Source organism: Paramisgurnus dabryanus, chromosome 3, assembly GCF_030506205.2.
Source record: "Paramisgurnus dabryanus chromosome 3, PD_genome_1.1, whole genome shotgun sequence".
Classification (NCBI taxonomy): domain Eukaryota; kingdom Metazoa; phylum Chordata; class Actinopteri; order Cypriniformes; family Cobitidae; genus Paramisgurnus; species Paramisgurnus dabryanus.
This window is the reverse complement of record NC_133339.1, coordinates 10,075,659-10,337,683: the sequence shown is the minus strand read 5'-3', so window position 1 is coordinate 10,337,683 and position 262,025 is coordinate 10,075,659. Positions and strand designations below refer to the sequence as shown.

Genomic DNA, 262,025 nt, shown 5'->3' with positions numbered 1-262,025 from the left:
AGAGGAAGTTTGCCTGCATTGTACCAATACTTTTTGAGGGCACTTATACCCTCATCCATGCTCTAGCAAGAAATATTTTGTATATTTTATGGGATAATTGTAGATTATAAAAAGATACATAGATGTATATGTAATGCTTTCATTTGTCAAACATGCATCCTGTATGTGTCACTTTGAATAAATAAATGTGTGGATCTATGGGTTGCAATCAAGGTCTCATTTGAAAAGAATGCAGGCCTACTCAATTTTATTTATATAGCACTTTTCACAATTGTTTAATTGTTTCAAAGCAGCTTTGCATTCATAGATGCCAGAGAAACACAGAAAAAAATCGATGTACAACATAAGCAGCAAAATGCAGCGGCTAAGATTAAATCATACTAGCAAGTGTAGTAATAATGTAACGCATAGAAGAGGGTGTTAAGTTAAGCTTGGACCTGCGGCACACTTTTAGCAAAGATAATGATACTGGTTTTTTTTTTGCGCAGTGGACTTGTGCATGACATTTTTTGAACATCACCAAGTTTTATCAATTTAATAATTATTATTAATCGCCGATCAATAAATTGTTATTATCCCTAAACCGAATGTTCTTCTTTTGAATTTCAACTTAGACCCAGAAACCGGTTTCTTTTGCAAAAGGTTTATATTTCTTAAAAATAATGCTAATAAAAGATGTCAAATAACAATTCTGTGACAATATATTTACTCAAATTGCAACTAAATAACACTTTATTTCGATAGTCAATTTTAGACATTTTACTAATTGTAAGTAACTTTGCAACTGCTTATCAACTACCAATCATTAGAGTATTAGTGAACTGTCTGTTTAATATTTACTTTATTGTGGTGGTTCCCTCAACAGATATTCTACTGACTATAAGTATCCTTGCAGGTGCATGTCAACTTATTCCATTAACCCTAACCTTTTAACTAACCCTTAAGGGCGATTTATAGTCGTGCGTAGGTTCTACGCCGTAGCTATCCGTAGCCTGTGCGTAGCTCTGCGTAGCCAGAAGCGCACCTCGCAAAATTTTTAACAGCGCGTCAGTTCTACGCGGACCGCAAGCGCTGTGATTGGTCCACCAGAACCCTCCCGTCAGGTAAAAAAACTGCGTCATAGGTATTTCCATTTGCGACTGTGAAAACAAAGAATGGCCAAGTTGAGGAGTGATTTAACTCAAACTGCAACAAAAGTCGCTGTTTATTTACATCCATCATTGCTGGTCTTCTCAAATGATACACAACAAGTTGCTGTTTCTTGTTCGTTTGTGGCTTAACTTGCAAAGCTTCTTCTTCTTTGGTGTTCGCGCTGCTACTGTGGTTACACGCGTGGATACTGCCTACCAGCGGCCTGCGCGCGTGTTTGCACGTCGACGCAAAAGTATAATATGAAAACCGACGCGGAACCTACGCCGTCACGGCTACGCCGTAGGACCTACGCACGACTATAACGAGCCCTTTACAGTCTACTTATACTCCAATGACATAGCCTGGGTGCCAGCCTGGCGTTTTTCCGTTGAGGAGCTACTATGCGAGTCCCAAAACTGGTCGACGAATCAAATTGTGAGGGCGGGCTTTATACGATGATGGACAGATGATCAACAGTAACGTATCAACCACGTCACCAAAGAGCGCATGTGTTGAATCTGCCGCTGGAGAATTCAGATGTGTGGATTCTGACATTGAGTCTGTTCTAAATGATATCGATAGAGCATTGATTTAAAAAGAGTAACAGAGAAACACGATCAAGGCATTTTGTTTATGTTTTTGCCGTCCTTCCTACGGCATTTGGCAAAAGTTTGTCGCACTTATGGAGGACAGAGTTAAAGAAGCAACTGAAACTGGTATCAAGGCGATGCAACTCGGCGTGCACGACGAGATGGATATAATTAGCGGTCGTTGCCAGCTTCTTTTTGGAAGCCTGGAATCGTGGTTGCTGAATAAGTGGAGGGACATGCTAGGCTCCGATATTTTTCAAGCCAACGTAATGGGTAGCTATCGTCGTGGATGAAGTTCACATAACATACAAATGGTAAGAGATAGTCTTACTGTATGACTTAGTAAATACTTAATGTTGTGATATAAATGAAATGTTGTAAACATAGTAGGTGTTGATGTACGTTCGGTAACTCAGACTTAGTATAATCACAATGATGTTAGTATCATTGTAGCAAAATTACTAGCAGTTCGGTCAGGCTGGAAAAGACGACATTTCAACATACGTCACACACTCTGTTGCTCTGATTGGTCGTAGGTCTATCCAATTGAGTGGAGAGGCATTTTTCTGTTGAGACACGCCTCATAATTTTAGCTCAATGGAGCGGTATCAGACTCAAATTCTGACACAAAATTGAGTATGACAACGTCAGGCTACCAATGGCAGTTAGTTGACATGTAGTTACAAAGTTATTTATAGTTAGTATAATGTCTCAAATGGACAATCAAATTAAAATGTAACCAGACAGGGTACAGCCAACGGGTTGTTATCAAGAATAAATCCCTTTAGGGTGATATTTACGTACTGATGACCTGTACATTACGGCTGTACATTATCCCTTACATATTACACTTAAATAAATCTAATCAAATATTAAACTTGTCACTCACAAAAAAAAAAAAAAAATAACTTATCATGATGCTAAAATGGATTACTATGCATGGATAATGCACCATTATTAGCACCAAAAAAACAATGTCATTGACAGATCTACACCAGAATGTACTTAGGCAAAGAGGCATCTTACCTTCAGAAGATCTGCTAGCGACGAGAGGATGCTTTCTAAGAACAAGGTCCTAAATTGCGTTGCAAATTTCTTCATAAGATATTTCAGTCAGATAGGCCTTCATCTTCGCCTTGGCCCTTCGAAACCTCGACTTCAACCAGGTTCTTCAGCTGCTCGGCCAGAGATTTACAATGGAGAATTATACATGATGCAGTTGCGGTCAATACTTTTTTTTTCTTTTAAATAATGTGTTGATTGTGTAAAAAAAAAAAGATTAATTTAACTTAAATATTTTTTTTGAATGATAGAGAGCCAAAGCCAAAAAGCATTACTTTGTGCCCCGCTGATATCTTTTGTCAACCTGCTTGATATTTTGAATTCACAGTGAGCTCACATAAAACTCACACTGTCTTACTGTATGAGAATAGCGTGTCACTGTGATTAACACGTGCGCTCACATGTTTACTGGCTTACTAACCACATACAGACAAAAAGGTACACAGACAATGGTACACTGTTAAAAACAGCTGTGAAAAACAGCCAAATTCTACAGTTACCTGATATTTTCCATTAAAATCAGAAACTGTGGAAGTTTGCATTGCAAACTGCATTCTAGAAAATACACCTTGAATTAACATACTTTGGGCCTTATCATACACCTGGCGCAATGTGGTGCAAGGTGCAACACAAGTGTTTTTTGCTAGTTTTAGCCCTGCGCAGTTATCATTTTCACGTCTAGCATCCCGTTGTCTAAATAGAAAATGCATTTTCACCCATTTTTTGCGCCCATGGGTGTTCTGGTCTGAAAACGAGGTTCAGGCGCATTGTTGGCGAATTGCTATTTTGAGGTCACTAAAATAGACTTTGCCATTGACCACCTAAAACCTGGCACAATATTGTTTTTGTTATTTAAAAAAGGCATTACCGTATTTTCCGTACTATAAGTCACATTTTTTTCATAATTTGGCTGGAGCTGCGTCTTATAGTCAGGTGCGCCTTGTAAGTCAGTATGTATTAAATTTGACATTTATGAGGTAAAACACAAACATTACCGTCTACAACCGTGAGAGTCCGCTATATTCTGCTCCTGAATTTATGTAATTAAATGAATTTAATTTAATGAGTGATGTGTAATGACGAGCCTGTGAACTTCATGCTTGTTGGCTTGTTCGGTTAATTTAGCCTATTAAACCTTCCAGGTATGTTCTGTGTCTGGTAGCCACATAAGTGTTACCCTTATTTTGAAGTCCTGTCATTGTTTGTTAGTTTGTAGTCTTTTGTAGTTCTTTTGTTCATTGGTCCTTGTGTTAATTGTTTCCCAGGTGTGTCTTGTTATCTTGTTCACACATTTGTATATAACTCCAGTGTTTCAATTGTCTTGTATCAGTCGTTGCATGTGGTTATCCGGGTTTGGTTTCTTGTTTTGTTTCTGTTTAGGCTATTCAGTTTAATCATTGAATAACATTGTTTATATCTATTAAAGAGCACTTGCGTTTGGATCTGCCACCTCTGCCTGCCTTTATTCCACAATGTTACAGAATTCCAAACTTCCTGAATATTTTTTCAAGGGGAAGTAAATAAATTATAACCAAAAGAGGGCCCAAAACAGAGCCCTGGTGAACACCAACAGTGACTTGTGTTGTGTCAGATCTGTAACTTTTAAGTGATGCCAATTGGGTCCGACCAGAGGGATATGATTCAATACCGGATAAGCAATCACCCTTAACTCCAAGGGAAACCAGTCTCTCCAAGAGAATGATGTGTGAAATGGTATTAAAAGCAGCACTTAAATTAAGTGAAATTAATATAGTCAACTGTCCAGAGTCAGCTGCCATAAGTAGATCTTTCAACATTTTAATTAATGCAGTTTCTGTACTGTGTAATAAACGGAACACTGATTGAAATTATTTAAAAAGAAAATGTAAAAGATTATTACTGAATCTCTTGGACATAAATTAGGACAGATTACGAAAAGTTAGAAGGTGTGAGCAGCTGCTTTACCTGCAGCCTGGTAAGCCGATTTTTCTTCTTTTAAAGGTGCAAATATTGCATGTATTTAAAAAAATTAAATGCTACCCATGGATTTATTGTATATGACTTTGTACCTTTGGATATGAGTTTCTTATGAAGTTCTTAAAATATACAATACAGGTCTAGAACTACAAAACAATGTACATGTTTGGGTTAACTAACCCTTAAAGAGACAGCAAAGCTACTTTCACTTTCATGTTGGAAAGTTTTATTCCTGTCAAGTATTCAGTACACACAGTCAGGCAGTCGTCCTCTTAAACACAACAGCAGTGATGGCATCAACAAGTAAAGGTCAGTCAAACTTTTGCACAATGATATAAAGTCATACACACTATAGGGTTAAATTTCATATCAAGTATAACACTGAGTAATCTATCATCATAAATCATGTTTCTTTGATTACGAGAATGTTAAATGACATTATAATTAGAGGTGTGCTTTTGAAGATTTTTTTGAAGACACATTAGATTTAGAAGTGTTAAAAATAATGAAATGTATAGATGAACATTGGGATATATTACAATATGCAGTGTTTATATAACAACAAGTTTTTGCATGCTGGGATTTTCCTTTACTTGAATTAATATTTAAAAGTGTTATGTAACATTCAATATGACACTTTTATCAATGTCATTTTGAATGTTACTAAATTCTATTAATAAATTCTTTAAGTCCCTCGGGATTCACCCTGTATGCAAATAGTTATTGGCATAGGAAAGTAAAAAAGGGAAGGAATGTATCTTTTGTTCAGAACAAATGCTCACATGATAGATATGTCAAAAAACAATACCAGTTTATCCAGATGGTAATGCTTGTTTTGTTCATGTTTAAATGATTTACCATTTCATGACTTAACTTATCATATATATATGAATCTCTGATAGAAAAACTGATAATGACATATAAATACATTTAGAAGAATCGTCTGTAGGTTCATGCTTGCTTACTTTAATATGCATGATAATGATATTTCATCTTTACTATATTATTTAATAACAATGCAACATTATTTGATTTCTATAAACATAACCATTACTAATATATATCGCTTATTCTCTAATAGTGAGGATTGTGCTGGTGGGTAAAACTGGATCAGGAAAGAGTGCATCAGGAAACAAGATACTGGGTAGAGATGCGTTTAAGGAAGATTTTTCCCCTAATGTTGTTACTAGACATTGTGAAAAAGAAGAGACAACAAAGGAGAATCGAAAAATCTCAGTGACTGACACCCCAGGAATCTCTAATACATCGATCAGTAATAAAGAACTGACGTCTGAAATACGGAAGTGTATAGAGATGTCTACTCCTGGTCCTCACGTGTTCCTGCTCGTCATCAAAGTGGGGAGATTCACAGAAGAGGAACAGAAGACAGTGGAGTGGATTCAGGAGAATTTTGGTGAAGATGTGGCACAGTACACCATCATTCTGTTCACTCATGTAGATTTGCTGAATCGTAAAACATTAGAGGAATTTATCGAAGAGAGTCCGGAAATAGAGGCATTAATTGAGAAGTGTGGGGGTAGATATCAAGCATTTAACAATCAAGATAAAAATGATCAAACTCAAGTAACAGAGCTGCTGCAGAAGATTGATAAAATGGTGAACATTAATGTAAAAAAGTACTACACTAATGAGATTTATAAACAAGCTCAGAGACGCATATTTATGCAAACAATAAAAGACATAGGACTAAAAGCAGCAATATATGGAGGAACCTTGGTACTATGTGCAATAGGTGCAGCATGTGTAGGTAGAGCACGTGCAGAAGCTGAAGTACGTGCATGTGCAGAAGGTGCAGTACATGCAGTTGTAGCACATGCAGATGCAGCAGCACAAGCAGGTGTAACAGCTGCAGCACATGCAGCACGTGCAGCACGTGCAGTTGCAGCAGGTGCACCAGCTGCAGCACATGCAGGTGTAAATGCAGGTGCAGCACATGCAGGAGCAGCGGCTGCATCACGTACAGGTGCAGCGGCTGCAGCCGGAGCAGGTGCAGCGGCTGCAGCCGGAGCAGGTGCCGCGGCTGCAGCCGGAGCAGGTGCCGCGGCTGCAGCCGGAGCAGGTGCCGCGGCTGCAGCCGGGTCAGGTGCGGCGGCTGCAGCCGGGTCAGGTGCGGCGGCTGCAGCCGGAGCAGGTGCGGCGGCTGCAGCCGGAGCAGGTGCGGCGGCTGCAGCCGGGTCAGGTGCCGCGGCTGCAGCCGGGTCAGGTGCCGCAGCTGCAGCCGGGTCAGGTGCAGCAGCTGCAGCCGGATCAGGTGCAGCAGCTGCTGTAGGAGGCAGGCCATAACATTGATGGCCATACTTAAAGTAGAGCAGATTTTTAAACACTAACTGGCAGATGTTTTCATATATCGCTTAACAAATGTGCGATAAATGGACAACAGCCAGATTGTGCTGAATCATATCTGCCCTTTTTATTTTCTCATAATAACTGGTGTCAAGGTGATTTTCAGTGGATGTATTAAGTCAGCTCCTATACAGTTTTACGTGTCCAAATTTCTAGTTGTAGTCCTATTTTTGTTGCCCCATCTTATTGTACTAACCTGTGTGAGGTTTCCACTGATTTGTCTTTATTTATGTACCCATGTGTTGTTTCTTGTGATTGTTTTTCATAACTGTGGTAAGAATGTATCTTCGTTTCTTGGGTTCACGGTCATTTGGGTTTTTGTCACTTGGATACTTTAATCATTATTTAAAACTCTTGTATTCTACCTTGCTGCTTTATTCTTTATAAACTGTACATTTCAGTCTATTCACATGTTCAGAATGAGCCTCCTATTGTATGAGAAACCAGAAAAGTATAATAGCTATTTGGGACTTCTGAAATATCAGAACTGTTTGTCAGTTAGTCATGTTGAATAAAGGGCGTGTAGTCATGTTGAATAAAGGGTGTGTTGTCATGTTGCTATGGTTGATGCTGATGTCACATGAGGCAAAGTCAAGAGTTACTTTTGTATTGATAACATAAAATTGGGTTTTTACGTGTAATAGATTATATGACTAATGAAACTAAAGATAATGTGATGATGTATGGTCTTAACAATAGTACTCTATGAAATAATGTAAGTTTTTACACTGGTGTTCAGCCATGCCATATTTGTACTTTTGCCTCATTTTCACATTTTACTGTTTAGACATTTTTCCTTCATTATCCAATTAGTTATGTTGGGCACTTTTACCCACAGATAGAGGTCAGTCCAAGAAGTTACCATAGTAAAAAAGTCACCATATGACGTAATTTTCCGTCATACATTTTTTTCCGCCATTTTGAATTATTAATTAAACCTACTTTTTCAAAGTCCTCCTAGAGCAGGGGTGGGCAACAGTTTTAGCCTGAGGGCCACAGTTACTTTGGCAAAGTAAGCGGAGGGCCACACTTGGGAAAATTGCAATTAAACATAATTACATGATTAAATGGTAAAAATTAATTCAAAGCAAATATATATAAAGTCAGTTACTTTGACTTTGTCAGCCTATTTCAAGGTTCTGATATTTATTTTTTGCTAGGCCTGTCTGACCTAGGCTACTCTAACATTACAATAACTGGATTTACTTTCAAGGGTTCATTTCCTACCCTGCATATTGGCCACCTGTACCCATACTACAGGGATATGCCCACGTGCAACAATCATAACACACACACACCATACGAACACACAAGACATGAGAAGATGATTTATTATTATTATTTCTTTTTTATTTTATTTTATATTTTATTTTGTATTGACAACCATGACAGTTTCATCCAAATCGCGAGTGCATTGCGGGGGCCGGATTGAAGCACTATGCGGGCCGGATCCGGCCCCCGGGCCGTATATTGCCCATGTATGTCCTAGAGCTTTGTCCGATTTGCTTGAAAATCAGTGTGTAGCATAGAGAGACACTCAAGGCAATAAATTATAGAATTCGTGTCAATTCGACAATCTTTTTCCGTATACCACGTAGGGCTGGGCAAAAAAAAATCGATTTTTCGATTAATCGTTTTTTTAAAAGTGGTCTATTAAAAATCGATTCTCAAAGAGCAGAATCGATTTTTTTCATATTTATTTCCGCAAACATTGAACGGAGGAATGGAAGCATTTTAGATTTTGCAAGCAAGACGTGTTTTGGCTTTTAATTTCTTTTTATTAATTACCCACTTGTAAACTGCTGTTCACTGTTCTTTTTTATTAATATAGTATGTGTATTAAATCTATATTCATTGAGTTGAATCGAGAATCGAGTATAAAAACCTACCGGATAACCGGAATCGAAAATGTAATCGAGAATCGGAATCGAATCGATTTGATAGCTTGTGAATCGAAATCGAATCGATCTGGAACATCTGAATCGATACCCAGCCCTAATACCACGTCAATAAATTTTACGTAGAGTGTGAAAAAACGGATTTAATGCTGTATCTTCGCAAAACTTATGGATATTGACACGACACTTGGTACTTGTGATAGCAGTAAGGACCTGAAGGTGCATGCACTGTTTTGTCACAGCGCCACCTAGTGGTCAGATAAATATTTTACATGCCTAAGACTTTGGCTGCGATCAAAGTATTTTTATGTGACTTCTTTCCTCTGAGTCCTAAAAATTAGACACAAATCTCTGCACGCGATATTTTGATTGACTCGAACACAACACAGGAGGCCGAAATGGTCAAAAATTAAAAAAAAACTAAGTTACATTAATTTTTGTGTGTTTTTAGACATAAATGTTTATAACTCCGCAATAAAAATATATTTTGTTTTACCAGATTTGATACTCTGATGTCTGAGACCACTCAAAAAAAGATGGTATGCCTGCACCACTAGTTGGCCTTATTACTAAACAAAACATTTGAAATCAAGTAAGCTCTGTGATCATACAACTGTTTCTTCGCTAAACTAAAAGGTATAGTTAGTAAACTAGCTAGATGTAATCATAATAGTCATGGTTTGTGAAAATTCAACTGCATTCTAGACATCCTTCAGTGTCCTTGAGAATAGCCTTAATACCCCACTGATAACAACTGTTTAGTTAATGTTAACCCATTTGTGCCCAAATTTTTCTGAATGGTTTCATGCATATAATTGTGTTAATAGTGTCCTCAGTTCTGCATTTATTTTCCCCATTTTTCTTTTTCTTTTTTTGAAAATCGTATTTGAATGTGCGGCATCTATAGTTGCCGGTGGGCAAAAAGGTTGTATGCACCCCTTCAATGTCAAATTTGAATACATTTGGCATCTTACTCAAAATAACGGCTTTCATCAAATCAACCCTTTACTCATAAACACATTTATTACGTATAACAGTCAAAGAACATTTGATGCGAACCCAAAAAAAAAAAAAAAAATGCATCTAGCTTAAAATCTCTTGTTCAATTCAATTCAATTTTATTTATATAACGCTTTTCACAATTGTTAATTGTTGCAAAGCAGCTTTACATAAGTAGATGTAGGGGAGAACACAGATAATCAATAGATAATATAAGAAGTAGAATATAGCGGCTAAGGATAAACCGTACAAGCGAGCGTAGTAATAATGTAACGTATACAGTAAAGTGCTAAGTTAAGCCAAAGTTGGCTGACTCTCCCTGGGACGAAAAAACCCCTAGGAGTAAACCCAGTGGGAAAAACTCCTAGAAGGACAAAAACCCTTGGAAGAAATGAAAATATATTTATATATATAAACACGGTAGGGATAGGAAGCGGGTAAGCGGATTAAACTGGTTCAGCCGGTGGTCGTTGGATATTTGCAAGCAGTAATGCACAAAAGAACAAGAAATGTATATTAAGAACACAAATACTAAAATAATGTTCACTTTAAAGTTACAATAAAACATCAAGAACTATATACTATTGTTCATGTTAGTTTATTGTGCAGGTATAATTTTTTATTTTGTAAATGTCAGTAAATGCTAAAGGTGTAGCAGAGGATTTTCTCGAATTTTATAAAATAACCGCCTTCTCCACTTCACAACACTCCTGATTGACAACTAGGAGGACCAATAGTCTTGATGAAATCCTCCGCAATACCTTTAACATGAAGATGAATAAATGCTGTATATGTTTTAATGTTAGTTCATGTTAACCAATGCATTAACTAATGCTAACAAATACAAACTTATTTTAAGTATTACCAAATGTTTCTATCATGTGAAGTACAGTATAAAGGGTAATTGTTTTAGTTAATGCCCGCAGTAATGCTATCAATTTGTGCTTTACCGTATAGTTTTATAAGTTAACTTACACTCTGAGGCTATTTTGGGGATTTTCGCCTGGATTTGGCCTACCCAGTTTCAAAAGCTTCCCATACCCACATGCAGAGGTGCACATACAAAAGTTTGGTATCATTTTACAGGAAACCCTTTGAAATTACATAAAACACTGTTAAAAGTGCTAAACATGGTTGTATGTGTTGTCAGTTCTCTAATAAGCACAAAAATAAATAGGCGCTTTTTGATGTTTTTTTTCTAAAGTATGTATTTAAAAGTGTATAACTCTGGCCCTGAGTGGTAACGAAACCTCCAGACAGTTTTGTTTGATTCCAGCAATTGCCAGCTTACAGAGGAAAAAGGAATTTTTTCTCTATCATAATAAATGCAAAAGTTATTTTACTCCAACTGATGGGAGGAATAATACGCTTATGGTATACAATTTCTGCCTAAAAACATTTGAAGTGTCCCCATAACCACATACAGTGGAATAAATGCAATATCTTTATATCATTTTGCAAAAATCCCTTTGAAGTTACATTAAAAGCTGTTGTTTGTGACAAATAGTGTTATTTATGTGGTTTTTCATATGCTAAAACACCAAATTTTCTTTTTTTATGTTGTAAATACTATCTTTGATAGTGTATAACTCTGGTTCTGTGTGCTCTAGCAGACTGCAGACAGTTCTGGTTGTTAGCAGCAGCAGACAGTAAACACCCAAAAAAAGAATGAACTCTTTAGCATGTTGCATTCAAAAGTTATTCTCATTTTACTGAAGTGTGCGAAAATACATTTTTCATATAAATATTAATTTTTTGTTTTCCACATATAATAAATAGCAAGGGATTAATAATGCACACAACCAAAGAAAATGCTGTGAATGGACTCATTGTTTAGAGTAGGACCTAAAATAAAAGATGGTGTATCATTTGTGGCTATATGTGCTATCTGAGGCAGTCCACACTCAAGTTTCCCATATGTTTACAAAAGACAATTTTTTACCTCATTATTCATTCGATGATTGTTAGATAGGTGATGATAATAGGACAAAAATAACGCTGCAGACTTATTCCTGAGACTGAGAGCTTTCATTTGATATAAGACTTGCCCATGTTTGTCATACTTAAAAAACATGAAATATATGAATATTAAAAGATATTAAAAAATATCGGGGGGGGGGGGGGTGATGGTGTAAATTAATTGTAAATAACTTTTACAGTAAAAGATATGTCAAAGTGATGCATATCTGCAGAAAGTAGAGAGTCTAAGCTTTCAAACAGTATCTCATATGTGTTACTGGGTCCATGACAGACCATTACAAATTACAGGAATATTTTATATTAAGTCAAAATAAGATAATTCTGGACCCGGTACAGGGTCCACAGAGTTAAAGAAGTTAAATATCATTTAACAATGGAATGAGAAGATATTAAGTGGACAAAAACTTGTGAACTTAAATATTTGCGAGCAGTAATGCACAAAAGAACAAGAAATGTATATTAAGAACACAAATACAAAAAATTATGTTTACAATAAAACATTAAGAACTTTATCTCAAAAGAACTGTATAGTATAGCATGTGAAGTACACTATAAAGACACAAATATTTTCTAGAAAGAAGATACGAAAGTGCTAGCAAAGAATAGAAAGCTGCAGTCTCTCTCTCTCTCTCTCTCTCTCTCTCTCTCTCTCTCTCTCTCTCTCTCTCTCTGTGTGTGTGAATGAATGTGTTTATAAAGATTTCTATGACACTTTGACTAAATGAATGCGTTGGAGATTTCCCAGCACATCTGTCATGATGCTGATAACCTGTCACAACTAGAAACCTTTTCAGCCGTGTTGATTGATGACTTGTATTCACTCGACTGTCACCAACAGCTACTGTTTTTCTGAGACAAACCACTGCTAAGGTGAAACATCTCCTCCATTTCACTGAACTAAAGAAAATGAGAAGAACCAATGTTGTTCATGTCCTAACATGAGACAACTGAATTAAGAACCTCTGACAGATAAAAAAAAGACTTCAAAAACTTTCCTCTTTACTGTTGCTTAAAAACTTTGGTGATGTTTTGCTTGTTTGCAAGCCCCGTGTATTCATCAGCAGACCCAAGAGAGGAGAAAAAAATTACACTTATTTTCTTCATATAGAGATATTGATTTTTAGCAATAATGTATAAACCTATCAGCACAGAGGTTATTAAGTGATGTCGCATGCTGCCACTAGTTAGTGTGAAATACTGTAAAATATGTGTTTAATAGCCAATTTCCTGGAGAATAACTAAACTATATATAATCTTGACAAAAGATCAGACTTTGATCCACCAATCAGAAAAGCAGCTGTTACCATGGAAACGAGAACTACGCATTAAACTCAGCAGAGATCGTACAATCACATGAAGCATTGGGTGTGATGTCATCAAATCTTTCACTGAAGTCTCAATTTAGTTATTTTATATACAGTGGTGTGAAAAAGTGTCGCCCCCTCCAGATTTCTTATGACCAAATCCAAAACAAAAAAGTGTTTGCCCCCTAAACCTAATAACTGGTTGGGCCACCCTTAGCAGCAACAACTGCAATCAAGCATTTGCGGTAACTTGCAATGAGTCTGTTACAGCGCTCTGGAGAAATTTTGGCCCAACCATCTTTGCAGAATTGTTGTTATTTAGCGACACTGCAGGGATTTCGATCATGAACCACCTTTTAAAGTCATGCCACAGCATCTCACTAGGATTGAGGTCAGGACTTTGGCCCTGTCCCAAATGGCACACTTCAGAATTGTGGACTTCCGCAGATTCCACACTGATGACATCATGTAGTGTAATTTTAGGCTACGAAACCGAAGGTCCACATAAAGGGCACCATTTGGGATAGGGCCTTTGACTCGGCCACTCCAAAGTCTTCATTTTGTTTTTCTTCAGCCATTCAGACGTGGACTTGCTGGTGTGTTTTGCATCATTGTCCTGCTGCAGAATCCAAGTTCGCTTTAGGTTGAGGTAACAAACAGATGCCCAGAAATTGTCCAAAAACATTTACATTTGTTTGGTCATCTGAAACATTAAAGTGTGACAAATATGCAAAAATATAAGAAATCTGGAAGGGGGGCAACACTTTTTTACACCACTGTACAGTACTGTCTTAGGCCACTACCAACTTTAGCAAAGTTTTAATGATCATTCATATTTATTTATTGTTTTACAAAACTTGTAATCTATAAATGTTAGACAAACGTTTTCCTTGTAATTATGGTATTATTATTTGCAATGCACCATAGGTAGTACACAGCTCAGCACACAGTACTAATAAACGACATTACATAAGCATTGAATCTTATCCTTTCAGGTTTTTAAGAATATTTTCTTACAACTAACTATGTTATACATTTTTCTTCTGATCAAATTGATTTATTTTTTATTGTTTATGTCCATAGCGAAAAATCTAATAAATAAATGCAATACAAAATGTTAAGGGTTAATTAAAAATAATTTCAAATGACCGCTTAATTCTTCTGAAGAGAAATTGAACATGAGGACAGAAAAACTACCAAAACCACTGATAAGCCCTTTATAAAGAAATTAAAGTACACTACCTAGGGATGTTAGGGAAGAGACATGTCTGATTGGACGGTTATCCATCCTATCAAAATCATTCAGCGTTTCTCATCCAGATGGAGTCAGGTGTGACATCTCAAGTGCAATAATTTCCTGATGGCCACTTGAGAAGTTTCTTCTTCTTCAGTTTAGTTAAAGCCGCAAAAGAGAAGAATGGAGAAGAAATTGTCTCATCAGTAAACATGGAGAAACAAGAAGCTCTTTTCTCCGAGCACTTACCGATGAATTGCCTATCAACATAAACATCACATCCCAAGTTTTCATCAAGAAACGCTGATTGTGGCTTTTGGGACTGCAGATTATTTAATCGTGAAGTTTTCTGTATACAAAAACACACTGGATGAGATTTTCACCGTGACCGGATCCCGTCATGCCTGTAATTCTGGTTAACACAGGTCACATCACACGTTAACAACACCTCATGCTCATTAACACACGATTATCTCTCACCTTCAGCCATTAAACACACTGGACACAGTTAACAGTATGTGTCATCTGTCTCTGATACCTCAGGGATGATCTGTACAGGCTTCAGGTGGACTTCAAGCTCCTCTTTTTGAGCAGCATTTTGGAAATCCACACATATACAGACAGTGTTTGTGATATTCAGTGAGGGCTTTTACACATGCAATGTAAAAGATTAAACTGTCAGAAAAAAGGTCCTTAGCTGTCACTGGCGCAGTACCCTTCATGTATCATTTGGGTACAGATTTGTGTACATATGTTGAGGTAATTTTTGAAAGGGTAAAGTCCCAGTGACAGCTATTTTGGAGTAGATTGGTAAAGCATTGCATTAAAAGATGAAAGGTTGAGGGTTTTTTCCACACAAACATATAAAACGCATAGCTTGAATGCACTGTAATTCGCTCTGAATAAATGCAAACTATCTTAAAGCATCTTAAGCATCGTCATGTCAAAATATGTGCTTGGCACATCATGTAAACTATCACGCGTCATGTCACAATACACACCTCCTACAGACGCTTCTAATGGCTATTTCACATTATACACGGCTACAGCTTTAAATATTTTATTATGTTCTTACCGCAACTTACAGTATATGAGGGTCATTCTACAAAAAAGGATGAAATGCTTGTCCCTTGCTTTTGCAGACCCCTTAATCATTTAAAAAAAAGATAGTTATGTATTAATTCATCTAAGTTGAGGTAAGAACATAGTAAAATATTGAAAATGGTGGTGTTTTCCTTTAAATACAGATATTTTCAGTGTCAAACACGAAACATCAAATAAAGAAATTCACAACTAAACATACACAGAAAGAGTTTACTGTAAGTGTGTATGTATTAGGGCTGCACAATTAATCGAAAAAGAATCAGGATCTCGATTTAAACATAAAATCGATCTTCATTTTAAATGATGGTGATTCACTTGCATACAGTATTACAGTATTTCCCTGTATTCAGATGCTGCATTCATGTGTTCACGTATTTACATTACATTCCAAGATGCTATAATATCAGTCAAACTTGCTAACACACACTCATACAGGGTAAAACCAAACCCTATTCATTCACCAATCAGACCCGATCGTTTCTCTCCTCTCTCTCATCTCATTTGCGGCGTTCCGCTGTCACTCGCGTTACGTATAACAAGGTGGAGAATCGGGACCTATACACATTCATTTACTCGGTGGATTTGGAGTGGCAATTTTCACAAAAAATTAATTGTGGAAAATCCTGGTGGTGACGGAGAAAGTGACGATGCAACAACATTGGTTTCGAAAGAAGGCAAGGAAATTAGTTACCTTCGGACGTTTCTAAATCGGAAGGCTGCATACGTCATCAAGCCTGGTTCATTCGAGTTAACGGAGCATTACATTCGCAATTCATAAACATACTTCAACAATTTATTATTAACTAAAAATATTAGTCATCTTTATAACGTTAATTGTTAATATTCTGAAATTATGATGCGCTGCTTAGAAATGTGACCTCCAGAGGCTGCAGCCTTCAGATTGAGAAACGGACTCTGTGTCACCGCCACAAGTTCCCCATTAGAAAGGGTTTTTAGCACGAGGGGAACATTGTTACATGTCTGCGTTTCTCTCTGATGCCTCAAAATGTTGATTGTTTAGTCTTTTAAAGGTTTAGTGTTTTTAAAGTTTTAAGGTTGGCCAGATCGATAGTACAAAAAGCACAGGTGCTATTTAACAGCTACTATATTTTAAATTACTCAAAATTTTAAGGGGTCTTAAATAAAGAAAATAGACTTTTAAAAGAGACGTTATTATAACTGAAAGTCCTGTAGCACATTTTTTTTAAGTTAAGTGCATAATAAATGTTTTTGTAAAAAATGGAGAATCAGGTGAGAGAATCGGGATCTCAATTCCCATGGACAAAGCCCTAGTGTGTATTTGTTAATGTATATGCCTATACGGCACACTGTAAAAAAAATCCATAGAAATTGCAGCTGGGTTGCCGGTAATTTACCGTAGATTTAAATGTATGTTTTTAACTGGCAACATTTTGTTTAAAGTTAAATGAAGATTAAACATTTACAAGTCTTTGTCTTTATAGAGTAAAACTAAAAAAACAGCATCAAGCAAAACATTCTGGGAAACAAAATCTGAAGCAAAAAAACAGAAAAAGGTTGATGATGATTTCTGGTTCCCAGAATGCTTTGCATGAGGCTGTTATTGTATAGTTTAATTCTGTAAAGATAAAGACTTGTTAATATTTAAAATTGATTGAACTTTGAACAAATTCTTGCCAGTAAATTACATAAATGTAAATCTACGGTAAATTACCGGCAACCCAGCTGCAATAACATTCTAATTTCTACGGAATTTTTTTACAGTGCAGCCAAGGGCCAAGTTCATATCACAGTACTGCAGTAAACACTACTGAATATTCATTAATAAACAATTACCATACAATCAATTACAATTAAACCTGCTGAGACCCTTTTCACCCCAATACACACACACGTACATACGCACGCACACATATCAAGCACAAACACACAGAAACAGGTCACAACACACATCTTACTTATTTCTGGTCTTTTCACAACAAACACGCACACACACACACACACACACACACACACACACACACACACACACACACACACACACACACACACACACACACACACACACACACACACACACACACACACACACACACAGGTGATGTATGCGGGATGTATTTGGACTGCAGTGGTGCAGAAACTCTCGGTCTCACCGCTGGTAAAATAATGAGCTGAGTTGAGTTCAGGATCCATTACTGTCCTCTCTCTCTCTCTCTCTCTCTCTCTCTCTCTCTCTCTCTCTTTAAACTCTACTTTACTCAGACCATTACTGCATCATGTCCTATTACCGTGAGAAAAACAACCAAAATCCATCCTCACCAATGTACAAACACATCCACCAGGAGAACCTGAGCTACTGCAGAGAAACTCTGGCCCAGCTGTAGAAACAGAGCTGAAATTCAACTCTTTAGCCTTTACATTGACCTGCAGCTAGTATTGTGTCAAACACATCAAGTCTCACTGCTTGAGCCGACATCAAATCCTCACCGCATTCCTCCCGGCAACACTTATAAAGGAAAAACAAACCTTTCTTTGTTGGCATTCTGAAATCAATTTTACACTTAGACATTTGACAGACTTTTATGCAAAGCAAGAGTAAGCCATTCATTGTAGGGATGCAATATTATAAGATGTTAATTTCAGCCTGTACACTTTTATAACAAGTATTAAAGCAGAACGAATAAGAATACAGTACACTTGTCATATTGTTTTGTTATACTGTAATGCATAACATTTTTTGTAATTTTGAGCTTTACCACTGCAGTTTTCAACTATTTTCAGCACACTACTCCGTGCCGGATCTGCACCGGAGCTACTGATTTTGGCGCAGATCAGGTGCAGATCCGGCCCGGAGTCAACTAAAATCCATGCACACTTTTGAAGAGAGAAAGTCATCGCCTTTAAAGTTGTCCAAATGAAGCCCTTAGCAATGATAAATACAAATTTGATAAAAAGTAGGAAATGTACAAAATGTCTTTATGAATCATGATTTTTGGCATTTTAAAAAATCTATAATTTTGACCCATATAATGTATTGTTGGCTATTGCTACAACATGTGCTACATGTGACTGGTCTAGGGTCAGATTTTACATATCCTTCCGTGTGAAATGATCCTTGCGGTGTGACATCACACTTTAAATCTGAGCTGCAGGGTGAGATCACAGGTTAAATCATACAGTCTCATTTTACACTACCGAGTCATTGATCCCGCAGACTTCATGTATCTCATACTCATATCTCTGAGAAAACATCTACAGCTTTCTGTCTTACCATACTGAAAAACCTTCCCGGTACAGCAGATTTAAACAGCAATCTTCTTTCTTTCCTCAATCAATAAATGAAGAGTCAATAATGAAAGGAGAGATAATTTCTCACGCTTCATCAAACTCAGTTTACATATTAAACTCCAGAGAGACATTACGATCGATACTCGCTCAAACCTTTTGCAAACATTTCAGCATTAAATCCAAGTACTCATAGCAGAACTATTATAAATTTTTACTTGTATTACAACAAATTTAACATGACGATTTACTGCAAACAAAAAATGCTATCAAACAGATCATGTGCCCTGAAGTATATTTCGTAATAACAACTTCAGTATTCACGAACACTGTTTATCTCTTGACATCTCTCTCTCTCTCTCTCTATGTGTCTTGTTTACTAAAGTTATGGTGTTTTTACCCTGAGGGATTTACTGAACCCCGACCACACACAAAACATCTCAAAATCTTGCTCTATAGCTCTGTGCAAAACAGTGAGCTGAACTAAACCAACAGCCCAAATAAAATGAAATGACCCTGGACCACACAACCAGTCATAGGTTGCCCAGGTATATTTGTAGCAATATCCAACAATACATTGTATGGGACAAAATTATGGATTTTCTTGTGCCAAATATCATGAAAATTTGTCACTGGAGTGATATCCTCAGGGGTTCATTTTTGTACCTTTATGCCTATACAGCACATTAAAATGTTGTACCGTTTGGGGTACAATATTATACCCTAAGGACCTATTGTGTACCTTAAGGAACAATTTTGTACCAGTTACTGTTTAGGGGTAATCAAATATAAACATTGTATTATGTTTAGCATAGCTGTAAAGAGACAAAATGGAACCTTAGGGTATCACCCCAGCAACAAAAGTCCATAAATATATCAAAAATTTATTTATGGACTGTCGCTAAGGACTTAAGTGATTTTCTTAAAGGGTCATAGTGTGAAAATCTGACTTTTGTCATGTTTAAGTGCTATAATTGGGTCCCCAGTGCTTCTATCAACCTAGAAAAAATGAAAAGGAACAACCCAGTAACTTAGTTTTGGTAAGCCATTCTTTCGCAAGCATGTGAAAAATTGGGTGGTTCAGATTTCGTCTGTTTTGTGAGGTAGGTAGCAAGGCCAATTACAATAATACCGCCCCTTTATCTGCACTATCCAACCACAGCACTGCCATTTGGTGCAAAGAGAAAGAAAGAGAAATGGAAGAGAGCGAACGGGCGTCGTCCATCTTTTTTTACAGTCTATGATCTGAATGCAGCTTAATGCATTAAACAGACAGCGACTTTGCACATATAAACAGCGCTCTTCACATACAACACACAAGAGAATCGACTGATACGACTGATATTTTAGCCTGATCTCACGAGAATTTGGCTCATTTGTATGAATTCGTACGAAGTGAATCAGACAAAAACATACGATTATCATAAAAAAACAATAACAAAACCCCACCCCTAACCCAAACGTCACAGGTGTAAAAGCAAATCATTAAAAAAAATTACGAATGTGGTCGTACGTAGTTGCCAACTCGTAAAATATGTACGAAATTCCATGAGATAGCGATATTTGTATATGCTTAACTAAAACTTGCACATTCAGACATTCTGTAAGGCTGCTTTTAAAATGAGAAGTAAAAATTTGAAGTTACACAAGAAAGTCGGCTTATCTTAGCAGGTTTAAACAAATACCTGAAGAAACAATAAAGGATTTCCAGGTGATTTAAAAACAGTTGCCTTAAAGAATGAGTCTTGAAAACCACAGTCTAATGTAATCTACTAGAAACTTCCAGTGTGTATTTAAACAACCAAGAACAATTCATTTAAATGCCCATGTACCTATTAGAAAACCATTCGATTAAACTTCATGAAACGCTGAAGAAACCTCTAGAAGTCCTCAAATGAACAGAATGTCAATCATTTCTGTGTTGAAAGAAAACAATTAAAGTGTATGAGCTCAGTCTATTGTTTTCTGTGTCCGTGTTTAAGGTAAGAAGTAACCCTGCGTTTCTTTCCTCTGATCGTTTAATGAGTGAGTTTGACTGTCAGTTTCTCGCTCTGTCCGTCATTCAGGAGGTGAAGATGAAGTTTTCGCTATCAGTGCCGGAACAGACACCGTCTGCCTCGGATAAGCATGTGTCTCCAATGCTCTTCTGCTATTTACTCATTTTACATGGAAAATAATGACTCTCCTGATTTACAGTTTTTAAATATTTACATTTAGGCATTTAGCAGACGCTTTTATCCAAACGGACTTACAAAGATTAGGAAACAAAGCGAATTGTTATAGGGAGGTCATTTGTCATAGGTATAAGTGCTTATACCAAGTTGCCAAGGTACTTTAGGTAAAATTTTGAGTTGAAATAACTTTTTTAGGTGTTACCAATTGAAATTACCTTGAACCAACTTTTCACTTTTTACAGTGTAGACATTATTTTAAGCATCATTAGATTTCTACTTCAGTAAAAGCAAAAACCGAGGAAAACCATGACATTACACTATTGACAAGCGACCCTACAGTATGAACAGGGGTAAAATGCTTTTTTATACTGTGAATTTTCTGAACTTAAACATTGTTAAAAGCATTTGGGATGATATAAGCACAAGTTTTAGGGGTCACGTGCAATTTTTCATATTTTAAAGAGCACCAATGGTCCGATTCATGATTTTACATTTCCTTTGGTGTGCAAGTGTGTATTAGTACATGTTAAAGGGATACTTCACCGACTTAGCATTCAGCTTTGTATCTGTAGAAACCCGGCAGTATTACTGAATGACCATGTTTCCCTCCCTCATTTCCCCCTGAGAGGAGAGATATCTGCATTTTGGTTCTGCAAAAAGTCCTCCGATGATGTAATATGACGATTTTTGCATCATCGGAGGACTTTTTTGCAGAACCAAAATGCAGATATCTCTCCTCTCAGGGGGAAATGATGGAGGGAAACATGGTCATTCAGTAATACTGCCGGGTTTCTACAGATACAAAGCTGAATGCTAAATTGGTGAAGTATACCTTTAACAATATGCAAAAGGTACAAACCCCAAAGTAAACAATGACGTTATCATCTCCAATGTAAATCTCTTTTCTTAGACTACAACAAACGCGGATTGTAGGCAACAATTTTCATCCTGGGATTGGTGATGTAGAGAAGACCGACATTTTCATAATTCCTCCCACTTCAGATTCACAGAAATCTGGAGCTACAAAAATGTACAGTATGTGGAAAATAATGTATTTTTAACCATAAACCACGCAAACACATCATATTATAGCAAATACACAAAATAATGTTGTTTTTTAGCAATGAAATAGGTGCACTTTAATGCATATATCTTACATACTGTACCTTTAATTTCCAACATGATGGCTGGAAAGCAGTCATGAACATTTAAAAAAATTATTTTGTGTCCAATTTACTTAATACAACACAATGTTTTATTTTTAGTCTCAACTTAATTTTATCAGGCCTGCCCAGCGACCACTGACCGTTTTCCATTTAATCTACTAAATATATAAATAAATTTTTTAATGTTTTAATTCCCATAAAATTGTATAATATAGTATCTAATATATAGTATATCTTCTATAGAATGAGTTGTCTGGCTCTCTCTCAAGGGTTTTTGTCTCAAAAAGACTTTTCCTCCTATTAAAAACTTTATAGTGTTTAATGTTTGTTTATAATGATTTTTAAGACTTTGTTTGAATTAACTTGTTTTGTCCTTGTTGAACAGACCAGAACTAATTGCATGGAAAAGTTTTCCTTAACTGAAGTTTATTGAACAAGATATGTTTATTAAATTGGTGCAACAAAAGGTTATTTGTTTAAATTTGTTTCTATTCTCGTTGTACAAGCCTAAACTAATTTGTGGAAAAGTGTTCCTTAATTAAATCAGGTTGAATGAACATTTTTTGTGTGTCATGTGATGAGGTCATGAGACAACAACACAGCTTATTACAGTTGAACTATTTATCACAGGATAAAACATTTACTTTTAAAAATATCAGACCGTATAGAGCATATACTGTGCAGTATTTAGTGAATAGTAAGCTAGAACTGATTTTGAACATTGCAATTTGGCTTAACAGTATGTGACCAAGATCCTAAATCGTCACACAGCCCAAAGTATTCACGGATGCCCTTAAACAAAATCGTCCAAGGACGCGGGCCCATGGTGCGGTGAAGACAGATAAAATCTCTGTTCCTCTCTGGGGATAATAACCTCTATAATGCACATCGGCTAAAATAAAGGCCAAGACATGAGCAAACCTCATTACAGCGGGACGCAGCTTTATGGATTCATATCATTTCATTACGTCTGTTTATCTGTGTAGATTATCAGCGCCATCTCAATTTACTGCCGAGACTGTTTGTCTGTTGTTCAGGCCATTGTGACCTCAAGACCCGTCAAACTAAATGTTGAAATGCAAACAATGACTGATAAAAAAAACTTTGTTCAATTACAAACACATCTAAACTTCAAGAAAAAGTCTTATTAGATTCATCTGGCCATAAGTAGATTTAATGCATTGTGCAAATTTCTATGTCTATGGCTGATGCACAACGCCGGTGTTTAATGCATGTATGCGCAGCTTTTGTTAATATGCGTGGGAGATTGACCAAATGTTCATTTTCGTATGAACTAACCCTTTAAACCAAATCGTTTAAGGGAGTCTCAAAAGTAATGCAACAAATTTTTTTTAAAAATAAATTACAAAAAGATGTGGAAAAAACTTTTACAGTTTAACACCCAGGGTCATCGCGGGGGATACATAACCTTAATTTTACAGAACTAAACACATAAGGTTTCTATGTGAAAGCATTCATATAAATTAGATCTAATCTAATCATTTGAATGGATAGAAAGAAATGACATTATCTTGTTTTTCCATTCATAAGAAATACATCGGAATAATGTGTATGAAAAAGGGGTGACTTTGTAAAATTGTCTTATATTTGGCAGCACACGTCCTTATTGAGAGACTGCCAGTGTCTGAATGAGCGGAGAGCCGTACGACTCTATTCAATCCGCACAATAGACGAACACAAAAAGACAAACACTGTCTGAACAAAAGACTTTTCCTCGATACAGACGTTCGTGAAGAACACAAGCACCCGCAGGACTGAAGAACGCAAGCAAACAAAGACGCTGATTTGCAAGAGACTTTTCAAACACGATCAGACAATAAACAGCTTCAGCTCAGCTATCACAATCTGTTCATCACAAAACAAAAAGATATTCAGCAGGGTATTAAGATGTTTGGAGGATTTATCTCGGGTGTAAGAGGCTGTGAAATTATTCTGCGGTCGAAGGCCACTACGGCGCATTGCTTGACAAAAAAATTCAAACTAAGGTAGAAGAAAACTAGCAGAAATAATGAGAGGGATCCTTGTGTATCCGGATGTTTATGGAGTGAAAGGGCGACCGTGAGCGATAGTCTGTAGCCTTGATGCTAAAACTCCTGTTGTTGCTGTTTTTTCAGGGTCACGACCAAAACATCATACTCTTTATTCCCATCAGGAGTTGAGAAAACTGACCAAACCTCAAGCTGATAGCACAAGATCTGTACACAACACTGCTGAGTGAACTAAATGTATCTGATCATCTTGAAACAGACCAGTTTGTTCCCTAAACTGCTGAACACCCTTCCCACAAGAACAAATACTATAGTATAGTACATTATGTACTATAGTAAATTATTCTATACACTATAAGAAGTAAAGGTACAAAATCAGTCACTGGGGTGGCACCCTTTTAAAAAGTACACATTTGTACCTAAAGAGTCCATACAGTATTAGTCACCTAAGGTATCGAAATACTGAAGGTACACACTGATAACTCAAAGTAAATAATGTCTGTAATGGTACACATAAATTCCTTGTTAGGGGCCAAGCCCACAGGGCGGCAGGCCACTATTGCAATTGATGGTTTTCTTATTATTATTATTATTATTAGGGGTCAAGCACCGAAGGTGCTGAGACACCTATTGTAATTGTTAGTATTATTATTATTATTATTATTATTATTATTTTTCCCCAATGGGAGTCAATGGCAGCCCTATGAACCGTACATAGGAAAATGATGAAATTTGGCACAGTTGTAGAGGTGGTCATAAATAGTCATGTGACCAAAAATGGGGTCTTTAGCAGTAACTCTATAGCGCCACCAGTAGTCCAAAAATTCAATGTTGAAACTTTTATAACTGGTGAACCATTTGATCTATGAAAATTCTACTTAGTACACGTGATTGCTCTCATCCCGCTTATTGAATTTGATACTTTACAGTAAGACTCCACCCATTACAGTAGTGGCCATTTTGAAATGTACAGTATTTCGTTTTTTCGCTACTCCTTCTTCAAACGTGGTTCAATTCTTATGAGATTTGGCACAGATGATCTTTGGAGTGATCCGCACAGAAATGACCGAACAGAATTATTATAATTATTTTTGTTCAAAAGTAATAAATGCGCAAACTTAACAAGGTTGACGCAAAAATGGTTCTGAAGCTGTAGCTCGGTCATTCTTTGATCAATTGAAATAAAATTTGGTACACTTAATGTTGACCATGAACCTGGGGTCCATGCCAAATTTGGTGACAGCGCCACCTATGGGTCATGAGATTTAAAAAAATGATATTTTTGCCCATAACTACTGAACTGTTTGTCAGAAAATTATGAACTTGCTGTCTATGGATACCTTGCCTCATGCCGCATCTGTCAATGTGTATTATGCCAGGTTTGACTGAACCGCCTGTCCGCCATTTTGAAATTTGACATAAATTGTTATATTTTTTGAACTATTGGACATATCTGCGCAAAAATTGATAAGGAGCTTTGACATGATATCCTGAAGGTACCTGAGAAGTCAGAATACAGCGCCACCTAGGGTTTATAAACTAATTTGACATATGTTAATCCTTGTAGCTTTCTAATCTCTTTTCTGCTGCCTCATGAGCTGTGTCATCTGAGTGGCGCATCAAGTTAATCATATGTATTGAGATTCTGAGTTCCTGGGTTTGAATCCCACCTGAGTCAGGTATTTTGTTCTTCCTCATCAGTTCTTCTCAACCTGTCTGTAGTTCAAATGTGTTCTATTTTTCCATGTTTGCTGTTGTTGCTCTGCATTGTGGTGGTTCTTGCTGTGCTTTCTGTGCTTTGTGTGCTTTGTGTGCTTGCTGTGCTTTGGGAGTTTGCTGTGCTTTGTGTGCTGGTTGTGCTTTGTGAGCTTGCTGTGCTTTGTGAGCTTGCTGTGCTTTGTGTGCTTGCTGTGCTTTGTGTGCTTGCTGTGCTTTGTGTGCTTTGTGTGCTTGCTGTGCTTTGTGAGTTTGCTGTGCTTTGTGAGCTTGCTGTGCTTTGTGAGCTTGCTGTGCTTTGTGTGCTTGCTGTGCTTTGTGAGCTTGCTGTGCTTTGTGAGCTTGCTGTGCTTTGTGTGCTTGCTGTGCTTTGTGAGTTTGCTGTGCTTTGTGAGCTTGCTGTGCTTTGTGAGTTTGCTGTGCTTTGTGAGTTTGCTGTGCTTTGTGAGATTACTGTGCTTTGTGTGCTTGCTGTGCTTTGCGTGCTTGCTGTGCTTTGTGAGCTTGCTGTGCTTTGTGAGCTTGCTGTGCTTTGTGAGCTTGCTGTGCTTTGTGTGCTTGCTGTGCATTGTGAGCTTGCTGTGCTTTGTGTGCTTGCTGTGCATTGTGAGCTTGCTGTGCTTTGTGTGCTTGCTGTGCTTTGTGTGCTTGCTGTGCTTTGTGTGCTTGCTGTGCTTTGTGAGCTTGCTGTGCTTTGTGTGCCTGCTGTGATTTGTGTAATTGCTGTGCTTTGTGTGCTTGCTGTGCATTGTGAAATTGCTGTGCTTTGTGTGCTTGCTGTGCTGTGTGTGCATTGCGCCGAAGGTGCTTGACCCCGTGTTGCTGCTTGCAGCTATATTTATTATTATTATTATTATTATATTTCTTCTTCCCCAATGGGAGTCTATGGCAGCCCTATGAACCGTACATAGGAAAATGAAAAAAATTTGCCACACTTGTAGTGGTGGTCCTAAATAGTTATGTGACCAAATATGGGGTCTCTAGCATTAACTCTATAGCGCCACCAACACTTCAAAAATTCAATATTCAAATGGTTATAACTCTAGAATAATTTGATCAACAAAAATTCTACTTAGTACATCTGATTGCTCTCCTCACGCTCATTACAATGAACACCTTACATTAAGACTCCACCCATTACAGTAGCGGCCATTTTGAAAAGTACAGTATTTTGTTTTTTCGCTACTACTTTTGCAGCGTTCATTGCATTGTTACGCAATTTGGCACAGATAATCTTTGGACCGAGGTGCAGAGAAATGACCGAACAGAATTTTGATTTTTATCTTTGTTCAAAAGTTATAAATGCGTACATTTATCGATGTCGACCCAAAATTCGTTCTGAGTCATTATCTCGGTCATTCTTTGATCAATTGAAATAAAACTTGGTACCCTTCATAAGGACCATGAACTGGGGTACCATGTCAAATTTGAGGACAGCGCCACCTATGGGTCATGAGATATGAAAAATGGCAATTTTTGCCCATAACTTTTGAAATGTTTGATAAAAAATTATGCTCTTGGTGTCTATGGATTCCTTGGCTCATGACAAATCTGTCGATATATATTATGCCAGAAATTACCAAACTGCCTGTCCACCATTTTGAATTTTGTCATATATTGTGATAACTATTATTCGATATAATGTATCGGCACAAAAATCGGTAGGGAACATCGGTATGATGTCCTGAAGGTACCTGGGAAATCTGAAAACAGCGCCACCTAGGGTTTATAAACTATATAAAACAGCCTATAACTTCTAAAAACTTTGTCCGATATTCATTTTCTTTGTGAATTTTTATTCACTGGTTTGTGTCGATTGCAACGATATCTCATTTGTCAGTTTCCAACATTCTGTTAATATTTTATTACATAGCATATGTGAAGTAGTTTTTTCGCTACTACTTTTGCAAATTAAGTCTATTTTATGCCGGGCTCTGCTCACATAAACTTTAGAGCAATCCGCATAGAAATGACCAAACACATTTTTTATATTCTCTGCCATTCCCGTGAAATACCTCTCCAAAGTTGACTGTCCCTGTGACATTGTCTCTTTGTCATATTAAATTATTATGACCGTATTATAACATGTTGTGCATTCCTATACAACATGTTTTTCTTGACTTAAACTTTAACTGTTCTCACTTAAACTATCTGATTCTCATATAAATTGTAATTTTGTTATTTCTGCTCTGCAATGTCATGTCTGCACCTTCCTTGATTGGGCCATTTGAATGTTTGCAGCTCTGAAAACCTTGGCTAGCTACACTGCCTGTGTAGCGCAGTCTACTAAACGCATGCATCAAAACTCAGAGGTTGAGGGTTCGAATCCCACCTGATGCATGTGTTATGTTTTACTAATAAGATTTTGTTTTGAGTTAATTCTCACCTATTATTCTTAACCAGTCTGTTTTCCATGTTCTGCACTGCTTGTCATAATTTGGTTGCCAATCGCCACCACCATTTCAAAAATGCAGTAGCAGCCATTTTGAAAAGTACAGTATTCAGTTTTTTTGCTACTACTTTTGCAGTGTTTCTTGAATTGTTACACAATTTGGCTCAAATTTTCTTTGGACGGAGCCGCAGAGAAATGACCGAACAGAATTTTGATTTTTATCTTTGTTCAAAAGTTATAAATGCGTACATTTAACGATGTCGACCCAAAATTCGTTCTGAGTCATTATCTCGGTCATTCTTTGATCAATTGAAATGAAACTTGGTACCCTTCATAAGGACCATGAACTGGGGTACCATGCCAAATTTGAGGACAGCGCCACCTATGGGTCATGAGATATGAAAAATGGCTATTTTTGCCCATAACTATTGAAATGTTTGATAGAAAATTATGATCTTGGTGTCTATGGATTCCTTGGCTCATGACAAATCTGTCGATATATATTATGCCAGAAATTACCAAACCGCCTGTACACCATTTTGAATTTTGTTTTAAATTGGGATAACTATTATTCTATATAATGTATCGGCACAAAAATCGGTAGGAAGCATTGGTATGATGTCCTGAAGGTACCTGGGAAATCTGAAGACAGCGCCACCTAGGGTTCATAAACTATATAAAACAGCCCATAACTTCTGAAAACTTTGTCTGATATTCATTTTCTTTGTGAATTTTTATTCACTGGTTTATGTCGATTGCAACGATATCTCATTTGTCAGTTTTCAACATTCTGTTCATGTCTTATTTCATAGCATATGTGAAGTAGTTTTTTCGCTACTACTTTTGCAAATTAAGTCTATTTTATGCCAGGCTCTGCTCACATAAACTTTGGAGCAATCCGCACAGAAATGACCAAACACATTTTTGATATTCTCTGCCATTCCCGAGAAATACCTGTCCAAAGTTGACTGTCCCTGTGACATTGTCTCATTAAAATTATTATGACTGTATTATAACATGTTGTGCATTCCTATACAACATGTTTTTCTTGACTTAAACTTTAACTGTTCTCACTTAAACTATCTGATTCTCATATAAATTGTAATTTTGTTATTTCTGCTCTGCAATGTCATGTCTGCACCTTCCTTGATTGGGCCATTTGAATGTTTGGAGCTCTGAAAACCTTGGCTAGCTACACTGCCTGTGTAGCGCAGTCTATTAAACGCATGCATCAAAACTCAGAGGTTGAGGGTTCGAATCCCGTCTGATGCATGTGTTATGTTTTTCTATTAATATTTGTTTTGAGTTTATTCTCACCTATTATTCTCAACCAGTCTGTTTTCCATGTTCTGCACGGCTTGCAGTAATTTGGTGGCCAAGCATCATCACCAGTTCAAATATGCAGTAGCGGCCATTTTGAAAAGTACAGTATTCAGTTTTTTTGCTACTACTTTTGCAGTGTTTGTTGAATTGTTACACAATTTGGCTCAGATTATCTTTGGACCGAGCCACATAGAAATGACCAAACATAATTTTGATATTTATCTTTGTTCAAAAGTAATACATTTGTCAACAGGAATAACTTTTAAACCATTTAATCAACTAAACTTCTATGGAGAATATTTGATGGGGTAATCTATGCCTTCCCAGTAGCTCAACCAAATGCGTGATGGGCATGAAATCCAGAGGTTGCGGGTTCAAATCCACCATACGGCGGCAATCAAAATGGTTGACAAATTTGTGTCATGTAGAGTCAAATGTTCGAACAGGTTTGACTACCTACAGGGGTTTTAAAAAATATTCTCTTCTTGAGAAAAATCTCTCCAAACTTGAACATACACATTGTCACTTCAGCAATCTAACTTAAGCAGCTGTCTGTATGTATGTCTCCCCTGTAGCTCAACCAGATGAGTGACAGGCATGACACCTGGAGATCATGGGTTCAAATCCTGGCTAGGGCAGCAATTGAAGTCTCTTACTTTAGAGTCAAAAGCTTCAATTCATTATTTGTATTTTACTTTATTATTTTAACAGGTATTATTTCGTTTGTGCTCTTTTGGTTTAAGTCTCATGTGTAACATGTATGATGCTTTAGTGGTTCAATTGTTTTCTAGGTCAGCATTGGACTAATCGGTCCTTCTTTCCACATGCACATAAATATTATACTTCAAAATTTTTATTTTTTCATTATGTTCATTCTCATCTCTGAGTCCTGTGTGCTGATAGTTCCCATACATATCTGCTACATTGCATTCTTCAATTGCATGTCCTTTCAGCTTCGTTGCGTGTTGCAGGACCATTGTTGCTTGGCCCCGTATCGCTGTCTACAGCTATATTTAGGGGCCAAGCACCGAAGGTGCTGAGGCACCTATTGGAACTGTCAGTATTATTATTCTTCATCTTCCCCAATGGGAGTCTATGGCAGCCCTATGAACCGTACGTAGGAAAATGATGAAATTTGGCACAGTTGTAGTGGTGGTCTTAAAAAGTCATGTGACCAAAAATGGGGTCTCTAGTCCTAACTCTATAGCGCCACCAGCAGTGCAAAAATTCAATGTTCAAATGGTTATAACTGCTGATCCGCTTGATCTTTGAAAATTCTACTTAGTACACGTGATTGCTCTCCTCATGCTTGTTGTTTTTAATACCTTAAAGTAAAACTCCACCCATTACAGTAGCGGCCATTTTGAAATGTACAGTATTCCGTTTATTCGCTACTCCTCCTTCAAATTTGGTTCAATTGTTATGAAATTTGGCACAGGTGAACTTTGGAGTGAGCCGCACAGAAATGACCGAACAGAATTTTGATATTTATCTTTTTTCAAAAGTAATAAATGCGCAAACTTAACGAGGTTGACGCAAAAATGGTTCTGAAGCTGTAGCTCGGCCATTCTTTGATCAATTGAAATGAAATTTGGTACACTTCATGTGGACCATGAACTTGGAGTTCATGCCAAATTTGGTGACAGCGCCACCTATGGGTCATGAGATATGAAAATAGGCTATTTTTGCCCATAACTTCTGAACTGTTTGTCAGAAAATTATGATCTTGATGTCTATGGATTGCTTACCTCATGCCGCATCTGTCGATGTGTATTATGCCGGGTTTGACCGAACCGCCTGTCCGCCATTTTGAAATTTCACATAATTTGTTATATTTTTTGAACTATTGGACATATCCGCGCAAAAATTAGTAAGGAGCTTCGACATGATGTCCTGAAGGTACCTGGGAAGTCAGAGTACAGCGCCACCTAGGGGTTATAAACTATAACAGTTCTTATGGAACTGCTTATAACTTCTGAATACTTTGTCTGATATTAATTTCTTTGTGAAATTGTATTCACTGGTTTATGCCGATTGCAACGATACCTCGTTTGTCATTTTCCAACATTCTGTTCATGTGTTATTGTAAAGCATATGGTAGATGATTTTTTCGCTACTCCTTTTACAAATTTTGTTTATTTTATGCCAGGTACTGCTCGTATAATGTTTGGAGCAATCCACACAGAAATGACCGAACAGATTTTTGATATTCTGTTCTCTTTCTTAGAAATACCACTCCAAAGTTGACCGTGCCTGTGACATTGTCTATTTGTCATAGTAAATTAATGTGACTGTATATTACATTGTATAGCATTACTATACAGAATGATCTTCTTGTCTTCAATCTCACTTGAGCTTTTTGATTCTCATATACATTGTATTTCTGTTAGTTCTGCTCTGCACTGTCAGTTCTGCATCTGTGTTGATTGGCACATATCAATCCTTGCAGCACCTAAGCTGTTTTTTTGCTGCCCTTTGAGCTGTGTTAACTAAGTTGTGCATCTGGTTAACCACATGCCATGAGATTCTGAGGTCATGGGTTCGAATCCCATGTGCAGTGATATTTTGTCTTAACTTTTTTCTCACTTAAGTTTTGTGAATCTCATACTATACATTGTATTTCAGTTATTTGTGCTCTCTGTTGTAATTTCTGCACTTTTGGTAATTGCTGGATATCAATGTTTACAGCTCTAAATCTCTATTCTATAGCTTGGACACACCAACTCAGCGGTTTAATCGTTCACTCAGTGGCGCATGCGGTAACTGCTGTGCTTTGGGAACCTGAGGTCATGGGTTTGAATCCCAGCTCTTACTTTCACTTATTGAGATTTCCTTTTGTGTTCACTTTAACACGTTCTTCTCGACCTGTCTGGTTTTCCACACGTGTTATATTTTTGCCATCTTTACTGTTGTTGCTCCGCACTGCAGTGGTTCTGCTCTGCATTTGCTTTGCTTCGGGTTCGGCCTCTGTATTGCGCGCTTTCTGCGCTTTGCGCATTTGCTGCGTCGTGTGGTTTTTGCTGTGCTTTGGGTGCTCATTGCGCTGAAGGTGCTTGGCCCCGCAATTGCTGCTTGCAGCTATATTTATTATTATTATTCTTACTCTTGTCCAATGGGAGTCTATGGCAGCCCTATGAACCATAAGTAGTAGAATGATGAAATTTGGCACAATTGTAGTGGTGGTCCTAAATAGTCATGTGACCAATAATGGGGTCTCTAGCAGTAACTCTATAGCGCCACCAGCAGATCAAAAATTCAATGTTCGAACTGTTATAACTAATGATACATTTGAACTATGAAAATTCTACTTAGTACACGTGATTGCCCTTCTCACATTAATTGATTTTAATACCTTACAGTAAGACTCCTCCCATTACAGTAGTGGCCATTTTGAAATGTACAGTTGTTTGTTTTTTCGCTACTCCTCATTCAAATTTGGTTCAATTGTTATGAAGTTTGTCACAGATGATCTTTGTAGTGAGCTGCATAGAAATGACTGAACAGAATTTTGATATTTATCTTTATGCAAAAGTAATAAATGCGTGAACTTAACGAGGTTGATGCAATAATGGTTCTGAAGCTGTACCTCGGTCATTCTTTGATCAATTGAAATGAAATTTGGTACACTTCATGTTGACCATGAACTGGGGGTCCATATCAAATTTGGTGACAGCGCCACCTATGGGTCATGAGATATGAAAATAGGCTATTTTTGCCCATAACTTCTGAACTGTTTGTTAGAAAATTATGATCTTGATGTCTATGGATTGCTTGGCTCATGCCGCATCTGTCGATGTGTATTATGCCGGGTTTGACCAAACCGCCTGTCCGCCATTTTGAAATTTCACATGAATTGTTATATTTTTTGAACTATTGCACATATCCGTGCAAAAAGTGGTAAGGAGCTTTGACATGATGTCCTGAAGGTACCTGGGAAGTCAGAGTACAGCGCCACCTAGGGGTAATAAACTATAACAGTTCTTATGGAACTGCTTATAACTTCGGAATACTTTGTCTGATATGAATTTCTTTCTGAAATTGTATTCACTGGTTTATGCCGATTGCAACGATACCTCATTTGTCATTTTCCAAAATTCTGTTCATGTATTATTGTAAAGCATTTGGTAGATGATTTTTCCGCTACTCCTTTTACAAATTTTGTTTATTTTTTGCCAGGTTCTGCTCGTATAATGTTTGGAGCAATCCGCACAGAAATGACTGAACAGATTTTTGATATTCTGTTCTCTTTTTTAGAAATACCACTCCAAAGTTGACCGTGCCTGTGACGTTGTCTATTTGCCATAGTAAATTAATATGACTGTATATTACATTGTATAGCATTACTATACATAATGATCTGCTTGTCTTCAATTTCACTTGAACTCATGTACATTGTATTTATGTTATTTCTACTTCTGCTGTGTCAATTCTGCATCTTTGGTGATTGACATATGTCAATCCTTGCAGATATCTAATCTTTTTCTGCTGCCTCATGAACTGTGTCAACTGAGTGGCGCATCTAGTTAAACCACATGCATTGAGATTCTGAGTTCCTGGGTTCGAATCCCACCTGAGTCATGACGTTTTGTCCTTCCTCATCAATTCTTCTCAACCTGTCTGTAGTTCACATGTGTTCTATTTTTCCATGTTTGCTGTTGTTGCTCTGCATTGTGGTGCTTCTGCTGTGTCTTTCCTGCATCTTTGGTGATTGACATATGTTAATCCTTTCAGCTCTCTAATCTCTTGTCTTCTGCCTCATGAACTGTTTCAACTGAGTGGCGCATCTAGTTAGACCACATGCATTGAGATTCTGAGTTCCTGTGTTCGAATCCCACCTGAGTCATGACGTTTTGTTCTTCCTCATCAATTCTTCTCAACCTGTCTGTAGTTCACATGTGTTCTATTTTTCCATGTTTGCTGTTGTTGCTCTGCATTGTGCTGGTTCTTGCTGTGCTTTGTGTGCTTGCTGTGCTTTGTGTGCTTGCTGTGTTTTGTGTGCTTGCTGTGCTTTGTGTGCTTGCTGTGCTTTGTGTGCTTGCTGTGCTTTGTGAGCTTGCTGTGCTTTGTGTGCCTGCTGTGATTTGTGTAATTGCTGTGCTTTGTGTTCTTGCTGTGCTTTGTGTGCTTGCTGTGCTTTGTGTGCTTGCTGTGCTTTGTGAGCTTGCTGTGATTTGTGTGCTTGCTCTGCTTTGTGTGCTGGTTGTGCTTTGTGAGCTTGCTGTCCTTTGTGAGCTTGCTGTGCTTTGTGTGCCTGCTGTGATTTGTGTGCTTGCTGTGCTTTGTGTTCTTGCTGTGCTTTGTGTGCTTGCTGTGCTTTGTGTGCTTGCTGTGCTTTGTGTGCTTGCTGTGCTTTGTGTGCTTGCTGTGCTTTGTGTGCTTACTGTGCTTTGTGTGCTGGTTGTGCTTTGTGTGCTTGCTGTGCTTTGTGAGCTTGCTGTGCTTGCTGTGCTTTGTGTGCTTGCAGTGCTTTTTTGTTGCTATGCTTTGTGTGCTTGCTGTGCTTTGTGTGCTTACTGTGCTTTGTGAGCTTGCTGTGCTTTGTGAGCTTGCTGTGCTTTGTGAGCTTGCTGTGCTTTGTGAGCTTGCTGTGCTTTGTGAGTTTGCTGTTCTTTGTGTGCTTACTGTGCCTTGGGTGCTTGCTGTGCTTTGTGAGCTTGCTGTGTTTTGTGTGTTTGCTTTGCTTTGTGAGTTTGCTGTGCTTTGTGAGCTTGCTGTGCTTTGTGTGCTTGCTGTGCTTTGTGAGTTTGCTGTGCTTTGTGAGATTACTGTGCTTTGTGTGCTTGCTGTGCTTTGCGTGCTTGCTGTGCTTTGCGTGCTTGCTGTGCTTTGTGAGCTTGCTGTGCTTTGTGTAATTGCTGTGCTTTGTGTGCTTGCTGTGCATTGTGAGCTTGCTGTGCTTTGTGTGCTTGCTGTGCATTGTGAGCTTGCTGTGCTTTGTGAGCTTGCTGTGCTCAAATTTGATTAAAATGTTATGAGATGTGGCACAGGTGATCTTTGGAGTGAGCCGCATAGAAATGACTGAACAGAATTTTGATATTTATCTTTGTTCAAAAGAAAGAAATGCATGAACTTAACGAGGTTGATGCAAAAATGGTTCTGAAGCTGTACCTCAGTCATTCTTTGATCAATTGAAATTAAATTTGGTACACTTAATGTGGACCATGAACTGGGGGTCCATATCAAATTTGGTGACAGCGCCACCTATGGGTCATGAGATATGAAAAAAGGCTATTTTTGCCCATAACTTCTGAACTGTTTGTCAGAAAATTATGATCTTGATGTCTTTGGATTGCTTACCTCATGCCGCATCTGTCGATGTGTATTATGCCGGGTTTGACCAAACCGCCTGTCCGCCATTTTGAAATTTGTCATAAATTGTTATATTTTTTGAACTATTCGAGATATCCGCGCAAAAATTGGTAAGGAGCTTTGACATGATGTCCTGAAGGTACCTGGGAAGTCAGAGTACAGCGCCACCTAGGGGTAATAAACTATAACAGTTCTTATGGAACTGCTTATAACTTCGGAATACTTTGTCTGATATTAATTTCTTTGTGAAATTGTATTCACTGGTTTATGCCGGTTGCAACGATACCTCATTTGTCATTTTCCAACATTCTGTTCATGTGTTATTGTAAAGCATATGGTATATGATTTTTTCGCTACTCCTTTTACAAATTTTGTTTATTTTTTGCCAGGTTCTGCTCGTATAATGTTTGAAGAAATCCGCACAGAAATGACTGAACAGATTTTTGATATTATGTTCTCTTTCTTAGAAAAACCACTCCAAAGGTGACCGTGCCTGTGACGTTGTCTATTTGTCACAGCAAATTAATGTGACTGTATATTACATTGTATAGCATTACTATACATAATGATCTGCTTGTCTTCAATTTCACTTGAGCTCATGTTCATTGTATTTCTGTTATTTCTGCTTCTGCTGTGTCTTTTCTGCATTTTTGGTGATTGACATATGTCAATCCTTGCAGATATCTAATCTTTTTCTGCTGCCCCATGGACTGTGTCAACTGAGTGGCGCATCCAGTTAATCACCTGCATTGAGATTCTGAGTTCTTGGGTTCGAATCCCACATGAGTCATGTATTAGGTTTTTCTATTAATGTTTTGTTCTTCCTCATCAATTCTTCTCAACCTGTCTGTAGTTCACATATGTTCTATTTTTCCATGTTTACTGTTGTTGCGCTTCATTGTGGTGGTCCTGCTCTGTGATTCCTGAGCCTTGCATGTTTGATGCACTTTATGGTGCTTGCTGTGCTTTGTGTGCTTGCTGTGCTTTGTGAGCTTCCTGTTCTTTGTGTGCTTGCTGTGCTTTGTGTGCTTGCTGTGATTTGTGTGCTTGCTGTGCTATGTGAGCTTGCTGTGCTTTGTGTGCTTCCTGTGCATTGTGTGCTTGCTGTGCTTTGTGTGCTTGCTGTGCTTTGTGTGCTTGCTTTGCTTTGTGAGCTTCCTGTGCATTGTGTGCTTGCTGTGCTTTGTGTGCTTGCTGTGCTTTGTGTGCTTGCTGTGCTATGTGAGCTTGCTGTGCTTTGTGTACTGGCTGTGCTTTGTGTGCTGGCTGTGCTTGGTGAGCTTGCTGTGCTTTGTGAGCTTGTTGTGCTTTTTGAGCTTGCTGTGCTTTGTGTGTTTGATATGCTTTGTGTGCTTGCTGTGTTTTGTGAGCTTACTGTGCTTTGTGTGCTTGCTTTGCTTTGTGAGCTTGCTGTGCTTTGTGAACTTGCTGTGCTCTGTGAGCTTGCTGTGCTTTGTGTGTTGCTGTGCTTTGTATGCTTGCTGTGCTTTGTGTGCCTGCTGTGCTTCGTGTGCTGGCTGTGCTTTGTGTGCTTGGTGAGCTTGCTGTGCTTTGTGTGCTTGCTGTGCTTTGTGAGCTTGCTGTGATTTGTGAGCTTGCTGTGTTTTGTGTGCTTGCTTTTGGTGCTAATTTTTGCGCTGAAGGTGCTTGGCCCCGAGTTGCTGCTTGCAGCTATATTTGTACTTACTTTTTTCAGTTTAAAAATGTAAGTACAAGGCAAGACACAATACAAAACACACCACCACAGTGTTAGAGTGTTAAGGCTGACAAGACACCATACAAAACTCATTGCCACAGTGTTAGAGTGTTAAGGTTGGAAAGACATCATACAAAACTCACTGCCACAGTGTTAGGGCTGGCAAGACACCATACAAAACTCATTGCCACCGTATTAGGGCTGGCAAGACACCATACAAAACACATTGCCACAGTGTTAGGGTTGGAAAGAACCCATACAAAATTGATTGCCACAGTAATAGGGCTAGCAAGACACTATGCAAAACTCTTTGCCACAGTGATAGGGCTGGCAATACACTTTATAAAACTCATTGCCACAGTGTTAGGGCTGGCAAGACACCATACAAAACACATTGTCAGTGTTAGGGCTGGCAAGACACCATACAAAACTCATTGCCAGAGTGTTAAGGTTGGAAAGAAACCATACAAAACTCACTGCCACAGTGTTAGGGCTGGCAAGACACCATACATAACTCATTGCCACAGTGTTAGGGCTGCCAAGACAGCATACAAAACACATTGCCACAGTGTTAGGGCTGGCAAGACACCATACATAATTCATTGCCACAGTGTTAGGGCTGCCAGGACAGCATACAAAACTCATTGCCACAGTGTTATGGCTGGCAAGACAGCATACAAGACACATAACCAAAGTTTTAGGGCTGGCAAGACACCATACAAAACTCATTGCCATGGTGTTAAGGCTGGCAAGACACCATACAAAACACATTACCAGTGTTAGGGCTGACAAGACACTATACAAAACTCATTACCATAGTGTTAGGGCTGGCAAGACACCATACATAACTCTTTGCCACAGTGTTAGGGCTGGCAAGACAGCACACAAAACTCATTGCCACAGTGTTAGGGCTGGCAAGACAGCATACAAAACTCATGGCCACAGTGTTAGGGCTGGCAAGACGTCATACAAAACTCATTGCCACAGTATTAGGGCTGGCAAGACACCATACAAAACACATTACCAAAGTGTTAGGGCTGGCAATACACCATACAAAACATATTGCCACAGTGTTAGGGCTGGCAAAACAGCACACAAAACACATTACCAAAGTGTTAGGGCTGGCAAGACACCATACAAAACTCATTGCCACAGTGTTAAGGCTGGCAAGACACCATTGCATCTATTTTCTAATCAATACAGTACGTTTTTGTAGTTGCTAGTCGGTTGCTAAGGCACTGCTGCACCATTGCTAATTGTTGAAACTAAAAGATGGCACCACCAAATCTGATATGATATCCTGTTCCTTATTCAATGTAACTCTATAGGACCTTTGATGAATTCAAGCATCTTATTTTCTTAGACCTCCAGACAAAAACTGAAAAATATGATTACTTAGTTGAGCAATACCACAGCTCTCCTTAAAAAGATACCAATTTGAAATGAACTATGTCCATAACACAAATATTGAAGGGTTTGTTACATGAAAGTATTAGCATGTAGCATTTAACCATGCAACAGGTCACATAAGTACAATGAGATAATTAAAGGGAATTATTACTCAAAATAACACAGACCCACAGTAAAGTTGAATAATGCAGAAGTTAGTATTAGTCAAACACCAGCTCAATGCATTATTGAAGGGACGTGTGTTTTTGAGTTTCTCTGCTGCTGTGAAGGGCAGCAATCGGACGTATTGACATGATGACAGCTGGATATCATCAATAATCACAGATCAATGTCATTGAATAGGGTTTTACTGCTAGAACACTTTTCAACACAATTGTTATTGGTGTGTAGCTGCTAAAACTCATCATTTTCATAATAAATCTGAGCAGTGACCTTTCTCACCCAATCCCATTCTTCTGAATGACATAAGACATTACGAGAAGCTTTTTATTAACATTTATTATGCCTCTGTCTTTTCATACACCTCTTGAAAGCATGTTTTCAAATTTGAAGGGATAGTTTAATTAAAAACGACACTTGTGTCGTCATTTAGCTCACCTTTAGTCTGTGGACCTTTCTTTCTCCTATAAGGATGTTCAACCTGGTCTTCTCTTCAGCATGAGGAAGAACAGATACATTAAATCAATGCATCTTGTTGCACACGCATTAATGAGCAAGTATTGTATAAGTAAATTATGACAGCATTATTATATTGTGTCCACAAGCCTGTTAAGAATTCAATGCTTTCTAAAAACTGCATACCCTTTTTCCTGATACTGTTGGTTGCTCAGGTGACTCTCATTACAAAACCTTTGGAGAACATGTCCTCATTGAGCAGCTACATTTATGCCAACGTTACTTCAAAGACTCTTTTGAAAATGCTTCCTCAAAGGGAATAAAACAAGATTCTGGAAGCTGATCTTGTCCAGGATGAGAAGATGCCGAGAGAAACACAGATGGAGAATAAAGGTCTCTGCTGAAAGACTCATTATCACAAACTCTCAGAGAGAGAAACGAGCGATAACATCCCATCTTTAAAAACAGACGTGATATCAAACAGCCACAGGTAAAGACATGACAGATGTTTTACTGACTGTGAAATTCACATCATATAAACAACATCTGAAAAGAATATTGGTGTTATAGCTAGAATGGTTAATGGTCAACTAATTAAAAAAATAAGACTCGCACAGCTGTATGCTTCATCATTGTCGTTGGTCCAAATATACATTAGGATTTAGTTATTACTTTTAGTTTATAACCAAATATAAAAACCAAGTGGTTGTTTTTAACCACCAGTTATAATTTGGTTATTATTTCAGAAAAAAAGTTGTAGTTTGATCAAATTATGAATCAGAAATATGACATTTTAAGACAATTTTTTTATTGATTCCTAATTTGTAAATAAAGCTGTGTTCACACTGCCAGCGACACGATCTCATTCATTTCAATGAAAGCTTGGGGACTTCTGGCAACACAATCAGGGTTGCCAGGTTTTCACAGCCAAATCCACCCAATTCATATTCAAAGCCCAATCGTGTAAAAAAATGGCAGGGTCCATCTGCTAAAATTTGCATTATATATAATAATAAATATCACATAATTGGGTTAATTTGAACCTGCGGAGATGAAAAACAGCCCACAGCAACAGTATTAAAGATGCTCGGTTCTGTGGGAAAACTGTAGACTTGGCAACCCTAAACACAAGCGATAGTGACTGTTAGTGACAAGAAGTGGCCGTGTCCAGTGATGCGACAAGTTGAGAAAAGTTCATTTTAACGAATTCCGGGAGCGACTACCAATTGGATGGATTGAAGTAGTTGAGTTTACATCATCCGTCTCTAGTCAGTTACTGAGAGGACTATTCCTCATTTGTTTACAAGTTTTTACAAGAAAACGTCACGTTTTGGAGTGTGGAAATGTCCCCACAATAATGAACTGGTTGGCAAAAAGTCATTGAAATAACCAGCCACAACCAATTAGTTTCTAAATAAACAACATTATTCACCATAGAACAACGGTGTGCATTTTATCAACAGCCACTCCAATGAGACGCTTCCAGTAAACATCTGTTTGAAACATATCTCTCCACTTTTTAACACCTACAAGCAATTCGGGAAAACCAAACGCCAGCTGCAAGCTTTTTGTCTCCACTAACTGCCTCAAGCAAAACTCTTGGACATCTTTTAGAGAGTCTATACCAGAAACTTTTACATTTTTGAGAACGCAAATTTTAGCTGATCATGATAACTGCTCATTATTAGCCACGTAAACACAACTGTTTCACATCCTCGTACGAACGTCAGAGCTTTGTTTCCCTGGGGACTGAGAATAAATTGTGACACTCGCATCTCCCAGAATTCCAACTTCGACATTCCCAAAGGGTTTTCAGTTAAGTTTACAATACACATCAGCCGTTTAGCCAACATTCTGTGAGCGTGACATGACATCTGAGGCTGAGACTAAACATCCTCCTAACAATCTCATTAAAAAAAGGGACAGGCTACACACAGTGACGAAATCACTGGTGATGTGCACACAGCATCACTTTGGAAAAATGTGTCTGCTAAATCAACAGATGTAAATGTAAGATATAAAAAAATTGTGGTTCATTTTACTTACAATTCATTTGTCGCACTAAAACACGCTTGAGCACATTGCATTTTGGGATACGGTCTGCTTGCTTATATGCCACATATGATGCAGTCGTTCATTTAAGAGATCTATATGTTATATATAGAACATGTGCATACTGGGAATACTATGCATACCAGTGTTGTAGTGGAGACCACCTAAAACCGAGACCAAGACAAGACCAAGGCCAGAGGGTGTGGAGACAGAGACAAGGCCATCAAAAAAGTGGATGAAATTACATCTTGGATATTGTGGGCCTTTGTATTCATATTGTTGACAGATTTCTTTTTGGACCAAACCCCATTCATCTTAAAAGAAATCAAATAAAGAAAGAGTCCATGATTTCTTTAAAAGCCAGAAGTTTTACATCCAATCACATTAACAGAGGCCCGATTGACTTCCATAGTAGGAAAGAAGAATACTAATGGGGCATCTGATCAGTTTGATTATAAACCTTCCTCAAAATATCTTCCTTGTTTATCAGGACAAAGAAATGTATACAGTTTTTTAACAACATAAGAGTACGTAAATGATGACAAAATGTAAATTTTTGGGTAAACTATTCTTTTAAGTGCAATTTCCGCAGTTATGGTCTTTACAATAAAATCCTGAGACCAAGACGACATCAAGACCAAAAAGAGTTGAGACCGTTTAAGTCCAAGACCATCAAAAACTGGTCTTGAAATCAATAACATTTTGAGTACTATAACACTAGTTTATCTTATATACTGCATAAATAATAAGCATAATAATGTGCTTTTTTTAACATACTGTAATTGGACACAACCTTACCTTTTTTCATAAGTAGGCGACACATCACTTCCCATAATTGCACACAGTTGTTCTTCCCAAAGTTGCTTCTCATCTCTTTTGAGTTTCATATATGAGCCATAAATGATTTCACACACAAAGGATTGGACATGAGATCTGCTAAGAGTTACTTAAATCAGAAGACATAACAGTCAACACTTTAAGGTTTGAGGACCTGTATAGTTACCATCATGAAATACGAGAAGTTAAAGTCTGGACTTCTTCAACACTCCGTTTAGCAAAAACGCTTGCTTGAAGGCAATTATTTCTGAGAGACCAAGAGGAACAGAGTCTCTGTGGAGCCGAACCGCTGATGAAGCAAACCATTCACAGAGAACCAATATAACACACCGCTTTCTCTGTAATGAGCCGAGGATTAGTTCAAGTTTCTGAGCCTGCAGACTCTTTAATTTAGTCAAATACAGCTTAAGACACTTACATGTCAGTCTGAAGAGCACCTCCATACCATCAACACAACTTTTAGATCACTGGCAAATCATTCATCAATCATATCAATCCTAAAATATTTGTACGATAAAAACAATTTAGCAAATTTTTATTGTACGCATCTCCCCATGAGGTACTTTTGGTTAACATTACCCATAATCCGTTGTGCTACACACAGTTAATTTCTGAAAGGAATGCACCAACACAAAATTTTTGCAACAATACCGATATTCGGACATTCGCACCACGTTAACCAATCAGAAGCTTGCATTAGTAATGACGTTATTACAACGTAGTGAACTGAGGCAGAAATATGAAAAAACAATGGAGGACCAAATCATTGTCGCTATATGTGGACACCCCGAGCTGTACGACACATCTTCGTACTTTTATAAAAACAGGAATAAAAAAGATCTTGCTTGTAAGAAAGTGAGTAAAAACACTTTACCCAATTTGAGCTATATATACATAGTGAGACAACAAGCCAGCTAAAGCCGTATTCGCGTCTGAATTTCACCTGCCAATGACACCAATTTTTTGCGCAAATTAAGCATGTTAAGTTAACTCAAAAATTGTAAGCATCCAACTATACGCAAATAGCGCAATTTATTCGCTTTATTCGCGACTGGTGTGAACGCACAGTAGGCATTCCAGAGCCCAAAATCTTCCTAATTTAGAGCAGTCCAACTACCATAAGATCCCAAAACAAAAACAGGCTTTAAAATATGTTTTCTAGCACAGTTTATGTAAATGTGGATGAATCAGTCACTTGGACAAAAGCCTACTATACGTCATCAATATGTGTCCATTAGCTAATGTATTCAGCAAACAAGACTCTCTCGGCCGGGTGCTCTTTAGGAAAACATGTTCTCTCGGCATCTATTGACATTTCTCTTCAGGCGGTTGGGGATATTAAAAATATTCCAACACTAACATTTGGTCTCGATCGTTTTTAACATTTTACCCTATCTGACGTTTAAATAAGAGATCAATGGCACAGCTGACGTCGAAGGCCAGAAACGCTGAAATACATAAACAGAAACGTTGGTGCATTGGTGTATTGGTTACAAAACTCAATACTCAACTAAACAACACTGTTTCCTTCAAATATCTGTAGCTACAGCTATAAGCGTGTCGATAGTTCGAGTAACTTTAACCTTTTCAGATTTTCTGTTTGTGAGGACAGCCGTCTTGAGACAAAACATTGGCACAAATTGAAATTGATTCCCATTATAATTTTGTTTTAGAAAGCAACGTTACCCAACTTATGTGGCTACAAGCATTCACATTTGTGTATTAAGTCCTGAGCATGTCGGTCATACAATTCATATGCATTGTATACTCAAACCCTAAACTGTCTCTCTCTCAGCTGTCTGTCTGAAACAGAGATGAGATTCAGTCGCAGAGCTGATTTTACATTCAGCACCAGCGGGGCGTCTGCTCTCCACTCGCTCCCCAGAGACTCGCCACGATCCTCAGCAGTCTGCTAATACAAACCTGCCTGCTGTGAAAACAAGAGACGGAAACGCACGACCACCCTGAATACTGATGTCCACCCGCCTGCTATTCACATACATGCTGTACTTTACACATCTTAGTGTCTTTAAAAGCATTAGAGGAACTACACTAACGATGATCCCATAGAGGAACATGAATGTTAAAGTAAATTGGCTAATTCGTACAAAGAAAATCGCACAAAAATGAATGACACCCCACTCCAACCTTGCCCATAATCTTAGCGTCACAGGGCGAAGCAAATCGTACAAAATTTATGAATGTGATCGTACGAATTAGCCACCTTTGTAAATGCATACAATTTGCCATGAGATAGCGATGAAAGTGCCGTGTTTAAAAGCTCCATATGATTGATGGATAGAGATTATTTTCACCTCATTGCACAGCTATCAAAGATCTAACTGCTTCACATTCACTAACCAGTTTGTCTCTCTTCATTGACAACTCTTCATATTCGTTCAGAACAGGAGATGAAATACGAGCGCCTGTGTCTCTAATTTGACGGACAGGTCGGGCATTTTTGGAGTCTACCAGTAATTACCGGCCTGTCCGGGTGAGCTGAAGTGCTGCGGGATTTGACCATGATCTCTGGTGTGATAACACACGAGTCTGTCCGTATTACCAACTGCTCATCTGCACAGAGAGAGAGAAAGAGAGAGCGCAAAAAATTTCGCACAGTAGAGTTGATTTTCTCGGTCCCTGACATCTTTTGCTATGTGTGTGTGTGTGTGTTATGTCCTTCATATTTCCAAAGAGTCTTTAGTTATTTCAGATTTATAAAAGACAGATCAGCTTTACCGATTCTTTCCGAGCGAGTCACGAGCAAGCAACACACACAAAAAAACTATCTCTAGATAACTTGCGATTACACCAACCGCATTTCAGGCGTCAAAATTGCGTCTACCCCACCTAGTTTGCCGCTTGAACGGTTTGAATGCATTCACGCATCTAGAGAGAAGTAAACACGCAGAAAAAGCAACCATTTGACGTGCATCAGAGGCAAAAATTTTCAACTCAGGTGTCTGCCGCCAATTCGCGTCAAACACAAAATGCACAAAAAGCACCATTTGCACACAGCTCAGGTCGTATGAGGTTAATATATAGAATTTAGAAGTGGGTTTACCCCATGGCATCTAACAAAGAAGTGGGTATCCTTATACCCTGCACTACACACAAAAAATATCCAAAACAAAGTTGATACTATTATTTACATTTATAATGAAACTGACAGCATCATTGCAAATCCTGAGCTACAGTATATGAATAAGCAACATATGAGCGGAGGAGAAACTTGGCTTTATATAAATAAAGAAGTCCAACCTACATCCACAAATATCTCCTGTATGAAAAAATACTGAGAAAACGCACCTGCTTAAAACAAAAGCGAACAGAGTGAGCAAAACATGCATTTGCTTTTATACGACAGAGCCGAGTTTACACCCGAGACCGTGAAGAGAGATATCAGGTCATTAAAGTCATAACCCCGTGTACAAATCACAGCACATCATAACACTTTCTGTCCGTAGAGAGCAAAACACAGGCAAATAAAACCTAGCAGGACAGTTGGACCAGGCAGGTGTTAAAGAACAAACATGAAGCCAAAACATCATTCTGACAAACACTGTAAAAAACACAATTATGAGAATCACAGGGGATTTACACAGGAGACTTTTTCTGATGTCTGCAGTAGCAGACAAGACCGGGTGGCCGGTTGCATTAACTTCATAGACTAGTTTTAAACTTCTGTTTTTCTTTTCTTTAAGAGTGATTTAAACTGTTTTTAAGTATGTTATATAAAAAGGTATGTCAGCCTAATTTAAATCCAAATATATGATTAGCCCTAATTGCTAGTTGATCAGACTCATTCTTAGACAGACTTAACTTTAAAGCTAGGAAGAAACCATAGAAGTCCAGGGGTCTCATTTATAAAGCGTGTATACAAACAAAACGAAGCTGGAAATGTGCATACGCCAGTTCCTACGCAAAGGTTGTGATGTATAAAAAACTGACAGGGTTCCCACATCTTAGTTAACTTCAAATTCAAGGACCTTCCAAGGACTTTTCAGGTCCAGTACCCTCGAATTCAAGGATTAAATGTGGGGACACATTTCAAGTCAGAGCAAAGTTACATTGTGTTACCTTTAAAGGTAAGGTTAAGTGCTTCTGAATGTGCCTATCAAATTCAACCAATGGTGAGGCTTAACAACCAAGACAGAGTGATGCGGGAGTCAGGAAGTATATCACTATCTGAAATATTACCGAAGACGGCATTACAGGGACGCAGTAAGTATGGCAAGGGAGACGCAGCGTCTCGTTCCGTTCTCAGGGAACAACAGTTACATACGTAACCAGAGATGTTTTCATGTGTCAAACACAACTATGCAAAAAAGCATTTTGGTATGAATCCACATTCGCATACAGAAGATATAAGCATTTAAAGCGAACAGTTTAGCACGTGTGCTTAAAAAGTCTAGAATTTTTACACCTGGGAATAATATGGATTTTTTTCCAGAAAACATCTTGCATAAAATAGATTCAAGCTCTTTTAATGACCTGTATCTATGTATGTATATTTTCAAAAACTTCCCAGGGCCTTGAATTTTTCCCCAAGATTCATACACTTTCAAGGACCCGTGGGAACCCTGAACTGACTTAATAGGAGAATGGGCTTGCATGGTGGGACATGAGGATGATTCATGTGCACTTGCCGGGAATCTTTAATTTATAAAGGGAACATTGCTTTGTTTTATAAGTTTTATAATTTTTGGCTTTTGTGCGTACACAGACTTTTAGTAAGGATCCTATGCACAGTTTTATAAATGAGACCCCTGATGATTTTCTTCTGATCAATCGCCTGTCTACATCACTTCACAATGTTTGATGTGAATCTGCATTGAGAGATGTACATTAACCGATCACGTAACCATACTAAGTTTACATCTGTAGAGGGAATCTAATGTCACTGAGTAACTGTGAGGTAACAGCGCCCTCAAGTGATGGACAAGAGAATGCTTCAAGCAAATCTGCTGGACTTACATCTTACACTTTAATATGAGACTATAGTCACTTATCAATCATGTCTGCACAAAGCATTTACTAATAAACTCCTGACATGATCATATAATCCTGTAAACTCAAGGACAAGTTAGTTATCTTCTGTGTTACACTGGGAAATCATTTAATGACCGAATAACAAATAAATCTGTGATATTAAATCAACAATCCATGGTAGTAACAGATTCAGTACTTTTTATTAAGAGAAAATCGATACACAGCTTCCATGATGGTGACCCTGGACCACAAAAAAGCCATGAGGGTCAACTTTTTGAAATTGAGATTTATCATCTGAAAGTTGAAAAAATAATCTTGCCATGTATGCTTTGTTAGGATAGGACAACATTTGGTTGATACAATACAACTACTTGAAATGAGGGTGCAAATTAATCTAAATATTAAGAAAATCTGATTTTAAGTTGGCCAAATGAAGTCCTTAGCAACTGAATCCACTCACAAAAATAAAGTTTTAATATATTTACCCCTTAACTGGTGAACCTTTTATAAGTGGGGAAGGGGGTGGTGAAAAGTTGATGTACCCCTTCAAATGAATATAACTCTGGCATTTATTTGGTCTAGAAGAATATTTTTAGTCTTGTTTTAAAGACAAAACTTAAAAGTTTTACACGGAAGTGTCTGGAGGTGAAAATATCAAATTAAAATAATCACAAAAAATGAGATGTGTTACCGTGGGTTCACACCAGCCGCGTTTCAGGAGTTAAATTCTAGTCATCGAGACATTCACACGGAAATTCGCGTCATGGGAAGGGCATCTGCAACTCCGCTCGGATCCTTTAAGAGCAAGCTCCTGATTGGTTAACCTGGTGTGTTTTCTCATCAAAGTTCAAATCTTTGGCGCAAATTAAGCGTTGCCACTGCAGTAGATTCGAGCAAACTAGACGCATGAATAAGGCGGAATCGCGTCTACCGTGCCGCACTACACGCCTCATTCGCGCCGCTAGACCTCCAGATGCGCATCAACGCATCTTCACATTGACTTAACTTTGACATCACTCGCGCTTGACACCTCTACCGCGGCTTGTGTGAACGCAGCATTACACTTTTAGCGGTTTTACCAACAATGGCCACTAGGTGTCAACGGTTTGCTGCATACTCTTGTCACAAATTAATAAATTACTGTCACTGCATTATTATTATTACTGCTAAAAGGTTTTGAAATATGAACCTTTCCAATGATATATAGTTTGTCGTGATAGATTAAAATTTACACGCAAAATATTAACTCGGGTGTCTCGCTCACGGGACAGCGTCCGTTAAGGGGTTAAGAGTAGGAAATTCTCAAAATATTTTCATAAAACATGATCTTTACTTAATATCCTAATGATTTTTGCCATAAAAAGAAAATTTTGAGATGTTAGTTTATTTTGACCCTTACAGTGTATTGTTTGCTAGTGCTCCAAATGAACCCGTGTGACTTATGACTGGTTTTGTGGTCTAGGGACACAATATAATTTCGATTTAAGTGCCAATCGTCTAATTGAAAATGACACAGCTTTGATAGATCCAAGATTTAGATCTGTAAGTATTGCACGAGGTCTCACTTCATCAGTTTTACTCTAAAGTACATGCGTGCATTAGCTGGACCACAAGTCAATTTCAATCGAAACTTATTCAATTAGTGATTTAATGTTGTTGAAACACAAGCTTGGATGCGTAACCAATGGTCATGGAGTGCTTCAATGGACCACCATATAGACGGTTTCATCGGACGCACATGCGCTGACGCGATACACGTCTGGATCCGAACTTTACTCTAGTTTTTTTTTTTTTTTTTATGGTCTGACTAGTTGCTAAACTGATCTCTTGAACAAATGCCTCGTCGAAAATAACAAATGTTTTGGTTTCCTAGGTAATATATGCATTGTTTTTTTGCTTGTTATATAAATAAACTACATTTAAAGAACTTTGTTGTTATTTATTTTTAGCGGAATTTACCGGAAGTTACGTGCGGACCACGACAGCCGCTTGTTTATGTTTTTACTGCTGAAACGGTCTATACAAAAAACAGCTGAAAAATAATCATAAACACACAAGTTCAGGCTCTTCTGCCATCCTTTTAATAACATTTGAATAAATGTTTAAATTAATATGAATCATATAATGACAAGCATTTTTCCAGGTCAAAGTTTATTTGCCTAAAATAATCTTAAGTTAATTGGCCATTTCATGTACATAAACTAATGAAATACTAAATACACAAATATACATGTGCCTTATATACTCATCACAGCAATCCAAAACAAAACCCACCTGTTTCAAACCAAAGTTATATTTTGAAAACACATCATCATTCATTAATCCGGAAACGAGTCATGGAAATAAAAATAAAAAGTCAAACTAAGGTATTGTGTCTTCCTGTGTATATTTTGTTAAATCTGCATTGATGGTTTGGAATGAGTTTATTCCAACACACACCTTATTTTTGAGCAATTTCAGTTTCTTCCTGGCTTATGATTGATTTAACTCACACTGGTTACCCATCAGTTTATCTTAAGTCGTTTGTTAGTCGTCTCCTGGTTTACGTCATCCTGCTCTCTCTTGTCTCCTCTGCCCGTCTCCTCAAGGCTGTGGTTCACTGACGACTCTCCATCGCATGGAAGCTCAGCGTTTTTCTTCATCTCCCTCCTTTCTCTCCTCTCCTCCATCTCTTCGATCTCGTCCGCAAACAAAACCTTCAGAGGCCGAATGAGGCGCGGGAGAATCTGAAAATCTCCAAATCGGATCTGTGATGGAAAAATCAATCAACACATTTACATTTCCACTTGAATTAAACTCAACATTTCTCGGTACAGATCGAGGACTGAATTTAATTGATTCAACTCATTTAAATTCAGTCTTGGGTTGCAAAATGATTAATCACTTGATTAATTGTTTGTAGAATAAAAGCTTTTGTTCACATCATATATCTGTTTGTGTACTGTGTATAATAATTATGAATATATAAATACACACAGTCCTGTATAATTTTAAGAAAAAAAATCTATTTATATATTTGAAATGTATAATTATATAATAAAAAATATATAAATTAGGGCTGGGCATAGATTAATCTAGATTAATCTCATACAAAATAAAAGTATTTTTTTGCATAATATATGAGTTTGTGATGTGTGTAAATATTATGTATATTTAAACACACATATATATACATTTAAGAAATGTTTTATTTAAATATAATTTTTTTATTTATATATAATTTAGAATAAATAAAAATATAAATAAATATATATACACATGTAAATGTAATAATTACACACAGCACAAACTCAAATGTAATGCAAAAAAAATACTTTTATTTTGTATGAGATTCATCTAGATTAATCTATGCCCAGCTCTAATATAAATATAAAAATGTATATAAACATGTAAATATGCATGTGTATTTATACATAGTTTTTAAACACAGTACACACATATATGATGTAAACAGAAACTTTTATTCTGCAAACGATTAGTCGCGATTTATCGTTATGCAGCCCTAATTCAGTCCAAGTAAATATTTGATATTTTGGCATTTCTTACCCTCATATGATCGAAGGAGATCCCAACTTTGCTGTTGAAGTCGTCGCTGAAGAGAGGGATCTTAGCGTAGCGCTGACTGAAGTGATTCAACACAATGAACTCAGCGTTCATCTTCATACCGATATCAATGGCCTGTGATGTAGTGCTGGGGTTACAGACAATTACAAACATCATCACTGACAGAAACATTATTACTGATCATTAATAATGCACAACCTAAATCCTGAAATCTGCATATATATACCAAAAAAATTGGTAAATATATGAAATATTATTTCAAACAGTAAATCGAAAAAAAAAACAACACGCTCCAAAGCGCTCCGCTGACAGGAGATGCGCAAAAGAAGTGTTTATAGATGGTTTCATGGGGAGCACGTGCGGTGACGCAATAAGCATCTGGTCCGAACTTTACTTCCGTTTTTTTTTTTAATGGTGTGACTAGTTGCTGTAACTAAACTCTTAAACAAATACCTTGTCAAAAATAACAAATGTTTTGGGTTCCTATGTAATCTACGTGTTGTTAATTTTGCGTGTTATATAAATGAACTACTTTAAAAGTACTTTGTTGTTATTTATTCTTCGCAGAGTTTAGGGGAAGTTATGTGATGAGCACGAAAGCCGCTTGTTTATGTTGTTACTGCTGAAACCGTCTATACTCACAAGTAACTCGAATAATCGAGTCCAAAACCAACACAAAGTAAAGGAAACAACCCTGGCACTTGTAATGTTACAGCTAAATATAAGAACATGAATAATCTGTCTTTATTAAACATTATCATTTCATTAACGTTTTATAACATTGTTATTGTTTGGACAGAATCGCATTGAGGTCATTTTCGGATGCGAAGCCACGTGTGCAGTTACAAAAATTGCTGTGCACACCATGCGAAAATTAGAAATTTTTTGCCGCGCACACCAATCACTAATCAGGTATAAACATGCACATAGCACAAGAGTTTATTACATAAAAAGTTAATAATTTTTTGTTTGTTTGTTTGTTTAATATAATTAAGTCTGTCTTTGTAGTATTTAATTGTTGTAGTTTTTTCATAAAATCAATAATGAACCACATACTAAACATTTGCTTTCAAGTAAGGGGAAAATCCAGAGGTCTTTTGTTTATTTGTTACATATTGGGTGTATCACATGTCATAAATCTTTTGAATACTTTTTGTATTATCAGTTTAATTCATATTTTAAAAATTAGTTTTTGCAGTTAAGAAATTGTTTACATTCTGCAAAATTTTTCATGCATCCTGATTAACATTAAGAAAAAAATTACTAAAAAACAAAACAAAAAAAAAAACACTTTTGTGGATCAACACCCTTTGTTGCATGCTAAGTATCAACCAATCACTAACCATAAAATCAAAGACACTAAAAATGCTGGGTTATTTTAACCCTTGCTGGGTAAATATTGGACATAACATACCGACGGGTTTAAAACTACCCAGTGTTGGATTGTTTCAAACTAACTGTTGGTTTATAACAACCTGTCAACCTACCAGTGGTCAGCATGGGTTAAAAACAACCCAGCATTTTTTTTAGGGTGAAGATGATTGGTTGATAAATCATATTCAATAGTCTAAATTAATATCTAACTAATAACTTCCTATATAAATAAAACGAGGTCTCATTAAAATGCTGGTTTAGTTTCTGTTTTTATTCCTAATTTGAAATAATGACCCTGAATTTCAGCAGCTGAAACTGAGCTCCTCACACATCCTTCAGCCTCATTCAGACGATCAATTCCTCACTGAAACACAAATGAATCGCACACCAAACCTCAAATCGATCCTCACAGAAACTCTGAGTGTTATTTAGCTTTTAAATGGAAAAGGGTGTGAAAGTGGGACACGATCGAGTTAAGCCGGAGATCAGGGGTTTGTGGAGACCACACAGAACTCAATCAATGCTCAATATAAGAGGAGAATCTCCAAACTTCATACGAAACCTGCTTCAGATGTGTCCTCTCATCAGGAAACATATTAGGCACAACAGACCGCTTTTATCTCACAAGACTGTACAGGCTTCAGTATATTTAGCTCAGTGTTTTGTTATCTGGCTACTAGTACAGTCCCTGGATCATGTTAACTGTATCACTGGGTCATAGTTACCCCCAATGACTTTCTTTGCTCCTTTGAACAACTGTTGTTTACTGGATACGATGAGCTTCAGAATGACATTATAGTGTTAAAGTGTAATGAAATAACTAATGGCGTATATTAGGGCTACAACTAGGGCTGGGCGATTTTGCCAGATTTTTTCCAATTACTGTAAGTCGAATTTACGTTTTGACGCGATTTTAATTCTATTTAAATCAGGGAATTGAGATTCTAACTGGAAGTTCATTACAGTCAAAATGAAACGGTGCAGACATCATCTGATTACACAGCAGGGTTTATCTGCAATGAAAATGAAACGGCAGCCGTCCAGGCAAAATTTCGGAAATCCAAAACCAATTAGGCTTTATTATTTATGCACTTTTGTTATGTGTACGCTGTGGGAGAAATAATAAAGAGTGCCGTTATCCCTCTCCATGTGCGTTCCCACCATAGACTGTAACAAATATGGACGTAGTGTCCGTGATGTCACCCATAGGTTTCTGAAGATCATTTTTGAAGCTTAAAGTTGGTGTTGCCTGCCGTCGCCGTCTTGCCCGCGCGACACCACGCATCACTTGCAGATATCCAAAAATGGGTAAAGAGGCGGGACATGGGTGAAGCTGAGGTGGTTGGCTGCTGAAACCACGCCCGCCTAGCTCGATTCTAATGACCACAGTGGCTGTTCAGCTGTCACTCAAGTGGCCACGCCCTTAATTATGCAGAAGTTTAAGGCTTAATATCATTTAAACGGATGAGTTACAACCCCCCCCCCCACAGTTGTCATGAAGGGCAAAATTAGCTATACAGACCAAAAACACTTTTTGCGCCAGGCTGTAGACATATTATTTTCTACTGTAAAGTTGGGCATTTTAACATGGAGGTCTATAGGGATTGACTCCCTTTTGGAGCCAGCCTCAAGTGGGCAGTCGATGAATTGCAGTTTAAGTCACTTCAGTATTGACTTCATCAGAGAGATCGGAAGGTTGCCCCTCGGTTCCCACGTGAGCCCTCCCTAGATAAAATGTTTGTGATATTGCCCATCCCTAGCTGCAACTAATGTTTTTTCATAATCAAGATTATTTTTTTCTTGATTAATCGAATAATCAGACTAAATAAATATTTAAATGTCAAAAAATATATATATATAAACAAAACATTTTGAGTCTACAGGTATCTTCTGGTGAATACATTTTTGCCACAAATTAATAAAATAAAATAAAATTTAACTATAGACCTTGATGAGAATAAACATTATTCGTTATTAACAAAATAAATAAGCCATTATGATATAACAATGATAAAGCCTACATGGTTGCGCTGTTACAGTAATAAAAACCTGGATTTCCCCCTTACTTTAAAACAGATGTTTAGTACTATTTATTTTTATAAAAAACCTAACAACAATTAAACAAATACAAACTCACTTATATTAAAGTACGAAATTAAACCTTTATTAATCAGCGTTCTTTTGCGCTTTTGCTTCCGTTGCGCAGCGAGAAGAAGAAATGCTTGATAAACATTGACGATGGTGCAGGAGCATGTGACATCACAGACCAACTACTTGATAATGAAATTTGAAAGGTCATAATCGATTATTATCGATAAGGTGTTGCAAATACCATATATTTTAAGTGTCCTGAAATAGGGTGCACGATACTTAGGTTGGGGTGTGTGATAAAGTGCTATTATATACAACGTGTGGTACAATAATGCTTTTGGTTTGTAAAATCATTATCGATTGCTAAAATATGTACATATTACATTTTTCTGATCACTGATCATCTTCTACAGTGTCAGAGCACACAAAGGCACTAACATTCGTGTCCCAGTCTATACATAACCTTAAAATAATTTTTGCATAATATTGCCATATGAAAATCTGCAATATTTTTGTAATTTCAATGTATATTGCAGCCCTATCCTGAACGCATATGAACAAGTTTAATGAAAAACATTTGATGAAAGTCTTGAGCCGTACCTCTTTCCCTCTGTGCCTAAACTTCCTAAAACGTGCATAAACAATGAAGTTTACTTTCAAATATTGCTTTTAAACCAGAATGCATTATTAATATCTATAAAATAATAATCTAGTAAACTTGTTTGTTTATTTTAATGTTTGTTTGTGTTTTTATGTTTATGTTGTTTTTTAAATTTGTTTTAACAAAACCCGTTTTTTTTTTTTTCATTCAAGACACTTGGAATATACAGCACGTAAAGTTATTTCATGGCATTTTGTTTCCTTTTGATACTTAAGAAAATCTTGTCACAGTCCAATCCCATCAAAACCAGAAAAACAAAAACAAAACTTCTAAAAATAAAAAAAAAATGAAAGCCATCAGTTGTTAAACAACACAAGGGTAAGGTATAAAAAAAAAAGGTGAGTACATAAGGGGAAATGTTTCATTTTGCGATGAGTTTATCATTAATGCACAGTTTCCAAATTGGGATTTGCAGACCCCTGGTGGTTCGTGGGGGAATTGCAGGGGGTTCGTGAGTTGATTAAAAATTATTTATTACAATTAAATAAATAATTAAAAAATAAATAAAACACTAACAAAATATATATTTTATTGGTATAATCTGCATGTCATGTGACCATAACACAACTCTGCAATATATCAGAAAACTCAGAACTTATGCAAAATGGACAGATATGTGTAATAATACCAATAAAAAAATATTTCCTGATGAAGGTCCAATAACAGGTAATAATAACAATAACTATGTTAAATATTCTGATACTAACTTTAAAATGAATGAAACATAAATATGGAAATATTTACTTAAAATCTCAGGGGGTACTTCCAATAAATAATGTAGGTCAAAGGGGGTTCAGCTGACCAAAAGTTTGAAAATGCACCTGTGCCTGTGTGCTAAAATGTGTGTGTGTGTGTGTGTGTGTGTGTGTGTGTGTGTTTGTGTTGATGTACCTGTGTCTTTTCTCTAACGCCTCCTCCTCCATCCCATCTTCCAGTGTGGCTTCATGAATCAGAAGTGTTGCATTTTTTCCTGGGAACAAACCATCACACCATGAGATGAATCACAAACACCAAACACAGATAAATGAGAGTGATACTGTAAAAACCTCATCCACACACACTTTATTTTTCCTCTAGAAATCAATCACGAGAACTCCTGCGGCCCAACAACTGCTGAGACAACAAAAGCTTTGTCCTAAAGATCAAAAGAAATCAAGTCCAGCTTTCTGAAAGGGGATTCAGACTAAACATCCTCCCTTAAGAATCATTAAACCGGATTCAGTGACTCTAAGTCAGGGATTCCCAAAGTGTGGTACGCGAACCCCCAGGGGTACGCGAGCTGCCACCAGGGGGTGCGCGAGAGGAAAAATGTAATGGCGGTCTGTTTCTTTAAGTGGGATTTTTCATACAATAAAAAAAAATGAACAGTAAACATTTCCTTTGTAATCGCTTTTATTTTAAATAAAAAACTATAATTTATTAGTTTTTGATAGAAACGTAGAAGACAGCTGCTGTCTTTTTCTACGCACTGCTCTTCTGTTATGCACTGCAGCCGCTATATGCGTGCCAACTCGTTTCATTCATTCCATATATATTATAAATATGCTTAACTGACTGAAATCAGGGAAACTGTCATGTGGGACGTCTTATGATAAAGTTGTTAGTCACGAAGGAGGAGAGGGACCAAGAGAGAGAGACTTTTTTATGGCAAAAATAGAAATAATGAAATGTGACGAGACATGGGCACAGGATACGCGAGCAATGTGTTTTCATGCATGGTTAAGAGACCGCCAATGAATTATATAATAAAATACATAAATACTTACTGTAGAGAACTTATTAAAAGCTTTCATTTAATTTTGTTTGAAACTTGAGCTGTTATAATGAATCTGCAAACTATTATACACCTTTTGTGCGAACAGTAAAGGCTTTCGTTAATGTGTTTGATGGGTCTGCACGTGACGCACTGGTAAACATGAGGAAACCTCTCATATGTCATCTATTAGCTGACGGCAGTAAGTGTACGTTTTTTACCATAGTAAACTCGAATGGCGTCTAAGGGGCTGTTTACACTTGGTATTAAGATGTGTTTTCATCGATCGGATCACAAGTGGACGAGAGAGACACATTGCGTTTACACCTGGTATTTAAATCCGTCTCTTTTGTCCACTTTCGACCGCATCTGTCCTGAATACTGTGAGGGGGTGGTCTGTGAGACGGGGGGCGAGTCTCTCTGCTGTCATTCAAACGCGAGCGGGAGTAATTATGAGTTTATATGGACGCGAACTTATATTATGTCGGAGCCCGCAGCTTGTTTAGTAAGTAAACATGCTGCACGGTGTTTTGTACGTTTATATGTTGGAGCTTTCTCTGAATTTTCAGCGCAATTGATGAAATAGGATCGCGCAACTTTCACGCTTTCAAAACGAAACTACGGAGAACACCCCGCAGTAGTTTTATCAATGAAAGGCTAAAAATAGCGCTGTTCACCGTATGTTCACGGCAGAAGTCAAAAAAGACGTAAAATTAGTGTTTAATACCTCAGATTAGATAAATGGGCGGAGAGAAGGCGGTCGCATGTGGCAGTTCGAACGCATTCAACCACATTGCGTTCCGCAACTCCAAAGCGATCCGATCGAAAGTGGTTTCGACTACCTCTGAATGTGGTTGAAAGTGGTCGAAAGTGGACGCGTTCAAAACGTTTTGAACACCGTTTACACCTGGCATTAACGTCGTCCACTTGTGATCCGATCGACGAAAACGCATGTTAATGCCAAGTGTAAACAGCCTCTAAATATCACAGTGGTTAAACGCATACACGGGGGCGCGCATCATCTACGCTGAGCGTAGTTTCAGATGGTGCAATAGGCGTAAATATTTTTCACAATGTTGGACGTAGCTAAGCCCGACGTAGGACTATTACACCCAACTTCTTAACGTCCGGCTAGTGCAACCGGCCCTTGGTTATTTGCGCATGATTAAACATGAGTATTTATGGTGAGAAAATAAAGCTTTTTTGGATTTTTTTTAAATGGGGATTGGGGGTGCGCCAACCCGGTTGGGACATAGAAGGGGGTACCCAGGAAAAAAAGTTTGGGAACCCCTGCTCTAAGTGATCGATGACATCACTGATAAAGACAGGAAGCAGCATTTAAACACAGCATTCATTCATATTGATCTGTAAGCAGTACACTACACTGATTCATTCACATTTACACAGACTCTTTACTTATGAACTAATGAAGGTTTTATGATCATGATGATGACTGAGGAGTATTTAGTAATTGACATTTACCATAATGTCCCTGATTATAAGACGATCCCCCTTTTCATAGCGTGGAAAAATTCTTTTTCAAATACCAACTTTAATTTAAAAAATACTTTTCATAAATCAAAAGGGACAAGTTTGGTTCCCCACATTCTTTAATACTTTGGCATACACTACCATATATAACCTACAGTGCATTTGAATTTAATAACAATTGGCCTGTTGTCCATCTCATAACATGTAGCAGGGAGCTACACTGCGACCAAAATGGTCGCATATGCGACCTTTTGAACTGCCGTTGCGACCCTAATTTTTAATGGGTCGCAAATGTGCTACCTAATGTTTTAGACAATATGCTATGATTTACTATGAGCATTTATTAAAACAGAAATGTGGATCTTAAGAATACGTTTTATAACGTGCTCTGAGCCATCAACACGTTGGCTTCATTTTGCGTGAAAGCACGTCGTGTCTCTCCCTATCAGTGTGCGTTTGCGTGCTCAGCTGTTGAATTGGATGGGACGCGACGCAAGCGCAGTGTCTTCCTTGTTTCTGAACTTGAGCAGAGGCTTTCTTCACTGAGGACGCGGGACTCGTATGGTTCCGGGTTTATATTTTAAATGGTTTGTCGTGTCCGGTTAGGTCCTAGTTTAATTACTTTGGGTCCCAAGTCTGATTAATGTTGTGTTTATAACCCGAGTCGATCGGAAAACGTCCATGAGCGCTACCGCGCTAAAGCTCGAGTGCAGATTCAGCGTGCCTCCGGTTTCTATGGCGATGGTTCTTGTTACGACCACGCGCTGCATTTTCTTTCTCACATTTTTTTAATAATCTTATTATTAATAAACCATATATTTTCTAAAACCATATCCATATTAAGTTTGGACAGAGATTGTAGCAAAAAGCAATGCTAATGTCAAGCCAATTGCACTGAACGAGCAAAGCAATGTAAAGTCTGTCACCAGGACAGCAAGAACACTTTTAAATCTGAAATAATGAGTGGATTAAGCTTTTTAAATCGGCAAGAGAGAAATAGAAAGATAGAGCAAAAGCAGTAAAAGTGCCTATCTAATAGAAATTATAACCATTATAACATCAGTCACATTTATAATCTATAGACCTGCACTGTCTACTAATATACTATACATAGTATTGTATTATATTGAGTTTGATAAAAGGGGTCTAATTGCTTCATATATCAGTGCAAAAACAGTAAGTCTTTTCGTGGTGCTTTGACAAACAGTGTCAGCTTTGTTAATGGCAAAGAAAGTTTGGGGTGGTTAGATTGATGAAATATAATGTGAAATTAATATTAATTTTCAATGAATCAAAGTATTGTGTTGTGTCACACATTATTAGTTCTACATCACATGTATAGTAGACCATTATTTGTCAGTGGGTAATAATTGCCCTTTTCACCGGCTACCACCACCAAGTAAATTTCAGATCTGTGGGAAACACTGCAACGTTTAAGAAAACAAGGCGGCATGTGGTTTAAAAGATGGCAAGTAAAATAAAAAGCATATCTGTATGCAATACAGTTTCATTATTGTTCATTATTATCCAGAGCGCCTTAATATAACTTGAAAAAAATATGTGCGACCAAATCATATTTTGCACCAGTAACTGAAAAAGTTGGTAGCGCAAGTGCCACCAGTGGAAAAGGTTAGTGTAGTTCCCTGTGTAGCCGTACTAGCCTATTAATTTTTCATTAACAGTAAAAGTCTGCCTTACTGTAAACAACTGTAGTTAATTAGGTTGCTTCAGCCCAACTTGTTTATGTGTATTTGGCGCCACCTGCCGCATTTTAGTGGATGTACGTATGATTGACATGAAATCGTCTAGAACTCGAATATATGACAATATATGACAACATTGTTTATTGAGAGGCATTTCTGTGGAAAAAAAATATTTGGGACAATACGGTATATGATAATATCTAATATCATACCTTAATAAACCTGAATTTCATTGACAGAGTCACATATTATTAAATTATGGTTAAAATCATAGTCAATATAGTTTGATATGTGATTCAGCAGAGATGTGCATGTGTGTGTTACATACCTATATTAACGAGAGCATCGCAGGGCATCGTATCTCCAGAAAACACAAGCTGCCAACCCGACTGATGCGTCAAACTGCAGGCAAACGCGTTCTTACAATGACGAACTAAACACGTCCGAAACTACACAAACACACACAAAAACACACATGCTGTACTAAATGGGTTCTGTACATGGTAATGACATATCATGAGCCTCGAACATGACATGCAAAAGACCGCTGGAAAACAGACCAATCTCAACATAACACCAGCTGTGACGTTACGCCCCAGCATTAAATAACACATTCAATTAAGTACAGTGTCGTTACAAGGCTAAAAACAAAGTTGTTACTGCCGAGTTAGCGCTATATGCTAGTTAATGCTATATACTAGTTAATGCTATATTAGGGATGGGCAATAAATTGCATGTGATTGTCATTGCGCATCTCGTCAGTAAAGCCAGATCCTTGATTAGAAGTTAATCGCCATCAGCTGCTTTCAGATGGAGCGGCATTTACTACACAAAGCCGTAGTTCACTGATAATCAGGACAATTTCGCATTAATTATTGCAGACACATTGCCTTCAATATGTATGCGATATGGACCAGCTTGTCAGCGAACTACGACTTTGGTCTGGTGTTAGCCAGGCTAGCTTTCAGATGGAGCGCCATTTACCACACAGTCTCATAGAGAATGAGATGTGGTCTGGGAACGAGTTCATTTTCTCGTATTTGATGTGTAGTTTACGAACCCCCAGAGCCGTTTATTGGGCGCTACAAATGTCAAAAATGTCTGTACGTAGCTCATAGCCAATCAGTGTGTAACATAGACATCATCATCTTTCTGCTCCCTCCCCGTTCTGTAATTGGTTTCCTACTATAGGTCCATAGTTTCCATGCTAGACTTGCAGTGTGAATAAATTTGCACGCAAGGTAGCATGGGGAAACCCAGGCTATTTGAAAGCAGCTGATGGCGATTTACTTCTAATATAGGAACCGGCTTTACTGACGAGATGCGCATGATATCGCATGCAAATTATTGCCCATCCCTATGCTATATGCTAGCATTTAGGTTGAAGTTCTACTATTTACGTTACAGTTACGTTTTGCAGGTCCATACTGAAAAAAAAAACACAAACTTACCAATCAGAAATGTCCATTAACAATCTCCAAATAATTGATAATTACACAAAATCTCTATCTACGTCTAATACAAGCTAAAACTAATAAGGTTTGTTTGCTTTAAGAGCTACCAGCTATAGACTGACATGAGTCGTACTGTGAAACAGCCAATCAGAGCAGAGCTCAACATTATTATTCATGACCCTTCCAAATAAGGTAATAAAAGCCCTTTTCTTTATAGAGAGAAATCAGAGGGTTGTAAATAAATATTTAAAACATTTCTAAGGTATTTTTATCACTTAATAAAGCCACATATCTTTTATGTAGACATCAGAGAACAATTGAACATTATTTTAATGCATTCTTTGGCACCTTTAAGATTTGAAACCGATACAGAAGGAACTAACTTAGTCTTATGTTAATCAGTTAACAAGGCAAAGTTTCAGTCTGATCCAATAACCTCAAATAAACCAAATTTTAGGCAATATATTTTCCATCAGTCACTATTATTGGGGCGAACACACTAGACTTTGAGCATCCAAATATTTTTCAGACGTCGCTGTGAATAAGAGTGCAAGAAAATATCGATATGTGTGTGCATCGAGATATTTTAATTGATGATACTGCATCGATTCTTAAAAACGCAATATAGATTTTTTGTCTGTTTGTTTGAATCATACAAGAGTCATGGCACTTGTTCGTTTTAAGTTTACATCCAATCACTAGATAGCAGTCTTCTTATTTCTAAACTACAAGAGTGACAGGAAGTACTTGCCAAGGTTTGCATATGGTGTTGTGTTCTTGATGACACCTTTCCTAAAATGATATCCTATCTATTCCCAAAATAAGAAATATCCCAATATACCGCCTGCTTACAGAACCGAAATGTATCGTATCGCCAGATTCCTGCTGATACACAGCACTAGCTGCGAATATGAAAGGGAAGCGCTTTACCCATCTTTACTTCTCAGTAAAGAAAGGTCACGCTATGACTTACCAATTCTCTATTCGCAGGTAAGAGTTCGTCAGACTTGAACTTTTGTATGCAACGAAATGCAAAACATCTTCGCACGAGCACTTCCGGTAGGGCTGCATGATAAATTGAATGCGGTTATGAATGCGATATTGCCTAGTTTTTCAGTGAACTACGGCTCTTTGTAGTAAATGCCGGTCAATCTGAAAGCAGCTACTACTAGTCAATGAACCGGCTTTACTGAAGAGATGTGTGACAATCGTATGCGATTTATCATACAGCCCTAATTTTCGGTCTGATGCATTCACATGCAGATAAATGGAAGTCAATGGTTTCGATTCATACAGACCTTGAGTAGATCGTTCTTCTTCAGCACGGCCTGAATGAAGGATTTGGTTTTGACTTTCGGCGTCTCTGCGCCGTCACACAAGAACTTTGATGGGATAATACTGAAAGCATCAAAAACAAACAAACAAACAAACATGCTCAAAAAACATCACAGACATAAACAGGAAGGAGAAAGATGAAGATAAAATCAAGTCGTACTTTATATGGCTGAGTATCTCCTGGCAATAGTCGTGGTATTGGTTTAACCAGGTCATAACCTGGACAGGTGCGATCAGGTACACGGGACTGAAGGCTTTACCTAAATTTTTCTACAGACAACACAATGTGATTATTTTATATACAAATGTATATTAAACAATAACAAAATTGATCTAAAAAAATGTACAAAGTACAAACCAATGCTCGTTCTCGCTCCAGTAATAAATGAATCAAACCCTGAGTGGACCAAAAAAATAAAGAAATATCAGTAAGTCATGACAATCACAAATAAACACAATTTTAAATAAAAAAAGAAATAAAAATATTATTAATGAATAGTAATATGAAATCTAGCAAATAGTTGTAACAAAAATGTGGATTGTTATATAAAAATATCTAAATGCTGTGATTAACCAATCACAATGCAGTATTCCAGAGAGCCATGTATTGGTTTATGATAAACAGGCAGGTGATTATGATGACCTCACCGTGTGATGATCCGCATGCAGGTGAGACACAAAGATAGTGGAGAGTTTTGAGAGGATCTCATCCACATCATCGCCATAGTGACGACACAACTGACCGAACGTCCCCTCACCACAATCCAACAGAAGAGACTGAGATGAGCTGAAAAGCAGAGAGAGGATCAGTCATGCACAGACGCACAATAAACACAACTACATCTGCAGGGTTATATAACACAAACAGTGTGTGGTGATTTTACCACCTTTGAGGGGTGTTGGTGTAACTGCGACAAATGGCATGAGAACACTGCAATATTGCACAAATGATTTAAAGGTCCACTGTGTAGATCTTTAGCGACATCTAGTGGTGAGATTGTGAATTGCAACCAACAGCTCAGTCCACAGCTCACCCCTCCCTTACGAAATGCAGAGAGAAGCTACGGTAGCCACCACAGGACAAACACGACAAATCGTCTGAAACAACACTGCAAATTGAATGATTTTCAAGCAAAACTTTTCTTAGTATTTTTGTCTTGAAAAATTCTTAAATTAAGATGCTTTTTCTTGATAAGTAAAAACGTCCCAAGAAAATAAGTCTAGTTTTTAGACCAAACATATAAATTTCAGTGATTTCAGCCAATGGGGTTAGCAAAAAAATCTTGAACATTTTTCTTAAACACTAAATTCAAAAAAAATTCAAGAAAAGTTTGCTTACCCCATTGGCAGATTTGTTTTTGCTTGTTTTATGCACAAAATCACTTAAATTTGATATTTTTGGCCTTAAAACTAGACTTAATTTCTTGGGTCATTTTGCTCATCAAGAAAAAGCATCTTAATGTTAGAATTTGTAGATATTTTTACTGAAAACAAGACAAAAATACTAAAAAAAATTCTGGAAAATCATTTTTTGCAGTGAACATATTGACAAATCACGCTCTGTAGGGCAGTTTGTCCATTTAGGGCTACTGTAGAAACATAATGACGATTTCCATGTAAGGAGACCCGCGGTGTATGAAGATAAAAGCGACTCATTGTAAGATAAAAAAAAAACAATACAGCTCATTATCTTTATACTTTTATATTATATTGCATTTCTGTCAAGAGATTCTTCTAAAAAGTTACACAATGCACCTTTAATTCAGTGATAATTAAAACCAAAATAATAAAACGATTTCTACACAATTTTAAATTTAACTGGCGTTGGTACATCTGTGCTCATTGGCTATTTAAACCTTGGTACACATCAAGCCGACGCTTGGCCATTGGGCAGGTTTTGAGCGTCATCTGACATAGGGGATGATTAAATGACTAAACGATGAGCTGGTTTGTTGAGCTCAGCGTTTCACCCAAAGTTGATTTTTTTTTTACTCTGGGCGTTCAGCGCTGAGCATCGAAAGCGAAAAAAAAAAAACACCACCAGCTGAAAAATTGGTGCTTGAAAACAATTGGAAACAATAATACCTGATATTCACTAAAGTTCCACTGACATTTCTGATCTTCATCGGCAGAGACGAGCCGGTGCCCAAAAACAAGATCTCGGGAAACCGTTCAGCTTTAACAGGACAGAAACACAATAATACAATAAACATCTTGGAATCAGATGAAATCAGCAAAATGATCACATACAGAAACTCTCTAGATTTCATAATAATGCCTTGAGGTCAAAATTTTATTTGTATCCAGTGTACATGACATTACCAACCATGCTTTTCCAAAACACAACTTTATCCCAATATTAACTATCAACAGCTATAAAAGCTGGTTTAGTGCTTCACTAATTACCCTGATGATGAGTAATGTAGTGTTTCTATGTCTCACAATTCTTGATAAAGTTACTCTTCTTTAATCCAACACATTCTCACAGACAGAAAATGAGATCTACAGATTTCACGTCATCTGAAATTTTTCTTCTAATCCCAAAACTTTCAACCCCGCTGCAGTCAAAATCTCACCAGACACAGAAACAGACGCAGACGACTGAAACCTCCTGCACTCCTCAACCTCCTGTAAGAAATTTGGCACTTCAGTGGCCTCCTTTAAAAACTCTTCAGTGTCACAGGACGGGATGGCATCTCTACACACACACACACAAACACACACAGAAGCAAAAAGAGGGAATGAACGTTTTTCATGTATCGTATATTGTTACGAATATAAGATTACATTTTTTTATGGAAATGCCTCTCAATAAAGATGTTGTCATATATTTGAGCTCTAGAGATGATTATGTCAATCATACTGTACACCTGCAAAAATGTGGTAGGTGGCGCCAAATACACGTAAACAAATTGGACTGAAGCAACCTGATTAACTACAGGTTTTTTCACAATAAGATGGACAGTAGGGTGGTCCGTATTTTTCAAGTTTTAAAAGTTCATGCTTTCACCCCACCATTATGTTTAAATAAATTAAAAAATATATATTAATTAATATTTAGAGGTTGCTCAAGACCTTTGAAGTTTAACACATTGGCATATTTTGTGAAACTTTGTGCTAGCATGTATAATTGTCTAATAGTATATACTTATAGGCAGCAATGGACTTATTTGAGCATGCTCCATGCAATTAAAACTCCTGTTTTAGTTGTGATATGTCTTTAAGAAAGCTTCAATGTGAATGAAGCACAATATACACTGAGACAATGGCTGAAGCAAGTCCGCTATATAGTTACTCGGATCAGAAGAGACTGAAATAACTGGAACAAAGTTACCCTCCAAGAAGCAAGTTTTATGTGTTGTGCGTTTTTAAATGGTACAGTTTTTGCAAAAATATGTGATTTCTAAAATATTCAAAGGCTTTGAGCAACCTCTACACTGCAAAAAATTATTTAAAAAAAAAAAAATCTTAGTATTTTTATCTTGTTTTCAGTAAAAATCTCAAAAAATTCTTAAATTAAGTTGCTTTTTCTTGATGAGCAAAACGACCCGAGAAAATAAGTCTAGTTTTTAGACCAAAAAATATCAAATGTAAGTGATTTTGTGTATAAAACAAGCAACAAAAATCTGCCAATGTTGTAAGCTAATTTTTCTTGAATTTAGTGTTTAAGAAAAATGTTAAAGATTTTTTTTGCTTGTTTTATGCACAAAATCACTGAAATTTGATATTTTTTGTCTAAAAACTAGACTTATTTTCTTGGGTCGTTTTGCTCATCAAGAAAAAGCATCTAAATTTAAGAATTTTTTGATATTTTTACTGAAAACAAGACAAAAATACTAAGTGAGAAAGTCATTTTTTTGCAGTGTATTGTATTCAAAATTGTATTCAAAAACAATTCAAAATGTTCCAGAGTGTGTTTTTATCGATATCCTAACACATTTAGGGGATTAGAGTTGAACATTTAAAAAAAAGAAATTTTGACCCATTATAAGGACCACCCTAATGAACAGCCTAGGCTAATTGTTATTAAATCCAGATGGACTGCAAGTTATATAAAGAATTGAAGAATGTGGGAAGCCTAAATTGTCCCCTTTGACTTATAAAAAGTATTTTTCAAATTAAAGCATTTTCTTTATAAAATACAAGAGTTGACCTTCAAAAAAGCATTTTTCCAAAAGGTTCACTTTAACTCTTTCCCCGCCAGCGTTTTTAAAATAAGTTGCCAGCCAGCACCAGCGTTTTTCATGATTTTCACAAAAGTTTAATGCCTTCCAGAAAATGTTCTTCTTTAAATATATAAACAAACAATATATCGATGAAAGAACAGACCCTCGGCTTTCAAACAAAAAACGTTTCATCCTACCTTCATTGGTTCTCTTTTTATCACCTCTCAAATATGTGTAGGTTTCTTCAAAAACACCAAATTTTAAGAAAAAAGCTGAGATAATTCCATTTTTGCGAAGGACTTTTGATAGAGATCAGATGCAGAGCGATCTTTAAAACATACACGGAATTCTTTCTCTTTCACGTGAGGCGCTACTTCCGGGTTGTATAAGTTGCGGAAGTGCGCCACCTGGTGGATAATAGCGGTATTGCGGAAAGACGGAAAATCTCGTCATTGGCGGGGAAGCGTTTTCTCTTAATTGACGAGATATCTCGTCAATGGCGGCGAAAGAGTTAAAAATGGGGAGTCATCTTATATTCGGGACAATACGGCAAGAAGTTGTTTAAATTGTTGAAGCTCTAAAACCGTAGGAATGTTACCAGAGAAAATAATACATCTTTTGTAGATAACATTAATCTAGAAACTTTAAAACACAAGCTTTATATTTATGCTATTAAACCCTCTGGTACAGACTTAGTACCATAATACCATGATTTCTGTTTGCTTTACTTTAACCATGGGACAACTCTATATTACCATAATAACATCTTACACATGTTTATAGATCTTAACTCAGATTATTACCAGAAAAATCCTTTATAAAAGAGCCAATAAGCTGAACTAACCTTTGCCACTCCAGTTTGGGCCGAAGTTGAAACTTTAGCAGACATTCGGCTCTGACATTCGAAACATGAAGAGACGCTGGAGACTCCTACAACACACAGAATTATTACACACATTAAATCAATGGTAACACTTTACAATCAAGTTGTATTTGTTCACATTAGTTAATGCATTACATAAACATGAACTAATAATAAACAATATTTCAACATCATTTATTAATATTAGTTCAGTTTAAAATCAAACATTGAAACATTTGTTAATGCACCATAACTGTTTTAACATTAACTAACATGAACAAAGATCATTAATGCTGAAAAATGATCATTCTTGCTTCGTAATGCATTAACTAATGTTTACTAATATAACCTTATTGTAAATTGCCACCAAACAAATATTCAAATAAAAACATTTAATCGGGAAAAACACGCATTAAATATTTAAATAAATAAAAACATCAATATTAAACAAAAACATCTATAACTAACTGAACTTTATACCACATACATGAGATAAAAAAATACTTTAGCTAATTAGCTGAATGTCAGTAGTGTAATAGTGAGATGTTGAGAAGTGTTGTTTGTACTTTTGATTTGTAGAGTTTAAGTTGAGGAAAGATGTCAGGATGAATGAGGTTGAGTTGTGTCTGTAGTTTAAGACTGCGAGTGTTGTGTGACGTGAAGCTCTGCTCGTTCATCATCAGATGTTCAGTACTGCTGGGAAACCTGAGAGACAAAAACCATCACATCATGATCTCAATCACAACCTGCAGCTCAGATCATAACATGTTAATCTGTAGATGTACCTCTCCATCCATCTCTTGTACTGATCTGTGTTTAAAACCGATTCTGGTGTCATGTGGACCACAAGAGCGGCCGCGTCCTCAGATCCACCCGTCTGATATCTGTACACACAATGCAAAAAACTCAGTTATTAATTAAAGAAAGACTACTTGAGGTTTTACTTTTAAACTTAACTAGATGTCAACAACCAAAATAAAAAAATTAATCAATTAAATTCTAATTTATTTATGTAGCACTTTTGTTGCATTGTTTCAAAATAGCTATACATGGAAAAACACAGAAAACAGGAATATTATACAAATATATAGCATAAGTAAAGAATACAATATTTAGTGTCCTCTTAGAAAGATTGTAATCTACTAAAATTGTATAAAGTTTTTCTGAGACTTTAGGATGTTAATTCAATTAAAGACACAATTTGTAGGATTTTCACCACTAGAGGTCGCTACTACATAATTACAAAGGTGAAGCTACGTTACGAAAATTTTTATTTCTTTGTTTCCAATGTAAAACAGAAAGACTTGCGCTTTCTGAAAATTATTTATGTCCTCAATAAAATGTTTATATACAGGTACCCACACTGCAAAAAATGACTTTCTTAGTTAGTATTTTTGTCTTGTTTTTGGTAAAAAAAAATCTAAAAATTCTTAAATTAAGAGGTATTTTCTTGATGAGCAAAATGACCTAGGAAAAAAAGTCTAGTTTTTAAACAAAAAATATAAAATGTAAGAGACTTTGTGCTTAAAACAAGCAAAAAAAAATCTGCCAATGGAATAAGACAAATTTTATTGAATTAGGTGTTTTTGAGTAAGTTATTTCAGGAACATTTTTCAAATTCCATTGGCAGATTTTGTTTGCTTGTTTTAAGCACTAATTTACTTAAGGTTTATATTTTTTGACTTATTTTCCTAGGTCATTTTGCTCATGTAGAATTTTTAGATATTTTTACTGAAAACAAGACAAAAATACTAAGTAAGAAAGTCATTTTTTGCAGCGTAGGACAACCTGTGACGTGATATGTTGTCTAATTATAAATACATTTCGTCTAGCTCAGTTTTTTTTCCAGAAGATTTTTAATTTTTAAGCAGACCATGTCAATCTGTTCATGACATTTTGTCAGTGGCTTGGTTTCTTTCTCCATAGATTCAAGCTGGGATCTCCCACTACTTTGTAATATCACTGATCTATATATTAAATGTGTTACTTCATAAAAACAGTATCTCCTCACCTCTGGAGTATCTGATTGGTGCAGAGCGGCTGTATGAACTCATCTGATGGACAGTCGACCACTACAAACACAGGTCCAGGATCAGATGGAGTACACAGCTCCTCAGGTCGAATCTGAAACACACAGCACAGGGTTATAGATGATGCATGTTTAAAAACATTAAAGCAAAGGAATATTCACACCAAAATGTAATAATCTGCATTTGAATCTGGATTATTTATAATAAGAGCTGTTCACTTAATGGATGAAAGATAGAATGGAATAAACTACACAAATTTCAAAAGTTATCAAATGTATTGTGTTTAAAACGCAATATATAATTTTAGCCACTAGAGGTCGCTAAACAACAACAATGGCTGCAGCATAATGATGTGGACTGATGGGAGTTGTCATGAATAGATTATGAGAGCCTGGATTTCACAAACCGGATTACATATTCAATTAAATTTTATTTATTTAGTGCTTTTGTTTAATTGTTTCAAAGCAGCTTTAAATTACATTAATAAAAGCAGGAAAAAAAGTGGCAAAGTACAGTGGCTAAAATAATGACATATGTCCATGTAGCAGCGTCACCTCTTTCCCATCATGTGTTATAGTTTTTCCTCCTTTCAGAGCTTCTATTATGGGTCCAATGGCGGCTGTACCTCTACAGAGAAACCAAAAGACTGAATTAATATTAATGTGTTGTGTTTTATTATTATAAACACACAGATATCACAGACTTACACTGGCAGACCCATCTCTTTAGCCTTCAGTGCCAGGAAGTTTCCTTTCTTTGCATGCAACTGAAAAAATAATAAGGTTGACATATAACATGTTTTTGAAAAAAAAGTAAAAAATTAAATATTACCTGGACTTTAAAATGTATTTTAAGCAAATGAGATTCCTGCATTTTATTTGTAAATCAGTATGGTTAATATAATATTTTTGCTGACCTTACAGACATAAGCCACAACGACCGACGAATCTCTAGTAACGTTTCCTCTGCCATCTGTAAAATAAATCAAATTTTGGTTAGATTTGACAGCGACACTGCCATCTGCGCGCTTGCGCAATAGTCACAAGGTCCACACACATGACAGAGGCTCGTATCAGTCTGCAAAGAAATCATGGCAAGCAAGAAGCAGCTGACGCTAACTTTTGAGGGATGGAGGCATCTTAATTTTAATCAATGTTTTATCAACCAATTGCCTGATTTTAATAAATAAGAAATAAATTAAAGAAAACGATTCAGCTTCATATTTATGTTTAAATGAAATAAATTTTTTTAAACATAAATATAGAACTAAATCGTTTTCTTTTATTTATTTCTTATTTATTAAATTCAAGCAATTGGTTGATAAAACATTGATTGAAATTAAGATACAATTAATACAAAACGAAATTCACTTTAGAGAAAGGTTTCTACGAAAACAAACTTAATAAAGTGGTCAAAATCATGTCTACCCACTCCGTTTGAAGTGAATTTCGTTTTGTATTAATTGTATCTTAGCATAGTATCTCGGAAGATCGTGCTTGTTAAATAGCTTTGTGGCTTACTGCACTGAAGCAGCAGTTTAAAATATAAACCCAGAATTCAGCGAACGTCAAGAACAAGAAAACAGAAACAACAATCAGACAGAGATGCGGAATTTACATAATGTTACACAGACCATGTTTAAATTTCAATGTTTCTGCACAGAAATACCAACTTGTTCACTTTGTTTGGTATTAATAAGCTGCGCATTGGAGTGCTGGCCGCGGTGCTGAAGACGCGCTCGGACGGAGTCTGGTGGCAGCACAGATATTTACGTGCAACCTATTGGAAACTATTATTCGTTATTATATAATTATTATTCGTTATTTTACTTTATTACTTCCACTTAAGAAGAGTTCTGCACTTTTTTTTCAATATCTCTCTTTATATAAATACTATTTTGTACTTAAATCTATAATTTCATTATTTTACTAACCCAACTAACTCATCTGGGCTTTCCGATAGGTTGCACGTAAGGGGAAAAGTATAGCTTTCTTCCCCTTGAGAAGAGTTCTGCACTTTTAAACTTAAAAAAATATCTCTTTACAAAAAAAAAACTTTTTTTCTTATATTTAAAAGCTGTAATTTCGTTATTTTACTAACCCAACTAATGACTCCTCCACTTTCCAATAGATTGCACGTAGATATCTGTGTATATGTGCCATCACGCGTCTTCAGCACCGCGGGGAGCAGCCAGCACTCCAATGTGCAGCTTATTAATACCAGACAAAGTTGGTATTTCTGTCCAGAAACATTGAAATTTATACATGGTCCGTGTAACGTAATTTAAATCCCGCGTCTTGGCCTTATTGTTTTTATCTTGTTCTTGACGTTCGCTGAATTCTGGGTTTATATTTTAAACTGCCGCTTCAGTGCAGTATAGCCACAAAGCTATTTAACAATGAGCACAATCTCCCGAGACACTACAACATGCTACTAATAATTCATTAATAAGAGCTGTTTTCTTGTACACAATTAAACATTTTAAGTTAAATGTACAGTGTTAAAACATGTAAAAAAGACAAGATTTTAACAATGTCAAGATCAAATGCCTGAGTAACAGGGTATTGTGTGTATGTGTTTGTGTGTGTTTCCAAAATATTTTCAAAATAAAGAAGACAAAGCTGTGCAGTTTGTTTCTGTGTAAGTTATGAACAAAATAATTGGAACACAATTGTGATTCTGTGATTCTAAAGGGCACCAGGTGAAATCTTGCCTAGGGCAGCAAATTGGCCAGGGCCGGCCCTGCACCATCCAGTGCACTAGTGGAAAGGCTGTTCAGCCTGGTAGGTCTTGTGCTTACCCCCAGAAGAAACAGATTTTCAGATAAATTTATTTTGAGACATATGACTCATTTTGAGGTTACCATGTTGTTCCTAAGGAACTTATTGATACTTTTTTATAGGGCTGCACGATCACAGGAAAAATTATGATCACGATTGTTTTGCTCAAACTTTTGATCACGATTAAAAATACGATCATTCTTTTAGTGAAGAACTTCTATTTACTTCAGTATTTTTATTACACTTTACAGCCATGTATATAATATTATATACATTTTATAGGCCTATATTATAAAATATTTTATTGTTTTGTAATATCCACAGCTCCCATTCTCTTAGATCTTCTTAAAACATTTAAAATAATTGCGCAAAATTCCGCATAGATTTTGCAAAAGAAATCCGCAGAAATAACAAAAATAACTCCTTACACAGATTCCTTACAGCTGTACGACTATTGCAGCAATTAAAACAGTTCAGTTTTAACTGTCAAAATTATAAAATATCTTTTATTTATTTTAGAGCCTTTTTTGTTTGTTAAATTAAGGTTTTTGATACTGACCAAGCGGTTAGCGGCCGACAGCTAACGTCATGTTGACGACTTGTTTGATCAAATGAGCCTCTCAAATCAACAATTCACTTGCCTACAATAACATCTATATAAAATATTTATTTTCAGCATATAACAATGTTAGTTTAAATGTTTATTATCAACACACTATTTTTTTAAAAGCGGAGGGGGGCTGCTTTGTTGCTCGCAGACGTGCAGAAAAATAATGAATCAAAACAAAACGAAATAAACATGAAACGAAATAAACATGCAGGTTGTTTTACCTTACACATTCGCTATGCATCAATTAAAATTCAAGGCTTTACACCGCATTTTTTACATGACTACCGAAAGTCGTCTTTTATAGATTATGCACAGTATTTAAGTTTTTATTCAGTTCTCCATATTCCCCGATGCACTGAAGGTCCTGCTGCTGGTGGAGACGCTAAACACCGTTGCAACAGGTGCATTCTAAATTTGCGTAGTGGACTCGTGCAATAGGTTAAACGTCTTTCTTTTACAATTTATCAATGTCTCAACGTTTTTTTTAATTAAATTATTATATATAAAGGTGTAAAATCCAGAGGCCTGGCCGCATATCAACTGTGATGCTAAAATTGGTCCGAAACCCGACCCAATGGGCGTAAAAAGGCTGAAATGCAGGGCTCTAATATGTATTTTTATCAAATTAGAATTAAACTAAAATAAAAACAAAACATTTTTTAATAAAAAATGCCCAAGATATGCCTTTTATGTGGCAATATTTTTTTAAACCCCTTGCTGCTCACGGTGCTTATTGGACACATATCCTTGGCTAACTTATGATACGCGATCCGTTATTGTTGTCTGTGTCGTGGATGGTCGGGGATTTTTTATGGTTGCGGCTTGTCTTCAGCTTTTGAAACTCTTGATATTTCACGTTTGGACGGAACAGGAGCACAGTTTGCACAAGACTCGTGACTTACCTGATCAACATCACTTTCCTCAAATCCGAAATATCCAAACAATGGAGTAGGCCTATATGACCCTTTTTGGGAATTAAACATACATATTTCTGCACTTTCTTCTTGTTGCTCTGCCATTATGTTCGAATGACTGTAAATCTCATGATGGTAACGTATTTCTACCTTAACACAGACTGCACTTGCAAAGAAACACTCCATTTACTCTGACTCCGCCCATAACAAACACTTTGCTTGATTCTAGACCGTGTGTTTTGTGCTTGGTCTTTGCACATTAATCGCGACGATTGTCATTAATTAATCGTGGGGCACGCATATCGTTATCATGATAAAAATACGATTAATCGTGCAGCCCTACTTTTTTATAATAAAGAGCACAAAAGAAATACCTGTTTTGTCCTCCATAGTATAACTTTATTTAGGCCTACACATTTAGAAACATATTGGGTTCTGCCCAATGTCAGGCAACATAAAAGTAACGTAAAAGTAACGAGTAACGTAAAAAGTTACTTTCCAAAGGCGGTAACTAAGTAAAGTAATGGATTACTTTTTTTAAAAGTAACGAGTAACGAGCAAACACTACTTTTTTAAAGTAACTTCCCCAACACTGATTCTGATACAGCCTTTATGAATAAAACGCATAAAAAAACACAAAATATGATAAATAAGAGAAATAATATGTGAGATATGAGAAGGTCTGTTAAATAAATGATTTAACTTCTCACCTGGACTCACTGATCTTCTGTTAGATGTTTCAGTCTGATCTTCTTCTGAATCCTCCAGTCTCTTGAGCGCCCCCCGCTGGCCCCCTCCGGCGCTGCTGTTAGGACTACTGCTGCGACCAAAGCTTGGGGACCGCCTGCCACCATCTAACTTACGCTCGGCTTACATAACACACACAAAACATTTCTTCTTACAGTAACAGATTAGATCGAGCTTTATAAATGTCCAACATACAATGTGTTTGACACTCACAGAAAAGAGGAACTTGTGTGACCGTCATTGTGTCGTCTTTATATGGAGGTTCTGTGTAAGGTCTGACAGCTATGGACACAAAGATAACTAGATTGTTACGTTTTATGAATAAATCATTTTTCTAAAACAAATATAAAGCAGAAATTAGAAATATAAGAATGATAAGTAACTCTTACCAAGTTTAATGTGATCCAGCGGTCCTGAAAACACTTTTATTGCTTGTAAATATTTCTCCTGAAATAACAGCAGAAACATCAGCATTAAATCTGTTAGATACTGTAGCGTGATTTTAAATACACAGCTCATCTCTGACATCATTTAAAATACAAGCGTTTTATGCAAAAGCACATCAGGAACTAAATTTAATTTATGCATTAATAATCATCCATCTTTTGTTAATAATAAATCATGCACTTCTGTTATTTACCCAAACACTTTCTCCCACAGAAATCTTGAATGCATGAATAAATGAGCTTTCTGGTACATTAAAAGTGATTTCTTGTCAATACAGAATGACATATTTTTTAATAACAATATATCGCATTAGTAATGGCATTTTAGGCTATGGTCAGTTATGCTGCCCACCCATGATGTCAGTCACCCAAAAGTGGAACCATTGTACATGAAGACATTCAATGATAAACACATTGTCAGTGTTAATGGTATGAGACCAACACTGGAAAAAGCGCACACATAATTAAGGGTGACCCCGAATAGGCGAAGATTTGATGCTTTAATATGAGAAGCCTGATTCGACTACCAATTTCAGAGTCGAATCGTCATAGATGTGTTTAAAAATGAAGATCCTTCAGTTTTGGCTGGGTGCACATTATCTGATTTCACATATAAAAGCTTTCTCACAATATAATAATATACAGCCAATTAAAATAATAATATTTTACACTTTTTCATTTCTTAATTTTTATTTAATTTATAGATCACTCAGGTTTATCTGATTTACAGCGGGGAAAATAAGTATTTGACACATCAGCGTTTGCCCGAGTGGTTCTTGGCTCTTGAAGCAGCTGATATCAATTAGTACTGATAGCGGCCAGGGTTTCTCTCTCAATACTGGCAGATTTAAGATGGCTTTGAGATATCCTGGCTTTCTATTCCATTTTGCACCTTGTTCTCTTCATTTGTTCAGTACTTATTCCCTGTGTCATTTCGCTTTATTTATTATTTATTTATTATTACTCAACTTGTATACTTAAATGTTCTGATTTCTTTGTATGAATTCAATATTTGGCTTGATGGCTACATCTGGTGGAAATTCTGTGTCAATAGTAGGGATGCTAAACAATTAATCGTTAGCAGAATAAAAGTTTTTGTTTACATCACATATGTGTGTAAACTGTGTATAATAAATATGTATATATATAAATATGAACACATTCATGTATAATTTTAAGAAAAAAAATGTATATATTAAGTATTTATATTTATATATAATATAAATTATACATAATATACAAATGTATATACACGTAAACATTTCTAAAACATATACATCCATGTTTGTACATTTATTTATACAAAGTTATTATACACAGTTCACACACATATATGATGTAAACAAAAACTTTTATTCTGCTAACGATTAATCGCGATTAATCGTTAAGCATCCCTAGTCAATAGCCCACTTAGAAATCCCCTTACTGATAAAAATGCTTATGTGTCAAATACTTATTTTACTCACTGTAATTATTTGTGGCTTGTGTTTTGTTCCCCTGCACGTTATGCATTTTGCACAAATGTTCTGCACTTTGTTACTCGACTCTGACTTTTGATTTTGGTGTTTTAATGTTGCGTGCTAACAAATGCAATTTAGCCTAATAAGCTAGGTGTTCTGCATGTCATATTTAAGATCACTTAACTGATTTTTTGACACAGGTATAAAAGTTTTAAAATGTATCGATTCTACTAAGGATAGATACATTAGTAAGTTTTATAAATGAGACCCCTTGTCTGGTCCTCCTCCCATTCAACCCATGCACACACACACACACACATAGATGATTCGACTATCAGTCGACTATAAAAAGATTTGACAATTCTGATTTGAATATGTTAATCCTTAGTCTGGGACACCCCTACCCATAATACAGCACCTGACTTTTGAATACAGATATAATCTCTCTTTCACACACATACCAGTTGTGGTGGTCCAGAGAGAACACACTGAGGTACTCCTGTGTCTTTAAGAGTCAATATCATTCCTGTAAAAAAAATAAAGAGTTGGTCAAACAAAAAATAAACAGGGCTAAACATAAAGGACTGCCTGGTGGCCCGGGGCAAGCGTGAGAGACGTTCGGGCCAGTAAAAAGTATTGTCACTTGCCCAAACGGGCCAGTGCTTCACCCTCAGTCACTAAAATATATTTTCATCAATGTATATAATTTAATATCTTGGAAGCAGACATTTACTTGGGTAAAACACAATGAAAGAAACAATGCAATATTTTGCACAATTTGCTGTCATTTGAGAGCCTTTTTTTCGTTGAAACATGTCTTTTGTATATGTATACAATTATTTTTGACTTTTGAATTATTATTTTTAAATATGTGACACTGACATTTTTTATTGGGGCCAGTGAAAATTTTGGCAGGGCAACTTAAAACCTAAACCACTGGCCCAACCGGGCCAGTATAAAAAAAATATTTACGTTGAGCCCTGATAAAGTAAATATATGAGCTATGACTTAAGTCAGATTCTGACCTGATAAACCTCCTACTGTCTCCCATCTCATTCTGGTGAGGAAAACGTTGTCCAAGCGTGCAATTTTGACTCTGGATACAAAACAAATCACAAAGAAAACAGGTGTTAATATCAGGTTATATTTGTACTGGATTGTGTGTAGGTTGTTATCTTACTTGTGCTCCTGCATGAGTCTCTGTGTTCCTTCACCACAGTTAAACAGATACCTGCAATAAACAAGGTCATTTATTAGTAATAGTTTAACAGCACATCCATAATATTACATGTCATTGAAAAACAACAGTTTTTGATGCACCTTCAAATTTCATCCTTAATGTCATCTAACTAATAAACGTGTAGTGCTGACATAATAATTACTATATCTGTTACACTCAAGTAACGTTACCGTATTTATTTGGATATTTATAATAGCCTACATAATATTGAAATGCCAGTGGTTTATTTGTTGAATCAGATGAGTAATCGCTATATTCACCTGTTATACTCAGAGAAGACATAGAGAGAAGGTCCATTATCTCGACTTCCAGACCCGAGCACCTGCACGTAGACGGTGGAGGGTCCGTGCAGGTCTCCCTGTCTTCGGTTCTCCTTCATCTTCACATGTCGCAGGGTATCTTTAGGAGGTCTGGGCTTTCTGGCGGTTTGTGTGGCCATGAGTCTCACACACTGATACTTTTCAATGCATCCAATTGCTCTACATGTAAATAATGTCCAGCGGAATAAACGCATAATACAGGCGGCTATGATGAGCGGTCTATACAAGCCATGAAGACCCTAAGTAAGAAATGTCACGAGAAATGTGCAGTTTGTGTCTTTGGAGAGAAAGAAGTTGAAGGACTGACACATGTGTGTTGATGACAGACCAGACGCGCTTCCGGCGTGGGATGATGACGTCGAGACTCTCGTAGATTTTTATTTTTCTACTTGAATGTTTTTATTTACAAACAGTAACTTTACTTTAAGTCTTACACAGTTTACGTTACAACCAAAATAATAATAATAATAATAATAATAATAAAATAAAGAATGAGCAGCAACAATAAAACGCATGACAAGAAAATAAGTGCAATGGTTTAATTATAAAGAAGGAAAAAGTTGACACAGATGAACAAGGACTTTTCTTTCATGCATTTTTTACAAAATCTTCTGGATATCAATTCAGGACTGGTTAATGGAAAAAGGGGTGGTGGTTGTTGATGGTTTTGCTTTTTTAAAGCATATTTTTTTGAAATACCCAAAGACTGCTGTGTTCATTTTTATTTGCTTAATAACATTGTAATATTTGCAAAATATTTTATTCATAAATGTAGATTCTTTAAAACTCTTCCACTATTAAATCTAATGATTTAAAGTGTTCTTCCAAAGGTCTTGATAAAATGACCCTGTTTGATCTTGTGATGTAATTTGATTTATTGTGATATTTACCTTAATTAATTTTTTTCTTTTAATTATTAATTTCTTGTTACTCTCTATTTAAGTCCATGTAAGTCATGATTTCAAATTTGTATTTATTTTCTTTGTCTTTTCTAAATAATGTATTGGTTATACTGTGTTGAGCCTTTCATTTAAATTTTCTCATGTAGAATAAACACTTTTGCCTTTGTTGTATCTATAATTTTTGTATTCAATAAAAATGAAAGAACTTTGTATTATGCATGCATTTTTTTTTTTTTTTTTTTTTTTTTTTGAGAACATCAACAGTTCATTTTTGGAAACATGAGTTGATTTTCAAGAACCACAAATATTATTGTATACAAAATCTACTCTCAGGTTTTCTAGAAATACATGTCATACATAGCAATCTTTTTTTGTATAAACTTATTTATATTCTTTAAAAACAATTTGGTACTAATTCTAAAATCTGTGTAAAACATATGCTGGGATATTTCTTGATTTAGTTAATAAACATAATTATTTTTATATTTTGTGAACCCTAACATGAGATAATATTGTATTAAACTGCGTGTTTTGTTTAGAAAATGTATTCATAATTTAGTCGATTCTTTATTCTTCATTCTAAATATTGTTTATTTTTTGAGCATGTGCAGATTTAATTTGTTTATTATGATTCATTTTTTACCTCTCCTTTAATTTTTTTATATTTTGTGTTTAAGTCACTGTTTTGTGGAGCAACTAAAATGTAAATTGAATGCCACTTTCTTGTAATTTTCATGATTTTCGTCAATAAAAATAAAAACACAAAAAATTAAATGGTCTGGTGGTAAGCAAATTTTTTTCCATTTTATTACCAAATTTAAGCAATATTGTAATGTGTTGTATAAATGTAAAAATAAAAAAGCTTTTAATATTATCTGCAAATTTTAAATGGACAAATAAACTCAACCACATCTGGGGGGGACCTCTTTCACAGGCTATTTTTATGTTATTGTTTTTTTTTAGATTATGTAAATCATTTACATGTGTATACTGCTGTTATTTATGTACAATGCATTTTTATAAGTCTTTCTTGTTGTTATATATGTTTATATGCAATAATAGCATCATGAATCAACACAAAATCAAACAACTGCATTTCTCCTCTACATTGTCCTTTTATTTGTGTCCCAATCTTGCGCATAAACTTCACATTGTGTACTGCGAAAATATAAATTTTTTTAAGGTTTCTCATTGCTTTTTATTTGAAAGTGTAATGTGGAAATGAAGACTCGGTCCGTTTCTCAATCTGACGGCTGCATCCTCCGGAGGTCGCATTTCCAGGCTGCATACGCCATCAATACTGTCTTATTTTGAAATATGAACAATTATAAAGTTGACTATTATTCTGAGTTAATAGTAAATTGTTGTAATATGCCTATAACATTGCCAATATAATGCTCAGTTAACTTAAATAAACCAGGCGTGATGACGTATGCATCCTGCATATGGGACCTCCGCAGGCTGCAGCCGTCGGGTTGAGCAACGGCCAGCAGGTGTCAGCAGCGGACAGTGCGCATGTCCGGACTCTTATTTAACACTGAAGTCATAAAAATGAATGTTCCGCTTTGTAAACATGAATTTATTATACTATGACGAAAATAACATGTTGATAAAAACATGTAAAAAATGTTATAATAATAACAACAGTAAAGAAGCTGGGCGCGCTTCCGTCGCGGGATAATGACGTCAAGCCCCGCGAAGAAGCAGAATCGCAACTCGCGCGCAGAGGAAACGAAGGAGTGTAAAACTTGATCAAACCGTGTTGACATGGCTCGAGATTTCAAACCTGGAGATCTTATATTCGCTAAAATGAAGGGCTATCCACACTGGCCCGCGAGGATCGACGAGCTTCCGGATGGAGCTGTCAAACCATCCAACGCAAAGTTTCCAATCTTCTTCTTCGGCACTCACGAGACTGCATTTCTGGGCCCTAAAGACATCTTTCCTTATTTACCCAACAAAGACAAATATGGCAAACCCAACAAGAGAAAAGGTTTCAACGAAGGTCTGTGGGAGATTGAGAACAACCCTAAAGCGGAACTGGACGGACCTAAAGTCATGCACACCGAAGCTGCTTCAGATAACGAGCAGAACAACTGTGATGTGGACAAAACTCAAGAGAAGAAGAGAAAGCAACCCGAAGACACCACAGATGACACGAGAGGAAAAAAGAAAAAGGTTGGAGACGATCATGATTCAGACACTGAAAACACGAGCCCTGTTTCAAGCCCTTCTGCTGGACAAATCCCATCCCAGAAACGCAGAGGAAGAAAACCCAAAAGCATGCTGCTGCTCCAACAACAACAAACATCAAAGGAGCCACAAGGGGGCCTGACCAACATTCAGACCTTAGATGAAGAAGAGAGCAAAAAGACAGAGAGGAGGAAGAAGAAGGACGACAGTAAGGATGATAAAAAGGATGCAGAAGGAAAGAAGAAGAAGCACGACAGCTCTTCAGAGTCCGACAAAGAAACCAAGCAAGTTGCATTGGAGCCACCCGTAGAAACAGACAAACCAGACCCGCAGAAAGATTTAGGAAAAGATGTAAAGAAAGCAGACAAAAGAAAGGAAGTATCTACAGAGTCCAGAATTCTTAAGTTACACGCCGAGATCAAGATCTCTTTAAAACTGAATAACCCTGATGTAAAGAAATGTCTGTCTGTGCTGGATGAGCTGAGCTCGCTGCAGGTCACAACACAACATCTTCAGAAACACTGCGAGCTCATAGCCACCCTGAAGAAGATCCGGAGGTTCAAGGCCAGCCAGGACGTGATGGACAAAGCTGCAATGCTGTATAATAAGTTCAAGAGCATGTTCCTGATGGGAGAAGGAGAAGCGGCGCTCAGCCACGTGTTGAATAAAAGTCTTGCTGAACAGAGACAATTCGAAGACGCCAAAAAGGGATCGATGAGAAAAACAGAAGAGTCCAAAGAGCAAAGCGACAACAACTCCAATCCTGAGAAGGATTCTGTGGAAGAGAAATCCGGAGAGGATTCCCCGTCTCTGGATAAAAACAATGAGAGCATAGATAGCAATATGTCATAACACACATGCTTTTTACCATTTTATGTTTGTCCAAGGTGTAAACATTTTTAAAGTCACCTGACCACTGGATGTTTCATGTTTTTTTTTTATATTTGCACACCCAAGTGTCTTTTTTTTTTACAAAAGTGCATTCACAAGTAGCAGTTGTTTTAAACTTGTCGTTTTACCAGAGAGCTGCTTGTTGTAATGTGTTATTTTTGTGCATTTCGTTTTGTAAACAAGTAGATTTTATATAGCAAAGTATATATAAGGATAAAGCTTAGTAGACAAACCATAAAGAGTGTTATCTTACAAAATGTTAATCGAAATAACTGCATAGTATGCAACTAACATGCTTAACGGTGACTTTGGTGTCTTTGTCACGTTTACATGAGTTAGATGTTTTAGCTTTTGCTCTGCTGCTACACTTTTATTTTGATTCACGTTCAGATTTGTATTTTGGTTTCTTTTAGTGTTCATGCCCATAAGACTGCCATCATGAAACCTGTTTATATAACCTGTGCCATTTTAATAAAGCATTGTTCGCCTCATAATATAAAGACTTTGTGTTGCAGTTCATTTTGTACTGTTTTTCCTTTTGCTGTCATGTTATACATTACGTAGCTGAAAATCATGATTTCTTATTGTCTGAATGAGTCAGTCACCAATGTAACAGTGTGGACAGTATGTAACAAAAGGTCAACACTGTTACTCTACCTTTGTAACAGAATTGAGACTAATTTGGACAATGAGAAATCATGAAAACACTTTTTACAGGGAAAAAATAGTGTTATAGCCTGCAACGATTCCTGATCCGTGACAATGAGTAGGGGAGAGCGGGGTACAAAGTATTTCTTTTGTCTATTATTAAAAAAGTATTTAAGTTAGATTGATCATTTTTTTACACAACCAACACAAATCTCTGCTACAAATGTACACTTAAAAGTTTGTTTGTGGGACCGTCCGTTATCGTACAATTATACCAAAAGTGACAAAAGAGTGCAAATGTTACCCCATAGGTGGGGTTCATTGTAACAAACAAAGGGCTTGTTGTAACACCTGCTAGAAAATGTAGTTTAAACACAAATAATTCAATAAAATTCTCTGTCTACCGGTATATACTAAAGGTGTATATTGTTTATATATCTGCCTATAATAGATAGATATCCACACAATCATCCATCCATGATCCTTCATCTAACCATCCTTGTGTTATGCATCAATGCATAGAAATTAAGTAAAAAAAAAAATCATAATTGTGAGTTATTTCCCCTGATATTGCATTAAGAGTTATCATTTTGATGAATAGCATTTACATTTCATGTCATTATTGTATACCTGAGGTGTGACAAGTAACCCCGCTGTGTAATAATGTTTTTAATCCCAGCTATCAGTTACTAGGAGTTGCTGGCATGTTTTAAAATGCTGTTATGTTTTAGGTAACAAGACAGTGATTAAAATAATATAAGGTTGAATTTGGTGACTTACACACCCAACTCAGAATTTTTTTTTCTTCTATGCCTCCAAAACACTCTTTGTTCAATATCTGAACCAAAACACATTTTCACAAATTCACAGGAGATCATCTTCTGACAGTAAAAGAAAAAAAAAAGGGACAGATTGCTCGGCCCTGTATAAATATGTAAAGTAGCCGTGTTACAATTAACCCTGTGTTAGTTTGTGCCCTGCTCACCGCTACCCAATTAATCCTACCCTAATGTATCTGCCATTATATAATCACACACAAATTGTCTTCATGTTTTTAAAAACACTATTATTTTATAAAATTGCTTTTAAGTCGGGCTGTCACGATATTAGACTTGCAATACACGGTTATCATGCCTGAAAAACTCAAAAATATTGTTGTGCTACCCATGTTTAGTATTGTTTGTTTAAACTTATTTTGGCCAATGAATTATACTTAGAAAACATGTATGAAGAGTAGGAAATGTACAAATACCTTTTTTTTTTGCATTAAAACATTTTCAATGTTGTTGGCTATCACTACAAATGAAGAGTTTGGTTCCAAAACTCAATACATTTATTTTGACTAATTTCAGTAAAAACGTGTTTTCTATACCAAGTAAGTGACAAGATGAAAAACACTATTTTCTGTTACAGACTTTCACATAGCATCTTTAGGTTATAAAAACATCAAAAATTCAAATCCATAACTTGATTTTCAAAGATTTATTATAAAAACAGATTATTTTTTCCACAAAATGCAATAAATCCATGACAAGTTTTTTTTTTTTCAAAATGCTATAAATCTATTGAATCAATAGCCTTTATAAATGTGCATTCATTTTTGCCATGTTATATTCATTTAGTTGATTAGTGGTATACACTGATTAAAAATATAAACAATAATGGCATTAATCAAAACGTTGTCATATTAAGAACACTGTCATTGCTGCGGTTATACTTGACGTCGTCGCTTAACATTTTTCACAGCGATCAGCTGTAAAATGTTTTGGTCCTGTTCGATTTTCGTTGACTTTGACTAAAATAATGTAAAGTTTTTCATAAGATCCCCTGTGGTCAATGTGTTATCACGAGAGAAGCTAGATGCTGTCAGGAGAACAAGCCATCGTCTCCCGAGTGCCTCTCACGTAATTTATTAGATGTTGATGGCTTACGTTTCTTTCCCATCACAGAAAAACATCACAGGTTTATCAATGCCATTAAAGTATTATTTTGTTTTTGTTTGTTTGTTGATCATGAAGTACAAGATTAGGGAAACTAGGAGTTTGTGTATTCAACACGCCACCATTGTTTGTTTACATTGCGTGGAATGGTGCGCTGTAATTTGTGGAGCGGATTTATGGCATTCTTTAGAAAAGTAGGAGTCACGTTTATTGCGTTTGGGAAAAAGGGAGAAAAGATGACAGAATAACACGGTGGATATTGTATTTTGCTTAAAATTAAGAATTTACTTTTAAATACTAGCCTGATACAATACTGATTGTGGCAGTAACTCTTTTTTTTTTTTTAATGGTTTATCGCGTTTTGGAACCAGACTCTTCAAATATACCTGTGTGACTTATGACTGGTTTTGTGGTTCTGTGTCACATTATCATTTAGTACCAACACGATCTCTGTAATCATGGTTGTTTTTTTTATCATTGTTTGGTTATTTTGTTATACCCCACTCGCATTTTACTGGAGTAAATTCGGTAGTAGAACGCGGTAGTTGTGAGTCCCATAAAAGTGTGTGTCCAGAACAAGATTAAGCACTAAAAGGTGAAGTGAAACCCAAATTAAAATAAATTATGTAGTAGTTCCCCCGAAATGTGCAAAATTGCGTTATAGTGTTAGATAAGAAGTAAAAGAACACGAACGGAGTGGTTTGAATCGTCCTCAGTTTTATTGATATAACAGCACATACTCACACATACTGGATGAGGATATGACCTCAGTACAGAAACCCAGGGCAAACCTGCATCCTTACACAAACCTCTTTAACATACAAAACATGTTTAATAGCACATACATGATGAGGAGGGGACCAGACACAAATAATATTCCAGTAGGTCAAAGCTTTTCCAAATCATATATTCCACAAGTGATTTCAGAAGTATAAATACAATTCCAGGCTTAATATTTCATTTTTATAATCGTTTAAAATCATTATTCTGCATCCATATTTAAGATCAGCGGCGTTCCGACCACAAGACCGTCACGTTTATTCAGACACTATTATATTTACTCTTAACGGATATGTGTGTGTGTGTGTGTTTGTGAGATGGGTTGGAGGTATCTTACAGTTGAGCTCGAGTCGAACACCGTTCTTCTGCAGACGGTGTTTCTGGATGGGTTTTTATCATGGTTTAATACTGCAGTTCTGTGATGGAGCAAATCTTTACAACATTTCTTGCCCGTGTTGATATCCAGCGGCGTCTTCATCAGTCAACGTACATCGGTGAGCTGGGAGACGCAGGGATCTGATCTAAAATCCTGCAGACGTAGCTGGCCACATCTACATTACGTTCCTCGTACATCTGAATGAAGGGATGTTTCTGCAGTAAAACGAGAGAAATGTTAGGAAATGCATGGAGAAATCCCACAACTGTTCCCGTAGATCAATGGTTGAATATGCATGAGCGGTGCAAAGGCCATAGGTTTCATTCCCCGTAAGATGCTTTGGATCAAAACATCTGTTAAATGCACAAGAAAAAAAGTGTCACTTTATCAGGAACTCACCAAAAGCTCTTTGTACTTTGGCCTTTTAGATTCGTCTTTTGTAAGGCTGTTTAACAAGAACAATAAAACAAGATTAAAGAGGGATTTATCACAATGTTTATTACAAATGCAATTTCCTATGAAACTTGAACAGAAAGTTTCTCTGTATGAACAGCAGGTGGCGTCTGCATGTGACCAGACAACACAAATCTGGGCCATAACATCCTGTTTGCCAAGTTTGCAATTTCTTACCAGCCACAAATGACCAAAATTAAACCACTTACCGGAAAAGGTACGACTTTGCAAGAAAATGTAGGACACTTAAAAACAAAACATTTCCAGGAAATAATAGTACAAATGACATCAATTAACTCTTTCCCCCCCAGCATTTTTTTTTTCAAAAGGTTGCAAACCAGCACCAGCATGTTTTATAATTGTCACAAAATGTTAATGCCTTCCAGAAAATTATTATTCTTTAAATATATAAACATACAATATATCAAAATAAAAAAGTACAGACCTTCTGCCTAAAAAAAAAAACATTTCGTGCTATCTTTATGTTATTTATCACCTTGCGTGAAGGTTGTTTTCATGTCTTGTCGCTCTTCATATCTATTTTAACATCAAGCAAGTCCTGAGCTCTATTTTCTAATTCCTGCATGCTTTAAAACCAAAACGTCAGATGCATGTGGATGCACGCATCTTTTGTATTAGATTAAGCATTTAGGACGGTACACTTTTTAGAAAAAGTACAAATAAAGATCATTTTAGATGTTTAATGACTAAATGACTAGATGTTTAAGAGCATTAAGATCGCTAGACGAGGTTTTAATGTACTTATTTTTATGAAAACCTCAATTTTGACCAAAATCGACATTTGGGTCAGGACAAAAACGATTTGCAAAAGAGAAATTCAATAAAAAAAATAAAATAAAAGCATGCACAAGGTTATTTCAATGCACAGTGTATTTGTGTTAATTGTATGCAAGAAAAATTACATTTGCACCATTTTTATTAAAGTTAGAACGGAAAATGTCAAATGGTGTAACAGCCAATTGCGCAAATGAATGATAAATATTAAATATTTTATCCACCTTGATGGCATGTAAGCGTAAACATTTTTTTTTTAAATATAATTTTATTAGTTATCTAAGCTTTTTTTCTAATGTTTGTCCTGACATTTGCTGAAAACAGCTCTGTTTTCTAAATAATCTTTGACAAATTATGTAAAAATTTATATATAAAAAAATCATATTACACTAAACTAAATGATTATATTCTATTCCACTTTTTTAATTAATATATGTATATTTTCATTAAAAAAAATATTAGTTACACCAATTGACACAGACCGGTTACACCACACTGACATTTTTGCAATTATCCCCCAAATACTCTTCAGAAATTTTAGACATGGTCCTCAAAAAAGAGAATGTATGCAAGTAATCTGAAAATTTAATTTCAAATTTTAACCCAATTGAACCATACGGACACAAAATAATTAACGTCACGTCATTGACCCATTTATACTTTCTTTTGCATCTAGCTCAAAATTAGACGATGCGCATTGCGACTCATTTTGCCACCACGGTTCACAATTTCTTAAAGGCTTTTGTTCAAAATCTGATTCAGAATGATGAATCAAACATATAAAGAGTATTTACTGCTGTTGAATGCTGGCTGCGTAACAGCGCCACCTACTGCATAATAGCTAAAATATGGATTGCCTTAAAAACTCGTCTTTAGCATTCTCGTCTCTTAATTGATCAGATTACTTGTCAATGGCAGGGAAAGAGTTAAAGTCTTGCTTCATTTATACATAATGTATCATAAAAAACTCCATAATAGTCAACATCCGTCAAATATCAACTTCTGCAGATTTAAAGGCCACAGATGGCTCAGAAAGACGACATGTGGGATGTGGCGAATGACAAATAACAGTAAACTTTAAGGGTTTTATTTTGAGTAAGATGTAGTTTTGTGTGTTTCATCATAGGTACACACGGAAATCACATCATAGAAAATCTTACGTTTTTGTGGCAAAAGGAATGAAACTATATGGTGTTTAATAAAACTAAATATTAATTTTCATATCAAAATACATGAATTAAAAATCACTACAAGAGATGTCTCACCACAGGTTGACAAAGTTGATGAATTTGGGAGAAAACTGTCTCTCCTCTGAACTGCTGAGCTGAGGCGGGTCGCCTTTCACCACCTGTGTCAGCTGATCAAACACACTGTTCCACTTCGGGTAAGGAAACCGTCCTGTGGCCAACTCATACTGAAACACAAAAGCACAAATAAATGACTTTCAATATCACACATACACAAACTTCTCATCTGCAGTCATACACAGACTGTTAATCGCATTAAAAGATGTATAATCCTCACCAGCGTGATTCCCAAACTCCACACATCAGATCGGACATCATAACCCTGTCTGGAAGCACTGGGGTCTATCCTCTCCGGCTAACAGACAGACAGAAATTACATGTAAAGTCAATATTAAAGTCATTTGTGTTGTTTATTTAATATTAACTACATTACAGACAGCGACAGGTCTGCATTTATATGGCAAAGAATAATGCACAAAACACACTAAAGTGTCACAGACACATTTTTAACTCTCTATTAATACTATCAATACTACAAAAAGGCGGGAGTGTTTATATGTCAACACATCATTTTAATGTCTGTAACAATTCTGGCTCATATGCCAGTGAGTCATCTGTGTGCTAACAGTTGTCATCCTCTGCATTATGATATCACAGCGGCCCATCTGTGTCAAAGATATCAGACTGTGAGTGTGAGTCCAGACTCTTTATGGGTTACAAGATGTGAAAAACAGATGTGCTTCCTTCCTTCCAGACACGAGAGTGTGTGTGTGTGTTACATAATAACTGTACATATATGATCTCATTCATAAGCAACACCCACACGCATTATTTAGGTCTACTCATTGATGACATCATCATTGCAGTCTGTCCTCATGGGGAGATTCTCTGAATGAGATCATCCTGCTCGGATTAGAGGATGACATCATCTACTACTGCAGACAACTGTACAGCAGAGCTGAGACTCATTCACAGACAAAGAAACAGACACTCTAACACACACAATTATCTATGAATGATGATTGAGTGAATAAGTGAATGAACAATAGAATGAATGTGTAAATGATCAAAGTAATGAATAATTGAGTAACAAACTAATGAGTAGCTGAATGAGTAAACGAAATTAAGTGACTGACTTGGAACAAACATTTATGTAACTGAACAATCAAACAAACAATCAAGTGAATGAACGAGGGAATGAACAATCAAGTAATTAATAAGTAAACAAACAATCAAGTGACTGAACAAGCGAACAAATGAATGAGGAACTGAATGAACGAATGCACGATCTAGTAACTGAGCGAGCAAACGCACAAAAGAGTAATTAAGCGATCAAACAAACGGTTGAGTAACTGAATGATGAATCGAACGTGATCAAACGAACAATCGAGTGAATGAATGAGTAAACGAACAATCAAGTAAATGAACGAGCGAACGAACAAGCAAGTAAATTAATAAGGGAACAAACGATCGAGTGACTGAACAAGCGAACGAACGATCGAGTGACTGAACAAGTGAACGTACGATCAAGTAACTGAATGATGAAATTAACAATCGAGTGCCTAAACAATCAAACGAACAATCAAGTGAATGAACGAGTGAATGAACAAGCAAGTAAATGAATGAGTGAACGAGTGATAGAGTAACTGAACAATCAAACGAACAATCGAGTGAATGAACGAGCGAACAAACATTCAAGTAAATGAATGAGGGAACGAACGATCGAGTGACTGAACGATGAAATGAACAATCGATTGACTAAACAATCAAACTAACAATCGAGTGAATGAACGAGCGAACAAACATTCAAGTAAATGAATGAGGGAACGAACAATCGAGTGACTGAACGATGAAATGAACAATCGAGTGACTAAACAATCAAACTAACAATCGAGTGAATGAACGAGCGAACAAACATTCAAGTAAATGAATGAGGGAACGAACGATCGAGTGACTGAACGATGAAATGAACAATCGAGTGACTAAACAATCAAACTAACAATCGAGTACATGAATACATGAACGAACAATCGAGTGACTAAACAATCAAATGAACAATCAAGTAAATGAATGAGTGAACGAACAATAGAGTGACTGAACAAGCGAAAAAAATGATGGAGTGACTGAACAAGCAAACGAATGATCGAGTAACTGAACGATCAAACAACCAATTGAGTAACTGAACGATCAAACAAACGATCAAGTGACTGAACGATCAAACGGACAATCGAGTGAGTGAATGATTGAGTGAACAAACAATCAAGTTAATGAACGAGCGAACGAACAATCAAGTAAATGAATGAGTGAACGAACAATAGAGTGACTGAACAAGCGAACAAACGATCGAGTGACTGAACAAGCAAACAAATGATCAAGTAACTGAACGATCAAACAACCAATTGAGTAACTGAATGATCAAACAAACAATCAAGTGACTTAACGATCAAACAAACAATCCAGTGAATGAATGAGTGAACGAACAATCTAGTTAATGAACGAGCGAACAACAATCAAGTAAATGAATGAGTGAACGAATGATCGAGTAACTGAGCGAACAAAAAAATGAATGAACGATGAAAAAACAATCTAGGGAATGAACCAACGAACGAACAATCGGGTAAATGAGTTAAGAAATTTCAGGGTCCGTTTCTTAAATGGAAGGCTGCATCCTTTGAAGTTTGCATTTTTAGCCTGCATATTTCACAAATTCTTTAATTCTGTCTTATTTCGGAATATAAAAAATTATAAAGTTTGTTATTCTTAGATAATCATAAATTGCTGTAATTTGGTTATGACATTATGAATGTACTGCTATGTTAATTGAAATAAACCAGGCTTAATGATGTATGCAGTCTGCATATGCAACCTTCAGAGGATGCAGCCTGAGTGACTGAACAAGGGAACGAACGATCGAGTGAAAGAACGATCGAGTCAAAGAGCAAATGAACAATTGAGTCAACAAGCGAACAAACAATTGAGTGAACATACGATCAAATGAACGAACGATCAACTCAATGAGTAAATCAACGATTAAGTGAAAAAATTGTTGACAGGTTAGATAAGTGATATTGTGAATAAGTCTTACTGCCATATATGGTCTGCAGCCTGCATCTCTGGTTTTGGCGATGGAGTCCACTAACTGTCCACTGATGCCAAAATCACACAGCTTAATGTTACCTGTCCGGTCCAGGAGGATATTTGATGGCTTTATATCTGCAGAGAGACCATAAGAGAGCATCACTAAACTGAACAGAAATGAACAGGACTGAACCCTAACCAGCTCACATCTGAAAGGTCATCTTACCTCTGTGAATTATCTTCAAGCTTTCTTTTAAGTGGTTAAGTGCTTTCACAGTCTGCCGTGACCCAGAAGAACAGAGAACATCAGTGATCACAACAATAAATGCTTCACTTACTATAATGTCAAATGGGAAGAAAAAAATGACTCACAGCTAATGTTATTTTTCCTAAAATCTCCTCCGGAATCACTTCATCTAAAGAGGAATAAACGTATTTGTAGAATTTGTCGAAGGAGATAGACATGAGCTCCATGCATATCCAGCAGTCCCCCTGAAAGACAAACAGAAACTCATTGACTCGCGTCTCTCAAAACAGACGTGTGAGATACTGAAGCACAGGCGGGAGAACAAACCTCTCTGAACAGAGCGCCGTAAAACTGAACGATGTATGGACAGTCACTGCTCCTCATGACCACATCTAGATCCATCAACAGCTGTTTCTGTTCTCGCTCATCCACCGTTGACCTGATCCTCTGTCAGACAAACAAACACAGATAAACTTTAGATGAAATGGAAACCCATTATTTGACAGATAAAACCTCGAAAATGCATTGCGTATTTGTCACTAAAACCAGCTTCTTGAAAATCTATCAAAGATGTCTGGGGGTCCATGAGTGATCAGAACCTTGTTGGACCTAAAACAGATGAGATCACATTCATAAACTTTCTTGATCCTACACCTTCCATTGAAGATTTGCGCAAAACTTTAGCGCTATTTTTAAAAAAAATATTGCAGAATGACTGCGTTTCTAATAACCAATGTATGCAATTTTGTTGTATCGCTATAAGTCATAAAAAACATGCCGACAGGTGTATTCGACCTTATACAGTATCGTGCAAGACAAGCGCATTACATCAAAATACCGCAAGAGTGACTAGAAAGTAACGTATACCGAGCAGTCGACTCACAAATCGCTCTCGCTGTATTTTAAATGTATATATTTTTGGGCCATTTTTCCCTTTATTTACAGTAATTACAGAGAGGACAGGAAAGTACATGGAGGAAAGAGGCGTATGGGATCGGCAAAAAACGACCACGAGCCGGGAATCGAATTCGGGTCACCGATAGTGCAAAAACACAACACGTCGGAAAGTTGCGCACTACACCATTGGCTCTGACGCTCTCGCTGTATTTTGATGTCATGCGCTCGTTGGTTCGTGATGACACATGAAGTCAAACACATCTCTTCTGTCTTGTCCTCCAACCAATCATACTTAAAGAATGATCATGTGACTTTAACCTTTCCACCGGTGGTTTTGCGATCTATTCATTTTTCGAATTGCCTAAAAACCACCTCATTCGAGCGTGTTTTATTGGGTGCATTTTCAATTCGCCATTTCAATAAGCCCAATTTGAAAGATAATGAAAAACAGCTGCATAGATTTGCGTAAGACTTTAGCGCTATTTTCTAAATGACGAAAAAAACTATTGCGAAATGACAGCGTTTCCATTAACCGATGTTAATGCGACTAAAACACAATTTTGTTGGCAACGAGTGTATTCTGCTTTAAACAGTATCGTGCAGATCAACAAGTGCATGACATCAAAATAACAAAAGAGCGACTTGAAAGCATACAGAGGAGCCAACTCATGAATCGCTCTCGCTGTATTTGATGTTAGTTTTTTTTTGTGATGCCACATGTCAAACACACCTCTTCTGTCCCGTTCTTCAACCAAACATATCATGCCATATTTTAAGAATGATCATGTGACTATTGCAAAAAAAACTGGTTCCATTGCAGTTTTGCGATATACTCCTTTTTCGAATTGCCAGAAAAACCACCTTATCCGAGCATAAAAACTTTTACTGCAAATTTATGCAAATTTGCCACATTTCCATTGGGTACATTTTCAATTCGGCATTTAAATTTGCTCAATATTCCCAATTTGAAGGGTAATGGAAGCGGCTACCATAGATGAAACTCATGAATTGCTCTTGCTGTATTTGATGTCAGTTGTATGCCTGTTCTTGTGATGCAACATGAAGTTGAACACACTTCTTCTGTCTTGTCCTCCAACCAAATGTCCCATGACATATTGGTTTTGTGATACATTTCTTTCTCAAATTGCATGAAAAAAACACCTCACCTGAGCAAAAAGTTTATGCAAAATTGCCGTATTTCATTGGGCGCACTTTCAACTCTCTATTTCAATTTGCACAATTTTAAACGCAGCTAGAGAAATGATCTTTAAACCTTCTTTACAGAGGAATCACTTATGGTTTCATATTTCTGTAAGCTGCTCTGAATGAAAGCATCTGCTAAATGAGATAATATCGCTCTTACTTTGACCGCCATGATTTTTCCGCTAGGTTTGTGCACCATCTTGTTGACCGAGCCATAAGCTCCTCGTCCGATCTCTCCGAGATCCTTCAGATCTTCTGCGGTGAAGTCCCAGTGTTGCTCTGGTGAGAGCTTCAGCTTCCCAGACGACTCGATGCTATGGGTTCGCAGCCTCTCTCTATAACACACATAGAAGACGATGATCACAGCTGAATATAACGACACAAAACTAAAAACTGAGTCTTGATCAGACACAAGGTTGTACTCACATGTGTGGATTCTGGAAAGGAAGTCCGGCCGTGTTCAGAGTGATTCTGGAAGTAGTTTTGATTGGAGGATTGGCAAAATTCAATTTCAGGGCTTTACGTTTACCTAATAGAGGAGCAAGAGACCTTTAGTTGAGACTAAAAACAGCATAAACAAACACAGACACCAATAATTGTGTACTGTATTCATGAAATGAGATCTCTAACTAAGCCACAGAAGATGAAGAAGGGTCATGAGTGTACAGATAATCACTAAAGTCATGCACATCTGAGCACCAAAAGAGGAAAACCAGGGACCAGATTTCCTAAAGCCATCAGATTTTGGACATGTTGCAGTTTTTACACAATGTAAAAAAACAATGTGATTCATAGCTTTAGCAAATCTGGCAGCAGGAGGCAGCGGTTGCGGTCCAACATGCTTGAACCCTGCGTTTATCACAACCAACCAATCACATCTCCCCCCTTCGACATCCAATCAGAGCAGAGAACAGAACTTTAGAATAGATCTGATCACATCCCGACACGAAAAAAAGATCACAAACTTGCTTTAAAATCAATCACATGATCGTCAATGCACTGATTCTGTAATTTAGCGAGAGGTGTGCGAGACAGCCGTAGTGCAGATGTTGTGTGAAAGCAGTGCAGTGTATATTTAAACCACAATAACCAATCCAATGCAAACAACATGACAAAACCAGAAATCAAACTAAACTTTGATTCTTATAAATTAGATGCAAACTTAAAAATACCTTCTTCTAAATTACTTTAAAAGTATCTATAGAGAAATAAAAAGAAGCTATCTAAAGAGGTTAAACACTTTTTTTAATAAAAGGAATATTTTACCTTCACCACATAAAGGTTTGGATCTGAATACCGGAGGAACAGCATTCATTTCTGAATTCACGGCATGTGTGTCCATGTCCCAACAAGTTTGTGTTTGTCTGAAAGCTTCACATGCCAAAAACATCTTTCTCAGTTCTCCAAAACAAAATGCAGATTGTAGAAACTCAGATAACCCCAAAATAATCTTGACTTCACAGGTTAGTAGCAATTCCTGAATCAAAACCCATGGGAGTTTCTGAAACTGTGTGATTATTAAAGTAATCTGAAAATGAACTTGACTAAAGTAAATGTTAATTGCAATTTAACAGATTAATAAATTAAAGTGAAGACAAATTGTTTGTCTGAATGTAAGTTATTTTGCTCTAAAGTCAATTAAAGCTATACGCATTAGACTTTTAAATTTTTCATAAACTTCTCGCTATGCATTTGTTTGGTTCAGAAAATTAAAACAAATTAATAATCTAGTTGTATTGTAATAATGACTAGTGTTGTAATAATGTGGATTTTAATAACTACTTGGCCAATAACGCGACATGTGAACTGAGGCGCACTAACTTATGCAATAAAACAAAGTCTTATTTTACACAATTCATAAGAAACCTCTACTAAGACTGGAAAGAGAAACACGTAATATCTTCCGACAAGATTGTGGGTAGACAACAAAAATAAAACAGGAACTAATGCCTCCGTTCAGTGACATGTAATATTGCCCAAAAAACTACACAATTAATCAGTCAATAATATTTACAATGCATGAGCCACTATTAATACTGAAAAGAGCAGTTCACCCAAAAACATACATCTTATTTGCCTTACTTTTATGTCATTCCAGACCTAAATGATTTTTGCTCTTGCAAAGAAGTGGCTTAATTTCAATGCAGTGAACAATTTTATAAATGATTTTTGGGTGAATTCCTTGTTGCACTTATATTTTTAGGTTTGATCAACTTCAATATACAATTTATTTCAACTTTTTTACTAGTGAGGAGTTGCTATATTAAAAATAAAGATGAATAAGTTGATTCAACTTTATTTTAAAGTCGCCATGAAAATAAAATGAAAAAACTGTAATTTGTTTTGTAATATTGTGGTTTTTTTTACAAATTAGTTATCTGTGAGCTTCATTATAAAAAAAAAAATCATAAACACAAATCTCCTCCAGAAAACGATCTCTCGTTCCGGTCATATGGCAGGTGGGCGAGGTCCAGGAGATGATCGCTGCGATTAGCAATAAGCAACACGATCCAACTTCAAACGATCCAATCAGATTTCAATGGACAAATCCAGCCCTGCCTTATTTCATTTCAGAAGCCGGATTTACTTGGATGTATACGTCACCACTTGGAAAATAAGGCAATTGCTACTTCCATTTCATGGGGACTTTAAGAATTTATAGCAACTCCCCATTACACTGTAAAAAGTAAAAGTTGGATCAACTTCAATTGGTAACACATAGAAAAAAAGGTTTAGAAACGTACACTTCATCACTAAGTAAAAAATGTATGGTGAAAAAAAATTGGTAACCTAAAATATTTAAATATTTTTAACTTAAATTGTATCATCACTTTAAGTGAAAATTTTAAGTTAAAAATATTAACATTTTAGGTTACCAATATTTGATCCAAATTTAAATTTTTACAGTGTAGTCAGGAAAGTTGAAATAAATTGTACATTGAAGTTGATTAAACGTAACATTTTAAGTGCAACAAAGAATTTTTACAGCACATGAACAACTTAAAAAGATAATTAATAGGGGTGTAACGATTAACCGTGCAAATGCGCGTTTTCTCAATGAATGAATTTGAATGAATTACGGTGAAATCCAGGCACATCCGAACGCCAGGGGGCGCTCTTGTGCAGAAACTCCCTTTGTGCCACAGAAGAAGTAGCATTAAGAATGCTATTCCAGGAAATGTCTACAGGAATATTTATATCCCTGTTCTTCAAATTGTTTCAGGTATTTTCATGATGATAAAGAATATTTTAAATGATTTTGTTTAACGAGTGTTGCTTTTTTAAATGCACGTTATAAACAACTCCAACTCGTTATGATTTTAGATTGATAAGGACTTCCTACTGACCAAATGCCGTAGTATACGCACAAGCTGTGCATTAAACAAAGAATCGCAGCCTTGCGATTCAGAATCGATTTCAGACAGGCATTTTTAATGGGACACACGGTTGAATCGTTACATCCCTAATAATTAAGGTCAAAATGAGAGGTTTCAATAGAAACCAGGTGGTATTATATATTTATTTACACCTCTTGGTGCATTAAAAACTATATTATTCCTATATCTAGTGGACCAGAAGGTCAATCAAAGATCATATTTCATAACAGTATGTAATATTGTTTGATGTCTGTGGACAGAGCAGCAAACACCCGCCACCTCTAGCATGCAGAGCGGTCAGTCCCAGAGCGACACAAGTCGAGCAGATCCACGTGTGAAAAGATTAGTTTGTGTGTGTGGATCAGAGGACAGCATAGGGATCAAATACTGGTCAAAAAGTCTGGCTTACTTTGAGGAGCTCCAGAAAGGTTTATCTGAAACCCTGGTGATGAGAAGAACAATTAACACTTCACAACACTCAGTCACAACCTCTGAACAAATGTTAACTTTGTTGCCAGCATCATTCATATTAATGTAACTCAATATGAAAGAAAATTTGTGGTAACCCATTTTATTTATGTAATAAGGTGGTACATAAAATTAAAATCCCCTTGTGCTGAAAATCAAGTTTTTATTGTTGTTTAGATGTGGTGTTTTTAATATAATAAATTGGAGATTTCCAAAGACAGTCTCTTATCATCTTTTTAAGTCACAAACACGTAACCAATCATAATTGAAGTGGATTAGTTCTTCGAGTCATAGACATTAGGTATAGATTCTGCTTAGTCTTGTCGTCGTCCGCGTTGATGTGCAGACACACCCGCAGACCGCTGGTAGGCAGTTTCCACACGTGTAATCACCGTAGCAGCGCAACCATCAATGAAGAAGCAGCTTGGCAAGTTAACCCACAAACACAGAACAAACAGCAACTTGTATATGATTTGAGAAAACCAGCAGTGATGGAAGTAAATAAACAGCGACTTATGTTGCAGTTTGAGTTAAATCACTCCTCAACTTGGCCCATCTTTGTTTTCACCGTCACAAACGTAAATATCTATGACCCCTGATGGGGGGGTTCTGGTCGACCAATCACAGCGCTTGCGGTCTGCGTAGAACTGACGCGCTGTTAAACATTTTGCGAGGTGAACATCAGGCTACGCAGAGCTACGCACATGCTACAGATAACCTATGGCGTAGATCTTACGCACGACTATAAATTGTACTTAACACAACGGCGGCGGACCCACAATTCAGTTCGGCAACGCATGACATCACCCATTAAAAGTAAATGAGAAACGTTAATACTTTCGCCACATTTGAATGTACCGTTAACATCAGCACTAAAAAAAATGATGCTACCAATGCGTAGTTTTACGTATACATTTGTGTGAAACCATTGTGTGTTGTTTGAACAGCAATTTCAGCTTAAGTGACATCAGACATCAAAAACCATTTCAGTAAAAGAAAAAAAAACATTTATTTTATAGGAATAACGTAGAAAGAAGCAAAATTTTGATTTCATGTTAATCCAAAAAAACACAATCGCAAATAAGATCATTTATTAACGGGAACACGGTTTTACACCCAAACAACAGAACGTTACAGTAACGTCATTTATTAATTCTTAAAAGATGTGCCGGTGGTGAGCGAGAGACATCAAAACACTGTTATCAACCTCTATGTAACGAACAACAACCAAGTTCAGCTTAACCTGCTCTTCAAAACAATACAGCTTCAAATAAAACCCCATATAGAGTCTAATAAAGCTGACATAATCTCAAATAAACCAAACCTTTGTGCCAGGATGTGCATCAGTAAACTGGTAAACATGGGAAGTATATCGACATGCAGAGAGACATCACACACGACAGCAAACAACAAACTAAAACCAGGAGTAAACCAACAGAATAAGAAAAAAACTGAGACTACAGCAATTAAAGATGAAACTATGAAGGACACTTGCAGTTGGAGGGGAAACAAACTGCACTTCTGATGGAAATAGTTTTGTAGGGTCTCACCGTGGTCCAGCGTCAGAGAGGATTGTGGGTAAGAGGCAGGAGATAAAGGGAAAGAAACATCATGAGGGGAAATATTTTCTTTTGTTAGTTCAATAAAAAATAGGGTTATCATAAAAAACACATCCGACTTCACACCCTAAAAACAAATATTTGGGGGAAAAGTTTCATGTTAGGTTATTTTATAACAGACAAAAATGTTAAAATACATTTCCAGAGAGCATGTGTGACTAAAAATTACTGACATTTCTTAAGCACTAGGTTTCTAAAAATAAAAGGTGACTATGTAAATTTCCACTCCATCTATGTAAATGTCAGCTTTAATACAAAGTTCAATCATCAAACCAATTGATAACCTTTCCAATCTGAATCCCTACAGACACCTCAGATAACTACTGAGTGATGTTAGACACTTTGGAGAAGAAAAACTAACTAACAATGACAATTCAAGAATGAAAGGCTTTACAATGAGATTCAGCTTCCCTTTACAGTAAACTCAGGTCTGAAACTGAATGAATGAAACTGACTGCAGTTCCTCTGTACAAAACAAAGCACAATGCAGTAACTCCACAGAAAAATATATCATGTACTGTACATGAGCTAATGGATGAATCGCACAAACACACGTCTGAGTCATATTTCAGGATTTTGTAGGAAAAATAAAGCCCGTTTTAGAATTCCTGTGACCAATTTTTAAAGGGGTCATATGATGTTACTTCATGTCTTTAGTGTGTTAAAAGCTGCATTTCGAAAATCTGCAAATTCGCAATAATTGAAGTCTCAACTAGGGTTGTTGCGGTCACAAAATTTTCCCACTGGTTAATCGGTGCGTGGCAAGTGGGAGGGGCATATATAGGGATGCACCGAAATGAAAATTCTTGGCCGAAACCGAAAATGAGGAAACCAAGGCCGAAAAACCGAAACCGAAACACCGAAATAAATTATTATGCCAATTATTAGTGCATTAGTGCAATTAATAAATGCATTTACGGCTATCACTGTGTACTAACTTTACTAGGGGTGTGTGACAGATCACAGAACTCACGGTTCAGATCACATTACAGTTTTTGAGGCATGGATCGGATTATTTTTCAGATCAGCAAAAAGGGGGTGGGGAAAATCTAATAACAAATAAAGAAATTACAAACATTTATAAAAAAGAACAAAGCTGCACATTAATAAGGGCTAACATTAGCATTTGGTACAGAAATCAAATTAAATGAGTCATAACACTGTCTTTATTGTATAAATTAAATATATTATTATTTTTAGAGCTATTTGTCTCTTTGTTAGACTTCAGTAGGTTATTTGAGGTTACTGTAAGCAGAGACTGGTTTATGACTGTAATCTATACATACACTTAAGACATAAACAAATGTTTTTATTAGAAAAAGAATACTTTGGAGATAATTTTGTTTATATGTGCCCTGTCAATAACAGAAAGATTTTACGTTCGCTTGTTTGCGTGTGTGCACTATTGAGGGCACTAAACGCGCGCGCCCACACAGAGAACGAAGGCGAATCCCAAACAGCGCAGCATTAAAACGTTACGTTGTTTTTCATTACTTTATTCGGCACATGTATGTTAATGGACTATACAGTTTGAGACACATTTGCGCGACTCTCTCTAAAGTTTACACATCAAGAGTTCTGATCTTTGAAGAGAGTACTCACTGTGATGATCACGTCTGGACCGGACACAACCGCATGTGCCTCTGTGCGTACTTTAGCGCCTTTTTGTGGTTAAATACATCCACGCCGCATACATGTTGCTTCAGACAAGCACGTGCAGGTCGCGGTTTCTGTTTGCGTCATCACAACATTTCGGCCGTATTGTTTCGGTGATAAAAGTCTTTCGGCCGAAAGCCGAAAATGCTCTTTTGGGCTATTTTCGGCCGAAAATTTTCGGTGGCCGAATATTCGGTGCATCCATAGGCATATATGCACATGTGCACTGTTTAAATGCAGTGCTTTCGTACGTTGTGTTAAATAGCTTATGAATCCATGTGCAATGTGAGTGCAACAGCTGATTTAATTAAGCGTTTGAGCCCGTGGCCGAAATCCGCCAGTCCCAAGCCGAGAAACCGGCTCTTTCTCCATTTAAAGCGCTGCTTGAATAAAGGGTTTATTATTTTTCTTAATAAAAAACACAACAACAAAAAGATCTCGCTAATGTAAACATTATATATGTAAATTATAACAAAACGAGCATGTGGTTTCTGTCATCGTCTGGTTAGTCAGCTTGCCTCGCACACTTTGAAAGTAAATGAAATAAATGAAATCTGACAACGGCTGCTCTTTGACGGGACGCGCGTTCAGCCCCGCTGAATTCACACAACAAGTCTACACCCCAAAGAGATATTCTTTCTTAAATATAGGCTATTCCATGCCTTCCTAAAATGCCTCATTTAAACATGCCCTCACATATCTATGTCACTTTGTGGAAAAATGAGAATAACACAGTGTATACCCAAAGATATAAGGATGGATTCTTCGAGGATGTGGACTTTGAAAGTGGGATTCAGTCTTCGAAGGATGAAGCCTCTGAAGCCTACAAAGCAAACTGAAATGAGACGGTCTAGCCAACCAATGGAGGGAGTTGCGTCACGAAGTTTCGAAGTTCAGACCATCTGATGGATTCTTTATTTTACTGGAAACGAAGGACACATCCGAATTGGGACATCCTTCGTTGAGGCGCGGTGATGTCATTGGCCTTCGAATACGGCCTTAGGTAACTTCCTCTTTAAGGCCAAATCTGGTTGCGTTTTCTTTTTCGGCTGTTTACTTGTGTTTATGAGGATACTTGTAAAGACGGGGGTGTTGATGCATATGTGTATTTAAGGCCAATAAAGCGGCAAACCTCAATGACCACAAACATTATGTTTTCGTGACCATTAGGGATCTTCGATTAATTGTCAATAAGAATTAAATAAAACGATTGTCGAAAAAGCAAGCGCATGTGTGCGGCTCCTGCGCAAAGCACATACACAGCGTGTGAAAAAATTTAAACAAGCGTTCAGAAGTTAAACTAGCCATGATCACAAACGATGCTTGATGACAAACACACACCTGGGCTTTTTAACCTCATTCGAGACGAGGCTGAATACTAACGCAACAAAATGGCATTCGCAGTGGATCTGGGAAGGGTTCGATGCCGAAAATGCAAATACGGTTAAGATACTGAAAGCAAAACCCTCTTCAGGGAAGCTAGCAAGATTAGCATAGCAACACTGCTAACGCTGGTTTGCACAGGGAAGGAGACCAAAAGCCGTTTTAATGAACAGATTAAAATGTAATCTTAAATTCTGCCAAGAAACTAAAATGTAAACTGTAACTGACTGTCATTACACTCTGAACGCCCGCAACATATATCATTGATCATCATTATTGACTGCCTGAGGCGCTACACGCTAAACGGGTTTTCTAATAGAAAGTTGAAATCTTTATAATATAAGCATCTTTGCTAAAAGTACGCCGCAGCTGAGGTGACAAAGAGAAAAGTGCCCTTCGTGTGCTTCTTGGATATAATTGCAACAAGCGGCGTATCAATGACTCGGAAGCGAGGTGTACAACTAGAAAAATAACACTTGATGATTATGAAACTTTTATTTTGTCATGGACGCACTGACTTTCTTCCGACTGTGCGGAGTGCCCGTTATGAGGCGCCGTTATACTATGTTTATTAGTCATTATATTTTATCACGAGATTAAATTGATGATTTTTATCAAAACACCAACTACATTGATTCATTTTATAATCCCACTAGCATGTTATTTAGACAAAATACAATTTTTGGTTCGCGTGAGGAAGCTGGCATTTTTACGCACACTTTAATGTCATTGACTATATGCCACTGCTGAAAAGGCTTATTGCACTATTACTGTTAAGGATTATTCGATTGATTGATCGTTAATTTAAACGATCATCGAATATGGGAAATTGCATAAATTGACATCCCTAGTGACCATGCGACACACAGCAATGTGACGTGGGTGAATAACCTAAATGGAGACGATAGTCCAAAATCTCTAACGGTTGACAAATTTCTACTGGTTTATCATACCTACCCATTTATCGCCCACCCCTAGTATTAACCACTACCCCCAAAGAAAAAAATTCAGCAAAATCATATGACCCCTTTAACACTGTAATGTGGATGCTTTACCTAAAGTTTATTCTCAGTAATGGTTAATCCTCCTTATTACTCTATTACAGAGTAGGTACTTTTTAATGTATTACAGTAACATAATACAGCATTCCTGCAATATAGGATGTGATGACTACAAATAATCCAATTCATTGAATGTAATGTCAATCAATACATGAATCACTCTGACACATCTGCAAAAAAAAAAAAAAACACACCTGTTTGTACTAAACACTCACAGGTACAGCAGAGTCGTATAATAATAGAGTTACGACACTCACATAGACGTCCGTTGTAAGAATGGAATGCGGAAGTAACAGCGTTTCATGTAGTGACCGGTAGTGACGCATAGTTCCAAACGCAGCACTGAAGCCCATTCATTTCAATGGCACCTGCTGGTAAATCGATGAAATTACCGTTTCTCTTTACATTTTCGGACATTTCATTAATATAGTCAACAGTGATATTTTATGAACTCTGCTGTAGGTAATGATTATCGTTAATAATAACTAGTAAAATTTTTATATTTTAATGAGTTGTGTATAATGTGTGAATAATATAGATTTAATGGTTTAATATTTTATTACTGGTGGCCATCTACTTTATACTTATCTTTTTTATATATTACGAGTAACACTAGGGGGCAACAGCGACAAGCTAAATGCCTTATAAGAAAGTCACACTGCTTCACAATGCTGCTATGTGTTTCATTGTGTTTGGTAAGTAAAACGAGTGATGTATCCTCGAAAATCATGTATGATTATATTAACATTTAAATTCTATGAATTCTATGAATTTAGTGTGTTTCTGTTATGCTTCACTGTTACAAATAACCGCGTTGGCGATCTCTTTTTGTGATTTTAATATAGTAAAAGTGTAGGAATTATGTTTTTAGCAGATTGATAGCCATTTATATAGCCATATTTTGGTACAAAAATAAAAGATAAACTGTGTTGCTGTAGTTGGTATAGATAACCACAGTTATATTTGGGTCACAATTAACTGTTTATCTTTATTAACTGATTTACTGTATTTCCATCACTCTCTAGTAAAAAAAACGTTATAAACACAGTAAGTATAGTGATCAATTCCCATTACAAGCTAATATTTACCTAAAATAGCTGAAAACCTATGCAAACAGATTGACAGCCCTGCTTGGTTTGGAACTGTAGAACGTTACCTGAATCACGTGACCGCGCGGCGGCGAGATCAAAGCGTTTCGTAACTCTGTTATTATACGACTCTGAGGTACAGTATACAGTATCAATGAACTGAGACTGGATCAGTGGATATATTATACCTGTAACAGATCCATAAAACTGAAGTATAAATGATCAAGACCTTTAACTAACATCAAACCACACAAAACAAAAATAATATTTATCTTTGAGCTCTCTATACTGCACTATTTACTGTTTATTTATGGGGTCTTGTAAAATCATTGTCTTACAGTAAACCTATAACAGGGACTTTCTTGAGAAAATTTGGTAAATGTTTTGATCCAGAATTAACTCTTGAGGGGTTCGAACCCACCGCCATCTAGTTATCAGCTCAGAATCAGATCTTAATCTACAATCACCAAAATAAACCCTAAAATCACCGAAAGAGGATCACAGTAAATAGATCCTCCCTACTTATTAAACTGTAATGTACACAGATCTCCATACAGATGTTAAAAATCAAATTTCATCAAGACTCACACATATTATTACTGTATGGTTAATCAATGTTACTAAATTAACCAACATCAAACTAAAAAACAAAATCTATTAGAGTTACTATCCCAAACACCAAACACAACTCAACCATGAGCATCTTTTTAACACAAACTCATTCATACATTCATTTACTATGGTACATTATGTCCTTATAAAGGTTGTATTCCATTTAAAGTGTCATTTTGTATTATACGAACAGATAGGTGATCAACACAATTATTTAAACAACAAACACTTTAAATCTAAAGCTTTAAATCCCTAAAACGCTCATATTTATGTCTAGTTTACATTAGCAATGACGTGCCGTTAGCATGTTAGCCTGTCAGCTAGTTACAATAATGTCAACAAACGCCAGTGACAGAAAACTAACAGCGATGATAAATATATCAACACAACACTAACAACATCACAAACATACAAAATATTAATTCCAATGTAGTTTATTTAGTAAATAACGCATTTATTGTGAGAAAGTGTCATTTTTACAGGCCTGTCAGTGTTTGTCACGAGCTGTGTTAGCGGTGCGGCTAACATGACACTGACTGGAATTATTACTGAAGATATGAAACGGATGTTTATTTAAACTCGGATCAGGTAAACATTAGACTAAACAGGTTTATTTGGTGATAGTAAAAAAAATAAGGTTGACATTTAGCGTTGAATACATAAAACACTGAGGCTAACGTTACATGTAAGACACAAAAAGCCTTTAAATATATAAATGTATGCTGTCATTTCAACACAAATGCGCGAGTACAGTCATTAAACATGGCATAGAGATGCATTATCAGACTGATAAACACTGATCCTAAGATCACATCAGATGGATATAAGTGTGTCGGGTTGTGTTGTCTTACCCTGCATGCTGCTCATGGTGCTGAAGTGTTGGCTCTGGCTCTGGTTCTGATGGTGCTGTGGCGTGTTGGTGCTGGAGTTTGATAGTTGATTACTGCTGGAGCTGGAAGTCGCCATTTGGGTTTGAGTTCCAGCAGCCAGCGCGGGCTGCAATGCAGTGAGAAACTAGAGCGAGCAATCTCTCTCTCTCTCTCTCTCTCTCTCTCTCTCTCTCTCTCTCTCTCTCTCTCTCTCTCTCTCTCTCTCTCTCTCTCTCTCTCTCTCTCTCTCTCTCTCTCTCTCTCTCTCTCACACGGTGACATGATGGAGATGTAGACAATGATGTTCAAAGGTTCAGATGAAATAACAAATAAAGAAAAAATAGCATAAAAATGTGCTAAATAAAATAATTCACCGTCTAAATTAATATGTTGATGTTGAACCAAAATCTAAAAATGGTGTTTGTGAGTGTAAATATTTTTTAAACTAATAATTAAAAACTCAATAAAGCATGTTTGGTTGTTTTGTACAAATATCTTAACATTCTTAAGGTGTCAAATAAATCTTTGGTGTCCCAGAGTACGGTTGTGAAGTTTTAGCTCAAAATACCATAATTTATTATAACATGTTAAAAATGTGCCGTTTTCTCAGTGGCGTGGTTGGATAGTGCAGATAAGGGGTGGTATTATCCCCTTCTGACATCACAAGGGGAGCCAAATTTCAATGACCTATTTTTTCACACGCTTGTGGAGACCGGTTTACCAAAACTAAGTTACTGGGTTGATATTTATTACATTTATCACACCCGTACCCAATTATAACACTTAAACATGGAAAAAGTCAGATTCATGATCATTATTATATTAATTCGAGAACAATTCAAGAAAAACCTTCTAATTGTCAGATTTGTTTTTGTGCTGGTTTAAATTTGTATATTTTGGTGTATTTTTAAATAGTTTTTTGATATTTGTACTGAAAATAAGACAAAAATACTGATAAAGTCATTTTTTTCAATAAGTGTATGACTTAGATATAGGATCTCATGATCTGATGTATGCTATTTGTCACATTAGTAGTTTGCTCTTTATAAATGTATTAGTTTCACACAAGAATGACAAATCTTTTCTAAAAAATAAACCTAAAAGATGTTTTGTCATGTACATAGGTATTTATTGTATTTATTTGCTTTTCTTTGCATTAATTTTACATTATGATTTATTAATGTTTAAACATTATTTCCCATGCTTTAGTCCACATGTAGTCACAAGAAAACAAAACCATTATAAAGATCAATGTGTTTAGTTTATTATAAATGATTATTTAAACAGAGTAAAGGTTCTTATTGATAAATGACTGCCTTCAAATAACTGTTTGTTTGATATAATATAATTCTAATATAATTATGCCTTAAACTGTGTAGCTTCTTTTTTGGTTTAAGAAACATTCTGATATTCAGATGGTAAGGCTTTTAACTTTTAGCATAGACTGTTAGCATAAACTGTTAAAAATTTTTGTGGTCTAATTGTTTGATTAGATTTTTATTTATTAGAAACAAAACAATGTGAATGAGTAACAGCAAAGTTAAATTTAACACGACAGTGCCATCTAGTGTAGTGCAATAGAAACACATTTCACTTAAAGAGGACATATCAAATCTGACGTTTTCCATGTTTAAGTGCTATAATTGGGTCCCCAGTGTTTCTATCAGCCCAAAAAATGTGAAAAAGATGAACCCATTACTTAGTTTTGGTAAACCATTCTCTGCAAGCATGTGTAAAAATAGATCATTATAATTTGGCACCCCTTGTGATGTCAGAAGGGGACAATCCTGCCGCTTAATCTGCACTATCCAACCACAGCACTGTCATTTAGTGCAGAGATCAACTCATTTGCATTTTAAAGGACACAACCAAAAACGGCACATTTTTGCTCACACGTACAAAGTGGCAATTTTAACATGTTATAATAAATTATCTGTATAGTGTTTTGAGCTATAACTTCACATATGTAGTGGGGACACCAAAGATTTCAAAGATCTTTAAAAAAGTCTTGTGAAATGTCCCCTTTAACTCTCACAATAAATTATAATACATGTTTTGCTTATCCCAGTTAGGCATACACTTTAAATACACATAATTTAAATACACAAAAACCTTAATCTGATTCATCCTACAGCTCGTGTCTATGCAAGTTTTATCCCATCTGATCTTATGGGAATTTTCTGGAGTTCAGGTTTCTGCCAGTTATGTGTAATGATAATAATAATCTGTTACATTTATATAACACTTTTCTGCAGCAGCACTCAAAGCATTTTACACATGAAACAGGGATCTTCTCAACCACCACCAATGTGCACCACCTGGAGGATGCGACGGCAGCCATATTGCATCAATCGCCCAGCTTTAGTGTAGACATTCAGAGAGGTAAAAATCTTTATTTATATTTTTGTCCTGTTGTTCACTACTGTGAGAAATACATTTGAGATCAGTTACACATTTACATATTTAGCATACACTCCATCATACATACATACAAATGCACATATTAAAAGGCAGTCCAGATGAGTAGAAAAAATAAACACTAAATAGGTGTTAGGACACGGTGTAAAGACCTGTCTGGGAAGCTGTCCTTCAATCTGTCAGATCTCATGAGAGTTTGATCTAATGATCAGAGTGTATGTGATGAATGGATGAATGATCTTCTCTTATAGTTCATTGAATCACTGAATCAGACATGAATCTGAGTCTTGTGATCTTCAGTCTTCAGTTGAGGATTCTGTTCATTGAATTCTGCTGTGTTCTGGTTTGATCCAGTGGCTTGAGTGTCACTCGATCCTCCTATTATCAGGATGTTTTAAACAATATTACTAAATCTTTATGCTTTAGTACAATAATTCAACATGATATTATTAAACTGTCATCCAAACATAACGATATATAGGATATAATAAGACATCAAGGTACGTTTAAGGGATTACTGCCCTCAAGTGACCAGCAGTTTATGCCATCACAGCAAAATTATACCCCCCAAATTTAATTTCATACCCTAATTAATAAGTTTCACCTGCTGCCGGTTTATCGCTGATTTTCATGTGAAATTCGGTAAAAGTAGGAGATGAAGATCTCTTAAACAGAGTCTAGCAGCATCTATTAAGTTTGTTTAAGTTTGTTAAGTTTGTTTGGCTGCAGCAGGCGTAGTGATATTACGCACTGCCCAAAAATAGTCCCCTTGGTTACTATCACTAAGCCTGCTGTAGCCATGTTACATCAGCAAAGTCCTTGATTATTACGCCATATAGTCCTAACCATATCTGCATGAAAATTGCAACTTTTAATTTTCTGTCGGTCTGTAATTTCTGTAATTTTCTTAGTACACAATGTAACTACAGAAGTCTCAAGTTTTAAATAGGAAAAATATCGAAACTCTTTGGTTATTTTTAGCGCGATGCTAATGGTCTAATCAGATTCAATGGATTGTGCTAAGCTATGCTAAAAGTGCTAGTGCAAGACCCGGAGACGGCTGAATGGATTCCAAAGCGGTAAAAATCTAATGTTTAACTCAAGCGGAAATGGAAAATGAGCATATTTAAAAAAAAAAGTAGAGTGTTCCTTTAAGGGTTTTAATAAAAATGTCTTAAATGGTAGAATTGAAACGCTGTGGCGTAATTTTCTCAATAATGAGGCAAGTGTAAAGCCTGAGTGGAAGACCCTGTATAAGCCACCGTTGTCCAAAAGGGCAGGAGATCTACAATGTAAGGTACTGCAGTGTGCGATTGGATTATTTTTATTATTTTTTAACACTTTTGGGCACTTTGGGTGCCTTAATATACTCAAAAACTCTTGAACTTTGGCACAGACGTCAGAGGCGTCCGTCATTCGGACCAGACAAAGGCTGGAACACAGGCGTGGCAGAGGGGCTCTGTAGGGTCCCCTGTAATGCAAAAAAACAACATTAGTGCTCAGATTTTTGATATCTCGAATGCTGTTGCCATGGCACAACATCAACGTTTACTATAATTTCAGGCATATTTAAGGCTCTTGGCATGCCTAGATTAACTTCGGCACACACATCAGAGTTGGCAACTGTTTAGGTCAGACAAAGGCGTGTCTCAAGTTTTGTGGGACACGTTTGGGGTTTTGTACTGGTGAAGGTTAGAGCAGCGTTACCCTGTACCCTGTACTCGCGCACATGGATGCCATATGCAATGTGTTTTTAAAGTTCATACACGCTTACAGAAACGCGTTAAAAACAGAAGCTAGATGATCAGTCGATTGACATCTGAAAACAGTCATCTGAAAACAGCTTTTTATAAAACTAATCACTGCAGATGTTTATCTGAGATGTTCTGAATTTAGTTTATGTACATGACAGTTTATCTGAATGAAGTGCTATCAGTGATATTTACCCATCAGTTATGTATGTAAGTACAAAACTATGAAGTGAAAAAACATATTCACACTTGGACATAAAGTTGTATATTAACATGAGCCACATGAGCAGCTCTGTTGTTTATCAGTTTCTTAGTTTATACAAGTTTAGTTTTTGAATAGGGTTTGTTTCCAAATAAACAAAAAAAATTCCCACTGACCTTCATTTCTATTTTGATAATATTGTTAACTTAACTTAATAAACCTCAAACAAACATGTATACATTTGTCCTCACATTCTTTACTGTAGTTCCCTCTCACATTCCTGCCTAAAGGCTCATTATGCAGCTCATTATGTGAGCCTTTTGTTGCTGAGCTGTCAATCAATCCTTCTCGCATACGGCCCCGGTAAACAAAAAGTGTCTTACAATTTCTAAATCAATATATTGGTTTATGTGAATGAGTAGTCAGGATGATTTTCACATAGTTTTAAAGAAAAACCTCTAGACTACTAGATTCTGTTTAGAAAAGTCTTGTTAAAACATGTTTAGTATGGGTTTTGTGGACTTATATCAGTGACTTAAAAATGTTGCTTTTTTAAAATCCACGCATAAACATTTTTCTCTCAAACATACAAACATGTACATACATGTAGGTCATAAAATATTGTAGCCCAGCTTGTGTTGAACGCAGTGTTATAAGACACTTGCCATTAATATGTTTAAAGCAACTGAAAAAAAGACCAAATGTAAGAGCATGTCACAACCTCTGCCAGTGTCCCAAAATGGTCGGACCCCAGGGGGTTAAAAGCACCCCTAATATTGGATGTGACAAAAATGACACAGCAGTATACACAGTAAGTAAAACATATTACTTCATTTAAGATGACGTTACTGCGTTTCACTATGGCTTTGTAAGATATGTCTGTTGTAACATCCGTGTCTAAACACGTGTTTGATGGTTTTAATTTACTAAAAACATTAAACGATTAATAAAGGTGCAACACTTAACAATACGACTGTAATTTAACAATTGAAATATACAAAGTTAGTGATAAGGAAGGACTTACCAGCACCAATTTAGATTCTGATGCCTTCTTACTGTGTTTTTTACGGTAATTTAGGCCAGTTGCGTTTGAAAGGTCAAACACTCAATAAAGCTTATTTTTTATCATATAACTGTGGTATGTAACGTTACGTGTATCTAAGAGCAACCTCACAAGCACAATAGAAATATGCAAAGTCATTGATAAGGATTTATCAGCCGCAGTTTAGATTCTGATGCGCGCATACTCTGTTGTATACAGTATAGTCACGTCGAGTTTAAAGTTTTGTTTCTACTTTAATATACGTATTGTCATTTATGTGTATCATCTTTAGCACCCAGAATCTTTTGTGGCTCAAACATATTTGTGTTCGGCTGCTATTTTTACACATTAATGTTTTTAAAACATTTCCCCACATGTAATGACGAGGAATGAAGCTGTCCAATCATAGTGCGGCCCGCCCCTTCAAACGAACCATTTCTCCAGACAGCCACTAATCCATGTTACAAAATAGCCTATTACTTATTGCTTTTGATGTTTTTGAATGTAAAAACCACGCGAACATCATAAGTAGACATCAGACAACAGTATAAAACAATAAAATCGACAAATTCACTGCCCCTTTAATGGATAACATTGTTATGAGTTAAACCAATGCACTTTTAGCCAATTGACCACAGCGTTCATGAGCATTTACTATTTCAGATAAATAAAGACAACAAGGTCATGCAAATTCACATCAGACTATACAACATATATATGCAAAATCTGGATTTTTTGTTTTATTTACATTTGGGACAAACTAAAAATTATTGCAATTCATTAACAGTATTTTACATGTCCATTGTTTTAGGCTACCGTTTGACATTTGTTTTATGTTCATCTGTCTTTTCCAGTTTAACAGAACAAAGGTAATTTATCAGTTTCATTCAGTGTGAAACAATGCAATAACCTCAAGAGAATGACAATCCATCATATAAACAAGAGGCAAACAATAATAGTATTAATGCTTTAGTTATTCATTTAATTATGCCACATAAAATTACACTAAATCTAATAATGACCATCTCCAATATTACTAATAATACTCCAACTGTCTCTAACATTACAGACTGTTTATGAGGTCTGACTCAAAAGCAGGCAGAGGATCCATTTCACAAACGTCTGCTGTTATCTGTTTACAAAAAAAATTAATTGTAATTACACTAAACATATTTATTTATTAATTTAAATAATATACTATTGAAATATAGGCTTAAAATAGGGTTCATTTATAAAAACATGTACAAATCCTGAGTTTTTTTTAGCACATGTTTGGGTAAAATACTAACCTAATTAACCAAAGAGTTGGTTTAAATAAACCTGAAATGTTCATATTCGACCCAATCTAACCCAGCAATGGTTAACTTAAACCCAATCAATTAAAGTCTTTATTTTACCCAAACATGAGTTTAGAGTGTAATTTTCAATGTGACGTTTTGTTCTAACCTTTGTTTTTTGTTTGTGTCTATATCCATCAGTTTTCATTTTCTCTTGCTCTATTCTGATGAGAACAAAACATAAACAGACAGGTGCTTATTGTAAGAATATAAAAAATACTAATGTAAACATGTTTATTGCAAAGATTATAAAGAAGGTGAAATGCATGAACTTACTGTGTCTTGATTGATCTCACTTTGTAATAGATGCAGAAAGACAAAATGTTTTTAGTCAGACAGGGGTTGAGCTTATACTGTAAACTCTTAAAAATAAAGGTGCTTCAGAATCATTTTGGCTGAATGTTTCACAAGGAACCTTTAACATCCCTTTTCACAAAAGTTTCTTTATAAAATGTAACAAAGTACAACCCCAAAACAGAAAAAGTTGGGACACTGTAGAAATTGTGAGTAAAAAAGAAATGGAATAATTAACAAATCTCATAAACTTATATTTTATTCACAGTAGAATATAGATAACATATCAAATGTTGAAAGGAAGATATTTTGAAATGTCATGCCAAATATTGGCTCATTTTGGATATCATGAGAGCTACACATTCCAAAAAAAGTTGGGACAGGTAGCAATAAGAGGCCAGAAAATTTAAATGTACATATAAGGAACAGTTGAAGGACCAATTTGCAACTTATTAGGTCAATTGGCAACATGATTGGGTATAAAAAGAGCCTCTCAGAATGGCAGTGTCTCTCAGAGGTCAAGATGGGCAGAGAATCACCAATTCCCCCAATGCTGCAGCAAAAAATAGTTTTCTGAGTTTCTCAGAGAAAAATTGCAAAGAGATTGAAGTTATCATCATCTACAGTGCATAATATCATCCAAAGATTCAGAGAATCTGGAACAATCTCTGTGCGTAAGGGTCAAGGCTGGAAAACCATACTGGATACCTGTGATCTTCGGGCTCTTAGACGGCACTGCATCACATACAGGAATGCTACTGTAATGGAAATCATAACATGGGCTCTGGAATACTTCCAGAAAACATTTTCAGTGAACACAATCCACCGTGTCATTCGCTGTTGCCAGCTAAAACTCTGTAGGTCAAAAAAGCAGCCATATCTAAACATGACCCAGAAGCACAGGCGTTTTCCCTGGGCAATGCTCATTTAAAATGGACTTTGGCAAAGTGGAAAACTGTTCTGTGGTCCAACGAATCAAAATTTGAAGTTCTTTTTGAAAAACTGGGATGCCATTTCATCCGGACTAAAGAGGACAATGACAACCCAAGTTGTTATTAGCGCTCTTTTCAGAAGCCTGCATCTCTGATGGTTTGGGGTTGCATGAGTGCGTGTGGCATGGGCAGCTTATGCATCTGGAAAGGCACCATCAATGCTGAAAGGTTTATACAAGTTCTAGATCCATATGATCCCATTCAGACGTCGTCTCTTTCAGGGAAGACCTTGCATTTTCCAACATGACAATGCCAGACCACATACTGCATCAATTATAATGTCAAGACTGCGTAGAAGAAGGATCTGACTACTGAAATGTCCAGCCTGCAGTCCAGATCTGTCACCCACAGAAAACATTCGGCGCATCATAAAGAGGAAGATGCAACAAAGAAGACCTAAGACAGTTGAGCAACTAGAAGTCTGTATTAGACAAGAATGGGACAACATTCCCATTCCTAAACATTGGTCCTCCTCCAGCTGTTCCTTTATATGCACATTTAAATTTTCTGGCCTCTTATTGCTACCTGTCCCAACTTTTTTTGGAATGTGTAGCTCTCATGAAATCCAAAATGAGCCAATATTTGGCATGACATTTCAAAATGTATCACTTTCAACATTTGATTTGTTATCTATATTCTATTGTGAATAAAATATAAGTTTATGAGATTTGTAAATTATTCCATTCCTTTTTTACTCACAATTTCTACAGTGTCCCAACTTTTTCTGTTTTGGGGTTGTAGTTCATTAAAGAACCTTTGACTTAATGGATCTCTGAAAATACAAAATCAAAACTTCTGTGTCATTGCTGTAAAGAACCTGTCAAGACACATATTTGAGTGTATTTTTTATTTTCCCCATTATAAAGCCGTGTGTGTGTGAGTTGTCTGAGACATCAAGGAAATTATGGTACGATTCAACAGTTTGGGCAGAGAAGTTTGATCTATAAACCGATTGTAAGACTAAAAGTGAAAACAGGCCCCTGGTTACACAGACAAGGCTTAAGGTTAGTCCTAGACTAAAACACGTTTGAGATCTCTTAACTGAAAATAACTTGCACATACAGATCTTAAAATAAGCCAGTGCCATTCATTTCTTAATAGTTTCAAGATGCACACCAGTAACATCTTTTTCTATGCCATGTTTATAAAAGATGCTTAAACACTTTAATTAAACCAAGGCCTAGTCCTGGCTTTAGCTTAGCCGTGAAACCTGGCCAGGAAGAAAGAAATCCAGTTTATACTCACAGAATGTAAATATTTCTACAGTCATGCCAATTAAGATAAAAAGACATTCAGAGGGAAAAACAACCATTCTGAGATCTCCCACTGTACGTTCCCCATTCACTGCAAATAGAAATAAAAATATGACTTTAAATGCTGAATACATTTTAAAATGTTTTAATGCTTATTTGACTTAGTTTAAATTATCATAGGATTTAAATGTAATAATGGCTTTAAACTGTTATAAAAATGACTTGTAGAAAATTTTACAGTCTGAAAGTTTAAAACATTGCATACACTAAAGTAAGTTACAAAAAAATATGTAACGTTTCATTTTTAAAGGCAGAATTTAACATCTGGCATATACAGTAAATGTGGCCTATATTTTGTTAGATGTGCACATATCCCTCTGTTCAGAAATAAAGGTCTTTTCCTCACCTTTCTGCAGGATGAGTTCTGTCATCAGCCCAATAGAGTTCACTAAAACAAGACCAACTGCACCGAACAAATACAAACTATTGCAACGTGGAAATTCTGCAATGTAAAATGAACAAATATAAATCTACATTAGCACATTAATATAATTGATTTATTAACTACATGTAATGTGTGAGACTTGAAAACCTGTAGGCTAAGTCACGGCGTGACCTTTCTTTCTTCTGAAAAGCAAAGATGGATGCAACGCTTCCTGCCCATATTCAAAGTCCGATATATATTTACAAGCTCAAAGTTTAGTGTGACCACCCTTTAATTTGATGTTATTCTGTGATCATTCACACACATAGGTTACTATTTTTTTTACTAATCTTATCAATATAAAGGAATCAGATTTTTTATTATAAGGTTACCAAATGTTATCAAAAGTAATATGTTAGAATAAAACCCCATTATTTCCTCATTACCATATTCAGCTCCTTTGTAACCCTGGCCTAAACCCTGTGTTTTCATTAATTCATTGGCATGTCTTTACTAGACTTCTGTTTTTCTCATTCCTGTGATTTCATTGTTCCCTTTCAGTCGGTCACTACGACGTCACGTCGTGACCGACGAATTGGGAACCGCTTCGCGGGTGACCTATCTGCTTCGAGAAACCTTTAAAACGCCAATGAACTTGGCATGCAGATAATTGCATCTGCCGGCGCCGCCCCGCCGCACAGGTATTTAATGAGCGGCAGGTGCAGTTATCAAATCAGCTTTTTAGCTTCGAAAGCTGGCAGACTGACTGCTCACGAGAAGCTACTCTCTGCTCTTTGGAGAACTCTGCGTGTTTGATTTGGTTGGGCAAAGGCATTTCAGCGGAGGCTCGCGGGTGTCCCACCTCTCTTTTTAAATTTTTTTCTCACTCTTAGTTGAGTGTGTGCGTAGCCGTTCCCCTGTGTGCTTCATCAACATCAGCACATTAAAAGAGTGTTTCCTCTAAAAGAGTATTGCGGTGTTCTGCGTCTTTTTAAAGACAGCATTTCACTTGCACTGAGGCAGGAGCGTCTTTTTAAAGATGTCTTTCTGTCCGTGTTTCTGGATGCGGCAAATGTATGGGTCCCCGGGTGGCCACGATCGTCCTCTCTCGTGCGCAAGAGTGCATGCTGAGGCGGCGTTCGTGGAGGGTTCATACTCCTAAGAGAGCGTGAACCTCTTGGATGGCGGAGACGGGTTTCGTACCTCCGGGAACGTCACCCCATTTTTTTTCCGTTGCGGAGCCCCGTTAAAGGTGCGGTGGCAAACTCCGGAAATCTTATCTCCATATAAACGGTGCTGAATCGGTTAGCTGGTTCGTCCAGTGACTCTCAGCACCCCCATCCACAGCCAGAGGTGCCGTAAGAGACGGGTGGCGCGTGTTCTACGTGCTCTCGTCCTCTTTCAGCCCTCACGAGGATTCTATGTCTGTCACAGCATCGGAGAGGGGGTCGTCTATCGGTCGCCGACTCGGACCCACTCCCGCCTTCGGGTTGGGTAGGGGCTCCCGTGCTCGACCCCGAGTGGCGGCCTTGTACGCTCGGGAGCGCGGAGACGGTCTGTGTGGAGCGGAGAGCTCCTCCCCCACCCGCACCGTCCCGCCTAGATGATTGGCACTTCAGGACTGCAAGAACAGCCCCAACCTTCTGTGCCTTTTCTTCCCGGGGTGCATGTTGGTTGACACGGTCGTGGAAAACTCGTTTTCCTCCCGGAACCGACCGTTCAGCCATCACCTCTCACCTCTCCTGACGGCGGGGCCGCTAAGGGTTATGCTGCTCCAAGAGACCAGCCTCCCTCCCCTCACAGACCCACGGGCTTGTGAGAGGCGGCCTCTGCCGTGCGCGCCATGGCGTGATGCAGGTCCGCAGGCTACGGCACTGAAGGATCTGCACAGGCGAGGTCACGGTCCGGCAACTAAAGAATCCTGTGTGGCTCTGACCTGGCGCTACGAGCGACTGGGTTCACCCCACAGGCCGCCGGACGTGCTATGCCCACCCCCCGGTGGTCCAGGGACGCCATCTCTGGTTGTGTCTTGCGGGCATTAAGTAGGTTATTAATAATCGCCCTAATGTTCCTTTTTAGACCAGCCATTTCGGCGACGCGGCTGAGAGTGTTCAACAATGATCGGCCGCTTTAGAGCAGACTGAGGCTTCATGCCACGTCGGAGCCTAGCTGCCCCCTCCGTTACGTCAGTATATTGGTCTGCTTTTCGCCGAGGGTGTCCTGCTACGGCTTTTTCGTTCCTTCATCCCGGCAGCTCTAAGGAACCTGTCGTAAGCTGTTCACCCGCCCACTCAGCCCGCTACAAAGGTGGAAAATGAAACTTAGCGGCTCTGAGTCGGGCGACCTGAAGATGGAGAGGATCGCTCGTCAGGAGATGGTGAAAACATCACTCTCCCCCCCACCCCGTAGGAGGGCCGGGTGGGGAATCCTTGGTTTCGTTTTGTGTTCCGCTGACTTCAATCGGCACCCACTAACCTCAAAGAGCGAATTCCTCTTCTTTCTCCAGGTCCCCGGAGGCATATAGGAGTTTCGGACGGGCTCAAAACCCTACGTTCTCCTCTTCCTCATTCGCCAGCGGATGTATCGAGCGGGACATCTACAAGGGAGCCCCCTTTTGCTCAGCATCCATCAGCGGTTTCGGGTGAGTGTTTCATTACACACCACATCTCACAATGCGGCCAAAGAGCACGCGTCGTTGAGTTCCCCGTCTCCGCTCGCCACGGGTACACATCGTGCCGTTAATTTCCTCTCGCTCGGTATCTGGGGGCCTGGGAAGAGCTTCCCAGCCCGTCGCGTTGGCTTTTACGCACGATCCGTCTCGGTTATACATTCAATTTGCCCGGCTACCTCTCAAATATTCAGGCTTCACCACGGTGAAGGCTGCCGATGCGCACGTACTGCGTGCGGAAGATTGCTGTCCTATTGGCGAAGGACGCGATCGAGCCGGTCCCTCCAGCCGAGATAAAGTCGGGGCTTTACAGCCCTTACTTCATTGTACCCAAGAAGAGTGGCGGGTTGCGTCCGATCCTAGATCTGCGTACTGAGTCGAGAATTCACAGAATTCACAGAATACTGTTCAAAATGTTTACGCAGAGGAGCATATTTTAATGCATCCGCCCATAGGATTGGTTTGCAGCCTTCAACCTGAAGGACGCGTACTTTCATGTCTCCATATTTCCCCGACACAGGCCGTTTCTCCGCTTTGTGTTCGAGGGGTGGGCATATCAGTACAAAGTCTCACCGTTCGGGCTTTTTCTCTCTCTCCCTGTGTCTTCACGAAAGTTGCGGAGGGCGCACTGCAGCCCCTGAGAGAGAGAGCGGTGTTTGCGTTTTGGCGTATTGGCTCATAATAGCTCAGTTTCGTCAGATGCTGCGCACACACATAAATCGTGTACTTTAACACCTCGCTCGTCTCGGTCTTCAGGTCAACTGGGGAAAGAGTAAACTTTGCCCCGTGCAGAGGATCTCTTTTCTCGGAATATAACGGGATTTGGTCGATTTATCAACACGTCTCATAGAAGCGCGTGTTCAGTCAATTCTGACTTGCCTAAACATTTAAAGGCAGGGTTGCGGTTCCACTAAAATAATTTTAAAAACTTCTGGGGCATATGGCAGTAGCTGCGGCTGTGACACCGCTCGGGCTGCTCCATATGAGACCGCTTCAGTGTTGGCTTTATGACCGAGTCCCGAGGAGAGCGTGGCTCACCGGCTTTCACAGTATTATAATTACATCGAGATGCCGTCACACTTTCACCCCGTGGTCAGACCCAGCGTTTCTCAGGGTGTGGATGCCACTGAGATAGGTCTCCAGGCATGCTATTGTTGGCAAAAATGTCTCTACAACGGGGTGGGGAGCTACGTACGGCGGGCTCGTCGCTTCGGGGTCTGGTCGACATTCCAGCGACATTGGCATAAATTGCCTCGAGCTGTGCACTGTATATCTTGCGCTCGTCCGTTTCATCAACGTGATTCGATGCTTAAGATGTATTAGTGCACACCGACAAAACTGCGGCTGTAGCGTATATCTATCGCCAACGCGGTCTGCGCTCTCGTCACCTGTCGCATCTCGCCCGTCTCTCCTCTTCTGGAGTCAGAAGTATCTGAGGTCTCTTCGTGCCATTCACATATCGGGGTCGCTGAACACAGCGGCAGACGCGCTCTCATGAGCAGCGCCCCCCGGCGAGTGGCGGCTCCACCCCTGGTCGGTTCAGCTGATTTGGAAATGTTTCGGCAGAGCAGTTAGATCTGTTTGCTTCTTCAGAGACAACCCATTGTCGCCTGTTTTATTCATTATCCGAGGGAACACTCGGCGTGAATGCACTGGCACACAGCTGGCCGCGGGGTTTCCCCCCAGTAAGCTTTATTGCGCAGACACTGTGCAAGTCAGGGAGGACGAGGAGCGCATTCTATTAGTTGCGCCGTACCGGACAACTAGGAATTGGTTTTACAGAATTCACTCTCCTCGCGACAGTCCCTCCCTGGCTGATTCCCTGGCACATTATGGCACCCTCGCCCCAATCTGTGGAACCTCCATGTGTGGTCTCTGGACGGGGCGCGGAGGTTTTAGGTGATTTACCCCAGGCGGTATCTAACACCATCACTGTAGCGCGAGCGCCGTCTACGAGGCAGGCGTGTACGCTGAAATGGAACCTGTTTGTTGTATGGTGTACTTCTCAACGAGAGGACCCCCGGGAATGCTCGATCAGTATTGTGCTTTTATATCTCCAGCACCGCTTGGAGAAGAGGTTGTCACCACTTATCATTAAAGAGATATCGCGGCAATATCCGCGCATCACGTACCCATAGACGGTAGATCTGTGGGTCAGCACGATCTGGTCATTAGGTTTTTAAGAGGTGCACGGAGGCTGAATCCTTCGCGCCCTCCCTCTATTCCTCCTTGGGACTTGTCCATGGTGCTGAAAGCCCTTCAGGACTGCCCTTTCGAGCCTCTGCGGACGGTGAGCGTCAGGTTTCTCACTATGAAACCTTTGACGCTCCTCGCATTGGCTTCTATTAAAAGGATAGGGGATCTTCATGCATTTTCGGTCAACGATTCGTGCCTTCAGTTCGGGCCGGCTGAATCCAGCGTTACACTGAGACCCCGGCCGGGCTACGTGCCTAAAGTTCCCACCACTCCCTTCAGAGATCAGGTGGTGAGCTTACAAGCGCTGCTTTCGGGCAGACCCAGCCATGGCTTTGTTATGTCCTGTGCGTGCACTACGTGTGTATGTGGATCGCATTCAAAGCTTTCGGACCTCAGAACAGCTCTCTGTCTGTTACGGTGGTCAGCAGAAAGGGAAAGCTGTCACTAAACAGAGGATGTCTCATTGGATTGTAGACACAATCGCCCTGGCTTATGAGAAACAGGGCATTCCTTGCCCTTTTGGGTTGAGAGCCCATTCAACCAGAAGCGTGGCTTCATCTTGGGCTTTGGCTCGTGGTTCCTCGCTTTCAGATATTTGTAGAGCTGTTGGCTGGGCGACACCTAATACGTTCACTAGATTCTATAGTGTTCGTGTTGAGCCTGTATCCTCTCGAGTTCTCTCGTCAGATCAGTGAGAACATCGAGGAACGGCTCCTGTGTCGGCTTGGAGCCCTTCTTTTTGGTGCTGCGCAAAAACCGCACCATTATGGAAGGCCATCAAGGCAAAAACGTTACAAAAAATGTTTTTTGTCTTCTCCACCGCTTGGTGGCCGATGTTGCGGAGCATCGGCTGCCAGCCTCTCACTAGATGTATCCTTGACTATCTGGGTGAGGCTAGCGCCCACATTGCGCCCCCTAGTGGTTTCTTTGTGAGTATTTCCGTGGAAAGTTTCTGATTTACCATGTTTCCCTTAGCGGAGTTCATTCCGCGCCTCTCTAGTGTTTCTAAGAGAGTGTATTTTTTTATAGACCTCGTGTCTTTTTATCCATCACCTTAGTGGTAGACCCCTAGAGGGTTTTCTTTCCGCAGCGATCTTAGTCCCGCCTGACGAGTTCGCTTCCCAGTTCGCCTAGTCACTATCGTGGGTTAAGGAACAAGTAGTGACCGGCCTCTGCTTCAACCCCATTTCCGTTCCCTTAAAGAGGAGAGTCGGAGGGTTATGCAGGCACTGGAAGGGTCAGCTTCAGTGGCGCTTTGGTAGGGATTCCCAATTCGTCGGTCACGATGTGACGTCGTAGTGACCGACTGAAAGGGAACGTCTCGGTTACATATGTAACCCTCGTTCCCTGAAGGAAGGGAACGGAGACGTCACGTCCCGTCGCCACAGTTTGCTGTTCCACTGCTGATATCGGCCGGACCCTTTCCTTCTGTCCAGCTTTCTCAGCAAAAAATAGCTGATTTGATAACTGCACCTGCCGCTCATTAAATACCTGTGCGGCGGGGCGGCGCCGGCAGATGCAATTATCTGCATGCCAAGTTCATTGGCGTTTTAAAGGTTTCTCGAAGCAGATAGGTCACCCGCGAAGCGGTTCCCAATTCGTCGGTCACGACGTGACGTCTCCGTTCCCTTCCTTCAGGGAACGAGGGTTACATATGTAACCGAGACGTTTCCCATGTTTTCTGCCTTTATGTTCAGTTCTTTGGCACCGGTTGTTTGTTTTTGACTTTTTTGACTTGATTATGATCTTGGATTTCCACATTAAAGCTGCATTTGGATAAAAACTCTGTGTACATGTGCACAGATGCATGCAAAAAAGGCAAGGTTAACAATAATAATGTTAACAAATGCAACCTTATTGGAAAGTGTTAGGCAACTTTACATCACATCAGTACTTAGACAAACAAAATTTACGTCCTTCCTTTTGTTATATTCTAATCCAAACTTAATTTATATAGGCTTTAGTTTATTACAAAAAAAAAAAAAAAATATATATATATATATATATATATATATATATATATATAGTTAAGCAATATTGCTCGAGTAGGAGTGTGATATAGCTCTATATCATCACGGCTGTGATTAGGCCAGAAGCACAAGGTCGTAGGCCGAGTGCCGGAGGCAATCACAGCCGTGATGATATAGAGCTATATCACACGACTCCGAGAGCGATATTGCTTTTATACAACAGTTCGACGGCACACGTTTGAAAAAGAAAACTAGAAAACAACAACGAAGTTATTTTAAAAGCCTCTTTGTTTGAGAACTACTACTTCTGCCACGGATTTGAGGGCGGCCAGAATGACAGGTAACACTTTGAATCGCCGTTTTTAAATATTACAATTTCTTGGTCACAAAGTGTAGTTTTAAGATTAGTTCAGTCGAGAATATATATGTATTATATTTAAATCTACAGTCGATTAGTAAAGAGAGCGCCTGTTTGAACGTTTGCTTGGCAAGATTCGTTACGAGAACCAGAGCATGAGCGGACGTCAGTGTTCACTCGCCCCGCTGACCACCGCCCTCTCTGGGCTACATCTCTGACAGGGATTCCCTGGCTCTCATGTTGGCCTGATGGTCAAAAATGAGATCAAAGCCGCAGTATTTGGTGTCATGATGAAACTATTACTTGTTTTCTTATTCATATTTAGTGTCTTTTGTGTTGTTATTGTTTTGGCGTGAGGTAAAAGTTAATAAAACTATACTTAAATAATGTTACTATTGCTTTCCCATTTAATCTTAACGCGATACGAGCACTCGATTATTATTAAACTTTGTTCTTGTCAGTACTATACAAAACGGTTTTTTATAAGTGTCAGAGAGATGTTTTTGCATGCTGCTTATAAATATACCAGTGGCAATATCTCATAACATGTTTTAATAGTCACGTCGCGATTAAATAAATGATTAATGTCCACATTTAAAACCTGCGGTGCTTACCTGCAGTTCCACGGTGTTTTCGCATTCTGATAAGAGATATAGCTCCAGAAAAAAATAAGTGTTTACATTCCTCTTTCCAAGTGTTAATCGTCCACACGATGTGACAAGACATTAATCCCATTAAGTTTAACGTAACATCCAAGAGCGCTGATCTTTGACGGAATAATAACTTCCGATTGGGATTCACAGACTGATTTATGAACTAATGATATACACGGAGAGTGTTTTAAAACAGCGCGGTTGTGTGTCTGCAGTTTCTCCATTCAGAGATGAGCCTGTTTAGGACCTCCATTCACTAGGTGGCGGAATGATACGAAAGGTGAAGCGGTTACTGTGGCGTTTATCAGTAGAATATTGCACGCCTCTTAGCCAAAAGGATTCGAGAACCAGAAAGAACTGTTGTATAAAATATATATATATATATATATATATATGCCACATGTAACTCTGTGAAAACTTTTTTTTTGTAGCACTTTGTAAGCGCATTTTAAAAGTTGCTCAGAAATCAAGCTTAATTTACCCAGATAATCAAATGAAAATTGAATCATCGAGAGCTCTTGCAAAAGTCCAACCATCCAGGCCAACGCAAAGCGATCTGTTAATTGAAAATACCTTTATTAAAATTTAGGGTTAATACATTTCAGAAATATATAATTTAAACTCATTTAATTTAATTTACTGTGCCTATAAATAGGTAAAACATCCCATATAGTCATGATTTGATATTTTTTAGTGATTAACATTAATTTTTATGCAGTTACAGTTTTGCATCTGCCATATGTAAATTATTATACAAACTATGGATAAACAACACATATATATATAATAAATGTTGAAGATTAAACATGATTACATGATCTATTTTTGCACAACTAATAATATATATTAGTTAATATATAAACATACCCTTTTCATTCTCCAGTGATTTAAAGTACAGATACACCAAGGGGAAAATAGCTGCATTCATGACTATCATAATTATTAACCGTAAGGTTTTCCCAAGCCAAGCAGAACCTGAAAAAAAAGATTTTTAACAATCAATTTCCACATTATAATAACTGAAGCCTACATGTAATTTATAAACGTAGCTGTCTGTGTAAGTTTAACTGATTTATGAGTTTAGATGAAAGAAAGCGGGTTCACATGTTTAGTTAAAGGCGCCATAAGCGAATTGACGCGTTTTAGAGCATAAAACATTTTTTGTTACATACAGCAAACATCTCCTCACTATCTGCTTGCTGCCTGTCCGCTGATCAAACTGTAAAAAAGGCGATCTCTGTAGACAGCCCAGGCTCCACAAACTGCAATATAAACACAGTGGCCAAACCTGCACCAGAAACCATAACAAAGTGTTCCAGCCAATAAACGACAAGAAGGATTTGAGTGTAGGGGTTGGGCGCGTTCATGAAAGCACGAAAGGGAGGGGGAGCAGGAGGAGTTAGCTATGCTCCGTTTGTTTGAAAACAGTTCAAACATCAACAATGATTTTTATGACGTCATTCTGCACTTTAGTATCTCATCCGATTCCAGGAGGTAAAGCCCTGTGAGGTAAACTAAACGCTATTGGCTATTTTCAAATGAGGAGGAGCAACTGAATATGCCCCACCCCAACATTCTTTTTCAGCTGCACATTTCAAAACACTATAGTGGATCTTTAAGGTTCAGTATGGGATGGAAACATATTTTACTAATGATTTGAAATCAATAGTTCTGAAAATCTATTCCAAAAAATAATGGTTAAAAAAATTGTAATTGTAACAAAATAAGAGTCTAGAGCCGAAAGTATACTAGGGACGTCCACGTATGCGCGCCGTCCGCATGACGTCATTTTCGTCATCAAGAGGGTCCGCGGCCATCCGCGCGGACCGTCCGCGTGCAGCCCAAAATTTGAGACCGCGCGGACAGTGCGCGTACAGTCCGCGTACGACAGCGCATGCGTGTGAAAATATTTAGACAGGACACTCCACTATAAACAATTTTACAAAGGGAATAGACAGCATTTGCACACACACTATCGTTTTTCTTCTTTACGTTTTACTTCTTCCAAGAACAGAAAGCTGTGGAGCATGTTTGTTTGATTCCTGTTCTTTGTTGTCTTGTTGTTTGTTCTAAACTGTGTTTGCAATGGTGGATCGGTTACTTTTCTTCACCTATCCTAATGTTTTAATGTACTGTAAATGTCGCCAAATCAGTGCTGCCCTGACAGCCTGTTAGACTAATAATTTGAATAAGAAATCATTTCTATTGCGTATAGTGTCGAACGCGGCCATCCGCGTTTAGCCGCGGGGAGTATATATTTGAAAAGCTGCGCGGACGCGTGCGCGCGCGAGCTGGACACGGACACGGAAAAAAGGTATACCCCGGCCTTAAGATTTCCATTTGAGCTTACAAATATATTTACATTTACACTTGCAATAAAAGGCAGAATACCAAAATACTTACAGGACTTAAAACATGTAAGATACCATTCCTTATCTGAAAGCATTACTATCAGTGGCAAAACTCCTGTGACGAAAAATGCTAAACAGAGAGAAATACAATTGTAGACACTGTGCTTTGGTGTAAGACAAATCAACAGAATCACATGCATCAACTTGGAATTTTAATCCATACATTTGTATATTAACTTTATTCCCAACCTATAAGAAAAGAAGTTGTTTTTCATAGCTCAGGACATTTAATGCAAGTAATCTCATTAATGTTTCATTCAAGTTTTAAAGGGGACATGTCGCAAGACTTTTTTAAAGAGGTAAAATAAATCTTTGGGGTTCCCAAGTACGTATGTGAAGTTCAAGTTCAAAAATACCATATAGATAATTTATTATAACATGTTAAATTTGACACTTTGTAGTTGTGTGCAAAAATGCACTAAAAGGCAGTGCTGTGGTTGGATAGTGCAGATTAACTCTTTCCCCGCCATTGACGAGATTTCCGCAATACCGCTATTATCCACCAGTTGCGGAAGGTGGCACCCTTCCGCAACTTTTTAAACCCAGAAGTATTGCCCTATGGCAAGCTGCTGCATGTCCGTGTCTGTTTTAAAGATCGCTCTGAATAAGATCTCTATGAAAAGTCTGTCACAAAAATGGAATTATCTCAGCTTTTTGCTCAAAAAAACCTACCCATATTCAAAAGCTGATTACAAAAGAACTACTGAAGGTAGGATAAACAGATTTTTTTGTTTGAAAGCAGAGGGTCTGTTCTTTCATTTGGTATATTGTTTATATATATGTATATAATATGTTTATATATTTGAAGAAGAACATTTTCTGGAAGACATTAAACTTTTGTGAAAATCATGAAAAACGCTGGCGCTGGCTGGCAACTTCTTTTTAAAATGCTGGCGGTGAAAGAGTTAAGTGATCATTCAGTACATTTTTTGTTTTACATTTTTAATTTATTTATTAGAAATAAAAACAAAATAGTACATTTGTTGACATACAAATTATTTGACTTGTTTGTAAGTACATTTCCTTCATAGCTTCTCATAAAACAAATCATATTACAGAGAAAATTAAATTTACCTCGTTTAGCAACTCCAAAACTGTAAAACAGAAGGGTAAACTGTAGTAAAGGAAGAACTCGACAGCTTAAAAGGTCCCAACCTTGTAATACATAATTTATCCGTTCACGTATCTGTATGTTGGTGGACTTCTTGTCCATAATCATGTTTGTTAAACCTGTATTGAAAAATAATAATAATGATCCAAAATTTGTGATCCTGTCAAAGTTTTTAAATATGAATTTTAGGATCATCAACATTTCACTCATTGATTTCAATCTTTGACTTGAGCTTCAATATTTAAGATATCAAGCCTATACTTTCAATACAAAATAAAAACTTTAGCTGGGTTTTCACAGCAAGTTCACATGTTTCTGCATTGGGTAAAGTACATTTAATGCAATGTTAAACTAACAAATGAGAGAACAAAAGACAAAATATGCACTAAATAATCACCAGTAACTTTATGAATAGCTTTTTTATGAATAGATTATGTTTATAAAGGACAAGTACAGTTTAAAACAGTTGGTTTTCTTACCTTTAATGATTTTAATGAGACACAACAGCAGCATTAAAACAAAGAGAACTGCGATCAAAATTTGATCAGCATCTGCTGACTTTTGATTTCTTGTCCATGTGTCATATACTGTCATAAATACACAGATACGAACAATAATCACACACATTTAAAATAAAAAACTCTGTATTGCAAACATTTGAGAAATCGTGTTTAAAATGAAGCCCACATTCAAATAAAAACCTTATAGATTTTATAATTAAGTTAACAATTATAATGCAAGTATTATTATTATTATTATTATAATAAAGAATAACTTACTTGAATAAAATAGTACAGTAAAAATGGAAACTTGTACATCAATACTTGAAGAGTCAATCCATCTCCTAATTATATCTGTAAATATAAATATACTGCATGTTGGCATCATCAAATATTGCACAATGCTTGAATAAATGACTGTTTATTAGTAATTTATTAGTAATAAGTAATTTATTTAATTAGTAAATAGCTGTAATTAAAACATTTAACATATATAACATTCAGCAGAAAAAACCTGGAAAGTCTTTTAAATACGGTGCCGCCCAAAACAACATCAAGGGTCTCACAATGTAAACAGTAGAGCAAGAGACAGACTCATGCATAGATCCTAAAAACACAAAGACGTTTTAATGAGATTTAACAGCCAAATTAACACATGGAGATTTTTAAAGGCCATAATTTATGCCAGGAAGTTGTCATTTTGATCCCTTAAAGGGGAACAGTGCACTCTAAAAATGGCTGTGTTATTTTTGACCAATAATAGGTAAATACTGGACAGGACACATGCTGGGTTAAAAATGACCAACCTGATCTCACAAAGTTCCGTGGGATAGTCACGGAATGTTTTGCTCATTTTTCCGTGGCATTCTCACGGATCTCCGCATTTTTCCGTGGCCCTGCTACGGACTATCTTTTTCCGTGGAATTCTCACGGACTGGTTACTCAACTGCTTTTTCCTATTTTCAAACCATTTTGCTTCGGTTTAGGGTTAGATTTGGTGTTTGCGTTAGTATGTCACTTTAACTATTGGTTAATACTATTTTTTCTGATTTATTCTTTTATATTTTCTAAACTTTAAACAATTGTTGTCTGGCGTTGGGGTTAGAGTTGGGTTTGCGTAGGGATTTCATTTTATGTAAATCTGACCCTAAACCGAAGCGGAAATGGTAAGAAAATAGGACAAAACAGTTGAGTAACCAATCCGTGAGAATGCCACGGAAAAAGACAGTCCGTAGCAGGGCCACTGAAAAATGCGGAGATCCGTGACTACGGAAAGATGAGCAAAAAATTCTGTGACTATCCCACGGAAATTCATGACCCAATGTTGAGTTGTTGTTATGCAACTATGGGGTATAGTAACCCAACAGTTTGGTTAAAACAACCCAGCATTGAGTCAATTTTAACCCAGTGGTGTGTTCTTTCTAATATTTATCCATTATGGGTCAAAAATAACACAGCCATTTTAAGAGTGTGCCATTTAGCAACACCAAAATTAAATTTGGGGTTAAATAACAGAACAATTTTCTTTTGGTATTATTTATTTGCTCAACTGTTACTTACCTTCAATAAAACCCCAGAGCATGAAAGCGAAAAACATAATAGTGTTTGGACAAAACACAAGCAAAACCTGAAGACACAAAACTAGAAAGGGCAAACAAAATGAAGCATCATGATAGATACATTTGATTTAAGCTCTTCAAGAAAACTGACACATACTTTTATTACTTGATGTGCAGTAGATAAGAGAGGAGATTATAACTGCAGATCCACATGCAGTAATACAGAGAATCAACACCATTATATGTAAACCAGAGAAACCTGTAACACACACGCATCCACGCACACACACAAGAAATAACACTGAGGAAAATAATATCACTCCTAAAATGATTACTTGTGAAATTCATAGTGAAATCTAATTTTGGTTGCAGACTCCGTGTCACAAAACAGCTCTGAAACATGAAAATAAGGTCCGAATGCAGCACTATATTAGGGAAATCCAAAATCATAATCTAAAAAGAGTCAAAAGGCCAGGGCAAACAATCCAGCAAACACCAGAGTCCAAAACATGGACACAGAGTAATCCAAGAGACCATCAGACCAGGAAACAGGGAATTGTTTAGAAATGCAGTGGTGACAACAACAAGACTTTGCAATAAATTATTGAAAACACATACTGCAAATTAGGCCAGTGCTTCCCAATCCTGGTCCTCGAGGCCCCCCTCCCAGAAAGTTTTAGATGTCTCCTTATTTATAACACCTGATTCAACTTATCATCATACTTCAACAATGGTAAACATTTCTCCCTAACAAGCTGATGAGTTAAATAAGGAGACATCTACAACTTTCTGAGAGGGGGGCCTCGAGGACCAGGATTGGGAAGCACTGGCCTAATTTGAAGTAGTGTTGCAAAGTCCGATTCATTTCCGCGAACCGGCTCTTTTCGGATTCACCGGTTCCTGACGTCATCAAGAAATGACATCACTACGCATTTACTATATCAATGAAACATTCAAATAAAGTCGTTTGTATCAACACATTAAAACTACAATATGATTTGCATGCACAATAAATCGTACCAAAACTAAAGCTTTTTAATAAAACAAGCATATCAAGAAACTAATAAAAAAAGAAACTTCACGCATCTGGCTCATTTAAATCCTCGGTGATTCACACGCAGTGTCAGCAACTCGTCATCCGTCAGAATCGTCGGCAATCCTTGCCTCTGCAATCATCGACAAACTTCGTTCGGTTCTTTTTGAGTCCGACGAGCTATTTCGGCTGTGAGTCACATAGATATGTATAAAGGCTAGATGGCTTACCGGCGCTGAGAGCCAATGGGACCCGACGACGTCACACGGCGGCCATCTTAGGACAGGACCACTCGTCCAGTTATAACATTAAAGTCTATTGTGCATGTAGTGCTGAAATAACTATATTTTGCTCAATTTTCAACCGGCTTGGTGTGTCATAAACGTCAGGAATGCGGCTATTTAACTGCATACTTGTGAAAAATTATACATCGAAACATCGGCATCAGCACAAATCATAGCCACGTTAATAAGGTTTGTAATACACCAAACCGTTTGTAAATCCGTCAAGAATTCAGCAAGTTACGAGCATTTTAGTTGGCGTATGTCACACAGCAGCAGGGAGCAGCACTATGGCAGCACTGACCTAAGATGGCCGCCAAGTGCCGACACAGCTGACTCTGCCTTGAGCCATCTAGCCTTTATACATATCTATGGTGAGTCATGTGTCATCAACCCGGAACCTATGCCCAAAACTAAAGTTTGATTCAGGTCGATTTGTGAACCGGATCGACCGGTTACTTCCTGAGAACCGGTTCAAAAGAATGATTCGTTCAAGAACCTAACATCACTAATTTGAAGTATGTGTATTCAATAATTCATTGCAAAGTCTTGTTATTGTCACCACTGCATTTCTAAACAATTCCCTGTTTCCTGGTCTGTGGTTTTTGATGGTCTCTTGGATTACTCTGTTGCCCATGTTTTGGACTTGGCCTTTTGACTCTTTGAATCAATTTGGATATTGAAGATATCTCAAATATGATTTTTCATTTTTGTCCATGATAAATCATGAATCATTTTAATAAATGACTAAGGTAAACTTACCAATTTGCCCTATTATTACAGTTGTGTTTGCTGATAGTTCTCCAGTAAACACTTGACAGATGTAAACTCCTTTATCTTCAGTTCTGACTCTCTTCAGTCTGAGAGAGAAGTTTCCTCTGTGGATTTCATCAGTGAAGAACTCAACTCTGTCTCTGTATCGCTCATCTGATGCATCTGATAGAATTTCATTGTATTGATAGAGAAGAACTGTGATTGGTTCGCCTTTATTTGTTTTCTTCCATGAAACCTCTTCAATCTCTTCAGGTTTGATGTGAGAGTTCACAGAGCAGCTCAGAGTGACGTCATCACCCACATACGCAGATATGGAGCTTGATTCTGACACTATCAAACGCTCTGTAGGAACAGATTAAAATATACTGAGATAAAATATTTGTTGTGAAATATTGCACATTAATCTGCCACGTTTTTACTCACCAGCATGTTTAATTTCCACCACAGTTTCCTCAGACTCTTGTCCAGTGTGAACTTTACATGTGTATTGTCCCTCATCTTCAGCTGTCAGATTGTTCAACAGGAGTGAGAAGTTTCCATGTTTAATGTCTTCAGTGAAGAAATGAGCTCTATCATGATAATCCTGATGTTGAGCCTCTGGTCTGATATCTTCATCTTGATACAGATGAATGAGAGTCTGTGAATCTGATCTTCTCCATTCCACCTCCAGATCTTTCAGTGGTAAGAGTGAATCAACAGAACAGGGCAGAACCACTGAACCTCCCAGAGGAACAACCAGAGGACCTGAGGAACCTTTAATAATGAATCCTGTAAATGATAAAAAAAAAATTTAAATGAATATATGTTGGTAATGATTTTAATCTGCACATTGACATTGTATTCACTGCATATGGAGCAATCATTTTGAATTTCCTATTGCTGCCACTAGTGGTGCAGATGTTACACATTTCTGCTAAATGAATAAAATTAACATTAAGACAGATCTCAGGTATACGATATGCAATTCTGCAGTCCTTAAACTGTTTCTATTCTGTAATGTAAGACTTTATGTAATGCTGATAAGATGAAACAGTTTTATAATGAGTTACTGTATCTTTCAATGTCCTTTAAACAAAATATCAAATCTGGTTTCATCCACAAACAGAATGTAACAAGAATACAGTTTGAAAAACAAAGTATAGTGTTGTGTAGTCAGTCAAGCTGAGAGCATTTTTATAATCTCTTCATAATCTGAAACAGAAGAGTAAGTTACTGTACATACCATCAGACATCCTTAAGATTCCAGCTGTTAAAATCAACATTAGCAGATTCATTATTAGATGAAAATATGACTTCTTATTATATTCTCAAGACTCAGATGTGTACGGTTGTGTAAAAGTGTTCAAGTAAATTAACATTTACTTTTGTTTTCATCTGTGAAGATAAAACTATTCAAACAAATCCTGATTATCCAGTTTTTATCATGGCATGACTTTCCTCATTCTCAGCACCGTACAGAGTAAACATGCTTTAAGAGTCTCATGCAGGGGTGTAGAAGCCATTTTAAAGTGTGTGGGGGGGACAGTTGTATGGTGATGTGACCCAAAGCTGATGTTCATAATAATAAATTCTAAGTAGAATACCAATTGGCATTTTACAGCACCCTAGTGCCAATTTTGGGAATATACCATGATAGCTTACCTTTTTTTGTGAAATCATACTCACAATTAAAAAATACTGCAGCACTTTGAGACCAACGTGAGACCATCTATACCTATTATCTATTTTAGGATATTTACAATATTTCAGTTACAATACATTTGAACTTTTCTTCAGTTGAACAAAACAAGTGTTAATTTTATACACATACATTTTATGAAAATATATCAATAAAACCTTTGATATACAGTATTTGAAAATTGTCCAGTTTGCTGCTGTATCATACGAATAAATAGTTAAAAAATCAGACTTTGTGATTGTCTAGATTTTTTTAGATTATGTATACATTTTAACTGCTACTTCACTGACTTGGGTGAAAAATGAGCACTGCAACAACATAAAAAATAAACTTTGAATGTCACGTGTTTAAAACAAAATGGATAACAAAATATTTCACCAGCATCAGACAGAAGTTTGTGTGATTTGCCCAAAAGTAATGTAGACCACAGCTTTGTTTTCCTCTGATTTAACACATATTTTTCATAATTGATATGTAATAATTATCAAGCAATGCACTTGTGACGATTTGCCCTTAAGAAAATTAAGCATGATTAAATAGTAAACATAATGATATTAGTAGTAAATCTGTAATTCTCTTTGTTGAATTTAATGCACTTAAGATTTGAGTGTTACATGATCATATGATTTTTTTTCAATAGGAATTTCGCCTAGGGTGTCAAGAAATGGCCCTGTATGTGTATGTGTATATTTATTTCACTGCACTCTAAAATGCTTGATTACAAGGTTCATTATTTCAAGATAACAACCGCCTGAGCACATGGTAACCCGGATGCTGCAAATCATTTTGACAGGTACAGTTTAAAAATTACACAAAAATAAATATAAATATGTCTTTTAATAACAATTCTGTCAGGATTTGCACTCGGACGAGAGAAAAGCAGGAGAGTGGATCCAAATGCAGTTAAATATATTCAAAAACACCAGGTAAGGCACAAAAACAAGACAAAGCGTGGGAAATGACAATACAAGAACAAAATAAAGAAACAAGAAACCCACAGACAAAACCCCAACAAATATGACATTATATTTACAAATGATTAAACCAAAAAGTGTTTCCATGACATTTAAACGTCTTGTCATATCTTAAAACTGAAAGTACATGGGTTTTCCTCGCGTCTTCATTCATTAAAAATGAGCAAATAAAATATTTCAAATCAATATTCAATGTATTACCTTACTTATGAGGTAGATAGCCATGTATTAAGTGAGATAATGTACAGACAGCAGGTTGTTATCGCAGAAATAACCCTCAACAATGTGATCAGGACCCGATGCGCAGCATAGACATTAAGCTGCCTATACATTATGTGTATTTGTATGTATGTAATATACACATACACACTTTTTTTCTACTCATCTGGACTACCTTGTAATGAGGCACACTAAAAAGGTGTTTGGACACGGTGTTAAGACCTGTCTGGGAAGCTGTGCTTCAATCTGTCAGATCTCATGAGGATTTGATCTAATGATCAGAGTGTTTGTTATGAATCTGGACATGAATCAGACATGAATCTGAGTCTCGTGATGTTCAGTCTTCAGTTGAGGATTTAGTTCATTGGATTCTGCTGTGTTCTGGTTTGATCCAGTAGCTCGAGTGTCACCCGATCCTCCTATTATCAGAATGTTTTAAACAATACTAAATCTTTATGCTTTTGTACAATAATTAAACATGATATTAATAAACGACATTAAGGTACGTGTAAGGGATTACTGCCCTCTAGTGGCCAGCAGTTCACCCATGATAGATTGGATATAAATTACGTCTTATATTGTCGATTAACTAAAACATCAATGTTATCTTATAAGATCCTCACCTGTGAATCTTGGTTCTTGTTCTGTTGTGATCTTCTGGATGAATTTACTTTAGATCTCAATGTCTTCTGTGTTAAGAGGAAAACATGTTTTTATATTTGTATATATTTTGAAGAATCTTGTAATATGAAGCTAAATGTATTGGATTAATGCACATTTATAAATGATACAAACCTTACAAGACTGCAGGCAGGTTATAATCTCTGTAAGGTCAGAACAGTGAGAGAAAAGATATTTACTAAAAAGATATCCAAAAGAGGGAGACTATAAAAAGTTAACACTTAATAATGAATTGTTTTTAAGTTAAAAGAGACACACGAGTGGTCAGATTTATCTCAAGATTTATACACTTCTATACTGTTTTGATAATACAGAAGGTATTTAGTGAGAGAAGGAAAACCAGAGATCAGCTTATAATATGAAAATGTATTATTTGAATAACACATTCAGTTTTAACTTACCAGATGCAAGCTGTCCTAAAATCATCACAGACAAGATGAAGACACATTCAGAGGGAAAGACAATGAATCTCATATCCGTCATTACGTGCTCACCACTCACTGATAAGAAACAGAAAACAGAAGAAAAACTCATTTTAGGATTAATATACTCAGTTTTTACTAAACCTCTTTTCAGAAACGGCCCCAGATCCACTCGCTCATCAGACTGCACACCAGTGGGTGGAGCAAACGATGCGATGATGTAAAAGTAGGTGTAATTATCTTGATCTGGGTAGATTCAATTTCATTTGACCTGCTCAGTGACATCACTTATCCAGACATTTGGGTTTTACCAGAGAATAATTACATAAATGCTTTCATTACTGAAGATGAGGACTTTTGAGCTATAAAACTTGTGGGATTACATTTAGCAGACATTAAAGCAGATATAAATAAAGTGTTGTGTTTTCTCACCTGTTTTCAGTATTAGTTCAGTGATCAGAGCAGCAGCGCTTATTAAAACAACACCAACTGATCCAAACACATACAGAGCGACAAAACGATGAAAATCTGGAATAAAAGACAAACAAAAAATAAATTAAGATTACTGCATCAATTACTGCACAAATTCACATTAGGGGCATAAATAGAAATTTTAGAGCCCAAGGTGTGAAGCCCTCTCATTTTTAAAGGATTTTTTAATATTGTTCGGGGGAATTTTGGGGTCTTACTCTTCCTTCTCATTCACAACATATTTTGCATACCTTCCACTTCATCCACTCCTTCTTCCTCATACTCTTCCTCCTCATCCACTCCTTCTTCCTTATATTCTTCCTCCTCATCCACTCCTTCTTCCTCATACTCTTCCTCCTCATCCACTACTTCTTCCTCATACTCTTCCTCCTCATCTACCACCTCTTCCTTATACTCTTCCTCCTCATCCCCTCCTTCTTCCTCATACTTTTCCTCCTCATCCACTACTTCTTCTTCTTACTCTTCCTTCTCATCCACCACCTCTTCCTCATACTCTTCCTCCTCATCTACTACTACTTCCTCATACTCTTCCTCCTCATCCACCACCTCTTCCTCATACTCTTCCTCCTCATCCACTCTTTCTTCCTCATACTCTTCCTCCTCATCCACTCCTTCTTCCTCATACTCTTCCTCCTCATCCACTCCTTCTTCCTCTTACTCTTCCTTCTCATCCACCACCTCTTCCTCCTCATTCACCACTTCTTCCTCATACTCTTCCTCCTCATCTACTACTACTTCCTCATACTCTTCCTCCTCCATACTCTTCCTCCTCATCCACTACTTCCTCCTCATACTCTTCCTCCTCATCCACCACCTCTTCCTCATACTGTTCCTCCTCATCCACTCCTTCTTCCTCATACTCTTCCTCCTCATCCACTCCTTCATCCTCTTACTCTTCCTCCTCCATACTCTTCCTCCTCATCCACTACTTCCTCCTCATCCACTACTTCTTTCTTATCCTGTTTCTCCTCATCCACTACTTCTTCCTCATACTCTTCCTCCTCATTCACCACTTCTTCCTCAAACTCTTCCTCCTCATACACCACCTCTTCCTTATACTCTTCCTCCTCATTCACCACTTCTTCCTCATACTCTTCCTCCTCATCCACTCTTTCTTCCTCCTCATTCACCACTTCTTCCTCATACTCTTCCTCCTCTTCCACTCTTTCTTCCTCATACTCTTCCTCCTCATCCACCACCTCTTCCTCATACTCTTCCTCCTCATCCACCACCTCTTCCTCATACTCTTCCTCCTCATTCACCACTTCTTCCTCATACTCTTCCTCCTCATCCACCACCTCTTCCTCATACTCTCCCTCCTCATTCACCACTTCTTCCTCATACTCTTCCTCCTCATCGACTCCTCCTTCCTCATACTGTTCCTTATCTACGAACTCTTCTTTATACTCTTCCTTCTCATCCACTACTTCTTCCTCAAACTCTTCCTCCTCATACACCACCTCTTCCTTATACTCTTCCTCCTCATTCACCACTTCTTCCTCATACTCTTCCTCCTCATCCACTCTTTCTTCTTCATACTCTTCCTCCTCATTCACCACTTCTTCCTCATACTCTTCCTCCTCATCCACTCTTTCTTCCTCATACTCTTCCTCCTCATCCACCACCTCTTCCTTATACTCTTCCTCCTCATCCCCTCCTTCTTCCTCATACTTTTCCTCCTCATCCACTACTTCTTCTTCTTACTCTTCCTTCTCATCCACCACCTCTCCCTCATACTCTTCCTCCTCATTCACCACTTCTTCCTCATACTCTCCCTCCTCATCCACTACTTCTTCCTCGTATTCTTCCTCTTCATCCACCACCTCTTCCTCATACTCTTCCTCCTCATCCACTACTTCTTCCTTATACTCTTCCTCCTCATCCACCACCTCTTCCTCATACTCTTCCTCCTCATTCACCACTTCTTCCTCATACTCTTCCTTCTCATCCACTCCTTCTTCCTCACATTCTTCCTCTTCATCCGCCACCTCTTCCTCATATTCTTCCTCCTCATCCACCACCTCTTCCTCATACTCTCCCTCCTCATCCACTACTTCTTCCTCGTATTCTTCCTCTTCATCCACCACCTCTTCCTCATACTCTCCCTCCTCATCCACTACTTCTTCCTCATATTCTTCCTCCTCATCCACTCCTTCTTCCTCATACTCTTCCTGCTCATCCACTACTTCTTCCTCATACTCTTCCTCCTCATCCACTACTTCTTCCTCATACTCTTCCTCCTCATCCACTACTTCTTCCTCATACTCTTCCTCCTCATCTACCACCTCTTCCTTATACTCTTCCTCCTCATCCCCTCCTTCTTCCTCATACTTTTCCTCCTCATCCACTACTTCTTCTTCTTACTCTTCCTTCTCATCCACCACCTCTTCCTCATACTCTTCCTCCTCATCTACTACTACTTCCTCATACTCTTCCTCCTCATCCACCACCTCTTCCTCATACTCTTCCTCCTCATCCACTCTTTCTTCCTCATACTCTTCCTCCTCATCCACTCCTTCTTCCTCATACTCTTCCTCCTCATCCACTCCTTCTTCCTCTTACTCTTCCTTCTCATCCACCACCTCTTCCTCCTCATTCACCACTTCTTCCTCATACTCTTCCTCCTCATCTACTACTACTTCCTCATACTCTTCCTCCTCCATACTCTTCCTCCTCATCCACTACTTCCTCCTCATACTCTTCCTCCTCATCCACCACCTCTTCCTCATACTGTTCCTCCTCATCCACTCCTTCTTCCTCATACTCTTCCTCCTCATCCACTCCTTCATCCTCTTACTCTTCCTCCTCCATACTCTTCCTCCTCATCCACTACTTCCTCCTCATCCACTACTTCTTTCTTATCCTGTTTCTCCTCATCCACTACTTCTTCCTCATACTCTTCCTCCTCATTCACCACTTCTTCCTCAAACTCTTCCTCCTCATACACCACCTCTTCCTTATACTCTTCCTCCTCATTCACCACTTCTTCCTCATACTCTTCCTCCTCATCCACTCTTTCTTCCTCCTCATTCACCACTTCTTCCTCATACTCTTCCTCCTCTTCCACTCTTTCTTCCTCATACTCTTCCTCCTCATCCACCACCTCTTCCTCATACTCTTCCTCCTCATCCACCACCTCTTCCTCATACTCTTCCTCCTCATTCACCACTTCTTCCTCATACTCTTCCTCCTCATCCACCACCTCTTCCTCATACTCTCCCTCCTCATTCACCACTTCTTCCTCATACTCTTCCTCCTCATCGACTCCTCCTTCCTCATACTGTTCCTTATCTACGAACTCTTCTTTATACTCTTCCTTCTCATCCACTACTTCTTCCTCAAACTCTTCCTCCTCATACACCACCTCTTCCTTATACTCTTCCTCCTCATTCACCACTTCTTCCTCATACTCTTCCTCCTCATCCACTCTTTCTTCTTCATACTCTTCCTCCTCATTCACCACTTCTTCCTCATACTCTTCCTCCTCATCCACTCTTTCTTCCTCATACTCTTCCTCCTCATCCACCACCTCTTCCTTATACTCTTCCTCCTCATCCCCTCCTTCTTCCTCATACTTTTCCTCCTCATCCACTACTTCTTCTTCTTACTCTTCCTTCTCATCCACCACCTCTTCCTCATACTCTTCCTCCTCATTCACCACTTCTTCCTCATACTCTCCCTCCTCATCCACTACTTCTTCCTCGTATTCTTCCTCTTCATCCACCACCTCTTCCTCATACTCTTCCTCCTCATCCACTACTTCTTCCTTATACTCTTCCTCCTCATCCACCACCTCTTCCTCATACTCTTCCTCCTCATTCACCACTTCTTCCTCATACTCTTCCTTCTCATCCACTCCTTCTTCCTCACATTCTTCCTCTTCATCCGCCACCTCTTCCTCATATTCTTCCTCCTCATCCACCACCTCTTCCTCATACTCTCCCTCCTCATCCACTACTTCTTCCTCGTATTCTTCCTCTTCATCCACCACCTCTTCCTCATACTCTCCCTCCTCATCCACTACTTCTTCCTCATATTCTTCCTCCTCATCCACTCCTTCTTCCTCATACTCTTCCTGCTCATCCACTACTTCTTCCTCATACTCTTCCTCCTCATCCACTACTTCTTCCTCATACTCTTCCTCCTCATCCACTACTTCTTCCTCATACTCTTCCTCCTCATCTACCACCTCTTCCTTATACTCTTCCTCCTCATCCCCTCCTTCTTCCTCATACTTTTCCTCCTCATCCACTACTTCTTCTTCTTACTCTTCCTTCTCATCCACCACCTCTTCCTCATACTCTTCCTCCTCATCTACTACTACTTCCTCATACTCTTCCTCCTCATCCACCACCTCTTCCTCATACTCTTCCTCCTCATCCACTCTTTCTTCCTCATACTCTTCCTCCTCATCCACTCCTTCTTCCTCATACTCTTCCTCCTCATCCACTCCTTCTTCCTCTTACTCTTCCTTCTCATCCACTCCTTCTTCCTCACATTCTTCCTCTTCATTCACCACTTCTTCCTCATACTCTTCCTCCTCATTCACCACTTCTTCCTCATACTCTTCCTCCTCATCTACTACTACTTCCTCATACTCTTCCTCCTCCATACTCTTCCTCCTCATCCACTACTTCCTCCTCATCCACTCCTTCTTCCTCATACTCTTCCTCCTCATCCACCACCTCTTCCTCATACTGTTCCTCCTCATCCACTCCTTCTTCCTCATACTCTTCCTCCTCATCCACTCCTTCATCCTCTTACTCTTCCTCCTCCATACTCTTCCTCCTCATCCACTACTTCCTCCTCATCCACTACTTCTTTCTTATCCTGTTTCTCCTCATCCACTACTTCTTCCTCATACTCTTCCTCCTAATTCACCACTTCTTCCTCAAACTCTTCCTCCTCATACACCACCTCTTCCTTATACTCTTCCTCCTCATTCACCACTTCTTCCTCATACTCTTCCTCCTCATCCACTCTTTCTTCTTCATACTCTTCCTCCTCATTCACCACTTCTTCCTCATACTCTTCCTCCTCATCCACTCTTTCTTCCTCATACTCTTCCTCCTCATCCACCACCTCTTCCTTATACTCTTCCTCCTCATCCCCTCCTTCTTCCTCATACTTTTCCTCCTCATCCACTACTTCTTCTTCTTACTCTTCCTTCTCATCCACCACCTCTTCCTCATACTCTTCCTCCTCATTCACCACTTCTTCCTCATACTCTTCCTTCTCATCCACTCCTTCTTCCTCACATTCTTCCTCTTCATCCGCCACCTCTTCCTCATATTCTTTCTCCTCATCCACCACCTCTTCCTCATACTCTCCCTCCTCATCCACTACTTCTTCCTCGTATTCTTCCTCTTCATCCACCACCTCTTCCTCATACTCTTCCTCCTCATCCACTACTTCTTCCTCATACTCTTCCTCCTCATCCACCACCTCTTCCTCATACTCTTCCTCCTCATTCACCACTTCTTCCTCATACTCTTCCTTCTCATCCACTCCTTCTTCCTCACATTCTTCCTCTTCATCCGCCACCTCTTCCTCATATTCTTCCTCCTCATCCACCACCTCTTCCTCATACTCTCCCTCCTCATCCACTACTTCTTCCTCGTATTCTTCCTCTTCATCCACCACCTCTTCCTCATACTCTCCCTCCTCATCCACTACTTCTTCCTCATATTCTTCCTCCTCATCCACTCCTTCTTCCTCATACTCTTCCTGCTCATCCACTACTTCTTCCTCATACTCTTCCTCCTCATCCACTACTTCTTCCTCATACTCTTCCTCCTCATCCACTACTTCTTCCTCATACTCTTCCTCCTCATCTACCACCTCTTCCTTATACTCTTCCTCCTCATCCCCTCCTTCTTCCTCATACTTTTCCTCCTCATCCACTACTTCTTCTTCTTACTCTTCCTTCTCATCCACCACCTCTTCCTCATACTCTTCCTCCTCATCTACTACTACTTCCTCATACTCTTCCTCCTCATCCACCACCTCTTCCTCATACTCTTCCTCCTCATCCACTCTTTCTTCCTCATACTCTTCCTCCTCATCCACTCCTTCTTCCTCATACTCTTCCTCCTCATCCACTCCTTCTTCCTCTTACTCTTCCTTCTCATCCACTCCTTCTTCCTCACATTCTTCCTCTTCATTCACCACTTCTTCCTCATACTCTTCCTCCTCATTCACCACTTCTTCCTCATACTCTTCCTCCTTATCTACTACTACTTCCTCATACTCTTCCTCCTCCATACTCTTCCTCCTCATCCACTACTTCCTCCTCATCCACTCCTTCTTCCTCATACTCTTCCTCCTCATCCACCACCTCTTCCTCATACTGTTCCTCCTCATCCACTCCTTCTTCCTCATACTCTTCCTCCTCATCCACTCCTTCATCCTCTTACTCTTCCTCCTCCATACTCTTCCTCCTCATCCACTACTTCCTCCTCATCCACTACTTCTTTCTTATCCTGTTTCTCCTCATCCACTACTTCTTCCTCATACTCTTCCTCCTAATTCACCACTTCTTCCTCAAACTCTTCCTCCTCATACACCACCTCTTCCTTATACTCTTCCTCCTCATTCACCACTTCTTCCTCATACTCTTCCTCCTCATCCACTCTTTCTTCCTCATACTCTTCCTCCTCATCCACCACCTCTTCCTCATACTCTTCCTCCTCATCCACCACCTCTTCCTCATACTCTTCCTCCTCATTCACCACTTCTTCCTCATACTCTTCCTCCTCATCCACCACCTCTTCCTCATACTCTCCCTCCTCATTCACCACTTCTTCCTCATACTCTTCCTCCTCATCGACTCCTCCTTCCTCATACTGTTCCTTATCTACGAACTCTTCTTTATACTCTTCCTTCTCATCCACTACTTCTTCCTCAAACTCTTCCTCCTCATACACCACCTCTTCCTTATACTCTTCCTCCTCATTCACCACTTCCTCCTCATCCACTCTTTCTTCTTCATACTCTTCCTCCTCATTCACCACTTCTTCCTCATACTCTTCCTCCTCATCCACTCTTTCTTCCTCATACTCTTCCTCCTCATCCACCACCTCTTCCTCATACTCTCCCTCCTCATTCACCACTTCTTCCTCATACTCTTCCTCCTCATCCACTCTTTCTTCCTCATACTCTTCCTACTCATCCACCACCTCTTCCTCATACTCTTCCTCCTCATCCACCACCTCTTCCTCATACTCTCCCTCCTCATCCACTACTTCTTCCTCGTATTCTTCCTCTTCATCCACCACCTCTTCCTCATACTCTCCCTCCTCATCCACTACTTCTTCCTCATATTCTTCCTCCTCATCCACTCCTTCTTCCTCATACTCTTCCTGCTCATCCACTACTTCTTCCTCATACTCTTCCTCCTCATCCACTACTTCTTCCTCAAATTCTTCCTCCTCATCCACTCCTTCTTCCTAATACTCTTCCTCATACTCTTCCTCATCATCCACTACTTTTTTATTAAAATCTTCCTCCTTATCCACTCCTTCTTCCTCATACTCTTCCTCCTCACCCACTCCTTTTCCCTTATACTCTTCCTCATCATCCACTACTTCTTTCTCAGTCTATTTAAGGTTTATTTGCCGTGATTTTGTTTTGGATCCTTAAAATATGTTTAACTTGATTTTTCTTAAAATTGACTTTGTTGACTCTATCAACTTCAAACAAGTGCAGCACTTGTTTATATTAATAATAACTCAATTATGAAAATGTGCTCTTTGTGACGTGATTTGCCAGGATGGGGCACAAATGTTTAAAGAATATATATCAATACTGTACCCAGTGCAAAAGTGTAATAAGTCTGATCTGTAAATCTCACAACTGTCCAGAGTATCTGCAGAAACAGCATCACACAAACCCATCCAATAGGATCTGTGAATTAAAAAGAGCAAATATTTATGCTTTTATGAAATTACATTTATACAGTAGACAGGAGAAGGAGAAGAGAGAGAGAGAAAGAGAGAGAGAGAGACAGAAAAGAGAGAAACACAGAAAATCACAAACAACAGATCTTTATATTAAATATCTTAAGTCTGAGTATCATGTTTATACATCACTTCGTATTACATCACTTTGCATTCATTTAGACAATTTTATTTCATGGTATTTTTTCACAAGTGTCTAAAACTTCCGCACAGTACTGTATATTTCTGTACATAAATGTTAAGTTCATGAACTTTAGCGTAATTTCACAGTCTGTAAGGGTCTCCTTATATTTGCTAAATAATAAAATATAGGCCTACTTAAAGGGACACTACAGCCAAATATCATATTTATTTATTTAGCTTCCTGTAACACCGTCATCTTGACCTATTCTGCTTTCAGGACTGTGTTTCATTGTAGTGAGCGTTCATTGTCATCATTGGTACAATGCGTAGGGACGTAGTGACGAATGCGGAGGCAGAGTGCAAAACAACAAGCAAAAAGCTTGAGAGTGAGTAAATCATAGCGTATATATGATATTTGGCTGGAGTATCTCTTTAATGATATTAAAAACATTTAAATACCTGTTTCATTTTCCAGTGTAAAGATGTAAAGACCGATCATCACTATATTCAAAATGATTATGACCAGGAGCCAAACTGTTCTTATAACGGGCCATGACCCTGAAAAAGTGTGAGAATGTTTTCATTAATAAAACTTTTCATATTAAAGGTGCATTGTTTAACTTTAAGAAGGATCTCTTGACAGAAATGTAATATTATATACATAACTATATAATCAGTGGTGTATAAAGACCTTACATAATGAAACGTATTGTGTTTATTACATTATTATGAGCTGCTTTTATCTCCGTACACAGCGGGTCTTCTTACATGGAAGTTGTTGCCATGTTTGTACAGTAGCTCTAAATGGACAAACTGCTCTACAAAGCACATTTTGTCCCTACATTGTGTCAGACGACGACATGTTGGTCCCGTGGAAACTACCGTAGTTTCTCTTTGCGTTTTGAAACTGAGGTTTCACTTCACTGTGTACTGTATACTTACAGCCCAACCTGCCGCATTTATAAAACGTTCTTTCGTTTGCCATCAGTAGTAAAACTAGTAAAACAGCAATAGCGACGAGTCCTAAAAACAGAAGAAATTATTTAAATAATAATGTTGAATAGTAATGCAATATATCAACACATTCATTCCACACAGACGTGTATTTATTTATTAGCAAAAGAAAAAAAATAGGACCACTCGCAAACTGGGCACTTTCTGTTTCTGCTCACTTCTGTCAGCTCTCTCTAATATTTGATTTCATATGCCTTTTGACATTATCATAAACATTTTAAATGATTTAAAATATCTGAATATGCACTGCAATAAGTTGTAACATCTGTCTGTGTTCTCATGTTTTGAGTTTTGCTCTCTGTCAAAGTCAAAGTTTATTTATAAAGCACACACTTTAGATTAAAAACAACTTCAGATCAATGATAAATGTAAACTTACCTCCTCCACTCGATGCAAACGTATAAAACAGAATGACGCATTTTAATGTAGGTAGTATTTCAAAAGTCAAATCAGCCACAATATCCAATATATCATTTATTCGTCCTTTTCCATTTCCAATCTGTGAAGCTGAAACTATAAGACAAATACAGATATTGACATTATTGAATATTTTTAACTCAGTGATATATGAAGACGTATGGAAAGATATTCATACAGAAATACTTACTGTTACTAAATTTGCAAAAGCAGGACAGAAACAATATTACGTACAGGATTATTATCACAACTTTGTCAAAATCTGCATAATTCAGAATTCTCTCCCAAGTACTTGTAAGAAGAACTGAAGGAAAGAGAAAACAAAATCAGCAACTTCAAACCAACACACAACCACAGCTAAAAATGAATACAGTTTAATAATCCATTATAATTTTCAAAATATTTCACTATAATTTTGACAAGCATGATTTGTAAAAACTCATAATAATGATAATGTACAGTATAATGATTGTGTCGCATTTGTTTACCTGAATAAGAAACAGCTGCCAAAAGACAATATTCAACAACATAACTGCACTTCAAAATCAGCGTTTTAATTTTGTCTGTAAAACAAAAATGATATAATTTAATATGAGAGGAAGAAATGGCGGGTTTAAATTAACCCAAACTAATATTATGTCTGAGTCCGCTGCATGTGTTGTTAGCAGTGGTGGCCGGTGACTAATTTTTTTTCGAAGGCGCTCGATGCGAAGTTCGTCACAACATGTATGTAGCCCGTCATGTGTGTGGTTCGTAATTTCAAAATATGTGTTCTGCACGTCAAGTGACCTATGTGCATCACGTGTCTTGTCAAAAAAGTGCCTGCTGCAGATGCGCCTAAAGGGTTTATGATAAAAGACGCTCACATTTGTCAGATTATCGCATAATCTCATGTTAAGGGAGTGTCTTGCGTGTATTTTGTAAACGTGTATTTTTTTTCCCACATCTTAGTTAACTTCAAATTCAAGGACCTTTCAAGGACTTTCCAGGTCCAATACCCTCAAATTCAAGGACTAAATGTGGGGACACATTTCAAGTGAGAGCAACGTTACATTGTGTTACCTTTTAAGATACATTGTTACAGTTTCCTTTCAAGGGAACTCGCGCTGCGTCACTGCGGTGACACTTTGGGGACGCCTCCATGGGTAAGTGCGTCTGAATGTGTATATCAAATTCAACCAATGGTGAGGATTAATGACAAAGACAGGGTGACGCCGGAGCCAGGAAGTATATCGCTATCTGAAATATTGCCAAAACTGCGTTACAGGGATCCAGGAAGTATGACAAGGGAGATGCAGCATCTCAAACGTAACAGTTACATACGTAACATAAACAGTTACATACGTAACCCAAGACGTTTTCATGTGTCAAACACAACTATGCAAAAAAGCATTTTGGTATGAATCAATATTCGTATACAGAAGATATAAGCATTTAAAGCGAACAGTTTAGCACGTGTGATTAAAAAGTCTAGAATTTTTATGATATTATCCTACACTACACAGGGAATAATATGGATTTTTTCCCCCAAAAAACTTCTTGCAAAAAGTAGATTCAAGCATTTTCAATGACCTCTATCTATGTATGTATATTTTCAAAAACTTCCCAGGGCCTTGAATTTTTCTTTCTAGGATTTCAAGGACTCGTGGGAACCCTGAGCCAATACTGCATCTAATACATTTATTGAATGTGTGGAGTAAAAGACTAGGACACGACATTTTGTATGCTTTCCCCAAAAAGCAAATCTCAGGATCTTCTTGTGCTGCAAAAAAATTGAAACATAAGTAAGCATCTTTGTGATGCTATCCCGCAGAGGCGCTACCATAGCGTCACTTCATACCTTTAAAATCATTTATATATGGAGCCGCCCATAATAATGTGAGAGGACTGAGAAAATAAAGAGCACAGCAGCTGATCATCTCATTCACAGAACCTAAAACACAAACACAGAGAAATAATCAGTGGTGTAGAGAAGGGCATACAGGTATACACCCATTCTTTGTTTGATAGCATGAACTATACACATTTCTACTTTTAAAAAATGGGGGCATTAATTAGGAGTATAACCACTTCTCCAGACACCACTACACCACATGACAATCTTTCAATAACTGCTTTGCTACTTGTGGACATGTTGGGCTAATGAAGAAAATTCATAAAAGATTTTAAGTCATTGTTTGACTCATTGCACAGGGATGTGTAGTAAATATATTGAGTGATACAATGATGATAAACACTGACCTTCAGAAACACCCCAGAAGATAAAAGCAAAGAACATGATAAGATTTGGACAGAAGACCAAAAGCATCTGAAGACAGAAACCTGAAACTGAAGAGTTGTAAACAATCTAAAAACATTATGTATAGTCATCAAATTTTCAAAAAATCTCTATTTCAGTTTCATTTCAAGTCTCTAATTTCATTTCTGAATCCAATTACCACTGGTGCAAAAAATCCTTATTGTGTTTCCCATTAATTATTTATGCAGCGACACAGCGAATGACATTTTAGACCCTTTTAAGGAATTCAAACAACATAATATTTGTTATTCGGTTCAACTGTTTGTGTAGATGACACTTATCATGAAAGACAGGTAGTAAATGATATATCTGAGGGTGCCATAGTGGTAGAGATTAAATTGGGCCGGGGCCGTCTGTGGCGCTAAGCTTCGCTCTGGTCCGCACCAGTGTGCAAGGACCCGTTGTGTGCACTGATGACATGCGAGCAAAGTGTTTTCCGTTCATTCCTATAGAAACGAGGCTTCACGCTTTGCCATGTAGTTTACAAGATTACGTCAAAGCTCCCTTCTCGCACGCGACCCATCAACGCCTGCGTTTAACCCCTAATTCCTATACGACAAAAAAAAATTGTCTGGCCAAAAATATGTTATAAATATATACTAAATACATTTTGTAGAAAGATGAAATATACAAAAAAATGGCTAAAAATATATTGGTTAATCAAACGTTTTTGTACAGATAATTTAAAATATACACTAATCAACATTCGAAGTGGATCAAATTCACTTTTAATGGGTGACGTCATGCATTGCCGAATTGAATTGTGGATCTGTTGGCGCCGCATCACTGCAATTGCTCGCGGCAGAAGTTGAACATTTCTCTACTTTTCAAGTGGCAAAGCATGCGTCAGCCAATCAGATTGCCTTATGCAAACAACCTAGGCAGAGCCAGCCAATTACGTTCATGAAAGACCAGAGCATGTGTTGTGGCAACTGTGATTGGCTGTTCGTCACTCTTCAGACAAGACTTCCGTCAAGTGTTAACACTTTCGTGCCGTGTGAATGTATAATGTAAAATATATTTGGCAATTTTGGGAATTTTTTAAAAGTTTAATATATTTAAAATTATATTTGAAAATATGTATTTTTGCCGTATGGGTTTAACCAATGAGATTAGCTCTAGGGTGGAACTTTCGCTGAACTGGTTTAATTTTGAAAATAATTCCGCATGTTTATGAATGTTTATGCTTTAGCCACGTGAAGAGTTCGTTCTTGTGTAATTTACGTTTTTACATTTATAATTTATGGTTTATACATGACTGTAAAAGTTTTTCAGAGATAAAAACACTACATAGACAAAAGTAAGATGTTTGGAAAAGCAAAAAAAAAAGAAAATTGTAGCAAAAGTAGTTTTCAAAATGTATCTGTTGCTTACCTAGAAGTCTCGGTACCAACTTTCTGCCTAGTGAAAACTCATATTTCTGTATGTGAACTTTACATGTGTATTGCCCCTCATCTTCAGCTGTCAGATTGTTCAACAGGAGGGAGAAGTTTCCACGTTTAATGTCTTATAGAAATGAGCTCTATTATGATAATCCTGATGGTGAGCCTCTGGTCTGATATCTTCATCTTGATAAACACACAATGGATTCTTTAAATCTGATCTTCTCCATTCCACCTTCAGATCCTCCAGTGGTAAGAGTAAATCAACAGAACAGGGCAGAACCACTGAACCTCCCAGAGGAACAACCAGATCACTAGAATGTTCCACACTGAACCACGAACCAAAAAAGACTGTAAAAACAAAATCAAAGTAAAGTTGTTTAATACTTAATTATGTCCACAGCAGATGTTTTTGAAGAGTTTGTAGTGGTGACCGATACAGAATGAAATGTACAGTGTAGCTAAATGTTTATCAACAAAACTACAGTGCGGAAGCAGCTAAAAACTACATCACCATTTATTCATGTTAGGAGGGCAGAACTAAAACGGTAAAATAAATAGTGTCTCTTTAACATGAACCCCATTTACACAGCACTTTGGTCCCTGAAGATTTCCATAAAATTTGGTGTGAACAAGACACAGAAACAATGGCATAAGGGGCATGCTGTAATGAGGAAAGTTCAGAATTTTAAATAGGTCACGTGGCTTAACTTTGCGTGTAAATGCATGCACATATTCCGGCAAAATCAGTGTGAATTAACCAAAAATCAAACGATCCCGGACACATTGCGGACTGGTGATTCTCACAAAATCCAGATTTAGAAGGAGTCCAGAATCAGCATTTTTCAAAAGCCCTTGAAGCCGATATTATTTTTGCACATATAAGATTAAGGTCTGAACTTACTATAAGCATAGAGTAGTTAAAAAATATGTCCTATAGAATTATTTACATTTTTTAGATCATCATTATAAAAAAAGATCATTACCGCAACATGATATTACATTAAATATATTTATTTACAAACTCATGTTTCGGTAATGAGAATGAGTAATGTCTAAGTACTATGACAAACAAAATTTTAACTTTTATCTGGAGAAAAAAATAAGAACTGCTTACCTGGTAGCCATCTTGAGTGTCACAATCAATTATGTCCCTTACAACTATTTTTTTTTTTTTTATGTTAATTCATTGAGGGCTTAAACAATGATTGAAAATTGTTGCGGAGGATGAGAAAATTGGTCTTGGACACATTTATATTCCTTATTATTGTCTTTACATTTACCAATGATCACCAAATACCACATGTTTCTTTACTGTAAATGTTTATAGTATAACATGCACTGAAGCTTTTTATTTTTTAGATTTTTTAATTATAAATATTTCCATGTCAAAAAACCCAAATCCAGTCATGGACACGTTGCGGTAATGAAAATGTTCCCTTTAAATGTGGAAAAAAACAACAAAATTGGTTTATATGATGTCATTTGAAATCATGTGCAAAATAGTACACGAAGAGATGTTTGTAACTCTATGCTTCTTATTTTGATACTCTTACTTTGCATTTACTTTTTTTATCAAAATGTTTCATGACACCTCATAATTCTAATTTCGCAAGAATCACCCGGACGTATTTTGTGTGTATTTTCCATAATCTCTGTGTGAAATTTTGTGCATGTAAACATATAAACCAAAAATCAAACAATCCCGGACAAATCGCGGATGCATTTTCCGTGTATTTTCCATAATATCTGTGTGAAATGGGCAATGGCACATCACTAACCCTAATGGTGACAGCAAACTGCTAAAAGAGCTGCTGGGGCTGGGTTGTAGTCAATGTGACATCACATTGATAGGGTATCCCCTACAGCCTGTTTTGTGTGACTGTTGCTGTTTAAAGATTACACATTTAATATTTTTATATAACACTAAAGTACTCAATTATATACCCGATTTTATTTGACTTACCTTTGTGTTTCAAACTCACACTGACTGAAAACACAGATCTTTGTCCAGTGTAAACTTTACATGTGTATTGTCCCGCATCCTCTTTTTTCAGGTTCTTCAACAGGAGTGAGAAGTCTCCATGCTTCATTTTCTCAGTCAAGAAATGAGCTCTATCATGATAATCCTGATGCTGGACCTCTGGTCTCATATCTCCATCTTCATACACACACACTGGACTCTCCAAACCTGATTTACTCCATTCCACCTTTAGATCTTCTTTTATTAAACATGGATCAATGAAACAGGGCAGAACCACTGCATCTCCAAAATGAACACAGTTATAACCTTCTACAATGAACCCTAAAAAAGATTTGACATTTAGTTAAAAATAAAATGAATTTAAAATAAAGCTTACTTGTACATAATCATTGAGCAAATACGGTATACTCTTTATCAGGAGTGCAGATTTAAAATCAGGGGATAATTTCAATTAGTTTTTATTTATGTGAAGAACAAATGATTCATTACTCTTTGAATTAAAGAATTTATTTCTGTAAACATACCCGTGTTCGGTCTGCAGTAAATGAGAGAGCAGAACAGAAGAGCAGATCCACATGCAGTAATACACAGAATCAACACCAATATGTGTAAATCTGATAAACCTGTAACACACACACACACACGATATGTAATGATTATTGGCGAGATATTAGCAGCGATAAATCACAGAAACAAAGTCAATACATTGCTGCTTACAAAGTGAATACAAAATCGGAATCATCAAGTGTAGTGAATGGTATTTTCTTATTCGGATGCAAAAATACATTGTGCACATACGCAGAACAATTCTGCTTAAAGTCGAAATGAAATTTAAATGAAAAATTTTTGGTGGAATTTTGTGGTAAATTTACAAATGACTTCATCTGTGAGCTTCATTATTTTTTTTTAATTCATGTGCCCTCATTATGTTTAATAAAAAACGCGAATCTCTCTTTACTTCCGGTCATTCGGTATGGCAACTGGGTGGTCGCAGCGATTAGCAGTTAGCAACACAACTCAACTTCAATGATCCAATCAGATCTCAATGAATTAATTCAAGTCCAGCCCTAAATCTTATTTACTTTCAGAAGCCGTTTCACTCGGTTATACGTCACCACGGGGAAAATAAGACAATCGCTACTTCCGTTTCATGGTTACTTTAAGTTTACGCCTTATCTTTACCTCCTATCACATGATTATCATCACAGAAACATGCAACAGCACGGCAATAGCTACACACATTATTAATAATTAATAAAGGTAATGGGGTCACGCGCTGTACATTTTGCAGCGTTCATGTGTACTTTCATAACATTACATATAAAGCAGTAAAATAGCACTGTGCCTTTAGAAAAATTAGTTTTCTTTGCCTATATCTGAATCACTTCTTAAGAACAACTTTCTTCAACTTTTTATACATTTATCCAAGCGGGAACTCGACGAGAGATAATGGCCCTCATTTATCATTCTTGCGTAGAAACGGGCGTATATGTTGGCGTAAGATTATGCTTACACTCCTCTCACCGCCTGATTTATGAAACTGTGCGTACCGTTGATATTCAGGTGTACGCAATATCTGCCCTTCATAAATGCCGCGGCCGAAAACGAGCGTCATTAGAATAACACGCCCATATAAATTCAAGTCTCCGCCTCCCCCACGCCCTCATTTTACGCCATTGACACACGAAAGACGGCAAAGAAGAGAATCCGGGGAAGTGAAAAGAAACAAAATTGTTTTATTTGGCAGTTTAAAGAGTGGGATTAAAGACACATTAATAATTGGATGACAATTTGTAATATTCTTTTTATTATTTTTATTATTAATTGATATTTAGAAGAATAATTATTTATTATTATTATTATTTACTGTTGCCTACATTCTATGTCTGCTTAATGGTTCAGTTAATTTTTTTTATATAATATTTTAAAATGATGTAGTAACTTTTGTAGTGTGTTGTTCTGTATTTACATACAGTTGTTTGTTAGCTGTATCTTAGATCCAGTTTGATACGGAGCTCCGGATATAATTCAAATCAACAATTTGTTTCCACGACATCCACATGTTTTAGCTAAGCTAATTCATAATTTGAAGTAATAATAATTGTAATAGTAATTACGAAATATTCTATTATAATAATTAATTCCAAGGAACAAACTGTTGAATATTGGGAACAAATTCTAAATTTATGGCCATACTTTAGACTAAATAAGAAAAAGAAGTGTCTATAGCATAAAAAATTATTCGTGGCCATAATTTTGTCCGCATGTCATCATGATCGGATTTACGGCTCCATTCAACACAAGCATTTTACCTTACCTCATCTGTATTTATTTATCATCGAATGGTACGTAACTAGCTTACCTTTTATTGCATTACCATGTTTTCGTAGCACATCCTTGTGCTTTCTTGCAATGTGCCGCTTCAGATTCCAGGAAGAATATTTGCTGACTCTTTACAGTCTCTCCGCAGTCCCTTTCAATTTTTTCTTCCTGCTCAATCTTAACTTTGATTTTTACTTTACATTAATGTATAAGGCTTGAATTCCATAACTTATTGCTAGACGTTTTTACAGATTCTCGAACTAGCAAATTATCAAAGGGCGTTCTGGGTTCAACGAGCGGTGCTGAGGGAGTGGAATTTTCGGAAAGGCGCTTTGATGGTAATATTACCGCACCGCTCAACGCTCCGCTCCCACTAAGCTCCGTTCACATGCTCGCTCTGAAACATCAGGTAAAGCGCACAGGCTCTCAACTGAAGGAATACATATGCATACAAATCAAATGCTTTGGTAAAGTCTCACAAATTAAACATTGAACATTGTTGCATAAAAATAAACACTGAAGTTTATAATTACTATGTTTTTTACAGTGGGTCATAATATATCATATATTTTAGTTTGTCAGTACGTTTTGTGGTGTTAGGAAGTTTTTGCCGATTTCTGCACTAACTCAAAATGTGCGTACACCACCTCCTGAGCTGGCGTAGGATTTGAGCGTGCCGTACGCCAACGTCCATATTGATAAATCTCAAAGTCACCGTGGTTTTGGGTGTACGCAAGGTGTACGCTGGAAATTTGGTGTACGCACTTTTGATAAATGAGGGCCAATGTGCACTGCGTTGCCAAGTCCTCAATTTTTTTGGGGGAGTTCAGATTTGGGCTTCTTTTATACTAAGAATTTTTTTGTTTATTTGTTATTGGTATTTGGGCTATATATAGTCATTTGGGATGCTTTTGGACTAGTTTTGAATGTCCACTGGACTGGTTTCGATAAGCGAATCTGGCAACCCTGGCTGTGCGCTTGGGCAGACGTTCGGTTCAGATTATAGAGAATGTACATGTAAACTAACATTTGAATCAGATTGCAATGTTTAGGTTGCATGTAAACTGGACTGTCGTGTCTTGCAATCGGATTGACAAAATTTTGTCTATGTAAACACATAAAGCTACTGTGAAACACATGCAATCTGCTGCTGCGCTGTGGCACCATTAGATCCAGTTGTGTAATACTGACCCCATACTGTACTGTTGTTTATGAGAAAGATCTGTAAAAAACCTTGAAGGAACACAATCAACATTAGGGTGTTCCTTATTTTTCAAATTAAAACTTTTTTAAAGTTCATGCTCTCACCCCACCAATATGTTTGAATAACATTTTTTTTTCAATATTAATTATTATTTAGAGCAGGGTTCTTCATTGCGCAGCTCGCGAGACGCATGCCGCTTTAATTGGTGGCTCTCATGGCAGTAAATAATACAGTGATATGATCATGCAGGCATGCCCTTTTTCTGGCTTTTCTGCTCCGGACGCTAACTTTGTTAGAAAACCATACCTATTAGATCAAGATGCACGTTGATAAGCGTGTTTAATCACATGCAGCGCTTGCATATAGCGATCGTCATATGACATCAAAGTACCGTGAGATAAGACTGCTTGTTATTCTTTCGAATTGCTCTCGTGGTACAGTAATGTCACTCGCCAACCGTTCTGTGCAGCGCCGCATGAAATTACGAGAAAGGTGGCCCCCTGGTGGTTTGTGGGGCACTGCATAAGCATGTTATAAGAATGCTTGGCATTAAAATTCTGTTTTTGTCATTAAGGGAAATCATATTGTTTCAGTTACAAATTTGACTGGTAAATAATAAAGAATGATTTGTATTTATTGCATTGCATCAGATTGATAAGTTTGATACTTTGCGGTAAAGGCGGCTCTCCTATTGACCCTGACCTACAGTATCAGTGTGGCTCTCATGAAAAAAAACAGTGAAGACCACTGATTTAGAGGTTGCTCAAGACCTTTGAAATTTATCACATTTGTGTATTATGTGAAACATTGTGCTAGCATGTATAATTGTTTAATAATACTTATGGCAGCAATGGACTTATTTGACCATGCTCCATGCAATTAAAACTCTTGTTTTAGTTGTGATATGTCTTCAAGAAAGCTTCAATGTGAATGAAGCACAATAACACAATATACACTAGACAATGGCTGAAGCAACACGAAGCAATTCTGCTATATGGTTACTAAGATCAGAAGAGACTGAAATAACTGACAAAGTTACCCTCCAAGAAGCAGGTTTTATGTGTGCTCTGGGTTTTGCTTAAAATTCAAAATGTTGTACAGTGTGTTTTTATTATTTCTTTATTGACTCACCCAGTCTCTCCATTATTACAGTTGTGTTTGCTGAAAGTCGTCCATTAAACACTTGACAGATGTAAACTCCTTTATCTTCAGTTGTGACTCTCTTCATTCTGAGAGAGAAGTTTCCTCTGTGGATTTCATCAGTGAAGAACTCAACTCTGTCTCTGTATCGCTCATCTGATGCGTCTGATAAAGTTTCATTGTATTGATAAAGCAGAACTGTGATTGGTTCGCCTCTATCTATTTTCCTCCATGAAACCTCTTCAATCTCTTCAGGTTTAATGTGAGAGTCCACAGAGCAGTTCAGAGTGACATCACCACCCACAGATGCAGAAATGGACGGACTTGATCCTGACACTATCAAACGCTCTGAAAGAATTGAACAGAACAGAATAATTACACAACATAAAACTTAGTGTTTAATGTTTAACCTGAATTTGTGGGATTTTTACTCACCAACATGTTTAATTTCCACCACAGTTTCATTAGACTCGTGTCCACTGTAAACTTTACATGTGTATTGTCCCTCATCTTCAGTTCTCACATGATCTAGTCGAAGAGAGAAGTTTCCATGTTTAATGTCTTCAGTGAAGAAATGAGCTCTATCATGATAATCCTGATGTTGAGCCTCTGGTCTGATATCCTCATCTTGATACAGATGAATGAGAGTCTGTGAGTCTGATCTTCTCCATTCCACCTCCAGATCTTTCAGTGGTAAGAGTGAATCAACAGAACAGGGCAGAACCACTGAACCTCCCAGAGGAACAACCAGAGGATCTGAAGAACCCTTCAGTGTAAAGCCTAAACATCAAACTATTTATTAAATAAAGATATCACAGAATGCTCAGGCTAGGTTTTTACAGAAAGTTTACTATCGGTTTATGTTTCACTTTGAATAAAAATCACATTCATCAATGATCTGAATAAAAATTGGGTTCTACTTTGACTGTAAAGGGAGTTTCAGGTGAGCATTTATGCATTTGTCAGATGCTTTTATTCAAACAGAAATTCAAAGTGGAACATCAAAATAAAGTGCAACATATCTGTAGTCTGCCACATTCTTAATCTGTGGTTAAATATAGTAAAATAATCACTCATTTACATTTTTAATGCAAGCATGCTTGTATTATGGAGATTCATAATATTTATTAAGGTGGTTGGTGAGTTTTAACTTGTTTTATAAATTTAGTATGATTGCACATCTCATCTATAGCCTATGCATCATAAGTCCACTGTCTGCACACAAACAGAACAGAGGAATACCATTAAACTACAGATTTTTTGTATCATTTATGAGAAAATCCTGAAAACCAGGATTCACCCAACCATACTGGTGTGCATGTGTCTGTGTCATATACATTTTTTCTTCGTAAACAGATGAGTTCACTCACCATCAGCGATCCTCAGCAATATTGACATTGAAAAAAGGTAAAGCAGATGCATCTTTATACTGTATATACACATTTAAAATAATCAGGTCTACTACAGTTTATCTTTAAAGTATTTTTGTGCTGACGGACGATCATGTTCATAAAATGTTGATGGACTGTAAACATTTGGCTAAATTACTTTGACTTTCGATTTGTTGTAAGGGCTGGGTTGGGTCAGACTGTTATCTTTTCAAGTTTTAACAGACCTGGAGCAGGCAGATATACGACCGAGGGGCCCAGGCAGATAACAGCCAATGCAATTTTACTCCCCTGTTGTTCCTCATTCGTCCAGTAGAGGGAGATCTGTACAGTGAGCCATCATCAGATCAGACCTAACAGAGCAGACCTCTGAAATGAGATGTGTTAAATAATCTTCATAGTTGTTATTGTTAAGCAATTGTGCAACAATTTTTTAATTTATAAACGATTAGCAAAGGATCAATTCATTTCCGTATGTAGATCCATATTTATGTAGAAGACAATAAAAATATAAGCAGAATAATTGTCTCTCTTCCTTTCATTCTAAAAATGTCTGGGTTATTTTTGACCCATAATGGGTACATATTGGACAGAACACACAGCTGGGTTAAAAAAGTCCCAATGTTGGGTTGTTGTTATGCAACCATGGGGTATACTGTAATAACCCAGCAGCTGAGTTAGAAAAATCCCAGCATTGGGTCAATGTTAACCCAGCGATGTGTTCTGTCCAATATTTACGGATTATGGGTCAAAAATAACCCAGACATTTTTAAAGTGTTGTATTATTTGAAAATGATGCATTACCCCTTTGGGTGTACATTATATTTTAATAATTTAACGGCCGTTCAACAATTACTCCTTACATATTTCAAACTATTTGAGTTGATGTAAAATCAACATTTTTTAAACTATCACCCCCCACACAAATTTTTCAAGTGTGACAAACATGTGCAAGTCTCATATCAAATGAAAGCAAATGAAAGGACTGACAAAACATACAACCATGTTTAGCACTTTCAACAGTGTTTTATGTATTTTCAAAGGGTTTCCTGTAAAATGATACCAAACTTTTGTATGTGCACCTCTGCATGTGGGTATGGGAAGCTTTTGAAATTGGGTGAGCCAAATCCTGGCGAAAATCCCCAAAATAGCCTCAAATGAATCATTTAATACTTAATATGTAAATTAAGTGTAAATAACTTACAGTAAAATTGTATGAAAGTGATGCATATCTGCAGAAAGTAGAGACTCTAAGCTTTCAAACAGTATCTCATTTGGGGTACTGGGCCCATGACAGACCATTAAAATTAAAGGAATATTTTATATTAAGTCATAATAAGATAATTTTGCACCACATGGTCCACAGAGTCAAACAAGTTAAATAGTTTCCTATCCAGTGGGTAATACAGTACATTTTACTTTTGCATTTATCATGGGACTCAATAACCAACTACAAATATATATATTTCAGAAAAAGAACATCATACCAAGCGCAAAATATGATTCTGGTAGTTTTACTTTTATTTCAATATTCATCATGATCTTACTCAGTCAATATTAAACATATCAAGGTTATATTTTCACAAAATGTTCTTTACATTATGTAGGAGGATATTATGTAGAAAACAGTAAACCACAAAAATTACTTTAGCTGGGTTTTCAAAGGCAGGGTCACATATATTTTTAATACTATTTGCACACTTGATACACGATAGAGACAGAGCGCAGTAATGCAAATTTGAAAACCACGCCCACCGGGCGGGGGCAATCCAATCGTCTCCATTGACTTTGTATTGCGAGAGGCTGCCTCCTTGTCATTTCTGGCTTATAACAAAAAACCGAATAATGCCTAAAAGCTGCTGTGTGACAATATGTACAGCTAACAAGCCAAAGAACCCAGAAATAAGTTTTTATAAGCTGTCGAGCCGTAAAACCCAGCCTTTAAGGAGAATAAAGTGGATCGCCTACTACGTTTCCCCCTAGTGGACGCAGTTCTACTAATAGTATTACTATGAAAGGTTGCCTGTATCCACTTTTGTGTCTTTAAATGCTCGTTTTTTGGGGTCGACAGCTTACAAAAACTTATTAAGAGATTAAACTTAAAAACAGAATAATACATAAAAGCTGCTGTGTGACAAGGTGTACATCTAACAAGCCAAAAAAAAAAAAAAAACAGGCAACTTTTCATAGTACTCCTATTAGTAAAACTGCTTCCCATAGTGGGAAACGTAGTCGGCGATTCACTTTATTCTTCTTAAAGGCTGGGTTTTACGGCTCGACAGCTTATAAAAACGTATTTCTGGGTTCTTTGGCTTGTTAGCTGTACATATTGTCACACAGGAGCTTTTAGGCATTATTCTGTTTTTTGTTATAAGCCAGAAATGACAAGGAGGCAGCCTCTCGCAATACAAAGTCAATGGAGACGATTGGATTGTTTTCCCCCCGGTGGGAGTGGTTTTCAGGTTATGACGCGCTGCGCTCTGTCTCTATAAGCTGCATTAAGACGCAGACAAGGGCATTGCAAAATATTTGTTTCAGATGCACAAATAATGACTTAAAATATTCTGTTTAAAAGTTTCAGACCAGCAATTGAAGAATTACTGAAGTTACAATCCTTTACTGACATACTACTGTACTAGAGCATGAATAATTTCTGCAGATTTATTTTGTTTATATTTTAGTTACAACTAGGCTGAATCTTAAAAATCAAACTTATTTTTACAAAGCAAATGTTACTACAAAATGAATGAAACAACTCTTAATCATATTTACACATTTTCAATTCACAAAAAGAAAAAAAATCTTTGATACATCAAAATTACCCCATGATTTACTCAACCTTAAGCAATCCGCAATACATATCCATCATCTTTCAGATTAAATATGGTAATTACTTCCTCTTAGGATGGTCAATGTTTCTCATGGGGACGTAAGGTATCCGAATCCAGAATGTCCTTGCCTTTCTCCGACCACCCACGTAAAAATTCCTGGCCTAATTACAAGTACCAATAGTTTTTTTTACAAACACCAAGGTCGTGCGGTAATTAATTGCAGTCTGAATCCACATCTCTGACTTGAATGCAAAAGTCATTCTGTACATCCATTAAGACCACTGAAAAGCACTTGACAAGCAATGTTTGATGTTGATAGTCTTCATGATGAATCTCAATGATCTTCTCTCATGTTTGTGATTTCACTGAATCAAGCTGAGTTTCTGCTGTACTTCCAGCTCCTCAAGCATCCTGATCTTCAGTCTTTAGTAGAGATTGCGTTTTATGAGATTCTGCTGTGTTCTGGTTTGATCCACCAGCTTGAGTTTCATCTGAACCTGCTGCTGCAGTCTGAGTTTGAAACAAGATATGTTTTATATGTTTTCAACAATATATCCACAATATATCCACACTGTATCTTAGTTATGTTTTAGCACATTTTTGATGTCCCCCTTTACCTAACACACATTCAGCTCATCAGCAAAGACATCACAAAAAGGATCATAGTTTGGTTTAAATGGTCCTATTTTGACCCTGTGCATCTACCATTATAAATGCAAATGGCTAACAATTCTCTAGCGTTGATCATTGTTCACTGATGCTTCATTATATTTATATTTCATATTACATGACTTTATTTGATTCTGTGTACTTGTAGTATTACTGTCTCTATTCTGTGAACTTGAGATTGCTGTTGCATTATCGTTGTTGTTTATTTTGTTCCCTTGTTACTGGGAATCATGTATTACTTAGTCTTTGTGAGCTATTTTTAGTTTTGTATGAATGATGTTTTGTATGAATGATGAAATTATCTCAATACACACTAAATGAATCATGAGAATTTATTAGCGCTTTCCAAGTCTTTCCATTTTGTTTTAATATGTAACACTTGACATGCACATTATCTGTTGTTTCATGCTGATTTAGTTTAATTCAGATTACTGATTGGTTTGGTGTATTCAGAGACTTACTGGATTTGTATTGTAAACCTTAAAAAAATATTTTAATTTAATTTTGAATTTTTGCAGCTCCCACAAGTTAAAATGTCTCTGCAAGATTCGGCAGGTTTTGCTAGAAATTTCCCAAAGAAATAGTAAAGATGTCCACTGATTCCATCTGGCCCTACTCATAAGGTAGTATACTGGACCTCACACCTCAGTTTGAGAGGGAAATCAAGCATCTCAATAATATTTTCAGCCAGTTTGTTCTGCTCTTGCTCTCCTAAATGCAATTTATAAAATGCAACAGGGAATTTTTTAAAGAGGTGTGCACTGTCCTGAGGATCTTTTGCACTCTTCATTAGCTGGGTTTAGCTATCGCATAAGAAATGAGTGATGGAAACGGCAAATTTTAAAATAAAAATCCCTTAATTCACAACAAGGGTTTTACGCACGCTTGTGGTGTTTTTTTGATGACAAAGAGTAAATGTGAATAATGGAAGATGGAAATGCATTTGTTGAATAAATTCTGATGCAGCAAACATTAAACCCACGTGAATGATCGTCACTGCACTGCTAGTAAATTTGACAAATTGTACCTAAATGTAGTTCTGTCTCCATTTTTCCTTGTTTACTAGTTTACCAATACCACCTTCATTCCCTCTAACAACTTGATGGAAATGCACCTAATTCGCGTTTTTTTTGTTTTTTTTTTTTGAAAAGATTCACCTCACATTTCAATGGAAACCCAGCTACTGTTGCTGGTGAAGAGAGTCTTATTTACTGTCAGCCAGCTTAAAACTATAAAGTTACTCAAGATCAACCATGTTTTATGAGAGGCTGAACAACCTCACCATACTGTCCACTGAAAGGCAGTTGGCTTTGAGACTAGATTTTAAGGATTTGTTTAAGGACTAAGTCAGCAAAAACGTTTGGGTTTTAGCATTTAAATCACTTGCAGGTTAAACAAAAGACATTTTTTTCTAATTTGTGTGTACTTGTAGTATTACTGTCTCTATTCTGTGAACTTGAGATTGCTGTTGCATTATCGTTGTTGTTTATTTTGTTCCCTTGTTACTGGGAATCATGTATTACTTAGTCTAATTTCTAATTTTTTCTGAGAATAACAGAAGTACAGAATGTCACATTTTATTAACCTTTGTTTACGTTTCAACACATACATGCTTTACCAACAAAGAACAACAGCATTAAATGCTGACTTATGTGTGGCTAATTGTTTGATAAAGCAGTGTAACAGTGTTTGCATATTGCACACATGTTTGTGTTTAATATACTGTATGTTTAATCTTTGTTTAGAAATGTCACGTTTTCTCTGAATATTTGATACTGTAGGCTACTGTATTTTTCTAATACATTTACATTCGCACAATAAATCATTTGCTAACTACAGCCATGGTACAGTTACAGGGACGTGCACAGGAATTTTGAGGGGCAGTTGCTCTGGAAAAAAAAGGGCACCCCCCAAAATAAAAATAAAAACTCACGGCCTATAGGAAGGACTGAGAATAACAGAAGTACAGAATGTCACATTTTATTAACCTTTGTTTACGTTTCAACACATACATGCTTTACCAACAAAGAACAACAGCATTAAATGCTGACTTATGTGTGTTGTACCCAAATGCACATAACTCAAACTGATCCTACACAGCTTTTCATGTCATGTGTAAACAATCAGGACACAGCTCATCACTTCAAAACTTCTGAACCAATGGTCTCAATATGCCAACATTAGATAGGAGTATTAAAATACAAATGTGTTGTTCATTTGAGGTGAAACATTGTCTGTGTTACAACATGTAAAAAATAAATGTGACAGATTCTGTACTTTTGTCTCATGTTCATCTTTTAATGTTTAGACATTTCTTGACTCCACAGCAAACAGAGGATTTTTGCCTGTATTTTCCCAATACTTATGAAGGGCACTTATACAGTATGTGTGTGTGAAACTACAACATACACAAACAGTACAAATCAAAGAATACAAACACAGAATAGACAAGCATTTCTATCAAATTATCTCTAGTCTCAACGTTAATGTAGCTTTTATCTGAAATTTCAGACAAGTAAACTGACAAGAGAGTTTTGCATTCACTAAGTTAGAGAATCTCCTAAGATGGTCTGAGGACATCGACAGTTTACACTTAGCTACACAATACAAACTGATTTTAGACAAAACTATTTTCTTGTGAATCTCATGTCACGTGTCGTGTGTGTTGTGAGCAGCCCTTACATACAGTACACAGTATACAGCGAATCAGACGTCAATCATCGATGGATTTTCTTCTATCTGTGCTTCAGTGTTTCTGGAGGTTGCACGCGTTTAACTGTGTCTGACGACGAACAGGTCACGCGTATATATTGGCGGGTACATGTGTGAAGTTTTGCTTTTAGTTTAAAGATTGGTAAATTCATATCCACGTCACCCAACACTGTTTATATCCTGCATGTTTCTACATAGGCTACGAGTAAAACAGCATCAGATGATTCAGTTTTTGCGCGATCTGAACAATTCATTCAAACTGATTCGCGAACCAATTCAAAACGTTTGGCCCATTTGCTTTGTAAAGAATCGACTCAAAAGACTCACTTATTTGCATTACTTTGTAAGGAATCAACTCACCGCCGCACAAACAAAGTAAAACTACAATTTAATTTTTCCACCACGGAAGGGCAACTTGAGTCGAGAAGGGCATATGGGCAGTTGCCCGGGCAACCTGAGCAACCCCCCTGTGCACGTCCCTGTACAGTTACTAATATCTATAGTGGTCAAAAGCAATAGCAAAAGTAATAGGTCAGTATTATCGAATTGCAGATAAAATATTTTTAATAGCTAGGTTAGGCTTACATGTTTGGTATGGAATGGGAGCAGCAGGGGGTGCCAACCTCATATTTTTCCATAGGGCCCAAAATTGCTAGCGGGCCATGACAACGTTTTTTGATAAAGTTCTTTGTCATCTTATTTTTTAATAAGTGACATGCAATTTGCTGACAGTAAAACTAACTTTGACTTTAAAATTAATTCCAGTGACTTTTTGAATGGATTGCTCTATGAAGTTATATTTTTCTTTCTGCTGTTTTTAACATCACATGTTTAAGTGAAGATGTGTTCTTGCGGTGTTGTTAGCCAATCAGTCATTACTTAATTTTTCTTCAGATTATAGAAAATAGTCACTTGGCATTTATGCATCTATAACTGAGCACCATTAAAGGAGCGGTGAATCAAATACTCAATTTTAACTTGATAATTTGTTATATAAGAGGTCATCATACTTAAATGAACATCCTGCAAGTTTCAGAACTGAAAACGTCCGTGCTACTGAAATATAACCGTTTTTGGCACCAAGCCAGTAAAACAAGCCAGTGTGGAATTCGGAAATCTATGACGTCAAAGTAGAATTGAAGTACCGCCCCATAGCCAAATACAAGGACCACTTTTGAAGTCCCGCCCACAGCTTCGCGTGACACACGTGTGTCTCAACAAGTAAATATGTCTTTAAAGATTGACAAATGTAACCAAAATGACTTTTAAATACATTTTTTCTGAGAGACTTTTATTTTGACGCGGTGATCTGTTATGAAAGACTGGAAACGCATTTTCGGTTGTGGAAGAACCGCGTGGGAACAACACAGAAGCTAAATACTTTAATTCAGAGGCTTGGAACATAACATTAAATGCCTGGAAAAAGTTTGCTTTTTAAGAAGTTCCAGCTCGTGTGGGGAGTGTTTGTTAACTTTGTGTACACGGATTTATTTGGAAAGAAGTCGATGCTGGATTTGCAGAGAGACTGTGATTAAAAGCACCACTTATATTGGATCTGACAACAATGACACAGCATTATACACAGTAAGACATTTTACTTTATTTAAGTTACTGCGTTTCACTATTGCTTTGTTAGAAGAGATCGCTTGATATGTCTGTTGTAACATCCGTGTCTAAACACGTATGTTTGACTGTTTTAATGTACTAAAAACATTAAACGATTAATAAAGATACACCACTTAACAACACGACTGTAATTTAACGGTAGAAATATACAGTGTTATTTATAAAAAAGCCGCAGTTTAGATTCTGATGCCCGTTTACTGTGTTGTATACGGTAATTTAGGCGAGTTACGTTTGAAAGGTCAAACACTCAACAAAGCTTATTTTTTATCATATAACTGTGGTATTTAACATTACGTGAATGTAAAAGCAACCTCACAAGCACAATCGAATTATACAAAGTTATTGATAAGGATTTATTAGCCGCAGTTTAGATTCTGATGCGCGCTTACTGTGTTGTATACGGTAATTTAGTCACGTCGAGTTTTGTTTCTACTTTAATATACGTATTGTCATTTATGCGTATCATATTTAGCACCCAGAATCTTTTGTGGCTCAAACATATTTGTGTTCGGCTGCTATTTTTATCACATTAATGTTTTTAAAACATTTCCCCACATGTAATGACGGGGAACGAAGACGTCCAATCATAGCAGTGGGTGTTTACGTCCAGGTCTTCAATGCGGCCCGCCCCTTCAAACGAACCATTTCTCCAGACAGCCACTAATCTATGTTACAAAATAGCCTATTACTTATTGTTTTTGATGTTTTTGAATGTAAAAACCACGCGGACATCAGAAGTAGACATCAGGCAACAGTATAAAATAATAAAATCGACAAATTCACCGCCCCTTTAAAGACAGGTCACAGCTGAGAAGTTACATTATCATTCAGATGAATATCAATGCTAACAGGTATAAAGATATTTAATACCTGAAGACCTTATTACTGAACTGCTTCTGTCAAATAAGCGAAACATTTATAATGCTGGTAATTTATAAATCTTTATATACTCACAGCAGAATGTTGGTCTGATCTGTTGTCTTGCTTTTGTTTACTTCTTGCTCCAATCTGCATTAATGCAAACCATGAATTTTAAACAATGTTTACACAACATTTTCATAACTTTGGACAGTTATTTAAAGGCGCACTTATCCATAGTTTTCCTTCTCTTTAAATGTGTTTAACTTTAATAAATGAACAGTATTTTGACAGTAATGTTTTAATCACAAACTCACACATGACAGACTTTAGTCATATCAATGGACCTAATAAAACCTGTGTTTTTACATAGAGCAAGTGTGTTTCACCTTCATGATGGCTGCCATTTTGAGATCACATGACCAACTAAACTGTGCTCACTTTATCTCAGTAACACCCACTTAATGAAAAATTTGGGTTGTCAAATTATTTATTCACCTGTTAATAAAGTAAACCTGTTTCTACACTGATATCAGTAAACAAAAGCATTTACTTTAGCATGATGCTGAATTTATAATAAGTGTCAGCGTGAAACCTAACGACACTGATATATTGTCCAACATAAATAATAAATCCTTAGTGCACCTTTTATATCAAGTGAGAAGTCTTTTGATATTTCAGGTCAGCGGCACATAACAAATTAATGAGATTAAAATGATATAGGTCACCCACCTGACAATACTGCAGATCCTTTTTGATCCCTGTGGAGGAAAAGATCATCAGAGGATTATTAATAGACAAACCTGATTTCAACAGACAAACCAAATATCAAATCAGTCTGTATTGCTCATTCTTGGATTTATTAAAATATTTATTTATGTATTTATATTCATAAACGTGGAATCATTCAAATTTGAGAAAAAAGAAATATGTATTATTATAGTTTAAAGGATGTCCAGATGTATTTCTAAAGGCCCAAAGGCTACAATAAATAAATAGCACACACACACACGCACGCACGCACGCACGCACGCACGCACACACACACACACACACACACAAACATCAGACACATGTATTTATTAAAGTTCAGTTTGTACTTACATGGTGCAAATATCATTAACATCAGCACAGACAGAGTAAAGAGGATTTCAGACGAAAACACAGTGATTCTCAGATCTCCCATTAAACCTTCACTATTAACTGAAAATAACAATAACAACATTAGACTGGAGACAGTTTTCTTTAAACATTATTACTGGTTTCTTTAATGAATTAACAGTTATTTGTTAAAAAATAACAGCATAAACAGATGTTTATGATATTATTAGTTATTAATGAATTAGGAAATGATTATGAATTCATGTTTTGTGTATTATAAGTGCTCTAAAAAGTTTTAAAAATAGTGAATATAAATTAAGATCAGAATAATCTGACCAGAATGACTAAGATCAAGACATCAGGTGATTTCTATAACAGTAGTAGCCAGTCACACAGTAAAGAGTAAATTGATTTTGCAGTTCATATTTATATTTACCAGCTAAAAATTTTCACTAATTTAAATAAACAAATCAAAGCTGCATGATGTTAAAGTGTTGTTTACTCACCTGTTTTCAGTATCAGTTCAGTCATCAATGAAAGAGCGCTGATTAAAACAACAACAACTGATCCAAACACATACACAGCAGTGATACGAATGAAATCTGAAAGTGAATACATTTATTATTTTTAGAATAAATGAGACATGTCAATATACAGACAAACACATACAAAGTCAATATTGGTCGAAACACACACTGTAAAAAAATCTTTGCTGCCTTAAATTGATTTGTTTAATCAACTCAGATTTACAAGTAATTTCCACTTTTATTTATCTTGACTAGAGTTAAGTTGTTATAACTTTATAAATGAAGTTGACTTGTTTTAACTTTTTTTTTTTAAGTCATAACAACTCATCTCTAGTCAAGATAAATACTTGTAAATTGAAATAACTTGTAAATCTGATTTGATTAAACAAAAATGAGCATTTTTTACAGTGTACACAATATCTCCAAATTTAAAATAAAAATCTTTATGATTTATTTTATTCTTCAGAATGTTGATTCTTGGTAGAATTAATTTATGTTTAGTTAAATAAGTTTTGTTGTAATTATTTGTCTTATGTTCATGTATTTAATTTAATTGCATTAAAGTATAGAAATACAGTTAAGACAAAAAAAGAAAGAAAGAGAAGATGAATACTTTTAAACTGGACATCATAAAGTTAATTTAGTAAATATCTATCAAACATCAACATAACTTATTCAAACACACACACAAACTAGATATCTAAATCACATGAGAAATAAACAAAAGGGTTTGAAAACAATACACTGGAGCAGATGAAAAATACTGTACTATAATCTCCATGTGACCCCAAACATTTCCAAACTATCCATAATACTTGAAGAAATCCAATCACGCAGGCCCATCCAACACAATCTGTATAAAGAAAACAACAACATATCATCCTTATTATCAACTTTGTATAAATTCATTCTTCATAAGATATGCAGAATTTTACAGATGTAAACATACATTATCAACTTAGCAGTAAAGAAACTGCTGCTTTCATTTTCAGCAAACAAAGTATAAATATTTGTATAACCATTTAAATATTTAATAATTAAAGACATAAACTGGACACGATTCACAAGAGACACAAAAAGAACAGAGATAGAATGTTAAATCCCTGAACAAAATGGGAGGGAGGAAAGTAACAGTTATCTCATGTTAAGTTTTGCAGTGAATTTCCATTCATTGATGGCACCAGATGAGATTCCAGTTTTTTGCTCTGTTTACATCTGGTGTCCTCATGTCTCCCTTCAGAAGGACTATGACATGTTGACACAGGTAAGCAAGAACCTCAAGCATCTTTTCAGAGTTAGTTCCTCACTATCTATGCGCTTTTGGTGTCTTAAGGACCGTTCCACAGGTACATTAATTATTTATGTGTCATTAAACAAGCATGAAAAACTGTTAAACCTTTCAAATAAGGATCTTTAAAGTTTATGGATCTTTAAGTTATCTTTAAAGTAAAAAGGGACATTTATTTTTTATATTTGGTGTGTTTTAAAATTATTCCAAAAGATTTTCTGAATATACCTTTTTCATTTTCCAGTGCCATGATGTAGAAATACATCATTACTGCAGTCAGCAATAACATCATTGTAGACCATACTGATCTCCTGGCCAACGGTGAACCTGAGGAAGATTTTTAACAGAAATAGATTGACTTACAAAGACAAAATACTCTTTAAAATCAAGATCATCATTTACCAAAAAACATTGCAGACAATTTACAACATAGGTCCATTTGAAAACATTGGTTAACTACATTAACTAACAATGAAGAATAAACCATTTAAAATCTTAATTTTAACATTTACGAATACATTTTTAAAATCAAGTTGTAACTGTTAACATTAGTTAATGCATAATGAACTCAAACAACTGTATGATCATTAACTTACATTAACAAAGATCAATAAATTCTATAAAATATTTATATTAACTTATTGCTCATTGTTTATTGCTATGTTTATTAACTAATGCATTAACTAATGTTAACAAACAGATTTTTTTTATTTGTAACAGAGACCAGCTAGTACACGAAAACTGTACACTATAACCTAGATCAGTGGTTCCCAACCTTTTTAGCCCTAAGTACCCCCACAGCCCTATCAGTAAGGCTCGAGTACCCCTTCATCGAAACTAAACCAAAGTTGTGTTTTAAAGACAAATAATTAGTAATATTAATTAATTTTAAACATTAAGGTAAAAAGCACTGACTGATGAAGCATGTTTTTCAACAAACCACTATCATTGCGATCAGTGTTTGCATTTTATCAGCTCATTTGCATTTTAAAAGATGCTCAGGCCTACAAAAGGGCAATTTTGACATGCTATAATTAATTATCTGTAGGTTGTTTTGAGATAAAACTTCACACATGGACTCTGGGAACGCCAAAGACTTTACAAATTAAAAAATTTCATCATATGACCCCTTTAAGGGCCAGATTTACTAACCGCTTGCGCAAACCATCATTTTGGCGTTAAATAACGACTGAACTTACTAAAGACACGCAGTAGATATTTAGCTCTGAAAAGGTGTTATTTTTGCGACCTTATTGCATATGCATTTGTGGTGTTTTCCTTTTAGAAGCAACATTAATGCGAGGATAATATAAAATTTTGCCAGAGGAACATACTTTAAAAATATATATATAGTTTGCCAAGCCATGCTATGTTTAATTTGCTGAAGAAAAGAGGAGAAGAACTCACGAGTCAAATCAGGTATTTCAAAACTTCTTTTAACCTTCATCTTTCGTCCTCCGGTTCTCAGTGTACTTTTACTTAGCTGGAATTTCACACTCCGCAGTCCGCATTTTCATTGCGATGTCCTGCCGAGGTCTCTTATTTGCGACCCTGTACTAATTTGCGCTGCTCTTAGTAAATTGCAATAGTCATTGTAGAAATGTGCTGATGACATTATTGTGCCTTTGTATTTTATTTGCGCCTTTGTAGTAAATCAAACGCAAATTTTCCACTCCGGCGCTTATTGAGCTCTCCTTATTAGTAAATGCCCTAAATTTACTAAAATCTCAATTTAAGTTACTGATAATTAAAGTGTGCAAATAATTTAAATTATTCTGTTCAAATATAAAAGAGAAACAAAATGTGTTAAGACATTCTCTATAAATACAAAAGACATCATACGGGACAAAATATGTTAGCCAAAAACAATGCTTAAGTTTTTTTTGCATAATTTGAAAATGCAATGGCAGCTGGAATGAATATTATAACATTATTTGAACATTATTTATAGTTAATAAACTTTGTGTCTTTAGAAACTATTCAGGTTCATTGAAAATAGTCGTTCTTGAGTTGGACATCACCATTGCGTTTTGGATCATGCAGCGCATTTACTCTTGACGGCAAATTATATTAATGATAAAATGATTAAAATTACAAAGTTGTCCTTTTTACAATGCTTTCCTCACAAAAATCAATCTTAGGTAAATGACTGGACAAACGAAAGACATTTTTATTAAAAGTAAATGAGATCAAAGCAAAATATAAATCTTTTCGCGTACCCCCTGGAAACTCTTCACGTACCCCTTGGGGTACGCGTACCCCCGGTTGGGAATCACTGACCTAGATCACCTGATTCCCATACGGACTACCGGCACATCCGGGAACTTGACTGTAAATTTCGTCACCGCCCCATTTTGGGGGAAAATAAACCAGACTTCCCATTGACTTCCATTCAAAACAGCGAAATTAAGCAACAATTGTACACAGCCGGCAGGCGTAAATAACTTAAGAAATCACTCAGATTAAACATGTCGAGTAATTATCTGTCCACCCTGCCTGTCATAGAGCGCGAAAGATACATTAAACATTTAATTTGGTCAATATAAAAACATATCGCTTTCATTCTCCCAGCGTCAAATTTGTGTAAAAACGCCATCAGTGATTGCTGGAAATATCGCTAAACCAGTTAGTTGTACGGCTGGATGGAAAAGTGAGCTCAGTACTCTAAATATAAAGACATAATAAATAAATACGAAGTAACTTTCAAATATGAAGTAAAATCATTCACTTGCTTCCCTGTTGACTCGATGAGGTATGAGTAAATGTCCGGGTAAGACACCTCTGGTCAATAGGGAGCGTTGTTACAAAAATTTGATGCTGTGAGAATGAAAGAGACATGTTTTTATATTGAACAAATTAAATATGTTAATGTATCTTTCGCGCTCTATGGCAGGCAGGGTGGACAGATAATTACTTAACATGTTTAATCTGAGTGATTTCATAAGTTATTTACGCCTGTCGGGTGTGTACGAACATTGCTTTATTCCGCTATTTTGAATGGAAGTCAATGGGAGGTCTAGTTTGTTTTCCCCCAAAAGTGGGCGTGAACCTGTTCAGAGACATTCTATGACGTTGCGCCGGTTGTGCGTATGCCAGACAGACTGCCTGTCTCTTTCTAAGTGTGATCATGTAGGACCATGTTATAGAGGTCCGGACATCCCGTGACCCATTCTGTTTACGCCACCATACTGGCAGGCAGGGACAGCCAGAAGCGAATATGAAATGAATGGTGCCAGCAGGAGTATCATGGCAACAGAGTTCACTGCGCCCTTTAATTCAAAAGATACACATACCGTATGTACATCCAAAACTTAATAGATGAAACACAGATCCTATAATGTCTTTCATCCCAGTTACTTTCCACATTTTAAACTCTTACATGTCATTTCAGGGTTACTAAACATAAAACCCTTATACAACATGTTAAAATAGTAAGGTTTGTAAGGTACAAACAGTCTGGTTTAAAATTAAAGTTTAACCACTATCAACACCAATGTTACAGCACTCAAGTGCTCTACAATTGCCTGCCAAAAGGGCAGAGTTTAGGCTGCGTGACGTCAACTGCAGGAGCTCAATAAAGTGTTAGTGAAATAAATATCCACAACTGAACACAGATGATCATACTAAAATTACTGAAGAACTGGAAATATTTCAACTCTAATTGAACTCAACACTCAAAACCATTAAGATAAGAAAGTGATGAAAATGACCAATAGTGACAGAAGCATGAAGATTAATGGATTACATATTGTTATAATTTATTTCAGCATTTGTACAGCATTGATCAGATGATAATTCAAAACTTACATCCCATCTTTTGCCCACATGTAATATTCCAGTTGTAATTGGTCGAGGTTGTTATCACAGGTAAAACAGCAACAATGAAGAAACCTAAAAACAGAAGAGTTTATTAAGAGATGCCTGGACTGACAGTCACAGATGAAACAATACATCAGTGTCACTGCATAGTGTGTGTTATGGTGTTTTTCTTATGAAAGACCTCAAGAAATCAGGTATATTTATCATCAGTCATTAAATCTGTATAAAACTTTATATTTATATCTAGATATACTTGAGGAGTTTCACCAGAAGCAATTAACATAAATTTTAAACTGCTGTTCCCTTTCAGTCGGTCACTACGACGTCACGTCGTGACCGACGAATTGGGAACTCGCTTAGAGAGACCAATCTGCTTCGAATACTACTAAAACGCCAATGAACTTGTCATTGAGATATTTGCATAATGCTGGCGCCGCCCCGCCAGGTGCGTATATAAGCAGCAGGTGCAAATAGGGAAATTAGCTTTTTATCGCTTCGAAAGCCGGCAGTATCTGCTACTGAGAAGCTACTTTACTCTGTTGGGATTTGATTGCTGAAGTTGGTTGGACTAGCAGTACCACAGCGGACGCTTCGCTTAATTCCACGGCTCTACACCTGTTTATTGTTTTGAGTTTAGTGTGTGCGTTGCCTTCCTGTGCGCTCATCAACTAAGCATCTGAGTGAATTTCCCTAAAAGAGTGATGCGAGAGAGCTTTGTGCCTTGTTAAAGGCAGCCACTCTCTCGTATATGCGGAGATCAGCTTCCTATTCAGGATAGCTTTTCGCCCGTGCGATCTTGGATGCGAGAAGTATAAGGGTTCCAGTGACGGTCACGAGCGCTGTCTTCGTGCTCAGGCATCGAGCACTCCGGGGCTGCGTTCGTGGAGAGTTTCTGTTCTCTCTGTGAGAGCATAACCCTCTTGGATTGCGGAGACGACTGTCGTTTCTACGGGAACGCTGTCCGCGCCTTTGCAGTGCTGACGCCGCCATGGTGCGGCTGTCAAGCGCTCGCAGGGCGCCCTTCGCGTGACTACGCTGAGTAGGACGGAGGATGCGTCCTCCACCTACCGGCCTTCTCATCCTCAGCCGGTTGAGGCTCCGGTGGAGACTGCAGAGTCGTGTTCTACGATGTCTGCCGAATCCATTGGACCTCCTTCTGGTCCCGTCACTTCTGCAGCATCAGAGGAGTGTCCATTTTTCCTCCGAGGCAGAGTCATTCCGGAGATGGCGGCCGTGCCCGCTCGAGCGGCGGAGACGGTAGAGTTGGAAAGGTTAACCCCTCTCCGCCCGAACCGTCCCGCCCACATGATTGGTACTTCGGAGCTGCTCGGGCCTCTCGGTCCTCTCCTCCTGTGCCTTTCTTCCCTGACGGCACGAAGAGCTGACGTGATTTGCGGCCGTCCGGCCGTTCAGCTTTCACCCCTCACCTCCCTCACCAACGAAGCCGCTAAGGGCGGGGACCCCTTCAGTGGAGCGGGATGCGTTCCTGGAGGGACCACCCAACCCTTCCCTCCCGTGTTTGTAGACAGTCGTCCGGTTACGGACGCTGCCCATCAGGCATGCCGGAGAGGCGGCTTCGGCCCTGCACGTAATAACGTTGCTGCAGGCTCACCAAGGATTTACCAGGGAGGCCGCGACCTTCAGTCGTGCGATGTCCACCTCAGTGGTTCAAGATTGCCACCTTTGGCTGTGTCGGGCTGACATGACGGACGCAGACGAGAACAACTTGAATGCTCCTGTCTCACAGACCGGCCTCTTCGGCGAGCCAGGGGAGTCGTACAGCTCCGCTGCGCAGACTGAGGCGATCTCCTAGGTCATGCCCCGGCGGAAGAGAGCTGCCCTTGGTCCACCACGCCGGCTCCTCAGTCTGCCTCTCGCCGTCGGCGTCCTGCGGCGACCACCTCCGTTCCCCTCCTCGGACCCCATCTCGGCAGCGCAGGGGAACCGGTCGTCAGCAGCTCGCCCCGCCCGCTTAGCCGCTTCCCGTGAAATTCGGGAGTTTAAGTGGCCAGTGAAGGGCGACCCGGATTGGCAGAGGATCACTCTTCAGGAGATGGAGCTCCTTCCCCCGATAGAGGGTCGGGTGGAAAATCCTTGGTTTGCATATGTTCCACCGGCTGTTCGGCCGGTACCCACTTAACCACACATAAGAGTGCATTCCTCTTCCCTCTCTAGGTCTCCGGAGGATCGAGAGAGCCGTGAGCGGGTTCACACCAGCTCCCCTACCTCTCCTCTATCGCCAGCGGGTGACCTGAGGAGTCCGAGCTCTCCGCTGAGGAGACCGGACCACCAGCACCCTCATCGGAGTCTGAGCTCTCCGTAGAGGAGACCAGACGACCGTTACCCTCAGCGGGCTCAGGTCAGTGTCACACACACATACTGTAGATGTTTATGCTGTCACAGCAGACGCACCGGCAGTCCCACCTGTCTCGCTTCGCTGCCCCACCGCGGGTACTTCGGTAGTGTCGTTATTTCTCCTCGTACGGTGCCTGGGTGCTTGGCTTCAGTTCCCAGCCCGTTTCGTTGGGTTTTACGCACGATCCGCCTCGGTTACGAATCCGGCACACCCCAAATTCGGGCTTTCGTTTCACTGTGGTGAAAGCGTCCGATGCACATGTACTGCGTGCAAAAGTCGATATCCTGTTGGCGAAGGATGTTCGAGCCGGTCCCTCTTACCGAGATGATGATAGGGTTTTTCCAGCCTTTATCTCATAGTACCCAAAATACGCGGCGGGTTACGATCGATTTGATTTACGCACCGGCTCTACGAAGGTGTCCTTTTTGGATGATAACGCCGAGGCTCGTATTTCAATATTCAGATCGGTTTGCAGCCTTAGACCTGTAAGACGTGTACTTTATGTGTCCATCTCCCCTCGCTTTAGACCGTTTTTCGCTCTGCGTCCTGGGGTGGGGATATTAATACTAAGTACACCGTTCGAGCTGTCTCTCTCTCTCCGTGTCTCCATGTAGTCACGGCATTAAAATGTCAGAGAGAGAGCGTTGTTCGCATTCTGCTTTTATGTACGTCGACTTATAATAGCCCGTTCTTGGCAGACGTGCGCGAACACAGAGAGTTAATGCTTCGGCATCTCGCTCGTTTTGTCTTCAGGTCGACTGGGAAAGAGCAACTTTGCCCCGTGCAGAGGATCCTTTTTCTCAGTATGGAAATAAGACTCGATCGACTAATTGGCGTGTTTTACAAGAGCGCGCAACCAGTCAGTTCTGACTTGCCTCGGTTTAATTTGAGGGAAGTACGCGGTCCCTCTGAAACAATTTCAGAAGCTCCTGGACATATGACAGCATGCTGCGGCTGTGACACGGCCCGAGCTGCTTCATATGAGACCGCTTCAGCGTTGGCTTACGATCGAGTCTCGAGGAGAGCGTGGCACACCGGCATACACCGTGTAAACATTACACCTGCGTGTCATTTCAATTTTTCCCCGTGGTAGACCCGGCATTTCCGATAGAAGATGTGCCCCTGAAGGGTCTCCTGGCATTCTGTAGCATGCAATGCCCTCAGCACGGGATGATCAGCCACGTATGACGGGCTTGCAGTCTCAGGGGTGTGCATAGCACCCCAACTGCCGCGAGCGGTGCGCTGTATATCTGGGACTTGTACGCTCCGCTATGGAGATACGAGGGAAGGATGTATTAGCCGACACTGATAACATTGCGACTTTTGCGTTATTTACCGTTAAGGCGGTTTTGCGCTCTCGTCACCTGTCGCATCTCGCTCGTCATCTCCTCCTTTGGAGTCAGAAGCATCTGAGGTCCCTTCGTGCCATTTACATCCCGGGTACGCTCAATACAGCGGCAGACGCGCTTCCCGAGCTGCACCCCCGGCGAATGGCGACTCCACCCCCAGACGGTCCAGCTAATTTGGATGAAGTTCGGTCGTGCGTAGCTGGATCTGTTTGCGTCGCCGGACGATACCCACTGTCGCCTACTTTATTCACTAAACGAGGGCAGCCTCGGCGTGGATGCGTTGGCACACAGCTGGCCGCGGGGGATGCGCAAATACGCATTCCTTCCAGTGAGCTTTATTGCGCAGACACTGTGCAAAGTCAGGCAGGACGAGGAGAGCCTTTTATTAATCGTCCGTACTGGACGACCAAGAATTGGTTTTCATAGTTAATGCTCCTCGCGACAGCCCTCCCTGGCGAATTCCCCTGAGGAAGGACTTTCTTTCTCAAGGAAGGGGCACATTGGCACTCGCGCCCGACCTGTGCGATCTCCATGTATGGTCGTTGAGCGCGCGCAAGGTTTAGGTGATTTATCGCAAGCGGTATCTAACACCATCGACGCGGTTCGAGCACCATCCACAAGACGGGCTTACGCGCTTAATGAAACCTTTTTCGTCACCCGGTGCTCTTCGCAACGCGAGGACCCCAGAGAATGCCCATTAACATTGTGCTTTTATATCTTTAACATAGGTTAGATGGTAGGCTGTCCCTCCGCCATTAAAGTTGATATCGCCGCTATTTCTGCTTATCACTCACTTATCAACGGCAGATCAGTTGGCCAGCATGATTTAATTATTACATTTTAAGAGGCGCTCGCAGGCTAAACCCCTCGCGCCCTCCCTCTTTCCTCCTGAGACCTGTCCATGGTGCTGAAGCCTTCAGGTCTCCCTTTTGAGCCTTTGCAGTCTACGAGTCTGATGTTTTTATCAATGAAAACTCTGACCCTGATAGCATTGGCCTCCATGAAGAGAGTAGGGGATTTACATGCATTCTCTGTTGACGATTTGTGCTTTAGTTTGGTCCTGCTGTCTCACTGAGACCCAGACCAGGCTACGTGCCCAAATTTCCCACCACTCCCTTCAGAGATAAGGTGGTGAGCTTGCAAGCGCTGCCCCCGGAGGACGCAGACCCAACCATGGCTTTGTTGTGCCCCGTACGCGCACTGCGACTCTACGTGGATCGCACGCAAAGCCTCAGGACCTCAGACCAGCTCTTTGTTTGTTATGGTGGCCAGCAGAAAGGGAAAGCTGTCACTAAGCAGAGGATGTCTCATTGTTGATACTATCGCCCTGGCTTATAATCTTCAGGGTATTCCTTGCCCCTTTAAATTGAGAGCTCACTCCACACGGAGTGTTGCCTCATCTTGGGCTTTAGCTCGTGGTTCCTCGCTAACAGACATCTGTAGAGCTGCTGGTTGGGCGACACCTAATACGTTCATTAGATTTTACAGTGTTCGTATCGAGCCTGTATCCTCTCGTGTTCTTTCCTCACCAGGGAGGGCACGGAGAGCAGACTCGCAGGTCGGCTTGCAGCCTCCAACTGAGGCTCCTAATTGAGTTTCAGTATGGAAGGCCATCAGAGCAAAAATGCGTAATGGTTTGAATTGCTCTATCTTCGATGCCTTGGCAGCCTTTGTTGCGGAGCATTGGCTGTCAGCCTCTCACTAGCTGTATTCTTACGAACCTATGTGTTTGGCTTGGGCTCCACATTGTGTCCCAACGGGTTCCTTTGTGAGTATTATTCCGTGGGGTTAATCCTACCAGCCCACGTTTCCCTTAGCAGAGCACTGCTTTGCTTACACAGCCACGGCTGTCATTTTTACCTCAACTACGGTTGACTTTCGCCCACCAATAGCCCTTAACGGGGCGGTGGCTTCCGCAGCGTCCCTATACCGCTCAGATAGGGCGCTTCCCAGTCGCTGGCACTACTGTGGGGTTAAAGGAACATCTAGTGCCCGGCCTTCTGCCTTAAAACCTAATTCTCCTTCTCCTTAAGTGGAACCGGAGGGCTTTACGCAGACACTGGAAGAGGTCAGCCCTCAGTGGCGTTTTGGTAGGGATTCCCAATTCGTCGGTCACGACGTGACGTCGTAGTGACCGACTGAAAGGGAACGTCTCGGTTACAGATGTAACCCTCGTTCCCTGAAGGAGGGAACGGAGACGTCACGTCCCGTCGCCACAGGGCTGCTCCCTGCTGTTTATCGACCGGTCACTTTCTCCCGGCTTTCTCAGCGAAAAGAAGCTAATTTCCCTATTTGCACCTGCTGCTTATAAAGGCACCTGGCGGGGCGGCGCCAGCATTATGCAAATATCTCAATGCCAAGTTCATTGGCGTTTTAGTAGTATGCGAAGCAGATTGGTTTCTCTAAGCGAGTTCCCAATTCGTCGGTCACGACGTGACGTCTCCGTTCCCTCCTTCAGGGAACGAGGGTTACATCCGAAACCGAGACGTTACACATAATAAGTTTTCTGGTTTTATTTAATTTGATTTTAAACATGAATGCTGCAATCATACACCATGAATGAATCTAGTTTATAAAACTGAACTCACCTCCTTCGGCTGATCCAAACATGTAGAACAGGAGGATGAATTGTAATGAGAGCAGAACATCACGGATTACAGCAGACAGAACACGGAATATGTAAGTTATCCTTTCACTTACTTTCCCAGAGATCTCAGCCAACGCTGTATTAGAAAACACAACAATCAATAAAAACATAGAGAGTTTAAATCAGTTTTTAAGTAATGTCTTTAAAGTGATTCATGGCAAACTTAAAGATGAAAGTGTTAAAAACTGATTGACTCATGTGACAAAGCATATCATTACAAACCTCTTCAAAACAGCATTCAACTAATTCCCCAAATTGATGTTTTTGAAGGTAATTAATACAGACATGATTATTATAAAATCATCAGACATTAATAAAATCTCTTCCTAGACCCCTAAAATGTTATTATTTCCCAGTAAGTGTAATACAAAATGACTCAATGAAATATGAATATGATTAAAATGATCATGGCATTTGTTAAATATCAGATAATCAGGGAAACAATCACTTTATAAATAGACATTGAAGCTTTTTAAAACAATGTCTAAACAAAGCTGACACTCCACAAATCTTTAATACAAACTGAGTGATTATTTTCTATATGAATGAATGAACTACTGGTAACTCATATTAATGGTCAAAGGAAGGGAATAAAGGTAATCAAATGAATTTAAATGAATGAGCTATGATTTCACTGCAAAGCGATTTCACTTCAATGTTTTTAAGGGGCAAGGACCCCTTAGAAGAGAGAGGCATGGAGCTGGGACCCCCTGATACTAAATGTGTAAAACAGATATTTAAGTAAGCAGTAAGGTACGATAAGCTGCTTTATCGAATTTGGCAAAACGCAAAGCGGAGTAAAGCACAACTATTGAACAATCAGAATCAAGGACTGGAAATAAAACTATTGTCACACAGCAATATTATATTAAGACAGTACATTAACACTATTATGCATGCTGTTGTTGTACATGCATAATTGTCTGTGTATTATTTTATTGTTAAAGTAGATTTATTATTATTTTAAGGTATTTGCAGTGTAATACATTTTTCCTTTTACTGTAAGATGGACAATAACACATTTAAATGAACCTGAGCTTTCAGTATATAAAGATGACTGATCATGGTAAATGGCACAAAGACTCTCTATTCTGGTGGAGATAAAGGCTGTGCAGAAGACATCAGGGCAGACGTAACAGATTTAAAGCAGGTCATTTTATTAAGTAGAGTGCTTTGCAAATGCACCTTTTTTCTCCTCTGTGTGTTGTTGTGGGTGTAGAACACACACTGCTACTTTATAATTCTGAGGTTCTTGGCTTTTCACGTGGTCGTGGATCATTACTGTCACAAGTTTATTTTAAGTTTATTTTCTGCAGGAGAACAACATGCAATAAGTCCGCAGTATCTTCAGGGCAACATGTTTGACAAGCGCTATTAGTTCGGATTTAAATCTGACTATGAATCTTGTACCATCAGTATCAGGGCACTAGGGGTGTCAACAATAATCGATTCGGCAATGCATCGCAATGCGGGCATGCACGATTCTGCATCGATGCAGCAAAGTGCCATAATCGATTATGCCACTGTTTATTTTCTGGCCTCGAGTGGACAATAAAGTTGTTTCAATTACTTCAAGGGGCATAACAACAACAATCAAGATGGCTGAGGCGGAGAGAGATGACAGTGATAGACGGGTAAATAAAAACGCACCCTTTTCCATGGAAAGTGGAAATATGGGCACATTTCGTATTCTACGAAGTTAATGGGCAACTAGACAAGACTTGCGCTGTGTGTAAATTCTCATCTCAGGTATATAATTGTCATTGTCTTAAAGCTGCTAAGCTTCCGTTTTTGTTGAGAATAGTTGCACTTGCCTTGTTGTGTACAGTAGAATTCTGATGCATCGCAATGCATCGTAGAATCGAATTGAATTGAATCGTTACCTGATGAATCGTAATTGAATTGAATTGTGAGGACAGTGCCAATGCACACCCCTACAGGGCACGCATTTCATTGATTTTAAATTAAAACGATAGTTTTGTCAACGTTTATAATGCAGACACATTACAGCATTAACAAATCTGAACAGCTTTAAACAGCTGCCCGAGTTTAGAAATATAGATGAGAACACAGATCGCACCGATTCTAAAATTACATTCGTTTTATCTGTCGCTACAGCTGCTTTCTGAGTGGGCGCTTGCCTCATCTTAAGATATTTCATTTTGTGTGTAGGCTAAAATTGTACTTCAGTAAGCCTAGGCGGCCACACACGTGCGCAACTTTAAGAGAACATTGGTTGTAATGTTTTGTACCTATGTTTTACTTTTTTATCAAAAAAATTTTGTGATTAAATATCATTTGGCAGACCCCCTGCAGTTCTGCCACAGACCCCCTGTGGGCGGCAGACCCATGGTTAAAGATCCATGACATAAATCAATAAATATTGTATATGTTTTCATAATAAGCTTGCCTTGCCTAATGGAAACTTTTGGAAAATGTTAATTGACTGAATTCTTTTTGCACATTAGTTGTCTGAAACAAAAATTTGATAATCTGAAAAAAACGCTATTTTACAGCATGTTCATGTAGAGATTGAAAGAGATTAAAGTGATTTAAAGAGAAACACTCACAGAAAATAATAAAGAAGATGCAAACCAGAAGAACTATTCCAAAGAGGATTATCATCAAAACACCTTTAAATCCAGCAAAACTCAAACCTTTTTCCCAGGATGAATAAAAAAGAACTGAAAGAGATAAAACAACATTATCTAACAAACATAAAGTACAGACAAAACATAAATACATATCACATGAATTACTGCACAATTTTCATTTACAATACAATATACAGTGTGTTTTATTTACAGCATTATAGTCCAGTAATTACAGTGACAGTGGCAGGATTGTTTCTGTCTGAATATGATCCTGCTGTGACCTTTGTGTTGTTTATGTGACATCTTTCATGACCACAGAGAAGTCATTCAGGTGTTCATTTAATTTTTAAAAATGTTCATTTAACATTACTGAAGTTTTTTTTATCAGTCACAGTAAATCAGGGTGAATTTTGTAAGAGTGATTGCAAAATGTGATCTGTCCTGTAATGTATATACACAGCAAAATCACCAGTGTTAAATCAACACTGCTGGTGTATATATGGGGACCAGGTCTGGTGTTACTCATATAAACACCAACAGTGTTGATTTAACACTGATTTTGCTGTGTAGTATGTCTATTCTGACAAACAAACATAAATCATGACATTTATTTATTTATGATGTTGTTTTAGATGCTGCAGAATAAACAGAATATCATTTAAATTATGTTTTACTTATCAGTTTATGGGGAGGTTTCCCAAAAAGGGATTATCTTAAACCACATGGAAAGAACCTATATGTGGATATATGTGCATATATGAAACCTATATGCAGCTTATATGCACATATATGCTGCATATATACAGCATATATGCACATATATAAAAATATATATGCGCATATATGAAACATATATGCAGCTAATATGCACATATATGCAGCACATATACAGCGTATATGCACATATATAATAATATATATGCGCATATATGAAACATATATGCAGCTAATATGCACATATATGCTGCACATATACAGCATATATGCCCATATATGATAATATATATGCTGCATATATGCAAAATTGAGGTGCATATATGTGCATATACAGGCCATATAGGTCTCCTGTATTGCTTCTTTATATCCACATATGAGCCCTATAAGTTATGTCTCCTATAAAGCAGGATCTGGTCATTTTGTAGCTCATATCTCACTTTGGCAAATGTCATACATGCCCAGCTCATATTTTCTATTATCAAGGCAATAACTAAGAACTAACAAAAAAAAAAATGCAAGAACTTATGTATGTGCAAACACATGAAATTTGTGTCACGTGTAATTTAGCCTGGGTGCCAGCCGATCTTAGCCCCGCCCACAACATTTTGAGGAACGGGAAGATCGGTCTGGAGTTTCACCGTTGAGTTGCTACTATGCTCGACCCAAAGCTGGTCGAACCAATCAAATTGTCAGGGCGGGCTTTATATGATGATGGACAGATGATCAGTAACGTAAATCAACCACGTCACCAAAGAGCGCGTGTGTTGAATCTGTTGTTTACAACGAAATGGCTGCCGCGGTAGAAATCAGATGTGTGGACTCTGACATTGAGTCTGTTCTAAAAGATATCGACAGAGCATTGATTTTAAAAGAGGAACAGAGAAACGCGAGCAAGGCATTTGTTGATGTTTTTGCCGTCCTACGGGATTCGACAAAAGTTGTCGCACTTATGAAAGATCAAGTTAAAGAAGCAACTAAAATGGGTATCACGGCGATGCAACTCGGTGTGCACGACGAGATGGATATAACAAGCAAACGTAATGGGTATCGTCGTGGATGAAGTTCAACTAATGTACAAATGGTAAGAGATAGTCTTACTGTATGACTTAATGTGATATAAATGAAATGTTGTAAACATAGTAGGTGTTGATGTACGTTCGCAAACTCAGACTTGTAGTGTGTGTCGTAGCGAAATAACTAGCAGTTCGGTCAAGCTGCAAATACGTCATTTCAACATACGTCTCACACCCCGTTGCTCTGATTGGTCGTAGGTCTATCCAATTGAGTGCAGAGGCATTTTTCGGTTGAGACACGCCTCATAATTATAGCTCAATGGAGCGGTATCAGACTCAAATTCTGACTAGAATTGAGTATGACAACGTCAGGCTACGTGTAATTGGCATTTCATGAAATTTAACTACACTCTATGAAAGGATGTGTTTAACACACTATGTGTCATTCCATCTTGATTTTGAGTTTAAATAAAGAAAAGGGACAAGATGTGTTAAAACAACACAAAGTGCGTTGTCACAAAAATAAGACACAGAGTTGTGTTAAGTTAAGGAAAACACATTAGATGTGTTATTTTAATACATTCGTTTTAAGAGTGTTTGGCAATTACAGGGAGAAAAGTTATGATGTCTGCATGTTTAAAACATTTACAAGGTCTGTCTAGGACATGTATAACAAAATGGTTTACAATTTAACCGCTACTGTTTCTAGTTCTTTGACAGCAACAGTAGTGCATATAGTAGAGTGAGTTTAATGATCAGAAGGTTGAGTGTTCGAGTCCCAGCAGTGGCGCATGGGATTGCATTTTTTTTGTGATCGGAAGGTTGAATGTTTGAATCCTGGCTCCTGCAGGTGCAGACTGTCATTGGTTGGGCCTTTATTTATGTTTAATTTATTAGCAGCTACAGATTTTAATAATTTTACCAATATATAGGTTAACATATATGTGCATATATGTACATATATGTACATATATGTGCATATAATATAGGAAAACGGACAATTTTATATATGTCACATATATGTAAAACCTCTATCAAAACCTATATTGAAACATATATGTTTATATATGTTTTTTCCATGACTAGACCTTAGTTTAAATAGGAAATATAACTAGTTTTAACAAACATGCCTTACTAAAAACATTACCTGTTTGCATTTTGAGGCCAATCAAAGGGCACTGATGTATTTTAAGATATGTCAGTGCAAGTTGTTTTCAGTTTGGACAGCTCTTATATTTAGTTTAGTCTAGGACTAGTCTAATCCATGTCCGAGAAACCACCCCCGTTTCACAGTTAATGATCATGTATGGTGAGTGACATTTATTTACCTGAATAAAGAACAGTTGAGAAAACAAGATATTCTGTTCTATAACTCATATACTTTAACCACCAATTATTGTTGCCTATAAAAACACAAAAGATTATGACATCATACATATAAAATAAAGCACAGAAGCACAAGTGCCACTTAATCACTGAAAACTTTGTGATGGAAATTTCATGAAATAATCAATGTCACAGAATTTATTTGAGATAAAAAATCTAAAGGTTATGATTAATATTCTGATCTTTTGTACTGAACTGTCGATCATCAGAAGTGAATTATACCTGTAAACTCATTTATATATGGAGCAGCAAAGAGCAACATGAGAGGTCTGAGAATATAAAGACCACAGCAAAAGATCGTCTCATTCACAGATCCTGAAACAACAAACACATTAATTATGATCATTTACTCATGTATAAACAGAAGAATCATCTGACAAGCATCTTATGAAGTAGGCAGGGTGCGATTTGCCAGGGGGGGGTGTATGCGTGGGATTTCCCCCTTTCTGGTCAAGGTATCCCTGCCTCTGCTTAATGATTTTTATCCCCGGTGGGATAAATTTATCCCCCCCTCAAAGTGATCAGTGCTACTACACTAGTGGCGAGACGGATCACAAAACTTATCACGGATCCGTGGTTTGATTAAAGTCAATTTTATTTTAAAATGCGCTACTTTGGATGTCTCTGATATAGCAGCCGCCCAGCATCTCTGTATTCACCACTCTGCAGACTTGCTCAATGTCCCGCCCACGGCGCTATCTGATTGGTTAAATACCCGATTACACCTCACGAGTAATAGCCTATCAACACGGGGTTTTTTCGCATCCAGCGATGAACGCCGAGAGTTCAAAAATATTCAACTTTGAGGGAAAAGCTCCACTCGTTAATGTCAGTTCTCAAACGGCCGTCCAATTACAGCGGAAGAGGGGCGGGACATTACCTCAGCAACAAACCGACTCACAGCCTTAAGCCCTATTCGGACGGGATTAGTTTTACAGGGGGACCTCTGAGAAAATCGTGCTTCTCAGAGGTCCTCTGTGTTTTTAATCCCGTCCGAATCGGCCATGTCTGTGTTTTTCTCTGACGACCTCCGTAAAAATTCCAGAGCAATTTACCTACTGTGTTTCGCCAAACTCAGAGGTCCTCTGAGAAATTTAATCCCATCCGGATGCAAATGTCTGTGTTTGCCCGCAATATCTTTTGAAAACGCGGTTCGTGTTTTGGCCAATGTGATCTGCCGTAAGGTCTTACTAATGCGCGTATATTGTATTTCCTGAGTCCCATTCATTCAGATATGAATGTTTTTTCCATAGACCGTAAAAAGGTTTCTTCGCATTCTGCAAAATAAAGTAATTAAATCAAGCCGAGCTGAATGAATATCATACACTGTTAAGACTAAACACTGTAATATCATTAACATTATAAGAAACTCTGTTCAAAGTTGTTCAGCTCCGGAATGGTAATGTTAATTAATAAAGATATTACATTTTATGAATCATTATTTCTTCATTTCTTTGTGTTTGTTAGCAGACAGTTATATAAAACACGTAGGCTAACGTTACTTCAGTAGGATTTGTATATTTTATTTTGATTTGTTAAAATTAAATTAATAAATTACATGTTCTGTCATAATTTTACATTTAAAGCAAAATATTTAACATTACAAACACGCGTATTCAGAGCACGTGCTACTGCAACGCCCAAATGCATGAAACAGACACTCCCATCTCTGGCATAGCTTGCATCATTTTAATCCCGTCCGAATCGGTACATAAAATCACAGACGTCCTGGGGGACACGCTGAAACTCAAACGTCGTTTGGAAAACTAATCCCGTCCGAATAGCGCTATAGACAGTAAAAGAAAGCTCACAGCTGAAGTAGCACAGCTAACAAAGCACTCGACTGAAAAACAGCTGGCATTTGGCGTCCTCAAGGCGTTTTAAGCTGCGTTTAAAAGTTTTGGTGTGTCCAGCCCCTCCGAAATGGACCACCCACTGTCATCGCTAGCCTTCTGATACAAATATTTATGTCAAAACACTTATTTATGAATGGCAAGAGTGGCAAAGGCATTATCCATGGTACTGGGAGGTGGATTTAATTATTGCGTGTTTAGTCGTTGTGCATGATCACAGTTCATATGTGTGCGGAAAGATAAGCTATTAGAGTAAAAATATTGCGTGAGGTTGCTTCATGAGTTAAAAAGAAAAAAATATTTTACAATTCCTGCAAATGCAGTGATGAAGTTCATGTTCTTATGATTTATTTTTATGAATTTAAATGTTTTGAAATGTGCTGTGGACAGAGAAACATTCTTTTTTTCTCTTTCGCGCAGGTTATGTTTTGAAAGACGATGTCCTGAAAAAAACTACTTTTACTATATTCTAATTTTGTCAAGATTTATAAATAAGTTCATAATTTCTGCTAAAATAGTCTAAATGTTGAGTTTTAAAACCATTTTAAAAAGCTGGTTATATTTTGATGTTTCGGCGCAAGTTCAGCAGACAGTGAGGTTCGGGTTTGTTCCGATCAGATCGAGCTCGTGAGCAGAGAGCGCATTTCTGAACAGCCTATTCGAAATATTTTAATTAGAAACATAAAAATTATAATAATAATAATATAATGGATTTTTGTTAGGTCGGACAATGAATACCAAATTTCTCTCTCGTATTGCTCCTAATAACCACTGAAAATAGTCTAACCAAAGTTATGGAAGGAAGTCAAAAGTGGTGGGTACAAAGTGACTCATGACGAAATATGTCACCGAAATCGACGCCTATGAAAACATCCCCCCCTCTGTTTTTTTTTCACAAATCGCACCCTGGAAGTACAGTCTTGTTCAAAATAATAGCAGTACAATGTGACTAACCAGAATAATCAAGGTTTTTAGTATATTTTTTTATTGCTATGTGGCAAACAAGTTACCAGTAGGTTCAGTAGATTTTTAGAAAACAAATGAGACCCAGCATTCATGATATGCACGCTCTTAAGGCTGTGCAATTGGGCAATTAGTTGAATTAGTTGAAAGGGGTGTGTTCAAAAAAATAGCAGTGTGGCATTCAATCACTGAGGTCATCAATTTTGTGAAGAAACAGGTGTGAATCAGGTGGCCCCTATTTAAGGATGAAGCCAACACTTGTTGAACATGCATTTGAAAGCTGAGGTAAATGGGTCGTTTAAGACATTGTTCAGAAGAACAGCGTACTTTGATTAAAAAGTTGATTGGAGAGGGGAAAACCTATAAAGAGGTGCAAAAAATGATAGGCTGTTCAGCTAAAATGATCTCCAATGCCTTAAAATGGAGAGCAAAACCAGAGAGACGTGGAAGAAAACGGAAGACAACCATCAAAATGGATAGAAGAATAACCAGAATGGCAAAGGCTCAGCCAATGATCACCTCCAGGATGATCAAAGACAGTCTGGAGTTACCTGTAAGTACTGTGACAGTTAGAAGACGTCTGTGTGAAGCTAATCTATTTTCAAGAATCCCCCGCAAAGTCCCTCTGTTAAAAAAAAGACATGTGCAGAAGAGGTTACAATTTGCCAAAGAACACATCAACTGGCCTAAAGAAAAATGGAGGAACATTTTGTGGACTGATGAGAGTAAAATTGTTCTTTTTGGGTCCAAGGGCCACAGGCAGTTTGTGAGACGACCCCCAAACTCTGAATTCAAGCCACAGTACACAGTGAAGACAGTGAAGCATGGAGCATGATATGGGCATGTTTCTCCTACTATGGTGTTAGGCCTATTTATCGCATACCAGGGATCATGGATCAGTTTGCATATGTTAAAATACTTGAAGAGGTCATGTTGCCCTATGCTGAAGAGGACATGCCCTTGAAATGGTTGTTTCAACAAGATAATGACCCAAAACACACTAGTAAACGGGCAAAGTCTTGGTTCCAAACCAACAAAATTAATGTTATGGAGTGGCCAGCCCAATCTCCAGACCTTAATCCAATTGAGAACTTGTGGGGTGATATCAAAAATGCTGTTTCTGAAGCAAAACCAAGAAATGGGAATGAATTGTGGAATGTTGTTAAAGAATCATGGAGTGGAATAACAGCTGAGAGGTGCCACAAGTTGGTTGACTCCATGCCACACAGATGTCAAGCAGTTTTAAAAAACTGTGGTCATACAACTAAATATTAGTTTAGTGATTCACAGGATTGCTAAATCCCAGAAAAAAAAAATGTTTGTACAAAATAGTTTTGAGTTTGTACAGTCAAAGGTAGAGACTGCTATTTTTTTGAACACACCCCTTTCAACTAATTGCCCAATTGCACAGCCTTAAGAGCGTGCATATCATGAATGCTGGGTCTTGTTTGTTTTCTGAGAATCTACTGAACCTACTGGTAACTTGTTTGCCACGTAGCAATAAAAAATATACTAAAAACCTTGATAATTCTGGTTAGTCACATTGTACTGCTATTATTTTGAACAAGACTGTAGGTGTACACATCAAATACCATGTGGATGAATGCAGGAGAAAAAATAATCATGAATGCCAAATGACATTGGAAATAAAGATTCAGACTTAATTAGAAATAATCCAATGTTATGATGAGTTGATTCTATTAAATGTGTAGCAGGTTTAGTGTGGACATTTTACATTTTTACTGCCCCATCTCCATGATACATTTTAGCAATGTTAAATGTTAAATAAATAAATTGAGTGATATAATGATTACAAACACTGACCTTCAGAAAGACCCCAGAAGATAAAAGCAAAGAAAATGATGAGATTTGGACAGAAGACCAGAAACATTTGAAGGCGAAAAACTGTGGCTAACAAGAAAACACAAAGTAATTTATTATTAATGTTGTATTTCATTTTTTATATTTTTATAAAAATAAATAACAATTTCAATTGATTCAGTTTTGGACTAGCTAGCACAACAACAGAACAGCAAATTTGGATTCATCAGTGATAGGAAGACTAAGGCTGTTTAGCTTCTATATTTAGGCGTAATGTTCGACAGCAATCTATCTTTCGATAGTCATATCGCCAACGTCTGCCGCACAGCATTCTTCCATCTTAGAAATATCTCAAAAATACGCCATATGATGCAGAAAAGCTTATCCATGCTTTTATGACCTCTAGAATAGACTATTGTAACTCGTTACTCGGGGGATGCCATGCAAATCAGATAAACAAGCTACATCTGGTTCAAAACGCTGCCGCAAGAGTGCTTACTCAATCTAAAAAGTATGACCACATCAGTCCAATTCTGGCATCTTTACACTGGCTACCAGTTAAATATCGCATACATTTTAAAATATTACTAATCACCTACAAAGCATTAAATGGCCTACCGCCCTCGTATATTAAAGAACTACTATCAGAATACAATCCATCACGTAAACTGCGCTCACAAAATTCTGGTCACTTAATTATCCCTAGAATATCAAAAGTGTCTAAAGGTGGTAGATCCTTTTCCTACTTAGCCCCTAAGCTCTGGAATGATTTACCAAAAAATGTTCGAGCATCAGACACAGTCGATCAATTTAAATCTAAACTTAAGACATTCTTCTTTAACAAAGCATTCACATAGAATGTCCAGTAAATGTACTTTTCCCGTAGCCTAGAAATCTAGACGCACCCTAGCGGCCGCAAAATATATTTGCTGCCAGGGTTTAGTCTAGGCACTCACAATACACTTAACAGCTCCAAAAACCAAAATTTGGTCAGGCCAATCACATCGTGTGTAGCGTCTGTGGGGCGGGCTTAACATGATGACGACAGAGCTGCCTGCGACGGTTCCTACTTGAAAACAAAGAATGGCTGCTGCTGCTGGCGAACAGCTTTCTTTTGAAGCGGCTTTGGCCGCGAATCTGGAGGACTTAGACTTATGTTTTTCTTTGAGAGAAGAGCAAATAACCCTACTGAAGTCCTTTTTAAGCAAGAAAGATGTGTTTGGAGTTTTGCCGACTGGTTACGGTAAAAGTTTGATATACCAATTAGCTCCACTGGTGGGGAAACGCAGGGGACTCATACGTCACCTTCTTCGTTGCTCTGATTGGTCATAGCGCTATCCTATTGCGTGCAGAGGCATTTTGAGGGACAACCTTATATCCCGCCCCTTGCATTGAGCCGTTTGTGTGAAGAGTTGCCAGACCTTACATCTTGATGTAGGTCTGGCTAACCAGGCTACTTTTCCCGCAGTAGTTAGTTTGTCTAGAACAAAGCACTCACATACCTCATATGGGTAATACACTATTGCCGCAATAGTTAGCCTGTCTGGATCCAAGCTGACTTGAACCACTATAATGTTTGACACTTGCATTACTTGTGAACTACCCCTACGCTAATAGAATTCGGTTTTTCTCTCCCTGTCTCGTCCTTGACCCCGAGGACAATGAGACAAACAGACCCAGTTCCTGTTGCTGTGAAGATCATCGCACCACTGATCCACTGGCTGTCCTTCAACGTGACGACCAGCCGGTGCCCGACCAACGACCACCGGCTAAACCAGTTTAATCCGCTTACCCGCCTCCTATCCCTACCGTATCTCTATCTATATCTATATCTATCTATCTATCTATCTATCTATCTATCTATCTATCTATCTATCTATATATATATATATATATATTAATTCCTCCCAAGGGTTTTTGTCCTTCTAGGAGTTTTTCCCATTGGTTTTTTTCCTAGGGGGTTTTTCGTCCCAGGGAGAGTCAGCCAACTTTGGCTTAACTTAGCACTTTACTGTATACGTTACATTATTAATATGCTCGCTTGTACGGTTTAACCGCTATCTCTACTTCTTATATTATCTATTGATTTTCTGTGTTCTCCTCTACATCTTCTCATGTAAAGCTGCTTTGCAACAATTAACACTTGTGAAAAGCGCTATATAAATAAAATTGAATTGAATTGAAATATTTAAGTAATGTGCTAGCAAACACAATGTTATTTGCACAAACTGTATACTTTCTTCTACTTTCTTGACCTATCTCATACAAACTTCTCACAAGTAAACACAGATGTTAATACTGTAATCATTATGAGGACTTACTTAGTTGTGAGTAGTATTGTTCAAATCACTCAAAAAAATCCTCTGAAGTAACATTTTTGCAGATACTGTATACATTACTAAGCCAATTATACTTTCTAAACCTACTCTCATAGAAACCTTAAATGGTATGTGCATGTTGTTAAATACACTCTTCAAAATAAAGGTGCTTGGCTCTTCAAATGGATGCCATAGAAGAACCATTTTTGGTTATTTAAAGAAATGTTTCTCTCATAGATTTTTATAATCTGAAGAAACAATTTCACTACAAAAAAAAAAACATTTTGTGAAACAGAAAGGTTTTTCAGATGTTAAAGGTGCTTTAGGGAACCATTCAGCCACAAAATGGTTTCATGAAGCACCTTTATTTTTATGAGTGTATTCTATGTTGATTGACTTTTACCATTTTAATGTGTTAGTGTAATTGTTTTAATTATATTTTCTATTCCGTGACTCTACACATAAAAAATGCTTTATGTTCAGTATATACTTGTGGCAATGTGAAAAAAATAAAGAAAAAAGGAAAAAAATAGCACCTTATGTTTTGAATGGATGAACAGTATTTGTTTACTTCCGCTTTTTGGGAATGGATGACGTGCTATAGTCACGTGGTGAAGGAAAGGAGATAAAAGGGAGTGTGATGAGCCCGGAAGTACCGCGTCTAAGAAGTGTTTGTTTACCTGGTGTGAGTGTTTGGCCTGCTGTGGGAGGACGGACGGCGTTTGGTCAGGAGAAGAAGTGTTTGTTGTTATTACCGGAGCGAGCGACACAGAGCTTTGCTCAGATTCTCGGATTCCCGCATCAACAGCTTATGAGCTAAACTATCGACCGAATGAGATTCGCCGACTTTGTGTGTCCCAGAGGTTCCTTACACTCCACTTCAGTGAGATTCATCACAGCAAAACTTGGGTTAGTGTCTGTACTCCATCGTTATCCACGCTCATTCATCCACCACTACACACGCACATCATAACATGAACACACTATTCACATCTGCACATTCAAGCGGGTTCGTTTTTCTTATTTGTGTTAGTCGTTATTTTCTACTGTCATGATTTGCAAGTAAATGTGATGTTTATATGTATAAAATGCACTTAATATTTACGTAATGTTTCTTTTCTTTTTTTATGTACAATGTATGAATGATGTGGGACACGAATCTGCCAGTTCGGAAACGAACCAGAGACGCGGTCACTACAGGATTGTGAAGACGTGTTTTTTTGTGTTTTTTATGAATGAATTAATAAATTGCATTGATGTGGACTGCTATTGAGACTTTGTTTTTTTTTGTGTGGTAACGGATGGTTTTTGCTATCTGGGATTTACCTATCACTTCGACGGGGTTAAACCTGTCTGGCGCCCGAACATTTTATCTTTTTTATATTATAAATTTACCTTGGCCAGTCTACCTAGGTGTGTGAAAGCCGCCTATCACGTGACCAAACGGTGGCGCCGCCGTAGTGCGTTAGGCCGCCGCGTGGTTGACCTGGGTTCGAAACCCGCCTAGGCCAAAGATTTTTATAAAGTAAATTGAGTTAAGGCGACCACCGTTACAGAGTGGCGCCCAAACAGGGACCTTGAACTAAAAGACTTGAACTTAAACATTTACTTTTCAAAGAGAGACTTTAACACATGAATTTGAACATTTAACCTTGAATGTGCAGGGAGCTACACTGCGACCAAAATGGTCGCATATGCGACCTTTTGAACTGCCGTTGCGACCCTAATTTTTAATGGGTCGCAAATGTGCTACCTAATGTTTTAGACAATATGCTATGATTTACTATGAGCATTTATGAAATAGAAATGTGGATTTTAAGAATACGTTTTATAACGTGCTCTGAGCCATCAACACGTTGGCTTCATTTTGCGTGAAAGCACGTTGTGTCTCTCCCTATCAGTGTGCGTTTGCGTGCTCAGCTGTTTCTCAATGAATTAGGTGCGACGCAAGCGCAGTGTCTTCCATGTTTCTGAACTTGAGCAGAGGTCTTTCTTCACTGAGGACGCGGGACCCGTATGGTTCCGGGTTTATATTTTAAATGGTCTGTCGGGTCCGGTTAGGTCCTAGTTTAATTACTTTGGGTCCCAAGTCTGATTAATGTTGTGTTTATAACCCGAGTCGATCGGAAAACGGCCATGAGCGCTACCGCGCTAAAGCTCGAGTGCATTTTCAGCGTGCCTTCGGTTTCTATGGCGATGGTTCTTGTTACGACCACGCGCTGCATTTGCTTTCTCACATTTTTTTAATGATCTTATTATTAATAAACCATCTCTTCTAAAACCATATCCATATTAAGTTTGGACAGAGATTGTAGCAAAAAGTAGTGCTAATGTTAAGCCAATTGCACTGAACGAGCAAAGCAATGTAAAGTCTGTCACCGGGACAGTAAGTAGACTTTTTAAATCTGAAATAATGAGTGGATTAAGCTTTTTAAATCGGCAAGAGAGAAATAGAAAGATAGAGCAGAAGCAGTAAAAGTGCCTATCTAATAGAAATTATTACCATTATAACATCAGTCATAACATCAGTCACATTTATAATCTATAGACCTGCACTGTCTATTAATATACTATACATAGTATTGTATTATATTGAGTTTGATAAAAGGGGTCTAATTGCTTCATATATCAGTGCAAAAACAGTAAGTGTTTTCGTGGTGCTTTGACAAACAGTGTCAGCTTTGTTAATGGCAAAGAAAGTTTGGGGTGGTTAGATTGATGAAATATAATGTGAAATTAATATTAATTTTCAATAAATCAAAGTATTGTGTTGTGTCACACATTATAGTTCTTCGTCACATGTATAGTAGACCATTATTTGTCAGTGGGTAATAATTGCCCTTTTCACCGGCTACCACCACCAAGTAAATTTCAGATCTGTGGGAAACACTGCAACATTTAAGAAAACAAGGCGGCATGTGGTTTAAAAGATGGCAACTAAAATAAAAAGCATATCTGTGCAATACAGTTTCATTATTGTTCATTATTATCCAGAGCGCCTTAATATAACTTGAAAAAAATATGTGCGACCAAATCATATTTTGCGTCAGTAACTGAAAAAGTTGGTAGCGCAAGTGCCACCAGTGGAAAAGGTTAGTGTAGTTCCCTGATGTGGGATTTTGAGCAAGCCTTGAAAATGCTTGTGGTTTGTTGAATATAAGGGGGAAAAAAACATTGAAACTGTGAATTGGGAAATGTTTGCAATGTCTGAAATGAAACTTTGAATACATGTGGTTTTGTGGATTTTTGTTATTTTGAGGGAAAATTGTGTTTAAGTGGTACAGAAAAAAAACAAATGCTTATTTTGCCTGTGAAAGATTTTTGGGGTGTAGATTTTTGTGTGTGACAATTATCAAGTAATAGTTTCTTTAGGGTAAAATACTGTGTCTGACCATTTAGAAAAAATACCTTGTGTTTTGTGGAAACTGTGGTGTAAAGAAAATACTGGCACACACACATTTACTGATTTACATTTATTGATTTTCTCCCCAACATTTTGGTTAACACACACACACACACACACACACACATACCAAACATGGCTGCAACTCCTCCTTTCCCCATCTACCTTCGTGGAAATGGAGTCTCTACCAGACATCTCAACTCCAGTATGGAGACCTGCCCAGCAACCATTGCTACCTCCCCCAAGACCTCCTACTCTTACACCTGCATTTTATAATATTCCAACACCACGTGGCTCAGCCTTTCCAAGAACTCATGTGCATATGTCTCCTTCTGCTCCAACTGGTGGTGCTTCTGTGCAAACGCACACATGGGTATCTCAAGTGGATGATATGCAACTATGTAGCACATCAGGAGCTGAAACCCCTTCTTCAGTGTCTCAGCATGCTTTGCCAAATACCCTGCCAACTCCAGGAAGAGAAATACAACAGGTCACAACTCATTTACAAGGGAATTGTGATACCTTAATTGATTGTATGAAGGAACAACATAAGTCAGTGAGTGAACTTACCAGGGAAGTGAAGGCTGCTGCTTCTCACCACAAAAGCCAGATTGTTGATCTTTCTACACATGTGGAGGACAATAGAAGACAAATCTTCACTCTGTTTTCCACTGCCAGGCAACAAGAGGAGTCTGAACTAGATAACCTGACGAAGGCCATGAAACAGATGATCACAGATGAATTCCAGAAGGTGGAATCTACATTAGTGTTAGAGGTACGCTTCATGATTGATCAGCTACAGTCGGAGGTTCAGCAGGACATTAACCTCTTGAAAAGCACCCCCATTCTGGCCCGAAACCATGAAAATACCTACTTTCACTAAAAGGGCTGTTTTTACTAAACCATTTATAGTATAAGCATAACTGTGGTATCATTAGATAGAAGACACTTTGAGCTTCGTTTTCCATGTTTCAAAATTATTTTAAGATTAAAAAAAAAAAGTTAGAGAGGCTGAAGTACATTGTAATAAATTTTTTTTTGCATAACATCTTTTTTAACACTAAACATCTTAATGATAAATATATGTGTGAAACCTATAAATGCAATGAGGCCAAAGCCACAAGTCTAAAGAAGTTATATTTCACGTTTGAAGTCAATAGACCCAAAAATGAGGTTCTTGCAAGAGTTTTTGTAAGACTAGTGCCTTTTCTAAGTGCCAGTCAGCCACAAAATAAAAGTCTTTTGTTTACATGCATACATGTTCGTTCTTTTTATTGTTTATCCTTATATAAGCGTATAAAATGCCGTATCCACACCAGGAAATAAAGCTTCACACAAAGATCGTTGAATTCGTGTTCTAATTGGCTACACGTTCTGTCTATCAATATTTCCCATGAAGTCATTGGAGGAACGCGCGAGTCAGATGACGTCACGATATTAGACAGCGCTGTTTGGATATTATGTATTATACTCCCGCCTACTTGTACAATCAAGTATGAGCGCTGGTTTTGAGCGAGTGTGCTCTCATATACAAGTGTTACGATGTAAATAGTCCTCAGATTGTATATTATAATCTATTACAAGACGTGCATCTGAAATCTGATGTAAACAATGGAAAATATATCCATATTTCACGGATTATACGCATTTGTGGACAAAACTGGTCATTGGATGTACTTTGTTGGAGAGTTTTTATGGGTTATTCACACATCTGAAACAGACTGGATTCGATTTGCGTTCCTTATACCAGCACAAAGGTAAGGAGTCAGTTTATATTATGCATGTTGTTATCTGGACTTCTGTAATAAAATACTATATTTATGATACTAGAGCAATTTAATCTCAAAACGGACACCATACACTGACGCTAAACCCTTAGACCTTTTAAACGATGTATAGTAGTGTTATTATTATTGTTGTTTGTACACAGTAGGCTATATATATATTGTTAGCAGAATAAAAAAAAACTGACGTCCTTCCGTCCGCGAGCTAGTGCGCGTCGAGAGGTTAAACCAGTCAAGATCATTTAACCTCAGAACTCCAACAATGTGTTACTCAAACTGACAAATTGGTCATTGATGTAAAAGAACTAACCGGTGAAGTTGAAAAAGGTTTTCAAAGTGTCAAGAGGACAAAGGAGGAGCAACTGAAGTCCAGTGTATCAGTACCACCAGTGCCTAGTTCTACCATTTCAGCATCTCCGCCATCTGATTCTACTTCTGTAACTGGGGTGTCTGCTCCAGCCTCTCTTCCAGCACCATGGTTAAAAGCGACCACATTAAATTAACCTTTCCTACTTTTGGAAGGCCTTCTGATGATGCAAACCCACTATTATATCTCACTAAATGTCAAGATTTTTTGGCCCTTCATCCCCTACCAGATGCAGATATTTTGGCTACTTTTCGTACTGTCTTATACGGAACAGCACGAGACTGGTGGGAAGTAAGTCGAACAAACATAACTACATGGAATGGTTTTGAAGCTGAATTCTTATCTGCTTTACTTTCTGAGGACTACGAAGATGAGCTAGCAGAACGTGTTCGTACTAGAGTTCAAGAAGACACAGAAACAATTAGAGATTTTTCATTTTCCTACAGAGCTCTCTGCAAAAGATGGAAGGCAGATTTAACTGAAGGTGAAATTGTTAAAATGATACTGAAGAATATAAAGCCGTACCTCGCCAGCCAACTACGTAGCCGAGTGACTACAGTGGAAGAACTGGTTAAACTGGGTCACCAGCTCGAGAAGGATTTTGAGCAACAGCTTCGCTATGAAGACCGTATGGGCCTTAAACAGTCCTCACCCTCACAAAGACCTCCTTTAAATCGACCTACTGAAAAAATGCCAGTTCAGTGTTGGAGATGTAGAGGACAGCATCCACCAGGTAAATGTCCCCACTATACCTCTCCACAGTCACCTCAGACGTCTGGTTCACAGTACCCCAACAGTGGAAAGCATTATCATCACTCTAAATCAAGTGGTCAACCTTCCAACAGCTCTGTTGCTGCAACGAAAGCACATCACCAATCAGCCAACAAGAAAAAACCCTCCTCTATACCGTCTAACGAAAAAGTGATTGTGCCTCAACAACTAATTGTACCCATCCGTATTGATGCCTGGGCGGGTAAGGCTATTGTGGATACTGGTGCAAGCTATACCCTGATCAATGAGAACCTTATGAGGCAGTTTATTTCATTAGACCAACTCCAACCATGGTCCCTTGGTCCTCTTTACCTGGCAAATGGGAAAGCAGAGGTTCCATTAGGATGGTTCAATACTACCATACATCTTCATAATCAGTCTTTTACTATACCTGCTGCCGTTTTTTCAACCCACGCCCTAGCTTATGCTGTGGTCCTGGGTTTGGACTTCATCTTCTTCAGTGGTCTGCAAATCAATGTGATTGACCAAAAATATTCTTTCCAGATTGCCTCTTCTGAAGACTATCCTTTTCAACTAGGAAATGCAAGTGTTCCACCAGTTGTTGACTCACAATCCTGGAAAGGAAGACAACAACTCAAGGGAAACAAACAAAGCCTCTCGCTATTAACTGCTGTTCCTCCATTAGGTCCCCTGCTGTCTCTACAACCTGATATTTCAACTGATGAGACATTAATCAGCAATGCAGTGGATGCAGCTCACTTACCTCCAGATGGGAAGCAGAGATTGCTCCATATTCTTTCAAGTAACCCTAAAGTGTGTACACTCCGTACAGGGCGGACTGATGTTCTGCAACACCACATTTACTCCACATGTCAGGTACCAATTAAACAAAGACCCTATCGACTGTCTCCTGTTAAGCAACTTGCAATGGAAGAGCAGCTTGATGAAATGTTGAGCCAAGGAATAATTGAACCATCTCACTCTAGTTGGGCCTCACCTGTGGTCTTAGTACCTAAAAAAGACGGCAAATTAAGATTCTGCGTGGATTACCGAAAAGTAAACTCTGTCACAGAAAGCGATGCTTACCCTCTTCCCAATATCACAGAAATCTTGGAATCACTCTCAGGAGCAGCAATTTTCTCCACCATTGACCTAAACAGTGGATACTGGCAGGTGGCAATGGACCCTGACAGTAAGGCCAAAACTGCTTTCATCTCTTCTGCAGGTATCTATGAATTTAACGTTATGCCATTTGGTCTTAAGAATGCTCCAGCAACGTTCCAGAGACTGATGGAGATAGTCCTAGGAGAGTCCAAGAGGAAAATATGCTTTGTCTACATTGACGACATTATCATTTACTCGCCTTCCATAACACAGCACTTCCACGACATACAAACAGTTCTCTACAGATTAGAAGCTGCTGGTCTAACAATTAATTTGAAGAAGAGCAAGTTTTGTCTTCAAGAACTTAGCTTCCTAGGACATGTTGTCAGCGTTCAGGGAAATACAGCAGACCCAAGCAAAACACAAGCCATTCAAACCTACCCTGTGCCTAAGAATGTGAAGGATGTTCAGAGGTTTCTTGGATTGGCGGGGTGGTACCATCGTTTCGTCCCAAATTTCTCAAGAACAGAGGTGTCAAGTAACGAAGTACAAATACTTCGTTACCTTACTTAAGTAGATATTTTGGGTATCTATACTTTACTGGAGTAATTATTTTTCAGACGACTTTTTACTTCTACTCCTTACATTTTCACGCAATTATCTGTACTTTCTACTCCTTACATTTTAAAAATCCCCTCGTTACTTCTATTATTTCGGCTTGTTTTCTTTTTTTTTACATTCCGGCTTGTCATCGTTAAGAAAAACCTATCTTGGTAAATTGCATCATCCAGATGAATGCGATTGTGGTTGGATGAGAAGTATAAACATACACCATTCCGACTCCCTATTGGTTTGTACGCAATCCCCGCCCCCCCAGCTGAGTGCAGATGATCAAAAGTTTGTTCGATAGCGCTGCACAGAGAAACATAAAAGAACCGCGAGAGCGATTAGAAAGCATGCGGAGCAGTTTGCTCTCGCGATGCTTTGATATCATCCGCCATCCGTTTGTACAGTAACAGAACGCGGCATTCTGTCTTCAAATGGAAAAGTACGAAATAAAACTCGCGCATCACTTTCAGGTCAGTTCACATTCACAAGCCTGTGTAAATGTATAGCTGGCTGCTGACACCAACTCATCTGTGTGATTTAAATAATGTAACAATACCAATTTATATCAGGTAACTTCAGTTGTTCAACTTAAATGACATTGTGCTGCGTTGCGTTTTGAAGCATGGCAAAGATATCTATGCTAAAGACATTGTTGTTTTGTATATGCTAATAACTGCCCTAAATTTTATTTGCATTAACAAAACCTACTTAGCTGAATGCTTGAGTGTTAAATCAATCAAACACATAACCATACATACCAACTTTTGCTTTTGTTAATAGACATCAGCTGTTTCCTTAAACCTGACTTTTAATTTACTTACATGAAAGACATTTAGTAATTCTCCAAAATTGCTTGGATTTATACTGACTAAAGTAAAGTATACTAAAGTCCATTAGCTACACAAGTACAGATGCAGAAATATAGGATATAATATATAATTGCATATTTGTAGTTTGTGTTGCTGTCAAAATACAATTATAAATGAGAACAATAGCATATTTATATTCTCATACATACTATAGTTGTGTGTGATTTTGTTGTTTTTTAACTAAAGAGGGCACCACTGTAAAAGTTTTGCCATCAGCGACCCTGCTCTGAAGTTTGACTTTTTGCACCATTACAATATTTATAGGCAACTAGTCATCATATCTTCCTCTCTATGGAACACATGTTAATGCTCAGTAGTATTCATATATGGTTCTTTAATGCAGTGGTTATCAAACCTTTTTTTCGCCTCCCTTGTGTACAGTGGATTCCTTCACGACCCCCAAAGAAAATGTATGACATAAACATTCTAAAACTTAAAATTTGAATTAAAAAAAACATATTAAATTATACAATGTATTGCTTTTGTTTAGTAGCCTTATTTTTCTGAGGTTTAATTACACAGAATTTATAATAAAGTAATGTATTTCATAAAATATTATAAAACTGGGGCCCCTGGCACCATCTCGCGGCCCCCAGTTTGAGAACCAGTGCTTTAATGTATTTGTTTGCATTGTATTAAAATGCGTTCATTTTTAATGGGCATATACCGTATGTGGTTGAAACAGATGGCCTAGTGCAGGGGTAGGCAACATGTTGTGCCGATGTCCTGCAGTGTTTAGCTCCAGGTCTAAACAAGCAGACCTGAACAAACTAATAAAGGTTTATAAAGTCACCTGAAACTACAGGTAACCAAGGTTTTATAAGGGTTGGAGCTAAAATCTGCAGGACATCGGCACTCCAGGACTGATGTTGCGCACCCCTGGCCCTAATGCATCCCAAATTTTTTAACATTAACATTTTTAATATAACACTATAGTTATTATGACAGAAACATGTTTTAGAGGAGATAGGGTAGTGCACAAAAGGCCCCTGTGGTGCGGCCTAGGCTTTTCTCCGTAATGACATTTTTTCCTTACATTACTTTTACTTTTATACTTTAAGTAGTGTTGAAACCAGTACTTTTTCACTTTTACTTGAGTAAAAAGCTTGAGTTGATACTTCAACTTCTACAAAAGTCTTTTTAAACCCTAGTATCTATACTTCTACTTGAGTAATGAATATGAATACTTTTGACACCACTGCTCAAGAATAGCCGAACCCCTAAACTCACTGAAAAAGAAAGGACATCGATTTGAATGGACAACACCATGTCAACAGGCCTTTGAACAATTAAAAGCTTGCCTTACCACACCTCCTATCCTTGGTCATCCAGACTTTCAGCTTCCCTTCATTGTATACACGGATGCCAGTGATACTGGTTTGGGAGCCATCCTGGCACAACGTAAAGACCTGGACAAAGAAGAGGTAATTGCTTATGCTAGTAGAACTCTAACTGGGGCTGAACTTAACTACACCGCAACTGAGAAAGAATGTCTGGCAGTTGTGTGGGCCCTGGAAAAATGGCAACACTATTTGGAATACAAACTCTTTACAGTTGTCACTGACCATTCTGCACTCCAATGGGTCATGAATTCCACCAAAACCACCAGCCGTCTCATCTGTTGGGTCCTGCGATTACAAAAATTTGATTTTGTCATCGAGTACAGGAAAGGGAAACTCAATGTGGCCCCTGATGCTCTATCTAGGTCATCTACAATCTCCAGTTGTAACTTGTATGCAGGCAACAAAGATCCAGAACTGCCGTGGTCTGATGTTGACTTGTGGAAGGAGCAACAGGAAGACCCTGATGTTATAAAACTCATGCAAGCAATATCTGAAAATTGTGCAGATCTAAAGGATCAATATGAAATAATAGAGGGAAAACTGTATCAAAAGACATACCTGTCGAACAACCAGCTGCACTACAGAGTTTACATTCCCAGCAGTCTCAGATCCTCATTCCTGCAACACTACCATTCCAGCCCTCTAAGTGGTCATGGAGGGATCTTCAAAACTTATAAGAGGCTCCAGAATGTGGCTTTCTGGCCAGGCATGTGGTCTGACGTGAAACGTCATGTGAGAGCATGCACAACCTGTCAAACATTGAAAAGTGATACTCAAAAACCTGTCGGAAAACTGCAACAAATCACTACGACTCGCCCAAACCAAATGCAGGGAGTCGACATTATGGGTCCTTTGCCACGGAGTACAAGCCAAAACGAGTACTTACTTGTTTTTGTCGATTATTACTCTCGTTGGGTGGAATTGTTCCCAATGCGAAGTGCTACTGCCCGGAATATTGCCACTATCTTCAGAAAGGAAATTCTGACGCGATGGGGTGTACCAGATTTCATCATCTCAGACAGGGGTGTCCAATTTGTTTATTCTGTTTTCAAAGAGCTGTGTGAGAATTGGAGCATTACTCCCAAATTAACTACTGCTTACCACCCACAAACCAATTTAACAGAGAGAATTAATCGCAACCTCAAGACCATGATGGCTGCCTATGTGGAAGACAACCACAAAAAATGGGACCAGTTCTTACCTAAATTCCGTTTTGCTTTAAATTCAGCTGTGCAAGAAACCATTGGACTAACGCCAGCAGAACTCCAACTTGGCAGAAAACTCCAAGGTCCTATGGACAAAATCCTGCATAACACTAATTTGACTCCAGATGCTGATTCCTATGATGTAGTTCATCATTCAATTCAATTCAATTCAATTCAATTTTATTTATATAGCGCTTTTCACAAAAGTCAATTGTTTCAAAGCAGCTTTACATAAATAGAAGCAGTGAAAAGCACAGAAAACGACAGATAGCACAACAAAATACATGAAAGCATGAGCAGTTAAATTTGCTGCGGCTATGACTCAATATTATAATTGCACGTATTACTAAAGCAACGTATAGAAGAGGAAGCTAGGTAAAGCCCAAAAAGGCTGCCTCCCCGGGGTGACAAACCCCCTAGGAGAAAAAAAACCCCGTGCTTTTATCCGAGGAAAAATAAGTCCTAGGAGGGAAAAACCCTTGGGAGAACGGAAATGGAGATTTAGCGGAGATTAAGCGGTTCTGCCGGTGATCGTTGGTCAGGTATCAGCTGGGCATAACGTTGAAGGACAGCCAGTAGATCAGAGGTGTGCCGACTTTCACATCTACCGGGACTGGGTCTGTTTGTCTCGTCCTCGGGTCGAGGACGAGACAGGGAGAGAAAAACAAAATCGTATTAGCGTAGCGGCCGTTCATATGTATTGAAGTGTCACACAGTGATGTGGTTTAACTCAGCTTAGTTCCATACAGACTAAATATTGCGGCATAATTATGTTATCCACAGTTGAGGATTTAGCAAATTGGGGGCCCAATGCGAGGGTAAATATGGTAAATAAGGGTCACCTTCCAATCTTTAAGAGAAAATGAAACCTGACGACCCGTTTGACTAAGGCCTAAAGCCCCACTGTCGTCGTTAATGCAGGTTCAGTGGCAAACGGGTCTATATTGTATACCATTTACAGGACCAGGAGAAAACGCCAAAAACATCGCAACCCGACCATACGTGTTAACCCGTTTGACTAAGGCCGGAAGCCCCACTGTCGTCGTTAATGCAGGTTCAGTGGCAAACGGGTCTGTATGGCATACTATTCATAAGACTTACGATAGCGCCAAAATCGCAACCCGACCATACGTGCCAACCCGTTTGACTAAGGCTGAGAGGCCCCACTGTCGTCGTTAATGCAGGTTCAGTGGCAAACGGGTCTGTATGGCATACTATTCACAAGACACACGAAAGCGCGAAAAACGCAACCCGACCATACATACCAACCCGTTTGACTAAGGCTGGAGGCCCCACTGTCGTCGTTAATGCAGGTTCAGTGGCAAACGGGTCTGTATGGCATACTATTCATAAGACTTACGATAGCGCCAAAATCGCAACCCGACCATACGTGCCAACCCGTTTGACTAAGGCTGGAGGCCCCACTGTCGTCGTTAATGCAGGTTCAGTGGCAAACGGGTATGTATGGCATACTATTCACAAGACACACGAAAGCGCGAAAAACGCAACCCGACCATACATACCAACCCGTTTGACTAAGGCTGGAGGCCCCACTGTCGTCGTTAATGCAGGTTCAGTGGCAAACGGGTCTGTATGGCATACTATTCACAAGACACACGAAAGCACCAAAATCGCAACCCGACCATACGTGCCAAACCGTTTGACTAAGGCCGGAAGCCCCACTGTCGTCGTTAATGCAGGTTCAGTGGCAAATGGTGGCAAACTATTTAATGCAATTCATTTTAAGTGTTCATGCAGAAAAGGTTTTTATTTATTTATTTGGTTGGTCTGTGTTATGACCGTGAGTGCTTTGTTCCGTGAAAATAACTATTGCGAGTTAAGAACCTTTACTAGACAAATTATGCGAATGCTTTGTTGAAGAGAAAAGTTTTAAGTCTAGATTTAAAATGATCGACTGTGTCTGATTCTCGGACATCGGTTGGTAAATCATTCCAGAGCTTAGGGGCTAAGTAGGAAAAGGATCTTCCACTTTTAGACACTTTTGATAGTCTAGGGATAATCAATAGGCCAGAATTTTGCGACCGTAGTGTGCGTGATGGATTGTATTCTGATAGTAATTCTCTAAGATATGAGGGTGCTAAGCCATTTAAAGCTTTGTAGGTGATTAGTGATATTTTAAATTGGATGCGATATTTAACTGGTAGCCAGTGTAAAGATGCCAGAATTGGGCTTATGTGGTCATACTTCTTAGATCGAGTAAGTACCCTTGCAGAAGCGTTTTGAACTAGCTGAAGCTTGTTGATCTGATTTGAATGGCATCCCCCGAGTAGCGAGTTACAATAGTCTATTCTAGAGGTCATAAAAGCATGAATAAGCTTCTCCGCGTCAGATGTAGACAGCATATGGCGTATTTTTGAGATATTTCTAAGATGGAAGAATGCTGTGCGGCAGACGTTGGCGATATGACTATCAAAGGATAAGTTGCTGTCGAACATCACACCTAAGTTCCTAACCGTGGAAGATGGCACCACAGTACAGCCATCTATGTACAATTTGTAATCTGACATATTATGTTTGTAGCGATTTGGTTCAATAATAAGTACCTCTGTCTTATTGGAGTTGAGCTTAAGAAAGTTATGTGCCATCCAGTCACTAACATCGCTAATGCAGTCTTTTAGCTTAGAAAACGTGTGTGTTTCGCTGGGATGCGAGGAGATGTAAAGCTGGGTATCATCCGCATAGCAGTGAAAACTTATGTTATGTTTCCTGATAATGTCTCCTAGGGGTAACATGTATAACGAGAACAGGATAGGACCTAAAACTGATCCCTGCGGTACACCGTATTTAACCAGGGAGTGATATGACTCTTCCTCATTTACATAAACAAAGTGATAGCGATTGGTTAGATATGACCTTAACCAGGCTAGTGCCTGACCACTGATACCAACATAGTTTTCTAGTCTATTGAGTAGGATTCTGTGGTCTATTGTGTCAAATGCTGCACTAAGGTCTAGTAATATAAGAATTGAGATTTCACCACGATCGGATGTTAATAGGAGGTCATTTGTAACTCTAAGCAACGCTGTCTCTGTGCTATGGTGGGGCCTGAATCCTGATTGGAACTTTTCATATGTACTATTATTTGTCAAGAATGTGCGTAACTGGCTTGCCACTACCTTTTCTAATATTTTCGAAAGAAAAGGGAGATTTGAGATTGGTCTAAAGTTATTAAGTTCTCCTTGGTCAAGCTGTGGTTTTTTAATCAGCGGTTTAATAACTGCTAGTTTGAAAGCTGTTGGAACGTATCCTATTTCTAGCGATGAGTTAAAGATGTTCAATTGCAAGCAAAAGAAAACAGTGAGAAAGCCAAGAAGAGACAACTGAGAAATTATAACAACAAGAGGAGAGACTTAACATTCAAAGACAAAGATCGTGTATGGTTACGTAACTTCCCTCAGTCTAGTGCATTACGTAATTTTTCTGCAAAATTAGCACCAAAATGCAAGGGGCCTTACCGTATTGTGCAGCAACTGGGTCCGGTGAATTATCGGATAGCCCTGGAAGACACCGGAGAGGATGTACGTACAGTGCATGTCTGTAACTTAAAAATGTGCTTTCCCACAGCTGAGGAATTGGAGTCTCATGAAAAGGACAAACTTTGCCAGTTGTTTCAAGACACCTCTGATGAGGATGAGTTCCTAGGTTTCTAACCTATTTTGTTTTTGAGTTATTTTTGTGTTGTTTGTTGTTGTTTTCGTCCAACCATAGGTTGTTTTTTCCGGGGGGGAGAGTGTGGCAATGTGAAAAAAATAAAGAAAAAAGGAAAAAAATAGCACCTTATGTTTTGAATGGATGCACAGTATTTGTTTACTTCCGCTTTTTGGGAATGGATGACGTGCTATAGTCACGTGGTGAAGGAAATGAGATAAAAGGGAGTGTGACGAGCCCGGAAGTACCGCGTCTAAGAAGTGTTTGTTTACCTGGTGTGAGTGTTTGGCCTGCTGTGGGAGGACGGACGGCGTTTGGTCAGGAGAAGAAGTGTTTGTTGTTATTACCGGAGCGAGCGACACAGAGCTTTGCTCAGATTCTCGGATTCCCGGATCAACAGCTAATGAGCTAAACTATCGACCGAATGAGATTCGCCGACTTTGTGTGTCCCAGAGGTTCCTTACACTCCACTTCAGTGAGATTCATCACAGCAAAACTTGGGTTAGTGTCTGTACTCCATCGTTATCCACGCTCATTCATCCACCATTACACACGCACATCATAACATGAACACACTATTCACATCTGCACATTCAAGCGGGTTCGTTTTTCTTATTTGTGTTAGTCGTTATTTTCTACTGTCATGATTTGCAAGTAAATGTGATGTTTATATGTATAAAATGCACTTAATATTTACGTAATGTTTCTTTTTTTATGTACAATGTATGAATGATGTGGGACACGAATCTGCCAGTTCGGAAACAAACCAGAGACGCGGTCACTACAGGATTGTGAAGACGTGTTTTTTTGTGTTTTTTATGAATGAATTAATAAATTGCATTGATGTGGACTGCTATTGAGACTTTGTTTTTTTTTTGTTTTTTTTGTGTGGTAACGGATGGTTTTTGTTATCTGGGATTTACCTAACTCTATCACTTCGACGGGGTTAAACCTGTCTGGCGCCCGAACATTTTGTTTTTTTTTATATTATAAATTTACCTTGGCCAGTCTACCTAGGTGTGTGAAAGCCGCCTATCATGTGACCAAATGGTGGCGCCGCGGTAGTGCGTTAGGCCACCGCGTGGTTGACCCGGTTTCGAAACCCGCCTAGACCAAAGATTTTTATAAAGTAAATTGAGTTAAGGCGACCACCGTTACATACTAGCCTGATCTCACTAGAATTCGTACATATTTTACGAGTTGGCAAATTCGTATAAATTCATATGAAGTTAATTGTGCAGAAACTTACGATTATCATAAAAAACAATAACAGAACCCAACACCTAACCCTGCCCCTAACCCCAACGTCACAGGGGTCAAGGAAAATCGTACAAACATTTACAAATGTGTTCGTATGAAGTAATAAGAATTGGCCACCTCGTAAAATACATACAAATTGCAATTGGATAGCGTCGAATACTTACGTAGTAGTCTGAGTGTCAAACTTGTGTTGCCAGAAAACACAGAATTCTGCCCTCTGTAAACTTCACATGTGTATTGTCCCTCATCTTCAGTCCTTATGTGGTCCAGTCGGAGTGATAAGTTTCCATGTTTAATGTCTTCAGTGAAGAAATGAGCTCTATCATGATAATCCGGATGTTGAGCCTCTGGTTTGATATCTCCATCTTGATACAGATGAATGAGAGTCTGTGAGTCTGATCTTCTCCATTCTGCCTTAATACTATCAGTTATGAAACGTAGATTAGTGGAACAGGGCAAAAGCACTGAACCTCCCTGAGAAACCACAGTGCAATCCACACAAAACCCTAAAAATTAAAAGACATGATTACTTAAAGCTTTACTAACCAGTAACATAGAAGCTTCATAACTAACACATCCCGTGTGTTTGTGTGTGTGTGTGTGTGTGTGTGTAACTGGTAATTATCACATTGTTCCCTCAAAGATAGGAATACCACTGTTTTTGTGACCTTGTGGGGACATTTTGATGTCCCCATGAGGAAACAAGCTTATAAATCAACAGAATGATGTTTATTGAAAATGTGAAGTAGCTGAATGGTTTCTGTGATGGTTGGGGTTAGGGAATGGGGTAGGTAAGGGAAATAGAATATACAGTTTGTACAGTATAAAATGCATTACGTCTATGGAATGTCCCCACAAAACATGGAAACCAGAATGTGTGTCTGTGCATGTGTGTGTGTGTTTCAACCAAGTACCACACAAGTATGTTAGAAATTATTAAACATGATTAAACAATGATAAAATGTTTACCATAAACTATACAAGCATTCCAGAAACACATTTTTCCACAAGAAATGTTTCATCAAGAGACAACTTAATTCTTATTAATTTTCTTTTGTCTATGCCCCACGTTTTCCATTTTAATGAAATGTAAACCAAGATTAATTAAGATTAAGACTTCAAGATTAAGACTTTGGTGTTTTTGTAGTTTTTCAGATGATTTTCAATTATTTACAGCACTTGTGAAACTGTGGTGTTTTGTCCATTCAATGATATCAATCTCATAAATTTGCAAATACACACAATCCCAAACGCCTTTGTTGTTGTACACACAACAACAGATATCACAGATAGTTAATGTTTAAAACTAGGCTCAAAATATTTCACTTTCACTGTTGTACATAAGGAAAAACTACAACTTTTGAGTGCAGTAAGTGTCCTACATTACACACACTTCATTTATTCGGCTGAATGAGGGTATTCATTTATCTGGGTACTATTTTGACATTTATACATTTATTTGTACTATTTTTGCACTATTTATACTACAAAATGATGTAGAGAAACATACTGATGTGTCTTATTCATTTCCATGGATTCTCACAACCTATGCTGCCACACAACAAAATCACTAGCGTTAAATGTACACTGCACTGTACATTTAACACTGATGATTTTGCTGTGCAGTGCCTCTGTGTACTAAATGTTCCTGTCAATTAGGACAAGTATCCGTTTTAGATATCAGAGCCATTTCATGAGGATGAGTACAGTTACTCTAAAGCCACATGCTGTGCAGGCTCTGAGACTGCCGAAGCAAACTGAATGCCAGGGCCCTTAGCACAACATTATGGGTCAACCAACATGGCACCCTGGCCTTCAGCTTAAAGGTCCTGTTTTTCCTGATCCCATTTTTTCAAACTTTAGTTAGTGTGTAAAGGTGCTGTTAGAGCATAAATAATACCTGTGAAATGATAAAGCTCAAAAGCTCACTGCCAAGCGATATATTTTCTTTAACAGAATTCCCCTTTCAAAGCCAACACCGAACGGCCGGTTTGGCCTACAGCCCTCTACTTCCCGGTTGAATGACGTCAATAAAACTTTTGACTAAACTCCGCCCACAGGAATACGTCAGTCGCCAGCTTTGGCTCAAACGGCTCTGCTAAGCTAAGCTGCTATCAAATCACAACACACTAAACAAACTACACAATCAGAACTCAATACGTACTTCTGAAGGAGGGACTTCATAGAACAAGGAAGACATCAGCCCATTTTTAGGACAGTGAAAACAATGGTATAGAGATAAGTACATTGTGCACCACAAACACAACCACAGCTTCAAAAACACGGAACCTTTAAAATATGTGTATAACAATATCTGACAGTTTTATTATATTTCACTCTATGTAAACTCACTTCAAATTTAATACTTCAACTAAATGTCTAAACTAAAATTATGTTTTGACAGCTACAATACTAGATTTAGTTGTATTTTATTTTATTATTCACTTACCCAGTTTTAAAGTGTTGTTGAGTGAAAGTGGTGAATCGTCCTCACAGTAAACTTTACATGTGTATTCTCCTTTATCTTCAGCTCTCACTTTCTTCAACTGGAGAGAGAAGTCTCCATTTTTAATCTTCTCTTTGAAGAAATTAGCTCTTTTATGATAATCCTGATGCTGAGCCTTTGGTCTAATGTCTCCATCTTCATACAGATGGACAAGAGTCTCTGAATCTGATCTTCTCCATTCCACCTTCAGCTTTTTCTTTAATAACTCAGGACTAATGGAACAGGGCAGAACCACTGAATCTCCCAGAGGAGCAAATGAAAGATTCACAAATATCCCTGAAAATAAAGAGACATTTTATTTTAGATGTGAAATAACTGCTAAGGCAAAGATACTCTTCCGTAAATGAATAAGCATCTACTATGCCCAGCCAAGACTGGTTACAGCCTATCACAACCCTGTGAGGACAAGCAGATTCAGAGAATAGATAAATGGATATTTTTTGCCAGGAATATTAATTCTGATTTTAACCTTAACAATATCTCAGTTTATATATGACCAGGGTCAACCCAAGTAATATATTTACAAGTTTTATTTTAAATTTAACAAAACAACTGAATTAAACAATTGTTTTCAATAGGTTCAGTTGAAAATGAAACTGAACCTATTGAAAACAATTGTTTCATTCAGTTGTTTATCTGTTTTCTTACCAAGTATCAGTTTTGTGCTGATGGAAAACACAGATCTCTGTCCACTGTAAACTGTACATGTATAGACTCCTTTATCTTCTTCTCTCAGATCCTTCAACTTGAGTGAAAAGTTTCCATGTTTAATGTCTTCAGTGAAGAAATGAGCTCTATCATGATAATCTTGATGCTGAGCCTCCGGTCTAATATCTTCATCTTGATACAGATGAACAAGAGTCTCCGCGTCTGATCTTCTCCATTCCACCTTAAGACTATCATTCAGTAAACGTGGATCAATGAAACAGGGCAGATCCACAGACTTTCCCAGATCATGACATGTCCGACTAGAATGATTCACAACAAACTCTGAAAATGGTTAGACAATTAATTACAAGGTTGAATAAAATTAAAAATGAACTAAAATATATTTTAAGAAAATTGCCAAGTCATTTTAATATGTTAATTTTCTTTGATTAGTCATAGAGAAAATGTCTTGAAAAATAAAAACAATTGCTGTAATATTACGCAAGTTCATTTCTAATTCGTGGACAATTTATTTGTCACACTTTTGTCCTTTTTCCTACCAAGGAGGATTAGGGCCAAGCTAAAATAAAAAATAAAATGATTAAAGTCATTAAAATGCGAGAATAAAGTCATAATTTAACAACAGTAAAGTCATAAAATTTTGAGAGAAAAGTCAGGATAAATATAATTTTGAGAATAAAGTCATTATATAACGAGAATCAAGTCATACAATTTTGAGAATAAAGTCATTATTTATCGAGAATAAAGTCGTAAAATTTTGAGCATAAAGTCAATATTTAACGAGAGTAAAGTTGTAAAACTTCGAGAATAAAGTAATTATTTAACGAGAATAAGTCATAAAATTTCGAGAATAAAGTCATTATTTAACGAGAGTAAAGTTGTAAAATTTTGAGCATAAAGTCATTATTTAACGAGAAAAGTCGTAAAATTTTAAGCATAAAGTCATTATTTAACGAGGAGTAAAGTCGTAAAATGTTTAGCATAAAGTCATTATTTAACGAGAGTAAAGTCGTAAAATTTTAAGAATAAAGTAATTATTTAACGAGAGTAAAGTCGTAAAATTTTGTGAATAAAGTCATTATTTAGTGAGAGCAAAGTCGTAAAATTTTGATTTTAGAAACTTTAAATCGAAAAAAAAATACACTTTTAATCAAGTTACGTTCTGTATGCTGAGATCAATAGTCGGAGTTGGATCACTTAGTTAACCTATACTTTAGGCTGTCTTTCAGTATGAAAAAAATTTGCAATTTTAGCAAACTATAATCTACGAAGGAGGATTAGGGCCAAGCTAAAATAAAAAAATTTATCCATCTCGAGATTAAAGTCATTAAAATGCGAGAATAAAGCCATTATTTAACGAGAATAAAGTCAGAATAAATATAAGTTTGAAAATAAAAGTTGTTATTTAACAAGAATAAAGTAAATTTTTAATGAGAATTGTCAAACTAGATACCCAGAAGGAGACTGAAGGTAAATAGAAATGATCTTTATTGAAACACACACAAAGATGGAGAGCAAACAGGTAAGTATAGATATAGGCAGTTTCTATGAGCACTTAGCTGAGTGATAATAATGTCTCTGTTGCAGGATATAAGGACGATCGGATTGGACGGGTCTTGGATGAAGAGTATGCAGATTGCCAGGTAAGGGAAGTGGGTGAGTCTAGTGTTCATGTGATGAGACCAGACAGGGACTGAGAGTGAAGGTGAGTTATTTAAAGGGAAATAGTGATGGGACACAGGTGATGGTGATTAGTATTCGGGGATTGAGAACGAGTGGGAGGAGTGAATGAAGATGTGGATGGTTTTGGTAATGGGATCCTGACAGTACCCCCTCCTCCCGAGGCGGCTCTTGACGCCGGTTGGGAAGGAGGTGCACAGCGGCGAGGTCTCCCTCTGGGTCTGGGAGCAGGACAATCGGAGTGGTCGGAGTGAAACTGAGTAAGGAGAGTGGGATCTAAGATGTCCTCACAGGGAACCCACAAGCGTTCTTTGGGGCCATAGTCCTCCCAGTCCACGAGGTATTCCACACGAGTACCTCGCCGTCGATAGTCCAAGCTTTGACTCTGAGTTCCTACATCAGAGTCAAGGCGGCTGACTAACTGGGTGACTGTCAGGCGGCATAGTCGTATCCGCCCCCCCCCCCCCCATGCTCCTGTGATTCTATCTAACAGATTCTCCCCCCTCAGCAGCATACCAGCTGAGAAGTCTGTTAAAAGTGCCCTGGTTATTGATGATTCTATACTAAGGAACGTGGACATTGAGGCACTAGCCACCATAGTCGATTGTATACCGGGAGCCAGAGTGTCTGACATTAGATCTAAACTTAAAGTGCTGGCTAATGCTAAGCGTAAGTTTTCTAAGATTGTTATTCACGCCAGCACGAATGACACCAGACTCCGCCAGTCGGAGATCACCAAAGATACTATTAAAGAGGTGTGTGAAATTTCAAAAACAATGTCAGACAATGTAATATGCTCTGGTCCCCTCCCAGCCTACCAGGGTGATGAGACTTACAGTAGATTAGTGTTACTTCATGGCTGGATGTCAAAGTGGTGCCCACAGCATAACGTAGGGTTTATAGACAATTGGAAGCATTTCTGGGGGAGACCTGACCTGCTAAAGAGAGATGGCCTCCATCCGTCCTGGAAAGGAAGTGCTATACTCTCTCGAAATCTGACCAATACTTGTTTTACTTGTGATATTGTCTGACTATCCAGGGCCCAGGTCAGGAAACCGACAGATCGGCTTAACCGTCCATCTGTAAGCTGCCATGACATGTCAAGATCACATATATCCCAGCACATAGAGTTTATTTTTTTCTGTTCCTCGAACAAACAAATACAGAGCACCGTTTACCTCGTCTCTTACAAATCTTATTAATATAAAATTAGAAAACAATACATTAACAGATGAAACTCAAATGTTAAAATTCGGCCTTCTTAACATTAGATCGCTTACCAACAGTGTTGGCAACGTTACTTTAAAAAAGTAATTAGTTATAGTTACTAGTTACTTCTCAAAAAAAGTAACTGAGTTAGTAACTGCGTTACATCATTATAAAAGTAACTAATTACCAGGCAAAGTAACTATTGCGTTACTTTAAAAAAGTTCAAATATTTCAAATAACTTGGATGCCCCCAATATAAAATTTGTTAAATGAATGAATTAGACACTAAAGAGAAACCAGGAAGTTTTATTGCAGCTCTTAAAAAATAATGCAGGCAACCACATACAGCAGGCATTAAACCATGAGGCGGAGCCACCCGAGAATACCTATCGTGCACTGGTAGATTGGGACGTTTGTTTGGTGAATGGTCCCGGGCAAGAGAGGTATTTTGCGCGTGTTTATTTCACAGACGCGTTTCGACTTACGAGCACAAGCGCGGAGTATACATATTGTGTGGTGGACGCATTTGTGTGCAGGGTGTGGCATTTTCTTCTTTGGGAATATTTACACATTTGGCCAAGCACTCTCAAAAATAAATAAGAAACTGAGTGAAGCCTGCTCCTACAACACAATTTGTTTGTGTGGTGAAACAAACACCCAAGCTTCGTACCGTAGCGGCGTCCTGAATACATATTTTAGAAACCTAAACTGGAAGCGACAGCCAAAGCCTGCAGGGATAAACGGACGTCTGACTATAAAGTGAGTGTTTCTATTTTCTTTCTTATACTAACGTGGCATTTATGTATACAATAGCATACAGCTGAGAGGTGCTCTGATTAATGGGAGTGGCTTGCAGAGCTGTGCGTTGTGGTACATTGTGGGAGTTGTTGTTTTTCATACAAATGCGCCCTAATGTCATGTTCTGTCTTTTCTTGGTCAAACAGGCACCAACTTCTAAATTTATGTTACATTTCGACTACGAATATGACCCATTTTCAATAAAGATTAATGTTTCTACGGATGAAAATGAGCGCTCACGCTTCAATATTTGATTGACAGGACAGCTGCCTCATTGGTTGCCTAGCAATATAGAAAGCCACGCCGCACTGCTCTTTTTTTAAGTGACCAAAAAGAAAAGGCAGTGTGGTGCGCCTTGCATTTCCAAGTGTTTAAATGTGTTTGGTGTGATTGGCACCTTACTCTTCATCCTGCAGGCTACGTTTACTTGCTCTCCGCTTGGCATCTTTGATGGGTTGCAGCTGGATCTAAACCACACTCCAAGACCCGCCCCATTCTACTTCTGATTGGCTAGTTTGTTAGTTTGGTTGAGAGTGAAACCTGTGCTCCTCTCATACTATTTGTAGGCGAACTCGTGACTTGAACTGATATCAACACGCTTTAAAAAAAGTAAAAAGAAAATAGCATTCAAATGCCGCATCCCGGAGATACTGTTGGAGATACTGTTGGAGCTTATTTCTGCAATAACAACCTGCTGCCTATACATTATCCCTTACATGGCTGTTAAAAACTGACTTTACTGTCTAGGACCATACATTTTATATTACATATTATGAATGACTAAATGATAATAAGGTATTGATTAAGGTTTTTTTTTTGCTCCATTTCACCTTTAGATTGTTTGGGAACAAATGTGAATCAATGATACAGGGCAGAACCACTGAACCTCCCAGAAAAAAATTATAAGAACTTTCCACAAAAAAACCTGAAAAAGACTTGAAATTTAATTTACATTAAATCTGTTTTGTATGTAATTATTAACAAACATTTATTGTTTATCAGAAGTGCAGATTTCTTTTATTTTAACTTTATTTATTGTCTCTGTGTCATGTGCAAAAAAAAGACTCATAACTCTCTGAACTGAGGAATAGATTTCTTGTAAACATACCTGTGTTGTTTGATATACAGTAGATGAGAGTCCAGAACAGAAGAGCAGATCCACATGCAGCAATGCACAGAATCAACACCAATATGTGTAAACCAGAGAAACCTGTTACATACACACAGTTCAGGACACAATTACTAGACACAGGATGTTATGATTATTTCCTTACAACAAGTATCACAAGAATATATTAATTTATATACAAACACACAGACACACACACACATGTTGGTGTATGTGGTTTGCGGGGACATCTCCATAGACACAATGCATTTTATACTGTCCAAACTGTTATATTCTATTCCCCTTACCTACCCCAATCCCTAACCCCAATGTCACAAAAACCTGTTGCCAGTCTTTAATCTATGAAAAACTACCATTTAGTATGTTTTTTTTAGCTTTTCCGTTTATGGGGACACTGTCTGTGTCCCCGTAAACCACCTTTATAGCATAATAAACATGTTATTATACACTATCCTCGTAAACCACATAGACCAACCCACACACACACACACACACACACACACACTGAGGACCCTACTTTAACGATCTGAAACGCAAGTGCGAAGCGCAACGCGCAAGTGAGTTTGTGGGCGGATCTTGGGCGCTGTTGCTATTTTCCCGGCGTGAGAAATAACTCTTGCGCCGGGCGCAAATCAATAAGGGGTTGGTCTGAAGTAGGTTCATTATGCATAGGTGTGGTTTGGGCGTAACGTCAAATAAACCAATCAGAACGCTATCCAACATTCCCTTTAAACGCAAGGGCGCAAGTTCCGTGGCGGGTTGCTATTATTATGACGGATTTACCAGGCGCACGCCAGGAGCGGTTCACAGCCGAGGAGACCGACGTCCTTGTACGGGGGAATCCCAAGCTTGCCAGCATAAATCGGGCACGCCGTGTAACGGGAGGTGGATCTGCCTCAGGACCTGACGCCAGCAGAGGACATCGCTGCGTCAACCCTCACCGCTGAAAGGGTTTGGGGGCTTTGAAATCGGACCCAAGAAACGCAAGCAAGGTCCAACCCCAAAGTACTCTTACAAATCAAGTTCATATACATTAAGGTTTCTTATGAAAACATTTAAATTATTATTTACATAAAATAAACTTAATACAGCCACACAACAAACTTATGAAAATATTTTAATCGTTATTTGCATGAGAATTTTTTAACGCAGCCACACAATAAATAAAAACTATCACCACAATGCTCACCACTATGATTCCCCTTATCTCGTGTATTAATATTTTTTAGTGTAACAATTTATGATTTGCAAAAATAACTGTTGCATCTGTGTAGATTAGATAAGCAAAGTGTATGCACGTTGTGCACGCTATACATTATGGTCAAGCATGCGCCCTTAAAATAGCATAATGAACAACGCGCAACGCGCCACTGACTTTAAACTTTTTTTTCTGGTCAGTGGCGCAATTGTTTTTTGAAACTGCAAAATAGCATCAGGGATGGTTTGCGCCGGAACACGCCTCTTTTTTTGCGCTGAAACGCCCAGGGAGCGCAAGTTCATTCCCTAGTTTGTCGACGTGCGTCTGTGGAGGGAAAAACCCGCTGTGCGCCGTTGCAAAATACGAATGATACATGCGTCACTGACAAAGTCAATTGCGCTGGGTGCAAGATAGGGCCCTGAATGTCAATATATCAGTATTCACACAGTGAACTCAATAGTGTAAAACATGAAATCTGCTGTAGCATCATTAGATACAGTTGAGTAATACTGAGCAGTGCCGGCGCCGGCCGAGCGCTGATGAGGGGGCGTCTGAAATACCAGAGGGGGCGATCACATGAATGCATATAATTCTCCCAGCTAGAAAATACATATAGCTTCGGTATGTCCCTTAAGTTTTAACGTGTTATAAACAAACATCTCTGTAATACAACCACAAAAACTACAGCTATAGTGAGCAATGTACAGAGCATCTGAACACTCTTACTATATACAACAACAAAAAACCGCATACCTAAAGTTACAAATTAGCACAACACTGCTCATTTGAAGTTAAGACCCAAAGGTAGTAGTGGCAGTTGCTGTAGTTTCTTTTTAATCCGTTTTCGAATGTCCATGGTACTATTTTCCACATATCCACTGCTACAGGGCATACCCGGGTCACTCTCCCACCTCCTTTCTGTAACTTTTACATACTTTCCCACTTCGACATCTTGATTTCCCGCTGAGACTGAGAGCTGGCTGGCTGCAGCTGCTATCACTTGTGATTGGCTAAACACGGGCCTACATCGGCGTGCGTCAACACAAACAAAGTGGGCGTGTGTTTAGTAACGTCATGATGGAATACATGCACACTTGTTTTTGTTGTTGTTAAATAATTAGCCTATAAAATGCACTTTAGGAAGACAATACACAAGGCAAATGTGATTTTCAAATAGCACATTTTATCATAAAAATCCCATTCAACATGAATGGCCCCCTCATGGCGCCGGCCCTGATACTGACACATATTGTAGTGCTCTATATGAGAAACACCTTTGTGAATTAATAAACTTCTATCATCCTTTCCTCATTAGCATTTTCTTTCAAACATGTATGATCTTTTTTTGAGAGTACATTGATGCTGTTTATTTAACCAATAGCGTTTCATTTATGGCACAATCCAGCAAAGCATTTGACAACTTGTGAGTGCCACAGTTGAATTAAAAATAAAGTTTAATAGAGATATAATATGAAACTGTTGTTACAGAATAGAAACAATAATTACAGTGATGTGTAATTTATGTTTGTGTATGCAGCAGTGTTTGTAGTTCTTGTCGGTGAGGTTTAATGTTGAGGCTGTCTAACCCTTTGTGATGTTTGATCTCCTCACTGTTTTTGACACAGATTCGTTCATACAGTCCTCTCTGTACTAACGTGCTGGGCCGGAGAACCCTGTATGTGTGTGCATTGTATAGTGGCTCATGTGACACTGAGGGGATATCAGACTTGATTTCACCCCAATGGAAAGCGTATTTACATGCTTATTTCTTCTCTATGAGAATTTTGTCCGAGTTTTTAACACCGCTCTTGAAATTCGAGGGCCTCGCTGATTGATCGATAGTAAGAGTTGTAATACAATTAGTTGATAAATAAGCCAAACAAGGGGCGCTTCAGATTTCGTGTCTAAAACTGTGCAGGATTTGTGACCATGCTGCTTTCCTTCTTTCTCAAAGTGCTTGGAAGCTCCCGTAGTGTCTGCCATGGCTTATACTTGCATGATATTGTATTGTATTGTTAATTATATATCCATTGACTCACCCAGTCTATCCAGTATTACAGTTGTGTTTGCTGAAAGTTGTCCAGCAAACACTTGACAGATGTAAACTCCTTTATCTTCAGTTCTGATTCTCTTCAGTCTGAGAGAGAAGTTTCCTCTGTGGATTTCATCAGCGAAGAACTCAACTCTGTCTCTGTATCGCTCATCTGATGATTCTGATAGAGTTTTATTGTTTTCATAGAGCAGAACCAGGATTTCTTCATCTTTATTTATTTTCTTCCATGAAACCTCTTCAATCTCTTCAGGTTTGATGTGAGAGTTCACAGAGCAGCTCAGTGTTACGTCCTCACCCACATATGCAGATATGGAGGGACTAGATCCTGACACTATAAAACGCTCTGAAATTAAAAATATCCGAGCAAATAAATTCAATATTACATTCTATTTCTAAAATCTATTAAACAAGAACCAGAAATGTATGTTATCAAACTCACCAACATGTTTAATTTCCACCACAGTTTCTCCAGACTCTTGTCCAGAGTAAACTTTACATGTGTATTGTCCCTCATCTTCAGCTGTCAGATTGTTCAACAGTAGGGAGAAGTTTCCATGTTTAATGTCTTCAGTGAAGAAATGAGCTCTATCATGATAATACTGATTTTGAGCCTCTGGTCTGATATCTTCATCTTGATACAGATGAATGAGAGTCTGTGTGTCCGTTCTTTTCCAATCCACCTCCAGATCCTTCAGTGGTAAGAGTGAATCAACAGAACAGGGCAGAACCACTGAACCTCCCAGAGGAACAACTAGAGGACCTGAGGGACCTTTAAGTGTCAATCCTAAACAAAAAATATTAATAAAACAGTTATATTAAACTTTTTTGTAGATTATATTATGTTCTCTTTACATATTCACTTTGTAAACTGGTTGTGTATGTCATTGATGTCGCAGTATGTGTAGGAAGAACAAGGAGGACGACAGGCAGAACTAAACATATAACTTTATTTCACAGATGATAAGTAAATGAATGAAGACAATGGTTAGTATAAACTAGGGGTGTCCTCGACTAAGGATTTACATATTCGAATCAGAATTTTCGAATCTTTCCATAGTCGACCGATAGTCGAATCATCTATGTTTGTATGCATGGGTATGGAGGGGGCCAGACCAGGTACAAATTGGTAACTTTTATTTTCTTTCACAAACAGCACACATAAACAACTGTCTGATAAAGTGACCAAAACTGTCTTTCAAGTAATAAACGAAGACAAAACTGACGATGCATTTATATATATTTTTTTTAAGGTAAAATGTAAGGCAACATTTGTTTAATTATTCCTCATAACATTTTAAAGCCACGATCTACAGAACATCACACAAAAATACATTTTGATAACTAAACCTAAAAAAATAACAAAGGTAATCCTGCCTTGGAAACTCCGGCTACAATTACGTGTTTTTATTTAATTTGGAGATAGCGCGTCAAAGCAGTCATGACCAAAAAAAACCGACAAATGAGAAATGACAAATAATTTGTGATTGTGACTGTAAATGATAAAAACTAATCTTTATTTACAATTCATTAAACGTTAATTTATAACAAGAAAAACACTGAAATTAATGATTATATAGACACTACGCGTTATTATTTAGCACAGAAATACCTGCTTGCTTGCTTTGACTTTGATCATCTCTGTATTCACTTTAGATACAGAAAGACCGGATGATATTATTTATTTCAGGAATCTCTTTGGTATAATTTGAAAGTGAACACCGACTGACCATAATATTAAATCACAAGAAAGACATTCGTGTCAGGCAGAAATAGGTTCGGTGCAGATACTAGTTTCCGTTTCATCACCGAAATAAAAAAAACGGCTTATCTGTTTTGTAGTTTAACTTTAAGATAGACAATATATGTTTTAAATACATTTTAAAAACTTATACTCGTCGAAAAACATCCGTTTTTTAATGTTTAGTTTGATGAACTCCTAAATATGAGACGCAGAGCACCTAACCGTTCGGCTAAATTACATGCGCAAGCATGGCCAGCACGCAATAGCGCAACATCGATACAACGAAAAGCTATCCAAAATTTACATACTTAAATTAGATCGGAATTTACGTTTATAATAAATACAATTTTTTTTAATAAAATAAGGTCAGAAGTAACAAAGTGCAGAACAAATATGCAAAATGCCTCAAGTGCACGGAAACAAAACACAAGCCAAATAGTTAAATCAGATAACCCAAAGTGATTTATAAATAAAATAAAATATAGAAATTATTAAAAGAACGAAAGACATAGTTTAATTTGCCAGCTTTGTCTTTTAAATGTCGAAACAAAGAGGCAAGGCTTTAATAACATAGAGACCTCTTATGGACGTGAAGTCCGGTCACAGGGGTTGTTGGATTTATTAACGCATTTTAAAAATATTTATTGAAAGCTGCTACTTCACATATTATTTGCAGCATTATCATAATATGCAGTATATTAATATATTGTGAGAAAGCTGTTATATGTGAAATCAGATAATGTGTGCACCCATACGGCCAAAATTAAATGATCCTCATTTCATAACACATCTGCGACGATTCGACTATGAGATTGGTAGTCGAATCAGGCTTCTCCTATCGATGCATCGAATCTTCGACTATTCGGGGTCACCCCTAGTATAAACAGTATAGGCTGCATCCAAAAGCTCTAAAATCCTGCCTTCTGAGGCAGCATTCCAAGGCATGAAGGCATCATGGCACATCCAAATCCAATGTTTGTTTACTTCCTGTCTCCTGAGATACCATCATTGTCCTGTCCCACTATACATGGGTATGCACTGGGAATGTGATTGGTCGACCCTGGTTGATAAAAATAAAACGGCGGCCAAGAAATCAATTTATTGTAAATAAAGTAATATTTTATTTATAATAAAGTGAGAAAAGTAGTATTGTGGTTTTCAAATACAGATGAGTTATCACAAAGGTGCTCTCTGTTCACATTTCAAACAGAATTCCATTACGCTGCCTATGAAGGGTGTCCGAATGCATTTCTCAGAGCTGCCTTCATGCCACCAAAGTCAATAGATGTGTTCGAGTTCATGCGGCACTGCGCAGGTCGATCGGCGAGGTTTGCCGCTCGCAGTCGAGGGAGGAGTTGAAGACAAAGCTGTCAGGTTGGAAACCTGCTGCTTGCCGTAGTGACGTGTACGCTATGTTTCCTTTTTATAATCGAGAATGAATTGAGTTAAATAGTGAATTTGTCAAAAAAAAAAACTTTTAATAAAAAGTTTCAACCAGAAACCCTTTATATTGCATATTTTAAATACTGCTTATATTGTACGCCCAAACATAATGAGAAACATAAGCCTACATTATTAAAATTCCAATACAGTTTGGTCTTCCGTTTCTTTTATTTTATTACATAACACAATATAACATATTAAAGGCAGAGTGCACAATGTTTGAAAGCCAATGTTGATATTTGAAATCACCTAAACATACACGCCCCTACCCCAATAGAATCTGGACCTTCTTTTGATAGACCCCCCCCACACACACATATGCAACCCCGGTAAGGATGTTGGTTAGTAGACACGCCCCTTACTGCTGATTGGCTACAAGTGTGTTTTGGTAATCGGCCCGACTCCTTTTCCAAAGCGGTTTTCAAACATTGTGCACTCTGCCTTTAAGGTTATATTAAGGAAAAACATGAATTTATAATGTTTTTAGTGGAACTTTAGGTTGGATTAACCATAAAACGCACATGATTGTTGTCATTAGTGAGGCAGCCAATCACAAAGAGCCATCATCAGAACTCCGTGCAGCTGTTCAGAAAAGGATTTACCGACTGAGCCAGCCGGTTGTTCTTGAATCGCTCTCACTGTACTTTAATGCAATATGTCACAGTCACATGCCATCGGCACCATGAGTCGGACAAAATTTCTAACCGGCATCCACTGCTTCAAGCCAGCTGCCAATCGGTCCGCACAGCGCCACATGAAGTCATACACCTAGCCTAATAAGGCAGCGTGGCAACAAGTCAGCTGCCTAAGCTTTTGGACACAGCCATAAGGCTTGTTTGACATCATCTGGTGCCGCAAGAACCGACAGGTGGATGACATCAAAATACTGTGGGAGCGATTTGAGAAATCACACGAAGGTGTCTGCTGTTGAATCGCGGTACAATGATGTCATCAGCCTGTCCGTTCTTGCGGTGCCACTTTGGCTGCGTCGGAAAGCTCTAAAAAGCCTTCGGAGGCAGCATTCCAAGGCAGGAAGGCATCAAGGCATGTATGAATCCGATGTTTGTTTACTTCCTGTCTCCTGAGATACCTTTATTGTCCTCTCCCACAAATCTATGCATGGGCATACACTGAGAAAGTGATCGGTCGAGCCCATGGGCGAGGCTAGCCCCTTTTTAGGGGTGCTTCAGCACCCCTAAAAAGGAGCTCAGCACCCCTAAAACTTGGGGCAAGAAATTTAATTATTCTAAAATGTTCGTTCGTCTTTGACCAGGTTAAATAATGTCCAAAACATACTCCGTAGTTTGTGGTTTAAAATGTATAATAAGGTAGAAAATGAAAACCTCCCCCCTTAGCAAATGGTGTCATCCTCTTCTACTTCTCTGTACCTGCATCGCTTAGCCCGAGCGCGAAACACACACAGAGTGAGAATCAGTTAAAAGTGTTGTGATGCAACTTTTTTGTTCAAATCTTACAAAATGTTTACGTTATGTTTATAATGAGCGAGTACATCACGAATCAATCTTTCAAGCCGTGTTTTTGTCTTATAATGAATCGCCATGGTACACGTATAATAAGTGTTTATTTTCGGATTATTTTAGTCCGGCGGGTACCCGCGTGCTGCGGAGTAGCAAAGTACCTGGGTGACTCGTCCATAGACTTAAACGGAGAGAAGTAGCGCCGGTTACAATGTTCTTCCGCAAGACGCATGCAGTTTTGTGCGTCTCAGTGGGAAAGTTGCATACGTGTGTCTCCGTTGTTCAAGTTTATTGTATGATTTATCGTTAATTTGAGACTTATTTTAACAATCGGGAGTCATGTAAACATGACATCACGTGCGTCTTTTCTGGTCAGTCGTCATGAAAACATGGCGTTTGGAACAGAGTGAAAACAAACTACATATCACTGTATACCACCAGTACCGGTAAGTTATGTGTGAAATCACTAACTGTCTGACTATCAAACTAGACAATAAATATTTTTTAGTTTGTCACATGTAGACTAATATGAAGGGGGTAACGTTTTTAACCCTTAGTGCAGGAGTCACAAGTGTTTTGTTTTAGACATATAGTAAAGGTAATGGTTCAATTAAAGGACTGTTAAAAGAAAAGATGCAAATTAACAAACTATTAATAAACCTACCATATGTTGTAGGCATAAAAGTTATAAATTAGGAGATTTGACATTTTGATAAAGGCTTAAAACGATACACTGTATATTCACATAAAACCATACCCACACTGCTGCTGTAGCCCACCTTTTGTCCTGAGACTTTAATATGGCATTAATGGCAAAAATGTGCTAGCTCACCATTAATTAGAAATAAAAAGGTTGGCAAAAAAAAGGATCTGAAAACTCATCAGATTGATGCTTTAAAATATGTTATTTTAAAAAAAATTCTAAGGGGGAGCATGCTCCCGGACCCTAGAGGGGTAATATTCTACTCATCTTTTTCACCCCTGACCCATTTTCATGCCTGAAAGGTCTCCAAAAAAATCTTTATTTTGGAGTTAGTAGAACCAATGTTAAAATGATAGCTATTTAACAATAAACATATTATTGGTTTCTGTAGGAAAAAAGAGCGGGTGGTGGCAGCGGAGCTCATTGGGTGCTCAGCACCCCTAAAGCTCTAACCCTAGAATCGCCTCTGGTCGAGCCTGATCGAGTTCAAAAAATTAAATGGGGGCCAAGGAAGTGGCTGGATCACAAATTTTGGGAAAATAAAGATATATTTTCACTTTTTACACATTTTAATTGCATTTCTAGCGAGAAATTGGTATTGTAGTGTTCAAATATTGGATGAGTTATCACAAGGGTTCTCTCTGTTTAAATTTCAAACAGGATTCAATTTTGAATGCATTTCCTGGAGCTGCCATCATGCCTCCAAAGTCATTGCCTCATGAGGCAGCGAGGCAACAAGTCAGCTGCCTTAGTTGTCAGACAAAGCTATGGAGTCGAACAAGCCTATAGTGTCCGGGTAATGGTGAACAAGTGAAGACAATAATCAAAGATGGTAGATGACGGGGTGCAAAAGATTATGGGTGATGATGTCTGGTGAGTGAGGGCAGATGACAGGGATACGCAGGGGCGCCGCTAGCAATTTTGGGCCCTATGAAAAAATAGGGGGTCAGGCCCCCCCATACCCATTTCGTACCAAACATACAATCCAACCTACTGTAGCTATTCAAAATCTTTGTCTGTAATTTAATAATACATAACTATTTATTTTGATATTGTTTTGACCACAGTTATCAGTATTTATAGATACCTAAAATGTCTGCAGCTAAGATAATTCATTGTGCAATGCAAATTTAATTGAAAAATACAGTACATTAAATCAAATATTCAGAGAAAATGCAACATTCTTAAAGATTAAAGATAAATGTGACCATGCCTGTGAAAACCCAGCTGAAGTATTTCTTTGTGATTTACTGTTTTCCACATAAAATCATCCTATATAATGTAAAGAACATTTGTGAAAATATAAACTTGATATCTTTAATATTGACTGAGTAATGTCATATCAGCGATTGAAATCATAGTGAAATTAATGCTTGAAATTAAACTGTGATGCTTTTTATCTCACAATAAGATTTGAGACTTTTCTGATTTTCAGAGACAGTCTCAGTGACATACTGTATACTTGAGCTGTTACACACACGACATTGTAACATTTAAAAATGGCGAACAACAACAATGCATCTTTTCTATGTACATTCTGCCTGAAATAAGACTGGGTCAACAATGCTTGACCAAAGCGGCGTGGTGAGCTTGAACCTGCTTACATCACGAGGCATTTTTTGGACCCAACATTCAATAAGAAAATTCAACTGCAGTAGCCACCATTCAACCTGAAGATGGCAGCACTCAGACGTTTTTACACCAGTATTGAAACACTTTATATCCAAATGTCAAAAAACTTACTAAAATCAATGAACAGCACTAACAAAACCCCATTCTTACAGATCATTAACTAAAAAAAGTTGGTTTAGGGTTGAGTTATTATTTAAGAAAACAGCTATACTGTTATTAAATGAGACTGTTTTTTAATCAACGGGGCTCTAAAATGAAATGAATGACAACTATAGCAGATTACGACATAGATTTCCATTGATTTCTTAACCCTGTTGCAAGTTGAGAAGCTTTAATATACATAATTTGACTAGTTTAGCCTTAGTTGCATTTCAGTTTTATCACAACCAACTCGATTTAAGACTGCATAAAAATCCTTTCTTTGCATATTGCGTTACAAAACAAAACAGTGTGTAACCGATCACATTTCTAGTTTATGTTAATTAGCTTATACAGCTACGTTAATTAAACAGCTTATAAGGGCTGACTTCGCGTTAGAATCATAACACAAAACATGGAACGTAAATCCCCTTGTGTTTTTTTAAACTGGGGTGAACAGAGCGAAGACTTTACAGTGGAAAGAAAACTGCATTGTATTGCTCCAGCGTCACATTGTGTAAACTGCATTTATAGTAAGGAAGTGCACATATGCAGATATCATAGGAAATAGCAGTAAATACACACACCTTGTTCTCTTCTGAAGTTCACGCGCACTGTGAGACCGTGGATTGAAGACGGCGCTAAAACGCAGAGTAAAGACGGGGCGGAGCTAAGAGGGCTCAGCTTAAGGGGGTTGCATGTGCGGCACAGTCCTTGGCTGGGGCCCTCAAAAGTTCATGGGCCCTTAGAATCGTCCTAACTTTTCCCCCCTTTACGGCGCCCCTGGGGATACGTTACAACTGATCTAAAAAACATTTTCAGATATTACATATTCCATTTCTTCTTAATAAATGGTAGAGCTTTGGGAGCTGACCTGGTATAAATTGAGATAAACAAGGGCATACAAAACACAGGGCATACAATGGCTACAATTTTAAGTCTTTGACCCATTTGTGCATAGTTAATACAGAAAGAGTAAGCTAATGACTTCGATTTTTTAAGGAATTTTGAACATTTTCCTTTACTTGTCAGCAGGGGCGGAGTGGGACCAAAAACTACAAGGAAATTGTGTATACCACCGGCCCTCAGTGGTAAAAAAGGTCTCATATTTGTAGTAAAACTAGGGTAATACAAATCGTTATTAATCTGCCGTTTTCGTAATATTCGTAATAGTTTTCCTAAATGAGTAACTATACAAAATGATACCTGTTTGAAAGACGGATATGCGCACCTGTCAATCAGCTATTACATAACAGAGCGAGGCCAGAGATAAACGTGCTCATAAATGGGAGTAATATGGAATAATGTGTGCATCTTTTAATAACTGTAAGAATTTTTCCTTTAAATATAATTTTTGTCAAGTTTTGAGAGATAATAATGTTTTTTCCACTTTTATTGCTTATTTATTTTAATGTGTTTGGCACATTTACCTCAGAGTTTATTTTAGTAATATTGCTGTTTTTCTGGTAATAATAATACAATGTACATGCCAATCCTGCTTCCCTGTCTATTTATTCATTTCATTATGCTGTTATGTTAAGTTATATCTTTTTGCCATATGAGACGGTTATTGACGCTATATACTCTCGTCTAATATTCAAATCATATGTGGAATAATGTGTGCATCTTTAAATTAATTGTAAGAATAAAGTTCCTTTGAAAATAATATTTCTTTAAGGTTTGAGAAATAATAATGTTGTGAGGATGATGTGATACTGCAAAGTTACCCTTCTAATTTTTATTTATATTAAGATATAGCCATATGGAGATAAACCTTTGCAAATGTGCTGATTTGATCCATTACTGACCACTAGGCTAGAGATTTTAAACCCGCTTAACTATCAAATAGTCTATCATCTTGATGGATCAATCCGACCGCATATGTACTGCAATAAACAGGCATTCCGTGGCGCAGCTTTTTACATCAAAGGCCGACAGGCTATGCCATTTGGGGAGGGGCTGTTCAATGATCCCCCTATATTTTTTAAAATCCTAAACATGGCTGGACCTACCGAACAGGTTGAGCACTTTTATATACTGTGTTGAGCAAAGAGGCTTTACAGTTTGACCAGTGGAAAGCGGCCGCACATCAGGCCACCAGACGGGGTTGCTATATAACTCGCAATGTTTTATTATCAGACCGGCCCTCGCAGCCTCAAAACACTACCGGCCCAACGGGAATTGTCCCGACTCTCCCGATGGCCACTCCGCTACTGCTAGTCAGACTGAAGGAAATTTAATTTACTAATGGAGCAATGAGTTTACACATTGAATTGCTTCAGATTTCATAGGCTAAGGATTTATCACCAAATGTGCATGCATCATAGAGCCGTTTATCTGCAGTTCTGGGTCAATAAAGGATGCGACTTGGGTTTGCACACAATACAACAACCACAATACAATTGATCCTGTCGTTTGACAGAACGCAAACTATTTGTCAGAGCCTTAAGTGCTCTGATGACCTTCAACAGAGACTAAAGTAGATGTCCACAATGACTTGATGTCAGGATAATCACATCCAATATATATGCAAATAAATGATTATTAACCAGTTTCCAAAATTAACCAAAATGGATAAATGCTGTGATTTCTCCTGACCTAAATATACATTAATAGATTTGTACATGCATTCATTAGATTGTTTTCCTCGCAGCATTAACAGATACAAATTTTTCATGGGCGATCCCAGTATAACCAATACACAGTTAAACACTTTAGGAATGTCAGACAAACCTCCAATAGGGAGTTTTTGCTGATATAAATGTTATTAGAGGCCCCACAAATCAATTGTTTATAAAAACTGCTTTTGAAAGCTGTTAACAAGCTGCACAAATGTAATATTTCTATTCCTTGTAACATTTATGTGAATAACTTATTTACCAAGAGATTTTCTAGCTACAACCATTCCCAGTGTCATCATATAATCTTCATTGTAGCATAATAGGGTTCGCCCACACGTGATGTCATGCAATAATATTAGGACTGATGGCAGCATAATTAAATTATGTTTTTTTGTATTTTAGCAGATAACACTATAACGCAAATTAATGCCCGATTAATCTTGTAATTGTATTAATAAAAAAATTGAAATATACAATATATCAATATATTTTAATCAAAATAATACAAAACACTAGCCAGTCATAGTTTTACAGCATTTAGCAGCATGTAAAGTTAAGTGGCAAGAAACAAACAATGTTTTTCAGGTGCAAAATTTAAAATACACAAAAATCTTCAATTTGAGGGACAACAAGTAATAAATCCATTATGTGTTTATTTGTAATATACATACCATTTGAGATAGAGACGATCACATGAACCGACATGAAGAAACACAGAAGAATCTTCATCTTTGTCATTTTAAATCTCATAATCTTCAATATTAATAATTAATGTGCAATAATCCAGTAATCCATTCAATTCAGTTTTCATTAAAAAAATATTTTGTCTTTTTCCGATTTTCATATATTCTTTTGTGTCCTGTAAGTCTCCTCTGAGGTGATGTCTGTTGTTGTAGAAACAAGATCTTCTGGGCTGCGTCGACTGCAGTCTGCAGAAGTGGACTGACCAATGCTATGCGATTGGAGAAACTGAAACTACAGTATACATTTCATTCCATACACTAATCATCTGTTTTTCCTGTATTTTAATTTTACAAAGATTTGCAGACAGATTTACAAAGATTTTTCATTTTACAAATGAAAATTCAACCCAAAACCTTCTGCTAAATAATATCTTTAATATTTATCAAACTTGACTGTGATTGGATAATCCTGACCACTCCACTCTGATCTAAAAGCTTTTATATGTGACTCAGCATCTGAATCGATCTGGATGAAACTGAAAGCATAAATAATGACTAATGATGTTAGAGTTGCACTGAGTACCAGACAAAAATGCACTTTTAGCATTGACTACACATTTTACGAGCATCTATGCTTGTTAACTAGCCTAATACAGATAACAAAGACTACTTGGTAATGCAGATTGACATTATACAAAATCTGAAAAATCAGGATTTATAATATCTAACTAAGCACACTGCACATCTCTTTGTTCAGGCTCTTGTAATTTTTACATCGGACTGAATGTCTCATGGCACGTCCCAGCATGTGCAATCAAACTTTTGCAAATGATACAGAAGGCTTACATTTATGCATTTGGCAGACACTTTTTTTTCAACACTCGTATAAATGAAGGTGATATAAAAGGGATGATACAGAAGCAGCATTTTTTATTTCTCGGAGAACAAATCAGTCAAAGATTATTAAATTTTTTACTTATCTTTTTAGGCAAAACTTATTTATATATAGTCAACATCTGAAGTGGATTTAAAAAAATAAATTCTAAGACATGAATGGTTTTGATCCACTTCAAATGTTGATTAGTGTGTAGCACATTTTATAAACAGGGGTAAATCGAAGTGCTTTACACATAAATTATTCATTTATTTATAATGTCGTTCCAGCACATAGAAATGATTTACAAAGAGAATATAAAAAAGATATTTAAAATCACAATAAAACAAAGACATGTAAGCATTTTACGTATTAGAAAAGTACAGAAATAAAATGACTGGGATAAAAGTGCAATAAGTGTAAAGCAGCACAGTGCTTCATTTAATGCAGATGTGTTTCTAATTTATTGATTTAAAATGGAATTACATCTGATCTCTTCTGAAACCTGAATCCAGCTACGATTGGCGTCATAACTAAACGCTGACTCATCTTGTTATGTGTTAACCCTTGGTATTTTTATAAGACTTGATCATAATGATCGGAGTAATTTGTTAGGTTCATATTCAATTAGCATGTCTGCAATGTATTAAGGTCCTGAGCCATAGAGTAACTTTATGTGAAATGTAACAGACCTGAGGACTGAATTAATATGCTCAAATTTTCTGGTTCGGGTAAGAGTTCTGGCAGCAGCTGTCGTAAACACATCATGTTCTACTTTGTATGTTTGGGTGTGAATACATTTTGTACATATCAAGTGTATTGATTGTCATGTGACCCATATGTCCTTTGACTAATGACGCAATCACAACAACCACGACCATACATTTTGTGTGTGTTGTTTAAAAAGTACAATCACGAGGAATACAATTATGGCTACTTAAATCTGGTACTTTCACTTTATTCACTTTTCAAGTTGGCAGCTCCTCAGCTTGCATATTTCTAGCATAGAAGGGCATCCAGTAAATGAAAACTTTAATATATAGCCAGAAGAAATAGGTCATCGGGGTACCTTTCGCCTTTTCAAATACTAAAAATGTATACATACTACTTGACAGTGTTCTAATTATGTCAAAGCTTATGGGGGGTCCCCAACCTAAGCCCCACCCCCTGGCCAAGCCCCACCCCCTCATTATAGGGTCGCTGTGATTTGACAAAGTAAGATGTGATCCTGGATCAACAATCATCTGATCCTGGTTTTAATAAAAGAAACCCCAAATTACCCTTAACTCAAACCCTAAACGTTTTTACCCCTCAAATTAGTGTGAAACACTGCAAGGCCAGAAATTTTCAACAGAATAGGGGTGAAATAGGGTGGACCTCAATGCCTAATCTCAAATTACATATTTTTACTATATAGTAGTGGTTAAATGGATTACATTGCATTTTTTAAATCATAGATCGAATAATTTTCAGCAAAACTGGGGCTAGGAAAATAAAATAAGAACAAATTAAGAAATGATGAGCATATAAAAATAGAAAAGAACAAAGTTACAAATAAAGTAAGATCTAACAGTAGTATTTAGGTACATAAATATAATCAAATAAACATTACCCTGTCTTCTTTATTATATAAATAAAATATAATTAATCTTTTTAAAGATACAGAAGTGATTTTCCTTTGTTTTCTGTTGTTTAATTAATATAAATGACAGAAACACAAGCAAGACCAACACAAAGATTTGACTTCTTTCTGAACTGTTTGCACTGAATGTTTTTATGAGAATAAGTGCCAAGACTGTGGTATTTCAAAATAATTGTGTTTTTGCATGCTTTAGAATCGCGTGTCTCCATGCGTCCGCTTATGAGTGTGAGTTCATTTGAGTTTGTGCGTCATTGCCTGTGCACACACAAAACAGCTTACTTTAACATCTTGCGCTTAAATAGTTTAAAATCGCTTCGCTTGCATGTTAACATTTGCAAGGTTTAAAACCACACATGCAAAAGATAAGCTTTCTATAAAAAGTTATTTATTTCTGAATGATGCGTATTTGAACAATTCGTTTTAAAAAGACTATAGGCTAATTTATTATCATTTATGCGTGATTACTTCTGCTTTCCCAATAAAATATTTTGTGTTTCTTTTGACTTGGTGGACCAGCTGTCAATTTGAGTGTGTAGCCTCACGACTGTTATGAAATAATAGTTTGAGAAGAATTAAAAAAACCTAACCCAAAAGATTACTAAACATTCTTACCGTCACTGAGGTGAAAATAATCCACACAACATGCAGACAGAGACATTAACTCGTCTGTCAATTCCTCCAGAAAACAGCAGGAGGCGCACTTGCGAGTTTATATTTATTTCAGACAGAAATCATTTGAATTAGTTTATTGCGAAATTGGGACAAATAACGGACAGTAGCATATCGCTTTGTGACAGCGCAACATGGAAATTTTAAATTCATGTTGTATTTTAATTTTAATAAAAACCAGGGGACCCCCTAATTTATATTTTTGTGGTTTATGGGGGGTCCTTCGAGGCTTATAGCAGGTCCAGGACCCCCCAGACCCCCTTCAATTCGAACACTGCTACTTGACTTCCATACTGATTTTTATGTAGTTCATAATTTTTAACATTAACAAGCAACTGACTTTAGATGGCATTTAGCAGACACTTTTTGTCCTATTTGTAGATGACAACTGCACTACTGACTTTTGTTCAGTCTGCTGAATATCTTTTGTGTTCTCCTAAGGAGACAAAACTAGTCAGGACAATTAGTTTGTTGGGTGTTCAAAATACTCCTGTTGGTAAGATAACTAACTTCAACAAGAAATTCATCAACATATGATCCTGCACGCTTTTTCAGTGTAAAGTGAATGTAATGTACTTTACTCATCATCCTCAGTCAGGCGGCACTAGGAGTCCAGTTATACAGGCATCTTCAAAGATAGTAGCTAATCTTGAGGAATAATAATAAAAAATAACTACAGGTTGGTCTGAATTGTTTTGGTAAATATCAAGAATTGACTGATTCATCAACTTATGGTGTTGTTTATCTTTTACAAAACTGGCACGGTGTAGCCCTATTTGCAGCAACTGTGAGCATGAAACACTTGTATTATTTTTTTAAGAACTGTTAGCTTGAGTTTTTATATTTGTTTAAAGGCAGGTTGCATGATCTCTGACTGCTGATTGGCTACAAGTGTGTTTTGGTACTTGGCCTGACTCCCTTTTCCAAAGTGTTTTTTTAAAAATCATGCACCCCGCCTTTAAACATTTTAATTATGGGGAACTGTGTCTAAATAGTGTCCCTGGACTTTTTCAAACAAAACGGCCCACCACACCCTACTCGCAACACACCACAGCAAAGTGGGCCAACATAAATCCTACTTATACTTTTTAGGAAATCTAATTCATTATAAAATGCATTTATGTACCTGCCAATAACATCTTACTAACCATGACATAAATCAAGGTTAAACTTGAGGCTTTGACTCTCTGATTTTTTTTGTCAGATCTGAGGGTAAATCTCTCATTTTGAGTTTTATAAATCATTATCAAGAACAAATAAATTTACAGAAAGCTACCAGATAACTAGTAACTAAAGGTGTAAACAGATGTTCCCAATGTGAGAATGAAACACAGGTCTATTTATGGATACACTGTTTTTGGATATACTGTACGAAATAAAAACTATTTTTGTTCGAAGAACGGGAACAAATGAAACATACTACAACATTTCTATCAATAAAAAAAACATAAAAAACGAACTAAAAAAAACGTAGTGGCTTTAATAAGATTTATAAAATCGTAGCCCTAAATGTCATTTTATAATAGAATGATGCATTTTCTGGAATGCAGTTTTGAAACAATAACAACACATGCAATCCACACATGCAAAGAAATTTAAGATGAAATTATGTGTAATCTTGTAAAATGACAAATTTAACCCGAACAAATGTAACTTTGTGTTTAGTTGAAAAAGTAAAAACTATTTTACACCGTGAATAGCTTGAGGGTGAGTAAAATAGGGGCTAAACTATTCCTTTAAAGGTGTCATTGAGAACATCTAAGTGCTAGTGTTTACATCATCCGAGCACTTTGCCAGGGAAGGGTGTACTTAAGAGTCTTCCTTAAATCAGCCATGGCAAGGCCCTAACCATACCGTGAACATTGAGGGGAACCAACATATTCAGAGATACATCTATGTATATAAAAAAATTAAATATGGTAAGGACAATTTGGCAGTTTCTGATTATTGGGGGGATATGCAGCCCTTAATGTCTATTGTGGTTATGGCCCTGATACATGGTAAAACCAAATACCTGGTTGTTGGGATGCGGGATGATCTTTCACATTGATGCATCATTCTTTGCTTCAAAATGTGCCTGCAAGTTGTTCAGCAGCACATCTGGAAGGGAAACATCAGTGTCATAAGGAGATTGTTTTGGTTGGTAGTTGATGGTCTGGATGCCCTTCAACATCCGTTGGTGTTGCCACCTTTTCTAAATTATTAGGGACTTTAAGCAACACCCTCTGGTGGAACGGCAACGGCATTCTGGCATTGTATTGCGCATGCGCGAATTTACCTGCTACTTTGTGACGTTCTACTGTAACGGTCTACTACGGGAGAACAGCTGATTTGCCGTAGTCACTACAACGTGAGAGATTGTGTTAATAAATGTTATGTTTTATGGCATATGACATTGTAATTGCATCAGTTTATGATTGTACCACAAGTCTTTTATATAATATGTGTTAAAATGTTTTAAATTTAAGCTAATTTTAAAGATTTTTAAGTATTCAATGTTTTCAAGTATTGCTTAAATTTAGACTTATTTACATCATACAATAGTAAAAACTCCTCTTCTGACAAAGATTGTCATTTAATGCCAAAACCAACCCTTCTCTTGCTTTTTTAAATGACATTTTTTAGTTTCTCAATAAATGAATTAATGCCGCGTTGCGCTGTCCTGTTTACGGTTGCTTAGTGATTTTTACGTTCCTGGCTCCGGTGGTGTGACAGCATACTTCCAGTCGCCGTAGCCGTTCCATTCCCAGCTGTTGCTGTCAGGAAACGGACTCAGAGTCAAGTGCAAGTTAAATAGTTTATTTAGAAAAATATAGAAAACAGGAGAGCAAGTCACTGGTAGATCCACACACGGCGTACACCCGTTGACTCACTCCGATGGAAACACTACTGTGGGAATGAATCACTCCCACAGTAGGGGAGAGTGAGTCGGCGCTACACAATAATTCAGTACAGATCCAAAGGAAGAGAGAGCCACCCACGCGTTCCGTCGAGAACGCCAGCACTGTCACCACACGCAACAGAGGGATGAAACACGCCGCCCTGAAGGTGGATGACAGGCGGAGATGGAAGTCCAAGTTCTCAGACGGATAATCCACTGTGTAATCCAGATGAAGAAGGACCACCCGGAAACCACTGGTCACCGCCTAAAAACGAAGCGAACCAGTGGTTCCGAGAAACAACAGTAGTTAGAGTCAATATAATCCACAAGGTAAAATGGGTGAACTCCACTCACGGGTGATGATGCAAACCGGAGAGAGGGAGACAGCTGGTATACCGCCTAGAAACGAAGCGAACCAGCTGTATCGAGAGACAAACAAAGTCAGTATAATCCAATGCTCCAACAAGCGAGCGGTCCGGGTGAAGACGCGTCCCCGAACGCCGAAACCAAACCTGGGGTAACAAAGGAAAAGACAGAGAGCGACTGACAAGACAAGGCAGGGCAGCAGGACTGTGATAAAACAATGAGCGCGCAACAAAGGACAGGACTACGTGCAATATAAAGGGAAAGGTAAACGAGACACCACCGGTGAACAATCAACTGAAACAAGGGGGCGGAGTTAGTGAACACACGAGGAACCGGCACCACAGGTAAACAACACACACACACAGATCACACAGCCATCGATCACCCAGCAGTCATGACAGTAGCCCCCCCTCCACGACCGGCACCAGACGGACCGGGGAACTCACCCTGTCGCCGACGGAGGTCCTCGATCAGCCCAGGATCCAGCAAATCCCGACCCGGAACCCAGCTCCTCTCATCAGGACCGTATCCTTCCCAATCCACTAAATACTGAAATCCTCTGCCCCTGCGGCGAGAGTCTAGTAACCTCTTAACAGTGTAGACAGGGGCACCATCCACTAGACGAGGGGCGGGGGGATTAGGGGCAGAGACAGGGGGGTTATAGCGAGCAAACATCACAGGTTTAACCTTGGATACATGAAAAACAGGGTGAACCCGACCAAGAGAAAGGGGTAACTTAAGCTTAATCGTCACCGGATTAATGACCTTAGAAATACTGTATGGCCCAATGAATCTCGGAGCCAGCTTACGAGAAGGCTCACGGAGAGACAGATCCTTGGTAGAAAGCCATACCTTTTGACCACAAACGTAACGGGGTGGAGGTCGCCGATGACGATCAGCTGCAGCTTTGGTTCGTCTGGAATTAGATAATAACAGTGTCTTAGCTCTCCTCCAGGTGCGTCTGCACCTGCGTACGAAAGCTAACGCAGACGGAACCGCTGCCTCGGGCTCCTGTGATGGAAACAGGGGAGGTTGATAACCGATGGAAAGTTCAAACGGGGACAAATTGGTAGACGTAACGGGAAGAGAATTATGAGAATATTCAACCCACGGGAGCTGATCGCACCAGGAATTCGGATATTGTGACGACAGACAGCTGAGCGTTCTACCGAGATCCTGATTAGCCCGTTCGCATTGCCCATTGGTCTGCGGGTGATAACCAGAAGACAAGCTGGCCGTGGCGCCAATTTGTCTACAAAACTCCTGCCAAAAACGAGAGATGAACTGAGGACCCCTATCTGACACTACGTCAGTCGGAATACCATGTAACCGAAAAACGTGATTAATCAAAACCTGAGCCATCTCTTTTGCAGAAGGTAGCTTGGGCAGGGGAATGAAATGAACCGCCTTCGAAAAACGATCCACCACAGTTAGAACAACAGTGTTACCATTAGATGCCGGTAAGCCGGTGACAAAATCAAGAGCTATATGAGACCAGGGGCGGGAGGGCACGGGCAAAGATTTAAGCAGACCAGCGGGTGGTAAATTAGATGCCTTATTACGAGCACAAACCGAACAGGCTAATACAAACTGTCTGACGTCAGTGGACATAGAAGGCCACCAAAAACGCTGACGGACGGCAGCCAACGTTCTCCGAATACCTGGATGGCCGACAAATTTGGACTCGTGACCCCACCGGATGACATCGGAACGTAACCGCTCAGGAACCCATAGGCGACCCGCTGGACACCCCTCCAGAACTTCCCCCTCCCGGCCGGCCTCTCTCACCCGCTGTTCGATTCCCCATACGAGGGCGCCGACCACCCTCCCCTCCGGGAGAATGGTCTCCGTCCTCTCCGAATCGGACTTTTCGAACAGACGGGAGAGAGCATCAGGTTTGGTATTTTTCGAGCCAGGCCGGTACGAGAGGGTGAAGTTGAAACGATCAAAGAAGAGTGCCCAACGAGCCTGCCTAGATGTTAGTCTTCTGGCCGAACGGATATATTCAAGATTCTTATGATCCGTCCAGACCAGAAAGGGCTCCGAGGTTCCCTCCAACCAGTGACGCCATTCACCCAAAGCGAGTCTAACCGCCAACAGCTCCCGATTCCCTATGTCGTAATTACGTTCTGCTGGGTTTAACCGGTGAGAGAAAAAAGCACACGGATGTACTTTCCCATCAATAGACGATCGCTGTGATAAGACGGCGCCTACCCCGACATCAGATGCATCCACTTCCACTATAAATTGTTTAGCCGGATCGGGAATAGAGAGGACAGGCGCAGAGATGAACCGGGATTTTAACACATCAAAGGCCTCCTGAGCCTCTCTACTCCAACGGAAACATACATTAGGTGAAGTGAGAGCGGTGAGAGGCTTAGCGATCTGACCAAAATTTCTGATGAAACGCCGATAAAAATTGGCGAACCCCAGAAATCGCTGAAGCTCCTTCCGAGTGTCGGGTACTGGCCAATCGGCAACCGTCTTAACCTTAGCGGGATCGGGACGAATTTCTCCCTCGGCAATGACAAAACCCAGAAACGAAACCGACTTTTTGTGGAACTCGCACTTCTCCGCCTTAACGAATAGCTGATTCTCTAATAGCCGTTGTAAAACCATGCGAACGTGCTGAGTGTGTATCTGCATGGAGGGAGAAAAGATGAGAATGTCATCGAGATACACAAAGACAAATCTGTTAATCATGTCACCCAGCACTTCATTGACCATGGTCTGGAAGACAGCTGGAGCGTTACAAAGACCGAACGGCAGAACGGAATATTCCCAGTGTCCAGAAGGTGTATTAAAGGCTGTCTTCCACTCATCGCCCTCTCTAATACGTACCAAATGATAAGCGTTGCGCAGATCTAATTTGGTAAATACGCGCGCTCCCTGTAATAACTCGAATGCTGATGACATTAAAGGCAAGGGGTACTTATTCTTAACAGTAATGTCATTCAGCCCTCGATAATCAATGCACGGACGAAGAGACCCGTCTTTCTTTTTTACAAAGAAAAATCCAGCACCAGCTGGAGACGAGGAGCGGCGAATGAGACCGGCTTTAAGAGCGTCATTAATGTACTTATCCATAGCCTCTCTTTCTGGTTTAGCTAGGGAAAATATGCGACCCTTAGGCGGAGAAGTGTTGGGAAGTAGTTTAATCTCGCAATCATACGACCGATGAGGAGGCAGAGAAGTGGCCCGGGACTTACTGAAAACCTGATACAGATCCGAGTACTCCGCCGGGACCCCTGAGAGATCGATAGCCGGGACCTGCGAGACAGAACAAGAGACAAGAGAGGGAGCAGGACCAAGACAAGAAACATAACACGAAGACTTCCATGATAACACAACATTGTTCTGCCAATCAACGTGAGGATTATGTTTGGATAGCCAGTCATGACCTAAAATGACTGGCGATTGTGAATCTTCTAAGATGTAGAATTCAATCTCCTCACGATGATTGCCAGAAACAAACAAACTCACAGGGGGTGTGCGGTGCGTGATCACAGCCATATGCTGGCCCTTCAATGTCCAGGCAGACAAAGGAGAGGAGAGAGGGATGAATGGAATACCCCAGGACTTGGCCAACCCAGCATCCAAAAGACACGCCTCCGCACCGGAATCCAGCAACGCCTGTGACGAGAAAGAGTTAATCATGACAGGTAGTGTGGTGCTGCTTACGGGAGATTTAAATGACGATGCGCCCACCGAGACTCCCAGGTTCATCGGCGGGCGTGAGCTTTTACCGGACAGGTGGCCGCCAGATGCCCCGGCTTGCCACAATACAAACAGAGGCCATTAGATAGCCGACGACTTCTCTCTCCAGCAGAAATTCGGAACTTGCCCAGCTGCATAGGCTCCTCGGAGGGCGTCTCTGAAGCGATCTCCCCTGGTTCTGACATCAGGTGGCGAAATGAGCGACGCAGATCTCTCTGCCGATGGCGAGACTCGACCCTCAGAGCCAGATCGATGACAGCTTCCAGGGACGTGGGTGGCTCCCTCAGTGCAATCTCGTCTTGAATACCTGGCGTGAGACCCTCGAGGAACTGTGCTCTTAATGCCGCGTCATTCCAGTTGCAGCAAATAGCGAGCGTTTTGAATCGTATGGCGAAATCAGTCACAGAGTCATTACGTTGCCGTAATCTCACCAACTCAGCCGCTGCCATGTCTCCCTTGAGTGAGCGGTCAAACAGTTTTAACATCTCCTCCTCAAGAGCCTCAAATGAAAAAGTAAAAGGAGCTTTAGCCCCCCAGGCGGCCATACCCCAGTCTCTCGCCCTTCCAGTGAGTAATGTCAGGACATAGGCCACCTTGGAAGTGGATGAAGAAAATCGACGGGGCTGGAGTGCGAAGACGAGAGAGCACTGCTGTAAAAAGGATCTGCAGGTGTTGGGATCGCCATTGTAGGTGGGGGGTGTAGCCGTGTGTGGCTCCTGTTCAAATGAAGCGGCTCCTCCGGATGAGGTTGAGGCTTCATGGCGAGGAGTCACTTGGTCCAAGCGATTGCTGAGCTCTTTCAGTTGCTCAGACAGGATGCTGAAATCTCTGGCAGCAGCAGACAATAACGACGAATGTTGGTCGATGGCCGCCCCCTGCTGGTGAAGGGCGGTCTGTACCTCCCGACTCTCTAAACTTGCTGACTCCATTTTTGGCGCGCTCATCTGTCAGGAAACGGACTCAGAGTCAAGTGCAAGTTAAATAGTTTATTTAGAAAAATATAGAAAACAGGAGAGCAAGTCACTGGTAGATCCACACACGGCGTACACCCGTTGACTCACTCCGATGGAAACACTACTGTGGGAATGAATCACTCCCACAGTAGGGGAGAGTGAGTCGGCGCTACACAATAATTCAGTACAGATCCAAAGGAAGAGAGAGCCACCCACGCGTTCCGTCGAGAACGCCAGCACTGTCACCACACGCAACAGAGGGATGAAACACGCCGCCCTGAAGGTGGATGACAGGCGGAGATGGAAGTCCAAGTTCTCAGACGGATAATCCACTGTGTAATCCAGATGAAGAAGGACCACCCGGAAACCACTGGTCACCGCCTAAAAACGAAGCGAACCAGTGGTTCCGAGAAACAACAGTAGTTAGAGTCAATATAATCCACAAGGTAAAATGGGTGAACTCCACTCACGGGTGATGATGCAAACCGGAGAGAGGGAGACAGCTGGTATACCGCCTAGAAACGAAGCGAACCAGCTGTATCGAGAGACAAACAAAGTCAGTATAATCCAATGCTCCAACAAGCGAGCGGTCCGGGTGAAGACGCGTCCCCGAACGCCGAAACCAAACCTGGGGTAACAAAGGAAAAGACAGAGAGCGACTGACAAGACAAGGCAGGGCAGCAGGACTGTGATAAAACAATGAGCGCGCAACAAAGGACAGGACTACGTGCAATATAAAGGGAAAGGTAAACGAGACACCACCGGTGAACAATCAACTGAAACAAGGGGGCGGAGTTAGTGAACACACGAGGAACCGGCACCACAGGTAAACAACACACACACACAGATCACACAGCCATCGATCACCCAGCAGTCATGACAGTTGCTTAAAGTCCCTACTTGCTGGGTGAGTGCAGGTTTTGCTTACTTTGTGGTCTGTAACAGTACAGTTTTGGCTCTATTGTTTAGGTCTCCTTGCTGCTTGTTCTGAAGGAAGAGTATCAGGTCCTCAGCAGTGAACACATTTTCACAGTCATCCAGAGCTCCGGGTTGGAGTATGTATACTGTAGTGATGCCACTTTCCCTAGACTGGTCCGGTTGAGATTAAACTCTGTGGAGTGGATGGCACCACCTTCAAAAACCAAGACTAGTCTCTGCACCTCTTCTAAACTTGACCAAATCCCACAAGCACCGATGTTGACACCTTGATGAAAATGTTTAAACATGTAATATTTCTATTAATGCAAACAAATGTATATAGAGTTGTTGGTTGATTAAAAAAGCTTTTTCATAAACTTATTTGGTAAATAAATTACAGTATTTAGTTCACATATGTTTTCTCGTTTTCATTTGATTTATTATAAGGAGTGAAGCCCTGGCTTTCTTATTATTATTCTACTTCTGCCATTGCATCTATAGCAGCCCATAGAAGTATTCAAAGGGGCGTTATGAATTTTTTTCACACGTTAATGGAGTGTATTTTTTACTACGGTTTTCTTTGACTAAATGAGACCAGAGGTGCATTAACTACAGAGAAAAGTACCTTCTTACACAGAGTTTCTGTAACGTGGGATGAAAGGAAGGCAGGCAGAGGCAGCACAAAACATGGCAGTGAAAACAAACAACAAGATAATCCTCGGATGGAGCCACAGCACAGAATACAAGAACCAACACATTAAACCAAAAATGACTGACAAAGGACAACCGAAACATTATTTATACACAGGCACAAACGATGTACCAAGAAACACATGGGGAACAATCCAACCCTATCTCACGGCGAATTCGTAATAATTCAAACGATTTAACCAAGTGGCTAAATCGTATGAAACCATACGAGCTGGCTCGTACGAAATCGTACGATTAGTTCATCGCATTTAACACAGCCCTGTGTTGCAGGGATTTCGTGCTAATTAATACGAATAGATTAAATCGTACTATACCATACGATTTTGTTCATCGCACTCAAGAAGCGTGACCCGTAGCCAGAAAAAAACTCTGGGTGTGCATCTGAAAATCTGCGTGTGTCACAGGCAAGATAAGCAGAAACGCTGGGGAATTCAGGTGCTGTAAATCCGGTGGACAGGACTCATCTCGTTATAGATCAAGATAATTTATAAAGATCTTTAAACGAAGGATTGGAGTATCAGATAGTTGACATGGTAAGCAAGTTAGTTAATATTTTAATTTAAAAAAGGAAAAACGAAATAAAACGAATAGAATACATTATTGTTGTTGCGGTGTGTCACGTGACAATCATGACCCGTCGCCATGGACACAAGGGGTCAGATAAAATATTTTTAACTTACGCGTGAAAGGGTTGATTTTAAATATATATATATATATTCTAAGTAAACAACAACAGCCCAAGTTTAGTACAAAAAAATATTGAAACTATAAATAAATATTCTGCATCAATTTTAGGTGTGCTACTGTGGGTGGCTCCCGCACACCCGTGGCTACGCCCCTGCCGTGACCCAAATCTCGTTCGCACATCATCGCGATATGTATCATCTGTTTACAAACGTCGCCACTCGGTGAGTATACTAAAAGTGTCTGTTTGTTCGATATTAAATTCATTATATGTTCTTTATTAATCCAGATCGGCTTCTAAATGTTATCTGAATTGTATTGGTCATCTATATTACATTCTTTCTTTTTGTTCAAAATAAGTTCAACACATAATCAAGCAGTGGGTGATTGATTAGCGCGTGATTAAAAGCTAGTCACGTTATCCTCGATCATTTTATTATATTCATATTTTTGGAATTAACTACCAATGTACTACTACTGTGGTATTGTGTGTTTATAGTACACAAATCGTACCATGTTTTTACCGCAGTTAGTCTACTTCTACTGTGGTATTTTGTAGTGCAGTAACAGCAAACCTTATGCTTTTACCACAGTAGTTCAGCCTTTTTATACATAGTAAAAAAACAGTAACACCAACAACATGCTTTTAATACATTTGATGTACAAATCTGACATCTTTAGACATTCAGATCTTTCTTTTTTTGGTCAGTTTTATTATATTGCCGTTTTATTTATTTATTTATCTTATTATATAGTCTTATGATAGTGGGCGGATCTTGGGGTTTGTTGTAAATAGTTATACACATACAATGTTTAGTAAATAAAGAATTAAAAAAATATCCAAAATTTGTAATTCACAATTTTTTTTGTCTTGCAGTTTCTTCACATACATCTCATGCTCCTCCATCTACACGCTCCACAACATTTAAACCAACGGCTCTTTTAAGAGCCATCACTTGCAAAAGCTCTCGTACTCGCTCTCCTACTCACTCACTCACTCTCCAACTCACTCTCCTACTAACTCACTCACTCTCCAACTCACTCACTCTTCTATAGGGCTGTGCAAAATAATCGTCTGCGATTCTCATGCGTGTTTCATCAGTAAAGCCGGTTCCGTGATTAGAAGTAAATCGCCATCAGCTGCTTTCAGATGGAGCGGCATTTATTACACAGACCCGTAGTTCACAGAGAAGCTAGGCAAAATTGCATAGATTGTCGGAGTCGATTTTCCTCGATTTTAAACCCGGTTTTGCCTAGCTTCTCTGTGAACAACGAGTCTGTGTAGTAAATGCCGCTCCATCTGAAAGCAGCTGATGGCGATTTACTTCTAATCACGGAACCAGCTTTACTGATGAAACACGCATGAGAATCGCAGACGATTATTTAGCACAGCCCTACTCTCCTACGTATACACACACACTCACTCACTCTCTCTCACTCTCCCCCCTCTCTCTGTTTGTCCCTCTTTCAATTTGTTTTGCCTATTTCTCTTTGCATTCTTTCTTTTCTTCAATATGGCATCTTCAGGTTTTGACCAGTTATGCCAGGAAGCTGCAACTATTTCAAAGCATCTTGACATGAAAGCTGACAATGCTGAACTTGGAGCAGCTACCAGAGAGGCTGAAGAAATTCTACAAATGTTCAATCCTCCACTGGTAAAGTTAATTATATTTCAGTTTTCTTATTCATTTGGTTAATTTTTTATTTACACTTAAGTTGCTTTAATAAATGTGTATTTTTATCTGTTCATAGATTTCCAAGTCCTTACTTTCGATCACTTTTAGCATTTTGTTTTAACATGTTTATTTCCAATTTTTTTCAGCTGAAAAAGATGACCAAACGAGCGATTTCCTGGACTCAACAGACACAGTGAACTTTGCACTGCATTTCAAAGGTAATATTGGTTATATAAAATATCCGTATATCCACATAAATGGACTCAGGTCTGTAATAGTGCCTATATACATAATATAGTTTTATAAAATTGATTGTTGTCTGTTGTTACATCTGTAGCCAGCTCCTCAGCCGCAACACCGAGAACCAGAGTTGAGGTCAATGTACTGCTAAGAAAAGTGCAAGATCTGTTTAACCAAAAATATAGTAAGCATATGTTCAAACAATTTTTAAGTCTTGATAACCTAATATACCTTCATGATTTCATGGCATTATTATCAAATCAATAACTTATTTGTGTCCATCAACCATAAGATTATGACACATTACCAAAATGACTGTTTACAGCTGATACACTGGCTATTAACAGGATAGGAGAGTCACAATTGTCCGACTGTGTTACAATGTGTAACATGTACATGCATGTGTTTGCCCGTGTCTTTCAGAGGATGCCGGAGGTACTGGAAGGCTCCCCTGGTAAATCAAGGCATGACAGTTAAAGTTGCAGGACTGCCCAACAGCCTTACTTTCAAAAAGCCATCCTATTCTGGAAGGAAGCAGTTGGAGGCCATTTTGCAAGCGGCTGAGGAGATTTCATTTGAAATCAGTAAGTGAGATTAACAGTGGTTTTGTTTCTCCAGCTGAGTTTCGGCCAATCATTTGGCTCTATGCAAAGTGGGAAAAATAAGTTAACTAAACAATAATACGGGCCTACATGTGAGTCTTTGTATAGTGCAGAACTGGGTGGGTTAAGTTTTGACTCATAATGAGTAAATATTGAAAAGAACAAATGCTGGATTGTTGTTATGCAACCATGGGGTATAATAACCCAGCAGTTGGGTTAAAACAACCCAGCATTGGGTCAATATTAACCCAGTAGTGTGTTCTGTCCAATATTTACCCAACATTTTTGAGCCCAGCCATTTTTAGAGTGCTGGCCACTGTATTTCTCCATGTCTCCTCACCCCAACCAGTCGAGGCAAATGGCTGCCCATTCTGAACCATGGTTCTGCTCGAGGTTGCTGCATATTAAAAGGAAGTTGCCATTGCACTCTCAGAAAAAAAGTATAAAAGTTGTACCTTTTTGTCACTGGTACACTACCTTTTGAAAAGGTCCTAAAATGTACCAGTTAGGTACAGATATGTACCTATGAGGTACCAGCATGTAGCTTGGCGGTACCAATGTATACCTTTTAGGTACAAAAGTGTACTTTTTGAAAAGGTACTGCCCCAATGTCAACTTTTGTATCTTCATGTACCTTTTTTCTGAGAGTTTGTAGCCTAATAATATAAAGAGTACAGTATGGTCTAGACCTACTCTGTTTGAAAAGTGCTGTGAGGTCACTTTGTTATGAATTGGCACTTTAAAAATTAAATGTAATTCAATTGAAACAGATTCAGGTTATAGATTCTGTATGTGTCTATGACAGTTTGTAAGGGATGTAACACTATTTCTCAGTTGCAGTTTCCTCATTACAGTGGACACATTTTCTAAAAAGGCACCTCTCCAGAATATCCTATAGCTGTTTAGTTGAATTTGACTAGTGATTGTGATGGCCCTTGGCAACAGTTGAATTTTATCTATAAAATTATATTTTTCCATTAATACTGCTCTGTGATGCAGAAAGACCAGTTATTGTTATGCTTCTAAGTGTTTCTTTTTTTCCCTATACATAATTAGATGCAGCACAATGCAACTCCACTGACAAAGCAGAAGGGATGTCAGAGGCAATGGACGCAGAAGGTACGCTGAGATGTTTTTATTTTATCTTTAAATAAATATATAACATTAAACTTAAGAAGCATAAGGGGACATTTAACATCTTTTATAGACCATTGTGCAAGATGTAAACAACACTGGTCCAGAAGCACTTCCTGTATCAGTTTTTTAACACAACATAAACGTTGGGATAAAATACAACCAACAGGACATATAAAACTTAATCAAAAAGTTAAAGAAACATTTTTAAGATGTTTTCTTTATGTGTGAAATAAAGAAAACAGTTACAAACTGAAACAGGAAGTGTTTCTGGACCAGTGTTGTTTACGTCTTGCAAAATGGTCTATATGGTTGGTATTCTGATAATTTTACACTTTGAATTGGATGTTGATATTTAGATGCAAACAATGAATGGTACTGTATCTGTATTTAACCTACAATTTACTAATTAACTATTGACAGTATAAATGTTGACACATTGCATTATGAATTTGTAATTTAGATTCAAATGTTGTATTAAGAAAGTTGTTATTATGTTTTATGTTCTTTAGGTACAGAGCTGGAAGAAAAGTCCTCAGAAACAGCCACTACTGTAGCTATCGTGATGACTGCAGATTAAGGTATCTTTTCAAATTGTGCTGATTTTTATGTCCCATTGTGAATAATAAGCTCTTCCTCATAGTAGACCAGGCCAAGTAGACCTGGTTTGGAGGCAGCAACATGAATAAAAACAGGTAGTTTCAACAGATTACAATACTTTAACAAGAACAGATATTGGAACAGAACCATAGACCAAAACATTTTAAAAGGGAAACAATCCACTACACAGTGACACATTGTGACAAATCAGCCTCCAAATTTTTCATTTAGGATCTGACAGCATTAAACTTGATTCACTTTGTAAGCCTTTCAAGGGGCAGTTTCCAGGCAGAACATGCAGAATACATAAACAGAGTTCTGTACATACATTTGGGACCTAATGTATAAAAACATCTTAAAGGGTGTTGTCCAGGACATTGTCTTAAATTACAAACAGAGATAGAAGGTGAACACACCAACAATTGCTTTTAAAATGATGTTCCCTATGAATGGCTAGAACAGGCCAACCTACGACTGTATGAGGTATGGCATTACAGTTAGTTATGCTGAAGTGGTGGTGAGATTTTTTTGAATTGATGATTCTTCTGAATCATGTTTGATTTACATACATTTCTGAAATGGAAAACCCAGAGTTTTCCTTGTTTCCGCTTTCTAAAATGTGCCCCAGGAATTCTTCTTTGTTGACCTGCTTGTATCTTATGATTGAGCGTCAGCAATACCCACATTTTAATTTGGCAATAGTTACAAATGAATAAACTGCCTTTGAAATGTTACTTAAAATATGCTCATGAGTATTAATTCAACTAACTGGCTTGACTTAAATATATTTGTTTTGATAGATGGAGGCCATTTGTGCTGTAACTGCCACGTCCTTTCGATGACAGGAAGAAGAATGCTTCAGAGAAGTGGCGTTCATGGTCACAGTGCACAGTGTGCCAATCATGTTCACACACTGCATGTCAAGACACCATGCAAACAGCCTGTAGCACTGCATCAGTGATAGGAAACATGCTAGTTACACAAGATGTTTTATGTTTTAACTTTGAGTTGTTTTTACTTTGTTCATGACCCCATCCCTACAAACACACACACACACATTTTTTTTATTTTTATGTATTAGGTGCCATTTAATCTTTTTCATGCAAATGTATTGTAATGATTACACTTATAAGAATAAAACAGATTTTTAATTCACTCTAATTTGTATTTATTGTTGTCATTTGTTGGCACCATAAGTGTGGTCCCTTTACCTGGGACATGTGGGGACCAATTCATATCTATTGTACTGAATTTAGGCCACAGGTTGTAAATGATAAGTAGCCTGATGTTTTTAATCTTTTATCAATGGTTCGGTATGGTTGGGTGTTGGCAAGGACCTCACCATACTTTTCAATACAGTGAGTCAAAGTTCGATTTCATGTTATGATTAAATAGTTTACATAACTTTCACTTCTTTTTCGCAGTCTTGCTGTCACTGAGGGGCATTTGGCAAATTGGATATCGAAAAGTTGGTTTATGTCAGAGCAGTAGTGATACTCGTGGATACTTTGATATACAACTGAACAGTACAATTTAAACAACTTTAAATATAATGATGAGGATGATGATGTTATGTGTATCTGCTTTATCAAAGTGATTTTCCTCCATCATACAGATGAAGTTGAAGCAAATCTCTATGACCACTTTTAATGTTATGAATGAACCATCATGACAGAAATATATATTTATATATGAATTGAAAGTGATACAAAAAATTGAGACCAACAACAAAGAGTTAAAAAACTAGCTATGCTCAGTTGTAAGGAATTTTTTGGAATGATTAAGTAATTTCACATTTTGTGTTAAAATTAAAGTGACAACACAAGTAACAAAATGTGGTGTTCCTATAATAAAACTGATTGTGTTGTTTTAACACATCTGTTTTTAAAGTGTATTTATTACTCTGCAGTATGCTGTAGCATTCATTAACAAAGTTTTAAATAATATATACTGTATACTACACTTTACTATAGTATGGGTATTTACTATAAATTACTTTAGTACTTTTTATGTGTGCAGAATTTTTATGACTGGACACACCTGATCCACATACATTCACGGTATAGTTTGCATACTGCTCAGGCCTGTCTTTCTGCTTAGAAAGAAGGAACATGAAGCAATACATAGGCTTCCTATACTGTACACATAGCTGAAGCATTCAGTTTCTCAAAGTGACAGGTTTGGAAGGAGGGGAATGGTACTCTAATGGATAAACTAAATAGGCCTGTTTACAATTTTTAGTTGAGCTCAAAAGAAAACATCTAAACAAAAATAAATAGGCTACAAAAGATGCAAGAGAGCAAACATTATGTAGATTATGTAGCAAACATTGTGTATAATGTTTGCTAATTTGGGTTTTGACAACCAATAGGCCTAATAATCATACTAGCCTACAATCGGAGACAACTACCCATCAGACTATGGTCTTATTTATTAATGGTATGTTTTTAATTATCATAGCAGCATTAACATACATAGATAGTCTATGCATATAAGCCCAAACAGAAACGCACAGTTTGTGTGTGTGGCCAAGGTATTCATCAAGGTGTGGGGTCTGTTTACAAAGCCAGAAACAAACAAACAGCTTTATTTTATCTAACCGTAACCTTATTGAGCCTTCAAAGTGCTCTCTGAAACTACACCTGAGATGGCTTGTGTACTTGAAATGAGAACATGAAAAGTTTGTTGTAGAGCTAAGCCAAATAGATCGTTAGAAAGGTCTTGACCTGCAGAATAACATATGTCAGTATGAAGAATCTACATGGCACCTGCTTTGAAATACGGCCCTTTAAAACATCACCTTGGTGCATTTTTGAATGCTTATAATTAGGCAACAAAAGGGGCTATAGACATGGGACAAACTCTTAATGAGAGCTCTTGACCTCAGTTATAATGTCAATATAGTCAACAACTTGGGACTCTATCAAATATGGTTAAAATTTATTTAAACCTATTTAACAGTTAAATATTTAAAATCTGATTGCATAAGTGTGTTAACAATCCCCCTAAACACCTTACTGTACTCTCAACTCACTATTTACAACCTCCAATTATAAGAAAAACACAAATGTTTTTAAAAAACTACAATTCCCTACATGTGTGCAATGCAGCTTGATACAAATCAGCACTAAAATTGTAGTTTTTCCTGGTTTGCAAAGTAGGGCTGTAAAAACATATATCTACTGAATATATAAACACCTAGTTCAGGCAAACTATTAATTAGGCTGCATCTAGATGATCTACGTTAAGAAAATGTAAAAAAGTTGTTTTTTAAAGATATTTTAGCAGAAACAGTGTTTTTTGCTAGATGGGATACAGCTACGCGATTTAGGGTTAAGTTTGGGGTAGAATTCGGATGTAAACAGCGAATCTGTCTAGATGTGATACAACTTGTCTTAAATCGCGTGAAATGTTTGGTTTAGGGTTAGGTTTTGGGGATAGGATTAGGATAATAACAGCGCTCATCCGCGAGAGTTTGCTGTTGCTGTATCCCCTCTAGCCACAACGCCGAAACAGCAGAACACGCAAACCCCGCCTTCAACACAATGCACTTCTGTAACCTTCTGCTACCAAAAAACTAATTTCTCAGATCGAAATAGAAATTGTTCAAAATGATTTTATTGTTGAGTTATCAAGTTTTTGTTTTGTATGTCATTTAATTTTGAATGTCATTTAAAAAGAAAACACGTCATGCAAGCTACGTGGTTTCAGTGATAGCAGCCTCATAGCAACCACCATAGCAACGAACTATATAATACTAAATATAATGGGAAGAAAAAAGTATTAATCCACATCAACTTAGTTCGGGAGAATTTCAAGCCAATATGGTTATGTAAGAACCTACTGTATGTGGCAGTCTGTCTTGTGGATTATGACTGTAAAATCATTGTATAAGTCATTTACTAAGTTCATCACTATTCATTGACCTCTAAAGTGTGCTGTGACAATAGCTGAAATCATGACTATAACTCATTCTGGAAAACATTTTATTTTTTACAAACTTTAACAGTATTTGTTTCAAAGGATTCAAGATTCAATACTTTGTCATTTCAACTTAGCTCACAAAAACAAAACACCTTACACACATTGACCACATTTGTACATTATAGTAAATAAGTAACATCACAATGGTAAACACACAATTTTGTCCTCGCACAGACTAGTGTGAATATGTGTGCTTAAAAACAGTACCTACGTTTTAAAATAAATCAGACCTAGTAAAACATCATGTTTGCACAAGTAAGGCGAACATTATATTAAACCACCATAAAGGTTTCTATGATATGCTCCAACATATACTATACATTTTACATCATTCTTTTTACAGAATACAATATCAGACTAGAAATTAAAAAAATATGTAGTGCTAGTTATCATATTTATCCACATTGTCATCATTATCACTCTTATCATTGTATACCAGTGTCTGTATGCTTGGCATGGGGAGGGCCTGACACATGTGGGGGTTGTCTGCAGGAACAAAGTCTGATACATGTGGGTGAAACATCATAATGGCTTGATGTAGTTTTCTTTCCAGCTGTTGGATGCGTTGAATGAGAGCAGCTTTTGCATGAGTCTTCATATGTAAGGCATCAATCCCTCGCTTTTTTAGACTCCGCGAAACATCATCTTCTTCAATCTAGAAGACAAAAGAAAACAAAATGCTATGTTATGTTACCAGGTGGTTTCTAATATGATTTGCAGGTAGTTAGTTTGTCAGATGGTTACTAGAGTGACTGCTGTGTGGTTACTAGGGTAAAGTACTTACAGTGTCATCAAAGCAGAAGTAGACATGCCAAGATGGATCACATGATTCCTGAAAATCAATTGTCGCTACCTGCTTGGAGAGTCTAATGGCAATGTCCTGCCCATCTGAAGCAAAGCTAGGAAACAAGCATGCAGAAAAATGAATGTATTAGTTTGTATTATAGTCCTTTTTAAGTTCAAACCTAATGTCATATTGTATCTACTTATCCACTTATAAGTAGATATACCTGGATATATTCTTCTCAGGTGGAGGAGGACTGCTCTCTCTCCCTTGATTCAGTTCTAGCCACATCTTTAAGGGTAGACTGGAAGTTTGAATCAGACTCTTGCCATCTTCTCCCAATACGGTATTTTTTCTCAATGTTCAGCAGAGTCCTCAATTCTAATATCTACACATTACAAAAAGTACAGCACAAAAGTTCAGTTGCTAGCAAGCAGAAAGCATTACCGTGGTACACCTGACCAAACATATGTTACAAGTAAGGCCTTGGTGGTAATAGATTACTAATTACACCACATGAAGATTTGCAATAATGCTGCAATATTTTAATTTATAACCACTGGTGACAGTTTCCTTCAAAACTATGCCATTACTATAATCACACGTTTAAGCACATCAGCAAGGCACTTAAAGGAAAACACCACTGTTTTTCAATAATTTACTACAGGGCTATTCAGATCTTACTCTGGAGGGCCAGAGCACTGCATAGTTATGCTGCGTTCCAGGCAGGTTTTTAAACCCGTGAGTTACGACTTCAAAACCACGATTCACGACCTTATGCGTTCCAGGCAGCCTGTAACCCGTGTTTTTACATCCTTCTACCGGTGAAAGTGCACTGGAACGGTAGTCAAACCCGTGACTTCCCACCCGTGAACTCGTACTAGATCGATGTACTCCCAGTTCAGAGTCGTGAGTCGTGGTTTTGAAGTCGTGAGTTACGGGTTACAGGTTGCCTGGAACGCAGCATTAAGCTCCAACCCTGATCAAACACACCTGAGCAAGCTAATCAAGGTCTTCATGATCACTAGAAAATCACAGGTGGTTAATGGTACATAAACTCAGTAGTGCTCCAGCACTCCAGTGTACAATTTGAATAGCCCTGTTTAACTATGTTCTTACCTCAACTTATACAAATTAATACATACCGATCTTTTTTCAATGCGTGCACTTTTAATCTTTGTACAGTGCCTTGTGAATGTATTAGCGTTTAGCCTAGCCCCATTCATTCATATGGCTCCAGGGATGAATTTAAAAGCCACCAAACACTTCCAGGTATTTAGACGAGTAAGTATGGTGGCACAAAACTTTTGTTTGGAGCCATAGGAATGAATGGGGCTAGGCTAAATGCCAACACATTCACAAAGTGCTTAACAAAGACTAAAAGTGCATTCATTGAATAAAGATAGGTATGTATTAATTCATCGAAGTTGAGCTAAGGACATAGTAAAATATTGAAAAACGGTGGTGTTTTCCTTTAAAGACGTCTGTAATTACCATAGTCTTACATTAAAACATTAAACTCTTACTTGAACTTGTAGAACTGAATCAGTCTGATGATGTAGTCCCTTTTCCATCTATAGACAGAGTATCTGAAGAAAAGACGACATCACTACCATGCTAATAAAGTAATTAATTTCATGTTACTTATAATAAAGTAATTTATTTCATGTTACTTCTATTTCTTTGTTAATAGTATTCATGACATTCTTACAGTATTTAAGACTTTAACTTCAGTTCCTTACTTATTGGTTTCTGTTGGGCTAGCTTTTTTTCCATCTCTCCATGTCTCCTTCAGAAATCAACACTATACAACAACAACAATAACAGAAAACAAGACACACATCAATCCTAAATACTCTAGTGCAAATTGCACTTATAAATGGAATGTAATATTCTCCCATCTACAACTAATTGTTACCTGCTTCTTATGTGCATTGTTTACCTGGTACCTATCTGATGACAGATGAAATATCTTCTTGAGGAGCGAGAATCAATATTTTCTCTGCTTTGTCTACTCTTTGCAGGAGCTGCACCTCTGAAAAGATGAAAAGACAGTTTAATCTACTTATAGTATGCTTACCATTTTGTGTGAGATCGGCTTCACTCCAGAAAATATGAAATGTATAAACAGTGAACCACCAGCACAGAATTTTGAAAGGTTATACAGCAGTAGACACACCTAGGTCAGTTGATTTCCTCCGTCCATAATGCAAAAGGGCATCAGTCAGTAGGTCAAGGCGATGAGATGGAGTCATCTCCTTTGTGACTCTGGCAAATCTTTGGAGGAAAGACCACAGCCTTTCCATTCCTTCCCCGTCTGTGAGCCCAAACCCATCAATACATCTGGTACTGTACTTGATCTATGATTAAAGCAAAGTGGTAAAATATCATACTGTACACAAAGCATGACCCTACTGCTTATAGTGATCTTATGGTATTTTATCTTTTAATTTGTAAAAATAGCAAAGCTGTTCTTTTTATTACTTTATATTAATGTAATTATTATACAAATTAGTTAATCTGCATAAAAAGAAACAAAGGAAACCAATTTGGTTATAACAATCCTCTGCTTATAGTGATTAGTTTGACCCAGACAGATTTGAGATAAACGGTTTCCACTGGATTGTCTTACACATTGCATCTCTGAAACAAGTTTAGACAAACGTCAGGTTGGAAAAATGTTAGATTAAAGATTATTTTTAGGCATTTCTGGCTAATTTCAGCTTTGCAGTGCATAGACAGGACAAATTGAGGCCAAACAGGGAGTGAATGATGTGTGTTATATGTCCTGATATCCCTATAAAGTCCTTGAATTACCTGGCAGGGCAATTTGTGCCCATAAACATGAAATGCTGGTAAGTCTAAGGAGATGTTGTGTGGTATGCCCTCCCCTGATTTCTGATTGAACACAGTATGACATAATTTTGAGTTAAAGGTCTTTTCTCAAAACAATAATTCAGTTTTACACACAAAAAGGGGTACTTACCTGCAAATGTAAGGCAACAACACAGGCAATGTCTAAGACTACTCGCAGGTGTATGTTCTTGTCCTCACATCTTTGAAGTAGTGCATCAGTGACATACAGGGGATAGGCTAATCTATTTTAACACAAAAATGTGAATGATAAAACACTTTATACTGAGGAAAAGTGAAAAATAATTATACAATCTCCAGCATCACATTCAATACCTAAATACTCAATAAGGGCACTCAGAATAATTCTAAACATTTTTCATGTTTTCTTGTATAAGTGAATATTATAAAATTGATGAAAAGTTTCACAATTATATTTGGTGACTAAAAATTTTAATAAAATATGGCTTATGTTAGGGTCATGCTATTTTAGGCATTTTATGAATAGCTAGAATCAAACAGGGGAATTATCATTCATATATATATAAACATAAATGTTGTAGATTTACCATGTTAATAACTGTGGAAATGCATCATCACAGTCTGTGAAAAAAGACCATTATAATACAAAGAGCTTTTCAATTGGTAAATGCATGTGTACAAATAAATACCTCTTACAACAGCCTCATAAAGTTTCTGCATGACTGGTACTGAGTGATGCCTCTGAACGTTGACGTTTTTAACAAAAACTTTTGTGGAGCGATGCTGGCCTCTCTGCGTTGTAATAGAGCATTGGAGAGAAGTCCAGTAATTCCATCTTACGAAGCTGAGAAGAGAGAACAAAATGTTTTAAACAAGAGTACAGAGTCAAATGAAAAACTATGCTCTTATCCACTATCTACTTAAATAAATATTAGTTTTTTGTTTACTGAACTGAATTGTAGTATAATAAATAAATAAAAATATATTTTATAAATGAAACTTACAAGCAAGTCCACACAGTTCATAATTTTGTTAGAATTGGCATGTTTTTTTATTTGGCTGCCCACTGATCATCAAAATTTACTTTTGGGGCTTTCAAGTTTTTCTTTTGTATAATCTTTACTCCACAGTATTTGCAGGTTTTGAAGGCACCGCCAATTTCTTTGTAGCAAGCACTACACTGGCGTGTTCTGGATCCAGGTACCTTGTGTGTGTCAGTGTGTGAGTGAGTGAGTGAGTTGGAGAGTGAGTGAGTGGGATATATTTTTTAAATTCTTTATTTACTAAACATTGTATGTGTATAACTATTTACAACAAACCCCAAGATCCGCCCACTATCATAAGACTATATAATAAGATAAATAAATAAAACGGCAATATAATAAAACTGACCAAAAAAAGAAAGATCTGAGATTTCAGATTTGTACATCAAATGTATTAAAAGCATGTTGTTGGTGTTACTGTTTTTTACTATGTATAAAAAGGCTGAACTACTGTGGTAAAAGCATAAGGTTTGCTGTTACTGCACTACAAAATACCACAGTAGAAGTAGACTAACTGCGGTAAAAACATGGTACGATTTGTGTACTATAAACACACAATACCACAGTAGTAGTACATTGGTAGTTAATTCCAAAAATATGAATATAATTAAAGCTGCAAGCAGCATTTACCGGGTTTCGAGCATTAAAGCACGTCAGAGACGTCAGACGTCGTCGACCAGGCTGATACACCACATCGCATGCAGAAAAACGAAAGAGATGGTCAGAAACGGTTCATACAGACTATGTATGCTTACACACAGGTGCACCTATAGGACAAATATGTCACATCCTTAATGTTAAGTCATTCCGATAATTTGTTAACGAGAATTAGTTTTTCAGATTTATACCGTAACATACAATTCAGAAATGGCCGTGTTTAGTTGAACTACAAGGCCATTGAGTCGTGGTATGGTGCAATGGTGTAAACAGACTGCAGACGTGCACATAAGGCACACACACAGCAGTGCAGCAGACCACAAGGACCTACAGTGGACAGCAAACACAGCTGGAAAGATAATGCTTGACTTATTTAATGTCCTCCTTAATTGTGTTCTGATAACTCCAGGACTAAGCATAAGGCAAAACCTGGCATGTTTGGTATCGTTGGACTCTGCAACAATTCAGGACTCCTGTGAAAAAAGTCCCATGAAAATACGGTGACTGCAGCCAAAGATTTAGGTTTCTAAAATATGCTTCCGACCACTAGGTGTTGGTGCAACAAAACTGCAGGCTCCCTCAGGTCCTGACTGCCATCAGAATTACCAAGTACTGTGTCATTACGCATACGTTTGGCGAAGATACAACCTTAAATACATTAGCTATCAGCAAAAAAACAGCTCTCATTCAGTGAAATTTCTCTGCTCTCTACTCACTTTTAAGTGAAAATAACAAATAACCACAGGGTGGCACTACGACAAAATTGTGCATGCAACGTCAGGTCATGACTTTGTTACATCTAGCTAGTATCATGGCTGAACACTTTAGTTTAGTGAAAAAAACAGTTGTAAGACCATTGGGCTCACTCAATGTCAAAGGTTTTGTTCAATTTTGAGGCCAACTAGTGGTGCAGGCATATTATTTTCTGGGTATTGCCTCAGACTCTGCTCAGACATCAGTGTATCAAATCTGGTGAAAAAATGTCATTTCGTTGCGGAGGTATAACCATTTATGTGTAAAAACGACAAATTTTGGGGTAATTTTTCGTTTTTTGTAATTTTCTGCCATTTCTGATGAAAATTTTAACATAACGCCAATAGACTTTTTTGTTCAGAAGGTAATGCAATGTTCTTCCTATGGTCGTTTCGAGTCGATCGGAATAACCCTCGCGGAGTTATTCGCACGTGTTTTTTAAGCGCTATTTTCCTGTGCAGAACTAACTGTAAGGCGAAACCTGGCATGCTTGGTATCGTAGGACTCGGAAACAATTCAGGATGCTAAAAAACACAACTCCCATGAAAATCTCTTGACCACAGATAAAGTTATAGGCGTGAAAGTTGGAACCATTGCATAATCACAGTATTAAGTGCCATTTTCCCCGTTATAGCGCCATCTAGTGTCCAATCGGCGAGATTTTTATATCACGACCTTAGACCGATGGCCTACACATATGATTCAAGCCCCATGATGATATCTCAAACCGTTCTCGAGTTATGGCCGTTTAAATGTTCTAAGCTCCGCCCAGTTCGGTTTTTGGCCACTCCTCCCGTGTATGAATACAAATTTCAACTTTTTTTCGATAATTATTCATGTTCACACTCCACAGAGTCAATCAGCCTTGGTTAGGTTCAGATCGGACGAAAAACCTAGGACTAGTTCGCAAAAGTAGGTTTGAACGTTATCGCCAATAACTAACGAACCGTTTGATTGACAGCAACGCTTCAAGAGGCAAAGTTTTTCGTCATGAACCGATCTATCATATGATGTCATGTTTGTGTGTGTATGTCAAACGTCACGTGATACAGGCACCGAAAAACGGTATTACGCCCCCTAGTGGCCAAATGACACCATAATTCTTACAGACCTTCTGGAGCAGTACACGAACAAGCACAGTGAGTGTCGTTCCGATCGACCTTCGTTAACCCTGTCAAATCAGGCCTCACACTTCATTGGCCGATGACGGCCATGTTTTTGCAGATACGCCAATGTCCTTCTATACCCTCATGGTACATTGCACAAAGACACACTATACCAAATATGAAGTGTATCGGGCTTACGGTTGTGTAGTGATAGCCATTTTCGACCTCAAGCTTATTATAGCGCCACCTAGTGGCCAAAATCCGCGTATTTTTTCCTGTGACCCCGGAGTGAGCTGATACACATGTGTACCAAACCGTGTTAAGATATCTCTAACCGTTCACGAGTTATAGCCATTTTCCTGGAGATAGTCTACTTCCGGTATTGAATTTTGGCGCCCCTTAGTGACACTGAAGCGAAATTACACATTCTGTTCGATAATTATTTACCTACTCACTCCACAGATTTCTCCTGCGTTGGAACGATTCCGATCGGGCGAAAAACCTAGGACTAGTTCATTTTGGCTTGAAATGCATATTATGCAAATTAGCGAAAAAATTTGCATACCGGAAATGAAATCGGAGATATACATTTTTTAAGTTTGGAGCCAGGGATTACAATGATACCAAACACTTGAGTGTAGGATGTCCGGTTTAGGAGTTATGAGCCCCAACGCGTCGGGCATTGCTATAGCGCCACCTATGGGCCGATTTGGCTGATTCACTGTATCTGAGTAGCCTGCTAATATACAACCAGTTGACCAAGTGGCAAGTTTCTACGACTTACGGTTTGTGCTGGGCGACGCGTTTTATGGCGGAAAAATAATAATAATTAAAGCTGCAAGCAGCATTTACCGGGTTTCGAGCATTAAAGCACGTCAGAGACGTCAGACGTCGTCGACCAGGCTGATACACCACATCGCATGCAGAAAAACGAAAGAGATGGTCAGAAACGGTTCATACAGGCTATGTATGCTTACACAAAGGTGCACCTATAGGACAAATATGTCACGTCCTTAATGTTAAGTCATTCAGATAATTTGTTAACGAGAATTAGTTTTTCAGATTTATACCGTAACATACAATTCAGAAATGGCCGTGTTTAGTTGAACTACAAGGCCATTGAGTCGTGGTATGGTGCAATGGTGTAAACAGACTGCAGACGTGCACATAAGGCACACACACAGCAGCGCAGCAAACCGCAAGGACCTACAGTGGACAGCAAACACAGCTGGAAAGATAATGCTTGACTTATTTAATGTCCTCCTTGAATGTGTTCTGATAACTCCAGGACTAAGCATAAGGCAAAACCTGGCATGTTTGGTATCGTTGGACTCTGCAACAATTCAGGACTCCTGTGAAAAAAGTCCCATGAAAATACGGTGACTGCAGCCAAAGATTTAGGTTTCTAAAATATGCTTCCGACCACTAGGTGTTGGTGCAACAAAACTGCAGGCTCCCTCAGGTCCTGACTGCCATCAGAATTACCAAGTACTGTGTCATTACGCATACGTTTGGCGAAGATACAACCTTAAATACATTAGTTATCAGCAAAAAACGGCTCTCATTCAATGAAATCTCTCCGCTCTCTACTCACTTTTAAGTGAAAATAACAAATAACCACAGGGTGGCACTACGACAAAATTGTGCATGCAACGTCAGGTCATGACTTTGTTACATCTAGCTAGTATCATGGCTGAACACTTTAGTTTAGTGAAAAAAACAGTTGTAAGACCATTGGGCTCACTCAATGTCAAAGGTTTTGTTCAATTTTGAGGCCAACTAGTGGTGCAGGCATATTATTTTTTGGGTATTGCCTCAGACTCTGCTCAGACATCAGTGTATCAAATCTGGTGAAAAAATGTCATTTCGTTGCGGAGGTATAACCATTTATGTGTAAAAACGACAAATTTTGGGGTAATTTTTCGTTTTTTGTAATTTTCTGCCATTTCTGATGAAAATTTTAACATAACGCCAATAGACTTTTTTGTTCAGAAGGTAATGCAATGTTCTTCCTATGGTCGTTTCGAGTCGATCGGAATAACCCTCGCGGAGTTATTCGCACGTGTTTTTTAAGCGCTATTTTCCTGTGCAGAACTAACTGTAAGGCGAAACCTGGCATGCTTGGTATCGTAGGACTCGGAAACAATTCAGGATGCTAAAAAACACAACTCCCATGAAAATCTCTTGACCACAGATAAAGTTATAGGCGTGAAAGTTGGAACCATTGCATAATCACAGTATTAAGTGCCATTTTCCCCGTTATAGCGCCATCTAGTGTCCGATCGGCGAGATTTTTATATCACGACCTTAGACCGATGGCCTACACATATGATTCAAGCCCCATGATGATATCTCAAACCGTTCTCGAGTTATGGCCGTTTAAATGTTCTAAGCTCCGCCCAGTTCGGTTTTTGGCCACTCCTCCCGTGTATGAATACAAATTTCAACTTTTTTTCGATAATTATTCATGTTCACACTCCACAGAGTCAATCAGCCTTGGTTAGGTTCAGATCGGACGAAAAACCTAGGACTAGTTCGCAAAAGTAGGTTTGAACGTTATCGCCAATAACTAACGAACCGTTTGATTGACAGCAACGCTTCAAGAGGCAAAGTTTTTCGTCATGAACCGATCTATCATATGATGTCATGTTTGTGTGTGTATGTCAAACGTCACGTGATACAGGCACCGAAAAACGGTATTACGCCCCCTAGTGGCCAAATGACACCATAATTCTTACAGACCTTCTGGAGCAGTACACGAACAAGCACAGTGAGTGTCGTTCCGATCGACCTTCGTTAACCCTGTCAAATCAGCCCTCACACTTCATTGGCCGATGACGGCCATGTTTTTGCAGATAAGCCAATGTCCTTCTATACCCTCATGGTACATTGCACAAAGACACACTATACCAAATATGAAGTGTATCGGGCTTACGGTTGTGTAGTGATAGCCATTTTCGACCTCAAGCTTATTATAGCGCCACCTAGTGGCCAAAATCCGCGTATTTTTTCCTGTGACCCCGGAGTGAGCTGATACACATGTGTACCAAACCGTGTTAAGATATCTCTAACCGTTCACGAGTTATAGCCATTTTCCTGGAGATAGTCTACTTCCGGTATTGAATTTTGGCGCCCCTTAGTGACACTGAAGCGAAATTACACATTCTGTTCGATAATTATTTACCTACTCACTCCACAGATTTCTCCTGCGTTGGAACGATTCCGATCGGGCGAAAAACCTAGGACTAGTTCATTTTGGCTTGAAATGCATATTATGCAAATTAGCGAAAAAATTTGCATACCGGAAATGAAATCGGAGATATACATTTTTTAAGTTTGGAGCCAGGGATTACAATGATACCAAACACTTGAGTGTAGGATGTCCGGTTTAGGAGTTATGAGCCCCAACGCGTCGGGCATTGCTATAGCGCCACCTA

General features: G+C 38.0%; 9 protein-coding genes and 2 long non-coding RNA genes across 13 annotated transcripts; 4 read left to right on the top strand and 7 right to left on the bottom strand.

The window, feature by feature from the left end:
- The first annotated feature begins 4,983 nt into the window (after positions 1-4,983).
- LOC135733879 (GTPase IMAP family member 4-like) lies at positions 4,984-7,043 on the top strand. Its single transcript, XM_065252659.2, has 2 exons — positions 4,984-5,048; positions 5,821-7,043. The coding sequence occupies exons 1-2, from the start codon at positions 5,030-5,032 to the stop codon at positions 7,041-7,043; spliced, it is 1,242 nt and encodes a 413-aa protein (XP_065108731.1). The 5' UTR covers positions 4,984-5,029.
- A 42,604-nt stretch (positions 7,044-49,647) lies between these two features.
- LOC135734293 (zinc phosphodiesterase ELAC protein 2-like) lies at positions 49,648-78,911 on the bottom strand. Its single transcript, XM_065253227.2, has 24 exons — positions 78,519-78,911; positions 78,199-78,249; positions 78,044-78,114; positions 77,480-77,544; positions 75,502-75,559; positions 75,326-75,394; positions 75,076-75,234; positions 70,978-71,033; positions 70,769-70,827; positions 70,616-70,688; positions 70,043-70,155; positions 68,817-68,915; positions 68,598-68,736; positions 68,014-68,099; positions 65,580-65,701; positions 65,089-65,179; positions 63,652-63,790; positions 63,362-63,400; positions 63,164-63,273; positions 62,967-63,066; positions 60,543-60,663; positions 56,159-56,237; positions 51,124-51,268; positions 49,648-50,324 (listed from the first exon to the last, which is right to left on the bottom strand). Exons 1-24 carry the CDS (start codon positions 78,770-78,772, stop codon positions 50,082-50,084), a joined length of 2,541 nt encoding a protein of 846 aa, XP_065109299.1. The 5' UTR covers positions 78,773-78,911; the 3' UTR covers positions 49,648-50,081.
- Positions 78,912-81,166: 2,255 nt separating this feature from the next.
- Positions 81,167-82,643, top strand: LOC135734294 (PC4 and SFRS1-interacting protein-like). Its single transcript, XM_065253228.1, has one exon. It carries the CDS (start codon positions 81,248-81,250, stop codon positions 82,523-82,525), a length of 1,278 nt encoding a protein of 425 aa, XP_065109300.1. The 5' UTR covers positions 81,167-81,247; the 3' UTR covers positions 82,526-82,643.
- A 3,206-nt stretch (positions 82,644-85,849) lies between these two features.
- Positions 85,850-106,509, bottom strand: LOC135734292 (dual specificity mitogen-activated protein kinase kinase 4-like). 3 transcript variants are annotated; one of them, XM_065253224.2, is made up of 12 exons: positions 106,344-106,509; positions 98,015-98,047; positions 94,655-94,757; positions 94,389-94,563; positions 92,456-92,575; positions 92,254-92,373; positions 92,108-92,159; positions 91,889-92,016; positions 89,081-89,158; positions 88,822-88,970; positions 86,708-86,753; positions 85,850-86,523 (listed from the first exon to the last, which is right to left on the bottom strand). In XM_065253224.2, the coding sequence occupies exons 1-12, from the start codon at positions 106,456-106,458 to the stop codon at positions 86,410-86,412; spliced, it is 1,233 nt and encodes a 410-aa protein (XP_065109296.1). In that variant the 5' UTR covers positions 106,459-106,509; the 3' UTR covers positions 85,850-86,409. The 3 variants fall into 3 exon arrangements, with proteins under 3 accessions (XP_065109296.1, XP_065109297.1, XP_065109298.1); XM_065253225.1 differs by lacking the exon at positions 98,015-98,047 and having other exon boundaries at positions 106,344-106,508; XM_065253226.1 differs by lacking the exon at positions 98,015-98,047 and having other exon boundaries at positions 94,655-94,745; positions 106,344-106,508.
- Positions 106,510-112,166: 5,657 nt separating this feature from the next.
- LOC135734291 (uncharacterized) lies at positions 112,167-133,046 on the bottom strand. The gene is made up of 17 exons (XM_065253222.2): positions 132,811-133,046; positions 132,012-132,356; positions 131,577-131,930; positions 129,658-129,759; positions 129,502-129,582; positions 128,456-128,548; positions 128,221-128,295; positions 127,921-128,028; positions 127,405-127,560; positions 126,323-126,400; positions 124,787-124,894; positions 124,401-124,475; positions 116,057-116,152; positions 115,643-115,741; positions 113,388-113,406; positions 113,221-113,275; positions 112,167-112,906 (listed from the first exon to the last, which is right to left on the bottom strand). The coding sequence occupies exons 1-17, from the start codon at positions 132,860-132,862 to the stop codon at positions 112,838-112,840; spliced, it is 1,965 nt and encodes a 654-aa protein (XP_065109294.1). The 5' UTR covers positions 132,863-133,046; the 3' UTR covers positions 112,167-112,837.
- Positions 133,047-133,455: 409 nt separating this feature from the next.
- On the bottom strand, positions 133,456-146,125 carry LOC141281903 (uncharacterized). The gene is made up of 11 exons (XM_073813813.1): positions 146,055-146,125; positions 145,757-145,870; positions 145,528-145,662; positions 145,078-145,158; positions 144,595-144,693; positions 143,867-143,959; positions 135,995-136,090; positions 135,542-135,640; positions 135,255-135,283; positions 135,083-135,148; positions 133,456-134,878 (listed from the first exon to the last, which is right to left on the bottom strand). The coding sequence occupies exons 4-11, from the start codon at positions 145,118-145,120 to the stop codon at positions 134,816-134,818; spliced, it is 588 nt and encodes a 195-aa protein (XP_073669914.1). The 5' UTR covers positions 145,121-145,158; positions 145,528-145,662; positions 145,757-145,870; positions 146,055-146,125; the 3' UTR covers positions 133,456-134,815.
- Positions 146,126-159,731: 13,606 nt separating this feature from the next.
- Positions 159,732-189,613, bottom strand: LOC135733862 (uncharacterized). Its single transcript, XM_065252639.2, has 13 exons — positions 189,419-189,613; positions 185,001-185,093; positions 184,721-184,795; positions 181,639-181,752; positions 179,010-179,144; positions 172,705-172,788; positions 169,126-169,224; positions 168,379-168,462; positions 167,589-167,684; positions 167,086-167,184; positions 166,714-166,742; positions 166,078-166,131; positions 159,732-160,626 (listed from the first exon to the last, which is right to left on the bottom strand). The coding sequence occupies exons 1-13, from the start codon at positions 189,549-189,551 to the stop codon at positions 160,519-160,521; spliced, it is 1,203 nt and encodes a 400-aa protein (XP_065108711.2). The 5' UTR covers positions 189,552-189,613; the 3' UTR covers positions 159,732-160,518.
- A 12,748-nt stretch (positions 189,614-202,361) lies between these two features.
- On the bottom strand, positions 202,362-203,296 carry LOC135733861 (uncharacterized). Its single transcript, XR_010527046.1, has 3 exons — positions 203,146-203,296; positions 202,831-203,000; positions 202,362-202,693 (listed from the first exon to the last, which is right to left on the bottom strand). It is a non-coding gene; the product is annotated as an uncharacterized lncRNA (long non-coding RNA).
- Positions 203,297-207,887: 4,591 nt separating this feature from the next.
- Positions 207,888-240,837, bottom strand: LOC135733878 (uncharacterized). Its single transcript, XM_073814095.1, has 9 exons — positions 240,833-240,837; positions 239,970-240,736; positions 219,760-220,104; positions 219,307-219,663; positions 216,049-216,150; positions 211,233-211,574; positions 210,528-210,860; positions 208,243-208,584; positions 207,888-207,925 (listed from the first exon to the last, which is right to left on the bottom strand). The coding sequence occupies exons 1-9, from the start codon at positions 240,835-240,837 to the stop codon at positions 207,888-207,890; spliced, it is 2,631 nt and encodes an 876-aa protein (XP_073670196.1).
- Positions 212,684-213,964, top strand: LOC141281883 (uncharacterized). The gene is made up of 3 exons (XM_073813711.1): positions 212,684-212,723; positions 212,841-212,909; positions 213,336-213,964. The coding sequence occupies exons 1-3, from the start codon at positions 212,684-212,686 to the stop codon at positions 213,962-213,964; spliced, it is 738 nt and encodes a 245-aa protein (XP_073669812.1).
- A 1,799-nt stretch (positions 240,838-242,636) lies between the features above and the next one.
- Positions 242,637-244,471, top strand: LOC135733860 (uncharacterized). Its single transcript, XR_010527045.2, has 3 exons — positions 242,637-243,023; positions 243,286-243,398; positions 244,052-244,471. It is a non-coding gene; the product is annotated as an uncharacterized lncRNA (long non-coding RNA).
- The last annotated feature ends 17,554 nt before the right edge of the window (positions 244,472-262,025 follow it).

Coding starts and splice junctions, on each gene's coding strand:
- LOC135733862 (XM_065252639.2), bottom strand. CDS start 189,551: ATGAAATACAACATTAATAATAAATTACTTTGTGTTTTCTTGTTAGCC. Junction 185,094..189,418: donor CTTCTGGGGTCTTTCTGAAG/GTCAGTGTTTGT, acceptor TTGTTGTTTCAG/GATCTGTGAATGAGACGATC. Junction 181,753..184,720: donor CTCAACTGTTCTTTATTCAG/GTAAATAAATGT, acceptor TATCTCTTTCAG/TTCTTTTTTATTCATCCTGG.
- LOC135734293 (XM_065253227.2), bottom strand. CDS start 78,772: ATGCGTTTATTCCGCTGGACATTATTTACATGTAGAGCAATTGGATGC. Junction 68,737..68,816: donor TACAAGAGATGGATGGAGAG/GTACATCTACAG, acceptor TTTGTCTCTCAG/GTTTCCCAGCAGTACTGAAC. Junction 60,664..62,966: donor AGAAGAACGATCTACTCAAG/GTCTGTATGAAT, acceptor GTGTTTGTGTAG/TTTCGGACGTGTTTAGTTCG.
- LOC141281883 (XM_073813711.1), top strand. CDS start 212,684: ATGAGAATTGTCAAACTAGATACCCAGAAGGAGACTGAAG. Junction 212,724..212,840: donor TACCCAGAAGGAGACTGAAG/GTAAATAGAAAT, acceptor TCTCTGTTGCAG/GATATAAGGACGATCGGATT. Junction 212,910..213,335: donor TTGCCAGGTAAGGGAAGTGG/GTGAGTCTAGTG, acceptor TTCCTACATCAG/AGTCAAGGCGGCTGACTAAC.
- LOC135734292 (XM_065253224.2), bottom strand. CDS start 106,458: ATGGCGACTTCCAGCTCCAGCAGTAATCAACTATCAAACTCCAGCACC. Junction 94,758..98,014: donor CCTTTCTGGAGCTCCTCAAA/GTAAGCCAGACT, acceptor CTCCTCTATTAG/GTAAACGTAAAGCCCTGAAA. Junction 88,971..89,080: donor GGAGTTTGGGAATCACGCTG/GTGAGGATTATA, acceptor TTTGTGTTTCAG/TATGAGTTGGCCACAGGACG.
- LOC141281903 (XM_073813813.1), bottom strand. CDS start 145,120: ATGGCAAACGAAAGAACGTTTTATAAATGCGGCAGGTTGGGCT. Junction 144,694..145,077: donor TAAATGCGGCAGGTTGGGCT/GTAAGTATACAG, acceptor ACACTTTTTCAG/GGTCATGGCCCGTTATAAGA. Junction 135,284..135,541: donor TTTAGGACAGCTTGCATCTG/GTAAGTTAAAAC, acceptor CTGACCTTACAG/AGATTATAACCTGCCTGCAG.
- LOC135734294 (XM_065253228.1), top strand. CDS start 81,248: ATGGCTCGAGATTTCAAACCTGGAGATCTTATATTCGCTAAAATGAAG.
- LOC135733878 (XM_073814095.1), bottom strand. Junction 208,585..210,527: donor CAACAACACTTTAAAACTGG/GTAAGTGAATAA, acceptor TTTAATTTTTAG/GGTTTTGTGTGGATTGCACT. Junction 207,926..208,242: donor TTTGACACTCAGACTACTAC/GTAAGTATTCGA, acceptor TCTTTGGTCTAG/GCGGGTTTCGAAACCGGGTC.
- LOC135734291 (XM_065253222.2), bottom strand. CDS start 132,862: ATGAATCTGCTAATGTTGATTTTAACAGCTGGAATCTTAAGGATGTCT. Junction 129,760..131,576: donor TGTAATAATAGGGCAAATTG/GTAAGTTTACCT, acceptor TGTGTGTTACAG/GTTTCTCTGGTTTACATATA. Junction 129,583..129,657: donor CTGCACATCAAGTAATAAAA/GTATGTGTCAGT, acceptor TGCCCTTTCTAG/TTTTGTGTCTTCAGGTTTTG.